Raw genomic sequence first — 288,358 nt, 5'->3', positions numbered from 1 at the left:
CTTATTTTTTAGTATTTCTGCCAAAAATGCTACTGCACAACTAAATAAAAAGTGGAATTTTTGATTGACAATATCTTTATTGCAAGATAAAACACAGGAATCAAAAGCTATAGGAGTGCCCTCGTGGTGCAGGGGGTTAAGGGTCTGGCATTGTCACTGTAGGGCTCACTCCCTTAGAAAAGGCAGCTGTTGCCCCAGGTAAAAGGGAAGAACCCACAGGTGCAATGAGGCCAGTCATTCCAGCCAACATCACCTCTCTCTAACCCTGTCTTTTTTTGTTGGCTTCATCTTCATTTGTATTTTTGGTCCCTTGCTATTCCTGTGGTGACTGTACCCAAAAGCATGCTCTGTAACTTAGCTTTCCGTTCTGAAATATTTTTGTCTTTTTCTTTAGTTCTTTCTGAGTTCTGCGCATTCCCCTTATTATCTTATTGTTCTGTTTTGACAATATTCCTATTTGCTTTCTTATTTTTGATGTGTGATGTTTCTTCTTCAATGCAATTGTTCTATTAAGAGTTTTCTTTTAAGTTCAGGCTGAAATGTTGTGTTACAATCTTCTCTTGTGATGACATTTTTCTGATGAGTTTTCTTTGTCTGCTAAGAAACTATCTATGCTGGTGAACCCCCTGCTGCCCCCTCCCCCAGTATGTTTTAGCTGGATGATAGTGTTTTATTTTTGTGCTATCAATACCTGAGTGAACTGGAATTTTTTTTTTTTTTTTTTTTTTTTTGTCTTTTTAGGGCTATACCATGCAGCATATGAAAGTTCCCAGGCTAGGTGGTGAATCAGAGCTGTAGCTGGTCGGCCTGTACCACAGCCATGGCAATGCCAGATCCCAGCCACATCTGTGATCTACGCCACAGCTCATGTCAACACCAGATCCTTAACCCACTGAGTGAGGCCAGAGATTAAACCCGAGTCCTTATGGATCCTAGTTGGGTTTGTTACTGCTGAGCCACAACAGGAGTGCCTGAACAGGATTTTTTAGACTAAATATTAGCACAAGCATCTATACATGATAAGAAGTTAACTTACCTATTCCTCAGTTCAAAGGATGTCTTTTTTTTTTTTTTTTCCCCCAATGTAATGAAGTTCCTGTAACACATGTTGCCTTTTAGGGCCAGAGTTCTTCCAAATTCTATGATTCTGTGTTGTTTCTGGAGAACTTCTAGCTATAAACATTTCTTTTCTTCTCTTGTCAAGCAATCCTCTTATATATATTGTCCCTGCAGTCCAAGTTAATTTCTTCTCTTTTGTAACTGGTGCTGACTTGTATCTGTCACCGCTGTTTTCTTCATGTATTTCGTGCTTTGCTTGTTCCAATATCTTAGGATTTTTCTCTATCCCAATGGAAGTTCCTAAGTCTGGGGTCTTCGGAGCTGCAGCTGAGGCCTATGTCACAGCCACAGCAACACTGAATCTGAGCCACATCTACCACCTACGCTGCAGCTTATAGCAACATCAGATCCTTAACCCACTGAGGGAGGCCAGGGATTGAACTTGCATTCTCACAGTGTCATGTCCTTAATCTGCTGAGCCACAATGGGAACTCCCTATCCCAAATTTTCTTCTAAATCTTAGAGGTAGGAGGAATCTGTCTTTTCTGAAAGGAACAATTTGATGATGTTTCTTGGCTTTTGCTATGAATACGGTATCTCAACATTCCTGTTTTTTTTTTTTTAATTAAAAAAATAATGGAGTATAATTGACTTACAAAGTTGTGTTAGTTTCAGATGTATAGCAAAGGAAATCAGTTATACATATACATAGATCCATTCCTCTTCAGATTCTTTTCTCATATAAGTTGTTACACAGTATTGAGTAGATATCTCCAGGTCCTTGTTTGCTCTCTATTTTAGATATAGTTTATTGTTACCGAAGGGGAAATATAGGTGGAGGGAGGAAGAAATTAGGGGGTTGGGATTAACAGATGTACATTCCTATTACTTTTAGTTGAACCTGGTCAACTCTTTCCCACTGGGTATTTCTGAGGCAGAATAATAACTCAGGTGGTCCTTGTAGGAGCATGGGCTTCGATGCCTTCTTTGATATGGCCATGGATTAACATTTGTGGCTTAAGGGCTCCAGGGCGTAACATCCCCACAGACCATGTTGACTACAGGGAGTGTACCTCCGCCCAAGTGGACATCAATCCCTCATCCCCTGTGACTCAGTTTATGGGAAGAAGAAAGCAAAGAAACCATGAGACCTATAGGATATTTCCACCCGTAAAGCCCTTATTGGAGAAGGACTGATAGAGGTAATTGAACAAGGCCAATGGGAGAAAACCGCATCTTTCTGGCCCTCACGTTGGTACCCCCCCAACTTTAAGGGATTGAAAACCCCTATAGGACAACAGAGAGTGGCGGGGGGGGGGGGGGGCTCTTCTCCCTCCTCCCAGCAGCCCTAGGATCTATTTGCTTTTCTTTAATAAAGACTTTGCTTGCTTGCTGCCTGTGTGCACACAGAGTTTATTCTTCGACTGTGTGAACAAGAATCCAGATTCCAGTAACGTCTTTCATGCATCATTTCCATCCCAATTCTACTAGTTTTGTCGTTTTCCTCCAATTTGTAGCTGAAGTCTGTAGAGTTTCTCTAAACATTTAGTTGCATTGAATTTATATCTGTTGGGTATTTATTAACTCTCCATGTTTTTTTTCTGGACAATTGTGCTCTCTTTTCTCATTTCCAGTTTTTGCTTTGAGAAATTAGTGATGTAAATATTTAACTATTTCCTTTTTTTCCTGGCTACTTTAAACGTGTTTTGGCAATCTGTATTCTCATTAAAGGTGTCTTTTTTCTTTAATCTATCATTTTGCAGGTGGACTCCCTGAGCTTCTAGTACCTAAGAATTCATGTCTGAACGCCCAGGCATTGAAGTCTTGCTGTGTCCCCCATTTCTTGTCTGTAGGGAAGAGGCTTTGGCCTCCTTGGCCTTCTCTGAGTTCCACAGGGTAGGTAAAAACAGCTAATGGGAGAAGGGAGGGGATGCAGAAACAAGGGAGGAATCAGCAAGAAACAATAGTGCAGCCTTGAGGCAGGGTCCTGGTTCCTCCTCAAGGAATATACATAACAATACCTTTGAGTCCTCTTGCAGAATTAAAACCCCCAACAAATGGAAGATACTAGCTACTTGATGAAGCATTCTTTGTTCCAGAAAGAAGGTCATAGTATGATAATATCAAAGACAACCAGAACCAGTCCCGGAGCCATTAGGTATCAACTTTGAAGAAGAATACAAACTTGCTTGTACCCTGATCTTTATCTGCAGCACTATTTTCCACTCCCAAACTATAAAACCACTTCCTGATCTCTCCCAAAGGAGGCACAATATTTAGGACATTAGCCTGCTGTGGCCTCCTTTTCAGGCAAAGCGATAAAAGCTACTCATTTCTATTTCACCCCAAACTCTCTCTGTGTGTTTCTATTTGGCCCCAGTGGACAGAGACCAAGTTTTGACAACGTGACCTTTACATGTTCTCAAAAGCATTTATGTCTTTGGACATTAAGGGCATCCGAAGAAAGTCTAGGATAATCACAAAACAGAACTAACATCCATTTTTTTCTATTCTCTTTTACTCCACCTTTGATGCATTATTACATTTTTTACTCTCATTTATGGTTCTTAACTTTCTTTTTCATTTTTTTTTTTTTTTTTTTTTTTGCCTCTCTGTGATGCAGGCTGAGGTATTCTTTCAAGCTGATCTTCCAGTTCACTCATTGTCTATTCAGCTCCTTTGACTCTGCTACAAAATACCTTTATTGAGCACCACATCTCAACTGTTTTATATCTATTTAGCAAAATTCCATATAATTCTTTGCAAATATTTGGTCAAATTTTACCGGGTTTTTTGTTGTTGTTGTTGTTGTTCCTTTCTTGTTTGTTTAATTTTTCATTTTAGTGATTTACCATGCTAAACTTTGTTAATTTGGAGTTCCCATTGTGGCACAGTGGAAACAAACCAAACTAGTATCCATGAAGACACGGGTTCTATCTCTGGTCTCACTCAGTGGGTCAAGAATCTGACATTGCCATGAGCTGTCATGTAGGCTCAGATTCTGAGTTATTGGGGATAGGGCAGAGGCCAGCATCGGCAGCTCTGATTCCATTCCTAGTCTGGAACCTTCCACCTGCCATGGCTGCAGCCCTAAAAAGCAAAAATTTAAACAAAAAATTGAGAAAATTTTGTTATTTTGTTGCTGAAATTCGGCCTCTGTCTACCAGTGCCTAACTGAAACACAGAGACGGAGTTTCAGGTCAAGGAGAAAAAGATAGCTTTTATTGCTTTGCTGGGCAAAGGAGGCCACAGAAGGCTAATACCTTAAAGACTGTGCCCTGCCTTGGGAAGAACTGCGAGAGGTTTTACAGCAAAAAAGGAGAAAAACACGTTGTCAGATAGAAATCAATATTGGGACAGACCCGCATTCTTCTTTGGGGGCATCTTAGTCATCAAAGCTGACATCAGGAGATCTCAGCCTGATCATGATGACGGTTTTCTGGGTTATTGCCTAAGATAACAGTACTTGTGACATTGATTGAACTGAAGCTTGGCACTTGACATCAGCCTCTACCTGGAGTAAAACATGAGCCACTGCAACCGTTGGCCCATAGCATAGGGAAAACTGGAAGAACAGGTCTTCAGAAATTTAGATATTTTTAGGATAAGATTTTATGAGCCTACTTCTTGCATCCCCTTATATCTAACACAACACTAAAATCCTTCAATGATTACTGATGTCTGTGATGAGTAACAACCTTCACAAGATAGCTCTGAAATACTGCCTCCCGGGTTGTAGTTAGTGGACAAAACAAAAGTTGTCACAGTGTTCTGAAAGAACAGCCACTCCCAAGGATGGGACCGTGACCCTGAAGGAACTCAGGAAAGAAACAGAGACTGGCCCGCAGCTGAGGTGCCCATCAAAGGAGTGATTCCTGTAAACCCAGACAATAACATCTTCCCAAAGAAACTGGTTCTCTGTAAATCTTCTGTAGATCTGGTTATCTGTGCATCTTTTGTTCCTACTATGGTCCCTTTATTGCAAAACTCATACATCCTAGCTTCCCCCCTCACCTCCTTGGAGCGGTTTCTCAGGGCTACCTAAGATGCTGTATCCTGGGCTTAAGTCCTAATTTTACCCCAAATAAAACGTAACTCTCAATTTTAAGGTTGTATTATTATTATTTTTAAATCGGCAGAACAAACTAGGAAAGTTCCAGAAACACATCATTGTGAATAATCTTTAATCCATAGGCAATTGTGCTCAGGGTGCCTAATCTTTGGGTCATGGGTGATTGTGTTTAGGGTGCAATTAGCCAGGGAGACGGACAAGAAGGGACTCTAAGCTGGTCCATCTTAACGTATTCCTTTCTTAAAGAAGATAAGGAATATAACTTTTCTCTTAGGTGTCTAAGATGCTACATCCTTATGAGTATCCCTTGAGAGGGAACCAGGATCCCGCCCCAAGGCTGTACTGTTGTTTCTTGACTATTCTTGCATTCCCTCCCTTTCCAGATCACCAACTGCCTGAACCTGCTGCCAGGAACTCAAGGAAGATCCTGGAGACTGAATGAGGCCCATTTCCTAAGAACAGGAAATGAGGGACACAGAAAGGCTTTTGTACCCAAGAGACCCTCAGGGCCCTGCTCGGTTACAATTTCATATTATTTATCTGATGGTGCCAAAATGTGCTGTATATGGTGGGTTAGAATACATTGTTTATTTTTTCTTGACTCTCATAAGGTATATTCTCTCCTTACCTGTGAGAAATAAAATATTGCCTGTCTCATCAATAAACAAAATATATCCCAGTCATCAGTGATTGCAGCCACCTTGAATTCTGGTGAGACCTGAGGAAACTCAGGAAAATGTGAACTGGAGGTTGGCACTTGCCATTTGCCTCCATTTGGTTAAATTCTGAGCACCGCTGCTGCTGACCTGCAGCACCCCCTGAGCACAGAACTCAGGGTGGAGACCAGGAGCGAGGCACTCTGTGTTCTGGGAAAACTGGAAGAATAGGTCTTCAGGTAGTTAGTCACTTTTAGGAGAAGATTTTATGAGCCTACATCTTGCATATCCTCATATCCAGAAAAGCACTCAAACCCTGCATGTTGATGTCTGCTCCTCATGACTAGTAGTAACCTTCATGAGACCAGCAGCTAATTTGGTAAAATCTGATCATGGCTGCATGCCCCTCCCTCTTCTCCCTCCCTCCCCTTTTTCTTTCTCTCTCTTTCTTTCTTTTCTTTCTCTCTCTTTCTTTTCCTTTTTCTTTCTTTCTTTCTCTCTTTCTTTCTTTCTTTCTTTCTTTCTTTCTTTCTTTCTTTCTTTCTTTCTTTTCTTTCTTTCTTTCTCAACGTGCATAAGATTTATTATACTATACACTGTATATGCTAAACTAATTTTATATTTTGGAAGATTAAAAAATATGTTTTATTTAGCAGTTTGGGATATTCCATATGGGGAAGATTTCTTTGAGTAGGAATTTTAACTTAGAGCTAGAAAATGAACTCTATTACTTTTCCTTTTATTTATGTATAATCATTTTACTTTTTTTGTCCTTTGACAAGCTCCTTCTTTTGGTAGAATGGGTAAAATGTAAATTATATGAAATATTATTTTCCATGGCATGCATCTTCCCTTACAATTTATTTATTTATATTGATTATTTTTGTGTGCATGGTTTTTTGTTTTTGTTTTTGTTTTTTTTTTAGGGCTGCACCTGTGGCATGTGGAGGTTCCCAAGCTAGGGGTCAAATCAGAGCCATAACTGCAGGCCTACATCACAGCCACAGCAACAGCAGATCCAAGCTGCATCTGCAACCTACACTGCAGCTTCTGGCAATGCCAGATCCTTTAACCCACTGAGCAAGGCCAGGGATTGAACCCACATCTTAGTGGATACTAGTTGGGTTCTTCATGCACTGAGCCACAACGGGAACACCTTCCCTGACATTTTATACATTTTCTTTTAGGGAAAATTACAATACATAAGGAAAAACAATAGGGCTGATCTAATTATAATAAAAATTATAAATAAGATTATTGGAACACTAGAAATAAAGCAGTGAGATCACAGACGCATAGGCAATCACTTTCTGGCCACCAAAAAATTTTTCCTGCTTTTCCTGCACTAGGTTGGTGTCTTATTGTTACCTCACTATAATTTTAAGGTCTATTCTTTCTGCATGGATTTTGTGTCTGACATTTTTTTCCCCCTCTATCAAATATTGCAGCTAACCCTCTCTGCTATTCAAAACTGTCCAAAAAAGAAAAGGTAGTTTGTACTTCTAGAACTTCTGTTATTTTAGAGCTCTAGGACTGAGGATGGAGCTTCATAAGGTTTGGGGGGAAAGTAAGAAGTCTTGATAATTGCTTCTCTCATCTTTTTCACTTCTCATCTTAGAAACTGAAGAACACTCAATTATGTTATAATTGACACTGAAATATAAAAGAGCAAATAAAAAATTCATGATGGCCTTTGAGAGTATGGCAGACAGAAAGTGGAAAATAGGTAGCTTTAGTTTCTAGCCCAAATTAAAGGGTCATAGAACACAGAAAATTGCTAATGTCATCTATTGGCTACAAATCCTGGCTCTTCAAAGAAATGACACATCAAAGTCAGCATTTCATGTTTTTAAAAAAATCCTGGTCTATGAACTATTATTAACATTTAATGGCAAATCATTGTAGGTCACAACAAGGTACAGAACTATAGAATTTCAAGTGTGAGTTTTATATATTTTATATATTTTTATATATTTTATGTTTTTACAGTATTTGATGGAGTTATTTTATGGGTTGGAGTTTCAAGCAACTTTTATGCCTACATAGAGTTAAGGAGCTTTAGTTTTTAGGGAAAGGGCCTATAATAACTGTGACATTTTAAGTGATGTAGGTCAAATACACAGTGACTTCTAAAGCTACCTCCTGTCACATGGAACGAAAAGGGCTTTACTTGCATCCATGCAAAAAGCCAAGCTAATTTTGTAGTGTAAGTTAAAGGCATGTTCCACGGCTAATAACAGTAGATATTCAGATGTTGTCTTCCTATCCCATTCTCATTGGAAAATATAAACATTACTTCAAATGAATTTCTTATTTCACTTTGTTTATTCATGATACCTTTCTTTACATTTTGGAAAGCTTATGTCTTTGTCAGTCTTGGCGTGATTCTCTGCACCCTCCTTATGCCACGAGGTTTCTGGTTGGCTGTGGTGGCTGTCCTTTTCAAGCCCAGGAATTATTATTTTTCAATCCTTGGTACATAGTGAAGAAATCAATGGGACACTTGTTGTACAAATTTCTTCTCAATTATCTCTCGGTCAAGATCTTGCCCTCATTGAAACCATTCTTCACTGGGACACATTCAAAACTGCAGATTTAGTTATGACATTTGTTACTTGTTAAAAGCAGGTCAACAGAAATACCTCTGTTGACTGTCAGTCGCTGTAAGATAGAAGGATCATTCATTTCAGTGGTGACCAAAGCCTTGCCAGACCTGAGTCCAACGTAACTATTTCTAGTAGACTCTCCTTCCCATCATTCTTTCTTGTTATAGTGGCTTTGGGATTCCCATCATTCCTGAAGCAGCAAGATTTGTTGTAAAGCTATGCCATTTCATTTATCTAGAGTACTTCACTCCCTCTTTGGAGTACTTACTCATTCATTCACATAGATTCATTGTAAAAAACATTTTTTTTTTATCCTCCAATACAGATATTTCTATGGCACACTCTCCCTATGACACTTCGTTCAAAACATCATAATTTTTACACCTTGGTTTTATGCTACATACTACCTGTTACTTTGTCTCTCTTGCAGTCATATAAATGGCTTATACCTTAACTACACATTCTGGCACTTTCCAAAACACAGTAGAAACACAGCATATGTTGACAAATGAATTGTCAGCACTAAAGCATTTATTGCATGAAGGAAGGATTCTACGGTTGATTTTAAAATTACCATGTACACACACACCCACACCCACATGCACAATTGGATACTGTATAATTGTATACCAAATACATAATTGTATACTATTGCACAAGCAATACAGAGATATTCTCTTTTATTATTACTATTTTTCTCCTATTTCTTCATCCCACTTTAATCCATGATTTGTGAGTCCTTTGTATCAGGGTTAATATTAAAATTAAAATGATAGTTCCTCTGTTTGCCTTCAGGATGCTCAAGATTTGAGGTCTGTTTTGACAATTTGGCATTTTCAGATTACATGAAATCTATGTTTCTTTATCTTTTCTTTTCTTTTTTTTCTTTTTTTTTGGCAGCTCCCACAGCATGCGCAAGTGCCTGGGCCAGGGATTGAACCCATGCCACAGCAGCAGCCCAAGCCACAGCAGTGCCAATGCTGAATTCTTAACTTGTTACGCCACCAGGGAATTCCTGAAATCTGATTTATTGAGGTGCTAGAGTTGAAGCATTTTTACACAGATCTTTATCAAACACGCAAGATGACTGCTCTAAGTTTCTGGAACATTTCCCCTCTGCTGCTGCAGTAAGTAATGAAAAGAAGAAAAATTTGTCTCATTGGAAATTTGCATCCATCTGTAGAGAACATTTGCAGTCTAGAGATTCCCATCTGTAGGGATATTTTTTTCATTTTTAGCGCCGCACCTGTGGCACATGGAAGTTCCTGGGCCAGGGATCGAATTGAAGCTGCAGCTGCCAGCCCACGCTGCAGCTCGTGGCAACGCAGGATTCTTAACCCACTGAAAGAGACCAAGGACTGAACTTGCACCCTCACCGACGCTATGTTGGGTTTTTATATGGATGAGCTACAATGGGAATTCTGTAGGAATATTTTTAGTCTACCTAAAAATTATCTTTCATCATTAAAGAGAAGCACTTTACACTTTTAGACTTAAATAAATTATTAAAATAAACTATTTTGCTGACAATTTAAGGCTATTCTTTGTTGTATTATTAAATTCTCAACGAAGAATTAATGGCTGGAAACTTAAGAGTTATTCACTCCCTCTCTTCCTGACATTCCTATTATTGGTTGCATTTTATAGTCGTTTATATGAATATTTTGAAAACAGAATATACTTGTTTGTAAAATGAAATATTTGTTCTTCCTTCATTTGGCAAATATTTACAAACATGTGATATGTGAAAAGAAAAACCAGAAAGATTACTAGTCATAAAAAGAGATAATTTAGACACTAATAAACATAGCAACAACAAAAAAGTTCCATATGTGGTTTTTCTGGGGAAAATGAGAAATTGTTTTAAACACATCTATTTTTTTAGTGTAGAAATGATTAAGTCTTTTGAAAAAGAAAAGTATGAATCATAAATATCAGTTTCTAAGTAGAAAAATGGACTTCATTCAAAGGAAAATTTGAAAGGAATCTCAAACCTAAAATATTTTCACTTTTTGTAATATAAGTAATGTACTTATATTAAAACTAGCAAACAAACATAGATTAAATGTTCAGGTTGTCAAGCACATTACATCTGTTAAAAAAAGGGTTAAAGAAATCTGTTAAATTTAACTCTGCTAGCTTAAATAATAGGTTACTTAGAATGGAAAGTCAATATTTAAAAAAATTCTTAAGCATTCTCTTGCTGTCAGATTTCTTTATTTCCGACATGCAAGTTTAACCTTTAGAATTGTGCTATTTCCAAAGTTATGTTTGCTTCTTTTGGAGAAAAAACAATTATTGAGCCACAACATATGATTTTCAAAGAAGGTTAATCAAAACCTGAAGAGGTAAAGCTAAAAGTTTATTAGGCCAAATGTAACCTTTGAATTTTAGGTTTTGACAAGTACCTGCAGGCTGGCAAGTCCAATTATCTCACATGTAGTTGATACAGTGTATCTGATGCTTCAAAAGGAAGCTAAGGTTGGAACGGAGATTTGAGAGTTATATGCATAAAATTAATAACTGAGTAAAGAAGTGACTGAACTTGTCAAAGCAAAAAGTATTAGCAAAGGAAAATCTATAGCCAAAGAGAAATTTTCCATTATTATTTCCTCCTTTCCAGATATCACATAGTACATTATTTTTGATATTTAAACATATTCCGTTAATGAAACAGTTATTATTCCATTTCTTCAAATGATGTTAATGCAAACAAATTAATATCTTTTTTCTTTTTTCTTTTTTTTTTTTTACATCTAGAAAGTGGGGGACCAGGAAGCACTCTGTTCTGCAGAATAAAAGGCACCTAGACTTTAGCCCACATGCCTTTAATTAAGGAAGGTATGTAAGTTAATGAGCAAAATCAAGCATAGGCAATGACAAAGCTACCTCTTGTGAATGAGAAAACAAACTATTAGCACTGGTGCATACCTCTAGGGCATAGCGCAGCTGCTCATAGAATAGCATGATTTATGCATAACTCCCTTATGTTGTCTTTGAAGGAGACCGGATACTTTAGAACTCTGCATTAGCAGAGTTCAGCAGTTCCAGGGTCTCCAACAATGCAGACAAATTAAGATTATGTATATTATATAGTCATATAAAGTTCTGCAAACCCTTCAAATTTGAAGGCAACTCAACGTCAAGACAGTGATGCGGACTAAATACACTTATTTGGATTTATGCTTTTATTTGGTGAAATTAAAATAACGATGCCCATTTTAAAATTTATTTAGAAAAAATCATAAATGAGGTATAATTTCAGATGAGTTTTAAAGAAAAAAATTGTATTTAACATATGCATCTAAAATAGTGTGATGATACTTATGACAAAAAATGTTGCAAGCTTAAAAACAGTAAGAGGAGATTTCAAATTGTGAGTGTTTACAGGATGTATGTGTTTAGGTTAAAGGCAAAAGGGTAGATTTTGATCATGACTTTGGAAAATTGCCTGAATTATCTAAGCCTTAGTTTCAAGATACAGGAAGTTTTCAGTTAGCTATTGCTATGTAATAAACCACCCACAATTCAGTGGCTTAAATAGTAACAGACACTATTGCTTATGCATCTGTTGGTGAGCTGGATCTTCTCTCTTAGCACACACTCATGTATCTGCCTTTGGTTAGTCAGGTGGCCAAGGGGTGGCGGGTCTAGGGTGTCCCCATTGGGAAAGTGGGAACCATTAGGTTTCTGCATGTGAGCTTTGTTCTCCAGCAGGCTAGCCTAAATTTGTTCTCATGGTGGTAGCGGCAGAGTTCTAGGGAATAAGTGGAACAGCTCGTGTTCTTTTAAGACCTGGGCTTGAAACTGGCACACTGCCACTTCGATGGCATTTGATTAGCTAAAGAGAATTAAATTCAAGAGATGGGGAAATAGAGTCCACCTATTGATGGAGGAGCTGCAAAGTCACATTTCAAAGAACATGAATAAAAACAGGGATGAAAATGTTGGTCATTTTCAGGATTAACCTACCATATTAATATATTATTAAAGAAAAAAAGGGTGATAAAGAGACGAAAAACATATTGATTAGTATTTCTCAAACTTTAATGTGAGAAAGAACTGTCTTGGATATTCATTAAAATGCAAATCCCTGGGCTCAATTCTCTGATATTATTATTCTGGGTCTAGGATGTGGTCCAGAAATCTTTAATTAGGTAAAATTATATCACTCCTCAATATTGATGGAGATGATCTAATGACTATGCTTTGAGAAATAAATTAAATGATGGAGGGAGATTTTTAAAACTGGAATAATGTATATTGAGTCACTACAGGAGAAAATGATGAAGCAGGTGAAAACTGCTAAAAGATTATTCCTTTCATTTGTTACTGTATTAGCTTTTAGTGTTCAAAGAGCTTCTATATACATTATCTAAGACCCAGTAAGCTTGGAATTAAGAGAAATGAAATGTGTTTCATTACAGCTATAAAATAGAATTTATGGGACTTAAAACACCAGTCTCCTACCATATAATGTAGTTTTCTAATCACAGCTTTAACCTTGTGATTCAGATGAGGACATTAAATGGTGAAACTGAAAAAAGAACTTCCTGCATTTATTCAAAGTTTGACTCAATATATGAGAATTAGGCATGGGAAAGATTATACTTACTGAAAATTAATTTGGAAAAATTGATTAATTTGGAGGGAAGGAATATTTATCTTATTTCTAATATTTATTTATTTATTTATTTTTGCCTCCTGTGGCATGTGGAAGTTCCTGGGCCAAGGGTCAAATCAGAGCTGCAGCAATCCCAGATCCTTAACCTGTTGAGCCACCAGGGAACTCCTGGGAAGGAATATTTCTAAATCAAAAATAAAGGAAAAAGTTGTAAATTGTCACAATGACTCAAATTCTTCTCTGGGAGATAATGGTACAGGCAAACTATAATACTTAAATATATGATTATTAGTGAACTTATTCAGCATTTGCCAAGTTTTAATGGCATTTAACTCTAAGTACCACAGACAAAACAATTGGATCAAGTATTTTCATCCTGCAGAACTAAAATTGAGAATTGTATTATAAGACATTCAGGCAAATTTCACATGCCTTCCTTGTGAAGAGTCACTAAAACTAAACTGCTAGCCTCTATGAATCCGGAGAAAAAGCTAGCAAACATTAAAGAAGATAATACATACAAATCAAAGGATATTGAACAAGAAAAAAATATAGTGAAATTGATCTTCCTATGCACAGAGACAGTATTGGGCATTTGAAAAGTGATTCACATTCTTTTTTTTGTCTTTTTAGGGCCGCACTCATGGCATACAGAGGTTCCCAGGTGAGGAGTCAAATCAGAGCTACAGCTGCAGGCCTACACCACAGCCACAGCAACGTGGGATGTGAGCCCCGTCTGTGGCCTACACCACAGTTCATGGCAACACTGGATCCTTAACCCACTGAGCAAGGCCAGGGACCGAACCCACATCCTCATGATTTTTACTTGGATTCATTTCTGCTGCGCCACAACTGGAACTCCCTTACTGACTATTTTTAACTAAAATTGGATCCTGATTTAGGTATATTTTTACTCAAGTACCTGTGAGTCTTGACAAGTTCTCTGAAACCTCTGTATCTTAGTGTCTTAATCTATAAAAAGGACACAGGAACTTCCGGTTCTAAAATTCAGAGATTCTGTTTTGATCAGAATCGTTTAACCTATCTTCTTCGGGAAAAAAATCTAATGATCCAATGAATGATATATTTACTGGTGGAACATGACACATATTTCTCTGAGATTGGGTCAGTGGTCATTTTTAACAGCCTTATTTAACTCTGAAGCCGGTTTATTATTTTAGTAGTGAGATCTTCTCCTGTCTTGGAAGGTTGTATTAGTTTTTAGGGGTACCATGACAACACACCCCAGATTGGCTGGCTTCAACAACAGGGATTTATTTTCTCAAAGTTCTAGAGGCTGGGAAGATCGAGGTGCTGGCAGATACAGTGTCTAGAAACTCCTTTCCTGATTCATAGACAGATATCTTGGTTAAAAACTAAGAGGAAGATTTCTGGTCTGATGGTAAATGTATGCTTAACTTTATAAGAAACTATTTCCTAAAGTGCTTACACTATTTCACATTTCTGGCTTCTGTCCTCAGAATCCCAGTTACCCCATATTCTTGCCTCCATGTAGTATATAGTCAGTCTTTTAATTTTAGGCACTTTGATGTGTGTGGTGATATTTTATTGTATTTTCATATGTATTTCCCCAGTGATTAATTTATTAAATTATCTAAACTTACAGAATTTGTCTCAGTGTTTAAAAGAAAACAACCATCAGAGTGTCCGTGAGGAGGTGGGTTTGATCTCTAGGCTCACTCAGTGGGTTAAGGATCCAGTGTTCCTGAAAACTGCAGTGTAGGGCACAGATTTGCCTCAGATCCTGCATTGCTGTGGCTGTGGGTGTAGGAACCTGAGTAACTTTTCTGCATATGTGTAGTAAGGAGGTCTCCTTGATTTTTTTTTTTCCCCAGGGCTGCAGCTGTGGCATATGATAGTTGTGGCAATGCCAGAACAAGGCCAGGGATTGAACATGCATCCTCACAGCGACTATATCAGGTTCTTAACTCCCTGAGACATAGTGGAAACTCCCCACAATCTTTTATCTTGAACTATCTGTCCATGGGGATAGATTCCCGTTGCTCAGCCTGGAACCATCTGTCTCCTGCTTCAAGACCCTCTCAAAAAAAACAAAAGCAAAAACAAAAAATCAGTGGATTTAACTGGGTTATTTTCTTTAAACACTGAGACCCTGAGACAAATTCTGTAAGTTTAGACAACTTCCATATGCCAAGGTGCACCTCCCCCACCGCCAAAAAAAGGTCAAGACCTCCCAAACTACACACATGCAAAAGTTCTTTACGTTCCTTTGGCATCAGAGAAGGGAGAGGCATCAGACCAAGGTACAGCCTGTAAACGTCCCAGAAACCTTTGCGCTAGAACCCATACTGGCTAAAAGATACGTGGGGGACAGGGGAGGGTCCTGAGTCGGGTCAAATATGGGTTGAAGGCCAGATGAAGCAAGGTGATTGGTCAGAGGCATCATACAAGTGATTTAAACCACCTCCAAAGCCTCTGTCGCTCTCTTTCTCTCTTTGCATCTTTCTCTCTGTCGTCTTTCTCTCCTCCCTCCCCCAGCCCATCCGTGTTTTCTCTGTACATATCTTTCCCCTTAATAAACTCTTTATTTGCCTTACTACTCTCAATTTTTTACTGATTTTTTTTCTCGAAGGGGAAATACTGGAGACCTTCATCAAGCTTGCTGGCCCTTGAGGGCTAGTGGTTAGGGTTCCGTGCTCTTAGCCCACAGCCACCCTCAGTATAGAAATGTAAGCTGGGCTAGTGTAGCATGCCTACCATCCGGAGATGTTTTCTTAAGAATCTTGATTTCATTATTTTTTTCTACTGTCTGTCACTGAGTCAGAAAATAGAACTCAGTACCTTTGTACCTCTATACATAATATATTTTCATGCCATCATCTCTCCCAGATAATGCACTTATCTGTCTACAGTAAAAGTTTCTCATTATTTTCCTCTAATCATTTAATTTCTCCTTTTGAAAACTTCATTAATTAATAGTTAATTATAAGTGATTTATGCATCTGAGAAAAAAGAAGTAGTTAATTGGAAGTGTTGGCATATTGCACAAAAGTTTGCTATAATTTAGTTGTTATGAAAAGACTGAAATTATTAGATGACACATTTTAAAAATGCAAATGAATTGTGTGATGAAGTGTGAGGTTGGAAAAATGGGTTTCAGAGAAAATTGATGTGCATTATTTTAGTAAATTATAATTTTATTTGCAAAGTATTTTCATATATACATTAAGCAGCTGAGTTAGCAAAAATAATTACGGAGCTGCAATTTATAAAATGAAGTTAGTCCATAGGGTCTTAAACCAGTGTTCAATGGGTAGAAAAAATGATTTGAAGAATTCCCAGAATCAGGATCCTGCATCAGGAGAAGGGATTAGCACAAAACAGTAAAAAGGGATAGACCCACCAACCTGCTGGTTAGAAGGTTGGAGCTGGGCAGTATCTTTCAGCTATGCAGCCCCTGGAGAGAACCGATAAGAGTCCTAACACTGGGTATGATTGATGAATAATTATGCAAGCTGCCTACTTTTGTTAATGGCACTCAGCATTGCCTAGAAATCTTGCAATTTTCAGTTTCTCAAACTTTCCTCCAGCTTTCCACACACAATATTTTCTGATTATCTTGCCTCATATTTCATTAAACAAAATAGGTGGAATTAAATACCAACCTCTGTGTTTTCTCATCTTCCAAATCTCCACGTCCTTCTGTCTCGCTATTCATTTAATTTGTTCTTTTCTCTGATTTATATAGACAGGGATGTTCCCTTTCCTATAAAGACCAATCTGTTCCCCTTTTGTATTAATCTCTCTCTCTCTATGTATATAACAAAACCAATAGAAACAGATGTGTTTTTATTTATTAATATACAAATATTTATTTATAAATAGAGAGAGAGAGAGAGAAAGGGAGGGAGGAAGGAAGGAAAGAAGAGAGAGAGGAGGAGGAGGCAGGAAAGAGAAAGAAAGAAAGGAGAAGAGAAGAGAGAGATTTCAAGGAAGTGACTCACACCGTTGTGAACTGACAAATCTGAAAATTAAATTAAAAGGCAAGCCAGCAGGTTGGACACTCCAAAGAGTCTGGAGGCAGAATTCCTTCCTCTTCCAGGAGGCTCAGTCTTTGCTCTTAATGCCTTCAATGAATTGGACTGGAGGCCCATCCATATCAGGGAGGATCATGTATTTCACCCAGAGTCTACTGACTTAAATGTTTGTCACATCTAAAAAAGTGTTTGTCACATCACAGCAACATGTAGACTGGTTTGGATTAAACAACATCTAGATGTTGGATGAAAAACCTGGATATGATGGCTTAGCCAAGCTGATACCAAAAATTAACCATCACAGTCAGTTAGGTGGAGCTGGTCAATGATGTTCAGGACCTGTAAATACTTGCGAATTAATAAGAAAAATTCTCCAAGTATAGTTGTGCTTTCGAATATTTTTCCTTCTACTCTATCAGTTTTGCTAAACGTGCTTTGATCTGTTTTTAAGAGCGTGCATTGAGGATATTTATGTTCCTTTGGTGAACTTATCCTTTTATCATTTTGTCATGTCTCTCTTTACCTCTGATAATTTTCCTTATTCCAAAATTTACTATATCAGATATCAAAATGACTGTCTTGGCATTCTTATAATTCATTTTTGCACAGTACAATTTTTCATATTGCTTTACTTTTAACTTATCCAATCATTGTATTTAAAGTGATAAAATTGGAGGTAGCATGTAACTGATTTTTTCCCAATCTGACAATTTCCATATTTTAATAATTGTGTTATTGTTGATTTGGTTGTTTGTTTGCTTGTTTGTTTTGCATTTGTCCCCTCTGTTTTTCATTCTGTTTCCCCTTTCTATTTTAGTATAATTTATATATTTTTATGCCATTATAGCTTATAGATAGATATTTACCTGTATCTCTTCTTATTATATTTGATCATGGTTTTAGGGGTTATTATATAGGATCCTATCTTTTAACAGTCTAATGAGTTAATATTTTACCCCCATATGAAAGACCTAGAAGCCTTATAACCAAATAGAACCTTGGATGCTTTATTTTAAAATTTTCATGACCTCCTCAAAATAGCATGTATTTTTTTTTCCAGCTGCCATACACATTTTAAAGTATTTAAAGCATTTAAGAGAACAAATATAATTTATTACACCTATCCAGTTATTTTACTTCTTCTCTTATTCTTTTTATCCTGACATTCCAGATGAGATCAGGTGCGTTCAGGGTGGTGTGGCTGTAGATTATCCTATGTTCCAGATTTCACTTTGCTGAATTTCTTTTCAACCTAATGAACTTCCTTTATCATTTTCCTTTAGAAAATGACTTCTATTGGCATTCCCTGATGGCTCAGCAGGTTAACGATCTGGTGTTGTTGCTACTCTGGCTCGAGTTGCTGCTGTGGCAAGGATTTGATCCCTGGCCAAGGAATTTCTGCATGCTATGGGCATGGCCAAAAAAAGAAGAAGGAGAAGGAGCAGGAGAAGGGGGGGAGGGGGAGGGAGGGGAGGGAGGAGGGGAGGAGAAGGAGAAGAAAAAGAGAAAGGAGAAGAAGGAGAAGATGGAGAAGGAGAAGGAGAAGGAGAAGAAGGAGAAGAAGGAGGAGAAGAAAAAAAAGAAGAAGAAGAAGAAAGTACTTTCTATTGACCTACTGTCTTGGACCCTACATGTCTTCCTGTTTTCTTAGGTTCTTCATCTAAAAATGTCTTCATTCTGCTTTCATTCCTGAGGGATATTTTTGTAGAATGTGGCATTGTGTGTTATAGGTATTTCCTTTAAGCATTTAAAAGCCATTGTTCCACTCTTTCCTGGTCTCCACCATTTATGATTCCAACAGTAATCTCAAATGTGGTTCCCTAATGTGTAATGTGTCATATTTCTCTGGCCAGTTTCAAAATTTCTTATTCATGTTTGGTTTCCATAAGTTTGGTTATGACTTGCTTGAGTAGGATTTTCTTTGATTTTATCCCTTTGGGATCCACTCTGCTTCTTAAATTTGTAACTGTATATTTTTCATCAAATTTCAGAAAGTTAACAATAAATCATTATTTATTTATGCATATTTTTCTGTACAAATGTCTTTTTCCTTTATTCTGTAGTAGTATTAGATATTCTGATATTGTCTTATAAGTCTGAACATAATTTTTTGTCATTTTTTTCAGAATGTATAATTTCTACTGAGCTATCTTTAATTTTAATAAGACCTTATCATCTCATTCTGCTATTGAGTCCATTCAGTGACTATTATAATTTCAGATATTATAATTTTTTTAGTCCTAAAGTTTCCACTTTTTAATTATCTATTTTTCTACTGAGAACTGACATCTTTCCATTCATTTCAAGGTGTTTACCTTAACTCAGGGAGAATGGATACAACTACTGCTTTATAGTCTTTGAATATTAGAATATCTGAGTTATCTCAGAGTTGACATCTATTCATTGTCTTGAGAAATGGTCAATTCCCCTTATTTTTCTGTATGTCAAATAATTTTTGATTATATCCAGGACATTTTGAATAATATAATATTCCAGTTTCTGTTAAAATTATCTGAAGTGTGTTTAATTTTTATTGTTGTTTTGTTTTGTTTTGCTTGGCAGGAATCATCACAATTGCAGGCAGCACTTTATTTCCCTTCTGTGGATCAGCTCAGTTTTCAAGGCTTTCGTGGCATTGGTTGAGCTTTCTCAGTGCATTCACCACGCAGAGGTTAATCTTGAACATGGGCAATGGTTTATGCCATAGTTCAGTATTGTTGCCTTTGTTATTCTTCTCTGGTTTTGTTCAGTACATTAATGGCTCAGTAGTGAGCTCAGGATGTATGTCAATTCATCCTTACAGTTAAGAGATCCCTTTTTCTAACTCTCCCTTCTCTGGGATTTGCCTTACATTCTTTGGCCCCTAAGAGCCCTTTACTCCATTCTTCCAGCCAGAATGCCAATTTATTTAATTTTTTAAAAATTTCAGTCATCCATATTTTCATGCAATTCCTTGCAACTGAGGCCATCTCCCTTATAGATCATTACAAGTTTTTTACTTCAGTTCCCAACAACCCTACTATTGTTTACTTTTTAGAGTCCTCAATATTTTCTTTCTCAGCCTCAAGCAAGTGTTTTATTTCATTTTATTTTCTTTCTTTATTTTTAAGGCTGTACCTGCAGCATTAGGAAGTTCTTCGACTAGGGGTTGATTCAGAGCTGCAGTTGCAGGCCTATACCACAGCCACAGCAACATTGGATCCAAGCCACATCTGCAACCTATGCTACAGCTTGCAAATAGGCCACATCCCTTACCCACTGAGCAAGGCCAGGGATTGAGCCTATGTCTTCATGGAGACTATGTCAGGTTTTTAACCAATTGAGCCATAATGGGAAGTCTTCAAGCAAGTGTTTTATATGTGTTGAATTTTTTTTTTTTCAAAATTTTCATTTATCCTTTTCTGGCATTCTTTTCAAATATTTAAAAATTTTCATGTCAAACATACAGATCTCTCCTTTGTGTATTTTTAAATACTTCCAGTGATTTGAAAATGTTTTAATGTACTATTCTATGTTTTTCCTCTGTAACTTTCAGCTGATTTTCTTTTTTTTTTTAATTACATGCATATTGAAGATAGAAAATGAGTTTTGTTTGTTTTTTTGTTTTTTGTTTTTTTTTTTTTGTCTTTTGTTGTTGTTGTTGCTATTTCTTGGGCCGCTCCCGCGGCATATGGAGGTTCCCAGGCCAGGGGTTGAATCGGAGCTGTAGCCACCAGCCTACGCCAGAGCCACAGCAACGCGGGATCTGAGCCGCGGCTGCAACCTACACCACAGCTCACGACAACGCCGGATCGTCAACCCACTGAGCAAGGGCAGGGACCGATCCCGCAACCTCATGGTTCCTAGTCGGATTCGTTAACCACTGCGCCACGACGGGAACTCCTGTTTTGTTTTTTAACAAATACTTTAAATGCCTTAATAATCCTCATTCAGTAATAATAATCCATACTCAGTAATCCTTATTCATTAAATTTCAATGCCTCTAGAGTCACATCAGCAGAAAGAGGCTGCATGGGTTTACTTTTGGAAGTAGAGCCTAAGAGGATGCCATGGTTAGTTACCCTGAAATTACACTTCACATCAGGAAACCATGCATCATTAAAAGTGATAAGTAGTAGGGTATTTCCTTCTGTGCTGAAGCTCTTTCTTCCAAGAAGAAAGAGCTATCAATTGGTCACTTTACACCAAGTAGCACAGAAAGCTCAGACTCCAGATTGCAACTCAGTCTTTCATCTCTTCATTCTCATGAACCCCTGGGGAGTCACAGGTGCCAAATGTATTAGGACAGAAGAAAGGAAAATCAATGGAGAGGAATAACAACAGCTGCATCCCTTTTCTCCACCCAAGGTTTGTCTCTCTATGAAGCTTTGAGCTAAACAAGAGATTTGATATAGATAAGACTGGGCATTCTATTACCTGAAAGTGACTCAGAAACTATGAAATCTACTTATGTTACCATCTTTGTGCAGGGACAGTAAATCTGACAGTCTGATGTGAAGATAAATTAAGATAAAAAAATTACCTAGATCCTACTCAATCCAATAGAGTCAAGAAACCTGAAAACTCATACATTTTTCCATTATCTGTTTAATAAAGATCTTATGCCTTTTTAATAGACTATCTTAATATTTGATAGTGTTAGTATCCTCTCCTTGTCAGATTTTTAAAATCTTTTTACTTTAGTGTTGGAAAAAATAGAGAATGACTAATAATTTCTGCCGTAGTTTGTATATTCCCATTAAAATACCAACAAAGGCCCAAGAAAACACATAACGCTAATAGATAGTTATGTAAGAATGAAGACTCAACAGCAGGTCCTAAAATGAGTCCTTGCCACCAAATTTTTGCCAAAATCTGGGGGGAAATAGACAGAGGACATAGACTAAGAAATACACCTTGATGGACCACAAGCACCTTCCCTTTGCAGCAGAGCAATCTTTACAGCTTTAGGAAGGTCAGGAAAGAGCTGGGTATATTCCCCCGATTTCCTGATGACTTGGAGCCAAAGGACACACTGCCCTTCTGGGATATTGCTGTATGAAGTGGCCAGAATTTGGTTCTCCCCTCCTCAACTTCATTTTTCTATTTCAATAAGTGATTGCATCTCCAGTAGGCAGTGAAGGAGCTGGCACACCAAATCTCTTGAGAATTGGTCCCTATAGTAAATTTATTTAGATGAAAATGATATAGAAAGAGGCCATGGAAGTCTTCCTTAAGAAATGTATATAACTTTGGCAGATGCTGTTCCTAGAACTGCTAATCAGATGCCAATCTAAGCAGATCTCTCTTGGCGTCCTTTTCTGTTGAATACTCCGTATCAAGTATTATTAATTGATTTGCCATTATAAAAACAGTTCCAGGAAGTAGGAATCTGTCTTTATCATCACACTTAGACACTGAAGACTTTAAAGGGCTTGAGATTAAAAATATTTAATCCAACCAGTGCATACACATTTTCAAAACAGTATGCAACGCACGAATTGTATCACATAGGACTTCCTATTGTGGCACAGCTGAAATGAACCCAACTAGTATCCAAGAGGGTGCAGGTTCCATCTCTGGTCTCGCTCAGCTCAGTGGGTTAAGGATCTGGTGTTGCCTTTGCCCTGTGGTAGGTCGTAGACACAACTCAGATCCCATGTTGCTGTGGCTGCTGTGTAGGCCGGCAGCTATAAGTTCTGATTTGACCCCTAGCCTGGGGTTCTCTGATTTGACCCCTAGCCTGCCACATGTGTGGCCCTAAAAAGCAAAAGTAAGCAAGTAAATAAATAAATAAATTGCATCACATAATTTTTTTAAAGTATTACAGTTAGGGAAATGCATTTATACCAATAGGGTTGTTTTGTATTGTCCTTATTGGTTCTTATATTAAAACTTCATTTATTGGCTGCAAATAACATACAAATTCTCATGCTATTAGGAAGCCCTTCAGAATACATAAGTAAGCTTAGGACATATCTCTATTTTATATATTTATTTTACTTTGTTGAGAGATCTAAACATTTTCCTTATTATTTTTGTTACCCAAATTCAAATGTTGAACTAAATACTAGAGTAAATATAGAATATTTTCCTTTACTTGAAACAAATAAGATACTTTTTAGTACACTCCCTTCACTATCTCTGTTTGCAGGATAATTTAAAAATTCACTTCCCAATATTAAGTGAAATGAGATGAAGCATCTTCTATGAGTTAATAACTGTTTGCATTTGATGAAATCTATTAGGGTAAGACATGAAAGTAAAAGAAAAAGGTTAATTTAAAATTGTTGCTGAGTGGATGGACCTAGAAATTATCATGCTAAGTGAAGTCAGCCATGCAATGAGATACCAACATCAAATGCTTTCACTGACATGTGGAATCTGAAAAAAGGACAGGCTGAACTTCTTTGCAGAACAGATGCTGACTCACAGACATTGAAAAACTTATGGTCTCTGGAGGAGACAGTTTTGGGGATGTGGGGGTGTGCTTGGGCTGTGGGATGAAAATCCTGTGAAATCAGATTGTTATGATCATTATACAACTACAGATGTGATAAATTCATTAGAGTAATTAAAAAATAAAATAAAATAAAAATTGTTGCTGAGATATTAATGATGACTAAAGTAATTAAATAGAAACAGAATGGCCACCATTAGCTTATTAAAATCCATTTGAAAATTTTCTAATGTTGTGATAAATTTCCAGTGAGAGAGAGAAGATATTACTCCATCAAGTCTACATCCTGTTTTGAGAATAAGATATTTTTTATGAAAGAAAGAAAGAAAGCCAGACAGACAGGAAGGAAGGAAGACAGGAAGGAAGAAAGAGGATAAACGTTGGTCTTTGCAAAGAATTATCTGGAAGCATTAACTGAAGGAGGAGACAAGAGGGGAGTAGAGCAGTTGTGACACTATTGGCAATCATTCCCATCCTGTTACAGTAATGTTGCAGATTTATTTTTCTTTCTGCAGAATCAGAGGGAAAAATGCTTGCCTGATAATTGCATTTATGAGAAGACAAAGACAACTCCAAAATTGTGTACTTAGATGGTTTGTGAAATGACGATGCCATTAACTGATTTGAAAGTTGAAAGGTAAATGAAAAGTTTACTCTGAATATATTAAGTTTCAAAGTTGGCAGGTTATGTCACTTGACATGTCCAGCAGACATCTGGAAAAGCACACCTTTATCTAGACAGACGACTTAACTGGAGAAATACATGAGGTCCATCCATGTAGTAGAACTATTTTACAGTGGAAGAATAGATAAAAATCAAAGGAATATGTGGAGGTAAACAATAATTCCTGAGATCAGCAATGTGCTGGGTCTTTAGAAGTTTAAACAATTATTGATACATGTGCACATCCTAATGAGCTGATGAAGATACATGGTTTTAAATCTGAAAAAGCTACTAAGTAAGTATATTATAAATGGCAAAATTGGTGATGCCCAAACTGAGCAGGGTTAGATTCCACCCATGCATTTGGGACTAAAGTGCTAATCTATTATATCAGCATATGGACTTTCTAAAGCTCTCCATGTTTCCCATCCCCACAGTAGGCAATTTCTGCCTCGGCCATCATCAGTCCTAAGCTTGCACTCAGTGGCAGTGGTGAGGTCCTCATGGCTTGGAAGTGGTGAGGTTCTGGCTTCACTCCTCATTTGGACGCACAGTGAAGCCTATAGCATGCCCCCCAGTCAGAACCACATCCTATAATGAAGGACAGACTCCAGGACTAAAGACTAAACTTAAAAGGACTAGACCTAAAAAGATCAAGTTCATCAATCTGTAATTCAATTTCTGAACTTTAAAAAGAAGTAAATGTGAACTTGTACAATATATCATTCATAATTTTCTATCAGACAATTGTAAAAGTCCTAGACCTTTCAAGAGGGGTGAAAATATGAGTTGTGGAGGTGGTTAGTAGAGAATAGTGTTGCTAGGGTGAGAAGAGATGGGCATCTATAAAGGGAGAATGCAAGTGGCTGAAGATGGTTGGTTCACAGACTCTGGTTCTTAGACTCCTAGATGTTTCATGGATGGGCTTCAGTGCATCGCTAAACTCCTCTATAATTTTATTCCAATATTTTTATGTCAATACACATTTGGGAGTTATCAGACATGGGAGTCCATACTCTTCATGAGTTTATATCAAAGAAGTCCATGACGATAAAAATGAGCAATAACTAAGTAGATGGATATTTTACTAGCACACTAAATTTTATTATGCTAATAGTGAAAATGGAATTTTTTTACAATTTTGCCTATTAAAGCAAAAAATAACATAAGATTGGAGTTCCTGCTGTGGTGCAATGGGTTAAGAATCTGGCTGCAGTAGCTCAGGTCTCTGTGCAGGTGCAAGTTTCATCCTCAGCAAGCACAGTGGCTTAATGGATCTAGTGTTGCCACAGCTGCAGTAGGTCACAGTTGGGGCTTGGATTCAACCCCTGGCCTGGGAACTTCCATATTCCATGGGAGCGGCCTTTAAAAACAAAAAAAGACAAAAGATATGCTTGATTGTCATTATTGATCAATTTTTTTTTTCTGGAGGTGCTAGTCAATAAAATTGGAAATACGAATTAAAAGAGATAACTACCTCTTTTAAATAATAAGAGAAGATGATATAGGTGATAGAATAAATATTATTTGAAGGTGATGTACTTAACTAGCTGAATTATTCAAGAGCATTAACTGGTAGAAACAATAGATACAATTAGGTTTAGGAAGGTAGCCATATAAAATATATTTGCATTTTTATCAGGGCTATTTCTCAATTTCAGATATTTGTTAGAATTATCATAGAGCTGTGTAATCTATATAATTTTCTACATTTCTAATTTATATTTAGTTTTTTAGTTGGGGTGAAAATTAAACATTAATAAATACCATTTTGGCATGTGTTGAGTTTATCAATGTGATAATATTTTGTCCTCCTTTGAATTTGTATCATTGTAAATATCATATGTGGATTAATCTGGAAAAATTAAAAAAAAAATTATGGCTACACTGCAGTGTATGGAAGTCCTGGCCAGGGACTGAATCCAAGCCAGAGTTATGACCTACACCAGCTGCAGCAATGGCAATGCTGGATCCTTTAACCCACTGCAACAGGCTGTGTATCGAACCTGCACTGCTGCAGTCAGATTCTTAACCCACTGTGTCACAGAGGGGACTCCTGGAATAAATTAAATTATTAAATATACTGCTGGCTCCAATTATTCTTATATGGTTTGGAATTTTTCATCAATGTTCATAAGTAAAAGTGGGTTGGAATTTTCTTCATTTTCACTATATTTTTTCAGAGTTCAATATCATTTCATCATCTTTATAATGGCTATGTAAAGACAACTGCCTATTTTTAACTTGTTCTCTTGACCAAATTTTAATGTGTAGCAGATTCATTTGGGATGCTTGGCAAGCATATGGATTTCCTGGTTCAACACCCAGAGAGTTCATGTCAGTAGGTCTTACCCCAGCCATGGCAATCTGCATAAAGATTAAAGAATCCACTGGCTGACAAACTGAATGCCAGTCATCCATAGACAATGTCTAGAGAAGTAGTGTCGGGTCTGCATAGTTTGAGGGATGTCAAGTAACCTGTTCTTTGGTTCGCTTTGAGGTTGGGTATGGGGTGTCTTTAAAGGGCAGCTGAACAAATGATTCTGTGTCTCTTATTCATGTGTCTTTACAAATCTACTTTGGTCATTTTGTACTGAATAATTTTTCAATTCATTCAGGCATTCAGTTGTATATCAAGGATGTGCAAAATATTCTCTCTTTTTATGTTTGTAACTAGTTTCCCCCACTAGTTCTAAATTGAGAAGTCTGTGCTCTTCCTCTTTTTACCCTGGGATAGCTAATGGTTTAATGATTCCAATGGTTCTTTTTCTTTTTTTTTTAATTTATTTTATTTTTATTTATTTATTTATTTTTTTGTCTTTTTGCTATTTCTTTGGGCCGCTCCCACGGCATATGGAGGTTCCCAGGCTAGGGGTCTAATCGGAGCTGTAGCTGCCGGCCTATGCCAGAGCCACAGCAATGTTGGATCCGAGCCGCGTCTGCAACCTACACCAAAGCTCACAGCAACTCTGGATCCTTAACCCACTGAGTGAGGCCAGGGACCGAACCTGCAACCTCATGGTTCCTAGTTGGATTCGTTAACCACTGGGCCACGACGGGAACTCCCCAATGGTTCTTTTTAAAAGCCAGCTCTTAAATGTATTTATCTTTACTTCAGGTAATTCAGTACTTTATTTTATTTATTTATTTATTTATTTATTTATTTTTGCCTTTTCTAGGGCTGCTCCCATGGCATGGAGGTTCCCAGGCTAGGGATTGAATCAGAGCTGTAGCTGCCAGCCTACGCCAGAGCCACAGCAATGCCAGATCCAAGCCACATCTGCCACCTGCACCACAGCTCACGGCTACGCCAAATCCTTAACCCACTGAGCAAGGCCAGGGACCGAGCCCGCAACCTCATGGTTCCTAGTCGGATTCGTTAACCACTGAGCCATGACGGGAACTCCTGCAAGTACTTTAGATGAATTTTCTTCACCTACCTCAGGGATCCAGGTGAGATCATGCTATATTCTTTCATTATCTTGTGTACAATAAGAAAAATCTAGAGAAGGAACATTTTGAATTTAACGTATTCAGTATCCCAGTTCATTTCTAACATGGGTGGCTTATGCCAATAAAAGATGTTACAATATTGACAAAATATTTCAATGTTGGAGACTAAACAAATAGCTGAAAAAAAATTCAGAAAGAGTTATTTCTCTGCTACTAGACTTTGATTCAAATAAAGTGCTATATTTAATTTTTCTTCCTTGACAATAAAAGCTTAGCCTCCAAGGTGTTAAATTCCATTACTTTTCGTTACATACTTCAGACCATTACCCACTATCTTGTTTTGAAGTTATGGAAATGAATTTATTTCTAACAAATGCTGTTTTCCATTTTTCTCTGCTTTATCAGTTAACAATAGTTCAAAAATTTCTAATTTGCCATCATTTTATCTTAGCTTTTATAATTTGGACTTATTAAATTTAGTCTAATCTGCATTAGGTATCTGACAAGAAAACTTTTGTCAAAGGCTTAGAGGTGAAAAATGCCATAGGAGATGTGAACTAAATGCAGCTGGTTATCGACTGTAGTAAAAATCACAGTCTCGAATTAAATAATCAGGAGCAGGTGAACAGCTTCTCCATTTACAGCTCCCAGATCTGTTTTCATGCGGGAGGAAGAAAGATAAGTGAGGCGTCAGGAGACAGTTCCAGTTTCCTACCATCCTGTGAACTAAACGGGGATGAAACCCTTGTATTACATTATTAATGAATGCTTATAAAGTAGTTCTTGCTTCACTTAATTACTGTGAAGGTTTTTTAAAGGATGCAATTATATATGTGTATTAAGCTTCCATTTGTTCATATACTATTTATGGACTATTCACAGGGTACTCGAATGCACCAGGTACTTTTCTATATGCGGGTGATAGATCAGTGCACAAAACATAAAAACTCCCCTGGTGGAGACTGCATTCTAATGGAACTGAAAATTTTTTGTGGACACTAATGTACTTGGATTTCTTTCTGTATCACATGCTTTCCACTTTTTCTGGCTTTTCTTTGCTTCTTGCATTTCGTCTGTTGGATTATTTTATTTTCTCTCTACTGATTTTGAACTTTTTTTTTCCTGTTCTTTTAGTGATTTTCCATATCCAATTGTGACACTCTGTCTTGTCACTTTACTTCCTCCTTATTACAGTGATTTTGTTTGTGTTTCTTGCACATGGATATTTTCTTTTTCTTGTTTTTGAGCAAAGATGTATAAAGTTGTGGGGGGTGGGTTGGGAAAAAAAATGTAAGTATCAACCTGTATTTATCATGAATCCTGAGCTAGAAGTCCAATACAGGGTATACATGAAAGATCTTAGTATATATTGCTTAATGTTACTTTACTGTTTAGAATATTTTAGTTGCTCACCTTTTCGTATAGAATTAACTTTAAATTCCCTTTTCTGATCCTGGAAGCCCTGAATGTTATTATTTCTGTTTTAAACCTGAATTCCCACTATTCTAACCTGTGACTATTTTTTTTAAACTACATCATTCCTTTTCCTCTACTAACTCTCAGGCTCTTTTCCTTAGTTGATGCTACTTCCTTTACTGAGCATGCTCTTAGGTCGACATTCTCTGTCAGATTTGCTCATAAGGAGTTTCTGTTGGGGCTCAGTGAGTTGTGAACCTAACTAGTATCCATGAGGATGCAAGTTTGATCCCTGGCCTCACTCAGTGGGTTAAGGATCTGGTATTGCCATGAGCTGTGGTGTAGGTTGCAGACATGCTTTAGATGCTGTGGCAGTGGCTGTGGTGGAGGGCAGAAGCTGCAGCTCTGATTCAGCCCCTAGGCTGGGAACTTCCCTATGCCGCAAGCACAGCCCTTTAAAGCAAAAACAAATAAAAACCAAAAAACCCCAGATTTGCTCATATGGCATTTCCCTTAATTTAATCATTGTCTTGACTATTTCAAGGGAAAACAATATTTTTCTCCTCTGAAATGCTGTACAACAGTTTTGAGTTACTTTACAGTATCAATTTATCTTTGGCTTGCACTGTAATTCTTTACATGGTTGTTTGTTTTATTAGGTTATGCATGCAGGAGGCAGTTTAAGGTTTTACTCTTGTCCATGCAGCCTTAATTTGCTGCCTACTCTTTCTTCATCTTTATAAAGCTTTCTCTTTTCCTTAATTATTTATGTAAAGCTACTCAGTATGGTAAGAGTGTAGAGTATAAGTACCATAGTATGTGAGGAATTTGCATAGATAAGCAGTTAAATGATTGACAGTGAGTATATACTATGTGTTAAGGAAATTGCAAATTCTTTAAAATTTTGTTTTCAGGAGTCACTTAAGAATATTCCCATTTTGGAGTTCCCTGGTGGCTCAGCAGGTTAAGGATCCAGTGTTGTCACTACTGTGGCTCTGACTATAGTTGTGGCATGGGTTTGATCCCTAGCCCAGGAATTTCAGTATGCCTTTGGCATGGCAAAAAAAGTAAAAAATTAAAAAAGAAAAGAAAAGGAAATGGGTAAAAAAGAAAAGAAAGAGAAAAGTAAAAGAAAGGAAAAAATAAGAAAATGGTCCCATTAAAATAAAATTGCTTTGGGAATTCACTTGTGGCACAGAGGGTTACAGAGTCAGCATTGTGACTGCAACAGCTCAGGTTGTTGCCATGGCACAGGTTCAGTTCCTGGCCTGGGAATTTCCCCATGCTGTGGGCACAGCCAAAAAAAAAAAAAAAAAAAAAATGCTTTGGTCATTATATCAAAAATGTATGTGAATAATGCAAACAGAAAAACAGAAACTAGTTAAGTTTCAATAATCTCTTTCCCAGTGAAGTTCAATGTGCCAAGTGCAGGGATCTGGTCTGATGAGACCCCTTTTGTGTCTTCAACACCTAGAATGATATCTGAGCAATAGAAGATGCCAAGATATTTGAATGACTATTAACTGCTATGGATCAAAGATCACATTGGCTTTACTATGATTCTAAGAGTGAAGATAGGCTGAAGAGGACCAAGAGATAGACAAATAAGTGTAAAGTAAGTATTGATAGAATTTTACAAATGATTAGGTGTAGACTTTTTCAGGAGAAAGAAGTTTAAAGGTGATTTCTTAGTTTTTGATTTGCTAGATATGCCATAAAGTGACAGAAAATGCTAGAGGGTGGGAACAAGAAGAAATCAGTGTTATACAATTTGTTGTAGTTGTTGTTAGGATGCCTGAAAGATATTCAAGTGGGGAGAGACAGCCAGTACAGACACTACAGACATAACCAGAGATGTAGGATAAACCTAAGAGTATGGGGTGTTATGGAAAGCAAGAGAAGATGGTGGCTTGGGGAAGAAGAAATAAGCAATGGTTTCAAATACTCCAAAAGGAAAAAATAACACACAATTTAAGTGTCCTTTGGATTTTCCAATTTATATGTAAGTAATTGGTGATTTGGTGAGAACATTTTAAAAACTAAAAATCAGATTCATGGTGGTTTGAAGAGTTGGTAGAAGGGGAAGAAGTCGAGAGTGTATGTGTGTATGTCTCACACACACACACACACACACACACACACACACACACACACACACACACACACGACATTTTGAAGTGAAGAGCATGAGATGGGAAAGACCTTAAGTTAATTGGCATTCTGCTAGAAAGCAGCCAGTAAAGAGAAGGATTTAAAAATGGCAGGACACAGACTGGACAAACAAAGAGAGTGAATTGCATAAGAAAACAGAAGATGAGATAAGCCTTAAACAACAGGAACACTAAAGAACACCAGATTCTTTAGAACACGAAAGAGGAATTGACGGATGAAGTAAACAGAGGTGGGGCAATTCCTTTTTGTTGCCTTGTGTGGGAATTTTCTCTAAAATGCAGTATTTAATAGCATATTAAATATTTAAATATTGTTTACTCTCTGCAACTCTTACCCTCTAGGATACAGACTCATGAGGATGGGGTTTGTTGACTTGAAAAATATGCACAACCTGAAAGTTGAGAGTTAAGTTTTATTTGGGGCAAAAGTAGGACTTAATTTTGTCAAGGAGACAGCGGGGAGACAGCATTTCAGGGAGCCCTGAGAAATCACTCTGAGGAGGTGAGGGGGGTAGCTAGGATATATATGAGCTTTTTGCAACAAAGAGCAGGTAGGAGGAACCAAAGTTTACAGAAAATCAGCTATCTCAAGTTAAGGACTTCAATGTGTTTCTACGGGAAGTCTGGGCTTACTAGAATCACTCCTTTGACAGGCACCTCAGCCATTAGGGCCAATCCTCTTTATTTCTTTGCTGAGTTTCCTCAGGGCTCACCAGTTCACCCTTGGGAGTGGTGGCACGCACAGATGACTCTGACATCTTTTTGTTTTGTCGACATAACTGCAGCGTGGGAAGCAGCATTTCAGACAGCTCTGAAATACTGCCTCAAAGAGAAAGGGGAACTATCAGGTTATATGTGATAAAGGTGAAAAGGGAGGTGCCTGCAGCCATGAACACATTTTGCAAAAGTTTGCCGCTGGTCTCCTGAAGGTTACTATTAGTCACGAGGAGCAGACATCACCATGGACGATTTTAGTGTTTTTCTAGACCTGAGGAGATGTATGATGTGGGCTCACAAAGTCTTCTCCCAAGAATATCTAACTATCTGAAGACCTATTCTTCAGGTTTTCTCAGAGCACAGAGTGCCTCACTCCTGGTCTCCACCTGCGCTGGAGAGGCACGTGACTTAAATCATGCAGAGGCTGATGGCAAGGACCAAACTCCAGTTTGAGTCCTTGCCATCAGCCTCTGCATGATTTTATCTGTGTTTTTCTCCATAGCCTCTGTGTGATTTTATCTGTTTTTCTCCATAGCATCAGCCATCAGCCTCTGTGTGATTTTGTCTGTGTTTTTCTCCATAGCATCAGCCTCTGCATGATTTTATCTGTGTTTGTCTTGCCATTAGCCTCTGCATAATTTTATCTGTGTTTTTCTCCATAGCATCCCTAGTGCCAGAAAGTCTCTGGCAGGAACCAAATGCTTTTCTGAATGAACGTATGGGACTCCATTGGACAGTGATGGGTCAGACATTTGAGAAGAGTAAAGGAGGAGATTCTGAAGGACAGAAGAATAAAGCTTCACAAAAATACAAAGCCTTTCAAACTGTAATTAGAGGTTGGACAACAAGGAACCAAATTACCTTTCTGTGATTTTCTCATAGTTTCAATTGCCTTAGGTATAAATAATACTACTTTAACAGAAAACCTGATTTATCTTCAAGGATTCCTGTTCCTGTTGTAATTTCCAAGAATAAAGGATATAATTGTAATGAAAACTTTGGAGTTAATATTCTAATAAAATAATGTTCCATTAGATTTTGTTTTTGCTTGGCCATACCCATGGCATGTGGAAGGTTCTGAGCCAGTGTTTCACTAGATTTTAATGTAAGTAGATAAAGTTTGACTTGTTCTTACCTTTTTTAAAAGGAAGTGTTATGTAATGAAATTCCACGAGAATCTTCTTACAAAACATGAATAATGGAGATTGAGTAATTGTTATAGTTATTATTCATGAAGCCATCACAAATTTTCCAGTCCTGCCTATAATTCTCAAGAATTAGGCTATTTGGGTTTAAAGGTATTTTAATGATGCTTTTTTTTATCATAAACATCCCATTATAGGCAACAAAGTTAGATTCTGTGTTACATAAATATAAAAGTTAAACTTAAGCCAAAAACTCAGAGCTTCCTTTTTTTGTTCTAGTGGCTTACTCATTTTTATATTGTGTGGAATAAAAAATACTTTCCGGTGAAAGTATTAATGATGACAAATGAAGTGACAGCTTTTTAAATACCAAAAACCTTCATTCACACGTTTAAATTATTCTCTTTATGCAGCTTGTATTAACGTGATGTCTCCGGCACTAAAAAAAGCTCAACCTCAGAATTCTTAAGCTCCAATTTTGAAGACTCTATACACATTATAGAGCCCAGAGTCAGGTCCCATGGGAACGCATAGTGATGTAAAGAGCAGACTCTAGAGGTAAGACTCCTGCATTCACATTTGGGAACTATTAGACAGCGTGCCCTTGCCAAAGCAGTGTGACCTTGCCAAAGCACTCTGTCCAATAATTTGACAGACCCAAATGTGAATGCAGGAGTCTACCTCTAGAGTCTGCTCTTTACATCAATATACGTTCCCATGGGACCTGACTTTGGGCTCTATAATGTGTATAGAGTCTTCAAAATTGGAAACAATATTCTTTGGCCACTTGACCTTCTGATTAAGAAATATAAGGAAAATATATCCTAGATTTTGTAAAGGATAAGGTAGTAAAATTTTTCTTGTTAGTGTGGCTGTGGTTCATAAATAGAATACTTTTCATACTGAAATATAGTGGCTTAGCTGGCAGCAAGATGGCAGAGCCAACAGCATAGTTTGCAATCATTCTAAATATTTTCTATTTAAAAACAGGGCAATTAAACAAACACATAAAATGACAAACAAAAATTATAAGCTAAATATATGCAACACCACAGAATGATAATAAATCCTAAAACAAAAACAAAAACAAAGACAAAACCTGGAAAGCCAGCAAAACAGTAACAAAAAAGAAGTAAATAGTCAGATGGTAGATTTTAATCCAACTCTATCTATAATCATTTTAAATGCAAATAGTCCAAACATACCAGTTAAAAGACAGAAATTACCAGATCAGATATAAAAACAAGATCCAAACTGCATGCTGTCTTTCAAGAACCCACTTGAAAATAAAGGTTTAGATAATTTTGAAGTAATAGAGAAAGATATATCACACAGAAATTTACAAAAAAAAAAAGATGGAGTAGATAAGTCAATTTTGGACAAAGTAGACTTCACAACATATTTATTCAAGATAATAAAGTTTCTGAGGGAAAGCAAGCAAAAAACAAAAAAAAACCCTCCAAAACGCTATATTCAGAGACAACAGTGTATAGAACATCCAAAGATATCCACAAAAAAATCCTGAAATTAACACATGAGTTGAGTTGAGCAGGATCCCAGAATACAAAGTCAACATTAAATAGCCAGTTATTTGCATTCCTATGTATTAGAAATGAATAATTGAAATCTAAAATTTAAAAGTCAATACCATCTGTAATAACCCCACAAAATTAAGCAGTTAACTATAAACTTAACAAATTATGTGCAAGATTTATATGTATAAAAATACAGTATATTGAAAGAAATCAAGGAAGGTATAAATAAATGCAGAGATTTACTGGGTTACAGATTGGAAGACTATATTATTAAGATATCATTTTCTGCCAAATTGGCCAATAAAATCAATCAAAACCCAAGAAATGTTTATAGTAGGTATTGACAGGGTAATTCTAAAGTACATTGGAAAGGCAAAAGATACATACGGACAAACTAATTCTTAACTCTATGAACTGATTTCAGGGAGAACGCACATCACCTGATGTAAGTTTTAAAGATCAGGTAAGATTGTAACTTCTTATAAAGCTGCACAAATAGGAACAGTGTGGTATTGAAGAAATTAGAGAATCATATACATATGTAGATCAGAAGAGAGAGGCCAGAAATAGACACAAATATTGTCCACTGATTTTTGTCAAATATGCAAAATAATTCAATGGAAACAGGATAGATTTTCTTTCTTTCTTTTTTCTTTTTTTTTTTTTTTTTGTCTTTTTAGGGCCATAGCCATGGCATATGGAAGTTCCTAGGCTAGGGTGGAATCAGAGCTGCAGGTGCTGGCCAACATCACAGCCACAGCAACTTGGGATCCAAGCCACGTCTGCAACCTACACCATAGCTCACAGCAATGCTGGATCCCCAGTGACTGAGTGAGGCCAGGGATTGAACCCATGTCCTCCTGGATACTAGTCGGGTTCATTAACCACTGAGCCACGATGGGAACTCCCAGGATAGTTTTTCCAGCGGTGCTATAACAGACATCCATATGTAAAACAAAACAATAAAATCTTGACACATGCCTCATATTTACATACTCATAAGTTAGCTTAAAATGGGTTATAGATCTAGAAGTAAATGTAAAACTATGAAATGTCTAAGTGAAACTATAGGAGGAAGTACACATGACCTTGGGTTTGGTATTTAGTTTTTAAACACTAAACCAAATGCATGATTCATTTTCAATTAGAATAAGTGGTTTATTGCAAGAAATTGAGGGAAGAGTAACTAATAGGATTGTTTCTTAAATCAAGATAAAGAAATCTTTTGCCAGAGGAAGTGACACTATCGATGGCAAGGCCCGGCAATTCACAGCGGGGTGTTAAGGAAACGAGGGAAACAATTAATGATGATAACAGTGCAATTCCACTTCAACAGCCAGCAGAAAACAAAGGATTTTATTTCACATACTCTGTTCAAAAAGACATAGCTAAATTCAGTATGATTCGTAATAAAATGTGATTATGATGGGGATGCAAGCAAGCAAGAAGACTTTAGCCTGCCAAAAATCATTAATCTTCAGCCATAGGGACAATTCACATTATACGTGTTTCTCATCCCCTGGATTTATACAGATTACAAAACTATACTGACAGTAGAAATTATAAGACATTTAGAAATCTACTTAGAGGTGATTTCTTGTTCAATCTACTCAATCTGGTGCCTCCTAAAGGAGTTTTAGTCAAAAAGCAGAAGCCATCTGAAGAATTTTGTTTTATTGCTCAGAGAATTCTTTCCATCCTCACAGTACATTGAAAGCTTCCTCAAAGACACAGCTACTCGTGTTTTTGTTGCTGTTGCTGCTGTTTCCCCTCATTACCACAACATGTGGAAGTTCTCCAGCCAGGGAATCAAATCCATGCCACAGCAGTGATAACAATGGATCCTTAACCACTGGCCACCAGGGAACTCCTCTATTGGTGTTTTTTAAACAGATTTTTATCTCCATCCAATTTCTGATTATCGTATGTGGAAACCTTAGAATTTTGAATGTAAGCTAGACATGTAACTAGCATAATATCAATGAGTAAAAAAATTCTTTCCCGTGACTATGAATGTAAAAAAATAAAGAGGGAAACATTTTATTTATTCCCAGGTGTTTGTATTGATAAACATTTTAATATTAGTTTCAGGTTATTGTCACTGTAACAGAATGTTTAATTTTCTGTTGCTTTTGAATTTAATTTAAAATTCTGAAGATTTAATTGTGAATTGGCTTTGATTCAGAAGACGAGAGTATTTCTGCTTTGATGGTGACTACTATCCAGTACATGCAAAAGAAAAGTTTGCATATGATATTAAACTCAGATGTAATAAGAAATTTCAATGACTAGGTCTGAAAAATAGTCAAAAATATATGGAAAGTAGCTCAGGAGAATCTGATCTCTACTTAGATCAATGCTAGATCTTGAAAATGAGACCTTTAGTAAATTTTATAAATTAGCTAAAATAATCACTTATTTATTATGTATAAGATAGGAGAAATGTATGAAAATCTAAGAATTATATGACTCAGTGATGCTTAAAATAAACTTGAGACATGAAGTCAAAGACTCTACGTTTGAATAGCAACACAGTCTTTTCCAAGATATGTGATTTGGGCAGGTTTTTATGCTTACTAAAGTGACTTTTATAATCTGTTAAATAAGGATAATTTCTGATTCACCATCCTCCGTGAAGTTCAAAAGAGATAAAATGTGTGAAGTCTTTTCAAGTAGGATGAGCATATAAACTACTTTCTAAACTATAATGCTATTAAGAGTGAAAGGGGATTCTATCAAATATTACTCTAGAAAACAGGACTTACACCCAAAGTATCAGGTTAATTTATTTATTTATTTATTTATTTATTATCTTTCTAGGGCTGCACCTGCGGCATATGGGGGTTGCCAGGCTAGGGACTGAATGGGCCTTGCAGCTAGCTGCTGTCCTACACCACAGCCACAACAACACTGGATCCAAGCCACATCTGTGACCTATGCCACAGCTCACCTCAAACCCAGATCTTTAACCCACTGATCAAATTCAGGGATCTTACCTGAGTGCATCCTCATGGATACTAGTCAGGTTCTTTACCTCTGAGCCACAAGGGGAACTCCAATAATTATTTAAAATTACCTGTTTGAGAATTCTAATGTGCCATTTCTGGTCTGATTCTCTATAGGGATTTTCATCTTGACAGGTGTTTCCCTACTCTGTTGTTACCTTGCTTTATGTCTTGTATGTTTTGACTTGATGTTGGCTATTGCATATGCGACAACAGTAAACCCTGACATCATGAACACGCATGAGAAGAAATTGACATGTCTCGTCTACTTAAAGGTCTTCACTGTGAGGTTTTGGGCCAATCTAGTCAGTCGTTGATCTGGATTTAGGTTTTGCTTTTGCTGTAATTGCCTAATTTAGTGCACCGTGAACTGCAAATTCCTTCAGCTTTGGACGGCTGTGCCTTGTGCTTGATGTGAAGTCTGGAGTGATAGATTTTTTTCCTCAGTTTTCCTGCTCCATGGACTTCAACTTTGAGCAGCCCCAACATGCCTTCCTACTGAGATTTATCTCTGTGTTCTTTCCCCTCATCACATGACATGTAGCTGTTACTTGGGACTCAGTTCAAGGGGTGTGCTGGGGAGTTGATTGAGGGGTTCTTCTTTCTTCTACTCTAGCCTTAAATTAAGCAGTCACTGTGCATGTGGCCTCTGCCTTTCATGACTTTCCTCCCCTTTCTTTTGTGTCAATAAAATAGCTTAGTTAGTATCAATGAAATGTCTTGGGTAGCAGTTAGGTTTCCCGGCACTTCCTTTGTGATAGCAGATCCCTGCCGGGTACCAGTGCAAGTCGTAGCCTCCCTCTCTTCATTCCCATCCACCAGTGGAAAACAGCTTTAGCTTTTATCCCTTTGTCAGAGTTACTGAATATTTGCTTCGTGGCAGGAGTCAGGCATGTTTTCTCCCCTTCCAGTAGTGACTTAGTTTCCAAATGAAAGGACAGTCTGGGAACCAAGCAAAGTTGCTTCCCTAGGGTTCTCTTAGGTCTTCTGTTGTGCCTCTAATTTTTCTTGTAAGTATTTTGTGGAAGGCACAAGGGAAGGAGCTGATGGGCATGTTGGGACTTCCAATGAGAGATATAATTCCAGGGCTACCAAACTACACCAGCTCATGTGGTCTTTAAGTATTCATTCAAGCTTCAGCTGTCTTCTTCCAGTTGCCTTTTGTGGCTCATCTCCCTCCTGTATTCCAAAAAGGGAGAAAAGTTCTTTTGTCCAGTTCTCTTCTGGGGGTCTAGCACTGTTTAGAATTCAATATATCTGGCTGCTTGTTGAGCTCAGGTATCTGGGGTATTAAGGAAAATTTATGAATGGAATTTATTCAGCTTCTTCCAAGCAGCAGCAGACTGTTTGCTTAGGAGCTCTCCATTTTTGCACTATTTTAGGAGTTACTCTAAGAATGAAACTCAGTTATTGATCTTTTCACAATCTAAGTTAATTTGTTTAGAGCCACAGCATCTTTCTGCTATTTTTGTCTTACAGGATTCAACTCCACGTATTAAAAAGTCCCGCAAAAATGTGCTAGAATATTCTTATTTTAACATTCACATAAATGTTATTTTAAATAAATTAAAGCAGCAATGTAGCCTTTTCTATTTTCCCAGATTTTTACCATTTCCAATGATCTTTATTAATTTTACAATTATAGAATATAATATACAATCCATATTCAGATGTCACCAGTCATTCGATTATATCTTTCATGGCTTGCTCTTACATCTCTATTCCTGGTTTACTCAAGTACAACTATTAATCATAATACTTTAATGAAAAAAATTAAAAAACATCCAAACAAATGATACGCTAGATTGAATACCAGACACCAGGGTTCTGATCTAAGTAAGCAAAAAGACATCTCGTTTAGTCTTGATTTCACTTGATTAATTCAGCCCTCAGTTATTCCCCTGTCACCTACTGCATCCTTTTTAGTTTAGGTAATTTGCTTTATCTAATCCTCAGAACATGAATTAACAATATATATGACGATAGCTTTCTACCTAGATAACCAAGAGGATTATACTTTCAAATTGGTATTTAATTCTATTTTTTTAGATCCCCAAATCTTCTATAAACCTTGACACCTTGCAGTTCCTGCGGTGGTGCCGTGAGTTAAGAATCTGAATGCAGCAGCTAAGTTTGCTGCAGAGGTGTGGATTTGATCCCTGGCCTGGCCCAGTGAGTAAAGGATCCAGCATAGCAACAGCTTCAATGAAGGGCACAGCTGTGGCTCAGCCTCAATCCTTGGCCTGGGAACTTCCATATGCCTCAGGCGCAGCCATTAAAAAAAAAAACAAAACAAACAAACAAAAAAAAAACACCTATAAGCTCCTGCTTCTCATAAGGTTCTAATATCTATTTCTTAATAAAATTATTTCACACTAATGAAATATTTATTCCCTAACAGGGACCCGTCCGTCAATATTTAAGTGGATGTCAATCAGCAGGCAGAGTAGCCAACACAATAAATTTATAAAGCACAATAAGTTCTATTAAGAACTTTTCCTTATTTCTATATTTTAATGTACAGTCCAAGAAAGGATCATTAATTGTGCAAATATAACGTGTTGAAATTTTTTTTTTTTAATTCTAAGTATAGAAACAAATCCCCTTATATTCTAACAAACCATGGCTACCACCACTATGTTATGTACCCAATCTATGTATTCTCTGTAATTATTTAGGAAAATTGATTTAAACTACATTTACATTCAGCCAAATCAAAAATACTTTTCAGGAGTTCCTGTCGTGGCTCAGAAGAAATGAATCTGACTAGCATCCATGAAGATGCAGGTTCAATCCCTGGCCTCGCTTGGTGGGTTAAGGATCCAGCGTTTCCATGAGCTGTGGTGTAGGTTACAGATGCAGCTTGGAACCTGCATTGCTGTGGCTGTGGTGTAGGCTAGCAGCTACAGTTCCGATTCAACCCCTAGCCTGGGAACCTTCATATGCTGCAGGTGTGGCCCTAAAAAGACATAAGATGGAAAAAAAAAGAATTTTTCAAGAGGCCAAATCAGTTTCCTCAAACCTCAAACATGGATACCTTTACTTAAAAGACTGTTTAGTAAAATCCCCAAATGTACCTTAGTATTTTTCATCATATTACTACTATGCATATGTCTTAGGTTATTAGGTATTACGTTACTATTTGTATTACATAGTATGTTTTGTTTTAGCATTTTTAACATTGGGAGTTATATAACACATTATACCAAAAAGTGAGTCTAAATGCAGATTAAATGATATGCTTGGGGCCCATAGCGAGTTGCTAGCAGTACAGAGGTTAGAACCCAGATTTTCTGACTCCCCATCTGGGTCTGCTCCACAGCACTGGGGTCACAGGGTCCCCATTAGCTGATGTTCAGGAAAGAACCAGTTTGATCTGGGGAAAGAGTGATCATTGCTTCTGCCTTTAAATCCTTGGGAGAACTGAAGACAGTTTCAAAATATTAAACCACTGCAAACAAATGCACTCGAATCATTAAAAAGGGTACATGACTCTGCAGATTGTTTCAAATACAGTGTTTTAATCCCTCCTCAGCTTATCTCAAAGAGTCCTCTGACCGATATGCCATATATGCTTTTTCATTATTTCAATTGTTAGATTTTTTTCCCCCACGAATTCACTTGTCTCTGGTAAAGCTTTTCTTTTGTCATCATCTGCCTTGCATTGATATAATTATCAGAAAAGAAGTGTATTTTTAAAGAATTATTCTGACCCAGGAGTAAGAGTATAACACATCTTTTCAGAATGTACCAATTGCCTTGTACCTGTCCTTAAGTTTGTGAAGAATATCTTTCTCTGATGAGCAAAAGGTAGAACTGTAATGATTAAGATGTTTATTTTCATAGTCTAATTAGGATCTAAATCTCTACAAACTGGAACAGCAGAATGATGAGAGTCTACATAGTATAGATCCTCCCCATAAAAAGTTAAAAGGTTAGGGAAGTTTTTTTGTTTTTGTTTTTGTTTTGATGTTTTGGCCACGTCCAAGGTAAGTGGACATTCCCAGGACAAGAATTGAACCTGTGCCACAGCAGTGATGCCTGAATCACTGCAGTGATAATGCTGGATCGTTAACCCACTGTACCACAAGGGAACTCCAAGGTTAGCAATGATTTACTGGCCTCATCCATGTGTCCTTGATAGGTACCCAGGAGAATGGAAGAAGCCCTCATCCTGGGAATGCGGTCGTTCAAAGCTGGACAGCAAGAGACAGTGGTCCATGGGAAACAACTGCCTGAAAAGATTAACCACCTGTCAAGATGAACTGCCCCCGGTACATCAATTCCTGTTGCTGCTTACCTGGTCCTGAGACTCAGACCTCAAGCATCTTCTCTCATTGTTCTTTTTTTCTTCTTCCCCTGTAATTTTCCTTGGCATGGGACTTGACCCCCCACCCCTTCCCCAGATTGTATCACCATCCTTGCCACACCATAGGCACTCGTACAGAATCCCACCATGACCTAACTTCTCCTCCCAGTCAGTGCTGATGCTATCTTGAGCTCAGCCCATTCATTTTGGATGCCTTAATAAATCTCTCCTGCTTTATGGACTTGGCTTCATGCCTTCCCTCTTCAGTAAACCCTACATACTTTATGGCAGAAATTTGCCTGGTATTCACTCCAATTCTAGCCCAGTGTAATTTCATTCATTTATTCATTCATTCACTTAATTAGTTCATCAAAGAGGTGTTTATTCTACAAACATTAACAAATATTTTACTGTACATCAGAACCCATGCCAGATAGAAAGAGATAAAGAAAAATCAAACAGATTCCCAAACCTAGAGAAGAGGCAGACAGAGAATTGATCATTAAATCAGCAAGGGTTTTAAGAATTGTCAGGCTGCTGTGGAAATATACATGAGCAAAATTAGCCCCAGGGATGGAAGTGGGATTAGAGGGAGGGGATGATTCTTGAGCAGTTTGACAGACAAATAAGAAATTAGTCTGGTGAAGAAAGTGAGAGGATCTCTCTTGGGGCAGCAGCTTGTTTTATGAGAGGAGTGACACTTGGAGAACACGATGTATTTGGGGAAGACAGTGAGAGGATTTCACGAGGGGATAAGATGGAAGAGATCAACCAGGGTCAGATGTGAATGCCAACAAGAGAAAGTTAAAGTGATCTCGAGCTTCATTTAAGATCCACTTCAAGTAGGAAAAAAACCAGTGTTTACTTGCAGGTTTTTGATGTAGCTACATGGGATGGCTTGGGAGGGATGATGAGGAATCAGTGCTGTTTATATTAATTTGAAGTGAGAAGTAACCTTGTGTTCTGAGGCTTTCTCTAGTGGAACCTAAAGTTTTTCTAAATATTTTCTTTTTTTTTTAAGGATTGGCTTCACTGTTGTCCTTCTCTCATGTCTTGCGTGTGGCTCATTGGTTTTTCAGGTTTTGCTGTATGATTCTTTCATAGAACAAACATTCCAGAGTTCTTGCTGTGGCTCAGCAGATGACAAACCTGACTATATCCATGAGAATGCAGGTTTGATCCCTGACCTTGCTCAGTGGGTTAAGGATCCGGCGTTGCCAGTTGCCATGAACTGCGGTGTAGGTTGCAGATGGGGCTCAGAGCTGACATTCCTGTGGCTGTGATGTGGTCCGGCAGCTGCAGCTCAGATTCAAGCCCTAGCCTGGAAACTCCCATTTGCCATAGGTGCGGCCCTAAAAAAAAGACAAAAAAATCCACCTAAGAAAAACTCAGAAATGACAGATTAGACTATAGTGGTGGCAGAAGAGATGGAGAGTAAACCTATGTTTAAGGCCATCGAAGGTAATTCGTAATTACAAGCCATTTCCCTGAAATCACCTAGAAAGATCTAGGTGGTACATTTTATTTGTCTGGACTTGTAGTGGCTAAGGACAAAAGGCCAGCAGCTAATTTGACAGTTTGACTATACAGTGACAAAATATCAGCCTATTCTAACTGGGTGAATAAGAAGAGAAAAATAAACAAAGCTAAATGGCTTTTCATGTTTTCATCCCATTTGGAGAAAAATCCACTTTATATTCAGAAAATCAGAGCCCATTTTTCTTTTTCCAGGAGAGAAATGAAGGGTAATCCGCAGGAGAATAAGCAATCAGGATCTCATGGCTTAAAAAATTACTTTCCCTTCATAGACAAACTATAATTAATGCAAGCAGTTTTTAATTTAAAAAGTTGTGAAACTTTTTTGTTTTCCCAATTTTTGGAGCTAGCCATAATTGTTGGCTAAGTCTTCTATTTTAGGATAGTATATCAACCTTATTTCTTGCTTTTTTATTTTTTATTTTTTTTTCAGAAAAGCAAATATCTTTTCCTATCTCATTATTTTTTTTCTCTGAAGTTCTTGATGATACATTCTGGCTTTTAAATAAATATTCACATGATTCATAATAGGTAAGTTTTGACTCAGAGACTAATCATCTGAGCAGGACTTTTTTTAAACCATGGATTTATGCAGTTAGATGTTTCTTTAAAGATCACCAAAGGCAAAACTAATTTGAGAGAGCAAAGTGAAGCCCCGAGAGATGGCTTTGAAGGTGAGAGTCGGATGGAGTGTTCCCTGGACCAGATGTGGTGTCCCTGCATTGCACAGCTTCAGAGATAGTGGTTGCTTTGAGCATGCAAGGCATCCTCTGAGATGTCACATGGCAGCCCTGACAAAGCCCCAAAGTTCCAGATCCTTGCTTCCCAGACCAGTGCTCTTCTACAGCTGGGGGTACGCAGGAGCCATCCTACTGCGTTAGAACACACAACCGTGCCATCACCCTCACAGGAATCTGGAACGTGCTGTTTTGATTCACCCTCCATGTAGTCAGTACCTGGATACACACATGCTTATGATTACCAGTCTTTACACAAAAATAGGGTTCTAAATTAAAAAAAAAATTTTTTTTTACCCAGTTTGTCCATCTTTTCATTTTTTAGGTCTGTTTTTTGTTTTTTTTATGTTTTTTTTTTTTTTTTTTTTTTTTTTTTTTTTTTTTTTTCCAGATCTGAGCCGCAGCTGACCTATGCCACAGCTGTGGCAATGCTGGATCCTTTAACCTACTGTGCTGGGCTGGGGACCGAACCCATGTCCTGAAGCGGTAGCGACACTGCTGATCCCATTGCACCACAGTGGGAACTCCAGGGGGTTCTAAATTTTTGAGTCACAAAATAAACAAGTAGAGTAGGTATGGGTAGACTTTAACTATCTGAAGCACTTGGAAAACTAATGTGAATTTTAAAGTTCTCCTTTCAGAAATTTCTGTGTTAAATTTTGTGCTTCAGTCATGCCAGCAATAAATTGAGGCAATGCTTTTTGCCATGATATAAGGGCTGGTGATTTCCCAGAGTGCCGAAGCTGATATTTTTCAGAGATGAAGCAATTATTTGCATAACACTCTTTGCCAACGACTCTGCCCTCCTTTGAAATAAAGAGTATTTCAAATGTTGTGCAAATAACTGTTATCAGCTATTGTGTATGACTCATTCCCTCTGAAAGTAGATAAAACAAGGGCACTGGAGAATTTCTGAAAGGATTCACAGGTTGGAAGTGCAACAGGGAATTCATATATCAACCCCCAAATGGAAAACAGTCATTTAGACCTTGTCAAGTGCAAAAGTCAGTGATTTGTAGGAAAAATAAAAGCTATTTTTGGAAAAAAAAAAAAAAAAAGGCAGGAGAAATGAGAGGTATACACTACTTTCTTCAAGGTTACAGAGAAGTCTGTTGCATTGATATATGTCAGTTTTGTTTTTTTTTCCCCAGAAGCTTGATATCAGCACTTTCAAAAAGCCTAAAATTCAGTTTGAGAGAAAGCATCAAGTAAAGATGCATTAGAGTGGGCTGCCCAGCCCAAAGGCATTTCAGATTTAACATGAAGCTGATCATTTTTCTTCACTGGTTGACTTTTTCAAATGACATGCCATCTTTATAGCGGTCTTTAAACTGCTGGACTGTAGTTTCTTTCAGCTTCTTCTAAAACTATTTTCCCTTAAACTCATTTCTCATGTGTGGTTGGGGGGTTGGGGCATCTTTTTAGTATTTTTGAAAGAATCGGAACATGTATGAAATTGTAACACCTCCCAATTAGGTCTAGGGTTTTTATGTCATAAATTTCCTTTTTAGTGAGTATACTTAAAAAGAATTTTCCACATGCTCCATAGAAAAACTCACAAGGAGAGGAATTATATTAACCATGGACATTCAATAATATCTACATTGGTGCTGATGAATCAACTGCTTTTTAAGGGGATGTTCAGAGACAAAAGAAACTAAATTATCCAGAACTCATTTTCTCTGCAGAAATCACCTCTTCACCTGTAATGTCCTGATCTTAATAATAGCAACGCTGCTTTGTCTTTTTATTTCTGCTTATAATTGTAGACTTTTTTCAAATTAATAGATATTATTCTGTTTTTTATATAACTATAGCAAGTAAAAATTTGATAAAAAATGCAAACCCCTCACATTTTTGGTCATGAAAAATAACATAAGCCCTCTCTTTAGCAGTGAATACAATTAAGTGGGATTATTTTCCTCGAGCTGGTACCACTGAACATACCCAAACCAACCAAACAAATAAAACCCTTCATATTTTATACTAACCATTTCTAATTCTTACAAGAATTTTTTCTACTGCTCTTCCATGGTCTCTTTGGGCCTATGTAACCGAAAAAGGGCTTTTGAGTTTCATCTTTCGGTTATAAACTTTTCATAGACAGGGATTCTCCAGATGATTGAATTTGTACTTTTTCAGTTTAATATTTAAACTTTTAATAAAAATACTAAATGCATATTGGTTAAAGATCAAGTAGTAGAAAAGATTATGTCTGTTAGTCACTTTTATAACTGCAGTTACACAAAATCCACCTGCAAGCAGTTTAAACCATGAGAATGTAGATTTTCTTTCTTTTTCTTTCTTTTTCTTCACGAGGGTTGAAGGAGCAAATATAAGGCTGTCCTGGAGGCCCAGCTTCTCTTTCTGATGTGACATGTTCATTGGGATATTTTTGTTTTGTTTTGTTTGTTTTTAATAAAGTGACATTTTGGGCCAAGAGCTGAAAATTCTAGGTAATTTAGGATCAAATATTCCTCCTGCGGAGTTACACCATTGCCGAGACCAGCTCAGCAGGATGGGGCTGAAGAACGGGTGCTGTGGAACTTAAGGAAAAGAGTTAACATAAAACCAGACACAGAGACATTTATCTTAAGTTAAGATGGGAACCCAGGGACTCAAGGTCTCAGGGACAAAGAGCGCTGCCTCAAGAAACCACACTGCTTTTACTGTGCTCTTGAGAATGACATCAAGTGAGAAGGGGGTTGTAGGTGCAGGATATAGGTTTTTTTTAAGTTATTTTAAAAGTCACATAACTGGTTGCTGATTAAGCTTTTATTCTGACCTTTAGGCATTTAACAATCATTAGCATTTGAGGAAGCTTGGCATCAGCTATCTATGCATAGCATCTGGAGAATCACCATTGTGCAGAGGGCAGAGTGCCAATCTGTAGCAACCCAGTGTGCCTAGGTTTGCACCTCGGTTCTCCTTGCTAATGCATATCCTGCTAACGACCCCTCATAAACCCCTTGGGGCCGTAAGGCTCCTCTTTCTTTTATTCTTAAGAGGATGTATCATGCTGTGCAAATAGCTTGCCAATCTGCACAGGTCCCACGTGCCTAGACCAAGGCATTATGTCCTCATTCAGCTGACCTTGTGAATAACTTATGCCTTTAGGTCTTTGTGCTTAAGCTTAAATCATTTACCAGCACTGTGACAGTTTTCCAAGCAGGAAGATGGGGTAAAGTAAAGCAGGACAAGACAGAGTTTTCAGCAAAGAGGCTGAGAAAATATTGTAGGAACATGTCTCGTGACACTTAATATGAAAATTAAAACATCTCTCTCTTTACTCAAGGAAAGTAAAAGGCAAGGAAATAATACTGGGGTATCAGGAAAATCTGGGGAATGGGAGAAGCTTAGTGTCTCTAGTTCCCTAGGTACCTCCAGATGGGTGATTCCTGCCTCACCTTATAAAACAGTCTCCACCCACTGTCTGTTTTGTCAATATCATTATCCTCCCCCCCTTTTTTTCCAAATTGCCACACCCTGCACATATGGAAGTTCCCAGGCTAAGGGTCAAATCAGAGCCACAGCTGCCAGCCTACACCAAGCCACCGACACTAGGGATCCGAGCTGTTTCTGTGACCTGCACCGCAGCTCGTGGCATCGTTGGATCCCCGACCCCCTGATCAAGGCCAGGGATCAAACCCGCATCCTCAAGGATGCTAGTTGGATTCTTTACCACTGAGCCACAACAGGAACTCCACCCATTTGTAAACCTCTTAATTTTACTACTAAAGCCACTTTCACCTTAGGGCTAGCTTTAAGTAAAACCATTAGGTGATCATCCAGTGTCTGGTTTCAATCTCTGGAAATAACTTCCGTGAAAACACCATGCTCTTTATTTATTTGTTTGTTTATTTTTGCTTTTTAGGGCTGCACCCACGGCATATGGAGGTTCCCAGGCTAGGGGTCGAATCGAAGCTACACCTGCTGGCCTACACCACAACCACAGCCACAACTATGCAAGATCCAAGCCTTGTCTGTGACCTACACCACAGCTCATGGCAATGCCAGATCCTTAACCCACTGAGAGAGGCCAGGGATCAAACCTGCAACCTCATGGTTCCTAGTCAGATTATTAATCACTGAGCCATAATGGGAACTCCTTTTTTTTTTTTTTTGATACTCTTTAGATTGAAGTCTCAAAGTAGGCTCAAGAGTACAAATTCTTATGAGAATTAACAAATAAAAAGCAATACTTTTGTTCAGTCTCTACCCACCATCTGTTTTGTCAGTATCATTATTTCACCTTTTTTTTTTTTTTTTTTTTTAAATGGCCACACTCTGCCCATACAGAAGTTCCCAGGCTAGGGGTCAAATCAGAGCCACAGTTGCAAGCCTAAGCCACAGCCACAGCAACCTGAGCTCAGCCAATGGGAACGCCCTTGTCAACATCATTCTAATTTTACCTTATTCTCAAACAACAAGAGTGATCTTTTAAGAGCAAATAAGATCCTGCCTCACACATAGTGAGTTCAATTTTTCTCATAGCCCTCCAGCTCATCCTGGTCTGGCTGCCCCTCACCTCTGACCTCATTCCACTCGCTTTGTCTCGGCCCCACTTTGTCCAGCTACAGTGACTTCCTCCCTGGGACACAGTGCAAACACCCTCACCTGGCCTTCTGGCTGTTTCCTCCTCTAGAATGTTCTGCAGTGATGGCTTGATTGCTCCCCTTTCTCTTCCTTCGGGTAGTTATTCAAGTCTCGTTCCCTGAGCAAGGACAGCACACCCACAAGGGCAGCACACCCAAGCCCACCACCTCCCTCCAGGCTTCTTGCTTCTCTTATTATCCTTAGGATTTAGGAAGCATTCTCTATATTGATTTTTTTTTTTCCCCTTGGAGCCAAACCTAAGTATTCTGAAGGCAGGGGTTTTTGTCTCTTTGCTCAGTGTGGTAAGTCTGGCAGAGAGAACAGTTCCTAATTTGGGAACTTCCAAAGACTTGGGCATATTTGGTTTTGTTTCAGGGTCTCAGGCGGAGTGCAAGATGAAGGTGGCATAGTGACTAAGATTCGTTGCTACGAAACCAAATATTTTGTGCTATATGTGGTTTTCCTTTTTCTCCTTTTCCAGATGGGATTATATATTGATGTTTTACATTTTTTTTTTCTCTCTGGTGTTGACTATTGCGTGTATTTAGGGAATGCTTAGATTCATCTTCAGGTAGGAAAACTAGGCTTATTAGCTATTTGAGTCACAGTCTGAGAGGCTGATTAACGGCGGGGGTGGGGTGGAGAGAAAGGTGTGCTGGTTTTGTTGCCCTTTCGCTTTCCAATCGTCCCACTCAACTCTGTCACTGCCCACCCAAGAGAGGAGCCAACCAACGCAATGTCAAGGTTTCCTCAATTTATCTTTAATTAAAACTATACCCAACTTTAGCAGAGGGCTTGGATGTGTTTTCCATACCTTCTTTCAATTTTATATCAATAATAATGAGGATAAAAACACTAATAAATTCTAACATAGTGTTTGCTGAGAGTCAGACCCTTGTTTACTTACCGTTAATTAATTCATTTCCTGTCACCACAATCCTAGAGAGTTTCTACTATTTTTATTCTTATTTTGCATGGAAGGCTTTTTGACCAGAGAGTGACTTAACTTGCCCAAGGTCACAATCAAATTGCAAGAGCCAGGTTTACCCCAAGCAGTCTGGTTCCAGACTGGAAACTCTTTTTCCTTTTTTTTTTTTTTTAACGGCTGCACCCTTTGCATGTAGAAGGTCCTGGACCAGGGACCAAACCTTCTCCTTGGCAGTCACCTGAGCTGCTGAAGTGACAATACCAGATCCTTAACCTGCTGCCCCCAAAAAAGAATCCCTCTTAACCACGCTTAGACTATCATGTCTTTATTACCTCCGACCTCTAACTCTTTTTTTTTTTTTTTTTTTTTTTTTTTTTGTCTTTTGTCTTTGTTGTTGTTGTTGTTGTTGTTGTTGCTATCTCTTGGGCCGCTTCCGCGGCATATGGAGGTTCCCAGGCTAGGGGTTGAATCGGAGCTGTAGCCACCGGCCTACGCCAGAGCCACAGCAACTCGGGATCCGAGCCGCGTCTGCAACCTACACCACAGCTCACGGCAACGCCAGATCGTTAACCCACTGAGCAAGGGCAGGGACCGAACCCGCGACCTCATGGTTCCTAGTCGGATTCGTTAACCACTGCGCCACGACGGGAACTCCCTCTAACTCTTTTTTAATGTGTGTTTCTGAAATTATGAACTGGTTTCAGGAATAGCTTCATAGTCTTATAGTTTTTGATTCATCATAAATATGTCTCGAATCTTAATAAATAGCATTTCGGCATCTATTACCATTATGCTCATTTTAAAATTTATTAATAAAATACATTTGCTACCATTACACTTCTGGGAAAAACCTCACTTGGTGTTTTGTGTTGGACTTTTAATGAACACTAGGTTCTGTCTGCTGGTAAGTTATGTGGAATTTTGCATGTGTATGTATTTTCTGTTGGTCTGCAAGTTCTCTTTTTCATGTAACATCTTTTCTTAAAGGCTTACATACATGTTATGTTCAAGTGTTCTTGTGTCTCTATGTTCTGGAGTCTAGAGTAGTTAAAATCCATGGAAAATATTTTTCCTTGAGGTTTTGGAAGTTTTATCTATGAGGAAATCTCATATGGACTATTTATCCAACCACATATCCCAAAGCTTGGTAAGATGCTTACCTCATACTTTGTGGAAAAGTGCCAGATTTTCTCATTCCTATCCAAATGTAAATTTCCCAGTTTTGAATTTTTTTTCTGTCCCTCTTTTTGGCTTAGTTCTTTTTTGGTTAAAACGCTATGTTTTGGCTTCTGTTCTCAGTTCTGTGACGGTAGCGTTGATACACTTTCTCAAAATGTCAGACAGCATATTTTTTCCAAAGCATGTACTCTGTAAATGCAGGAGAGGAAAAAGAAGAAATTGAATGAGACAATGAAAAAATAACCATTGAAGACCTTGCATAATTCTATAATAAACTACTGTACCATATTTCCTGCATCATGTAGATGTACCTATTACCAATTTGATCACTTCTTAATTTATAAAAGTTTCATGTTGTGTTTTGCTTTACCATAAGAGGAATTTTTTCTTTGTTCAAACTCAAACTCTCATTTTTATAGAATCATGTGTATGTGGTGTATGTGTCTCCAGCAGAAATATAAACAAATGATGACAGTCCTCATGTCTGGGGTTGGCATTTTAGTGACTTTTTCTATGATCAGAATGCAACAAATTTATAAACAATTTTTTAAATTATTCAAAAGAACAAGCTTAAAAATCCAATGATCTTACAAATTTAATAACAAGACTGGTACCATTTGTGTGCAAGAATTCATGTAGATATGTGTGTTCATTTTCTTGGGTAAATATCTAATATCAATTTGTTGTTTCATTTTATGAGAAACTACCAAAGAATATTCCAAAGTGCTTGTGCCATTTTTCACTCAGACACAGCAATAATGCTCAGCAACCTCCCCTTTTCATAATATTAGTCTATTTAATTTTAACTATTCTACTGAGGGGCAAACATATTTCATTTTGCTTTTACTTACCCCTTTCTAATGATTAAAAAGATGAAACACCTTTTCACATGCTTATTGACCCTTATTTATCCTACTTAAAGTCTGTCCATTAAAGTTTTTGCTCATTTTTTTCAGTTTTGTCTTTCATATTTGTAGGAATTCTTTGTATAGGCTTGAAATGAGTCCTAAGATTTAAATATAGCAATTCTGTTCTATCTGTCTGGATTAACTTTTCATGTTCTTAACTATGATTTTCAGTAAGCAAAAAAAAATTATGAGATTTATTTTTTGTATTTGTTTATTTCAGGTAGCTTTTCTAGATGTATCAATTTCACTAGACAGTGGTTTCTAGTTTTTCAACCAAACACTAGTTAAATATTGCTATGAATATATGGTATGGATCTAAGTGAGGGAGATTATTCTGGAAAATCTATGTGGACCTGACTACATCAAATTGGTCTTTTTCTTTTTTTGGCATATGGATGTTCCAGAGCCAGGGGTTGAGCCTGAGCAACAGCAGCAGCCCCAAGCCACAGCAGCGACAATGGCAGATCCTTAACCTACTGAGTCACCAGGGAATTCCTGAATCAAATAGGTCTGAACAGCAAGGCTGACATAGCTGGGGAAAGAACAAGAGAGAAAAATCCTTTTCGTATTTTTTTCTTTTAGAAATTTTACAGTTTTAGCATCTATAATTAAGCTTGGGATATGTCTTACAGTAATTTTGTGTATATTGTGAGATAATGAATGAGGTTAATTTTTGTCTCTCTCATTTCAATGCTCACTTTATCTAGTAATATTTATTGAATGTCTTTTAATTCTAAGTAGATTATTTTTATCATCTTTATAAAAATAATTTATCAAATACATATGGGTCTATATCTGGAGATGCTACTGTATTTTTATTTCTTATTCCAAATCCAACTAGGAACCATGAGGTTGGGGGTTTGATTCCTGGCCTTGCTCAGTGGGTTAAGGATCTGGCGTTGCAGTGAGCTGTGGTAGGTCATGGACAGGGCTTGGATCCCGCATTGCCAGGGCTGTGGTGTAGGCCAGCAGGTGTAGCTTCGATTTGATCCCTAGCCTGGGAGCCTCCATATGCCACGGGTGCAACCCTTAAAAGCAAAAAAAAAAATACCCTCTATAATGATTAATCTTTGATTCTTACAATAAATTATGTTAATTATTAATGACTATATATATGAGGTTTATGGATCTTCTTGTATACAGCTCAAGTAAATGATTTAGGAGTGAATTTTGTTCTTGTTTTTGTTTGTTTGTTTTAATAACTTTAGAACTAGCTTTCACCACATATTTGTCCATTTGATCTTTTAAAACTAATTTTGCTACCACAGCTTATAATTTAAATTAAATTGAATAACTATGAATTTTGCTGCTTTGCCTCTCTAGCAATTTCTTTGATATTGAAATTATTCTTGCCACTTAGATATCTTCCCAAATCTGCCCTAAAAAGAATACATTAGTGAGACTAGCTTATAGGGCCGCTATGATTTTTTTTTCCTCAAACTGAATTTATTCTATTAGGGAGAGTTGTTACCATTAAATATAAGTTCCGTATAAGACAGGAATTTTGTTTGCTTTGCCTATTCTTTTATACCAAGCACTTAGTTTAGCTCCTGGCATATAGGAGGATGAATATTTGTAAAATAAATAAATGAATTCCATCTTGATTTATTTTTAATGTTTAATATTCTAATAATCTCATGTATAGTTATTTCACTCAAAGAGAAGTTACTTAACATTTAATGGGACAGTTTTATGTTTAATAGAATGCAGAAACTGTTTGATAGACATTAAATCCATTTACCTTTCCTCCTGAATTTATAGTTAGACTACCTTTCTCAGCCTCTATCACAGTTAGGTTGATTATGTGATTCATTTCTGGCCAGTGGATTGCAGGTGGAACAAACAAATGCCACTTGCATGCCTGACCATATATGCCTCTGATCTCTCTCTCCCCTGTAGGCTGGATTGAAGAAAACGCCCAGTGTGACCATGGAAACCGTATGTTGAAGCCCCTCTCCCCACAGCCATCTCTATGTAAGCTCTGTGTGAGTAAGAAACAAATACCTTGCTCCTGAGATTTGATGGCATTATTTATAATAGCAGTTAGATTTATCCTAATCAATGCAAAAGTGTTATTGTAAAGTGTTGTGCTATCTTGACAAAAATCTAAATATATGTCATTGGTCTGATGATTTGGCAGCAGGAAGTAATGACAGTGACATGGAAAAAAGGTAGATGTCATTGCTGATGGGAAAGAAAAATTGTACATTCCCTCAGGAAGACAATTTGGCAGTTTCTTACAAAACTAAATATGCTCTTATTATATGATCTGGTCCTTAGTTTTCAAGTGGAAAATTTATGTCTGTGTAAAAACCTGCACACAGATGTTTATATTTATAGCAGCTTTTTATTCGAATGCAATGCCCTTCAGGAGGTAAACTGATAAATAAAATGTGGTACATCCAGAAAATGGAATATTATTCAATGCTAAAAAGAAATGAGCTATCAAGCCGGAAAAAAGACATGGTGGAAACTTAAAGGCACATGACTAAGTTAAAGAAGCCAATGTGAAAAAAAAGCTGGAAGCTCTGTGATTCCATTGAGATGATATTCTGGAAGAGGCAAAACTATGGAGCTGGTAAAAAAGTCAGTGGTTGCCAAGGCTTAGGGGAAGAGAGGGATGAATAGAGCACAGAGGATTTTCAGGCAGCGAAACTATTCTGTGTGGCACACCAGCGGTGAATACATGTTACTATACATTTGTCCAAACACTGAGACTGCACAGCCCCGAGGGGGAACCCTAATGTAAATACCGATGGACGTGGGATGATAACATGTCAATACAGGTTCACCGATTGCAAAAAATGTAATCATTCCGGTGCTCTTGGTGACAGTGAGGGCGGTTTTGTGGATGTCGTTGGGCAGGAGTGGGCAGAGGGGTGCGGGGAAGGATGGTAAGATGGGAACTCTCTGTGTTCTCCATTCAATTTTGCTGTGAACTTAAAACTACTCTGTACAATTGCATATTCAAAAGAAAAAAAGATAGAAGGATGGAAAGCCATATTATAAGGTCCAAAAGAATTAGGACACTGTTGCCTGTGATCATATAGAAGGCCAACCGTGACTGTATTCATTTGCTAGGATTGCTATAAAAACTACCACCGATTGTGTGACTTAACCTAACAGAAATGGAGGCTAGAAGTCCAAGATCAAGGTGATGTCGGAGTTGACCCCTATGAGAAGAATCATAAGGAATTTAAGGAAGAATCTATGTCATGCTTCTCCTCTAACTTCTGGTGGTTTGGGGGGCAACCTTTGCTCTTTTGTGACTTGTGGAAGCACCGTATGATCTCTGCCTTCATCTTTTTTTTTTTTTTTTTTAAATTAGGGCCGCATTGCAACCAAAGTTCCCAGGCTAGGGGTTGAATCAGAGCTACAGCTGCCAGCCTACACCACAGCCACAGCAACACCAAATCCTAGCCACGTCTGTGACCTACACCACAGCTCATGGCAGCATGGGATACTTAACCCACTGAGCAAGGCCAGGGATCGAACCTGCATCCTCATGGATATTGGCTGGGTTTGTTACAGCTGAGCCACAATAAGAGCTCCCTCTGCCTTCTTCGTCAGTCACATAGTATTCTCCTTGTGTGTCTCTGTGTCTTAATTTTTCCTTTTTATAAGAATATCGGTTATATCAGATTAAGGTCCCACCCTATTCTAGTAAGCTCTCAACTTAATAATTACACCGGTAACACCTTATTTCCAAATAAAATCATATTCCAAAGTACTGAATTTTAAGCCTTCAACCTATGAATTTTGTGGGACTACAAGACAACTCATAAGATTTGTCAAACCTAGAACTGAAAGGGGACAAATTTAAATGGAACATTAGCAATGCGTTTTGGTTGATATTGGCTGAGTGTAATAACACAAGTTATGAAAAAGATGCACTTAAGTAACCATTGACTGATATAGGCAGAAAAATTGTGAACAGAGTGATTCCAGAAATATGAGGCTTCAAAGAATTAGAAAAACCACGAACAGTAAGAAGTAAGATTGAAATGCCTTTGAGTGACAAAGATCTTCCCACTCAAGCTTGAAGTTCTTAGTATCTCTGCTATAAAGTTAAAGAGAGTGGAATAGAGCAAGGCGGTAAAAACCAATCTGAGCCTGATAATTATTTCCAGGGGAAAACAAAGAACACCTTTAAGTGTGGTTATTGGTAAATGAAATCGATTAAAAATAAACATGTAAGGAGTTCCCGTCGTGGCGCAGTGGTTAACGAATCCGACTAGGAACCATGAGGTTGAGGGTTCGGTCCCTGGCCTTACTCAGTGGGTTAAGGATCCGGCGTTGCCGTGAGCTGTGGTGTAGGTTGCAGACATGGCTCGGATCCCGTGTTGCTGTGGCTCTGGTGTAGGCCGGTGGCTACAGCTCCGATGGGACCCCTAGCCTGGGAATTTCCACATGCCGTGGGAGTGGCCCAAGAAATAGCAAAAAAAAAAAAAAAAAAGACAAAAAAAATAAATAAATAAAAATAAAAGATAAACATGTAAGAAGCTTATTACGCAATTGAAATGAGACCAATTTTTTTTTCTCCCATGTAACCTAACACCCTAACACTTTTTTTTTTTTTATAATTTTTTTTTAATTTTCCCACTGTACAGCAAGGGGGTCAGGTTATCCTTACATGTATACATTACAATTACATTTTTTCCCCCACCCTTTCTTCTGTTGCAACATGAGTATCTAGACAAAGTTCTCAATGCTATTCAGCAGGATCTCCTTGTAAATCTATTCTAAATTGCGTCTGATAAGCCCAAGCTCCCGATCCCTCCCACTCCCTCCCCCTCCCATCAGGCAGCCACAAGTCTCTTCTCCAAGTCCATGATTTTCTTTTCTGAGGAGATGTTCATTTGTGCTGGATATTAGATTCCAGTTATAAGTGATATCATATGGTATTTGTCTTTGTCTTTCTGGCTCACTTCACTCAGTGTGAGAGTCTCTAGTTCCATCCATGTTGCTGCAAATGGCATGATGTCATTCTTTTTTATGGCTGAGTAGTATTCCATTATGTATACATACCACATCTTCCGAATCCAATCATCTGTCGATGGACATTTGGGTTGTTTCCATGTCCTGGCTATTGTGAATAGTGCTGCAATGAACATGCGGGTGCACGTGTCTGAAATGAGACCAATTTTTAAAAGGTTTTGACCGTTCAATTTCTAAAACAAATTTTAGACGATCAAATATGTACCAGTAGGGAGCGGGCTATGAAAGCTAAAAAGCTCCCAAACAGGGCAAAGATGTTGAAACTAACTTCACATGTGTGTCCACGGAGGAAAATGGACACAAAGAAGCTCACATAAGGTGAATTCAGTGGTTACAGAGAACAACAGACATGGGATCTTATTTGTTTCAGAAAGCAGAGCTAGAGTCATTTAATAAATTCCTCCTGAATCCAGAAGCTTCACAAGGCTGGCTACAATATTTCCAAATTATTGTGTCCTGATATTATTGTCTTGCTCTTGGTTCCCTTCGATTGTGAGTTTCTACTGCTGTTTGTTCTTGTTGGGTATATGGGAGGGCCGGAGTAGGGCAGTGTTCTCATTCTTATTTTATAGATCTTCATAGCATGGGTCACAACTGGACATGAGTAAAAAAAAAATGAATCGTGTGAAAATCTTAGTCCCATATCTCTCAGGAGATGAAGCTCAAGCTTTCTCTTTGGGAAGTAAGACTATCATATATATTATTGCTTTTTAGGGCTGTACCTGCCACATATGGAAGTTCCCAGGCTAGGGGTCTAATCAGAGCTGTAGCTGCCAGCCTAAGCCACAGCCACAGCCACAGCAACTCAGGATCCAAGCCACTTCTGCGACCTACACCAAAGCTCACAGCAAGGCTGGATGCTTAACCCACTGAGTGAGGCCAGGGATAGCATCTGAGTCCTCATGGATACTAGTTGGTTCATTTCCACTAAGCCATGACAGAAACCGCAGCCAATAACTCCACTTTTTTTTTGGTATTTTCTAGGGCCTTACCCGTGGCACATGGAGGTTCCCAGGCTAGGGGTCTAATCAGAGCTATAGCCGCCAGCCTACACCATAGCCACAGCAACGCCAGATCCGAGCCTCGTCAGCTCACGGCAATGCCAGATACTTAACCCACTGAGCGAGTCCGGGGATGGAACCTGCAACCTCATGGTTCCTAGTCAGATTCGTTAACCACTGAGCCATGATGGAAACTCCCTAATAACTCTACTTTTAAGCAACCAATCCATTATATAGACAGCAAACATGTACTGGTTGATATCGTATATGGATGGATTTCATTGCCATCTGTCCATTGTTGTAATTCACTTCAGTCAAGGCCATGTTCTGTGGGATTTTATATTCATAAATCAGACATTCTGTGAGTTCTTGGTTAGTGATTGTACTTCCTCCAAAAGCTGCAGACTTGCTAATTATTCCGTATGTAGAATACATATCAATTTCAATAAGGAAAAATACTGCTTGACACATCCAAAATATTTCTACCACCAAGAAAATAAATGCTTAAAATAACAAGAGGTAGATTATGTGTTATAAATGTTTCCTTCTTTTGCCCAAAACACTTCTTTAATTAGAGTCAGCAGACGGAACATTAACAGGAACACCAAAATGCATGCTCAGATTGATGGAAACATTGAAACATCTCATTGGTTATTAACTGATGCATAATATCAACAAAAGTGTATCCATATGGAATTTCCAGCTTCTTAACACATAAGAAATAGAAAATACTTTTTTATGTCATTAAGAATTTTAAAAGGCCATGTCATAGTAATGAACACATGCATATGTGATCACAGACTACAAACTATTAGTCTACCAGAGAGTTTCTTAAGAAAAATGTCATTGCCTAATACCCAACGTGTAACCTAAGGTTATCTCGAAAGAAACTTTGCAGTTCTCCAAGGCACAGTGCACACCATTTTTAATTATCACACAAAGGTTGAAAATTTGTTTGTTCGAAACATTAAAAAAATATATTCCAAATGTAGGTACTTTCCTAAACATATCCTTTTTTTTTTTTTTTTTTTTAATGGCCACACCCATGGCATATGGAAGTTCCTGAGCCAGGGATTGAATCTGAGCCATAGCTGCAAACTACACCTACAGCTGCAGCAATGCTGGATCTTTGACCTACTCTACCAGGCTGAGGTCGAAACTTCCCTGCCGTAGACATAACACTAGATATTGATTATGGCAGGGAAAATTGTAGGGGAAGGAAAAAACTAGAACAATGAGAGAAGGTTGAGGTCTGAGTCTCATGCCAGGTAAGTGCAGGAACTCCAAACGGATCCTTGTTTGGACAATGGATTTAATGTTCTTCCATTGCATCAGTTCTTCTGAAATACATGTATACTTCAATGCAATTCCAATAAACATTTAAAAATTAAACTCTTTTCTCAATCTGTGTGGAATGCTAAATATATTGTTTTATCATATATTGTTGTAGATTGAATGGCTGAATGCTATGTGACATTGGTCCACAGATAGAAAAAATAAATGAATGGGACAAAAATCAAGAGCCTAGATATAGAATACAAGGAGGTATGATGTGTGACAGCTGGTGTTGCATACCAGTGGGAAAGAATGGCCTAGATAATAAATTCTTCTGAAACTTGGGAAAGGAAATACTGTTTTTACCTAATATTATTCAGAAAAATCAATTCTATGTAAATCAGAGACTTCAATATGTAAAACCAGCCTTAAAGATTCTGAGGCAAGTTTGGGAGATGTGGGGGGAATTAGTGCTGTGATTTCATGAAAAGTCTGAAACTATGTATTTTTCTGCACAGGCCTTAAGGAAGAAAATTAATGAATTTTTTCTAAAGGACAAAGTTTCTGTTCATTAAAAAGACAAGCTACAACATTAAAAAGAGCAAAAGAGTGGGAGGAAGTACTTTAAAATGAAAGAACTTTCTAAATTAAAAGGAAAAAAAATCATCCTACTCTTCAATTAGAAAAAGACTCAATGTTATGAATAGCTAATTTCCAGAAAGGGGGAAATGCAATGCCGATTAAAAGCATATGACAAAAGTCTGACAAAGTTAAAAAAATGCTTGGAAAGCAGAGCAATAGACACTTTTACCGCATTACATAGTATAGGTATAAATTGTCAGAACAGTTCTGAAGAGAAATCTGGCAGTATTTAGTGAAATTAATCGTGTATATACTACATAATGCAGCTATCATCCTATTCTATGGCATATAACTTACAAAAAGCCATCATATGTCCTTAGAGGGACATACATGAACATACTTAATCAGAATATTACATAGCATGGTGGGGTCAGTAGACAATCTAAATGGCCTCCTGGGAAGTTGCTGTTGTGGCTTAGCGGTAACAAGCCTGACTAGCTTCCATGAGAATGTGGGTTCCCTCCCTGGCCTCACTCAGTGGGTTGAGGATCTGGCATTGCCGTGAGCTGTAGTGCAGGTCACAGATGTGGCCTAGGTCCCATGTTGCTGTGACTGTGGTATAGGCCAGCAACTGTAGCTCTGATTCAACTCCTAGCCTGGGAACTTCCATATTTCATGGGGGGGGGGGCTAAAAAAAAGAAAAAGAGCCTATTCTCCTATGTCTCCTCTTCTCACCCATACTTCCTGTTATTAAAAAATATAAAATTGTCTGCCCATTCCCAATAATTATTGTAAGCAAATGCAACACACACACACACACCATGCACACGCATACATGCTCAATATGCAATTCCACATTTGCAATCCTTAGTATGTTTTTATTCCAATAGTACTTCTCATTCTGTAATGCTATTGAATTTGATTTTTGGAAACAGTCATAACAGACTCAGGGATTGTTACATAAATGGTATTTCTTTAGCAGGTCAACCCTTTTTAGAATTTTTGAAAGCCAGAAAAGAATATAGTCTTATTGCTTTGGGAGTGATTTAACCAAAATGAGGAATGAATCATAGAGGTTATGTACTTCTAAATCTCACCAAAGTAAAACTCCATACTTTTATACTTAGAAAGAAATGAATCACTAGGAAAAGAAGAAATAATATGAGAATGAAAAAGACAATAGCACTAAAGTTTTTTCCTCTTGTTCAATAAGGACAAAATTCAAACTATACCCTTTGTAAATGATTTGTAGATTGCATTTAATTTGGAAATAAGGATTATAAAGGAGATACCTAAACAATAACCTGATAGTTATTAAATAAATGCATGAATACATGAATGCCCATCTCTTATCAGAGCAAAAAAGAATGTAGGCGTTCTCTTTCAGTTGCTACTAACTTGATTCTTTTTAAAAAAAACTTAGAGTTCCTATAAGAAATAGTTATTTTTGACTTCACTAGATATACCTGATTTGCTGACAAAATTTCCTTGAAGTGGTTCAGACATGCGATTTGCTTTGGAGGGTGGATTGTTAGGTGGTGGGATGCAAGCAGGGTCTGGGTGTGGGTGGGTATGTTCAGACGTGCCCTTTGTACCTTTGCTATTGCCATGAGAAGGGCTAGCCCAGGAACAGATGCCTTTCAGCCTGCGTCTCAGAACAAGGTGTGGAGGAGACCTGTATGGCCAGGCCTGCAACTTGAAGCAGAGCAATCCTGCCAAGGCCCACTTATATCAGCCATCGCCCACCTGAATCCTGGACTGGCAAGTGACCCAGGATGAGATTACAGAGCTGCACCAATGGATCTGCAGAGGCACACACAAAAAATTCTTGCTACTGTATGCTACTAGGATTTAGGGCTGTTTGTTTGAAGCAACAGCTGTCAGCTGTTGTCTGCATTAGAAATTGTGGATATTTTTGGTCTCCAGGTGTGTAATGAGTTCTTTCATTATGTATTTCCTAATTTTTCTTCATCTCAGGAAAACATTCTTCTATTATTTCTTCAGTTTGTATTTCTAAGCCATCACTCCCACTCTCTTCTTAGGGAAAGTCAAATGCATTTATGTTGAATTTTTATTCACTCACTCTTTGTTATATCTTCATTGGTCATATTTTAATTTGAATTATGAATGGATTTCTTATAGATTTCCTCAACATCATTGAATTGATTTTCTATAATGCAGTTCTAATGTTTTAAACCTTCAGTTGTAGATTTTCTTTTTAATTATTACTTTATGTTTTCCTTTTCTCAATGCATTGACATTTTATTTCTCGATTTTAGTTTCCTTTAACTTGAACTGAGAAAACAAAATTTTTATTGTATGCATTCTTCTGCTTTCCCAAATAAATCCTTTAGAGGTACCCTAATGATCTCATGATTACTATTGAAATCCTTTTCAGGTGAACATGAGCTGACAACTTCCTTCTATCCAAATGTGTGATATTTAATCCTTTGCATGTATCTGCCACCCTAAAGAGAAAACTTCTAGTTTCTATTCTATTTTCCATATATTTTATGAAAGGAAGGGGTAGAGTCAAAGCCAGTCCTGAGGAAGAGACAGGATCTTTGCACTTAAATTCTTAAAAATTGTTTTATATTTTTAAATTAAAAAAGGTATTTTCATGTGAGAAAGGCATCCTGGGAGTTCTTGTCATGGCTCAGTGGAAATGAATATGACTAGTATCCATGAGGATGCAGGTTTGATCCCTGGCCTTGCTGAGTGGTTTGAGGATCCAGCATTACCATGAGCTGTGGTGTAGGTCACAGATGTGGCTCAGATCTGGAATTGCTGTGGCTGTGGCATAGGCCAGGAGCTACAGCTCTAATTTGACCCCTAGCCTTGGAACCTCCATATGCTGTGGGTACAGCCCTAAAAAGATAAAATAAATAAATGAATAAATAAATAAATAAATAAAGGCTTGCTGCATCAGATTTTGTCTACCCATCATAAAACAGCCTTGATAACATCACATGTGGAAATTACCATTTTTTTTATGAACTCCACTGGTTCAGATAGAAAGTCATGCTACAGGAGTTCCCACTGTGGTGCAACGGGATTAGTAGCATTTTGGGAGCATTGGGATGCAGGTTCAATCCCCTGCCCATAAAGTGGTTTGAGGATCTGACATTGCTGCAGATGTGGCTTAGGCTGCAACTACAGCTTGGATTTCATCCCTGGTCTGGGCGCTCCAAAAAAGAAAAAAAAAAAAATCATGCAGTAGAAATAGAAATGGATTCATTTTATTACATGAGAGTCACATTAGGTAGACCTATTAGATGCCAGGAAATAATGCATCTCTCTGAAGATCAAAGTATACAGAGTAAGACAATACATATACTCTGCATCCTAAAACATTCCTTGTTTAGATAGAGCTCTCTTCATCAAAAGAATAGCAAGCTAAAACAAAATAAAACTTTGTAGTTACACCAAATAATTGCAAAATAAGGGAAAAGAGTTATTATTTTGAAGAGAGAGAAGAAGAGAAAACCACAGGCATGCATTAGTTGAATATGACAAAAATACAACTTAACTTATAACAAACAAAAAAATAATAAAAATATTGGGTCATGTATCCAAATTGTAGATATTCTTTTTCCATTCAACAAATGTTTGTGTATACCTTTTCTATTCCAGTCCTGTCCAGAGAATAAAAGAGATGATTTTCCTGACTTTCTGGACATTGCAATTTAGGAAGGTATGTAAACAAGTTTTTATAGACACATTCCTATATATATGTATGTGTGTATATATATATATATATATATATATATATATATATATATACATACAACTACAAGCTGTAATTTTCACCCAGGGCTACAGAACTATGTTGATCAGAGCTATTTCCTCTCTGGGTGCTGTCATCCTTCTCTACTGATTTTTGTCATGTGGTAGAAAAAAATTATTGCCACCTATAAAATCACAGTCCTGTAACACTAGGGTCAAAAAGGAGAAAGAGATTCCTTTATACTTCAATTTGGAAAAAAATAAGGAAAGAACTTTGATAAATGTGACTGAGGTCATATGATAACAAGATTGACCAAAAACTAAAAATATATAATAAAACGCAAAGCAGAAATAAAAACTTGAACCACTAAGGAGTTACTTCTGTGGTGTAGTGGGTCAGGAATTTGACTGTAGTGGCTTGGCTTGCTGAGGAGGTGCATGTTTGGTTGCCAGCCTGACACAGTGGTATAGGATCTGACATTTTGACAATATTGCTTCTTCCAATCCAAGAACCTGGATTGTTTGTATCATTTTTGATTTCTTTCATCAGTATCTTAGAGTTTTCAGAGTACAGGTATTTTGTCTCTTTAGGTAGGTTTATTCCTAGGTACTTTATTCTTTTTGGTGCAGTGTTAAATGGACTTGTTTACCTAATTTTTCTTTCTCTCTCTCTCTCTCTCTTTTTTTTTTTTTTTTTTTTTTTTTGGTCTTTTTAGGGCTGCACCTGCGTCATATTGAGGTTCCCAGGCTAGGGGTCAAATTGGAGCTATAGCCACTGGCCTACACCACAGCCAGAGCAACACAAGATCCAAGCCGTGTCTGTGACCAATGCCACAGCTCATAGCAATATTGGGTCCTTAATCCACTGAGAAAGGCCAGGGATTGAACCTGCATCCTCATGGTTACTAGTCAGATTCATTTCCACTGAGCCACGACAGGAACACCCTACTTTTTCTTTATCTTTCATTGTTAGTATATAGAAATGCCATCAATTTCTGTGTATTAATTTTGTATCCTGCAACTTTGCCAAATTCATTGATGAGATCTAACAATTTTCTGGTAGCATCTTATAATTTCCTGTGTACAGTATCATGTCATCTGCAAACAGGGATAGTTTTACTTCTTCCTCTTCAATTTGAATTCCTTTTATTTCTTTTCCATCAACAGAGGAATGGATAAAGAAGATGTGGTACATATATATAATGGAGTATTTCTCAGCCATAAAAAAGAACAAAATGATGCCATTTGCAGCAACATGGATGGAACTAGAAACTATCATACTAAGTGGATATAGACAGTGAAAAACAAACATCATATGATATCACCTATATGTGGGACCTTAAATAAAGGATCTAAATGAACTTCTTTGCAGAACAGAAACAGACCCACTAACTTTGAAAAACTTACAGTTACCAAAAGGGATAGGTGGGAGGGGGGAGGATAGACTGTGGGTTTGGGATTGGCATATGCGCACCGAGGTATATAGAATGATTGGCCAATGGGAACCTGCTGTACAACACAGAGAACTCTACTCAGTATTCTGTGATAATCTATGTAGGAAAATATTCTGAGAGAGAATGGATGTGTGTATACGTATGACTGGATCACTTTGTTGTACAGCAGAAATTATCACAACCTCATAAATTACTACACTTCAATAAAACTTAAAAAAATAAATAAAAGATCTGGCATTGCCACAGCTTAGGCATAGGTTGCAGCTGCAGTTCGAATTCAATCCCTGCCCTGGGAATTTACATGTGCTGCAGGAGTGGCAAAACAAAAACAAAAACAAAAGCTTGAAACACTAGGAAAAATGTCGACACTAGTAACAGAGTTAGTGGCTGAGAAGAACTATCTAAGCATAAGAGCAATGGGGGAATATTATAAAAGAAAATATAGATAGTGTTTTTTATTGAAATATAGTTGATTTACAATATTGTGTTATTATTAAGTGCACAGCAAAGTGATTCAGTTATATTTTTTCAGATTCTTTTTTTTTCTTTTAGGACCACACCCATGGTATATGGGGGTTCCCAGGCTAGGGGATGAATTGGAGCTACAGCTGCTGGCCTATGACACAGCCACAGCAATGCAGGATCTGAGCCACGTCTGCAACCTACACCACAGCTCACGGCAATGCTGGATCCTTAACCCAGTGAGCCAGGCCAGGAATTGAACCTGCAACCTCATGGTTACTAGTTGGATTTGTTTCTGCTGAGTCACAAAGGGAACTCCCCAGATTTTTCAATATAGGTTATTATAAAATATTAAATATAATCCCCTGTGCTATACAATAAATTCTTTTGTTTATTATTTTATGTGTAATAGTTTGTTAATTCCATACCCCTAATTTATCCCTCTTCCCCTACCTTTCCCCTTTGGTAACCATAAATTTGTTTTCAATGTTTGTGAGTCTATTTCTGTTTTGTATATAGATTCATTTCTACAATTCTTTTAGATTCCACATATAAGTGATATCATGCAATATTTGTCTTTGTCTGACAGAGTGATAATTAGTGTGATAATCTCTAGGTCTTTGGATAGTGTTTTTAAACATTCAAAATTAAAAGTAGAAGGCCAGAAATAAGATTAAATGTAATTGTAAACTTGAGAAATAGAGAAAAAAGAATAAAGAATGTTTTTGTACATTAAGAAGAAAAACATTAACAATCCAAAGTAAAATGGGTTAAAACTTTTAAAAAAACATGTAAAAAAGGAAATACAAAGAGCTAATGAACACATGGAAAAATGTGAACAAATAATTAATCAGGAGCATAAGTATTAAAAGTTTCCTATTGTAATCAAGACAATCTGATATTGGCATAAAAATAGACAAAAAGTGATGAAATATAACTACAGATTGCTATAAATTAATTAAATGGTATTTATTGTTAAATATTGCTATGATTTTTGCAAGCAACAAACAGAAGGTAGTCATTGTAATATGCAAGACACCTTAAACAAATAGAAATTCAATAACAGTTGTAATGAAAGCAAGTTAAAATGATGCTGCGAAATCAAGGGTGAAAGTTTTAGGTGTTTGTGTCTAATTGTACAAAGGATTTCAATAGATTTGCCTATACATTAGCATTCTTTTGGATAGCTTTAATATAGAAACTCTCCAGTACAAAACAGTGTGACAAGATAAAACACTTTATACCTAAAAGTTATTTAGATACTAGAAATTTCTATTAAGTATTATTTTTTAATTATGAAAAAGTAATTGATTCTCATCAATTTTTCAAAGAAAAGAAGCCCTGTTGCATTTCCATGTGTGAATTAGTGCAACTGCAAAGATTCTTTAAAAAACATGTGTGTGTGTGTATATACGTGTATATATACACACATACATATATACTTATGTGTATGTGTGTATATATAGGCAAATATATTTACGCTAAAATAATTTAAAGTATATATGTATATATACACACATATACACTCCACTGCTAATTTGTCTTAAATTTTAATAAGATTTTGAATTATAAAGTAATTTTAATGTGGACATGCCGTGTTTTATAGAATTAAAACTCTAGGTGTCAGAGCTACACTTGTTAGGCTGATTTATTTGCTGTCCTAAATTAATGATTACACCTATACGGTGAGTAATTAATTGGTGTCTACTGGCAATAATGACACTTAGAGATATTTTGTTTTGCTATATAGTTAGGCACAGCCCAGTGTTTTAGATAACAATGACTTATGAAGGTCACAATATCAGCACTCTAGTTTTTAGTTATATATCCACTATAATTCTCATGTTTACAATCATTGTATTTCTTCTACCAGTGCTTAAATTGTTGAATGCTTCACCAATAATGAAAGATAGTGTTCATTAATAATAATTTACTGATACGACAACCACTACATATATTCTTATTATATGATAAACAGTGTTCTAAATGATTTCCTGTGCTAATTCACCATTAAAAATCTCCTTGAGGCAAGTTATTCCTACTTTACAGATGAGGGAACTGAGGCACAGTAAGTTTAAATAAGTTGATTACAAACACATTATTTGGTAAGTGGAAAAGCCTAGTGCCAGATGATGCAGTTAAACACCATTCTGAACTGCTCTTAATGCTAAGCAGTAATTTTTCAGCAGCAGGTGGAGATCCATTGCTGGACCAAAAAAAATCATTTCTAATTCTTTTAAAACAAATTAAAATAAAATGAAATAAATTAAAGCAAACTTCATGTAGAAAGGGTATTTATTATTTTTGTTTAGCTCTGTGTATGTGTAAATAGATTATGAAATAAACACATTTCTTCTTTCCTTGCCTTTTCTTCCCCCTGGAGAAGCCAGAGTCATCTTATTTAAAAGTAATTAATTATACCTGTTAAAACATTTACTTAGTTTAAAGAAAATGAATAAACAAACAAAAAACAGAAAATAAAATTACAAGATCAGAAAATGACAAAGACTTGTTGACAATATAGAGAAACTGGAACTCTTGTGCACTACTGGATGGAATGTAAAATGGTATAACCACAACAGAAAAGAGTTATGTCAATTCCTCAAGTAAAGTAAAAATAGAACATAATCCAGCAACTCTATTTTTGGGTATATATCCAAATAACTGAAATCTGGGTCTCAAAGAGATATCTGTAAACCCATATCATAGAATCATTATTCACATAAGCCAAAACGTGAAAACACTCCAAACATCTAATGATGGATGAAAGGATAAAGAAAATGTGAAGGAAGCCAATTACGAGTAGATAAACCCTGCACGATTCCACCACGTTTATGAGGTAACGAGAATAGTCTCACTTGAAGGAACATAAAATCAAACTGGGGTTTCCACCAGCTGGAAGGAATGGGGCACAGGCAGTTCATTCTCCTGCTCAGAGCCCCCAGGTGGCTTCCTGTGTCAGAGGGAAGGCCTTCACCATGGTCTGAAAGGGCCTCTCAGTGTTCTGAGCTCATGCTCTCTCTTCCCTAGAGCATTCTGCTGCAGTTATGGTGACTTCTGTGTCATTTCTTGCACATTTCAGGTGCTTTTCTGCCTCTGGGTCTGAACACGTACCTGTTCCCCTCCACCTCCACCCAAACTCTCAAATTTTTCAAAGGCAGCAAACTGAGGGAAAAGGCAGCAACGTTAAAGAGAAGATCATAAATCACAGATTCCAGCAGAAAACTAGTCTTCTATAAAATGAAGAAGTTTGTATATTTATGTATTTACACAATCTTGGCTTTGCTAGACTCAAAGAAGATTGTAATTTGTGTTTTTTATTCTAGGGAACCATGTGCCAAACAAAAAGCTGGAGGAATGGGAGTTCCCATTGTTGTGCAGTGGAAACCAACCTGACTAGTATCCATGAGGATTCAGGTTTGACTAGTGTTTATGAGGATACCTCCTTCTGTGGGTTAAGGATCCAGCGTTGCCAGGAGTTGCGGTGTAGGTCGCAGACACGGCTTGGATCTGGCATTGCTGTGGCTATGGTGTAGGCCAGCAGCTGCAGCTCCAAATCAACCCCTGACCAGGAACTTCCATATGCCACAGATGCAGCCCTAAAAAGCAAAAAAAAAAAAAAAGTTGGAGGAATGAAAGAATACATACTGGGTGATATCTAACACTCAATGGTGATGATGTGACATTAAAGGCAACAGGCAATCTTTTGTCCTAGTATGTCATTCCTACAAAAGTTCATCTTATCTTCTCAATTATCATTCACTACACCCAAAATTATATATGCTATTATAAAAACTCAGAAGTGAGTAACTGACTGCTTGCTGTCTATTATATCTATGAATTAGATTATTAGATAATTCATACTATATTATTCACTATTTGTGGAAAGAGTTCCACATTTCATGAAATGTATGTTAATGCATTATTTGAACATTACCAATAAATTACCATTAAATATAGATTTATATCTATAACCTTTCAAAAATGGCTCTAATATTTGATAGAATATACATTTCATTTTTGAAACTGTGTTTATACAATCATTGTCTAATATTCTTTCATATTTGTTCATGTTTCTAAACTGAGTTATTACCCTGCATTCATCTCTCATATTCATTTTCAACCTCAAAGTTACAAAGAAAATGAGTAATATTTTGAATCATTTCTAGGCCCCCAAATTCTTTCAAATTCACTATGACTGCCTAGATATTTACAGGTTAGCAACAGAGGTTTCTTTTTTATTTAAGCCCCTTGGGCAAGCATTGTGTTTTGGGTTGTGTACTATCTTAGCAACGATAAGTTATATTGTGTTCCTTCAATTGATATCCCGTCTTTAAGCGCTGAAGATGGGAAACAATAGATTTGCTTCAAATGCGTCCCCAAAGAAAAAAGGCTTTTCAAAATATATTTAGCAAAAGTTGTCATTGTTCATGAGGAAGAAAATGTCTTTATCCTGAGTGTGTGAAAAGTGGGGAACAACTAATAAAAGAAGAAATAGCTGAAGATTTGTTTCAGTCTTTACAGACACCATTTCTAGGTTCATCAGGTCAAGAAATATTCTGAAATTGTGCTTCTTTTCAAAACACATGCTTTCAATAATGTATATTCTGGAGTTCCTTTGGGATGATGTTTTAAAACTCATCATACGAATGTATTCATGTCTGCCTACTGATTTCCTCAATAGCAATATTTGAAAGACAAGATTTTAAAGGATTTGGTTTTATGATTTCTATTCTGTTTGCTTTGGTGTTCAGTTTGATTTTAAAATTTGATACAGTTTTCTATATATTTTGCACATAGAACTAATAGCTTGATAGGGAAATTATTGCCTTGGGCTTATGAAAGTGGTATAAGATAGTTGTTAACTGAATTTGAATCATTATTAATGTGACTGGAATCTGGCTCTTTGATTTAATAATTCTGAAAAATTAAATTGCTTAAACTCTGTCCCTCATATTGGTCATCACTAAAATAAGGATAATAAAAATACTTCTTAAGTGTTTTAACTGATGAATCAAATAATATATGTGTAGCACTTAGCCTAGTGTTTTATAAATAGTCAGTAGGGATGTCCTATAATAAAATTTCAGAATAACATTCGCATTATATGCTACTATTTAGCATTCAACTAATGTTAGTTTTATTATTTTTATTGCTTTTCTTATTACCCTTATTTTTTTGGGGGGGGAACACCGCTGTACAAAGTAAAAACCTACATTTAAGTTCTAGCTCAGTCCATAGCAAATATTTACTTACCTCTGCCAATTGCTTGTGCATTTTATTCTTTCAATTGACTTTTAAGATTAAAAGAATTCTTTATTCTAAAATTGTCTCTGTTTCATCATCTAAGCTTTATCATGTCAAGAAACAGCAATATTAAGTGCAGAATTTTTCTCCATTTTGGTGCAATATAAATATGTTCATGTAAACATATGTAAATCAAGTATTTGAAACTAATCCTTGAAAAGCTTACTAACCTCAAAGGTTATAAACTGACTATTTAGACACCAAAACTTTTCCATAACTTATATTGATACCCACTTGGAATTTTTCTCTTTTTCTCCCTGATTGGGAGAAAAAGAGAAAAAGACTGATTACTTACAAGGGAAAGGCAACTACATATATAACAAATTTATCAACTGCAGCACTGGAAGCTGATGCACCATATAATGTAAGTTTAAGAAAAAAAATGTGGAGTTCCCAACGTGGCGCAGTGGTTAACGAATCCGACTAGGAACCATGAGGTTGAGGGTTCGGTCCCTGCCCTTGCTCAGTGGGTTAAGGATCCGGCGTTGCCGTGAGCTGTGGTGTAGGTTGCAGACGCGGCTCGGATCCCACGTTGCTGTGGCCCTGGTGTAGGCCAGCGGCTTCAGCTCCGATTAGACCCCTAGCCTGGGAACTTCCATATGCTGTGGGATCGGCCCAAGAAGTGGCAAAAAGACCAAAAAAAAAAAAAAAAAAAAATGTTAAAACAAAACTATAAAAACCAATGAGAGGAATGTGATTAAAAGAGTGTGACCACTTTTGTCAAACACGGATTTTAAGTTAGAACTGATCATTGCTTGTGACAAAGTCGTGAGTAACCCTCATTAAGCAGTTTTGATAGAGCAGTTAGAAAAAAATGGTATTTGTTTTTTTCAAAATAGAAAAGAAAAATTGGCTATAACTGTAAAACTTTTTTCATAGTGTTTTATTCTGAGAAATGAAGAAATATGGATTTTAGGCAGCGTGGAAAGTGAAACTAAGAAAGAAAGATGTGAGTGTGCGTGTGGTGTGTCTTCCTGATGGGAGAAGTAACAGCATATCTATTATTAATAGAACAGTATTGATCTAGTAAAGACGGAAAAATAGATATTGTAAGATAGTAAAAAACATACATGTAACAGAGAATGTCCTTAATAGTATGTAACGCTGTTAGCACTAGATTGTGTAAACAGTCTGCTTAATTCATATTCCTCAGTAAAATAGGAAAGTCACTGGCTATGAATGAGGATGGAGGAAGAGATGCTGAGTTTAATGAAAGAAAAGAAAGTATGAAAAAGTTATCAGTTAGAGGAGAAAAATGGCCCAGGAAAATACAGTAGGCCCACAGAGGGGAACCCAGAATCTCACTGGATGTTAGCGATGATGAATTTAAAGTGAAAACTAGGCAACATGGTTGAGTGTTTTCTCCTACCATGGTCTGCTCTGCGGAGCGGGCCACAGATATTCAGCTGTGTGGAGGCTTTAAAGAGAGGGCTTTTAGGAGAGATGCAGTTTTTCCAAGTAAGTGCAAGAATGGGTGTTGTGGGTTGAGGACGCCTGAAAAGGAGAGATTATTGAGTTTGAGCTAGAAAGAAAGACAAAAGCAACCATCAGAGTGGTGAGAGGTAGGGAAAATGTGGTAGGATCTATGTATTGAAGATAACTGTGACATTCTTGCAGTCTTAAAGATGGTACATATTTGTAATGACAAGGTCAAGGACATGACCATGGGAGTGAAAGACTGAGGTAAGATGGAAGATATGATTATGGGAGAAGACAGAACTGAAGGTCAAGATTATTGGAAGGAATCAGAAAAATTCAAAAGTTAGTGTAAAGGTTCCCATATATTTAGAAATTGGATATTACAGTTTATTAGAAAATAAATTATGTAATATATAGACTAAATAAAAAAATCTTATATAGGAGTTCCCTGGTGGCCTAGTGGTTAAAGACCCTACATTGACACTGCTATGGCATGAGAACTTTGATCCCTGGCCCAGGAACTTCCACATGCCATGAGTATGGCCAAAAAAAAATAAAATAAAATAATCATCATATGTAAAAGCAAATGATATGGAACAAAAATTATACTTAGAAGAAAATATACTTAGAAGAAAATATACCTATAAATGTGGGTAGTAAAAAACAAGAAGGAATTACATTGCTTTCTAAAAATCTAAGTGTCCTGTTAGATAGTTTATACTTCTTAATAAAAATTTCACATTATAGATGTTCAGCCCACTTTATAAAAAACCGTGAGGCTCAGAGAGACTAAGTAACTCAGTCACAGAGCTACCTAGAGGAAAAGACTGGATTTGTTTTTATCTATCTCCTACAATCCGCCATTCATACTGCAGGCAGATATTGTAACTTTGGGCCCAACAGATTAACTAATACTTCTTTCCACCAAATAATAGTTCTTTTCCTCTGAGAATGACTTTATCTCAACCCTAAAATCCAATCAGAGAATGCGTCTCGGCTCCAAATTCAGATGCGATTTCTGATGGCTTATGGATATATGTGTCTATGTTTAGATATAATTATATTTCTCTCCTCACCCCAAACTATTCTGTGATGGGAAATGATGAGTCCAGTCTAATTGGATATATTTTGGCCTGCTTATAGTTGAAAAGATTACATCTTACTTAAAAGTTCCTCAGAGAAAATGTCAGAATTTTCTCTATTTCTGACCATCTTGAGCTGTCATTGTCTGAGAGTTTCAAGTTCTTGGTCTCCTGTTGTAGTGGGGACAGGGAAGGGCCCTCCCAGAACAAAGGGAAGGCAACATGCAACATCAGCACCCATGTGTTCATGCACAGTTCTGTAACAATGTAACATAACCTGAACCCATGGGCACAAGCATATCTATAACTGTCCACCCAGAAATGACAGAATGTATGTTACCTTATAATGGGGACAAAGGGACTTAGATGTAACAACAACAACAAAAAACCTATAGGGGTATACAAGGTGATACCCCCCAGCTTTCGAGGTTCATCCTTTGGATATGAATCCACTGAGCCAGTGCCGGCATGAATAAATGCTGCTTCCTGGCAAAAAGGCCTTGGTGTCCTTTCTCCCTACTAAGTCCTGCAACACTGTTGACTAGTGTATTACAAAGTCTGGATTAATCGACCACTTTCTTATCTAAAGTGTATTGTTGCTGCTCCCCTGGTTGTCTTGTTGCCTGCAGAGTACTTTGGATTTCCCACTGAATTTTGTTTTCAGAGAAACAAAATTTTCATGGCTTAAAGTCATCATTTGGTAAGCAAGAACTTAATGCTGTTCCATTAAGTGGTAAATGTATTTGGCTCAGAAAATTTAATTTTCTCTTATTTTTCCTCCTCTACAAACTCTAATTTTCCTAAACTCTGATTAGGAAATGTGTTTCTCCCCAACCACCTTGTTTTTCTCTCTCGTAGTTAAACCTAAAGACTAGGAGGTAAAAAGAAAACAAAGTCAGTAACAATAGCATTTACATAAAAAATTAAAAAAAAAAACAAGTTTAGAATGTACTTATCAAAAATTTAGAGTCCACAAAATAAGACTGTTTTCTTCCTGGATGTATTTTAATTGGTATTAATTAAACAATATTAAATAAAGCAATGCATTTGCATTATTGAATTTTTATTTACATAGCAAATAAACATGACTTTCTTTGTAGAAAACCATGCATATTTAAGAGCTACAGATGTTTATAATGAGGTAAATTACCTAAAATTAGTGAAGACTGAAAATTACTTTATATAATTACTGAATCTAAAATTTAGGAACTTAAATTATAGTAATTCAAGTTTTCTGTTCCCAAAGATTTAGAATGTTTCAGACCAAGTGAATTTCCTTATTCATCTTTCTTAGGAAATGTGTTACTACATAATTTGCTTCAAATAAATTTTTTTTCTTCCATTGATCTTTTCTAAAAACTTTTGTAAGTGATCAGAAATCATATTTTACCATAGAAATGACATTAAGAAATGTTGAATGACTTTTTAGTTTTATACTTTTGCAGTTGTTTGAAAATGTATTTTTCCTTTATGCTTTTCAGCAAAAATATCAAACACAAAATATATTTACTTAATTATGTACTCTGATCAACAACAAAGAAATGCTTGAAAGCAGTTTCCTTCATTTGAAAAAGGTATGTCTTTTTGGAAGTAAGCTTATTAACAGAAATAAGCAATATTAGAATGTCGCTAGTGAACAAAGAATTAAAGCAAAGCCAACTGTGGTTTTTTTTTTTTTTTGGTCTTTTTGCTATTTCTTGGTTTTTTTTTTTTTTTGGTCTTTTTGCTATTTCTTGGGCCGCTTCCGATTTCTTGGGCCGCTTCCGCGGCATATGGAGATTCCCAGGCTAGGGGTCCAATCAGAGCTGTAGCCACCGGCCTACACCAGAACCACAGCAACGCAGGATCCGAGCCGCGTCTGCAACCTACACCACAGCTCACGGCAACGCCGGATTGTTAACCCACTGAGCAAGGGCAGGGACCGAACCCGCAACCTCATGGTTCCTAGTCGGATTCGTTAACCACTGCGCCACGGCGGGAACTCCCCAACTGTGTTTTAAGATCTGTTTCCTCAGGCTAATCTTACCCTGATGAATCAATTTGAAAATTTTTTTTTCTGTTTAGGGCCACACCCACAGCATATGGAAGTTCCCAGGCTAGGGGTCGAATCAGAGCTACCGTTGCTGGCCTACACCGCAGCCACAGCAACGCCAGATCAGAGCTGTGTATGTGACCTACACCACAGCGCATGGCAATGCCGGATCCTTAACCCACCCACTGAGCAGGCCAGGGATCGAACCTGCCTCCTCATGGATACTAGTCAGATTTGTTTCTGCTGAGTCATGATGGGAACTCTTATTTGAAAACTTTTTATAGGGGGTCAAAATCAGAATATCATTGCGTTCTAAATAGACCGAATGGGTAAAACTTGGGAATGTCTTGGTGTTGGCTGTTTTCTAGATTGCGCACTGCCCTAAATCCTTCTGATGTGACAACACATTATCAACATTCTGGTATAACAGGGAGTATCTTGCTGCCTTTTATGAAGATTATTCTCGTTATTTCTTCTTTCTTAAGGAGAGAGCCTGCTTTTAGGACTTCAATATCAACAATACGACTTCAATACATCATGTATTACTCCACACAACAATTCATTATTGTTCCCATGTTTTTTAATCAAGTAAACAATAGCCACAATAAAAGCTGCTATGGCTCAGTGGGTTAGGAATCTGACTGCAGTGACTCCAGTTGCTGTGGAGGTGTGGGTTTGATCCCCGGGCAGGTGCAATGGGTTAAAGGATCTGGCATTCCTGCAGCTGCAGTGTAGGTCACAGCTACGCTTGGATTCAATCCCTGGCCTGAGAACTTCCATATGCCCCAGGTTCAGCCATTAAAAAAGTCACAAGAGTAACAATTCTGTCAAAACTGATACCTTTGGATATTAAATGCTGTTCTGAAAAAATGGAATAAAGAGCCAAATGCTTTTTGACTTTAAGTAAAATGCAGAACTAAACTCATCGCATTCATTTCACAATATATTCATATATCAATCATTACATTTATACTTAAAACTAATAAAATGTTACATGTCAATTATGTTCAGTTAAAAAGTCAAATGCATTTTTAAAATTATGAATTGAAAGAGTTAATAAATTCCTTTTACAGAATGATTAATCGGCACCTGTAACATCCAAGGGTCGTAATGAATAAGAAGTGGATATCTTATTTGCATTTCTATATGTACAGGCAGACTTTGGACATATTGAAGTTTCAGTTCTAGACTACCACGATAAAGTTAATACCATACTAAAGTGAGTATCATGAATTTTTTGATCTCCCAGTGCATATAAAAGTTTACACTATAGTATACTCTATCAAGTGTGCAATAGCACTATGTCTTAAAAAACAATGTACATACTTAAAGTATACTTTATTGCTAAAAATGCTAGCTATCATCTGAGCCTTGAGTCATAATTTTTGCAGTATTAACATTAGATAGAGAGCTAAGGACCTGATGAACATACATGAGGATGCGGGTTTGATCCCTGGCACTGATCCTTGCCCTGTGGGTTAGGGATCCATTGTTGCTGCAAGCTGTGGTGTACGTCACAGAAGCAGCTCAGATTCTGTGTTGCTGTGGCTGTGATGTAGGCCAGCAGCTACAGCTCTGATCGACCCCTAGCCTGGGACATTTTATATGCCACGGTGAGGCCCTAAAAAAAATAATAATAAAACAAAGAAATAAATACAACATAGCCTGAGACATGACACAAAAAAATTCCATCCTTCAAATTAAAAAGATTTTTGCTTCAAAAAAAAATTAGAGATTACTGATGATGGATTACCATAATAAGTGTAATAATAATAATAAAAGCTTGAAATATTGCTGTAAGTACCAAAATGTGACACTGACATAAAGTGAGCAAACACTGTTGGAAAAAAATGGAACTGAGAAACTTGCTCAATGCAGGGTAAACATAAACTTTTTATTTGTTAAAGACAGAGTATCTGAGAAGAGCAATAAAGTGAAGTGCAATAGAACAAGGAGGTCGTGCCCTTTTGTGTTGCTTTTCTTTAGAACATCTTTCAGGACCAGTAATCTCAGGAAACATTATGATTTCTATTTTAGCTACTCAGAAGTTCTTGTACTTACAGTCTAGGTTTGTTTTTTTTTTTTAACCTGTTTGTTTTATATGGGTAGGAAAACATATGTAATATGGTTTTAAAGTCTTGAAAAACTATCAAGTTAACAATGTATCTTTCCACTTACAAACACCAGTTTCCAGCTTTCCTTCTTAGGGTCAACCACTAATGCACATTTTTTCTGGTGGAGGGTTATTCTACAGATATACAGAATGTATCCTTTTTTTTTTTTTTTTTTTTGGTCTTTGTGCCTTTTCTAGGGCCACACCCACGGCATATGGAAGTTCCCATGCTGAGGTCTAATCAGAGCTGTAGCCACCGGCCTGCACCACAGCCACAGCAATGCCAGATCTGAGCCACATCTGCGACCTACACCACAGCTCAGGGCAACGCCAGATTCTAAACCCACTGAGCAAGGACAGGGATGGAACCTGCAACCTCATGGTTCCTAGTCAGGTCATTAACCCCGGAGCTACAACTGGAACTCCTAGAATGTATCCTTTTGAAAGGATACTTTTTTATGTGTTACTTTTTCAATTAATAAAATTTTTTGAAGATTATGCTGTATTAGTTCAAAGAGGGATTGTACTTTTTTGATAGGCAAATGATCCAAAAAAGTGTGCAGCATATTTTCTTTAACCAACTTACTGATTGTTTCAAATCATTTTCTATTACAAAAAATACTGCCAATGATATACACAGTAGTAAATATAAATGTTTTTATATACATATGGAAATGTGCCTGAAATATTATTGTGTTCTGGAAGGGTGAGTGGGTAACAATAAAATGAATCAGAAATTTGAGGTAATATAGGGGTCTGTATTTGAGGCATGTATGTGCATGCATGTGTCCATGTGTTTATTCACCAAATACATATATATGTATATAATAAGCAAATGTATATACATATATACGTAATAAGATCATTACATCACACATACACTTATATCATGCACATATAATTAGTATATATAATAAGAATATTTTATACTTAGAAAATTCATGTGTTTTTGTATGTGCCGCCTCCAAATATACTACAATAGCATATTGATTTTTTTTTTTTTTTTTTTTTTTGTCTTTTGTTGTTGTTGCTATTTCTTGGGCCGCTCCCTCGGCATATGGAGGTTCCCAGGCTAGGGGTTGAATCGGAGCTGTAGCCACCGGCCTACACCAGAGCCACAGCAATGCGGGATCCAAGCCGCGTCTGCAACCTACACCACAGCTCACGACAACGCCGGATCATTAACCCACTGAGCAAGGGCAGGGACCGAACCCGCAACCTCATGGTTCCTAGTCGGATTCGTTAACCACTGCGCCACGACGGGAACTCCCATATTGATTATTTTTAACTAAAGTTACTAAAGAAACATGCAATGCAAGGGGGACATTCTGACCTTCCTTTCTGTCTCCTAAAAGCAGGAAGAAAATCTCTCATGTGAAAAGTGCACTCCTTCTATCTGGAGGTAGAAGGACAGACACCCTTATGACCAGAGCTGGGGAATGCAAGCCTCAAAGTCTGTACAGACAAACCTTGTTACTTTAATTGACTATTCCAAGCCCAAACCCTGTCAGATTCTTCAGTAATTGAGCACTCAAAATCCGTTTCTTTTTACTCTCAATTCCTTACAAATGTATTGTTTCTTTGTCTGAAAAGTAAGAAAGCTGCCTACCTTAACCATTTCTTAGGTCCTATCACTATGAGATGTCCATGCACACAAATTAAATTTTCTTCTATTATTAATCTGCCTTACATAAATTTTATTAATCTAGCTATGAGAACTCAAGAGGGATAGAGAAGGAAATTTCCCCCTCCCTGACATATGCAGATGTTAGTGAATAATATACATGTATGTGTAATATGAACATATATTTTTATCATCAGAAGTATATAAATTAATATTATATATATATATAAAGATTGAGCAAGTGAGAGAGATTTAAATTTTTCAGAGCATAAGTGTCTGCATTTGTAAAATATTCTATAATACTGAAACTTAGATAAATAAAAAGCAGGGATTTACATGGAATTTGCCCAAATACTTGCTTTGGTAGGCTGTGATAACACTATAATTGGGCAACATATTGTACTGGTTTCTAATTCTTATCCCAAATCTTATTCTTTATTGTAGGATTATGGTATATTTTCTTAAAGTCAGTTATTTATATATAATATAGGAAATTATTTGGCCCTTCACAAGAATTATTATGATCAAATAAAGCGACATTGTGAAAATATTTCTCGAACACTGTTTTCAAATGTATGGTCTCAGATCATCTGTATCAGAATCATCTCAACCTACATAGTCATAAGCTTTCAACCAGAATTAAAGAGGTTTCCTTAGATGAGTTTACCCCTAATCTGCTTTTGTTAAAACATTGCATTGTCATAAACCGTTTGCTTTTGTCTTAAATTTGTAAACTAGAAAGTCCACATAACTTATTTCTCTTAAAGTTACCCAACTGTCTTGGGTATGTTTGAAACTCATTCAGTATTAAAGTGGGTTCGAGGGAGTTTATAATGTACCCCCATGTGACTCTACTTAATATCAAAGATTAAATCTTGGGTGAGACCTCACATAAGAACTGAAAACCCCTCTGGTTATTAGACAGCAGAACTGACACCTCTCCAAACCAGTGTGCCAACAGTAGCTAAAGACATGAGTCCTGGAAACAAACTGTTTAGGTCTAAACCCGGCATCTCCGCGGTGAGCTGTGCAATCTTAGACAACAGACTTCATTTCTTTAGGCTTTAATTTCTTATTCTGTAAATGGGAGTGATAAGTATATATCTCAGAAACCAACTGAATACATAAAGCGCCAAAAGAATGAATACATAAAGCACCAAAAGATTGCCCAGCACATAGTTAATGCAAAAAAAATCAGTATTATTATGATTAAATGATAATGATATGTCTTAGAATTAGACAGACATGAAAGACCAGGAAGGGTTTAATGTGACCAGCAAAAACACAGAAACTAAACAAAGATGAAGGAATAAATTCTGAAGAAATATAAAAATACCTACATAGATTTTTAGCACGAAGTGATGAAAATTGGGATGAGGAATTTAAATAATACAGTGAAACACAACTAGAAAAAAGGTAAATACTGATCTTCAAAATGAGTTTATTTGAGTACTTGCCAAGCCATCTTGTGAATACTAATATCATGTAGCTTTTCATCTAGAAAATACAGCAAAACACAGCGTACTAATTATGCATATACATAGAATATATGCATAATTTTATGTATATATGATCTATTCACCCAAATGAAGATATGTTTTAATATTTTCAGATAAAGAATAATGATGAGTTGTTATTTTTTAATATTGGATATAACAACTATTTCTACCATAAATTACAATATGTGACCTCTGCGTATTACTAGACTACATATTTTCTAGATCACAGGAGTCATTATTTATACATTAATAGCAATATTTTAACATAACTATTTTCTTCTGAGTCTGACAATTTCTCACTCTGAAACTTGTAAAGATAACTCTCTGACAGTCTGTGATTTGAATTTTTATTTATGACCATCTTTCAGACTATTATGAGAAGTTATTTGCTCTGCCCTTCCCAGAGACTATATTATCAATCTTTCTCTTGAGTAGTCTACATTTCATCTGCATTTATCTATGCTTTGAATGGTTCATTACACAGACCTGAACTGACTTTTTAAATGTGTTAGTGAGGAGAAAAAAGAAAGTTCTATTATAATCTTGTGCTCTTCTTATGTTTTTTGGAAGCTTTCCTTCCCCCCTCCCTTTTTGTCAGTGAATAGAAAGTTGTAAGGAAAATGCACAAAAATAATTCCATTTGTTTTTGAGATGAAAGAGTCAGGAATTTCAACAATTCTTGAATAAATTCTGAAAAGCATTTTGCCTGTAATTAGATTTGGAAACTGTTTTAGATTAGCCTTAGAAAGCTTTAGAAAATGGGAAAATGAAACAAAACAAAAACCATCACTTCTGCTATCAGCTAGTTCAAATTTATATTTAAAGGACCAGAGTGAATCACCAATCACACTGATGCTTTTTCTCAAACAGCTAAAAGGAATTTTTATCAACTTGAAATCTGTTATTCATTTTATGGTTTTTTTTTTTTTGAAGGCCAATTCCTCTTTCATCATTATTCCATCTTGAAGAAAAAAAAAACTAAGGAAAATAAAATCTTCATCTCTTTTGATATTATAAAAACTCTAAAGATATCTTTAATAAAATATCAAGGGCAGTATTTATCAAAAGACTAATAGCTAACATGTTTTCAAAATTGAAATAATAAATGTCATTGCATAATATCAATTATGAATGACTGAAGATAATGTTATAATTACTGCAGGTCTATGTTACTGCATAATTAGTACTTGTGAATAATTAATTGCATCTCTTATACCTGTAGTATACCAAATACAATATAATCTCCTCCATAACCTTTTATAATTTTAAAGTGGTCTCTGTAAATATTAACATTAATGATTGCTTATTCGTACTTTCTTAAAGTATGTATTAAAATACATTTCAGAGAAAAACTTTAAATCTAAAGTAAAATATACTTTCTAAATGCAATTATTTGGAGTAAACCTGAGCTCCATTTTTATCAGTAAAATAATTAGACTTAAGAGATATGCATAATGCCAGCTTCCAGTTATGATAATGCTTTTTTGAGTTCAGAGGGAAAAAAATCTCCATCATCCTCAAGCAGGGCTGCTTTTTTCATGTGCAGGGCCCTGGGCAAACGTTTTGTGGGGAGGGACTTCTCTAAACAAACTATTTGATTGAACAGTGTATTATGAAATTTATGGCTTCATGTAAGATTCAATGGTGTATTCCCGAACATTAGAAAAATGGGGGGAGAATAGGTACGTACTTGATCATTTATTTTCCCTAAGTGTACATGAATACCATTTCTTTCTTTCTCTTTCTCTCTCCTTCCCTTCTTTCTTTCCGAGGGCCAGCAAGGGCTGATGTACATGATAAAGGATATCTGTTGCTGCCCCATTGCCCTCAAGATCTGTAACCAAAGTCACCACTATAGTGAAACTCAATTGAGCAGGAATCGACCCACACATCCACACTGGAGGCTCCAGCCCAAGGGCTGGCAGTGGGTTGCAGATATCCCAGACACCAGTATTCCTCCTGTGTCCAGTGTGAGTATGTTAGCATCACTCTGGTGATACAATCTCCCGTTCAGGAGAAAGCAATATCAAACTGAATAGCAGAAGTAATCCACTAGCCAAGCTGTCCTCCCAGCACCAGGGCCAGCACAGTGACCCTAAAATGGCCCCATCAGCAAAGTCCTGGAGCTCCCTGGGGCTAATGGTCAACCTTATATATGTGGGCAGAAATTTAGAGAGCTCCATAAAGGCGAAAAGTGATGACCTGCACCACGAGAGTTCCTGCCTGGGTTGGTGTTACAACGGCCAGACACTACCGCCCAGATGGCACTGCAGTCCTGGCGGATCCTTGGCACTAAATGGAGGATTTAGAATATTTTGAGTAAGATATTCCAAAATACTGGGCCTCCTGGAGGGTAAGCCTAAGGCAGAGACTCTACCTTCTTGTCTATGTTTAGGGTGGCATTGCTCTCAACAGTACAAGTCAGGAAACGAAAGAGAGGAAGAGGGAAAGGGAGAAAGGAAGGGAGGGAGGGAAGGATGGAAAGGTGAAAAAAAATGAAAGTTGCCTTTGCTGTTATATGATAAATGATATTTCAGAAAAAAATAAATGGCATGTCTATAGATCTTTCCTAGATAATTCCTTCTCAGTTTTCAGTTTCTGCTTATACCGAGGATTCCTAGGCACTCCCTGGGCCAGTTGAGAAAAGCAGTGAGTCACATTCCTAATCTCCTCAAAAATTTTGTGTGACTGAATACTCTGAATTTTTGTTCTTCTGCTGTGTTAGCAAAAAGTTGTAAAACGCACCCTCAAGTATCTCTCTATGTCAATTTAGGGAAACAATTTCTAAATTTTATATTTTTTTTGCCATCTGGAGAGATTAAGAATACCCAACTCATAGAGCCCCAATTCCTGCTTCTTTGATCGTGCTTCTCTCAATGTCTCTCTGTTTTCTCCCATTTTTCTATAGGCGGCAAGAAGAAACCAGGTTGCATTTTCAACACTTTCAACAGAAAATCTCAGTTAAACCTCCAGGTTCATTGTTTTCAAGTGCAGCCTTCCCACATAGCTGCAAGAACAATTCTGCTAAGCTTTCTGCCACAATGTAACAAGAATCCCTATTATACCCTGTATCTCACTTCCTTTTGAGCTCACAGAATCCACACTCCCTCTGCTACCAGCCCACAATGGCATCGAAGTTCCCAGGCCAGGAATGAACCCTTGCCTTGACACGCAAGTGACAACACCAGATCCTTAACACACTAAGGCACCAGGCTCATAATCCTACTATGATTTAGATAATCGCTAAGATGATTTAGGATTTTTCTACCTAGGTCTTTTATTCCCTTCTGAGTCCGTGCTAGCAGAGTCTCAAACATCCATGTCTTTACCAACATTGTGTTCAAGACAATCTAGATTTTGCTATCATCCTCTTTAAATTCTTTCAGCCTCTGCTCACTGTCCAATTCCAATTTGTTACAGTAACATCTCCCTCTTAGGACCCGTATCTGTCATTGCAAATTATCTAATGCTGTGTAAAAATCACCTTGCATGCAGTTCTTTAAAATAATACATTTATTATCTCACAGTTCTGTAGGTCAGTAATCTAGAGGTTGAGGAGATTGAGGAAGGAACCCCCTTCCGAGCTCGTTCAGTTTGTCGGTCAAATCTAGCTCCTCACAGCTGTAAGACTGAGATCTCTAAGTTCTGTTCACTATCCACTGAGAGGAACCCTGAGCCCCTCTTGGCATGTTGCCCGTCTTTGCATGTGGTCCCCTAGATCTTAAGGAGCTAGCAATGGCATGTCAAATCCTTCTCATGCTTGGGATTTCTCGAACTTTATTTCTGCCATCTTTCTTGTCTCCTTTTTCATTGCATCTCTCTAACCTCAGATAAAACCCTCTACTTTTAAGAGCTCATGGGATTGATTGAGCCTACCCAGAGAGGCCAAGTCTATAATTAAAGTACATCTGCAAAGTCCCTTTTACCATGTAAAGTGACATAGTTACATATCCCAGGACTTATGGCATGGACATAAGGGGGCAGGGTGGCATTGTACTCTGCTCACCACATAGATCACTTTATAAACTTAATGAAATCAGCTTTCCAAACTCAGGAAGACAATGCAAGAAAAAGGGATTAATGTGCTCATTTCATTAACAAAGGATGATATACCAATATGGAAAAAAGAGCAGTTAATCAAATTCAATAAATATGAAAATTATGCCATAGTAAGTAGAAATCTATTCTCAGAATTCATTACTGATCCAATATCAGTTAGCTTATTTTCATTTGTTCTACACCAAATTACTAAAGGGAGAACATGAAGTGGCTAACTATATGTATGCAGAAAAATAGCACTTGATAATATTCAGTATCACTTTATGATTTAAAAAATAAAACTCTTAGCTACTGGAAATAAAGTGGAACTCTTAGAAGCTGGTCAGTTTGAAACAACAATATCCTCAAGCAAGCATTAAACTGTCCCAAAAGTAAAAAAAATATATATTTAAATAAAGATTTTTTTTTTTTTTTTTACTTTTTAGAGCCGCACCTGCAGCACCAGAGGTTCCCAGGCTAGGGGTCTAATCAGAGCTACAGCTGCCGGCCTACACCACAGCTCACAGCAACGCCAGATCCTTGACCCACTGAGCAAGGCCAGGGATCGAACCCGAAACATCACGGTTCCTAGTCGGATTAGTTTCCACTGCGCCACGACAGGAACTCCATGTTTAAATAAAGATTTTAGTATAAAGAAAGAGAGATGTCCACTATTACCATTAACATAATCTCAGAATTGCTGAGTATTTCTTTGAGGAAAGGTAAAAAATGAGGTATAAAGATTCAAAAAAAAAGATGAAAATGCCATTAGTTATGTATGCAATGATCCACCATATACCTCAAAAACCAAGAGGGCTATTGACATTGTATTTAAATGAATAATAGTTCTACAGTGCCTTCTCCTTTTTTTTTTTTTTAATTTTTAGGGCCACACCCGCAGCATATGGAAATTCCCAGGCTAGGGGTCAAGTCAGAGCTACAGCTGCCAGCCTACACCACAGCCACAGCAACACAAGATCCGAGCCACATCTGCAACCTACACTACAGCTCATGGCAACACTGGATCCTTAACTCACTGAGCGAGGCCAGGGACTGAACACATAACCTCATGCATTCATTTCTGCTGCGCCACAAGGGGAACTCCCTACAGTGCCTCCTGATATAAAATCAACATACAAAAAAAAAAAAAAAAAAAATCAAAAGACTTGTTTTGGCAATAATAGCCAACCATAATTTTTAAAAGTCACATACCATTTCAACAACAATAGAAACTTTATATTCTATGATAATTCAATTAGGAAAATGTTAATACTATCTTATTTAAACTTTTAAACAGGGAATAAAGAATTTAGAAGATTTGGAGTTCCCGTCCTGGCATAGCGGAAACGAATCCAACTAGGAACCATGAGGTTGCAGGTTCGATCCCTGACCTTGCTCAGTGGGTTAAGGATCCGGCATTGCTGCGGCTGTGGCATAGGCTGGCAGCTACCACTCCAATTAGACCCCTATCCTGGGGACCTCCATACGCCACAGGTGTAGCCCTAAAAAAAAAAAAAAAAAAAGATTAAAAAAAAGAATTTAGAAGATAGTCTGATGAAATAAAATACCTTTTTTGGACAAGAAGATATTGTTATAGAGGCATCAGTTATCCTCAAATTAATCTTTTGTCTGCAATTCCATAGTCTATAAATCAAAATTCCAGTTGAGTTTTTGAGGGATTCAGTAAACCTATAATAAAACGCAAAGTGAAAAAATAAAGGTTTCCACAAATATAGCTACATAAAGATAGGGATAACAACTTAATAATAACATTCTAGAAAGTCACAGCAAATGTAAATAGAGAGATGTTATCACAATACATACACACACTAAGAAAAACCAGACTACTATGCATATGTGAGCCTGCACTGGATATTTATCCAATCTCACCGTATGCAAAAAGAGTGTCACAAATTAATTGGTAAAGCTCAGACTAAAAACTTGGAAAACTGTCTTGCTTTATGTAGAAAAGTAAAATGACCTCAACAAAAAGATGGATTCAAGATAGATAAAATAATGAAATGTGAAGAAAAAAAAAAAACGTTAAGTGACTATTTTTAACTTCTAGGCATGGCAGAGGACTTAAAACTTAGAAATCATGAAACATGAGGTTAAAAATTGATGAATTTCAGTACACAGTATTACAGATTTCTATTCAATGAAGATTAGTATGGATAAAGTTAATAGAGACATGACAGACTGGAAGAAGTTGATAGCAATGTCTAGAACCAATGAAGAAGCATCACTGTCTAGGCAAGTAAGGAGTGTTGCCAAATCATCAAGAAAAAGTTAGCATCCGTTATTAGAACACAGAGCAATTTAAGGGAGAGAAAACATCAGCAGCTAACAACCCTACAGAGAGATGTTCACAAACTCAAAATCAGAGATGCAAATTAAAGCAACAAGAAAGCCATAGTTTTATATCTCTTTGCAGGTGACGAAATTGTGATGACTTTTCTAATTAATATGCAGAGTTCAGCTTTCACATTATTCTTCCGTATTGTCATTTTTCTTACTCCTTTGTCACAGTAAGCATAATTACAACCATTCTGACTAGAATTTCAATGTCTTTGTGAATTTAACCCTTATCCCTTGACCCTTTCAACCCTGTAACTTAAAGATATAACTTTCTCATGAAATTGGTAGAAGTAACTAATGGTTAAACAAGTCCTCTTACAAGTTCTCCAGCTGATCTGGGTTGGATATACCCTTTGAGGACTTCCCTAATTTTCTCTGCAACTCTTTTTAATTTTTTCCTGTTTTTCATGCACATTGATGCCTTTAGATTTTCTCCTGAATAATTTATTCAACAGACTATTTCTAACTTGATCACAATAGAATCAAGTAATTTTGCTCAACTCTTAGAAAGTCAACAAATTAATTTACTATTCATAATTATTATTAAATACAATAAATATGTTTGAAATGTTTCATTGGCTTTTAGTCACCTATGGGGGACAACATTGCCAACTTGCAAAATCCTCCCATTTACAAAAATAAATTGTAATCAAGGTATGGCTGGAGAGGTGGAACAATAAAGTGTGTATTTTTTTTTCTCAAAGCAAATTAGTGATTATGTTATAAATCTGTTACTATGAGGCGATACTGATAATAGGAAGCAATTAATGTCAGCTCTGATAAATGCTGATGCATCGATATAAACCTGGTTTTAACGTGACTGTGAGACATTTTCTTTGTGGCTAAGAAGCAAGCATTTACTGAAAGCGAATAAATTTGAATTAAATTCCCCTGAAGAAAATATTAAACTGATAAACATTAAAAAATGATGTCTCATTTATTTCCCAGGTGAGCAAAAGCCATTAAATAGCTCCTTCTTTCGACTGTCTATAGGATAAATCACTTAACTATTACATGCTTAGAAAAGCATACATTTTTTATTTTCTTTCACACTCTATTTGAGAAATTCACATTTTCTCATTTTGGGTTACAATTTCGGTCATATTAAAAAAAAATAGTCTAGGCTGTGAATAGAGAAGACTCTCCAGCTACATTTAATACATTCAAACACTCCTTCTATATCTATTTCATGCATGGATAGGCATATTCAGTTAGGAAGTGTAATGAAAAGGAATAATGAATGAGGCTGCTACCTTAAAGGACAGCAAATACCCAGCAATGCTGAGAACTTTGAGCCCTTTCTTTCTTTCTTTTCTTTCTTTCCTTCCTTCCTTTCTTTTTTTCTTTCCTTCTCTTTCTTTCTTTTTTTCATTCTTTCTTTCTTTCTTTGGTCACACCTGCAGCAGATGTTAAGTTCCTGGGCTAGGAATCAAATCAAAACTGTAGTTGCAGGCCTCCACTCCAGCCACAAAAGCACCAGATCCACGCCACATCTGCATCTTATGCCACAACTTTTGGCAATGCTGTAACCCACCGAGCAAGGAGGCCAGGGATTGAATCCGCATCCTTTTTTTTTTTTTTTTTTTTGTCCTTTGTCTTTTTAGGGCCGTACCCAGGGCATATGGAGGTTCCCAGGCTAGGGGTCTAATCGGAGCTGTAGCCACCGGCCTATGCCACAGCCACAGCCACACCAGATCTGAGCCAGGTATGTGACCTACACCACAGCTCATGGCAATGCCGGATCCTTAACCCACTGAGCAAGGCCAGGGATCGAACTTGATTCCTCATGGGTGCCAGTCAGGTTCGTTAACCACTGAGCCATGATGGAATCTCCTGAACCCACATCTTAACAGAAACTACATCGGGTTCTTAACACACTGAACCACAGTGAGAACTCCTTGAGCCATTTCTTCTATGGTCCAATGGCCAAAATTTCCTCTACAGTCTTTGGACAAATTTATTAATAAGTAAACTCTTTGTTTGTTTTTAATTTTCCCCATGAGAGAATTCCCTCTGAAAATCTTAAGAGCAGATCCCTGGGAACAGCAGATAAATGAACATTCCGTTCCTTCAACTTTCACCAAGTATTGTTCTTTTGTTTCTTTTTTTGTCTTCTACTATTTTTCTGCCTTTCTGATTTTGTGTTTTTAAAATGTGATTCCATTTTCTTTACTATCTTAGCATATCAATTATACTTAATTTTTTTTAGTAGACACTCAAGTTTGCAACATAACTTTTACAGTAAAAACAAGTCCATTTTATATAACACTACGTTGCTTCATAGGTAAATACATTACGACAATTCTACCATTTTCTCTCTTATGATATCATGGTTGTTCATTTCAATTATTCATAAACTATAATTACCAAATACGTAGTTATTATTATTTTGAAAACTCTATTATCTGTTAGATCAATCAAGAATAAGAAATGTAAAAGAGCCTATTTTACTTTGATGTATTCCTTCCCAAATGCTCCTCTTTTCTTTATATAGATCTGAGTTTTTGCCCTATACTATTTTCTTTCTTTCTGAAGAACATCTGTCAACATTTCTTGCAAAGCAAGTCTACTAAAGACAGTCTTCGATTTTTGATTAAGAAAAATTATTTATTTCCCCATCCCTTTTGAAGGATAATTTCCAGGATACAGCATTCTATTTGGAGATTTTTTTTTCAATGCAATATTTCACTACAATCTCATTTTGATTGCATGGTTTCTGTCTTTGATTTTATTTATGGTATTTGTGGCCATGAATTTTTTTTTTTTGTTTTGGATGTAGTCAAATTTTAGAAAAGTTGCCACCAACAGACTTCTCAAGAGATTTTTCAGGCAGAAGGGAAATTTTTTTATCATGATCATGTAAACTCCAGAAAGAAATGGTGAGTAATGATAATGGTAAATTCATGAGTAAATCCAGTAATTAAGTTATATTACAAAGTATAAGAGTAATCATGCCTAATATAAAGGAGAAACAGTCTGGAAACAGATCACTAGAAGAATGTAGATTTGAAAGGCGATGTACCAGAGGTGAAGTCTAAGGCATTTGTATTGTTTGAAAGAAGGGTAAATATATTAACTTAACTATGCATGCTGTCGTGTTGGAGCAATACTAAAAGAAGGAGTATAGAATGTCCAAACAAACAGAAAACTACAAAAATAATTGACAAAGATAAAAAAAGACATTAATTCAAAAGAAGAAAGAAAGGAGGATCTAAAATGTGATAAAAAAAATAGAAAAAGCCCCAAAACAGATGATAAAAATAAATCTAGAAAGTTTAAGTGTGGAGAAAGTTCAGCCAGCAAACAGTAATCTTTGAAATGCTGGTTTAGTTTTTGTAATACATACCTTGCCAAAACAAAATCAAGAAGAAATAAGAAATCAGAATTATAAGTATTAAAAGAATTTCATCATTCAAAAATTTTCATAAAGAAAACATAGAGCCTATAAATCTTCATATACAGATCTACAATATACAAAATTCCAATAATGCAAAAAAAATCTTTTTTTTTTTTTTTTTTTTTTTTTTGTCTTTTTAGGGACACACTAGCAGCATTTCGAGGTTCCCAGGGCAGGGGTCTAATCAGAGCTGTAGCTGCTGTCCTATACTACAGCCACCAGATTCGAGCTGTGTCTGTGACCTACACCACAGCTCACGGCAACACTGGATCCTTAACGCACTGAGCGAAGCCAGGGATCAAACCCACAACCTCATAGTTCCTAGTTGGATTTGTTTCCTCTGTGCCACGATGAGAACTCCCCCCAAAAATCTTCTAAAGCATAGGGAAAAAATGAAGAAGCCCTAACTCATACTACAAGGCTAAAATAGCTTTGACCTCAAAATAAGATTAGCAATATAAGAAAGTCATAACGTAGATTAAAAAATAAAATATGAGCACAAATCCAATAGTATACATAATAAAATTGTTAGTGAAAAATTGTGGTTTATTCCCAGAATGCATGTTTAAATACTGAATATTTAATATAATTTATGAAATTAAGTTAAAGATGAAAAATGTATAATTATATGCACAGGAAAAAAACACAGTTCAAGAAAATTTATCACTCATTTCATACAAAAATTAAAAATTTGAGGCAATTCCCTTAACCTAAGAAAAGACATTTATAAAAGAAAATTAAAATAAAACAAAGTATGGGATCTCCCAATGTGGCTCAGCAGGTTATAAACCTGACTAGTACCCATGAGGATGTGGATTCAATCCCTAGCCTCACTCAGTGGGTTAAGGATCTGGCGTTGTGCCCTGCGGTGCAGGTTGCAGACATGGCTGGGATCCCACATTGCTGTGACTGTGGTGTAGGCTGGCAGCTGCAGCAGCTCTCATTTGACCCCTAGCCTGGAAACTTCCATAGGCCACAGGTTTGGCCCTAAAAAAGGCAAAACAAACAAACAAACACCTTTACCATTATAATTACTATAACCTGTTTAGATGTAATATATAGGTAGAGGAAAGAATGAGTAGGGTGCTAAAGGATAAAGAGGGAAAAAAGAGCCTACAGCTCAAAATAAAACAAAACAAAATAAGTACACCAGTATATTAATGTCAACGTCGTCATTTCTTAAAAACTTTTGAGAGCTATCTTTTTGAAGGAGAGTTATCTAGATAGCTACCATATAACTGAGCAGGGCACACATTTCATTGCTTGTTTGTTTTTACCATTTATCATAGCGTCAGGGACTCTGTCGTAGGAAGTAATACTGTACTACATCCCCAAACTAGTATAGTCTTAGTTCATTCAAAAGTGGAGACAGGGTTGATCTGCAGTTGGACTAGAAAGGCTTTATCTCTACTTCAGGGGATGCTTGGATGTCTGGTTTTGGACTTTTGACCAAGATAACAGCAGTGGAGTTTATGGTGTGCTGATTAAGGCTCCAAATACCCTGGTGGCGCCCAGGGCTAGTTCTTAAAATTTTTGTCTGATTTAACTTCTTTAGCTTGTTGATTCTAGGACACACAAGATTTGTAAGGATATGTCACTGGAAGCTTCTCCAAGCTGTCTGAAAGCAAGCTTCCCCTGATAGGCCTCTTGAAAGCCGGAGAGTCAGCTCAGTACCAAAGCACCACTGGGCCCAGGGGGAGCCTGTGTTCTGGGATGTGTCTCCCTGTGATGCTCACCTGCAGGTTCCTTCTCTTCCTCCACCATGTTCTTTGCCTTTAAATAAAAGCTTTATGTGACCATATTGTGGAGTCTGATGAGTCATTTCAAATACACATACAGGGGAAAATGATACAAGTACCCACACGGTAGCTGTCAGCAATATATTCATGTTTTCGATCGTCGTGTACATACTGATTTTCATCCTTCTGTCTTTCTTTCTTTTTTCTTCCTTCCTTCCTTCTTTCTTTCTTCCTTTCTTTTCTTTCTTTCCTTTCCTTTCCAGGAATCCAGTCTGAGCTGCAGCTTCAAACTATGCCACAGCTATGACAACACCAAATCCTTAAACCACTGTGCCAAACCAGGGATCAAACACACACCTTCACAATGACCCGAGCCACACAGAGACAATGCTGGATCTTTAACCCATTGTGCCACAGTGGGAACTCCTGATTTTGTTTATTCCTAATCTCAACAGTTAAGTAGCTGAAATTCTTCTATATAGTGGAAGGATATTTCACTGAAATAAAGGAAATTGATTTGAATTAACAGGCTAATCAAAAGAAGAAATTGTCAGTTTAAAATGAATATACCATTTAAAAGAAAACAAAGACAGTGATTGCATCTACCACTGAAATTATATCCCATCTGCTAGAAATCAAAATGCATTAGTAAAATAAAAGTGACACGATATTGACCCCGAATGGGTAAATTGGTTTCAGCAGAATAATGCCAGATCAAATTGCACTGATGTCAATTTTAATATTATTTCTTTAGAAGATTATAAACATAATTTTCAAAAACATTTTATCTGGGGGTTATCAATTGCTTTAGATTTAAGAACATTATTTATATTTTACGTAAGTGCATATATAAATCGCATTCTGATAATAAATTCTGCATACCCTGAAGCCAGACAAATTTTTTTTCTTAGTAAAATTCTTATTACGTTGCTCAAATTTGAGAAGATGCTTTAGAATGTTGATTCATTCAATCTTTCTGACTTTTTTTCCCCTATTATATTTTATGAAGAGCCCAAAATCAAGAGCTTCTATACACCAAGTGTAAGTATGTGAAGACTTGGGATCATTCAAATTAAGAAGCCAATTTCGTGTTCTGAAATTCTAAGATTTTTCAAGAAATCAGTGTGGAACTCTTCTAATAAATAAGATAATGAGATATTATTTAGGAACAGAAAAACCACAAACGCTCTGTCTTGCTGAGGTACTCTGTGGAAAATATTCCTCAGTATACATAAAATTAGGACAAAATATATTTCTTTGAAGTGGAATTACAAGAGTTTATTCCTTTCTCCTATGAGGTCCTTTAACCTTACATGGCGTATGAATATTTTCAAGTTGCTACAAAGAGCTCTTTAGTGTTGACAATTTATTCTAAACTTAATATGAAAGGAGCAATGCAAAAAATGGTTTTGGGCTGTAAAGAATAAGCTCCAGTCGATTTCTGGAAAATACTTTTTGAGTGTACCATACAAAATCATCATTTCTTTTTAAACCACATGATTTTTTTTTTTTTATTTGCATGCACTCAGTAGTGTAGAATAAGCAGAGCAGTGTTCTAAGGACTTATGTTGGTTTTTCAAGCTAGAGTCTGTTCTCTCAACTGTGCCTCTGAAACGCAGGAAAAACAAAACAAAACAGCAAAAACATAAAAATGTACAGATTTCCTGCCATTAGAAAGCAAGGAAGTATTGCATCTAAAAATGAAAAATATAAGTATATGGAGAAACTTCGGCTTTGGAAAAGATGAAGGAAATACAGGTTTCCCTATTCTGTCAAGAATAACTTCAATGCTGGGTCTTATATATCAAATAAACATAAAATGTCTCTGAATGGTAGAGAAAGGCAGACCAGCTAGGAACCTTGAGATGCAAAGGCATGATGGTGAGATCTCTGTGTTTCCTTTTTGCGTCATAGATCCCAGACCTGAGGTAAAGAAGCCCAGTAACACCAAAGGACGCAGACCACAAAAGCCCCAACAAAAATGTGCTCTTTCCAAGAGAGGATTGGGAAATGGCAGCCTAGAAAGAAGGTGGTTTTTTGTTTGTTTTTGGTTGTTCGTTTGTTTTTTAAATTCACTCTTCTCTAGCCAAACTAGAAAAACAAAGCTGTTTTCATCTCAATCCCTGCAGAGGCTTAGAAGGAAAACTAGCTTTATACTCAGGACAGGCTCTTAGAAAGTTCTCAAACACCTGCAGGAGTTGAAGGGAAGCAGAATATGCCATCCAAATATGCCTCTTTGGCCTCAAGACTATTTTAGGGTTGTTCAAAAACAAAACAAAACAGCAACAATGACAACAACAGCCCCCCAGGAGAAGCTCAGAAAAGCAAGCAGAAGTTACCCATTTGCAAGAGACATTTACAAATGAAACATCCATTTGTAAGAGTGGCTCCCTCTCTGTACAAGGAAGAGGAAGAGGACTACATCTCCAGAAAATCGTCGATGGAGAAGGCAAGGACTCAAATCCACATAACAACCTTTCCCTGGTTTGCTGTGTCTTTCCTGATAACCTCCCACAGCTGGCTCCCCCTCATACCATCTTCTTTTGTCTTTCACTGGGGACGGCACTGAAAGTGGTGATTTGGGCCTTTTCAAGGAGATCTGCAGTTTTTCTGGGTCTCTCTCATTAACAGTCGATAGTTTCTTCACTATTTATTTTCCTCTTAGTTAAAGACCTTAAGAAGCTGCCAGTTGTATTCTTGTTTTCTGAAAATATATAAATCTTTGAGTAACGGAGGCGTATTTGTGTACTATGAGACTTTTCATCCTTTCTAATCATTTGCAATTCTGGGCATCCTCCCCGCGTTTCCTGAGCTCTTTCTCTCTTTCCTAGTTATCTCTTCTTCCTGCCTTTGCTGGTGCAAAACATTTCGTCCATCCATGTGATAGTTACGGGCATGCCTTGTAGAGGGAGTCCATCCATCATCCTTGTACAGGAAATTATTCTTACTCTTCCTCTGTAAATGATTTATCTATAAACCAGTAGAAGATATAGTTTCAAGTTATCATATTCTAGACCTGGGTACTCATTCCATTTTCTCTTCAAGAAATTCACAACTCAGTCGTGAAATAACACTCTGAAGACATTCTAGACCCAAGTATTCCTCCTAGTTGTCGTCTTATGCAGAGTAGATAGATACTCTGAGGACTCATCAGAATTTCATGAATTTCTGTACACATAGCACCAATGTGTTCAGATTTCCTATAGCTACATAACCTCAATTTTCTTGCTGTAATCTCACTTTTTCACTGCTGCAATGTTTGCCTTCTCATTTAGCACTCTGCCCTGACTCAAGGACATCCAAGGGACTCAAGAGGTCAGCATCAAAATAATGCCCCACAAAATCGTGCTGACCTCTGGAAACCTCATACTTATTTAGTTAAATCCCATAGAAGTAATTAAAATGAGAAACTGTCTCATTCCAGAGCCTACTTAGGCTCTAAACTTGAGGACTTAATACAAACACATTTTAATAAATGTCACTTTCTGTGATATAAGACCTTGCTGATGTGGCCAGAGCAACACAAGGAGTAAATTGCTGGTCACAGTTTCCAGCTCAACATTTCCTTTACTTTGTCTCCTGGGAAGAAGTTTCCCCACCTGGGAAAAAGTGCAGATCACAAGAACCCGGCAGATGTCAGTGTCTGCGGGAATGGGAAACACTTACTCCGCAAACAGGTAGCAGAGTACGAAGGTGAGAAGGGCCACCGTCGTTGTCATTTCTTCATTCATACTTTATGTATTTTGGGTATTAGAGACACGTGACCATACACCATTTATTAGCCCATTGCATATACTGTATCCCTTGATGAAAGCCCAGCAAGTCAGCTCTTGGCCTTATCTGAACTATCTTCAAACTCTTTCCCTTTCTATCACATTAGCTAGTATCAGTAAGGGAAAGTTTGAAGGTTGGAAATTGTGTCCCATTGGAACCTAGGAGAGGTAATTGGTGAACTTGAACAAATCAAGTTTAAAGTTTGGTGGAATTCAGGTACACATTTCTGAATATAAATGTTAAAACTTTCATCTGAATTAATCCAGTAGAAGGTAGTTGGGATGACAAAGGCAAGCAAAGTGACGATGTGCATGTGAAGATAAAATTAACAGGATTAAACTAGATAAGACCAGGATGTAGGGAATTAGGAAAATTAAATTGCTTGTTTGCTTTGTGTAATTCCAGGCATGATGAGGCCATTTATGAGACGTAAAGATTTTCAAATCTGAGCAGATTTACAAACACAGATCAATATTTGTAATACATTAAAGTTTAAGATATGAGACAATTTGAAATGTTAACCTGGGAAGAAGATATGTGAGCCTGTAAAAAAGAAAAGAAGTCTGAGCTGAAGATAATCCATATTATTTACTCACTATTAGATATTTTGGAACTCCTACTATAAATGCAAATGTTAAATGTAAAAGAAAGAGTAGCAAGTATATAACTCAATTTCAAGGAAGTTGCTTAGAAAAAATAAAAAAAAGAATATTTCACAGAGTTTAAGACAGTTATAGGCCAAGTTAAGTGTTTGAATACGTATGTAAGAGCAATGGAGATACTGAGAATTATCAGGGTAGATATGATTTAGGGAGAAAATACCTAGGCAGGAGAAGAAGGTAAACTTTCTGAAACAGAGGGAAGGACAAGGTCATGTGAAAATAATATATATCTCAAGGCAAGGAGTTAAACAGAGGAAGCTCTGCACAGTGGGTTTATGTTTATAGAGACTTTAAGAGTAGGGTATAAGTTAAAAACAGGTGGAAGTAGAGAAAAGATTTGTAAATAAATAATAAAAAAATTGATAAGGCATCAATAAAACAAATAGCAGACTGATGCCAGTATTAGGACAGTTTATGTTGAATGCTATGGTTCTTGAAATTCTAGGAATATACAGAAAACAAAGATGAATGGCCATACAGGCAAAACCTTTTTGGCAAATAACAGAGTAGACAAGAAGGGTGGAGAGGGGACAAAGCATCAGCACATACTAAGTATCTGGAGAGGACCCTGCTTAGATAATAATCTCATGAGATAATTAATAGTAATAATAGTCTCATATGCTCATGAGGCTAGTGATAGAAATTTAAATGAGGTTTGCTTAGCACAGAAAAAAATTTATTCAATTTCATAGTCACCTTTTTTTTTTTTTAAACTAACCCTTCTAAGTTTTATTAAACTGACCCTTCTAAGTCAGTTGTGTTTGGAGAAGAACTACAAAGGATTCTACAGGTTTTCTAGCGAAAACAACTTGCAATTAGGAAATCAAGTCAAAGCAAAAGGGAATTCACTGTCAAAATTCTTAACACAGAATTTTAAAAACTGTCAATGAAAATTTCATTCATTTATACTTTATTCATTATAGTCTTTATTCATATTGTTTCTCAATTTTCCCTGATTTGGCTGAAGGAACCTCTTTAAACTGACTTTTTGGAGTTCCTGTCGTGGTGCAGTGGTTAACGAATCCGACTAGGAACCATGAGGTTGCGGGTTCGGTCCCTGCCCTTGCTCAGTGGGTTAACAATCCGGCGTTGCCGTGAGCTGTGGTGTAGGTTGCAGACTCAGCTCGGATCCCGCGTTGCTGTGGCTCTGGCGTAGGCCGGTGGCTACAGCTCCGATTCGAACCCTAGCCTGGGAACCTCCATATGCCGCGGGAGCGGCCCAAGAAATAGCAAAAAAAGACAAAAAAAAAAAAAAAAACTGACTTTTTGACTTTTATGTCATTTAGACTTGTTCTTATCATTTTGGGGGCACATTCTAACTCTAGCAGAACAAGAAGTTGAAGGTTGAAAGGATACATTTTATTTTGCTCCAGTTCTAGATTAAACCATTTTTTAAAACAATCTCCTACCCCTTTAATGGCATGTGTATGGCATGAGAAATGTTTTTATCTTTTTACAAATGGCTTTCCGGTTGTCCCAACATATATATATTTGTAGGGAGGTACCGCATTTACTCGTTGTATTAACTCCAGGGACACAGAAATTCTTGAACTTGCCTTTTGTCATTGACAGAAGTAATAACATAAGGAAATTTTAAGAACACAAATTTCTGGAGGGAGATTTTTTCCTCTATAAGCTGTTCTTTTTCAAGTAAATTGTGACTCTTGATTCATAGGGTCTTCTGAGAAGATTTATGCTTCATTCTTTTTTTTTTTTTTGGTCTTGATTTAGTTTTTCTATTTTATTTGTTGTTGGCTGTTTTATTATTTCTTCTTTCCTGTTTCTTTCAGTCATTTTTTCCCCCTCAGTTTGTCCCAACATATGTTATTAAATTTTTACCTTTGCTCCATGTTTTGATATTTCACATTTATCATAGACTAAATTTCTATATGTTCTTAAGTCTGTTTCCATGTATGACTTCTGGTTCATTTCAAAGGCTTGTCTATCCGTGCTACAATATTTTTTTAAATATGGAGGCATAAAATAATTTTTAATATTTATTTAATATTGTGTATTAAATATTTAATATATATTTGACACATTAGAGATATCATGTTCCCCCAGACAGCTCTTTATTTTCAACTATACTTACTTGCTTATTTTGTGCTACATCTCCCCCCGCCCCCCATATTACCAACCTACGCCCAGAAAACAAAAAAAAAAAACTTGGGAAAACTTAAAACACAATAAGCCTCTCGTTCAAAAGTGTTTAGTTTAATATTTTCTCTTTTCGATATCATCATTCTCTAGAAAAAACTAGCATCTTTCTATCGGTCACAAATAAAATTATTTCATTTTGAGATATTTAATGCAAATTGAATTCCTAACACAATCATAGAGAGCTAACCTAAATCAATATGATGTATAATATAAACTGTGTTATCAAAGTGGTGAATTGTGTGTATCTTACTTAGTAATTTTTTAGAGCTGATATATTCTGTTACATAAGATGTACCCAACATGTATATTTATCAACTAAATAAAACTTTGCCCCCATACATGGATTTTTTTTTTTCTTTGCTCAGCTACTGTTAATTAGATCGGCCCAGTATAAATTGCAATTTCTTGTTCTTTAACCATTCAAGGAAAAAAGAAAAAAATGTGCCGATATTATTATTGATGTTATTGATCACATCCTGCATACAAATAGAAAATGCAAACGGTCAGTAAAGAGTGTGAAAAGATATAAAATGAAGTCAGTTGAGGAGCAAAATGTTTTAAAAAGGAGATTTGATTAGGAGCTCAATTTACCTTCAAGCTAAACCCATTAAGCTGAAAAGATGAAAGCTGCTCCAGAGCACAGGAAGTAGAACTGGTAAATTATACTGGTGAATTGTGCACTACCACAAAATGATCTAATAAACTAGTAATTTGCCATGTTATTATGAGCTACAAAGACAATTTAATAAAAACCATTTGGTTTCTATTTCTTCTAGCCTTGTTGGGTAGTTTCACAATCATCTTTTAGAAGAGAGTATAATAGTTTTAGTCGTAGGACTATATTTTTATTAATTATAAAACTATAGTTATACAGGCATACACACTAAAGTCATAATAAATTAAGACATAGTTGTAGTCTATCATCATTTTAACCCTTTTTTATGTGCTCTTCTGTTTTGGAAATGGATTTTTTAATAAACAATGAAGGCACTTTAAAAAATTTCACTTCTGCTAGAATTTTTTGAAATTATGCTAAAAGAACTTTTCAGGCATTCTGCAGTGGGTGTTAAGGGATTATTGAAATGAAAGAAGATTTTCATGTTTTAAAATTTCTATACTCTTAGTATGATTTATTTTAAAAGTATTAGAGCAGAAAATATTTTAAAGCTATTTATTCTATCCTTTCTTCAGAAAAGTGGAGCAATTAAACTTGTAAAAATTTTCCCAATTTTAGAAAATTTTGTATTAAATTCAGTCTCATTTTTTTAAATCTACCATTGAATGACTAATATTTGGGATAACTTAGGTATGACACAGATAATCTTCCCAGAGTGTATCATTCCAAAACTATTACATTAAGTGTGATGCTTTCCCAAAAATATTTATAAGGATTATCATACATAAAGTGAAATGTTGAACACAATCTCTCTTTTTTTTTTTTTTTTACCACACCCACGGCATGTGGAAGTTCTTGGGCTAGTGATCGAACCTGTGCCACAGGAGTGACAATGCTGAATCGTTAATCTGTTAGAGCCACCAGGGAACGCTCTCCTTTTTTTTTTTTTTTCTTTCTTTTTTTTTTTAATGAGTAGAAAAATGATCCTAACACAAATGCATTTATGGTTTGATCTTGAGGTTGAGGGGACTAGATCCAGGTAAACTAGTTTGTTGCTACTACTTCAGGCACTTGCAGAGAAGCATATTTGGTAGCAATGTTTTTTTTTAAATCTTTATTTTTAAATAGATTTTTAAGAGTACTCAGTGAGGGAGAGATTATATTTACCATACTAGTGTTGATTTCCTATAACCATTTTGCACAAAACATTCTCAGCTTTCTCTATCCAAATCCTTGCCTTGGCATCCATGACAACAGAATATGCTTCATCTGTTTATCAGATCATAGTTCCTTGCTGAGAGGCAGTAAATAAACTACCACATATCCAAGCAATTAATATGATATGGGATAGTGCCGAAGGCCTAAAGCCAACCAAAATATGAATATTTCTTCCTCACTTCATTGCATTTACAAATGGTGGTAATTAAATGTTGGATAAGCAGTATATGTAATTATATTGGGTAAATACTTTTCTGCCGTTTCACTTCCTCAGCACATATCATAATAAAACTCCGCCCTTTATGAAGCCCTAAAAGATACTTTTAATTTTATAGGATAGCAAGAGCTGTAAACAGTAACCCATAGATTCTAAGTCTAAGATAATTCTATTACCTCTGTAAGACCACGGTTTCTTTCTTTACTATTAAGAGGTTAAGCATGACAGCAAGGGTAAAAATGAGCAGTTTTTTTTTTTTTTTTTTTAAAGAAATTGAAAATATTCCACAAAACAAAAAAATCTTTAATTTGTTTTGAAAACTTTAGTATGACGTAGGGTTGATAAAATATTTTTCTCAATTTGCAGCCAGACAAAGTCTGATCAATATTAATTAAGTGTGGAATATATTGGAGAAATTTTGAGATCATAATTTGAAATCAATATTAATTTTATTCTTGTATGCAATTGAATACAGACTTAGCTCCTCTGGATTTCGGCAAAGAACCCATTTGCTTCACTAGCATTTCCTTCAGGCTGAACAACAGCAACAAAAAGGCAAAATCCACTGCATTGAAGTTCAAGTCTGGTGAGAAGCAGAGCAGGGCTAGGCAGAAGAGTGAGAGATTGGAGGAAGGTAAAGACCTTCTTTGACCTGGTTTGTAGGTGTCTAGGACATGATAGTGCCTAGGACATGATAGTGGGGATGGAGGGAAAGGCTTTTCAATCTACTGAAAACTTCCCACTGAAAACTGGTCTTGCTGGGAACGCTGATTGCTGCCATTTTGCCAAAATGAATGAACACGAAGCTCTCCTCATTTCACCAATCTTTTCATCAGATTAGCTACCACTTGACCATGATTTGCTTCCTGAAAGAGCCTCTTTTTATTTTCATGTCTCCACTTTCAGTGTTCCCACTGCCAAGCAAGAATGGCTTATTTCCTATCCCATCTGAAATAGGGACTCTGCTATTCTCTTATAGGGAAAAAAAATATTTTTCAGTCTACCCCACATTTCAGTTTCAATCATGAGTTTTATTTATTGTATATTTGTTGTCTTCTTACTCTAGACATTGGGCTCCTAAAGACCATGGACCAAGTTGACACACCTAACCTGCCGCAAAGTTTAGGCTCTTGGGAATTTATTTAAATGGATTCATTTCATTACTTTTGTTGTTCCAGTTATGGATTTATTGTCTCTCTGCTCCAAACGTTCTTTTCAATGTATGCTGCGATTACAGAATTCCTTTCAAAATATTTTTTTTTTTTTTTTTTTTGGATGAGCACCATGTTAAGCTTTCTCAGTAGAGGCTACTGGAAGACTGTGGAAACGTCTCTCCTAGGGTTTGGGCTGCTGCATGGTGGGTCAGAGGTGTGCGTGGAGGGAGCGCTGCTTCCTCCACATACCCAGAGTGTATGCTCCCCAGGGATTCTGCAGCTTTGGCCTGAAGACAAGCTTCCTGGGGTCATCTTGACACAGAAACTGGTGAAGGCCGCCACCTGCTCTGGTATTCCTATCCCCTCTCTAGCTCAATCATAGCTCAGAGGCTGCCCAGCTCCCCTCCCATACAAGGCGGTTGCCTGCTCCCTGCCTGGACTCTGGAGGATTGCTGTTTTCTTGCCCAGGGACTTCAGGATATTCTAGCCTGAGCAACGCAGTCAACTTCACTAATATCCAGGGAGATGAGCTATAATTTTTCAATGTCTGAAGCACTCCAAATTTGTCTTTCCTGGGGCACTCTTCTTCAGCCCTAAGGTACCACTTAGAGTTCCTTTGTATCTTATAGCTACTTTTATTTATTTATTTATTTTGTCTTTTTAGTACTGCACCTGTGGCATATGGAAGTTCCCAGGCTAGGGATCGAATCAGAGCTACAGCTGCCAGCCTATACCACACCCAAAGCAATGCCGGATACTTAACCTTTTGAGCAAGGCCAGTGAGCGAACCTGTAACCTCCTAGTTACTAGTCAGATTCATTTCTGCTGCGCCACAATGGGAACTCCAGGATGTTGAATATTTTAATGTTTTTATTTACCTTTTAGTTTTCTGTGTGTGTGTGCATGTGTGAAGGGCTTATTCAAATCATTTGTCTTTTTTTTATTGATCATCTGCCTTTTTAAAGTTACTTTGCAAATGACTGACATATCCTTAACCCTAATTTTTGTGGCTGTATATATAATAAATATTGCTTATAACTTCCTTTTAATTTGGTTTTGGGTTTTATTTTTCCCTGATACAGAAGCTCTTTATTTTTATAACAAATGTATTCATTTAATAACCCACCAACAGTGTAACAGTTTATTGAAAGAGCTGTACATGGCAGGGGACACGCTGAAAGGACTCTAATATTTGTCATTATGCCATCCATTTAAACTCTCCTGTGGAAAACATCTTTCCTACTCTTGACTGAAATCTAAGATTTCACATATTTTTTTGGTAATTCTAGTACCAAAAAAAATTCCCGTGTAAACAAATTTAAAAGATTCCATATAAGGTTTTTCTCCTGCCTAGCTCAGACCTGACCCAGATAAGGAATCATACCAAAGCAGAAAGAGATATGCTGGTAACTCTAAATTTCTTCCCTTTTCTGTTCTTCACTGCCTCCTCTGCTCTTTTTATTCCTAGGAAACTCCACAGTTGGGCTGTGGAAGATATGGGGCGAGTTAAAAGATGAACATCTTAAATCGCTTAACATTTTAAGAGGTAAACAGGCATCAGGACTCTTTGAGTGTCAGATGTTCAAATGCTGCCCGACTCCATTGCTTGAGGACAGATGTCACAGCCTCTTAAAGGACTGCCAATCATTCTGCCCTGATATGCGCCACACTCCTTGCAAAGCCCCTTTCTAAGTCTTTGGCTGCTGGTAGTCCATCCCTCTTAGTCTTCATCCGTTGAGTTCGCCATCTTCTTTCAGCGATTCCTTATAAATGAATCTCCTTTCAAGCAGAATTAAGTCCACATCCCTTTAGAAGGACCGATTTTGGTCTTTGGAAAATGTATTCTCTTTCTATAGGTTTAAGGAGTAATCAGAAGAGTATTACCTCGTAGCAGGAACTAATTAGCACAAGGCTAAACATGTATCTGGCCCCATCCACCAAATCTAAAAACAAGATCAGAAGGACATTTAGGTTGTTTCCATGTCTTGGGTATTGTAAGTAGTGCTGCAATGAACTTGAGCGTGGAATGCGTCTTTTTTTTTTTTTTTTTTTTAATCTTTTTGCTATTTCTTGGGCTGCTTCTGCAGCATATGGAGGTTCCCAGGCTAGAGGTCTAATCAGAGCTGTAGCCACCGGCCTACACCAGAGCCACAGCAACGCCAGATCCGAGCCAAGTCTGCAACCTACACCACAGCTCACGGCAACGCCAGATCCTTAACCCACTGAGAGAGGCCAGGGATCAAACCTGCAAACCTGCAACCTCATGGGTCCTAGTCGGATTCGTTAACCACTGAGCCAGGACGGGAACTGAATGTGAATGCATCTTTTTGAATTAAGGTTTTCTTCAGATAGATGCCTGGGAGTGGGAATGCTGAGTCATAGGGTAATTTTGCTTTCAATTTTTTAAGGAAAAGCCATACCATTCTCCATAATGGTTGTACCAATTTACATTCCCACCAACAGTGTGGGAGGGTTCCCTTTCTCCAGCACCTCTCCAGCATTTATTGTTTGCAGACTTTTTGATATATGTATGTGTAGAACTGAATCACTGCTGTGCACCTGAAACTAAGTGTTGTAAATCAGTTATACACTAATATAAAATAAAAATACAAAAACAAGATCAGAAGCTTCATTTTTTTTTTCTTTTTTGTCTTTTTAGGGCTGCACCTGTGGCATATGGAGGTTCCCCAGGTCCAATTGGAGCTGCAGCCACCAGCCTACCCCAGAGCCACAGCAACACAGGATCCAAGCCATAACTTCGACCCTCACCACAGCTCACGGCAATGCCAGATCCCCAACCCACTGGGTGAGGCCAGGGCTCAAACCCATGTCCTCATGGATACTAGTCGGGTTCATTAACCACTGAGCCACAACAGGAACTCCAGTATATTTTCTATTAACTTCACTGCATTCCTAAACAAAGCTCAAGAATATTTGTAGAATTACAGTTATCTATAGGACCCAAAAATGCAAAATACAACACCCAGTCAAAAAATTAATAGTTTCATAATGTTATGTCTTCTAACCTAAGGAAAAGCTCTATTTTAATACTCTTTTGCATAATAATTCTACCTTTAAAATCAGAAACATTAAACAAATGTAGGTGGAAATATTTGAAACCCAAATCACTGTGTATAGACAAGTGATGATACTATATGTAATGCCCTAGAGAAAATAAAGAGAAGCTTCTAGAGATAAAGGCACTTTATATTTATATTTATATTTTCAAAAGTAAAACTTTAAGTGGGCTGAACAGTGGCCTTATATATAATCTAATAATTGGAAGCTGTAAATATTATATTATGTTGTTAAAGTTCTGCTGATGTGATTAAGTTAAGGATTTTAAGTTGAGATAATTCTGAATTAACCAGAAGGGCCCTAAATGTTAAGACATTGGAGTAATATAGCCACTAGCCAAGGAATGCTGGCAACCACTAGAAACTGGAAAGGGAAGGAACAGATTCTTCTTTAGTCACTTTGGAGGGGCACAGTGAAACTGATTTCAGATTTCAGGCCTCTAAAACTCTGAGAGAATACTTTTTTCCCCTTGTTTTTAGGGCCACACCCGTGGCACTTGGAAGTTCCCATGCTAGATGTCAAATCGGAGCTGCAGCTGCAAGCCTATGCCACAGCCACAGAAATGCAGGATCCAAACCACATCTGTGACCTACACCACAGCTCATGGCCATACCAGACACTTAACCCACTGAGTGAGGCCAGGGATTGAATCTGCGTCCTCATGGATACTAGCTGGGTTCTTAACCCACTGAGCCACAGTGGGAACTCTGAGAATATATTTTTATTGTTTTGTTCCACCAACTTTGTGGTAATTTGTTATAGCAGCCATAGAAATCTGAATATAAGTTTAAATAAATACTAAAAAATTCTACTGCATTATTAATCTAAAAAAGTATATTGAAAAAATATACACATACTTTTAAGACAGAATTTCAAAACATTAAATTAATGATGATATTAGGTTAATCTGAAAGTGGTGATCTCTGGATGTGTGGATTCTTGTATTTCTGTTTTCTATTTAGAAAAATTTCCTAAAACAGAAACATAGATGGCATAGGATGTAACAGAAAGTACACAGGAAAAAGATGAATGGAGCAGGCTTATTGAGTTTACCTATAACTTAGCTAAAAGTAATTTTTTCTTACTTTTAAATAAAAACATATAATACTATAAAAGCCAAAATCTTCTGTGCCCGCTTTGTAGCATACACCTTGGAAATCTAACTCAGTTATGAATTATTCATCAATATTCATAGGTTTAATGTCAATGAATTTCAGAGACACAGCTATGACTGGCATTCTCATATATAGCTGGTAGATGAATTTACCAATACATTTTAAAAATAATGTGTTTAACATTTGTCTTCTTAAACTAATAGGAATTTTTTCTAGGTAAATAATAAGACATTTGAAAAAAGATTTATATGTGAGGATACTAGCCAGAATTAATTCAAAATAGCGAGAAACTAGACTCTCCTTAGATAACCAACTAACTCGGGGAATTAATATGTAAATTATGGCATAAACAAACCATGGTATTTTATACAGCCATTAAAACTCGTACCTGTAACCACAACAACAACAACAAAACATTCTGTTAAAAGAACAGAATCATTATAACTACTTTGCTGTGTACTTGCCAAGCACTTTTAAAGGTATTGTTTCTTTTTATCCTCATAACCACATTATTATGTAGGTATATTCTTTTTTACTTCCACTTGAATAATGAAGAAACTTGCTCAAAGTTGTACAGCTAGAATAAGGAAGGTTGATTCCACAGGATAACCTGTTAATCAACAAGTTATAGCAGACAGTAAACAAAATAAAGCCCAGTTATTTTTCAGGCATTCCTCCCTGGTCACCAATGCCCAGTAGCCTGGTAAGTTTCAATATCACCTGAGTGTCAGCTCAACCTCAACCAATCAGCCTGCAGAACATAAGCCTAAGGGGAACCTCAGTGCCATCGGCTTTATGCCCAATGCCTGGTATAGCCATACACTAGAATATATGGTATGTCTGGATTATAGACCTACAATTTTGAATATTTTCCAAAACTTATACATAAAACTATTTTTTTAATCTCAAAGTTATAAAATAAAATAGTTTAGAAGTAGAATAAGAGGAAATAAAAAAGCACTCCAAGAGCAAGGAATCTGCCACAGAAAACTTACTGTAGCCATGCCAGTCTGCCGTTGTTTCTATGATCAAAACACTCTCTTTAGTTTGAGTTCCTGGGGCTCAGCTTAATGTTTCCTATGTCCCGCATGGAGACTTTTCTGGTTGTTTCTACAAAGCGAATTGCTTTACTAAAAACATGCAAACAGCACAGAGCAATGACTTTGAAGTGACAAATATGTTTAATATTTTGACACTGGAGGCTCTATCCAGATGCAGAGTAAATGATGCCTAGAGGCTTTCAATACTTTTGGAGTTTTAATAACAAAGAGACTGGCAACCAATAATCTGGGAAAAGGGAGGCATCTACACCCACACTTTATTGTATTTTCGTCTCTTTTTTTGCATGTGGGAAGTGTCTTAGGAAGTGGTTTGCAAGTTGCTTTGCTGTACAATGAATTGCATATCTTATTCCTGTAAAAATTATTAAATCAACTTTCCTATGTTGTTATCTATATTTTTGTTTCTGTCTCTCTCTCCTTCCACAAAATGTGTCTGTGTCTGTGTCTCTGTGTGTATGTGACTGTATATGTGTGTGTGTGTGTATATGTGTGTGTGTGTGTGTGTGTGTGTGTGTGTGTGTGTACTTAATAACCATGATCAAGTCTTCTAGTGACTTTTAGCAGCTTGATTTTGGAGTGTACTGCAAATTTCAGAACATCTCAACAGTGACCAGCACAGTGAAATATACAATCGTTATTGGTAGAGATAAAAGGCCATGAGGCATAGCACAGGGCTTTTTAAAATTTAATATGCATGTAAATCACCTGGAGAACTGGGTAAAATGCACACTTGGATTCAGTAAGTCTGGACTACTTCCTGAGACAGCACATTTCTCCCACGCTCTCAGGTAATGCCAGTGCTACTGGCCCACGGATCACAGAGCCGCAAAGGCAAAGTGGAACTCACACGGAATACGGCAGGTGCGTTCAAATCTCTGCTCAAACTCATTGGACCTGTGACTTCTATAAGTTTTAAGCATCACTTTTGGTCTCGTTGTCGTTTATAAGGTGGAAAGTAAAACCAACACCTAGGATTGTTGCCGTGACATAGGATGTCACGTCTGCATAAGAACATGCTAAATGGTCTATGCACAATAAATGTCAGGTGCTTTCCTTCTCTCTCAGTTCTGAGGACCACGATCACGAAAGGTTAGAAAGACTGAGACAATGTTAAATGTCCAGGGAAGTGTTTTTCAGAATGCCATAAAACTTTTTTAAGTGTCAGCTTAACGCTTTCTCCAAGAAAGAAAAAACTCACTGTGGCAATGGTCATTTTATTCCATAGGTCTCCACCTATGAGCAATTTTAGTTTAAAGTTAGTTTAATTTCATCACAGTCATGCTAATTTATATGTCCTTTTCTGGTCAAATATTGAAAGAAAGTCAATGGGAAGTCATGGCTGCATCAATTCTACAGCAAATATCCATGTAAAAAAGTTTTAAAAGAGGTACAAAGAGTACTCACCTGTCTAAGTATAAAAATCACAATAGAACGCTATATTCCATTCCATTTTTTGGGTGGGGGTAAAGGAGAAAAGGATAGCTTTATTGCTTTGCCAGGCAGATGGGGCCACGGCAAGCTAATGCCTTAAGGACTCCCCCCCCCAGCCCCCCACCCTGGCCCTTGGGAGAGATTAGGAGATGGTTTCATAGTTTGGGGAGTGGAGAAAAAAAATCTGGAGGAAGATAAGGATCAGGGTAGAGGCAAGCTTGCAAGCTTGCATTGTCTTTCAAAGTTGGTGTTTAGTGGCCCCAGGCCTGATTCTGGTGGCCCTTCTTCCTGGAATGAAGAATGAATGCTTCATCAGGTAGTTCTTCCATTTGTTGGGGGTTTTAGTTTCAGGTTCAGTTCTTCGTGCCTTCAAGCAGAAGGAATTCATGAGAGACAAAGTGATAGGCAAGAAATAGATTTATTAAGATAGGACCCTTGTGAAAGATGCAAGTGGACGCGCAAGGATGCTGTGCTGCTATGTTCCATTTTAATTAGTGTTTTTAATCTTTTAATTCGGAAAATACATTTAGCCGCAATCAGTAAACAAAAGAAATAATTTTTGAGGCCTCTGCTTAACTTGTTCTTTTCATCGATTGAAGTATCTACTCTTCATGTGTTCAGGGCTCAGTCCTTAAGTCCTTTCTAGTCTTGGTACACCTTCCCCTTATTCAATCTCGTTTTTTAAAAATATCACCTGTATTCAAATGATTTGCAATTTATATCTTCAATTATGTCTTATCCTCTGAATTCTATATTTAAAGTATTTGGGCCCAGGTAAAATTTGAAGGCACTAGAAACAATGTACCGGGTTCAAGACATGACTCATTTTTATATTGTGACATAACACACTTTACAGAACTGTGCTTAGCAAAATTGCCATGTAGGTATCTCATGGATAGTTCAAAATAAAAATATCTAAGATTTAGTGCTTAATCTCTAACCCTACCACTAAGATACTGTAAGAGCTTTTTTTAAAAAAGTTTCAGTTAATGGTGACTGTACAGTTCTTCCTGCTAAAGCCAATAGTCTTGGTGTCTTCCTAGGAGCTGTTTATCTTATACCCCACACCTGATCAATCAGCCATTGATAACAGTTCTATCTTTGAGATATACCAAGAATTCAAACATTTCTCACGGACCCTCCTGCTACTTCTCTGGTCCAAATCTTCATATATCATACAGATGGTTACATCACTCTTCTGACCTCTTTTTGCCCTTGGACGCCTTCAGCCTGAGTATTTAGCAGAAAAAAATAATTTTAAAAATGTGTTCAGGAGTTCCCATCGTGGCTCAGTGGTTAATGAATCCGACTAGGAACCATGAGGTTGCAGGTTCCATCCCTGCCCTTGCTCAGTGGGTTAAGGATCCAGCGTTGCCTTAAGCTGTGGTGTAGGTCGAGGACGTGGCTTGGATCTGGTGTTGCTGTGGCTGTGGCGTAGGTCGGCAGCTACAGCTCTGATTTGACCCCTAGTCTGGGAATCTCCATATGCTGTGGGTGTGGCCCTAGAAAAGACCAAAAAAAACAAAAAGTTAAAAAAAATTGTTCAGACTCATGGAGTCATACATTGCAAGAGGTGGGCAATGTTTACATGTTGTTTACTTATTTAACAAGTAGGGAGATTTGGCGCAGATTTCCTCATATTTCTCAAAGTTATGCTGATAGCCACAAAGGGGGCCAGAAAAGGCTGTAAACGAAGTGAAAACTAATCTAATGTTTTGGGATGAAGTACCTCTTTATTAGGAACTGCTTTTTTTGCTTCCCTGTAGTTTATTCTTAACAGAAGAGCCAGTGAGATCCCTTTAACTCTTAGATTAGGTCATGTCACTGCTTTATTCTAAGCACATGAATGGAATTCCATATCATTCGGAAAAAGAAAAGAAAGAAAAGCAAACAAGAGAGAGCAAGAGCCAGTGAGAGAGAGAGAGACAGAGACAAAGGCAGAGACAGACAGAGGGGGAGAGAGAGACACACACACAGGAAAAGAGGTCCTTACTTGCACCTAAATGTCTCAACCTGTTGTGGTTGCGAATGTCATGATTCCTCTCCTGCCCACCTCCCTCTGCTGTCACTAAAGCTGTACCTTGAACATGCCAGGTACATCGGGGACGTTGAGCTCACTGTGCCCTCTGTTTGGACACTCTTCCCCCACTTAGCTGTATGGCTAGTTCTCCACTTAGACTTTTCTTAATAATTTTCTTCTCTGTGAGACATTTCCTGGCTACCTCTCCAAAGTTGATCATTCTTCCCTCTCCTCTGATGATTTTTTTATCCTCTCCTCTGCTTTAGCTTTTTGATTCCCCCATTCTTGGCATTTTTTATTATTTAACAAATATTTTATGTATTTATTGAATAAATAGCATAAGAATAAGAATAAATATTACAAATAAGAATAGATACATTTGTATTCAGTGCCTTTTTTCCCTTAAGAATAGAAGCTCTGTAAGAAAGAGATTTTCATTTTTGCTTGTGAATAAATCATTACTGTATTTCTAACATTTAATGATTTGCTCAGCACATGTCAGAGGCTTAATGAACACAGGGTGAATTACTAAATGCTACCTCTGTTCTAAATCCCTTTATTTTATTTTATATGACTCATGACTTCTTTTGGAATTCTCACTTCTGGAATAACATCATCTTCTCCCAGTTCATATACACATATATAATTTCTTCAAAATTTTCTATTCACATTTCCATAACCTTTTGTTGCGTATCATGATATATTTCCTACCAACCAATTGCTACATGTTTACTGGAATATTTGTATTTGTTTAAAAAATGTGGTTTCAAGGATTAGTTTGAGAATATTGTCATTTAAGTGCTAGAGGCGATATTGCTGGGGAGAAATAGACAAACAGAAAATCAAGAAAAGTAGATGAAAAGAAAATGAACATGATGTTTTTTAAAGTCCCGTGAAGTAAAAACACATCAAAGGAATAATTTCACATGGTAAAGAGGCTAAACTGCTGCATTTTGTTTCACTCAACACTTTTTTTTTCTGCTCTGTGTTACTGGCAGCTGTGAAAATAAGCATATTAAATGAAAAGTTACCCTGAAAATAGCTGTCTCTTATTTCTCTTTGCATTTTGCAACCATCCAAAAAAAAAGGTAGTAGTTGAGACTATGTAGGGAAGAAAATCTTTAAAATTCCTTTTCCTTTATCTCTTTCAGGATCCAGTTTCCATGGAAATAAATACAACAATGAAAGTCAAGAAGGAATCTCAATGAATTAATAATAAGTATAATAGGAAGCATTTTCCAGCATCTTTTGGCCACTTTGTTAAGCGCTTTAACACATTATGTCATTTAATACTATTATATCATCTTAGAGGGAGAGTGAGTCTCAAAGAAAAATGTAAGAAGTTTCTAGGTCATGGAGTAGGTTTCAGAATCCTAATTTAAGATAAAATCTGTCTGGCCATATCCTGAGCTAAAACCTAGGTTATTTCTTCTAAACTTATACATGTATTTTTTATGCAACTATTTGATTTCAGCGAATTTTTGAGAAATTATCCAGCATGTTCAACAATTTGTACATTTAAATTTTAACCTAATTGACATAATAGGATTTTTAAAAATTCAGACAGATGTCACCTTATTCTTCATATAGGCTCTGTTAAATAAAATTACAAAAAATTACTGCATATTCTAACATCAATTAAGAAACCAGGAAAACAAATATGCAACACTTTCCATAAATGTGTCAACTGGGTAGTAATGTTATAATAAAGAGCCAGTAACCCCTCATGTTTTGGAATCATTTTTAATACTAAAATGTTTATATTGGTCTTGAATTCTTTAAAATGTGGATTTTTAACATTTCCTTTTTCCCAAACCTGCTCTAAATCATTTTTTTAATCTATAGAATTTAATTTACCACTTTGATTTAGGTTCGCTTTATTATTTTTCTGTGTTCTTTCATGGTTCTTCATTGCCATCAAATTGGATTTCCCCTTTTCTCTCTTCCTTTGGCAAAAGGGCCACACACATGAGACTAGTTTTTAGCAGACAAATTACTTCACCTCAGCAAGTATTCATCAAATTAAAACTAGGTTCTCAGCAATGTCTCAAGTTCCTGTTGATTGAAAATCAATGGTTGTCTGCCAAAATATTAAACAATGATCTTTAAAGTAATCAGCCCTTGACTGAGTACTGAAGCAAACTGCTTTTATGAAAATGTGCAGATTCATGGTTCATATATTTGGCAGAGCCGGAAAGTGAATTAAAATCTCTTGGAACCAAGTTTCTCTTTTGAGACCTAAGGAAATGTATGCCCAGAGAGGTGTGGTGATTTGCTCAAGGTCACACTGACAACCAGAAAAAGAGTCAAGAAAAACCTATGGGAGAGCTAAAAGCCAGGGATTTCTCTTTACAGCAGAGCTTCTGAACAGTTCTTTGCGCCTTCTCTTGCCCTCTATAGGCTGTTCTCGACACAGCTGCCGGGATCATCTCTTTAAAACGTTTATCACATCATGTCACTTTCCCGGTATATCCCTGAAAATGGCTTTCCAGCTCAGCGTAAAAGCCAAAGTCTGCAAATGCCTGCAAGTCCCTACATAATCTAGTCCTTCTTTCACCTCCAACATCATCCCCTATGTTTTTATCCATCGCCCATGTCCTGCCAGCTGCATCCAGCTTCCAGCTATTCTTCCAGCGTGACGGTTGACCTTTCATTGTAAGTTACTCTTCCCGGAAGTCTTCTGTCAACTATGCCCATGACTAACATCCCCCCAAGTTTTAGTTCAAATATCACCTTGTCCACGGATCTTAATTTAACGGTAAGATTTCAGACTAAAACCCATATCGTTCTTTCAACCGGCCCTTCTAATTCCTCTTACAGGCCTTTATTTTCTTTTCACAGTCTATGCCATCTTCTAACATAGACCTATTTTTGTATCTCTTATTTTTCCTCTTTTTCCATTATATTGAAAACTCCAAAAGAGCAGCTTTGTCAGTTTGGTTCTCTGATATATCCTAAAACCAGAATAGTTACAATCACCTAATAAATATTTAATGAATGAATAAATACATGAACAGGCTGACAACAGTCGTTTTAATCTTAGTATTACCTGGACCTTAATAAAATTGAAGCCTGAAAAAACACAAGTTAAAACAGTATACTACTGTAAGTTTTTAAATGCCCAAGAGAAAGAACATTATTCATATTATACGATAACTGGGATGGTATCATAGAGTACACAATTATCCAAGGGCAAGTTCTTAAGATTTGGAAAAGCATAATAGGACTTGACTTCTGTGGGTTGAGTCTGAAACTAAGGCATATGTTTATGAAATATGAAACTGACAACGCTAATCAAATGTGTCTTTAATGATTAATGTTTTACAGAAAATGCTGCTCCAAATATTAGCTTTGCAAACACAGCCTGGTGAAAGGGGAAACATTGATTTAGCATTTAGGACTACTAGTTTTCACTACTTTCAAATGCCATTTTATGCATTTTGAAACTCGGAAAACACGTTCACATGGAGTATACCATGCAATCCTCACAAATTTGTAAGATAAACAGAGGAAAGGCATTCCTTTTCACATACACTGGACTTTTCCCACACTGAAACCCAGGCACTCTAATCACCTCTGCGATTATGAATCAACAGAAAAATAGTTTGCAAGCAATTCCGAGCTGGCAGGATCAAGCTGCAACTTTTCCACTGATTAAATATTATTTATTTTTCTACAAATAACTCAAATATCACCTCATTTCTTCATTTACTATTTTTCTTCAATGTTTCATGACACTTTACAGTGCTAATATTTGAGATGATAGATTTAGATATACATTTTATTATATTTTAGTTGCACCCTATCTCATTTATCTTTCCCATAAGAAAGTAATTTATTGAGGCTATGGATCGGATCATATAATGGAAAGAGCACAGGCTTTGGAGCAAACAGACCTGAGCTAAAAGCCCAGCTCTGCCACTTACAAAGTGAATACACTTCTGTAAAGTATTGATGCTCTAAGTTTTGGTTTCTTATTCTGAAAAAGCAAATTCTACTGACTCTGGAGATGGTCTTCAAAATTAAAAAAACAGTTTTGTGCAAAACAGCTGGCCTATTTATTTATTTATTTATTTATTTGTCTTTTATCTTTTTGTTGTTGTTATTGTTGCTATTTCTTGGGCCGCTCCCGCGGCATATGGAGGTTCCCAGGCTAGGGGTTGAATCGGAGCTGTAGCCACCGGCCTACGCCAGAGCCACAGCAACGCGGGATCCGAGCCGCGTCTGCAACCTACACCACAGCTCATGGCAACGCCGGATCGTTAACCCACTGAGCAAGGGCAGGGATCGAACCCGCAACCTCATGGTTCCTAGTCGGATTCGTTAACCACTGCGCCACGACGGGAACTCCAGCTGGCCTATTTATTTTGCAATTGCCAGTATAGTTCTTATGGGGTACCAGGCAATGTTTTAAGTACTTTGCATTTATTCATTTTAACCCTCATAAGGTCCTGACAGGGTAACATTTTATTTGCTTTATTTTACAGATGAAAGAAATTGATGCACCGAGAAGTTAAGAAAACTTCACAAAGTCATCCAGGCAAAAGCCAATAGAATCAGGACTCAAATCCAGACACATTGGCTTTAAGGTTTGTGCTATTTACAGCTTTGCTGTTCTGCTCCTTCAGGAGTAGAAAGCAGTGTGGATATGTGGCATGTCTAAGGTCACACAGCCAAAGGGCATGCCAGTAGGATTAGAATGTACATGTTCTCACTCCCGAATGAGGCCATGGTCTCAGAAGTCATATTCCTATTGATTAGGTGCATTTGGGAATTCATAAATCAAAGTAAACTTGATTCACTTAAATCCATCCCAGCTATAGGTCACTCAACCAAACTGCAGCTGTTGTTTCTCTGCAGGAATCATGGGAATCATATCAACCACAAACAATCAGGTTCTATTAGTTAAATAAGCCAATTTACATGAACGCTCTCTGTGAAGTATGAAGCAGTACATTACCAGAGTGTTCAATACCAAAATTATTAATATTCAGATCAGACCACTCTGGAACATGTGGGTTAAAAAATAGGAGAAAAGATCATTTAGGAGGAGAAAAGAAATGAGAAAAATGTGCCGTTTCTTTCAAGGTTATCATGATCATAACACATTCCTAGAAGTATTTTGAGTGTTTTTTTTTTTTTAATTTATAAGAGATCCCAGTTCTCCCACTAAAATAATTACTGATTGAAATGGACAGGCAGAGACAGATGATGTTTGTTTTCACTTTGAACTTACTATCCACTAAGGATTAGTTTACATCTAAGTGGTTTTTACTTATAATTTTTCTTTAATTTTTTTCTCTTTTTTGTCCTTTTCGAAACAGATTTTAACACTGATTATTGGATTTTTCACAGGCAGTGTGTGAGGAGGGCCACTGAAAAGATTACAAACTTACTTCATGAGGAGATTTCAAATACTGCGTTTTCCCTCTAGGAAATTTGAGAAGAGTTTAGTTGCTGATTTAAAAACAGCAAAATCAATTTCCTTTGTGTTATCATTTTGCATACTAATTTAGAACGTGACTAATAATAACCTTTGAAAGTCATAAGTGGTTTTAAAATTCATTTTAATAGCAAAGTTTTAGAAATAAAAATAAATATAGACTTTAATTTTAATTTTTAAAATATTTTATATATATATAAAATATTTTGTATATAAGTATGTGTGTATATATATATATATATATATATATATATATATATACACATACTTGTTTTTGCCTTACTGGGAGTCAGAATCATATGAATTTCAAGTAGAATTAGTAAAATATATGAAAACATAAAAAAATGTTTTGGAGTTTCACGTTACTTATAGAGATATAAAAGTCTAAACATGGATTAAATTTAGTTAGTAATATTCTAAAGGGTGTTAATTTTTTTTATTTTCTTGTCGGTTATAGTTAATCTTTATAGATGCCATAAGAAATTCAAAATCTTTACTGTAGAGACTCTTTTAGAGATATCAAAGTAATAGTCATTTAAATAACAGAAGAGATTTTTAAAGAAGTACCTATAAGCTATTTTAAATATCTATATAGACATAATTAAAGGAATAGCAGATGTCTACAGCCTGATTAATTTATAATGGACTAACATTTCAACAGTAGTTAAGATTTCACTGACAATTACAGGGAAATTCCTGGCTTGTTATAAGCAGCCAACATTCTGTTCATCTACTAAGTTCTCTAAGATAGAAAAACCAGCATATCACAGTGACCCTGGCTTCATGAACATACTGTCAAATATTCATTATAGTAATTTACTTACAGAAATAATATGGGAAACTTTTGTACTGTAGTAAAACAGGATAGTCTTCCTTGAGTTCTATACTTCATTTTTCAGGATGACTGAACATCTTTTTTTTTTTTTTTTTTTGGTTTTTTAGGGCCACACCCATGGCACAGGCACATGGAGGTTCCCAGGCCAGGGGTTGAACCAGAGCTGTAGCTGCCTGGCCTACACCACAGCCACAGCAATGCCAGATCCGAGCCACATCTGCAACCTACATCACAGCTCACAGCAACACCAGATCCTTAACTCACTGAGTGAGGTCAGGAATGGAACCCATGTCCTCATGGATACCGGCCGGGTTTGTTAACCACTGAGACACGACAGGAACTCCAACTGAACATTTCTGTTTTTGCAATTTATTTTTTCTTAATGAATACTCTCTTGTGTCAGATCAAGTGGGAGATTTGGAGGTGTCTTGTATCCCTAACATCTATGCTTCCTTTATTCTTTCCCTGATTCCCACTGAAAGATATGAAATAAGATGACCAGGACACTCCAGATCCCTGCCCACATTTATGAATGTAGTGGTTGGCAGATTACCTTTATAAAAATGCCCTTTTCATCGTGTATCTTACAACCGCCCCATCCCCACCCCCCGGGAGCTCTTGTCTTCAGAATGGTGTGATGTCTACACATAAGAACGGAAACTGGGCCAGTCATCTTGGCAGGGAGTGTGAAGCCACTCTGGAGTGGAAACAGGCTGGGGAGAAAATGACTGATAGTTCTACTAATGCAACTTTTTCATTTACATGAGCCGACAAACTGCTTTTATCACTTAAGGCAATTAGCACTGTTTTTTTGTTATACGTAAGCAAAAGCATTTACCTGTTCAGTTGGCAGTGGCCTTCTCCAGTTTTATTCCCCATGTCTAAAAGATGAGTTAGTGCGTCTAAACATGAAAATAGCATAGGTGACTTCAAACAAACAAAAAAACTTGTAGTCAGAATTTCTCCTGTTTTTACATAGCCCCTAGTTATCCCTAAAGTATTCATTTCCCCGTTTCACCTGTATTTTAATCATCATTATCATCAGAAACCAACAATCAGGTATAATGGGCTAAATTGTTCTCCTCCTGCTCCCCACCCAATTTACGAGGTGAATCCCTAATTCCCAATGTGGAAATAGGACCTTAAGGGGGGTAACTGAGGTTAAATGAGGTCATCCAGGTGGAACCCTAATCTGATAGAACTCATGTCCTCTCCCTTTGCACACACAGAGGAAAGGCCATGTGATGACACAGTAAGAAGGTGGTCATCTGTAATCCAGACGGAGATGCTCAAAAGAGCTTACTGTTGCCCATTCGAAATCTTTCAATCAGTGAGTAGCTGTACTGATATGTGAGCACTAGTCTTCCAATTTTTTAACCATGGAGTCTTCATTTTTTAACAATTCCTAACCTAGACGCACGAGCGTATCAATTAAGAAAACAAGATTATTACTGGCAAAAATTTATTTTTAGTGATATAAAAGTAGTACCAGAAAATTCTTGATTAAACCACTACCTGTTTTTTAATAGTGTATTCTGAGTATTCCAGGGTTAAATATCGAGGATATTGAAATGCATCATCTAAAGTGCAAAAATATATCTTCTAATGTGCTAGTAAATTAAACTGCATTTATTACCTGGTAAGCAAATGAATAAAGTAACAAAATGCACCAGAACAAGGTTTAAAGACATCCCCTATGATCAGTTATGCTCAGAAACCACATTCTGAATGCCAACCAATCAGTGACAGACTGTGCTTTTGCAATCGGCCAATTAGGAGACTACCTCTCCTTAGTGAGTACACTTCTGAAAATAAGCCAATCAGTCAGAGTCTCCCTCCAGTGGCTTTCCCTTGCTCAGCAAACAATAAATTTCATGTTTTGTTTTACATATTGAGTCAAGCCTGATTCTTTTGACAGCTTGAATTTAGGTTCTTGCTACCACTTCCTCTTGATTTCTCAGTTTTCCTCTGGTCTATTATATAATCGTACCTATAAATATTTCTAGTTATCCTGGCATATAATTTCCAGGGACATAGAGTCTTGACATAGTTCACTTTCAATTTTCCTATTAACTCTAATACTGTTCAATTATTATCATTTTCAGAATATCTTCTGGATGCATTAAGGCAGAAATTGTTCACTTTAGGGTAATTATGTCTTTAACCTTTCATAAGGTCAGAAGAAGAAGGACGGCATGTAAAAAGTATAATGTGTTTACCATTTGCCAGATATTCTATTATAGCTTTTTACTTTTTAAATAGTGAAAATTTTTCCTGTGCTGATTTCTCCCCCAAATTAATTTGAATATGTATTTTCTATGTCAATTCACATTTTGTGTTGTAGCTACCTCTTTTAATAGTTCATGAGTCAATATAATTCTTAAAATTTATTTCAAGAATTTTTTCATTCGATCTATACAATGGGGATATAGGAGAATGGCCAAAAGGGCAGAGTAGGAAGACCCTGAGCTTACTCGTTCCCACTGGCACATCAAAATTACAACTCTATACAGAAAAACTATTGATGACAAAGACCAAATCTAGCAGAGAAAACCATCTGTAACTGAAGATATGACGAAGGAACCACAATGAGATGGGGGGAGGATGAAGACACAGTATAGTCAAGACCCCCATACGCCAAGGATGGGTGACCCCCACACAGGGAGGATAATTACAATTGTAGAGATTCTCCCCAAGGAGTGAGACTTCCAAGCTCCCCATCGGGCTCTGCAGCAGGAGTCCTTGCACAAGGCAGATAGCCCTCAGAATGTTTTGTTCTGAAGGCCAGGGAGGCTTATTTTCTGGAGACTCAGAAGGCGGTAGGAAACAGAAACTCCACTCTTCATGGTCATGCACAAAATCTCACATACTCTAGGACCCACGGCAGAAGCAGGAATTTGAAAGGAGCCTGGGTCAGATTCACCTGCTGATTCTAGAGAACCTCTAGAAATCGAGAGCTCAACCTGGGCACATAACCATTAGCAGCAGCTGTTCGGGGAGCTCATACTACCGTGAGGACACTGGTGCTCTCCAAACACCATTCTGGCATCCTCTCTCTCTCTCTTAGTGGCAGCGGGACCTGGCCTCACTCACCAGACCCTCAGCGCCAGCACTGGGACATGTCAGGGCAAGCATCTGGTCCCACTCACAAGCAGAATGACTGACCTAAAAACCCCTGGGCCCACAGTCGCAGAAGACAAGGCCCTATCCACTAGAGGGCCCAGGACTCAATCCCACACAGTGCAGCAGTACCAAGCCCTATTTACAAGAAATGTTAGAGGGACGTCTCTAAGTGAAAAAGAAAATGCCACATGAAAGTTATGAAAGGAAAAGGCTCATTGGTAAAGGCAAATATACAGTAAAGGGAGTAAATCAGCCATGTATAAAGCAAGTGGGAAGCTTAAAAGACAAAAAATCATCCATATCTGCAATAAGCAGTTGATATTCAGAATGAGAAGATGTAAAGTATTGGAGTTCCTGCTGTGGAGTGGTGAGTTAAGAATCTGACTGCAGTGGTTTGGGTTGCTGTAGAGGTGTGGATTTGATACCTGGCCCAGAGCAGTGGGTTAAGGATCAGGCATTGCCACAGCTGCGGCTTGGATTCAGTTCCTGGCCTGGGAATTTCCATATGCTGTGATGTGGCCATTATAAAAAAAAAAAAAAGAAAGAAAAGAAAATGATGTTAAATTTTATGTCAAAAGCAGTAAATATGGGAGGACAGAAGTAAAAATTCAAGATTGTTAGTTTAGGGAGTTCGTGTCATGGCTCAACAGTTAACAAACCTGACCAGCATCCATGAGGCTGCGGGTACTATCCCTGGCCTTGCTCAGTGGGTTAGGGATCTGGCATTGCTTTGAGCTGTGGTGTAGGTCACAGACGTGGCTTGGATCTCACATTGCTGTGGCGTAGGCTGGCGGCTGCAGCTCCAACTGGTCTCCTAGCCTGGGAATCTCAATATGCCACAGGTGTGGCCCTAAAAAGACAAAAAAAATCATTAATATGCATTTGAATTTGAGAGATTAGCAACTTAATAATATATACATGGATTGCTGCATATAAGCCTCATGGTAACCACAAACCAAAATTCTATAATAGATACAAATACGGAATCCATACCTAAGACTAAATATGGTCATCAAATCACAAGGGAAAAGACCAAAAAGAGAAGAAAAGAAAAAAAAAAAAAAAAAGAACTACAATGACAACCCCCAAACAATTAACAATATGGCAATAAGTACATACCTATAAATTATTATTTTAAATGTAAATGGACTGAATGCTCCAATCAAAATATAGAGTGACGGAATAGAGACAAAAATTGACGCATATTTTCTTTTTTACTGTTACCACCACTTGTCTGATTTTCTTTCTGATCACACCCAGCGTAAAATACTATAAGTTTTTTTTAGAATGTCCTTAACCTTCAGGTTCTGTCTCTGCTCTGGTGTCAAATGAATTGTACCAAGACATCATTTTTAATCAGGATTTCTTCCTCATTCCTATACTTTGGCGACCCTAAATTTTCTTATCCCCTATAACCATATGTATTAAACTGGCATTTGAATGCTTTCAAAATATGATCTTGTATAACTCTTATAAATTATATGAATTCCCATAAAAATAAACTCTATATTATAAACATTCTGAATTGCATGCTTTGCTTATTGCTTGCCAAATTCCTATTACCTGGAATTCCTGGAATTTCCCATTCTTTAAAATATATTATATTATCATTAAATATTTTAGATATACAAAAAAGCAAGGAGAAACACAGAGGGTTATTTTTGTTTGTTTTGGCCACGGCATGTGGAAGTTCCTGGGCCAGGGATAGAATTCTAGCCACAGCAGTTGCAACACCAGATCCTTAACCCACTGAGCCACCAGGGAACTCCAAAACAGAGTTCTCTAGCAATATAGAGTTATTTTGGAAGAACCTATTACTAAAAATATAAGTTTGAACCATGTGAAAATGTAGTTCAAAAATAGTGGAATATTAACAATTTTATATGCTTCAATACAATAAAACTAGGTTTTTAATAAAAGATATTTAAGGTACATCTCTAGACTTTAAAAATGTAAAGAAAACAACTAAAAGCAAAAAAAAAAAAAAAAAAAAAAAGAGAGAGAGAGACTCATGTGTCAGAAAATTTGGAGTTTCCCTGAGGACAAAATGTTCTAATTCTGAGTTTGAGCCCTAATTCTGGGCCCACACAAGATGAGAAAGCTGAAGCTCAAGATGTTGTTTTAAGACTGGAAATGATCTGAAGCAGTCCCCTGGCTCAGGCCATAAGCAAAACTATCTTCTTTGTGAGAGAACTATCCCAAATTAGGCCCCCCGGGGTAATAGCAATAAAATATGCTTAAAATTTAACAAGATGCAATAAACAAGAATCAAAAATATATCCCTAAACCTTTTAGAAACAGGTTATTGATGACTGAATATAAAATATCTGTGCATACAATGTTCAATAAATGCACAGTAAATATTAGCAAGATGCAGGTTCAACATGGAGATTTAGAGAGCTGGAAAGAACGCCACATCTACCTCTCACAGCAGGCAAGCCACTGGGCAAACTGCCAAGTAATGACTTTCCTTGAACTCATCAGAAAAGTAAGTTCTCAGGGCATACAACCAACTGGAAATCTGGTGAGAGAAAAGAGCCTGCAGGGAGAAACTGGACCCAGGCATCTGTTTACCTAGGACTGATTCTGCTGAATGCTCTAGCAACTGGTAGGAGTTTTCACCCAACCAATTGCTGAAAGCAAGTGTAGGCTAGAATGAGAGTACAAACTCCTGGAAAGAGAGGTGTGCAGAGATTCTCACAGGAGAAAGGTGAGCGCTGGAGACAGCTCTGCCACTGCCCACCCCCTGCTGTACTGACTGCAGGAGGAAAATAACAGACCCTGTCTAGTCTGCCAAGACTCTTTTCCTCTCCCCCATTTGGGATGGAAATCTTCAAAAGCCTGACAAAACTTAATAACTACTTTAGAATAAAACCCAACAGGTTATTTTTGCAAACTTATTGAGTCAAAGTCTACCTAAGATCCATTACAAAGAAATTAATAAATTGGGCATCAGCATAAAATTTTCCATTCTTTTAAAGTCAGCATTACAAAGTTCTCTTGTGGCCCAGCAGGTTAAGGATCCAGTGTTGTCACTGTAGCAGCTTGGGTCGCTGCTATGGCATGGATTTGATCCCTGGCCTGGGAACTTTCATGTGCTGTGGGTACAGCCCCACCCCCCAAAAAAGGTATAGTCACAATTAGGAATATACTTAGAGAATATATTTGCCATATATATGAATATACTTGTTTTACATATGTGCATATATCATATATATATATATTATCTTAAATGAACCACTATTTGTCAATTTAGGCATATAAGATAATTCAATAAAACAGAAAGGTCAAGTTGAAAGAGAAGATGTGCTAAGGAAGTAGGTAAAGTACACATTTTTTTGGACAAAATTTAAACATTATTAAGCTTTATGGCCAAAGGTTTTCAATAAATGCGAAATTAAGAAAATCTAGCATCTTAGAGCAGATGAAGAAGAGGAAGTCAAAATTAATCCAGTATCTTCCTGTGAAAGGATGTAGGGGGTTGTGGGCACGTATTGGGGTAAATAATTATCTTCCCTCTAAAGTCATTTTGTTTTTATTCTGGCACCAACTCTTTGGCCTTAGCGTTTCTACTAATGTCACTGTTTGTCCTAATGACTAAGCCGTTTTTTAAGCGGAATGATTTACAACATAATGTGGCACCCTTGTTGTTTGTGTTCGAAACTGGCTTTAAACTTCCTGAGCTTCCTAAAACTAAACGTTGTCCAAAGCAGTCCCTGGAGAATTTAGTGTCTTAAATTATGCATTTAGCTGTTAGCAGAAGAGATAAACAACCTGAGGTCCTCGGAGGAAACCAAATAGGCACAGAAAATAAGACACATAAGAGGAGAAAATCTAAGAGAGTTTGGAGAAGGAGGGTTTTAAACATGAAACTGCATGAAATTTTTCCAGATTGATAATACACATACATTTTCATATGCAGACAATGCTATAACTCTTAAGTATAATAAATGAACATAAACCCACCCGTGGGTTACACCACAATGACATGGAGAAAAAGCTAAAAGCTAGAAATAAAAAGATTAACCATAAAGTGAAGGTAACCAGACTGCAGTGAATTTCTTAAAAGCAACCATAGACGCTAAAATATGAAGGGATATGAGAATGTAAAAGATGTGCCAGTTTCTTGAAAAATTAAACATGCTCTTTTTATAAGATCCAATAAGTACACTCTTGGGCATTTATCCCAAAGAAATGAAAATGGATGGTCATGCAAAACCCTATACACAAAGGTCGTCATTGCTTTGCTTTCAAATTATTTCCAATACAAACTGAGGAATGAATATGAAAGCAGGGTACTGTATGAAAAAAAAGCACACCTAATTTTCTCTACTCTAGTCCGGAGTTGGGTCTATACTAACTCTACTCTAGAAAAACACTCAGGGTTGTTGAAGGCTACCCAAAGAAAGAGGTCCGGAGCACGTTTGCTCTGTGGCACTGTTCATAGACAACTTTCTTTTTAAGCATTTCTAGCACAGCACAGGATAGCAGAAGAAATAGCATTGCGATGTGCTCTTCAATATGAGTTGCTCTCATTTGAGAGTGACTATAAATTCAAAGCAAATAATAAAAACCAAGTCCTCTGGGGTCACCTGCCACCGCTATTCATAAATATGCCGTATGAGTTTCTCTCAAATCAGTCATGACTGATTTGTATTGTGTTTAAATATTTACAAAGCACTCTCTCTAATTCAGTCTTCACATCTTCACAATATAATTGTGATATGGACAGATCAATGGAATTTTTTTCTTTTGCTTTCTTTTTTTTTTTTTTTTTAAGGCCACACCCACAGCAGCATATGGAAGTTCCCAGGCCAGGGGTCCAATCAGAGCTATAGCTGCCACCTATGTCACCGTCAGAGCAATTTGGGATCTGAGCTGCATTTGTGACCTATATTGCAGCTTGTGGCAATGCCAGATCTTCAACCCACTGAATGAAGCCAGGGATCGAACCCACTACTAGTCTAGTTCTTAACATGCTGAGCCGCAACAGGAACGCCTGCTTTCATTTTTCTTTGATGAAAAAAATTAAAGCTCTTTGAAATGATATGACTTGCCCAAGGACATATGATTAACTAGTGGAAGAACCCAATTCTGATTACAACAGTCTATCTCTTAATTCTGTGTTCTTTCTTTTTAACCATTCTATAAATTAGAGTTTCTCAGAAGAATCAAAAAAAGATGCAAGATTTTTTCCTTCCCCATTAATAATACTTGTAGGTATGCTCTTTTAAATTTGAGAGAAAAAAAATGGGTCTTTTAATATAAACTTATTAACAAAATAAATGACCATTAAGCTAGATGGGGGTGAGGACGTGTTTGGGCAGGAGAATATTAAAAACCACAGAAGGAAGAGATTGCTTTCTTTTCGAAGGAAACATGAACCCAACTGCAATATTATTTTTAAAGTACTTAAAAAATGTTTAAGCTCACATAAATCTGTATGTTACTTCTGCTGGAGGTCATGGGTTAGTTTATGACATGTCACAAGAGGGGCATCCTAGGGAACATAAATCCGACGTCAGCCGTGTGAAACACCTGTGAGAATGTTAAATTTCTCCTGTTCTTGGAGACAGACTGTACCTACATCACAGTGCAGGTTATTCTAGTTCAAATCCCTGACCTCTCAGTTTGGCTCAGAGCCTTGGAAAGAAGGCATCCGTGTCCTCCACGTAAGGTATCCAGTCCAATGGTCTGTAGTTGCAGCAGCTTCACTTAAGGATGGGCTAACCCCCCCTGATCATTGCACAAGGGTGAACATCTTAGAAATCCTGAAAAAGAGAAGGACAGTTTCCTTTGTTCTTTGTTTATTACAAAAAAAAAAAAAAATCATCTCCGTGGTGACCTTTCCAACCAGAAGAGCAGACGGGCGGTACAGGCTCTAGCAGTACCAGCTTTGAGGGAAGCCGGTCGGTGATGCGCAAACACCTCTGGGCCAGCTCAGTCCTCAGACTTGCACTGAAAGCACAGGCAGGGCGGCAGCTCCTCCCAGGGTTCAGTAACGCTTGGCAGAGGTGCGCTTCTCCATCGAGGCATGGCGAGGCTTTTTCATATTAATGGGAGTTTCGTACTTTCATTTTTCTGATAAATACAAATATCATAGATAGTTTTCTGAGAAACATTTCTTAAGTTCTTGGGGCCCGAACTGACTCAACAAGTGACTAAAAATAGGAGATGAAATGTCTTGGCCTAGAGCTACTTCTGCCTCCTTCTAATGATTTATAGTAGCATCTTGTGGGCTCAAAACCTGCAGTACCATAAAAGCGGCATTATACTATTTTAATATAATTACGTTTGGAGAGATCGATGGACTAAGAAAAGATACTGTACAGTTGACAATTTCAAAATAAAAAGAACAGTACAGAGAGACTATAAATCTAGAGGTTTTTTTCTTTTTTTTTTTTAACTCCTCATTTTCTTTAGATGGTTCAAAGAATTATTTTGTGGTCCAGTGGTTCTAACAGTACCCTAGTTACCCAGTCCTCTATCTGAAATGGTTGATTGCCTATAGCATGCATTATCCATAGTAACCCATCATCAAGTTACTAGAAAAATATAACCTAAATACTGGAAGACACAACACACTTTATTCAAGATACTTCATGATAGGTCCTTACCAAAGATTACTGCTCTTCTCTTCTTTATTCGGATTCTGTTCTTTTAAAATCAATACACTCTGGAGTTCTCTGGTAGTGCAGAGAAGGTTAAGAATCTGGTGCTGTCACTGATGTGGCTCAGGTTCGGTCCCTGGGCAGGGAAACTTCCTTACGTCATGGGTGTGACCAAAAAACACTTTTCAGTGCTATGGGAAACCTTGGAGGTGGAAAGGGCTATTAGAAGGCTGTGATTAGAGGTATCTACAATTTTAATAGGTGCAACAGGGCATACTTCATTGAGAGTATAACATGTGGCCCAACATTTAAAGGAAGTGAATTCTCGAAGACATTCTGACTGGATTAATCCCTGGCCAGGTTGCACATGTGACTTTATATGTCAAGTTTTTAGAGGATTAAAAACCCCTTATAAGCAGAATTGCTGTAGCATCACTTCGTACCTAGTTCAACACCCTGATGAAAACAGTTGTCAGTTTATTTACAACTTTAAGACAGCATCTGGAAAATGGTTTTCTACATTTTGTCAAATATATTGATTTCGACCATATAGCACAAATCTAAACTAAGATAGCAAAATAGATTTATAAATATTCAGCGTTCATGACTTTTAACTACTCTTTGCCGAGAACTCTTAACCTATTGATTTTCTGACTATTAACCAAAACATTGTCAATGGGAATTTTATTTCTTCTAGAATTCATTAATAAGTCATAATCAGGTAGTTTAGGGACATAATTTTAGCATTTTTAACAGTAGTTTTAAAAGTTTAAATTATGTTATGTTAAATGAAAACAATCATTTGATATATGCACTTTCATTTTTTGACATGTCAACCTGGTATATTTGGTAACTTCCCTGTCTTTATTTATTATTTCGCTTTTTTGGGGTGGGGGGGTGGGGGCCACACACACAACATATGGGAGGTCCCAGGCTAGGGGTCAAATCGGAGCGTCAGTGGTGGCCCACAACCATAGCCACAGCAACGCCGGATCCAAGCCCTGTCCGTGACCTACACCACAGTTCACATCAACACCAGATCCTTAACCCGCTGAGTGAGGCCGGGGGTCTGAACATGTGTCTTGGTGAATACTAGTCGGATTTGTTAACGCTATTCTACAACAAGAACTCCCCTCCCCTATTTTTAATTAAAACACCATTTTAAATTTATGCCATATGTATACACTCCTCGATTCTACCTGACCCAGTGCATGGTTTTTAAAAACATTAGTAGTGTGTTTTTTGACAGTTTTAGGTTTATAGAAAAATCGAGCAGGTAGTACAGAGTTCCCATATACTGCTTTTCCCTGTCTCAGTTTCCATATTTTTAACAGCTTTTATTGATGTGGTATAATTTAAAAAAATTGGTGGACCCATTTTGATGTACTATTATTAACTTTAGTCTGTTAATCACATGAAGGTTCATTCTTCGTGTTGAATAGTTTTATGTGTTTTGCCAAATGCATAACGTCATATATCTGCTATCATATCATACAGGATAGTTTCAATGTCCTAAAAATCTCCTTTGTTCCACTCATCTCACCTTCCCTCTGCTCATATTCCTGGCAACCATTGGTCTTTTTACTGTCTCTATAGTTTTCCTTTTTCCAAATTGTCGTATAGTAGGAATCATAGAGTGTGTAGCCTTTTCAGACTGGCTACTTTCACTTAGCAATATGCATATAAGTTTCCTATATGTCTATTCATGGCTTGATGGCTCATTTCTTACAACATTTCATGCACTATTATTTCATTATATGATGTACTGCAGTTTATTTGTTCATCTGTTGAAGGATATCTTGGCTGCTTCCAATTTTTGGCAATTAACATTGAAACACTTATAAATTTTTATGTGCAGGAGTTCCCATTGTGGCTCAGCGGTAATGAACCTGATTAGTATCCATGAGGATGCAGGTTCGATCCCTGGCCTCACTCAGTGGGTTAAGGATCTGGCCTTGCCATGAGCTCTGGTGGTATAAGTTTCAGACACAGCTAGGATCGGATGTTGTCATGGCTGTGGTCTAGGCCTGCAGCTACAGCGACCCCTACCCTGCCACCCTGGGAATTTCCATATGCTGCAGGTATGGCCCTAAAAAGAAAAAAAAAAAAAAATCATCCATTATAACAACACAAATTAGCATTGCAATTAGATACCACTAAATATACACTAGAAAGGCTAAAATGTAAAAGAGTGACAAAACTCATGTGTTGGTGAGGGGGTGGATATACCATAACTCTTAAGCACTGCAGTGAAGATGTAAATGATACAGTACTTTGGAAAATGATTCATTAAAAACTGAAAATACACTTATGATACTATTCATTGTTCAAATTTTAGATTTCTAAGCTAAAGTAAGGAAAATACATATTCATACAAAGCTTGAACGTGGGCGTTCATAAACAGCCTTAGTCGTATTAGGCAAAAACTGAGGAGATAAATCTATGAACTGGTGAATGGATAAAATCTTTTGTATTCAAATAAAGGCATCTTAATATCAAAAAGGAATGGACCACTGAGTCATGCAAAAATACGGATAAAAATCAAAACACACTATGAAAGAACAGCAACACATAAAACAGCACATATTCTGTGAGTCTGTATATGAAATTCACAAAAAAGGCAAAACTCTGGAGGCAGAAGCAGATTAACGGTTGCTTGGCACTCATGATAGATGCAGGAATTTATTATAAACAACTATAAGGGAAATTCTGGTTAGTGATGAAACTGTTTTAAATCTGGACTTGGTGACAATTGCCTAAATCCACGAATCCCCTAAAACTCATGGAAATGTACATTTAAAATAGGTCAAGTTCATGATATATAAATTAGACCTTCTTAAGGCTATGAAAATAAGCAATATATCTTTCAGGGAAACATATCTAGGAAATAAACCTCAAAAATATCTGGGTAAATGATGAAACAAAACTCATTGTAGTGATTAATCCTAATGGAATAAAGGAAAGGGACGCCATCAATGGGGAAGGACTGAGAACTTGTCAGATCCCGCCATGATAAATTGTATGAATTAAGCCAGTTGTTGAGGAGTCTATGGGCATTGGTTTTAAAATATTAAGTGTGTATATGTTGTATACACTGATGTGTTAATTTTCACATTAAAATATCACATCAGTGTGTGTGCTACATATTATAATAAAGCATATACAAACTACTTGAAAGGTTTTTAGAATAAAACAACTGATTTCCTGAAGTGTAGGATAATTTTAATTAAATCATTGGATATGAAACAGTATGTCAAATAAGTATTTTATCAGGCTATTTGGAGTCTCTTGTGTCCCATTCCCTCAATTTACCATTTCACAGATGGCTAATTATTTGTGTTTTTAAGCATTTCTTTCAATATATAAAATCAAAACATGAAAAGTTACAAAGATATGGAGTTTTGTAATCATAGTATTTCCAAAAATGTGTTCTGTGTGACACTTGTCCTATCAAATGTAAGCTGGTTCATTAAAAGTTAAAAAAAACTAAACAGTATTTTTTTTTTTTTCTGAAAGCCTTCAGTAAGTCTGCGGTTCAAATATCAAGAACATCAAAATGATGGTAGACAGGACGTTTGATTCACAAACTTAGGTATTTCCTCAACTTTTTCTCAGAGAGTGTCTCCCAGAACAAATGCCCTCGAAACAAAGATAAAACATACACACAGTCAGATGAGCATTCATGACTTGCATTCTCCACACTGGATTTTAGACATCTCCACTGGGGTTAGCTAAAAACTTTAATAGAAAAATTGATCTCTATCTGTTTATAAAGATTATTTCTCCTTTAATCCTTATTCTCAATTTAGATTTCCTAGTTAATAAGTTAGGAAAGACATTCATTATTGGTTTTCTTATTTTACTTCTATTCTGCCAAAATGTAGGTGGAATATTAAGGATAATTCTTCACATTTTCACTACTAACTTGCAATTGTAACGATGGTTTGTTCTCCATGAATGAATCGTGGTCAACTGGCTGTCTTTCTAGACTGGAAGTTTTATTGTATCAGCATCTCTCTATATGAAAATAGCTACTGCAGTCAAAACTTTATCTCGGCTATAAATTTTTTAAAAATTATCTGGCAAGTTGAGCAAGGCTCTTTCTACTCTGGTAGATATTTTATTAATAGGTCTGCATTCTCCCACATCCTGTGATTCTGTGCTAGCCTGCGTATACACAGACTCGTGTCTGCACACACACTGACACCCCTGCCTCTTTGTGCGTGCACGACACATCCCCAAAACAAGTTCAGTGTCTGTGGGTTTTTAAAATATTTCTATTTATTAGTGTTTGTTTGTCTTGGAAAGTATTAAACTTTGTGTAGTTAACATCTTGTTGGAGAAACTTATACTCATATAAATAACCCCTACAAACATTAAAGATCAGTAGGCACGAGAGATACACAGTTAATAATTTAAAACAAAATTTAAACAAATTTTGAGCTATCTTCTTCTTGTCTTTATGACGTGCAAGCTAGTAATAAAAATCCTAGTTGTTTGGTTTGGCTGCCTGATCCTCAGTCTTTGATAAATCCTTTACACAGTAGATACTAAATACCTAATTGTGCTGATCCGAAATTACTCTTTGGCACATTGCCAGGTAGACTGAGGAGGTGGGCTCTTTTTGATGGAACAGCATGGTTCTGAACTAGTGTCTGCAAAGCTTCTAACTGACATTGATATGAATTATGTCTCCTCTAATTTGAATCTCAATCAAATAAAAAATGTTATATTGAATTTGAATGTAACTAGCCTGAATGCAGTAATGGATTCCAAGACTGTTGATTTAAATATCAAGTAATTCTGAGCATGGCCATCAATGTAGTTACAGTTTAGTATTTTCAGACTTTGTTTACCCGAAATATATTTAAGTTCTTTCATTTTCACATATTATATTCCAGAATGACTAAGAAAATAAGGGAAAACCCCCAAGTACTCATAAAGAACATGGAGTCTCTAACCATATCCTTTGTTTTTCGGTCTCACCCACCGAAGTTGCTGGGACCAGGCACTGAACCCAAGCCATAGCAGTGACCTGAGTCACTGCAGTGATAACACTGGATTCTCAACCAGCTGAGCTATATGAGAACTCCTCCAACTGTATTCTTAAACATTATTAAAGCTACATCTCTTTCTGAAATCGAATATTACAGGAATAAAATAACTGGTGAAATTTTAATGATGAGTATTAATATGCTGTAATTCTTGAGGCATGCTGCAAAGAGTCAGCAAGTGAGTGAGACCTATGATCTTAATCCTGGATACTTTGTTTATATTAAGAAGAGTTTGGACATTGCTTTTTCCTCCTCCACTTCCAACTCTAAGGTACTTGCCTCCCTTAAGTCAGAAAGCTGTGAAACCTACTTGGTAATAAGCCAGGTAGATAACTCTGCTGCAAATATGAAGAAGAAAAACTCATGGGTTTCCCTCCCCTTTAGACTGAAAAATATAACAAAGAGCTCAAAGTGGAGTAATGGAGGGGGTAGTGGATCCTCAGAATTTGGCTTTCTTGGATAAGTGAGCCTAGAAAAGGAGAGATGACATTTAAAGAAAAACTTCCTTTTTACAGAAAAAAAAAGAGATGATACTACAAATACTGTATATAAATTTTTCAAAGGTAGGAAAAATAACAAAATTAAAATAAAAATGTTGGAATTAACAAACGCAAAAGCCTGAAATAAATGGAATAGAAAAAATATTTGAGAGACTACATAAATCCAACATATTTCTTTAAAGATACCAATAAAATACCTGTTAGTTGCATCAAATAAAAAAAGAACGCATACCTAGATAGTATTATGCATCAAAAAGAGACAAATTAAGGAAAAAAAGACAAATTAGCAGAATAATGTGAGATTAATACATATAACAGAATTTCAAAATACAGAGGATATGTGTTATCTGTGAAAATACAAATTATAAAATTGATGCAATAAAAAGTAAGTTGTTTAGGTGAATTATCAGAAGTAAAATTGGAAAAGTGATTAAACCTGAAACATCACCAGAAAGAGGAGAGTTTAAAACATGTTTATTCCCAGACTTTAGAAAATAGACACTGAACATGATCAATTTTTTAAAGTTGTACTTTGAAGGATACCACCAAAAAAGTGAAATGACAACTTACAGAATGGAAAAAAAATTTTTGCGTATCATGTATCTGATAAGGGATTTGTATCTGTAATATATAAAGAGCTATTACTTTGCGGGTTTGATCCCTGGCCTCGCTCAATGGGTTAAGGATCCAGCATTGCTGTGTCATAGATGCAGCTCGGATCCTGCGTTGCTGTGGCTCTGCTGTAGGCCAGCAGTGGTAGCTTGGATTATATATATTTGTATAATATTTGTATAATCCCTAGACTGGGAACCTCCATATGCCACGGATGCAGCCCTAGAAAAAACAAAAAACAAAAACAAAACCTTATGGTTAATCAAGTGGGAGGAAGGGATAAATTAGAAGTATGAGATTGATAGAATCACACTACCATATGTAAAATGGATAAAAAATACCAAATAGTTATCGCTGGCAAATCTTGGATCAATATCCTGAGAACTCTCTGTTAATTCTATTAAGTCTGTGTGAGTTCAATCATTTTAACAGTGTACCTTGCCTCAGTCAGTAGTTTACACCTAAAGTTTCTGGTGTTTTTTTTTTTTTTTTTTTTTTTTTTTTGGTCTTTTTGCCATTTTCTTGGGCTGTTCCTGTGGCATATGGAGGTTCCCAGGCTAGGGGCTGAATCAGAGCTGTAGCCACCCGCCTACACCAGAGCCACAGCAATGCAGCATCTGAGCTACGTCTGCAACCTACACCACAGCTCATGGCAACGCCGGATCCTTAACCCACCGAGCAAGGCCAGAGATTGAATCTGCAACCTCGTGGTTCCTAGTCGGATTCGTTAACCACTGAGCCACGACCGGAACTCCTGGTGATTTTTTTTTAATGGTCACACCCATGTTACATGGAAGTTCCCAGGCCAGGGATCAAATCTGAGCTGTAGCTGTGACTTGAGTCACAGCTGCAGCAAAGCCAGATCTTTTAACTGACCACAGCAGGCTGAGGTTGGAACACTTGCCTCCACGGTGACCTGAACTGATGCAGTCAGAGTCTCACCCCACTTGACCACAGTGGGAACGCATTAATAGTGATCTTTTGAAACAGAGAGTAACTAATTACAAAAGAAAGAACAAAATTATATAAACATACCAGCAGATGATGAGAAAACCTATGAAAATTTATCAATAAAAATATAATGATAATACATGAGTAACATAAAATTATGAAGAAAATAATTATAGTTATAATTATTCACCCAAAAAAAGAAAAACATTTTCTAATATGGTTAACAGAAAAACCATTTCAGTTAAAGATAATATCATGGAGATGCTAACTAATATAATTATTAATATTTTCTTTGACCTTTTGGCAAAAGCAATATGAATGAAAAATAAAATTATCAATATTAACATTAGAAAAGAAGAGATAAACAACTTTTTTTTGGCAGATTCTATAATTCTGTACTTAGACACACTTATAAAAGATTCCAATACCACTAGATTTAGTTATATGATAAAGACAATTGAACATACTAGTAAAAATATATGTGTATTTTTTCCAGTTTGGCTGAAAACCCCTAGAAATAAACATCACAAAAATCAATTTAAAGTAGTAAAAAAAGATAAAATTTTTTTTACAATTTAACATTTATAAAGATGGTGTCTGATTTAAAAACTTAAGGTATGAATAACTTAAAGAGAGATTCTTGAGTATAAGATTTATATGCATGAATATAAATAAAAATCATAAGGTATTTAAAATTTATTTAGAGTTCTGATTCTGGTAATGGCAGAATCCATATATATTTAGATATATAGATATATAGATTTTATCATAGATAAAATAGGTAAGTAAAAAAATTCTACTTAATGGTACCAGACGATACCAGAAGCAGACAGAAATTGAAGAGATATAAACTTTGAAAGAAAAAAAACACTTAGATGAGACATATTTTATACTGCTTTTCTGCCTGTGAAACTCATTTATAGGGAACTGGATAGTTAGAGACCCTTAGATTCTTTGACATAAAAAATTAACATACAACACATGGAAATTGTATTCAGCTGGAAAATGGTGAAACACACCAGTGTTATCTTACTGAGACTTCTATTTGCACACCTTCGATGACTAAGGATGGTGAGCACCACTGCATGGGGTTACTGGGCATTTGTATATTTGTGGACTATCTGTTCAAATGTTAGCACATTTATAATTGGGCAGTTTGTATTTTGCTTATTGAGTTATAAGGGTTTTTCACATATAGTTGATACAAGTCCTTTGCCACATACCTATCTGTGTATTGGAGGTGAGTGTGTTTCACCATTTTCCGTGGTGGGATGTTGTTTGAATTAAATATCAAATAATTCCGTCATTGAGGATGCCCTGACATTTCTAAATATTTTTAGAATGGTGGCTTAATGTAACTTTTATTTCTCCTTCTTTAATGTCTTTTTTTTTTTTTTTTTTTTGCCTTTTTGCCATTTCTAGGGCCGCTCCCGCTGCATCTGGAGGTTCGCAGGCTAGGGGTCAAATCGGAGCTGTAGCCGCCAGCCTACACCAGAGTCACAGCAACGCGGCATCTGAGCCGCATCTTCAACCTACACCACTGCTCACGGCATAGCCAGATCCTTAACCCACTGAGCAAGGCCAAGGATCGAACCCGCAACCTCATGGTTCCTAGTCGGATTCATTAACCACTGAGCCACGACGGGAACTCCTTAATCTCATTTCTTAAGAGGAAGGTACCTGGGTAGGTATTTTAGAATAGTAGCATGAAGGTAATAATAAAAAATGTCCATGCTTAATATCCATGATTATAAAATGCATCATACACAAAACTTTGCATTTGAAACTAAGAGAAATTTAATTAAACTAAATTATTTTGATAGTTCCTTTCCCTGCTTAAATTCTTACCAGTGGAATTTTGTAGTCACCTTTCAAAAACATACTTTTTTGTGTGTGTGGGATCCATGTAATCTAAAGCCAATTTCACAATTCAGTCAAAACTAGCATTAAGAAATGGTGGTTGTTACCAGGACTGCTGTGAGTATCATTTTTTGGCTGAGTCTATTTCACTTCACCAACTTAATCTTCTATATTCCTCTTTCTCTCTGATTTGTAGGCTGTAAACAGAAAGAAACTCTGCTCTGACAGAATGGAAATAGCAAAGACCTGTTGGTGAGGCTGAGGGACAGTTGGTGACTTTCATTTCCAGGAACTCAAGAGGCAAGACAGCCACAAAAATAAAGACTTTCCTTCAAAATTCCTTACCTAATCAGCAGGTGTGGTTGTGACACCCATTAAAGCACCGTTCTGCAACAGAACTGTTGAATCTCTCAGAAAAACTGACTTACTGGTCACCTACTCAAATCCACTATGACTTTTCTAATCCCTGCAATACTGCAGTCTTCGTAAATATGTCTGCCTCCAAGTAATGGTTTCATGCAGGGAGGATCATGGCCCCAAAAAGTGGGGAAAAAAGTGTTAGTTTCAAAGTATTTATGAAATAAATGCATTGCCAACAGAAGGAATGACTTGAGTATCCACTAATTAAAACAAAACTATTTTTTTCAGTTTGCTGTGTCTTAGAAAGAGTTGACTTTTGATTTACATAGTCTGAAGTAACAATAGAAGAACATGTCTTGTAATGAAAGAAAAAGATAATGATCATTTGGGTTAAATGCTTTTTTGCAAAAGGATCATTTGTCTTTTTCATGCTGTGTATACCTGGTATGCCCAGAGATCAATCAAATGCCTTGGGGAAAATGAATATGCTATAGATATTAGACCCCTTATAATTAAAGATAGGAGATATTGCTGTAGTCTTTTCAAAAATGTGGCTTTAATGCTAAGAAAGAAAAAAAAAATCTTTAATTGAAACTGATAAGGATGAGTCAAACGTCTCTCCTTAGAACCAGTTCTTCCTAAACACCTAGGGAGAAAGATTTTAAGGGGAATCATCATGACTGGTCAGCAGTCCTTGCAAGCCTGACAGAGGCTGATCTGGACTGTTGAGGAGATGCTGGTCTTTTACAGAAGGAGGCTCCTAGGAGAACAAGGTGAATCCCATGTGGGAATTACAGTGTGTTTCTTCCATAAAGACAGAGACCACATTTTCCTCAATCTCTGAAGAGTTTCCTATGCTGAATCATGTCATGTGAATAAATAGACTTCCTGCATTAGTCATAACAACTCTGAGTTTTGAAATTCATCTTGCTTTCTTTTTTTTTTCTTCTTCTTATGGCTGCACCTTCAGCATATGGAATTTCCCAGGCCAGGGGTCTAACTGGAGTACCAGCTGCAGCCTACAGCGCAGCCAAGGAAACACCAGATCTGAGCTACATCTGCGTCCTATGCCACAGCACGTGGCGAGGCAGGATCTTTAACCCAGTGAATAAGGCCAGGGATCAAACCCACATCCTCACAGAGACAACATCATTAGTCTTTTTCACGATGTGCTGAGCCAGCTTAATATGCTGAGGCACAATGGGAACTCCCAAGTTGCTTTGTTTCATGTGCATTTCATTCGTTGCTGGGTTCTACCTCCTTTCTTTTCTTTTATCTCCTTCTTAGTGTTTTCTTCTTGGTTTTGCTTCACTCTCTAGCATGTATTATTACTCATCAAATTATAGTCTTCCAACTTCTCATAGCTCTCCTTTACATCAGGATGCTTATAACTAATTTCCATCCAATTTTCTTAATTGTTCCTGTTTCTCTGAATTCACTGATTCAACGTGATTGTATTCTCCATTTTTGCAACATCAACATAACAAAAGAAAGCTGCCGGGAATTATTTTTTATTTTTTTTCTCAAGCCACATCTCTCATTTGCATATGAGGACTTCAGAAAACTGATCTTTAGGAGTCTATACATACATTTTGTCGGAAAATAATAATGAGGCCCCTGCTCCCCCACCTTCACAATTGGCACCATCACCCAACCACTTGCATCCACCAGACTCAATCCTTCCTCCCAAATAATTCACATGCTTCTTTTTTCTTCTTTCACACATTCAGTTCTAGCGCTTGTCTTCTCTCTTGGACATAAAAATGTCTCTTCCTTTATCTTCAGCTCTTTCTAATCTTTTTTTCCTTTTTTTTTTTTTTTTTTTTTTTGTCTTTTTAGGGCTGCACTGGTAGCATGTGGAGGTTCCTAGGCTAGGGGTCTAATCAGAGCTGCAGCCACTGCCTACGCCACAGCCACAGCAATGTCAGATCCGAGCCAGATCTGAGACCTACACCACAGCTCCCGGCAATGCCAGATCCTTAATCCACTGTGCAAGGTCAGGGATCGTACCAGCAACCTCATGGTCTCTAGTTGGATTTGTTTCCACTGCACCACGACAGGAACTCCAGCTCTTTCTAATCTTTCAAATTGACCTCAGAGTGATTTTTGTAATATCCCAGTCTTAGCTCATCATTCCTCTGTATAAACATGTTAGGTGAATCATTTACCTAGAACAAATCTTTAAACCTGTGCATAATATCCAAGTGACTTTATGATTTGATACCTACCCAAGACCTGCTTTAATTAATCTTTACATTTATTTTTCCAACAACAAACTACTTCAGTGCCAGGAGCAATGCCTTTTTGCTTATCCTTTTCTCTCTGCCTGGAGTACTCTGCCCTCAACTCTATCTTGGCTTCTTCTTTTTTTTTTTTTTTTTTGTCTTTTTGTCTTTTTAGGGCCACACCTGTGGCATATGAAGATTCCCAGGCTAGGGGTCTACTCAGAGCTATAGCTGCTGGCCTTCGCTAGAACCACAGTAACTCGGGATTTGAGCTGCATCTGCCACCTACACCACAGCTCACAGCAATGCCGGATCCTTAACCCACTGAGCAAGGCCAGGGATCAAACCCACAACCTCATGGTTCCTAGTCGGAGCCATTAACCACTGTGCCACAACGGGAACTCTTATCCTGGCTTCATTTTTACTTAATCTTTCAATCTTACTTCACATAATACCTTCTATGCGAAGTGTTTCTTTAAGCTCCAGGAATACTTACCCCACTTTCTCATGCTATACGTAAATGCGGAATCATTATCAAACACACCTTAAAGTTGATTAGACCATAATTTTTAAAAAATAATATTGTAAGACACCCTGTTTCGAAAAGAACAATTCCTCATTAGGAACTTCCCGTAGAAAAGTACACACTTATGACAATCCTAAAGGATCTTGAGCGTTGGAATTCTATTATCTTATAATTATCCAGTTATTTGATTCATCTACCAGACTGTACCTGCCTCAAAATGTGGATAAAATTGAACAAGTTTGAGCTGTCATTCTAAAACATTTTCCATGTAGTTGTAACATTTACTTTTGGTTTAAAATAAATTAAAGAGCTGATTTGGATTCCCAGTGTGCTACTGATATTTTAATCAGCAATACCATCTACTTTCCTTCAAAGAATATTCTGACACAAGGAACACAGTGTACACTATGAATAAACCATTTATCCGTATAACTCAAATGCATGATTGTTAGCTTGCCGACAGTTTCAAAAACCTGAAAATCCTTCAGTAGGAATAAAGGAAACATGATTTTCAGAAGGAAGGTTGTAAAAATCGTCAATGAGAAGCTGAGGAGGGTCAAGGGAGAATGAACTTCCTCTGATGGGAGGTTCCCAAAAAGGTTAAACCAGGGCGATCCACTGGGATTTTTCTAAATTGGTGATAGTGAAGGAATGTATAAAATGGCTTTGTTGCCTTCACTCGAGTCTCTGCCATTTTGACCCAAATGCACACAGATATGCATTTCTAAAGAGCTATTTAAAATTAAAATTATATTACAAATTGTATTAAGTTGAATATAATGGGAAAACACAGAACTATTAATTAAGACACTTGAATTCTAGTGAATTACACAAAATCTTCCTGGTTTTCTTTCTCTCTCAAATGACAATGAGGTTTGCCCTTTCTCTACAGAATCCTTGAGAGGAATGAGCAGCATGATGGCTCCCAGCTATTTTGTAAATGCCAAGGCTCTACACCTGTGTCAGGAGTTGTTCTTATGGTTGGCTCTCATCATCTTCCCACAGACTTTTGAAACCTCCTCCTATGTTCCCTCTGTTGGATTAAAGACATCACTCTCGTCCATGACCTGCAGGCTGAAAACATGAGTCATTGCTACTCCTCCCCTGCATCAGTCCATCCATCACCCCTTTCAATTAGGCCTAAACACTGTTTATCAAGCTGTGTCCTTGCTTCTTTCTACTCCCATCCAAAGCTTTGGCAGGCCTCATTATTTCCTTGACAGGCTGTTGGCTGATCTTCCTTCTCTTCTCCAATTCCTTGCCAAAAATGGCTGAAATTCTTTTCTGCAGATACAGATTTCTATCAGATGACAGACAAACTCCTGAGGTTGGCATTCAAAGCCCAGCACGGTCTTAGGATTTCCATCCATGCCTATCTTATATGTGTTTATGGGAAGTTCCGGTAACCTATCCCCCCACCTTCCATCCATCATAGCCTCCACCGTCCAACGTTTCTGCCTTAACTCAAACTATCCAGTCATCTTGGGTTGCCTGTGTCCCTCTACCACTTAAAAATGGCCTTTATCTCTTGAGCCCTATTTCATAGCCCTTCTCTAAAATTTCTCCTCGCTCTCTAATTATAATAGATCTCTCCTCCTTTTTTCTGAATACTCTCTGTTCTTATTATCTGTTGGTGTGTCACGCATCACTCCCAAAATTACCAGATTACAGTAGCTAACATTTATTATCACACATGGTTTCTGAGGGTCAGGAATTGAGGAGAAATATAGGTGGATTTCTTAAGCTCAAGGTGTGTCCCGAAGTTCCGGCCAAGAAGCCCACCACAGTTGTTGCCATTTCAAGATTTTACAGGGGCTTAAGGTACTGCTTTCAGTTTTTGTCACATGCCTGTGGGCGTGAGGCTTTCATGCCACCTCACATGGATGCTTCCTGGGTGACAGGATTTCCCCAGAGCAAGTATTCCAAGAGGAAGTACCCAAGGGAAGGTGGGAGTGCTCAAGACGGAAGCCTTACCCTTTTTGTCACCTTTCTCAGAAGTGGCATCTGTCACTTTTTCCTCCTGCTTTTGGTCACACAGACCAAGCTTAGCGTGATGTGGAGGAGACTACAGAAGGCATGAATACCAGGGGGCATGGATCTTTGAGATGTTGGAAGTGGGCCACCCATACACTTGCACATAATTTTGTGGTTATTATGGTGTTTTTAATTATAGCACTGCACTCTTACATCACCTGGCAAAATTATTTATGCAGAATAGATCCTCATTAAATTTTTTTTTTTTTTTAGGCCCACACCCGCGGCATGTGGAAGTCCCCAGGCTACACAGCTGTAGGTATAGCTGCCAACCAAACCCCACAGCCACAGCAACACAGGATCCGAGTTGTGTCTGCGACCTACACCACAGCTTACAGCAATGCTGGATCCTTGATCCACTGAGGAAGGCCAGAGATCGAACCCACATCCTCACGGATACTAGTGGGGTTTGTTTCTGCTGCAACAAACAGGAAGTCCACAACAGGAACTCCTGTTTGTTTTTTGTTTTGTTTTTGTTTTTTAATATGAGTTAATATCTATCATGCTCAAGGTTCTGGATTATTTATAACATTTTGTTAAAAAAGTTGAGGTCCTGAGTTTGATTTTTCTGAGGGCTAGTGAGTCATGTGCTGAAACTATATGTATAACTTGTATCCTAAACTTGGAAACCCATATTCCATACATAAATCAGTATTTACAAGATGCGTTATGATGGGTGGCGTTAAGGTCATTCCATCTTGGTTATTAAAATTTAGCTAATAGTATGCGCTCTATTAACCTACTGAAAGTGTTTGAATATTGCATACTTGTTTTCAGAGGGAGAATGTGGTGACGGCAGTACTAATCTCGGTTCTAGAGAACTTATGTTCTGAGATAAAGTCACTTTTTGACTTTAAACTGTTTACATGGTGCCTGCTGCCCTCATTGCCATGAAACAAGTTTATACTAGCTCTAAAATAGAAATAAAAGTTTCTCTTGTATAACTGAGATTTCTACTGAGGATTAGAATAGACTTTGTATGTGAAAGTGCGATGAAAAGATTAAAACATTTATTCAAGATAATTCTTAGCAAAATTTAATAATTATATATTCATAACTTGAGGTTTTCTTTATAAGTTGAGAGAAGGTTGCCTCTCCATCTTTCTTTTCCATGCTTTCATCTTTCACCAATAGTGCCCAAAATTGATTCTGTGACATCCTGTTTTAACAGTTATCAGCTGTTCCATCTAGGACATAGATCTCATTTGGAACCTAGAATTTTAGACAACTGAAGGTACACTACTTTCCTGGGGGCAAATAGCTGCTTCTTCCTTCAATTAAGAAAACTCTTCTACCTAGTAGATTAATTTAAGATAACTTAAAAAATATAACTCCAAATTCCCCAAAGATCAATTAAACCAGAATCCCTAGAAGCAGAACCCCAGTATCTAACACTTTAAAAATATCCACAGTCAATTCTAATATACACCCATCATTGAGAATCACTGGGGCATGGAATGTGGAATGACAAAGAAGGACTTCCAGAAAGGAGGCCAAAAAAATGTAATTTCACTTTGTGCTCAGCGAGCCACAGAATTAGAATTTTCCTAAGCTGAGAGAGAACAACTAGAGTGGGTATGAGTCATGAGTTAAGATGCAAATGAAACATTCTCTTTTTGAATAGTAAATCCTGAGCTGTAATAGTCTTTGATCATCCTTTTAACATCAAATATTTTCATATTTAAAATATACATAACTGCAGATACCAGACTCATTTTCTAGTTTGTTTTTCATATTAGTTATTGTACATTTTCCAGTAAGAGAAGACCATACTTATTTCTCTGGTATTAATTAGCAAAATAAATAGCAAATATTGAACTAGACTTCATGTATTCAGATTGATAACTCTATTTTCCCTTCATTACATTACAAGCGAGTCAGCAATATAACTTTTTTTTTTTTTTTGGCCTTTTTCTAGGGCCGCTTCTGCAGCATATGGAGGTTCCCAGGCTAGGGGTCGAATCGGAGCTGTAGCTGCCGGCCTCCACCAGAGCCACAGCAACGCCAGATCCTAGCAGAGTCTGTGACCTACACCACAGCTCACAGTAACGCCAGATCCTTAACTCACTGAGCAAGGCCAGGGATCAAACCCGCAACCTCATGGTTCCTAGTCGGATTTGTTAACCACTGCGCCACAACGGGAACTCCAGCAATGTAACTTTTTATGTGATACTCCTGATCTATGTTCATGTGACACACACATGAGTGTGTTTAGTGTTCAGGTAGCAGAACCATGTTTTTCTACAGATAAGTGTGCAGTCAACCAAGAACATGCTCAGGATCCGACGGATTCTTGTATAATAAATTGCCCCCAGACTAAGCTCACTCCTCATTGGACTCTTAGCGTCTCAGTAACCAATTTTGAAATCAAGTCTGAAAAATCCAGGTTCCTTCATATCTGTTAAAGAACGCAATGGAAATATCGCTGATCTTGTTTAAAGAAGCCTCTACTTTGAGTACCTGTGAAAAATGCTTCTAATTATTAAAAATAAACTATAGGAAGACTGATTTTTTTTGGCTTCTTGTCTACTATCAATTACAGTGACATATAACTTATAGAAAACTAGAAATAAGACAGATGCAAGATGATACTCAACATCTGATATAACGTGAGAAAAGAAGGCCTTCTGGAAAGGATGACCTTAATATCAAATGCCAAGTCTTTGACTCCATATAAATTGCACTGCTCATTAAAATATTAAAGCCTACCACATCATAAAGATGAAAGCCAAGTTTCTTTTCATTACCAATATCCTCCTGTTGAGTATTAGGAGATTTACATTTTCATCAATGCATTTGATCTTTTCAAATTAAATTATCCTCTAAGTGAACTAGATGAAAAATGAATTATCTTAAAACTAATACTCTTCCTCATCTTTCAAATATTAACTATAATAAGTTCTTCTAGTTTTAAATGATATTATCGGATAATGGTCTTTTGTTTTGAGGTCTCTTTTGCTCTGTGGAGTCCCATGGAATTAATAATGAGAAAAGATTTTAAATTAACCCAATTTGGTCTTGTAGTCTAGCAGAAACAGCTAGGAGATATCACATATCCTTGAGCAAGTTGTGTGGGCATACATGTATAGTTTTTTATTATGTTTTGTTTTCTCTTCTACCATGAGGAAAAGTTCTTTAGAATCTGTTTTGTAAATAAAAAGAATGTATGACTTTATTGAACACATGCTGTGAATAGCATAGTGGAGGAGGGAGCTACACTGGGAGTCTGGGATTAAGGGAACTCTTCTGGCAGGTGGCAATAGGGAGCTCCTTAACCTTGGGTTCTGTACTTTGCACAGTAGATGGTGCTCAGAAAACATTTATTACAGAAGAGTTTGACGGATAAGAACTGGATGGTAAGACCTTTCATTTCCTTCCAACTATAAAATTATACCAAAATAGTTAATGCAATTACATACTAAATCCCAGCCCCTAAGTAGGTCAAAGTAAGTTCTGTCAAAGTACTTATATTGGATTTTCCATCAGATTTTCTCCAAAGATAGTTATATTGTTTTGATTAGGCCACTGTGTTGACATAAAATGATCACTGATCCAAGTTAACAAAATATTTAGATATAGTTTTAAGTCACTTGGGAGATAAGATATAAAACCTTCATGATAGACACAAGTTATGCTCCTTCCACAAAAAAGAGTTTGATCTTAGGATTTTAAAACTTATGCCCTCAGCTGACAGCAAAGGAATGCTGAGTGACATTTGCTAAAGCATCTAGAATAATCCTATTGCACAGGTCCTTTGCGGCTCAGGTGGGTAGGATCCAGCGTCGTTATTGCTGTGGACAGGTCGCCGTGTGGTACAGGTTTGACTCCTGCCCTGGAAGTTCCATATGCTGTTGGCATGGCAAAAAAAAAAAAAAAAAAAAAAAAAAAAATCCTGTTGCTATAGGTCCTGTTCAATTGACTCAGGAAGGGAAATGTAGTTTTTAGTTAGCCTCTGACAAACAGGAATATTCTAAATAGATGTTGTAATGCATGCATAGTGAGCCAATACCATGAATGCCATATTAATGTCTAAATCCATGTTATTGTTAATTGTACACATAAAAGCATATGGGGTAGTCATGAAACATTCAAGTTTGATTAAGGAAAAATGCATGGTTTCATTTTTAACTTGGTAGGCTTCTTTGTTCACATTATAACTATATCATCAGAATAGATAATTCTGATAATCTCAATGTTTGTTGTACCAACTGTGGCCTTATTAATTGCACATTATCACTGATGTGATATCACATACGTACTGGCAAAATTGTAGGCAAATTTTCCTACAAAAATAGGATTTTTTTTTCCTCGGAGACATGAACTCATAAAAAGTGACAGTTAGCTAATGTATATGATTCCATACAAATGGGAATTTTCAATATTTACTATTATTATCATTACAACTAAACTTTGTTATGTTGTGGCAATAAGTTTCAAGATGATATTTCTCAGCAGGAGCTCAAATAATAATTTTGTTGCCATGACATCTCTTAAATGAGTTTGCATTTTTGAAACAAACAATTCAGTTTCATGAGGATGAAACCCAAACTTATTGGAATTTCTCAACGCAGAATATCATGTTGGAATATGAAGACCCATTTGGATAGTCATTTTGGAAAAATCGAATGATCCTATGACATGGATTTGGGATCTAAATGAATCACTATTAGAATCTCTATTAGAATTTTTGAGATGAAAATTAAAAATCGACCTACCTATAATTTTGAACTTTCCTAATAAAAAGAGCGTTTGTATTATTTAGCCAGATATTTTCTATGTCACTCATTTGCATGTATCTAGATAACATAACAAAAGAGGTTTTGCATGTCTGATTACAATAGCAAAACATAAGCTCAAATGAAAATATTTATGATTTGCTGTCCAGCATTTGCAGTATTTGCATGACTCTGTACAGCTAGCTAAACAGCACCATGTTTAAGAAGGACTTAGCAGTTTTGTTTGCCATCAGGTGAAATATTAGTCTATAGTGTGCGGAGAGTGTCCAAAAATGCCAAAGCAACCACCACCTGAACCACGCAAGGACAGTATTCAGGATGAAAGATATGGTGCCTTTTCTTTACACTATATTATTTAGTTACCAACTGGAGGAAAAATAGTATTGAAAATTCTGGGCACTACATTTTAAAAATGATAGTAATAAACTGTACTTTAGACCAAGGAGAGTGAAGAAGTGGCAAATGACCTTCAAACCATACCATGTGCATAATGATTCAACAAAGAGGATAGACCAAGTTCTGAGGTCAGGACAAAAGAAATGTAAACCTTTGATCCATATTGGGTAACTTCTCAAAATTGGAATTTCCAGGAAAATTAAAGCTTTTTAAGGAACCAAATGCTAATCTTTACTAACTTTACTAATGTGCAAATTCCTTTACTCTTATTACATAGGGGGTGTTGGTACTCTTTAAAATAGCTTCTGAGATGCTGAGATTTCAGCTTCAATTACCCATGTAATGACTTTTTGCTTCATGTGAAGCAGGGTGAAGGAGCTTTTATTTGTTTTTTGTTTTTTGTTTTTTTAGATATTTAGATTATTATTATTATTTTTTTTTTTTTTTGGTCTTTTTGCCTTTTCTAGGGCCACTCCCACATCATATGGAGATTCCCAGGCTAGGGGTCCAATCGGAGCTGTAGCCGCCGGCCTACACCAGAGCGACAGCAACGTGGGATCTGAGCCGCATCTGTGACCTACATCACAGCTCATGGCAACGCCGGATCCTTAACCCACTGAGCAAGGCCAGGGATCGAACCCGCAACCTCATGGTTCCTAGTCAGATTCGTTAACCACTGAGTCACAAAGGGAACTCCTTATTTGGTTTGTATAAGTCCTCCCTAGAAGGGTTACCAGAGAGAATACCTCTAGCCAAAAATTAAAAATAATATCCTTTCCACTATTGTAACAATTTTATTGCCCTACTTTTGATCATTCTGGTGGAAGTGAATATGGGAACACTGTACTACTTTTGCAGTTCTGCTGTAAATTCAAAATTATTTCAAAATAAAAATTAAAAAGTTATTCTTTCCCTCAAATCAGATTTAATAGTAAAACACCAAAAAGTGATTTTTATGTACATAATTAATTGGATTAATAATGTCTAAATTACTTTCTGTTTTTATTTTTTTCTAATGTTTCTATTCTAGTTGATTTACATTGTTCTATCAATATCTGCTGTATAGCAAAGTGACAAAGTCATAGATCTATATACATTCTCTTTCTCATATTATCTGTTTTTATTCTTACCCATATATATGTATCATGTGCCCAGATTATTACTGTAGTTGATTATTTTCTCCATTGCTTTATACAACCATAGTCATTTCTTCAACTGCAAGCCAATTACACCATGAAGCAAAAAAAACTGTACATCAATTTTCAGAATATTTAATGTTCTTAACAGAACCTGCTAATCAAGTACAGATACTTGTGGGCATTCTCCTCTCTGATCCCTGCTGGAAAGGGGGTGTGGGTGGGGATGGAAGGGAATTTTACATTCTTTAGCGTTGGGAGCAAGAGATGGAAGGGTTAAGCAAGCAAGAGCCACAGCCATTGCAACCCCATCCCAGTTGTCAAAGTTTGGGTTTCCTGAGAAAATATTATGACTTTTTTTTTTTTGTCTTTTTTAGAGCTGCACCCACAGCATATGGAGGTTCCCAGGCTAGGGGTCGAATTGGAGCTGTAGCTGCTGGCCTACACCACAGCCACAGCAACGCCAGATCTGAGCTGCATCGGTGACCTACACCACAGCTCACGGCAATACCAGATCCTTTACCCACTGAGCAAGGCCAGGGCGCGAACCTGCATCCTCATGCATGCTAATCAGATTCGTTTCCACGGATGGGAACTCCCAATATTAAGACTCTTAACAGTTACAAATTGGGAGGATTTATTGCAGCATGTTTTCAGGGGAGAAAAAACAAAACAAAACTGTGAGAGTTGAGCAGCTCGGGGTTGCGTGGAGGTGGAAGTTGAACTGTAGCGTGGTTGCCTCAGAGGCCCCAGAGCTGGGATGGCCCTGCAAAGCTGAGCTGAATAGGGCCTGGCCTACTCCCCCACACTGACCAGTCATTGCACACACCCAGGGGAGGGACCATGGCCTTGGAGCTACTAAGCCGATTACCCCATAAGAGGGAGGGACAAGCCCGAGAGCTACCAGCATAGCTCTGCCAGCAGCAGGGAGAAAATGTCAAACCCAACCCCAGCCCCACCATAGCAATCCATCCAGGTTGCAAATGAGTGCTCATTACTTTCCTCCTCCAAGACTCATTCCAGCTTCCCCTCCTCATCCTTAGCTAGTCCTTCTTTGGATTTGGGTGACTTACCTGTTAGGGTGGCCCTAGCACCATCTATGTGAAGGCTGAGACACTGTCACAATGCCTTTCTCAGGCTATGGCTGCTGTACTTGTCTTTTTACTTTCAAAATATGGAGAGGGTAGAGCAGAACCTCACCAGGGGATCCCTTGGGAGCCACATCAGGAAACATTTTCTGATAATCATAGTGAATTATCCCCACAAGCATGGTGACTTTTTTCCTTGGTGGCTGATCTTTTTGGGTAAGGAGTTAAAGGGACTTAACAAGAAACATGATTTAAAGTATAGTGGTATAATGAGCCTCTTGCTGTGTTTTCTGGTGGAAATATTACTGTTCTGGAAACTAGCACATTTAAATATGCAGAATTTCGAGATGGAAGAAGAGGTTCAAATTCCCTGAGTGGGTTCCTGTGAGTGATGATAATCAGAGGCTGCTGATTAGCCTACTGCCATCCTCTAATTCCCAGGCCAAATAGGGGATATAGCATGATAAAATGGTTATTGATTTAAAGTACATTTTCCGTTCTAAAGGATGATGCTCTCTCATTTCAAGGTGTCACCTCTAAGCCAGTAATCAGCTGCACCTCCAGAAGGCTGTTTCATTGTTCTGTCACAGAGGAGCTCCTGGGGTTGCAATATGTGATGTGACCAATGGATCCCAAGATCATGTGTGTGTCCTGACATATCCTTGGATAGAAAGTGGGAGTTGCTTGATCTGATGAAATATTATGCCTGCTTCTGTGTTGCTAAAGCAACCCCCAGTAGACCCTTGATTAGTGATGCTGATTTAGACACTGGAGGTAGGAAAAGCAAATTAAAACCCAGGATATGTGCTGATTCTAGGCAAGATGTGTTCCTACTTCTAATGTGATGCATTTACTACCAAGTAGCTAGTTTGTCTCCTTGTAGGGCTGTCAGCATTGGAAATAATTGTTGGCAGATTGGGTATTTGGCAGTAACCAAAGCTGGCTCAGTCCTGGTGAGTAGGAACCATGCATTGTCTTCCAAATTGCACCCTGGAGGCTCCACTCTTGTGTCCCTTGAGCCACCCCTGGGATAGTGTGACCAAGGTGATTGAAGCCACTAGCAAATCATTTTGACTATTTAGTTGTTATATATCTCTTCAGATGCTTTTTGGGGAAGATTCACATGTGATTAAAATATCTTCACACTCTGCGACCATATGGTTTTATGCCTATTCTTTTGCCATTTACTTGCAATCTATTTCCTTCTAGTCCCTTGATTTATTATTTTTCACTTCTAGGTTAATATTATTAACACTGACCACTGGCCCTCAATCATGACCTTTGGGAGGAATTCCCACACATGCTGTCTTTCAAGGCATCCCTGAGTGATGCTGTAATGCAACATGGTCCTTTTTTGTCCTGGGCCCTCATCCCAAGCTAGCTGACCCTTCTGTGGGCCAAGCTTCTCTTATTTCCATCTTTTGCAATTTGTTAGAAGTCCCCTCTTCTCCTCCTCCTAACACATACCAAGCTCCAAAACAACCGTCATGGGGGTTTAGGGCAAGAAGATGCCAAAGTAAATGATGTGAGATTCTACTCCTTCAGATCACAAAGCTATGTGATTCTGGACATAACCACCTCTGCCTATAACTGAATGTTCCTAAACCTGTTAAACCTTATGATCTGAGTTGGACAGATGTCTGCTTGTGATGACAGCTCTTCCTGTAATATCCCACCATAAGAGGCTCCATCTCCATCAGGCTATAGCAGCCTAGTTAACATTCCACTTGGGCATCTTCAAAGCATTATATAAAAATAGATTGCAATTACCCAGGTATATAAGGAGATGTGGCCCTAGGGATATTCCCCACTATGTCTAATTGAATAAAAATAAAACTTACATGGACATGATTTATCTATGAGTGTAAGTGAAGATTTTCAAAGATCATTACTCATGGTAGGTTAACAGCTACTGACTTAGTACCATCTACAGTGTAACGATGGTAGTGGAAGCCATATGCTTGGATAGAATTATCAAGAAAGAGTATGTAAAGTAAGGACAGGAGAGGGTCGCATAATTGCCTCATTTAAACCAAAAGCAATAGAAGAAGGTTGAGGAAGCTTGAGGATGAAGAAATAGAATAAAAACCAGGGAAAACTGATCTCAAAATATAACAGTAAAGAATGATTTTAAGAAGAAATATTTGTACCTTCAAAAACCTTATGTAGTAAGAGAGGAAGAATACATAAAACCACTATTAAAATGCTAATGTACATAAAGAGTATTTGTTCTCTGCAGTGGTAGTAATTCAAGGAGTGTGATTTTCATATAAATAAGAGATTTGGAACCACATTTAAACACTAATGGGAAAATGCTAAAATAAAGGGTTTTTGAAAATAAGAGAATGACAGCACATGAGAGTTTCTACTATGTTTCTAGATAATCCATCAATGCCAAAACCTTTTTTTTTTTCACTTATATTTGAGTAAAGTCTAGAAATCTATTTGCTCAAAAGGTTATAAAAGGGATTTATGCATTTGGAAGGGAGTTATACTAAATGTCTTTCACTAAATTTCTTCCAAACTCAATATTCTTTAATTTTATGATCACTAAATTGATTACATTTTTCTATTTGTCTAATTGACTTGATTGAGCTAACCTGAATGATAAACTGTATATTTATGAATAGTAGATAGACTTCTAGATCTGTCAAGATGGTAGACTGAAATGATGTGGTCCTTTTTCAAATATAAGAAACTGAATTTGTTAGATAACATTTAATATGCAAATTGTACTTTTATCTACAATTCCTAACCTGTGTTTTATACATGTATGATTCCATAGCATCTAGTATTAATGTATTTCTTTGCAGGTATTAGTAGTAGTAATGATATTATGATTTGTCAAATGCCTCCAGTTAATATATTATGCATTTTGTAAGTGGTATTTTCTCATTTAAAACTTACACTAACAGATATTTCTATACACAATTCAATTCCCCTAAAAGTAATATAATCTCTTATTTTTGCGTCTAGAGAAATACGTTTCTTATTAAAGCATTTGTAATCGGCCCTTTCTTCATTATAATTACAGTTTCATGATTTAATTCAAATACGTGTTTTTATTATTTGTAAGTTGTTCACATTTTTTACTAAACTTTGTATGTCTCACAGAATAAATGCTTTTAACATGCCAAATCCAGTGGTTTCCAAGCATTTTCAAGTAGCTATTTGCAAGCTTGGTTTTCTATATTTGAGGTACACAAGCTATAGTATAGAAGAACCAGAGAATTTTTTTTTTCATTTTTTTTCCCCGTAAGCCTTAAATCCCAACTAAAAATGTAGGCAGTTATTGGAGCACTATCACAGTCTAATGGTACCCAAAGGGAGTCCAAAAAATAAAACACCTGTTTAAACTGTTTTCTGAATTCCTTTCACAGACCAATTGCTCTTGAAAATTCATAGTTTCTTCATGCCTTCAAAAACCTTTCAAATTAATGACAATTTGGGGGTTTTTTGTTTGTTTTTTTGTCTTTTTTTTAGGGCCACACCCATGGCATATGGAGGTTCCCAGGCTGGAGGTAGAATCAGAGCTGCAGCCACCAGCCTACACCACAGCCACAGCAACCTGGGATCCAAGCCATGCCTGTGACCTACACCACAGCTCATGACAATGCTGAATCCTTAACCCACTGAGCAAGGCCAGGGATCAAACTTGCATCTTCATGGGTACTAGTCAGGTTCTTTAACCACTGAGCCACAGCAGGAACTCCAACTTTGGTATTTCTAATTTAACAAATAACATTAATACCCTAAAATATGGTTCCAAGCAGTCTAAGAAGAAGGCAGCCTGGCCGAACTGTCAGACTTTTTACTTGTAATGCCATTTTTATTCATTAGTTCCTCATCACACATCAGAGTCTTTATGGAAAGTCTCAAACTATTCTCAAACTGATGAGTGACTCAATCGGCTGTCTAGAGAAAGCTAAATACTCATAAGTATTTACTTATCATATTAGACATGTGCACATGCACACACACATACAAAACCAAAGTTTGCTAGACTGAAAATTTTTATGACAGCTGGGAAGAGGGGAAAGGAGAGGTGCTTGAATTAACTTCTAGATCTATCCTAAATGTGTGATAATAATGGAGGAATTACTTAGTCAAGATACTTATGAAAATATGCAATCTCACCTAATTATAAGTAGATTCAATGGGTACAGAAAGGGATACATTGAGGAATTAGGTTAAACTCAAGATAATAACATTCATTTTTAAAGTTGAAGTGAGGATATAAGTTATTTCTAAAATGCTTCACATTTTGCCTATGTCACTTAATCAGGAAATCATGAAGCACCTAAAGTACCAAGACTGAGAAGTTCATGAAATATCCATATATCACAGTGCCTCTGCCTTCAAGTTCAACCTGATAACAAGTAAATTCCAGAGTCTAAGAGGAATAAATTTGTTCTTCATTTATTTATCACATATTTTTTTTAACAAGTGCTATTGCTTAACACATCCATGGTACAATTTCTAATAGAAAAAATGTGATCTGGAAAGGCATGATGAGAAGAGAGAAGAAAAGATATAAGACATGGCCTTGGGGCAGAGGTGGGGGTAGGGGGAATAGCACTAGACTAATAATGTGAAAAACACTTTAGAAATTATCTCATTTTTTCCTATCAGACATTGATTGTATTTCTATATACTAACAATGAAAGATCAGAAAGAGAAATTAGAGAAGCCATCTGATTTACCATCACATCAAAAAGAAAAAATACTTAGAAATAAACCTACCTAAGAAGATGAAATGCCAGTACTCTGAAAACTATGACACTGATGAAAGAAATTAAAGACACCACCAAAGGATGGAAAAATATGCCATGCTATTGGATTGGAAGAATCAATATTGCCAAAATGACTATACTATCCAAGGCAATCTACAGATTCAATGCAATTCCTTTCAAACTACCAAGGAATCCTTCACAGAACTAGGACAGAGTATTTTAAAATTTGTATGGAAACACAAAAGACCCCAAACAGCCAAAACAATATTAAAAAAAAGAAAAAAAAGAAAAATGGAAATGGAGGAATCAGACTCTCTGATTTCAGACAATACTGCAAAGCTACGGTTGTCAAAACAGTATGGTTCTGGCATAAAAACAAAAATACAGATCAATGAAAGAGAATAGAAAACCCGGTTTTGATTCTTGAGTATGAGAAGGTACGGTTAGAAACTTTAATGTTTAAAACTCCACTGTATATTGAAATTTTCAACTTTATTTTAAATTATAAACCCAACATGAGTTGAAAACTTTAGAAGATATATGGTCTCTAGGAGCAGACAGGGATTGGAAAATGTATGATCTAATTAATAAAGCCCCGAGCAATGTAGAATTGAGTTTAATTGAGGTTCATGTGAATAATTGTGTATTCTGACATACAACAAAGAGAAATCCAGGAATTTTTTTAGAAGTCAGGCATCCCCACAGCTAGCATGCTTATTTTCAATAGGGAATCCCAAATGATGTTTCCAATCTCTAAATTTCTTTGGAAATTCTAAGAGCTATTGTTCCTCAGAGACTCCAAGGCCAATTTGAAAGTATTGGACTATAAAATCCATGTAGTGATAGGGACTTTATCAAGCTGTGTTCTTTTGAAGTCATCAGGCCCTGGAATGAACTTACGTTTCTTAATTTTAAATGGGTTATTAAAATGTTAAATTTATGTATCAAAAATATGGTTGTTGAATGGGCTGCTTAAATATGTTGGTCAGAAATGAGTCATTTTTCTCGTATTTCAGGATTCTTAAAATAATTGCATTCAGCAAGCCTCAGGCAGTTCTGGGATGATTGGATGTATTTTTACATTTACTTTTGGTTTGCATTCAATGCATTGACTTTAGATGTAGCATCTCCATGACCACTCCCTCCTCATTCATGTGATAGCATGGTCAAGTGCAAAGATTCAGAGTCAGAGAGACCTGACCCAGAAATCACAGTAGTGCCATAGAAAAGTGTCCATATATCATATCTAAGCTTTAATTTTCTAATCCATAAAATGAAAACAGCACGTCTACTTACCAGGACAGTTTTCAAGTCTGCAGACATGATGTCTATAACTTGATAGACACATAATTACTATCCAATAATATAGTATTACATAGTCAAGAGTATTATTTTTTTCTTAAGTCATTTTATATCATCCTATTATCTTGATAGGAGTAATGCTAGTCATTTTTCATATTTTCCCTTTTTCATATCTCATAATTGCAAATCTAGCTATGCAGAGCCATCTATCACCTTTGTTTCCCTTCTACCCTGAAAAAAAAAATGGCTTAAACATAAAATTTGCATCAAGATTATTTGGAGAATAATTCAGTTTTCCAAGTTTGCTACTCCAGAAAAGTTTTTACCCCAAAGGCTCTTTACATTATATCTTTTGCTTTAAAGTTTGACTCCTCTACTATCTCTTGTGTAAGTAGTAGAAACATGGGTCAAATATCCTATTTGCTAAAACCCAAGGTGATGCTAATCCCTGTCTTACCACTGTTACATTGTAAATATTTGTTATTGGGCATAATATCTAATTCCTTCTGTTTCATGTTCTCTTTATTAAAACATTTCCAAAGTTCTAGAAATGGATATAAACTATTGCCTGAAAATTGGATCTTCCTTCTACATTGTCTAGAAACTAGTGACAATGATATTTCACTAGCCCAGAAATAACCTCCCAATTTCTATAGCGTTCACTTTAAGTGTTGGTTCACTCACATTATTTCTATATGGATTTAAGTGGGTATATAATTTTATTTGGTTTTTTTAATTTTTTATTATAGTTGATTTACAATGCTCTGTCAATTTCTGCTTTATAGCAAAGTTACCCAGTTATACATTTATACACATTCTTTTATTTCACATTTCCTCCATCATGTTCCATCATAAGTGATCAGATATAGTTCCCTGTGCTGTACAGCAGGACCTCATTGCTTATCCATTCCAAATGCAATAGTTTGCATCTACTAACCCCCAACTCGTTTTAATTATTTTCCATCTCCCACCAGTTCAGAACCCCACAAAATTTCCATAAGTGATTACAGAGCTGTATTCTGCACCACAGTTGACTGGGGACTATTAAATGGTTTCACAGAGGAATTGGCAATTGAAGTGACTGTGCACACGAGTAATTATTTTTTAATTTAGACTCCAAGCCAGAACATTTTCTTCATGCCAAAAGTGCTTTAAAATCACCATGCCCACCAGCAATGCAGTATGAAGAATAATTGCTGATTTTTACAGATCAATAACATCCAATTTAGAGAGACTGGGTACTGCAGAATTCCACAGCCATGATTTCGCAAAGCATTTTGGAGAATAGTAAAACATTTGTAGTAATTAATGAATTAGAACTCAAATAACAGGGAAACAGAAACTAACAAGAAATAAGTAATATGGGTCAGAAACTAGAAACAAACACACGTAGAGGAAAAGATACAAGCTGGGCCAAAACCAGGTGGCACTGGGGATGTGCTTTCTCTTTCTTGATCTGTTTTCCATATCTAACTATGTAAAGCCCAGAAACTATTTAAAATTTAGAAATAAGTAGCAGCAGATATTTTGTGTGTTTCAAGAAATGTTGCATGTTTCAATGCGAATAATTTTCTTAAAAATGTCTTGCCTTCTTGGAGTTCCCATTGTGGCTTAGCAGGTTCAGAACCAACATTGTCTCTGTGAGGATGTGGGTTTGATCCCAGGCCTTGCCCATTGGGTTAAGAATCCAGTGTTCCTGCAAGCTGTGGTGTAGGTCACAGATGTCGTTCAGATCTGCCATTGTAATGGCTGTGGTGTAGGCCGCAGCTGCACCTTCAATTCAGCCCCTAGCCTGAGAACTTCCATATGCTGCAGGTGTAGCTATAGGAAGAAAAAAAATGATGCCTCTTTTTTTCCTGTTTAGCACGCATTGGATACTTTAGTGTTTCTAACACATTCTCAGCTAAAATATACACTTACTATCTTGTAGATTTTCTTAAGATCAAGATTCTTTGTAACTGCATGCTTCATTTTATTTTCCTAAGATGTCACAAATCTCTCTTCTTATCTAGAAATTATCCAATTATTATCTCTATATTACGAAAGCTATGATGTTTTCCAACCAATACAGAAAGTAAGTGGGTATTTGTGGAGAGTAAGACGATTTGAGAGAGTTGTCTGCTGTATAACAGGGAACAGTACAGCTTATAGGAAGGTACTCACAGAGTGGAGTGTTTGTTATTACTAATTTAAACATGGGCCGAAGGAATGGAAAGCCTTTTGGGGAGAATAGGGAGAAAGTACTGATTCTGGCTAAGATTTTAAATTTTAAATTATTCTGCTTACTTTGTTTTCATGGCCACAAATGAGATGTGGGTTAATATTTAGTGAGGACATGAAAAAAAAAATCAAAAAACATTTTAATTGCTAGAAATAGAGGACACCCTAAATATAGTTTGAAGTCATGTAACATTCCTATCATAATAGGCAAAGTTCCAGAAATCATCATTACAATTTTAACTGAGAGGTAGAAAGGGTATAATCAAGATTTTTAATATCTATTTATATAACTGAAGTCAAGAGATCAAATTTTCTTATGCTCTATAATTGCTCCAATTTATACTACAAAATTTGAGCTGGAAAGATAATTTTCTATTCCTTTAGAAGTCAGACATCTCAGAGATATGATCAATCAATGCCAACAAGTTAAAAAGAATAAAGTCTTTCTTATTTAGATAAATGTATTCTGAAGGTTTTCATCAAGAAAGTTCCCAGATAGAGTGCAAAGAATCTTCTAGGCTCTGTCTCTGTTCCCTACAGGACCCTAATATTTTCTAGGTACACAGCAAAATACTGATGATTATTTTTAAAAAATTTTTATTATAGTTGATTTACAGTATTCTGTCAATTTCTGCTATATAGCAAAGTAACCCAGATATATATACATACTCTTTTTTTCACATTATCCTCCATCATATTCAAATTGAAATTAAATAATAAAAGCTGATGAATAGTGACATGTCAGATGTGAGAGATGAATAATGCTAGAATATATTACAGGAATAATCCCACATGCTAGTGAAAGCATGTTTAGACATGTCATTTTAAAAAAAATTCAGCTGGAGTTCCTGTCGTGGTGCAGTGGTTAATGAATCCAACTGAGGACCATGAGGTTCCAGACTCAATCCCTGGTCTTGCTCAGTGGGTTAAGGATCCGGCGTTGCCATGAGCTGTGGTGTAGGTTGCGGACGCGGCTTGGATCCCGCGTTGCTGTGGCTCTGGTGTAGGCCAGCAGCTACAGCTCCGATTAGACCCCTAGCCTGGGAAACTCCGTATGCCGCAGGAGTGGCCCTAGAAAAGGCAAAAAGACCAAAAAAAAAAAAAAAAAATCAGCTATATATGGAAAAAGATACTTAATCATTTCTATTTGTCCATTGGCATAGCACACTTAATTAAGAGTATAGGCACATCATTTTCTGCTATTCATGTTTTCAGTTTTAAAAATGATGACTATTACAGGTAAGCTACCTTACAATCGCAAGCCCCTCATTTTCATTTTGATGCATAATAAATAATCATAGCAACTGAAGTATTATATTAAAAACATTCCATTAGAATTTTGCTTCTATAAAAAAATTCAATCACAAAAGCAAAGTCAGTGTAAAATCATATATTCCATTTTTCCCAAATGCTGCTCCATGGAAGCTAACCGGTTAAATATATGTTATGGGGCAGCTTATTTAAAACATAAGGTCCTAGTTCTACTACAAGACATCTTTTTTTTTTAATAAGTTGTAAGTGGACCCCAAGGTCTTTTTACTCAAGAGGTGGCTCTGAGCATGCACTGTGGATGTCATTTCAGAGCTTGTAAACCATCCAAGCCTCATCCTGTCCCAAACCTGAATTTTAAAACACCCCCCAGGTAATCTGTATGCACATCAAACATTGAGAAAGAGTGGGCTAAGAAGCTGGGTTTGGGGTTTGTTTTGTCTTGCCTTTTTTTTTTTTTTAACACCTAGGTGAGCTTTATTCATTACTGCCAAAACTTGGAGGGACAGCTGAGATGTGCTTCAGTAGGTGCATGGATGAATAGACTGTGGTACATCATGACAATGGAATATCATTCCCTGCTAAAAACAAATGAGCTGTCAAGCCAGGAAAAGACATGGAGGAACCTTGAATGCAAATTACTAAGTAAAAGAACTGAATCTGAAAAAGGCTGCATTCTGTGTGACTCCAACTGTATAGCATTCTGGAAAAGGCAAAACTGTGAAAACAGTAAAAAGAAAAGATTGGTGGTTGCTAGGATGGGGTGAGTGGTGAAAGGAGAATGGGCAGAGAACAGAGGATTTTTAATTCAGTGAAAATTCTCTGTATGATATAAGAATGATGGATATATGTCCGAAGTCACAGAATAACATCACCAAGAATAAACCCTAATGCATACTTGACTTTGGGTGATGTGTCAACGTTAGTTAATTCTTGGTAAATATGCACCCTGCTGGTGGGTGATGTTGATAATGGGGGAGGCTATGCATGTGAGTGGGGGTGGGGTATATGAAAAACCTCTGTAGCTTCCTCTCAATTTTCTTGTGCACCTGAAACTCCTTTTTAAAAGACTCCTTCAAAATACCCAGATGATCCAAGACTTCAGAGACACTGAGCTAATCTAATTTCTCATAGGCTTCTGATCTTCCGAGATAAGAATATCAAATCACATCATTTTTTACAGACCGGTTGAACTCAGGATAGTGTAGGATTAAAAGAATTATAACCGGAAGGCATTTTTGTGTTTAATTACATTTTAAAAAATCTGTATCTTTTTCTTTAAAATCACCCCAACTGATCGAGCCAACTGAAGGCATAGACATTCCTAAATAAATGGACAGAGCACCATGCAACATTTTCAGAGGAATATGAGGCAGTAATCAGTTATTATAGATGATAACGAATTGAGGAAAATTGGAGGAAATCACACGTGAGGATGAAATTTAAGATTTCAAAAAATAATGGTATTCCCGAGTTATCAGACTTAAGAAAACTCTGTCTTCAATGTGTTGAGTATAGACAAATAAAACTAATACAAATGATTGAGGATCTGAGGCAAGTGAATATATTTAGATAGTAAGCACAAAGCTTGTATATAGAGAAATAAGCCATCATGATGAATAAAACCTGGTCATTTTTTTTAAATTGAAATAATACTGTTCTTATATTAAATCACTCAATCGTCACTGTGCTTACTGAATATTTACTTATGAACTTACAGATTTCATTTGAACCTGATAGATTTTTTTCCCCCCAGCTTTCCCAGTTATTTGTTTTCAGTGAAGAAATAGCAAAAGGCCATAGCAGTTTCCCAAGGTATATCCTACACATGTCAGCAAACCATTTTTCACTGTTCTCTTCCCACCAAAACTTGTGCACTTAAAGGAATTGAAGCATTTCTCCCAAATTCAGGAGCAGAGCAGCAGCACATGAAGGAAAACAGAACTTGTAGTCATTTCTGACTGTAAAAGAAAAGCCAGGAGGCTCAGCAGAGATCAGTGGATATGGATATGGCACAGAATCAATGCGTATGGACTGTATTTCAAGGGACTTTGCGTGAGCTCACTGGAAAAGGCCGAAGACAAGGTCTCGGTTTCAGAAAAATAATATAATTGGCGAGGGGAAAATCATTGCAGTATATACCAAATAGGGCCGGCAAAATTTGGATGAAGCAAGAAGGGAAATTTAGAACAGATCATTACAGATATAACAACACAGCCAATTGGCTTTCTCTTCCTTCCTTTCTTTTTTTCTTTCTTCTTCCTTCCTTCCTTCCTTCCTTCCTTTCCTTCTTTCTTTCTTTCTATGACTGTACCTGCAGCTTATGGAAGTTCCTAGGCCAGAGATCAACTTGGAGGATCCGTAGCCGGGGCCTACGCCAGCACCATGGCAACACCAGATCCAAGCTACATCTGCAACCTACACTGCAATGCCAGATCCGTAACCCCCTGAGCGAGGCCAGGGATAGAACCCACATCCTCACAGAGACAACGTTGGGTCCTTAACCTGCTGAGCCACAACGTGAACTTCAGCTTTTTTTTTCTTATTAGACTCTCACTGAATACTCTTTATAATTTTATAAGTGGCTATGGTAATATAGAAGACATAAAGGTACACGTGTGTATCCGTGTGTATTGGGTTTCTGTGTGGGTACGTACCTATATATAAAATAAACAGGCAGGGAGAACATTGCATTTTTTGTCCATTAACCTGGATATTCAGGCAACAAATATAAGTTTACCACCTATGATGTGCCAGACAATACTTGAGGGAATGGAGAATCAAGCACAAGGGATGCAGGTTTCCTGACATTAACTAATTCACGTTCTCAGGGTAAATTCTGAAGAATTCATGAATTGAGGTTGAAGCGTGTACAAGGAGGAAATACAGGGAGGAACAGTCAGGTTTGGGGTGGTGGGGTGGTGGGGACGTGGAGCTGTGTCTAACAATACTTCATGTAGAAAAATGTACTTTGAATTGAATCTCCAAAGATGGGCACCACCTTGTAAATCGACTCTACTTTAATAAAAAATTAATTAAAAACAAAAGTAAAATAAATAAAACGATTTTTTAATTAAATGCTTAAAACGCTTTTTTTCAACCCCAAAGATGTGGTAGGACAAGAGAGAGAAGGATGAGCAAGTTCATGCTCATGGAGAGAATCCCAGACAGCAGGAGACTTGGGACAGTTAATGCCATCCTTCTGTGAAATGAGCAAAAGTTTTTTGGTTTTTTTTTTCCCAGGGTAAAGTTTGTGGTGACCAAAGGCAAAGACTTTCTGGACCTTTAATCTTTTTCTGATTATAAATAAATACATTTAAAAGCTGTTTTCACAGTTTGCCTTCCTCCTCTTCAAAGACCAGGATAGGAAAAAGGTCATCTTTCTAATAAACGGAAAACCTGGATGAGCGTTTCCTGTTGTGGCTCATTTGAGACAGTCGCCATAAAACTTTCGTGACAACCAGCTCTAATTGGCATGGCTACAACGGTTTTGCCCCTTTGTCGGCGGCATGAATAGGCAAGTAACTGATATACAGGAAAGCATGATTAAATGGAAGTCTTTTGCGTTGTTGGGCAGACTCTGAAAAGCCGTTTAAAGACATGGTTCACTTTATTTCTTCCAAGATGTGAGTGGGAATTGAAGCAGGGCTGCTGCTTCTCCCTGGAGATTGATTTTTCTAAGCCTGTGGTTCAGATCAGTCAATGTGATTATCCCTCCTGCCAAGCAAAGTACTCGCCTGCTCAAAGTCACACTGGGTAAGAAAGATGTTCTTTGTGCTGCCAAAGGATTCCACATAAATGAGGGTAATAATTGCGTTCTCGCTGTTTGCGAAATATTTCTGCCAATCTGAAGGAAAAGAATTGGATCAGAGCGTCGAGTCACAACTTCAGCAAAGAGTTTGTTGATTTAGTTAGATCACCCGCTCAAATGCACAGAAAGGGCTTGAAGAAGACCATTGGTTTTTTCAAATGAAACACTGAAGACCACGCAGTTTAAAATCATAGGAAACATTTTTAAATATTAAATCTTCTTGGATGAATAATACAATTTACCCTCTTTCCCACCATGAGTACGGTAAACCTGTAGAAATGAGGCAAAGTCAATGCTATTCTCCTCTTTCTCCAAGCTTGATAACTCCACCGTTTGCAATCACAGGAGGGGAAAGTAAGGTTAAGTAGTTTTGAAATTGCCTAGTCACGTGCGTATTATCAATAAACAAAGGAGGCCTGAATTATCAGAACAACAAACATATCTTACTCAAAATTTCTTATTTCTCTTAATATCAGAAAAGTCTGGGCATTCCCATTGCGGTTAGTGAGTTAAGAACCTGACTAGTATCCATGAGGATGCAGGGTGGATCCCTGGCCTCGTTCAGTGGGTTAAGGATTGGGCATTGCCACGAGGTGCAGTGTAGTTTGCAGATGTGGCTGGATCTGGCGTGGCTGTCGCTGTGCTGTAAGCTCTGATTTGATTTGACTCTCAGCCTGGGAACTTCCATATGCCACAGGTGTGGCCCTAAAAAGAAAAAGAAAAAAAAAAAAAAAAGAGAAGTCTGTTTTGCTGAGGATGCATCAGAAGTAAGAAACACTTCTCCAAATCAGGAAGATCCTTCGGCAAACTAGGTCATTTTTCCTTGAGAGACTTTCTCCTAGCATATGTTTGCTAAGCTGAACAATTTCCTAGAAAGAAGTTAAGGCAATATGGACTTGTTATTCAAAATTTATATGTGATTCATACACCGAAATATTTTGTTTTGCTTTTACTAAAAGTCACATAATATTTTGAGTAGTTCTCTTAAACTTTCAATTGATTTATTGCAGGAGGGAAAACAAAATTGGACATATTTCTGCTGTGGAACATAATAAGACCATGGATGTCTTTTGCTTTCTGAGGGAATAAGCAGTATTATTTTGCATATTGTTAGTCACGACGTGTTCTTAAGGAATTTGAACATTTTAAGAAAATGGCAACTCACTGTTCAGGCCAGACCATCAGAATCTTATTTTAACATCACTCTAATAGGGGGAGTATTTAAAATCATTTTTACAAAGTGCATGGTAAGGACTAGACTGCAATAAGACTCTTGTTTTTCTGTCATTCTCACCATTTTGGGGTTGGCTAGCTCTTTCTTTGTTGCAAGTCATTAGGGGGTCTAAAAATCACAGACATCAGCATTCGCCTGCTGTGCTCTCAACTGATCAGAGTGTTCAGACAGAGGTCACCAGTAGTCATGGATGAATTATGTTTAGTCACACACATGATAGAGCAAAACTAAAATGGATTTCTTTTGACTGGGGAAAAGTATAACAATTTCTGTGTTTCACGCCGGTAAATTCTCCCTCTCACCTGAAAATACATTTCATTTTCATTACTGATGTTATGGTTGAATGGAAAGAGCAAGGGCCCAGAGTCAGGGGACCGGAGCTAAGTCCGCTGCTCATCTGTAAAAACAAGACAAGGCCTTTTTTTTTTTTTTAATTTTTTTTTTTTACTGTTTCTGTGGCTTGGTCACCATATCAGTCAAATGCAGGATGAGCTAAATGATGTCTAAGATTGCTTTAAACACTAAAGCTCGATCGTGTTATGAACGCTAATATGCTGTTGTTTTCATTTGAGCCCTGCACTCTCGTCTATCTGATATTTTAGAAAGTAAGTCATGTATAATCCCTCATATGCGATATTTTTAAGGATTCAGGGAAAAGAAAGAGATGATTTCTTAACTGAAAGTATAGCCTTAGCCAGAGTTGTAATAGGATGCTTGAGCTGCCTGGAGATTAAGGTCTTTTCTGGCTTCTACCACACAAAGCTTGATTCAGGGAAAAGCATGTTTCTCAAATTGGAGCAGTGGGAATAAAACGTGGCTCATGTAGTGAGAGTAGCAGCAGGAGGAAAGGAATTATTGTTCTTACACAATATGAATTTCATTGTGTTGCGTGCTTTAGATAGTGGCAAATTTACTGAAAGAGAGAAAGGCTTTCATTTCTGAAAGTGTCAGATGAGATCTATTTTCTAAGAAGGGTTTATATTTCTCAATTGCCTTTACAAAAAGGTTAAATTTACATAGAGAAATCAAGTGGTCTGTTTTCCAGGATAAATCTACGGCCAACCTATAATAATGCCTGTATTTGTTCTCTAGGGCTGCCATAACAGAGTACCACATTTGGGTGATGTAAGCAATAGATGTTTATTTTCTCAGTCCCCAGAGACTAGAAGTCCAAGATCAAGGCATTGGCAGAGTTGTATCCTTCTGAGGATCGTGATTGAAAGGCATCTCCCATATTTCTCTCCCTGACTGTAGATGGCTATTTCTCCCTGTGTCTTCATGTGGTCTTCCCTTGGTGTGAGTGCTCCATATAGGACACCAGTCATGTAGGGTGAGGATCCCCCTAATAACCTCATTTTGATTTAGTTACATTTTCAAAGATCTATTTCCAAAGACAGTTACATTCTTAGGTGTTGGAGTTAGAACGTTGCTGTATGAACTTTGGGGGTTGTGCATTTCAGCCCATAGAGTACCTCCCAAGTGTGAAGCCTTTTCAAAGAATTCTGCATAAATTAACTCATTTAGTTTTCATAACAAGACTGTAAGTTCCAAAGAGGTTGCAATGATCAGTCCAACCAGGGAAAGGCAAAGCAAGGATTCTAACTCAGGCTGTCTGACTCTCTTGTACATGTTTTTCACCACAGTTTGGCAGATTTTAGCTAGAAGTTCCCCTAATCCATTTTCTCCTGCTAGGTACAAAGGAAGACTCTTTTCTCATCTTGCCTTGCAGTTAGTTTGGGGCTAGACGATAGAACTTTGTCCAATAAAATGTTATGTCCAATGAAAAATGCCATGTCTGTATATCTGGTCCCTAACACACCCCAAACAATCGTCCTTGCCCTCTCTGTCTTCCTTACTCTGCTGAGTATAGTGCAGTGCAGGACCTGGGGGAGCCCCAGGAAGCTGGTGACCTTAGAAGACTGAAAACTCTGCAACCCCTGAATCACTCCATGAAAAGATGATTAAACAACCAAATGGATGGATCGTAATATGAATGAGATACAAAGGTTAATATTATTAAGCTACTGAAATGCTGGGATCCATCATTATATCAGCTAGCATCAGTCACCCTGACCAACAGTTGACAGAATGACAAACATCTTTTACTTGGAAGAAACCTAAAATAAACATAGGCCTCTCATTTTACAGAAGAAAAACAAAGCTGCAGTTCAGCGAAGTTAAATGATGGTTTTTTAGATCAGAATATGTAAATTATCTTATAATAGAAAAAAAGAATGAGAATTCAAAAATAAACTGTCACCATAAGGCTTGGCATCTATAGGAAAATGACCATGACAATACTTTCGTATTCCAGTTTTGCCACCTATTATTGTTCCTCCAGAAAAACCTTTATTTTTCCTTCACATAAGGATTTGAATACAAGGCTGTGGAGGAGACAGACCGTTTGGGCTACAATTGATTGCGTGAAGTGCACCTTTTAGAAGCAGCAATATGAAAATGCTGGTAGCTGAATAATCCTTTCCGTGCCTTCTCCAAATGCCTCTGTACCTATGACGTGTAGATGCAGTTAGATGCTAGTTGATCATGCAGTCAATTGACCATCTCTATGTGAAATTTTCCTGTTTGACCTCCCTATAGGTATTTTCAAATGTTCACTATTAAAATTACACGGAGGTGATTGGAGCCTTTTTTCTTTAGTATGTATTTTTGAACATATTCTTACAAAGTAGGGATTTGCCCTGTGCTCCAAGAGAATACTAGAATTATTTGGATTCTGCTTCACCCTCCTGTTTATCTTCTACGATGTTATCTATGCTTTTTGCATATATTTCCTTTATTAGGTTAAGAAAATTTACTTCTATTCCTGGTTTTTATAGAGTGGGTATTTGATTTTTTTTCAAATGTTTTTGCTATATCTCTGATATGATCATAGGCTTTTTTCATATTCATTCCATTAGGATGATAGTCCATAATTAATTTATCAGTATTGAACCAGCCTTGAATATCTAGAGCAACACTTGGTAATACATTATCTTTTAAATTTATTGATGGGTTCAATTTGCTAATATTTTGTTAAAGAATGTTGTATCTATGTTGATTAAAGATATTGACTTATCTTCCTCTCTTATAATGTCTTGTGTTTTCCTTTATATTAGGGCAATGCTGGTTTCATAAAGATGAATTCCCTCTGATTGTTTTCTGGAAAAGATTTTTGGGAATTGATGTTATTTCTTCTTTAAATTTTCACCACTGAAATTATTCACCACTGAAGTAACGTGGGCCTACTGCTTTGTGTTTCAGAAGGCTTTTCATTATTAATTCAACTTCTTTAGTAAGTATGTGACTATTCAGGATCTATTTTTGCTTGAGCGAATGTGGTGGATTTTGTCTTTCTAGGAATTGGTTCCTATCACCTGAGTTATTAAATTTGTTGTCAATGAGTTCATAGTGTTTTCAATTATTCTTTTCATGTTCATACTATCAGTAATGATGATCCACCTTTCATTTCCCATAACGTACACTATCCCTTCTCTCTTTAGCTCTTGGCTAGCCTGGCTGTGTTATCATTTATAAATCTTTTCAAAGAACTAGCTGTTGGTTTTGTCGATTTCTTCCACTCTTCCTGTCCTCAATTTTATTGCCTAAATTTTTTGAACTTTCTTTCATTTGATTGTTTTAAGTTTAATAGGCTCCTCATGTTTTAGTTTCCTCAGGTGGAAGCTTAGGTTACTGATTTTTAGATCTTTCTCCTTTTTTTTTTTAATTTAACCTCTTTAATGTTGTTATTCTTATTGTGTTACAGGTCACATCTAACACGAAGAGGCTGTACAAATACAATGTTCTTTTCTTCCAGAAGTAGAGGATAAATAAATATTGGTGAACAAAAAGTAGTATCTGCCACAATCAAGTCTCTCAGTGTAAACGCCATCAAGCCTTTCCACGCCCCTGGAAGAGGAGACCAGATGATGGTCTTTTGTTCTCATAAAAACTTAAGTGGAGGAGTTCCCATTGTGGCTCTACGGAAATGAATCTGACTGGCATCCATGAGGACGCAGGTTTGATCCCTGGCCTTGCTCAGTTGGTTAAGGATCCGTGTTGCCATGAGCTGGCTTGTAGGTTGCAGAGGTGGCTCGGATCCTGCATTGCTGTGGCTACGGTGTAGGCCAGCAGCTACAGCTCCCATTTGACCCCCCGCCTGGGAACCTCCATATGCCACAAGTGTGGTCCTAAAGAAGACAAAAAATAATAATAAAATAACTTAAAAAAATTAAAATGGAAATGGAAACTTTTACAATATCCCAATTTTTGATGTCCTGCAGTAAGGGAGCAGGATAGCCTCAAATTTTTCACAGCAGAAACTCCCTTAAATCTCCTTGTCTAACATGTGAATTTCTGCCATAGATTTCCCCACAGGCACTGCTATATTTGCAGCCCTCATTTTGCAATGTTGGTTAATTGGTATATATTTGGGGATTTTCCAGCTTTCTGTTATTGATTTCTAGTTTAGTTCCATTGTGGTCTGAAAAAAGAGCTTTGCATGTTTTTTAAAATTATTTACTCTTTGAGCTGTGTTTCTGGACCAGAATATTGTGATGTCTTGTTAGATGTTCAGTGCGAGCTTGAGAGGAGTGTGTATCCTGTCGGTTTTGGAGGGAACATTTTCTAAATGTCAAGTAAATCAATTTGATTAATAATGCTTTTTAGGCATTTATATTGTTACTGATTTTCTGCATCCTTGATCCATCAGTTACTGACAGGAGAGTCTTGAATCCTCCAACTCCACTAGTACATTTTTCTTTCTTTATTCATTTACGTCTGTTTTTGACTCATGTATTTTGATAGTCTTGTTAAAAGTGTATATATTAAGGATTTGGTATGTTTTCCTGGAGAATCATCCTTTTATCTTTTTGTGATGACTCTTTATGCCTGATAACCTTCCTTCTTTTGAAGTGTACTTTGTCTGAAATTAATGCAACAACTTTAGATTTTGCCTTTGACTAGTGTTAGCATGATGCATTTTTCTTCACGCTTTTATTTTACCTAAGTCTTATATTTAAAGAGAGTTTCTTGGGAATTCCTGTTGTGGCTCAGCAGTAATGAACCCGACTAGTATCCATGAGGATGCGGGTTTGATCCCTGGCCCTTCTTAGTGGGTTAAAAATCTGGCATTGTAAGCTGTGGTGTAGGTTGAAGATACAGCTCGGATCTGGAGTTGCTGTGGCTTTGGCTATGGTTGGCAGCTGCAGCCCCAATTCCATCACTAGCCTGGGAACTTCCATATGCTGCATGTGAGGCTCTAAAAGGCAAAAAAAAAAGAAAAAAAAAAAAAAAAAAAGAGGGATGGGGGAGTTTCTTATAGACAGTATATAATCAAGTCACTTTTTGTCCATTCTGGAAATCTCTACATTTTAACTGATGCCTTAGACCATTCACACTTAACATGATTCTTAGTATAGCTGGATTAATAGTTACCCTTTCTCTTTTTCTTTCCACTCCATTTGTATTTTGTTTCATGTCCCCCTCTTTTTCTGCCTTTCATGGTTTTAGTTGAGTATTTTATGTGATTTTATTTCATTTCTTTTCTCAGAACATTATTTATACTTCTTTTGAGAAATGTTGGTGTGCCCAAGATTTTACAAAATAAAATGTTAGCTAATCTAACTCGACCGTCAAATAACACTATACACATGTAGTGCAGCCATCGTATAATCGGTTTTCCCCTTTTGGTTCCTTTCATCCCATGTCATATTGCTGCCATTCATTTTCCTTACCTGTATGTGCAATCACCTACTTTATTTATTTATTTATTTTGGCTGCATCCATGGCATGTGGAAGTTCCTGGGCCAGGGACCAAGCCCAGACCACAGTAGTGATCCAAGCTACAGTAGTGACAATGCTCAATCCTTAACCCACTGAGCCACCAGGGAGCTCCTCATCATGTATTTTTACTGTTATTACTTTAAGTGAACAGTAATCATTTAGAATAAGAATAAGAAAAATAAAATGTTAGTTTTATTTATTACATATCTAATATTAATATTAAACACATATTTATTGATACAAGCTCATTTTGTGTAGCTAAAATTTCCTGATTTTTGTCATTTTCTTTGTGTATGAAGAACATTTTTAAACGTTGTTTACTACATAGGTCTGCTGGGGCTGAATTCCCTCCTTTGTTTTGAGATAATATTTCTCCCTAACATCTGAAGAATGATATCATTAGATACAGAATTCTTCTTTGGTAGAATTTTTATCATTCTACATTTTTAATATTTCACCCCAGGGTCTTTATATTTGCATGATTTCTTGTGAGAAATATCCTGCAACTTTTAATCATCCTCTTTAAGTAAGACATTTTTTTTTTTTTTCTTCTGGCTTCCTTCAGGATACTCTTTGCCTTTGGTTTTCTGCATTTTGAATATGATACTTAGTGGTGTGCGTGTGTGAATTTTAATTATTATCATTTACTTTTTTGTTGTTGTTCTTTGGATCTGTTGTCTTATGTCTTTTCTAATTTAGGAAATATTACTTCAAAAACTTCTTCTGCTCTAATCGTTCTGTTTGTTTTGGTATTCCAATTTATGCATATTAAATATTTTGCTATTATCCTTCAGTTATTCATGTTCTGTTCTCTTTCTTTTTTCTTTTAATTTCAGTTAGAGAAGTTTCTTTTTTTTTTTTTTTCTTTTGTCTTTTTGCCTTTTCTAGGGCCGCTCCTGTGGCACATGGAGGTTCCCAGGCTAGGGTCGAATCAGAGCTGTAGCCACCAGCCTACTCCAGAGCCACAGCAATGTGGGATCCCAACCTCATGGTTCCTAGTCGGATTCATTAACCACTGAACCACAACAGAAACTCCGAGAAGTTTCTATTAACATAACTTCAAGTCACTGAACTATGGAGTCTACTGATTAGCCCATAAAAGAAATTCTTCATTTCAGTTGCTGTATTTTGATTCCTAACATTTCTTTTGATTCTTTCTTGGAATTCCCATCTCATCTTACGTTATTTAATCTGTTTTTGCATGTTGTCTACTTTTTTCTATTAGAACATTAACATATTAACCATTTTTAATTGAAATGTATTTGGCATTTAATGTTGTGTACAACATCTTAATTTGACATTCATATAACTGCCATTGCAGCATGAGTTAACACCTCTATCACATCACATAATTGTCATTTTTTTTTGTGGTGAACATAACCAAGTTCTAGTCTCTTAGCAAGGTCGATGTTTTTATTTATTTATTTAATTTTTTTTTAGTTTGATTTTTTACAACAATGTTGTTTCTATAATCACTGTACTGTGCATTCAATCTTCAGGATCTATTTCTCCTCTAGTTGCAAGCTTGTAATCTTAAACACCTCTCTTATTTCTCTACCCTACTCTCCAGCCTCTGGTCACCATCATTCTACTTTCTTGTTTTATGAGTTTGGCTCTTTTAGATTTCACACATAAGTGACAGCACACTGTATTTCTCTTTCTGGTGTCTGAATTATCTCACTTAGCATAATGTCCTCCAGGTTCATTCATATTGTCGCAAGTGACAACATTTCCTGTGCCTGAATAATACTGTCAAGTACAGGTAAATATATGGACAATGCAGGGGCTGGGGCACCCACCCTCCAGGCAGTTGAAAACCTGAGTATAACTTTATATTAGGCGTCTGTGTCCAAAGTTCTGTATCTGCAGATGCAACCAACTTTAAATCATGTATTACTGCAGTAGGCACATAGTGAAAAAAATCTGCTTTTAAGTAGAGGTCTGCAGTTCAAACATTTTTCAAGGGTCTACTGCATAGAATTTTCTTTATCTCTTCATCTGCTGATGGCACTCTGATTGTTTATTAAGGTTAAGTTTGCTATTTTCTTATCTGTTGACTTTTGCTTTTGTTGTTTGTGTTGCTGGTGTCAAGGAGGTGTTTCCTAAAGAAAAGGTGAAAAGAGTAAAAGAGCACATCCTTGTTTCTGCCATCCGAATTCCAGTTACAGGTTGATCCTCTGTTGTGAGTGGGAGTATTTGCATTAAAGACAGAAAACAGCTATATGGTAAACAAAATTTAAGTCAAATCATGGGGTATTTCAGGTGAGGCTCCATTCCGATTCCTATGTTTTCCCTGTTTAAAGTGAAACCAGTCCCTCTCTGTGTATCAGGACACACGCTGGGACAGGAAGCCCCGCAGGAATGATTCCTATGGGAGTATCATCCCACCAAGTCCCAAAATGTCTCATTAGCAGTCAGAAGAGATACAGCCAATGGACTGAAAAAATTTGAGACAGCTATGTCTCCAACTCACAAAACCTTCTATTTAAGGACCTAAATTTGAGAAAATACAGACAAAGCACTCCTTGCCATAAGCATATCAGCACAAATACATATGTGAATAAGCACCACATGTGAAGCTAAGTATCATGAAATTTAAAATAATATACTCTAGTTAGAGAAGAAGGCAAAGGATGAAGGGTGAGTGTAAGATCCAGCACTGAGGTATCGGCTCTATCTTCTTCGGTCTCAGACGTCCTAAGGAGAAGGAGCAGGTTGTTATCATAAAAGTTACACCAGCATTTATTTTAGAATTCTGTAATGTATTTTGCATATTTCAGTTTTGTTGCGAGACATGTTTTTATAATATTTTCTTAGCCTCTTTGCTGAAAACTCCATCTTATCCTTCCTTACTTTGTCCCATCTTCCTGCTTGAGAAACAGTTACGGTGATGGTAAATGACTTAAGCTTAAGAACAAAGACCTAAGGGCATGGGTTATTCGTGGGGTCAGCTGAATGAGGACATAATGTGTTGGTCTAGGCACGCTGGACCTGTGCAGATTGGCACGCCATTTGCACAAGCATGATATGTCCTCTAAAGAATAAGAGAAAGAGGAACCTCACGGCCAAGTGGTTTATGAAAGGTCGTTAGCAGAATATGCATTAGCAAAGAGAACCAAGGTGCAAACCTAGGCACACAGGGTTGCCGCAAATAGGCATGCCTTTTGCAGAAGCACAGTGAGGATTCTCTGAAATGCTCTGCATAGATAGCTCACTCAAATGCTAATGATTCTTAAATGCCCAAAGTTTAGAGTAAAAGTTTAACCATCTACCAGCTAAGTGACTTTTAAAATAATAAAAGAACTTATAAAATAATAAAAAAAAAACCCTATATCCTGCACCTACAACCCCCTTTTCGCTTGACGTCATCCTCAAGAGCACAATAAAAGTGGTGTGGTTTCTTGAGGCAGCGCTCTTTGTCCCTGAGACCTTGAGTCCCCCAGTTCCCACCTTTACTTAAGATAAATGTCTCTGTGTCTTCTTTTATGTTAACTTTTTTTCCCTTAAGTTCCATAGCACCCGTTCTTCAGCCCCATCCTGCTGAGCTGGTCTCAGCACAGTTTATGTTAACTTATCATTTGTCATTTTTATCCTCTTTTAATAAGATGTGTTTCAGTTCATTTTCTTCTCAAAGTCATAGATTAGAGGTCAGTAAGCACTTTGTAAAAAGGGCCAAATGGTGAATAGTTTAGGCTTTGTAGGCCAATTTCTTACAACTACTTCACTCTGCTGACAAATGCAAACACAATCTTCAACAATACACAAGCAAATGAATATGGCTATGTTCTGATGAAACGTTATTTACAAAATAGTCAACAGGCTAGATTGGGACCATGCGTCATAACTTGCCAATCCTTTTTTTTTTTAAAACCAACAATTCTAAAAAACTTTTCTTATGTTCTGACCATTACATTTTCCAATGCAAGAAGGACTGTGGTTTGCAATCTATTTTATGGGACTTTTCCACTTGTATTCAAGAACAGATGTGATTAGGATATTTAATTTAGAACTGACATTCAAAATAAAATCAATTATACCAAGAAACAATATGGGTGTATTCTTTTTAAAACTCCAATTTTGCATGATCCAGGATCATCAGGAATTTTGAAGTTAACTTCAAGTTTAACAAATATTCAGTGATGACTCTCCCTGACTTTGGGATGGAATAAAGCCCTGTGTTTTTCCAGAGTTGGAAATTAGAAAAGGTCATTATTTTATGATGATAATAGATTCTGTGGCTCCTTGTCCAGATCCAGTGAGTCTTTCAAGGGTAGGCAACCAGCTTAGCGACAAACCATCATCCTGAAGACTCAGCTCTATGGCTTCCAAAGCTGTTGCTTCCTTTGATCCATCATGTCCATCACCCATGCAACCATCACATTTTACTTCACCACAGTTAAGCATTTTGTGCACATATAGGCATCAACGATCACGTTGATTAAATTTCTCGGTGGCAATGCTGTGCAATGAATGACTTAGACCTGGGAAAATATACAAATGTTAAAAGAGAGACTCCTTATGAGAGTAAGATTACTCCCTGTGAGGAGAATTTGGTATCTCAGTAATTGCTGTGATAGTCATACCTTCTACTTCTGAAAACTTATTTATTTATTCATTTATTTACTTTTTTATGGCTGCTCCCATGACATGCAGAAGTTCCTGGGCCAGGGATTGAAACCACACCGCAGCAGTGACTCCAGGTGCTGCAGTGACAACTGCTGGATCCTTAACCTGCGGAGCCACCAGGGACCCCTGAAAACCTTTAAAGGAGGCAATATGGCAGAAAGATCAGACAGGCCACATTAGAAAATGTGCTGTCGTCTTAGATGTACTTTCTCTAAAGTCTGAGAAAAGCCCTATTTAAAGTTCACCACTTGCAAAAATGTATCCTTTCATTTCAATGAAATTTAAAGGATAATCATCCTTTAAATTTTTGAGTTCTTCCAAAATGAAGTTAAGCTACACTACAAAGCCTGCTAAGAATGTGCAGCCAGTGCGGAAAGAGAGAGAACTAATAGTCCTTGGGCAGCTTTAAAGAGGAACAGTCATAAATTGGGGTCCATGCTCTGGAGGTCCAGGCAAAGAGCAGACGTTCAGTGAACATTGTGTCGTGGCAGAGCAACTGGGGAACAATAACATGATGTTCTAGAAATGTTCTTAAGGAAACTGAAGAGAGATATAGAATAAAACCAACTGCTTCCTCTTTATAGCCTAAGAAAAAAATTAGCTCCAAAAATACCCATGAAAGGGAGATCCATGAGTTATACATAATACAGAAATACCAGAGTTCTCGTCATGACTTATCAGATTAAGAAACTGACTGAGGGTGAGGGTGAGGGTTTACTGCCATGAGGATGAGGGTTTACTGCCTGGCCTCTCTCAGTGGGTTAAGGATCCAGTGTCGCTGTGAGTTGCAGTGTAAGTTGCAGATGCAGCTTGGATCCCACATTGCTATGGGTGTGGCCTAGGCCAGCAGCTGCAGCTCCGATTTGACCTCTAGCCTGGGAACATCCGTATCCCTCAGATGTGGCCCTAAAAAAAACAACGAAAGAAAAAAGAAATTCCTAAAACCCATTAATGTTGATCTAAAGCCGACACTTAACTACAGGATAGGTTAAGCAAAATACAGTGTAAACACATAATAGGTCACTCTGATGTTATTGTAAATATGATATAGTCATATATTTATTGCTACACAAAAACATTCGCCCTGTACAATTTAGTGAAAAGAATATATAAATTCCAGCTTTGGTTATAATATAAAAGGATCTTTCTTCAATGGTCACAACAACCACAAGGCCTGCAACACAAGTGAAAAAAAAAAAAAATCAAAATCAGTAAGTGCGGACACGTCAAATTCAAAAGCACTATACAGCAAAAGAAACTATCAAGAAAATGAAAAGGCAACCTACAGAATGGGGAAAAACATTTGCAAACTATATATTTGATAAGGGATTTGTATATGAAATATAGAAAGGACTATAACTCAATGATATAAAAATGAATAATAATTGGAGTTCCCGTCGTGGCCAGTGGTTAACGAATCCGAATAGGAACCATGAGGTTGCGGGTTCGGTCCCTGCCCTTGCTCAGTGGGTTAACGATCTGGCATTGCCGTGAGCTGTGGTGTAGATTGCAGAACGGCTCGGATCCCGAGTTGCTGTGGCTCTGGCATAGGCTGGCAGCTACAGCTCCGATTCAACCCCTAGCCTGGGAACTCCATATGCCGCAGGAGCGGCCCAAGAAATAGCAAAAAAAAAAAAAAAAAAAAAAAAAAGAATAATAATTGAATTTAGAAATGTGTAAAGGATGGAAATAGTCATCAAAATGGGCAACAGGTGTCCAAAAAGATGCTCAACATCACTAATCATCAAGGAAATGCTAGTTAAAACCACAGTGAAATATCACTCCACACTTGTTAGAGTGATCATCAAAAAGACGAGAACAAATGTTGGAGAGGATTGGAGAAAAGGGAGCCCTTATGCACTGTTGGTGGGAATGTAAACTGGTACAGCCACCATGGAAACCAGTGTGAACTGGAGTGCTTCAAAAATTAAAAACAGACCTACTGTATGAACCAGCAATTTGCTTGTGAAGATATACCCAAAGGAAATGAAAACAGGCATCAAAGAGATATCTGCACTCCCATATTTAATTCAGTATTAGTTACAAGAGCCAAAGTATGAAAACAATCCACGTGCCCATCAGTGGGCTAATTGGTAAAGAAAATGTGGTCTGTATATACAATGCAACACCGTTGAGGCATGAGAATGCCATGTTCCACTTGGACCAACAGAGGTGGGCCAAGTGAAATAAGTCAGACAGAGACAGGGAAATATGACAGCACATGATATAACTTATACATGGAATTTAAAAAAGTGTAACTCTTAGAAACCAAAAGCAGAATGGTGGCTCCAGGGCTGAGGAGTTGGAGACACAGGGAGACCTCAGCTGGGAACACAAACTTCCAGCAAGAAGAGAATAAGTCTGGGGATCTATTGCACAGCATCATGCCTATAGTTGACAAGAATGTATTATACACTTGAAAGTTGTTAAGAGAGTGTATTTTAAATGTTCACATCACAAAAATCAAATGCTAGTTATGTTGACATGATAAAGGCGTTAGCTAACACGAAGATCTAATCCTTTCGCCATATATAAATGGATCCAATTAGCAGGTTGTACATCTTAGATTTGCACAGTGCCATGTGTCAATCATACCTCAATAAAGCTGGGGGAGAAAAGAAATTCAGCTCAAATCTGAGTTCCACCACTTAGTAGAGTGGCCTTAGTGAAGTTGCTTAAACTTTCTAGGACTCATTCTTCTTATCTATAAAGACAAAAAACAGTATTTTCTTATAAAATTTTTGATAAATTCATTGAAATAATATTTGGAAAATCCTTGGAAGGGTGCCTGGAAAATTGTTTTTTGTAAAAGATGATTACTACTTAAGAATAAAAGGAATAATCAGAAAAAAAAACAATGAAAATCTTGCAAAATAAAAATTAAGGTTTCCATAGGACTAGCAAAAACAATAAAAAGCAATGAAATTTGTTGAAAATAGAGGGCCACAGAAGGTTTCATATGTGATGCAATCTCTTTTCTAAATACCAGTATGTAGAGACTTTTGGGGGGAATTAGGAGAAATTAAATTCATTCAGTGCTTATATTTTTAACCAAACTTAAATCTAAAAGAAAACCAAAAACATCTGAAGCAGCAACAAAAACATTAAACCAGCTTATATATTGAAAGACCAGGAAGATAGCGAATGCCCCAACGTTTGAGAGTTAGGGTAATTGGATGGAAAGTAATATAATTAAAGATATAGTTCAGGCCCAGCTCAATTAAGTTCTAGTAGAAACTTTTTTTTTTTTTCCATTTTTAAAGGTATAGTTGACTTTCAATGTTGTGATAATTTCTGCTGTACAATAAAGTCATTCAGTTATACATGTACACACATCTCTAGTAGAAATTTGAAATGGTTAGTTTCCCTCTTAACAGCTCCTTAAAAAAAGGCAAAAAGAGATGAACAAAGAACAGACAGAAAAAGCATAAAATGAATAACAAATTGACATCCTCACTACAGCAAAACTGAATTAAGTATTAATGTATTAAACACTAATTAAAAGACAAAGATGTTTGACTAAATAACAAAAATTCAATGATATGTTTCCTACAATCTACTGTAACTATTAAGACTCAGATTATTTTATTTTTTATGGATAATTTTCAAATTAAGGATATCTCATGACTATAGATGCAAAATCTTCAATGAATTTTTAGCAAATTGAATCCAACAAGTTATAAAAGGAATTATACACTGCAACGTTAGGATTCATCCCAGGGATACAATACTGGTTCTACATGAAAAATAGATTAATATAATACATTATATAAAGGAGCTAAAAAAAGAAAGACCACATGGTCAAATAAATAGATGCTGAAAAAGCATTTGGCTAAATCCAACACCCATTTGTGATAAAAGCTCTCAGGAATAGAGTGGAACATTCTCAATAAAATTGATCTACAAAAAAAAAAAAATACAGCTCTTATCAAATTATATACTTACATATTTTATATGTCATTAATATTTCAATAAAGACGGAGGGGGAGAAAAGAAAAATAAAACCCATATCAAGTAATAAAGCAACCGATAGAACCGATCCAAAAAAGACCTAGATGCCGGAACGATCAGTTAAGTATATTGAAGAAATTTGATTAATATGATAAACCATCTAAAGGTAGGCAACAGTTGGGAAATTTTATCAGAGGCAGAAATGTCAGAAAGAGTCAAGTGAAAATGCTGTCAAAAAAGATGTCAAATATGAACAATTCCTTCAACCTGCCTACCAATAAATGGGATTGAGCTTAGAATCACAGGTCTTAAAGACAGGTTAATAGAAATTCGGCAAACTGAAAGACAAAGAGAAAAAAAGAGTAAAAAATTCCAATTTTATCTGAAGAATAGGGTAAAACTTAAGTTCACTGAATTTAAGTTTAGGAATAATAAAGTATACCAAACCCATAGTGCTGTAACTTTGATTCTTAGTTGTTATGAGCTAAATTATGAACCGCAAAATTCATATGTTGAAGTCCAAATCTCCATGACTTCAGAAGGTGACCTTATTTGGAAGTAGTCATTGCAGATACAATTAGTTAAGATGAATTTATTTCCTAAGTATTGCTTTTTATCTGAAGTTCTATTTGAAAGAGGCTAAGAATCTCTCTTACAGATTCAGGTTGTTGTTGTTGTCATATTAAATGAGGACCCAATATATTTCTATGACAAGTCTTTCTGCATGACATTTAGGATTACAGCTTCAGATATTAACTGAAATAACAGTTCTGTAATTTTTTATTTGTGGAAAAGATTTGATGCTCCAGGAAGCTTTTGACTATTAAATATTTTTCTAATGGAAAGAAAACAAAAAAATATCTCATGAACTGTCAAGAGTGAACAAACAGATTGTAGTTATAAGGTCAAAATATCATTTTATAGGGTGAATTTTCTCCAGAAGCCTGGCAGTGGAGTGACAAAAAAGGAGAATATTGTCACAAAGGGAGAGTGAACAAAAACGAAAGCTAAATAAATAAGAAAACCCACACTCATCTTTCTCTTAGAGCAGCTTGCCTAGTAATATGAACTTCATCAGAAATGCTTAAAGAAATAGTAGGAGCATTTCACAAATTACAAAAGAAGAAATGGTCATTATTACCCATTAAATTCTTTTCAGTTTTTTGTTTTGTTTTGTCTTTACTCTGAACAAGTAAGGGTAGCTTCAGATCAACAGAGCAAACCTATTGGGCAAAGAAATCTAAAGCCACTGAGAACCCAATACACAATAATCTTTACTATTCATTGCATATACTTAAACAGACAAAATGAATGGATTCAAGTTAAGTATACAGCGAGGAGAGGATACTTGTACACATTACGAACAGAACATAGACCTGAAGAAAGCATAAATAAGTTTGTCAAATCATCACAAAACCCACAAAGAACCCAATGGACAAATGAACGTGAATAGGTAATTCAAAAGAAATGGTAGCTTAAATAGCCAAGTGATATGTGCAAGCATAGCACCTGGGTAAATATAAAAGAAAAATGTGGTATGATATTTCATCCATTTGATAAGCTGCAATCTTTAACTTTGAGGCTACTGATCAGGCTGCAGAGAAAATGACACCGTCATCAATGAAAAGACGAAAACTACCATGGAGGGCCATGTGGAAGTTCACTAAAACTGGTAATGGGTATGCTTTACGATTCCAAAATTCCTCTCTCTCACTTGGAGAAACAGTTCCACTTTTATATTCATCTTCGTTTTATATGTAGTAGTAACTATTAGCAAAACTTAGATACCCATTACAATTATAAATACAAAAATCTTTTACAAATCAGAAGCAAATATATTTCAGCAATATATAAAAAGAATGATACGCCATAACCAGGCTGGATTTAGTTCAAGGATGCTAGGCTGATTAAATATTTGAAAAATCAGTTATCCATATTTACCATGATCCATCAGATTAATAAAGTCACAGGACCATACCAATTTACGCAGAAAAATTATTTAGTAAAACTCATCGCACATGATTAAAAACTCTCATAAAAATAATAATAGAGGACAATATCCTTAATTCAATAAATGGCATCTGTAAAAATAAACTTACATCTTAATGTTGAAAGCCAAATGCTTGTGTTGTGGAACGTATAGCTACTTCATTAAATCGAGAATATGCAGGAGTTCCTGTCATGGCTCCGTGGTTAACAAATCCGACTAGGTACCATGTGGTTGCGGGTTCGATCCCTGACCTGCCTCAGTGGGGTAAGGATCTGGCATTGCCGTGAGCTCTGGTGTGGATCGCAGACGTGGCTTGGATCCCACATTGCTGCGGCTCTGGTGTAGGCTGGCAGCTACAGCTCCAATTAGACCCCTAGCCTGGGAACCTCCATATGCCATGGAAGCGGCCCTAGAAAAGGCAAAAAGACAAAAAAAAAAAAAAAAAAAAAAAAAAATTTGCAGATTGTTCCATAAGTGTTCCAAAGAATGACTTAATATCTCATTAATTTGCCATTCATTTTGAATTGCAGAATTGAACTCTGAGCACACACAACATATGCTCTTGAGTAGAATTTTCAACATGCATACTGTTTAACTTCTTGAACTTCCTCTGAATTAATGCTTTGCAAACAAGCTTCTGACTTTGGCAGTAAGTCTTTAACCACACACTCAGAAATGTTGCATGATTTACTCTGTTTTCCAAAAACACTTCCTACTCAAGAATAATGTTTTCTATAACTACTGTCAATATGTGTGATTTTTCTCACTCCTTTGAGTTTCTCTAAGTCCACTTTTATTTTAACTGTTCGCCTGATCCTATTAGCACCTTCAACCCTCTCATGACTTTTGGTACTTATCAAACATGATGGGCTTAAATTATACATAAAACACCTCAACACTAAGGACAAAATGAGCCTACACTATGATTAGATACAGGGTGATAGAGGAGATGAAAATGACAGCGTACAAATTACAGAGGCAGAGGTGATATTTTCTTCTTGGGAGAGAACCTTTGTATACAACTGTGAAAATTCTTAATTTGAAAAGTCATAATGGAAGCATTTATGCGGTCAATTACATGATGTGGTAACTAAGTTTTCTGATCACACTGAGGTTAACCTTGTGCTTATAGTTAACAGTATATCCTGCAGTCAAAAATTTATTCAAAGGTTTGATCTCAATAATCCAAATATAATAAAATTAAAATTTCCTTGAATTTAACGATTTCTATTTCACTTTCATATTTTGACTGATTTTTTTTTTCTGTAGTCTGTTATTTTTAGAATGATAGGGTCTTAGCCTATTTGGTCTGCTATAACAAACTATCATATACCAAGTAGATTATGAACCATAGAAATTGATTTCTGATAGTTCTGGAAGCTGGGAAGTCCAAAATCAAGGTGTGGCTAGAGTAGGTGACTGATTGAAGCCCACTTCCTGGTTCATAAATATGACACTCTACTAACTATAACCTCAGAGGGTGGGAGGGTCTGGGGATTACTTTGTAGACTCAGAAAGGCACTCATCTGTGAGGGTTCCACTCTCATGATTTAACCACGAGAACGCCCATGTCCTATCGTCTCTGCAGTACTGCTTAAACATGTGAATCTAGAGAGGGTCAAAAAATTCAGTCCATAAGAGGTAGTTAATTAAGAATATGGACCTGATTACTGTTAATTTGGCGTCAGAGAGGCGCCTTGCTGGAGACCGCTCTCCTCTGGATCCACCACTTATTGATTGATATAACAGCACTTACTCTATAACTCTTCTGGTTCAAATTTGTCTACAAGGAGAAATAATAAAGCTACATAACAAGGTCTTGCATAGAACTGAATGAAGGTAAAACACTTTATATGTGTGAAAAGTATTAGCTTTTAAAATGATGCTGTTAATAATAGACTCTATTTTTCAACATAGCCCATGTCTCCATCCATTAAATCAATTTTAGGAAATGACAGTTAATTATTCAGTTTAAAAGTAGTGAGTTCCCATTGTGGCACAGCAGAAACAAATCTGACTGGGAACTATGAGGTTGCAGATTCGATCCTTGGCCTTGCTCAGTGGGTTAAGGATCTTGTGTTGCCATGAGCTGTGGTGCAGGTCCCAGATACAGCTCGGATCCTGCGTTGCTGTGGCTGTGGGGTAGGTTGGCAGCCGTAGCTCTGATTGGACCCCTAGCCTGGGAACTTCCATATGCCACAAGAGTGGCCCTAAAAAGCAAAATAAATAAGTAAGTAAATAAATAAATAGATATAAACTCTATCTTCACAATATTTCAACAAAATAATAAAAGTATGCCAATTAAGACTATTAACCTCAAATACATAAACACCAAATAAAGTTTATGCGATAACATGAGGTAGTCTCCCTTCCTTCTCTCAGGGCATGAATCTCTGTAAGAATTCAGGCATTTAAGCCAAGGAACCAGAATCTGTGAGGACATTGTGAGAGGGTGGTTATTTATCTTTGTGCAATCCTGAATTTTCATCATGTGGTTACACTATGTTTTTAAAGTAACAACAATAAACTGACAATAATGACAATGACAACAATCGTTTGAAAACATCATACTTCAATTGGCTGAGCTGTCTTCCCAATGTGCCAGCATTTCTTTATTTTTCTAAACAAGCATTGTTGCTACTACTGTGAAATCTGCTTTATCAAGCACATCTGATTATGTTTTTCACAGTTCCACAACTCTTAGTTTTTAGGCTTTCCCTGGGAAAGCGAATAGAGCTGCTTTTTTGGTCTTAATATCTAGACAATGGATTTCACCGATATGCCTGTTCACTTGGCACATTAGGATATGTTACTTACATGTTCATGTTTTTTAAGAAATGTGCCATATTTACATTTATCCTCAGTATGCAAATGGATACTATATCCTGACAATATATTACATGATAATTTCAGCCCACCCAATCACAAAAGAACACACGGGAGAATTTCCTGCTCCAGGAAAGAAATACTTGAGGCCCATTAAATCAAGCGAAATGACCCCAGGTTAAGGTGAAAGGATATTCTTCTGTTATTATGTGAAGTATGTATAAAGCGTCAGTAAACTTTTGTAAAATCAGTTATTTTCCGTAGATAGCAGGATGTAGAAAACATTCCTGTTCCTCCCATTCATGGCATCCTCATGTTCCCATTTACCTTCTTGCACTGAAATACAAATGTTACGTCACTTTACTGGAACTGAGGGGCAGAAGACAAAGACCACGTGAAGAGAGCACAGACCACTGACCTGGAGATCTGAGAGCTGCCTTCTATTCTGTGATGCACCATCACTTCACGTGATAGTTTTTGACAATGAAGTTTGTTGAGGCCGTTTCCCCATTTTCAATGACTGTTCTCAATGAAGTCAGTGGTTGTTTCCAGAGCTAAATGTGAGCCATAAGGGAAAACCAGAGTCCATAAATGTGTTGACTAAAGTCAATAAAATTTTGTTCTGCTGATTTGAAGCCCTATTTGGTCAGTGCTCAAGACCCCAGCACTTCTTTTGGATAATAGACATCAAATCTGATGACTTCTGAGTATAAAAGCATTCTCTGGTGTTTTAAATTAAAAGGCACTTGACACCCTGCAACATTTCATATCGATATTGATTTTTGTCTTTCTAATAGAGATGTCTCTTAAATTTGCAAAATCCAGTGATTTCATGATTTGTTGTAACTCTCCTTAAACTGATTTCTTAGGAAATTGTGTTCCAGTTGGTTGGACAGTGTTATTAAGACCACAGAAGGTTCAATGACACATGTGAGACTGATCAATCACTGCTAAATATTCTGCAAGGGAAAATGAAAAGAAAACAGAAAGGAACTTGATGCAATTCTGTTTTAACAATATCCACAAATATATGTGTGTTCATGCACAAACACACACATACACATTTTATTACTTTATCTTAAACAATTTAGGTTAGACTGGGAAATGCAGTTTTATTCTGAACAATGTGCATAAGTATACTGAAAGTATACCACATAGATTCAACTTAATTTATATCCCAAATATATTCTTTTTTGTTGTTGTTGTTGTTGCTATTTCTTGGGCCGCTCCCGCGGCACAAGGAGGTTCCCAGGCTAGGGGTCGAATCGGAGCTGTAGCCGCCAGCCTACGCCAGAGCCACAGCAACACGGGATCCGAGCCGCGTCTGCAACCTACACCACAGCTCACGGCAACGCCGGATCGTCAACCCACTGAGCAAGGGCGGGGATCGAACCGCAACTCATGGTTCCTAGTCGGATTGTTAACCACTGCGCCACGACAGGAACTCCCCAAATATATTCTTAATAAAAGTCACCTTTCCCATTTCCCTCCAGCAGGTGCAATTAAAAATTCTTCCACCAAGAGTGAGTGTCTATATGAAAACAGTGCCTAAAGATATATCATAGTTTTATCAGTGCAAAATGATCATTCCCTGGAAAGTTTTAGAAAATTATGAACTGGTTTTTTTTTTTTAATTAGAGGTATAGACAAGCACCCACATGTTTTGTTTTATTTTAAAGGTAAAGAAACTAATTTACATGAAATGTGCAAATATCATACATCTCTCTCTATATATGTATATGTATAATTACAAATATATTTAATCACACATTTTTAAGTAATAATATTTACATAACCATTGTATAATCATCCTGGGTTATTCACCTATTCTTCTAAATTACAATCCAGCCTGCACAGCTAATCAAGATATGTTTTTACACAGAGAAATAAAGCTCTGCTGGGAACTGAATGTGCCTGGCTTTCAAATGGCAATTATCTACTAACCTTGTCATAAGACAATGTTTAAGAAATTGGCAACATATTGTTTTGATACAGGATAAAAAAAGTGTCACAGAAAAGCTAGTCAATAAGGCATCTTCAAAATGTGGTTTTTTTTTTTTTTTCTCTCTTTTTTAACTGTGGAAAAAAAATCACAAAATTTATAAAGTAAAATCTTACTGCTTCTTCCACTCCCATCCCCTTGAGTTACCAAATGCTAACAGAATGGTATATCACTCCATATCCTGACCTGCGTTCCAACAAACCTATATCCCCCCGCCAACAGACACACACATGCACACTCGTTCACACACATCATGTATTTATTGTTTGGCTGTTGCTCACTCAACTATTCTTGCATTAGTGCTGGAGAGCAGAAAATTCTAACAGTTCTCATGAAAATTAAGTGGCAACAGAATTGAGTAGCTGGAGAAAATTGAAGAAAGCAGACAGGAGGTAGAATTGAAGGGAATTATAAACAAATGAATCAAGGTCGTAGAAAGGATGGAAAGTGCTGATGACGGAGTTGACACTGTTAACATTTCTAACAGAAGTAATAAGAGAAGATGAAAAGAGTTTTAAGAACATGTACCTATTTCGTTTGGAGTATGTTTAAGGAGTACCAGAGTAATGATTATACAATCACAGGAAAAGAAGTTAAAGAGGCACTTACATACCATACTATTTAAGTCCTATCACTCATTAAACAATGAGTTTGTATCTAACTGATCATACCTTTGGCTTGACATAATTTGGCAGGTTATCAAATCTCATTTGCTAACATAACTTGACTCATAAAATGTAACCATTAAAAGAATAGGGCTGCTTAAATGATATTTGAAAATGTAGAGCTTTGAATATAATATGCTTAATTTTTCAACTTTGAATTAAAATTATCAATGTTAAAACACTAGTCAAGATAATAACACCTTTGGAGTTCCCGTCATGGTGCAGTGGTTAACGAATCCGACTAGGAACCATGAGGTTGCGGGTTTGGTCCCTGACCTTGTTCAGTGGCTTAGGGATCCAGCATTGCCATGAGCTGTGGTGTAGGTCACAGACGCAGCTCGGATCCCGTGTTGCTGTGGCTCTGGTGTAGGCTGGCGGCTATAGCTCCTATTCGACTCCTAGCCTGGGAACCTCCATATGCCATGGAATAGCCCTAGAAAAGGCAAAAAGACAAAAAAAAAAAAAAAAAAAAAAAAGATAATTACACCTTTAACTGTACTATCTTGTTTTATTGAAACAAATCACTTTCTATTAATTCTGCAGAAAATTTCATTAAAAATAATTAGATTTTAATCCAAGCCTGGGTATAGCCCATATATCTTCTTGCAAATATGCAAACCACTGTTTTCACTAAAGGAGAAGTTGCTGTATTTGGGTCTGCATTTATTCATTTGGGGAACATAAATACAGGGCTAGCTAGTGTGAATCACATGTAGTGTTTCTGCACTGAACCATGAAAATAGCTTTATCATCATAGGATGTATGTAAACTAACAGAAGCCAATTATTAATAATTAGATATGACTATTTGTACATAATTTCCGTGAAATTCAGAAAAGGCATTTACTCTAAGTAGACAAAGTGCCATGGGATCATAACTTAGCAAATGGAATCCACTTTGCACAAACTGGAAAAAGGCTCTCTTAAGGTTTATGCCTACATTGTCAAAATACATTATGCAAAAGGATTTTATTTTGGTCCTTATTTCTCTTTTCAGCTAGACATCCTTGTATAGCCTAAAACATGCACAACTGTATGTTGTTGTTCTTCTGGGGAGATAATAAATAGCAAATCTTAATTTATAAATTGAATGAAAAGTAACCTGTACTTACAAAATAGTTATACAAATTAAGATTACTAGAGTAAATAATAAACAGTATGTACCAAACACATCCTTGCATAAATGAGTGATGTTTCTATGAAATGTTGACTCCTAAATTCTAGAAATATTATGTCAATGGGAAAAATACATTATTCTTTTGAAACTCCATGCATTAGCTAGAAAGTTTGTAGATAATGAGAGATTTATTTTAGGAACTAACATGATTGTGAGGGCTGCTAAATCAAAAATGAGACCTGGAGAGGAGCTGATGTTACAGTTCCAAGTCTGAAGGCAGCATAAACGCAGAATTCTTTCTGCTTTAGGTTTTCTTTCCTCAGATTTTCTTTTAAGACCTTCAACTAGTGAATGAGGCTCACCCACATTATGAAGGTCAATCTGCTTTATTCAGCCTACTGATTTATATGCTAATCAGTTCCGAAAAATAACTTTATGGAAATATCTAAACTGAGGTTTAACCAAACATTTGGACACTAAACATTTTCAATGATAATAACTAGTTTTAATATAAAAAGCTCATTGGAAAGTTGCCATAGTAAGACAAAGTCTATTTTTGCATCTTAAGTAGATTTTAAATCAAGACATCTGTCTATTTACTTAGGTAAATATAATTCTTTAAATTAAAGAAAAAAATCTTGGCAATATGGAATTTGAACAATTTTCCTTCAAAAAGTATAAATCCATTTTAACTTAATTTCACGGGAAGACCTAGAGTTTAAATGTAATAACTACTTCATCTACTTCAAAATCCTTTTAATAGAATCAATTAAGATATCTGACTATATTTGTGAAAATTGCAAGGGCTTTATAAACTGAAAGTACCAGACAAAATAAATTATTCTTCATAATTATATGAAGATTTCTTTGTCTCATTCATTTCAAAGGCACTCAAAAGAAGTCCAAATAAAATGAACTTATTTTATATCACTTCTCAACTAAAAATAATGTACATGGTTTAGCAATGACTTGATTTCTTAAAGATTTGAAAGACTTTCATAAATTAATATGAATAAAAGGTAGTTTTTAATCTAAGAAGAGTGAAAAAGCTGATCTTTCTTGCCACAACTATTTTGCATTTTGGCATTTCTAGCAACAAAAGGAACTATTTCAGCAGTACTCACACTTGTGAGGCATAACTTGGTAGGGAACTATGAGTCAGACAATGCTAGATTATTCTTTACAGTCAGCTTTGATTTTGTTCTGTTTATTTTAAGTAATAGTAACTGATCTAAAACATTTAAAGAATATAGCATAGTGTCAATGCTAACTATTATGAGGAAAGTATGAGTTGCTAAGGTCAACATGAGAAATAAACAATGTTTTAAAATAATCTCTAGGAATAACAAACCTTTATTTTAAGTAAAATCGTAATGTTTGAATCAGTAATTATTGTCTTATTTTCATTCTAAATAGATTATACCTTGTTGTAGTTGCAACACAAAATCGACTTTTTAAAAGAATGGTTTAAATGATCATTGTTCAAAAAGTTTTAAAGCAGATTCAACTAGGTTAAAGATCTTGCTACTGATCTGTCTTTTGTCTGACACTTAAACGGTTTGCTTGTAACAGCAAAAATGATAGGATATTACAAAGAAGATTAGGTAATAAAAGATACACTATGGAATACTACTCAGCCATAAAAAAGAACAAAATAATGCCATTTGCAGCAACACAGATGGAACTAGAGACTCTCATACTAAGGATGTAAATCAAAAAGAGAAAGAAAAAAAAAGATAAAAAGTAATTAATTAATTAATTAAAATAAAAAGAGAGAAAGACAAATACCACATGATATCACTTATATCTGGAATCTAATATATGGCAAAATGAACCTATCTACAGAAAAGAAACAAACTCATGGACCTGTGGTTGTGGAGGGGGAGGAAGTGGAGTGGACTGGGAGTTTGGGGTTAGTAGATGCAAACTGTTGTAGTTGGAATGGATAAGCAATGAGCCCCCGCTGTGTAGTAGGGGGAATGATATCTAGTCACTTGTGATGGAACATGGTGGAGGATAACAAGGGAAGAAGAATGTATGGGTCACTTTGCTTTACAGCAGAAATTGACAGAACATTGTAAATCAGCTGTGATAGAAAAATAAAAATCTTAAAAATAAAAATAAAAAAATAAAAGTGCAGTGGCTTGCAAATAGAATAATAATAAAAATATGGCAACTTCCATCTTGCTTACACATTCCTTCCTTCCCTCTTGCTCTTCTATCATACTAACTCCGAAAAGGCAAGCGTCAGCCTGTGTCCTGCCCAAGGGAGACACCCACGTGGTGAGGGACGGAAGGGGTCTCTGGCCGACTCCTACTGAGGCACGGAGGCCCTCAGTCCACAGCAGCTGGGAAACTAACTACCAAAAACTATGTGAATGTTTGGAAATGAATGTGTTCATAGTTAGTTCTTCAGATGAGACCACAGCTCTGGTTACCACGCTGATTCAGTCTTGTATATGAGGAAGACTGAAGCAAAGGACTTATTCATCTAAGCCGTGCCTGGATTTATGACCCACAGACTACAAAATAATAAATATATGTTGGTTTAATTATTCAATTTTGGGATAATTTGTTACACATCAATAGATAACTAATAATAGCATAGTAATTTAAAGACAAACATAGTAATTTTGGAAGGCAAAAAAAATCCAAATATATTCTTAATCGTTACAATAAATGTTACTAGGCAAGCAAATTTACTGACAGATGTGTATATGTGTATATGTGTGTGTATAAATATATATGATACTACACATAATATAAAAGATACAAATGCATCTCTCTATTTCTCTCTAAATATAAATATATATATTGTTGTGTGATACATATACAGTATCATATATAACCATATATGTGTATCATATATGTATCATACATATATAGATATTAATATAGGTATGTAGACAGAGAGCAAATGAGAAGTAGAATGTGATTTAGACACACCAAAAACACCTCAAAATTTGAAAATAAAGGAAGGAATCAGATCCATAATTATATGCAGAAAATACTAAACAAAACTATGTAAGATATTATCAGATATTATATACACAAATTGCTTTTAAATCAACATGGACCCTAAATAAAGGGGAAATGTACTAAATAGTTACAGTAGGCAAGCAAATAACAACATCAGGCATGAAGTCTATAAAGCGGTAGTTAATCAGTACAACACGTGGCAGATTTTAATATACTGAGAATTCAAGAAATCAGTGCCTGAAAGCCATTGCACGGGAACTGGCACTACGAGCCAGAGCACAGTTCTCTCTGTAACTGAATGGGACTCTACAGGGGCTTCCTGGAAGAGACCCCTCCCTCTATGTCCTCCACCTGCCTCTTGTCTGTGGAAAAACTTTAACTCTCTGGGCCTTCCCTGAGTTCTCACAGAAGTGAGAAAATGCAGAAAGAAAGAAAAACATTCAAGCAAGACAAAATAATAATAGTTTAGCCATAAAACAAAGAAGGACTTTTAGTTCCTCCTCAAGGGCTATAGCTAATGTCCTGACCTATGTTCTTTGAGCTGTTCTGCGGATACTGAAGCCTCCACCAGGTACAAGAAGTCAGCTGTATGCTGCCCACAAGAATGTAGACCCCCAAATGGTTGGAACCAGAAGGTCAATATTAACTCCTGATTTCATCACCAGCCAATCAGACGGTCCATGAGTTGATCATACATTCCACCACCCCCTCTTCCTCATCTTGTCTTTAAAAACCTCTCCCTGAACGTCATCAGGGGTTAGTGATTGTCCATCACCGAATGCCTCTTCTTGCTTGGTGCCCTGCTGCAAAAACTGCGCCTTCCTTCACTATAACCCAGTGTCAGTAGATTGGCTTCACCACGTGTGGGTGAGCAGACCCACGTTTGGTTCAGTAACATCTCCTGTTGAATAGAAACAATTTCACAGAGCACTGACGCCACACGAGATCTTTCTCTGATCACAACAGAGACAAAAGCAAAACCATTTTGTAATCACATCTGAGCACAAAACAACACTTCCCCCACCACAAAACTGATCAAACATGCCCTTCTCCTAGCGAGTATGGCTTGTTTCTTTACTGATGAGTGTTTAGCTCCAAACCATTCTTCCTGCCTTCCACAAAAAAAAAAAGTTAATATATCCAACCCTAGAACTGCGTCCACTTAAAACATCACACAACCCAGGGCAGGGTCCTTGAATTCTTCTCCAAATCACCCAACACAAGCTCACAGCCCATAGCGAGCCCCTCCTTTCATCCTTTATCCTGAGACACCCACAGTCTCCACTGCTTGTCTTCTCCCTCACTGAAATGAGCCAACAGATCCTACTCCATTTGACTGTTTTTTTTTTTTTTTTTTGGTGGTGGTTTTGGTTGGAGGAAATCAACAGCATCTTTCAAAATACTGATAATATCAATGACACATTTTAAAGCACAATTAAGCAGAATAGAAAGAACAATATTTGTAAAAGTAGGAAAACCACAAAATAAATAGGAATTAACCCATCTGAACAGTTCCAATAAAAACAACAAAATTTTACATATAAAATTGTTTAAAAGTGTATGAAAATATAATAAATATGACACTTTACCTGGAAAAAGATAGGACATGCATGTACATCAGAAGCCTTACAATTTTCAATTTTTTTGTGAAGTGATGTAGGAGAGTTATCTGAAATAAGATGGAACTTTCTAACACCAGATGTAGAAGGCTGTGGCTCGTACTACACACAATGAACTGAAGTAGCTGGTAGATGTTAGAGGTGCTTTTATGTTTTGATGCCATTTGGTTCAGCTAGAAAGTTTTCTAGTTTACTTAGTGTTTCTCAAAGATGAAATCATGCATGAGCAAATATGAAATTCACATTATGCTTAAATCGTTCCCTATTATATCAGTCACATTTAAACAAATTTATATTTTCAAAAACAGGAATTAAGGCAAAACTCACTGTAATAGACTTCTACTTGGACTTCAGAGTTATAAGGCTTGAAAGCTAATGAAAACCTTCCTGTTTTTACTCATTTCTTCATTTTGCTTTCTTGTAAGACTCATCGTACAACAGAAGACAAATTCTGATCTTTTCAAATTTTGTTTAAACTTAGGTGATATAATAGATCTGGGCTTAGCAATACAGCACTTTCATCACCAGTATTTCTCTGAACTTTAATCTTCTGCCTTTTCCTGAATGCATGATTTTGCCTTATATGCAGTTCTAGTAATTGGTTTTTTTAACACACAAAGTTATAATGGCACTAAGGCTCAGTGTAGGCAAAAAACACCTCTGGACAGATTACGCAAAATTGTCTTTTGGAAGAAAATGAGGATATTGCCTTTGAATGAGATGGATGTACATTTCCACTAATACAGAAAACAGAAATCAAGATGATTCAATTTACCTTTCACACACTAAAGGTGGAATTTATCTTAAAATGGCCCTATTATCTAATTATTTCAAGAAAAAAGTGTTAAAGATCAAGTCAAAATATGTCATTATCATCATCATAATAATCTATGTATAGTTTACAGAGATTTATATGTTTTAAATAAGCCAAAGATGACTAAAGCCTGGAAATAAATGTTTCAAAATGTTGCCATTGATTTTCTTTGAGTTGAATTTAATTTGGAGGAAGTTTTCCAATTTCTTAATTTTGGCTTCTTAGTTCATTTATTTCTAAATCATGTCATACTTTTCCTGCTTAAAAATTAAAACAATTAAAATGCTTAAGGTAAAGTTCATAATTGTCCACTGAGTTCAATTTTGCCTAATCACTGTCTTGGTTCACTGGCTCCCTGCCAGTGTCCCAGGCATGGACAGGGCTCTGTGATTGCCTCCTGCAATTGTATCTGTGTTTGCTACAGAATCAATTGGGGTAAAGGTCAGCACTTACAGCCACTGTGGGGAGAATCAAAAGGGTCAATAGAATACCATTTTAGGTGGTTCTTTCAGAAGACCACTGAAGAAAATAATCGCCATTAATGTGTTACATTAAATTGCATACATTGCCGTTATGTCTGTAAAGTTTGATGCTTTGAAGAGGTTAACTTTATTTATTTATTTAGTCTTTTTCTATGATACGGAGATTCCCAGGGTAGGTAGGGGTCGAATCAGAGCTGTAGCCGCCGGCCTACACCACAGCCACAGCAACGTGGTATTCCGAGCTTCATCTGCGACCTACACCACAGATCCTTAACCCACTGAGCAAGGCCAGGGATCGAACCAGCAATCTCATGGTTCCTAGTCGGATTCGTTAACCGCTGAGCCACGATGGGAACTCCCAAAGATGTTAACTTTAAAATTCAGTTTTCATTTTATAGGTTTTTGTGCACTGTATAACCCTGTGATCATTTTCTACTTACTAGCATTTTTTCCTCATAATGTATCTTGTGCCTACTCCTATTGATTGTAATCCTCTTTAATGTTTTTCACTCTCACGATTTGAGCCCTGCATTTTGGGGCTTGTATGCTAACTGGATTTTATGAGGACATAATATTCTACTTCAGATTTTTACTCATTTTAAACTCAATCTAGTCTCTGATTATAGCCTTTCTCTTGATTCTAATATAACATTTGAAAAACTTTATTACATTATGCTGAATGTTACTCCAAAGTACTTTTTGAAACCTTAGTAAGTTATATGTCAAAATCATCATAGAAAAATTATCAATTGAAGCAAGGGAAAATCTTTAGCTCTACAATGAGAATCAAATCCCTTAGAAAACTGCTATTGACTTGTGTTTGATCTTTTAGCCATTGCTTTCACATTTCTTCATCTGGTTTTTGATGTCCAAAATGCCCCCTCTCACTAGGTGGTCACTCAGATAATCTAAGAAGTATATGCCATGAGACAGCCAGTAATAAATTACATGAGCAAAGGACATTTCTATGTTGGAGTTTGAGACTCCAAAACTCTTGAGATAATTTTAGGTTTGTAATACTTTAGATATAATGAGATTTCACAGAAGAAAAATAATTTTTCCAAAAGCTTTATATTCCTTAAAAATATTATGAGGAAAAGCAGGAATTTTATGAAGCAAGCTATGAAATGAGGGATAATTCAGCCTGGTGATTTCTTGGTTGATTATGATGGATGCTAATAAGCCCTTAGACCTACAAATGAAATAATATAATACAACTGGATTTTTATAAAAGTGAAGAATAAAGGAGGCACTTGAGGAATCCAATAACATGCATACACTATCTGGACTATCTTTTTCTCCTTAAAAGTAAATTTTTATTAAGAATTAGAGCTGCAATTCTAAGCAATTATTCTTAATGAATTTAAATGAAAAATAAGTAGGTCTCCAACAAACCATTTTCCAGTGAAGTAGGAAAAAAAATTCAAAAATGGAAAAAGGAATAGAAAAAGAGTTGTCAAAAATCATTAAAATGGAATAAGTTAAATTAAGTCAAACTACATTAACTTGTTTGAATTCCTAGTTACTTTTCCAGGTTTGCCTTTGTCGAAAAAACCCTTCACAGTAACTATTTCTAAATCATTTTTATAAGAAAAGTGGTTAATGGACTAGGATTTTAAAGCCATTTTTTTGGATGGCTCACTGCTTGCCAGTCTCAAAAGACTGCTTCAGTTTCAACCCATTTTCCCTGGCAAAATGAGAATTTCATGAACGATTTTCTCCTGAGGAAAAATTAGCAATGCCCAAACAACCAAGGAGAAATTTTAGGTTAATGGAATGATCATAATATTGCCAAAAAAAAAAGTCAAATTTTTAAAAAATGCAACTGTAAATAAGAGTTTGCTTGTCTATTCTGCAGTATCTTTGCTGGAATGAATATCAATAGCATCTATTACACAGAAGCTCTAGGATTTGGACTCAGTCTGTACATAAATTGGCACACTTTTTTATTGTTATTAAATTGAGTATAAGAGTTCTCTGTTTTTTAATGTAAAAGGGAATTTCTTGATTTTTATATGTATATCAAAAAAGATTTGGATTTTGGAGCTAGATTTCCAGGTGTTAAATGTTGGTTTGATGTACAAATTATGAAATCTCTCTGTGCCTCAGGTTCCCTATCAACAAATGGAGGTTGCTGCGAGGATTAAACGGTTTGATTCATGGAAAGTTTTAAGAACAGTGTTTGACACTAATTCAGCCCTCAACAAATACTAGTTATTAATTTACAAGGCAGTGTTTAAAAGCATTACTCTGTATGGGAAAGGTATGCATAGCATTAATAGCATGTAAATCACTCAATAAACTTTGATTTTCTTCCATGTAACTAAGTGACCTCGAGTGTTAAAAAAAAAAAAAGGGTATACCAATAAGAGTAAAGAGATTTTTTAATTTAAAAAATCTATTGAGATATAATTGACAAATAAGGGTTATTTTTCTGATCACCATTATTAGTAAACATCAAAAATGTATAATAAGCAATTTAAAATACATGATCACATTTTTACATTTTTCTTTTTGGTGCAGCCTGTGGTATGTGGAAGTTTCCAAGCCAGAGATTGAACCTTCGCTACTGCAGCAACCTTAGCTGCTGCAGTGACAAGGCTAGATTCTTAACTGGATGGGCCACAAGATAACTTCTAGGTTGAATTTCGTTGAACAAATTTGAAATCTTTAAAGCAGCACTATTTCCATGAAGTAGTTTGGCTACAACTTTACCTTGGGAAGAAATAGGTATTTCTCAGCTTATATGTGCTATTTAAGTAACTAGAAATTAACTCTGAAAGGAAGAACAAATTTTCCTCTAATTGCTTCCAGGTGGGTGTGCTCTCTTGCTGCCTTTGGTCTTTGGCACAGGAGCTGGGAGAATTCTCCAGCCTCCCTCTGGACTTCTGCACAGAGGCTGGGCTATTGGATGTTCCTGCAAATTCCGCATCACTCAAAGCTGCTTCTTTACCCTAGGTCAGTTTTTTATGTAGGGGAGAGAGGTGGCCCCTATCGATACCATTTAAAAAACAGTTGAAACTTGAAATCAAAATGAAGGAGCTCTCATTGGATTTCTACAGCAAAAAAGAAAAAAATTATGGTAAACATGTGGACATTGAAAAGTCCATCAGTTTGTTATATCACCAAGCCTGATGAAATACAGATCGTATTTCTAAATTTTGCATAAGGAACATGACCTCTTTGAGAAAAAAATTCTCATTTTGAATCAAAATGTTCATATTTTCTTGCTACTCAGAGACGCCACGGGCTTCCAGGCATACAACTAGGACAATCACTTGACGAACCTCATTTGTTTCACTCCTCTCAAACACTAGTCAGGTTCTTCCTTTTTGAGAAGTTTGACAGCTGTTAAACTATATATATATTTCCCTATATATTTTCCCAGCTTTCTGTTTATGCTGGCAGGTTGAGTTCCGTGATGGTAGTTCCAACATGGCCAGAGGTAGAACTCTGAATTTAAAAATAGAAATATGGAACAATTTAAACAAAGCAAACAAAATTTACTCCAGAGGAAAAGTATACCAATTATAAAAAAGTTAGCTATATACGAAACATTGTATTTACCATCTTTCCACTCAACTTTACATCTTAGGCAGTAACTGTTATTGGAAAAATATCATGGAAAAGCGCTTCTTTCAGGTCCAGAACTTCTAAAAGGCAAAGAGAGACTAAGTGTATGAGTCACTAAAATGGCTCTATTTTTGGAGGACAAATACTAAAATAAACCATTCTTTCTTCATACATTTGCAATGTAATTATAATATAATAGTATAAAAGTGAAGAATTTATTCTGAATTATACTCTTTACTTTTCCGTTACTACTACTGCAAATGTTTGACTTCCAATAGGATTTAAATATTTTTAAAATATTTAAATATTTAATATTTTTACCTGATTTGGTAATCTAATAGGATTGGATTATTTCTTTAAATGTGTTATTACATATGTTTTAACAACAGTAAAGTAAGAGCAAATACTTATTGAGTCCATTTTCCATTTTGATAAGTTGTATTATCACTCCTTATTTCTCCTAACATGATGGGCCATATGCACCACATACATAAAACTTAAATTTTAAAATATATTTATATGTATTACCATCTTGAAAAATATTTTAATTTTTAATTTCAATTTTATTCGAAGTAAAATTAGTCCCAAGTTGACTTGTCTAGAAGTAATAATAAATAAACAATGTTTGCAGTAAAACAAGAACAACAGAATGAGACAGATTTAAGACACATTTAAACATAAAAATAGGTGTCATCAGGAAGTGATTGGAAATATGAATCCTAATGAGAGGTGCAGGAGAATGTGGTAGCTAAAATAAACTAAAATAATAGGCTTGCTGTCAAATAAAACTAAGCTACAATTTCAGCTTTGCCATTTAACAACTATGAGATTATATACAATTGGGTTAACGTCATTTATCATGTTTTACCAATTTTGAGAAATGGAGTGTTTACGAAAGTTTAATGATATGATGTTTGCAAAGCTTTTAATGATCCCTAGATCATAGTAAAAATTCAATAAAAGGTACATTTTACATTTATAACAGTAATATTGATATGTTAATGATGGTGATTAGAAAACAACTAGAAGGACTTCAGCTTAGGATACCTTGTGATGTGGGGGATATAAATGTCTGGAATTGTAGAAATGTGATTAGCTAATATCTATAGGACACCTGGATTAATCAGGAGGAAGATTGAAGCTGGACGTAAAATTTAAGGTCACCATTGAACAAGTAATATTTGGCGTTTTTACTCAAGGCAAGTGTGTTATAAATTAGATTTTTTAAATGACAAAGAAATCTTGAGAATAATTGAATTTAAAGAGAGGAAAGAGTTCTCAGGGAGTCAGGAAAAACAAACAAACAAAAACAATGTTATCAAGGAACCCAAGGAAAAATAATGTCCTTATTAAAAGAAGACCAATATGCCAAATGGTGAAAATATCTCAAGAGTGAAGACTGAGAGAAAAATCTTTGGAGCTGGTCATTAAGAGATCCAATGAATTCTCACAGGAGCCAATTTGGTTGAGTGGGGATGAAAAAAATAAGGTAATGTGGTTGGAACAAAACAAATGTTAAAGAGAAGATAGCGAATGTATTAATCTTGTAAACACACTGTCTATTAGCCCATTCTATTTTTCTATGATTTTTATTTTTTCTATCTTAGTTATTTACAGTGTTCTGTCAATTTTTACTGTACAGTAAAGTGACCCAGTCATATATATTCTTTCTCTCACATTATCCTCCATCATGTTCCATCACAAGTGACTGGACATAGTTCCCTGTGCTATACAGCAGTATCTCATTGCTTATCTATTCCAAATGCAACAGTTTGCATCTACTAACCCCAAACTTCCAGTCCATCCCACTCCTTCCCCCTCCCTGTTGTTAACCACAAGTCTGTTCTCCAAGTCTATGAGTTTCTTTTCTGTGGAAAGGTTCATTTGTGCAGTATATTACATTACAGATATAAGTGATATCGTATGGTATTTGTCTTTCTTTTTCTGACTTACTTCACTTAGTATGACAGTCTCTAGTTCCATCCATGTTTCTGCAAATGGCATTATTTTGTTCTTTTTCATGGTTGAGTAGTATTCCATTGTGAATATATACCACATCTTCTTAATCTATTCATCTGTCGATAGACGTTTATGTTGTTTCCATGTCTTGGCTATTGTGAATACTGCTGCAAATCAATGAATCTGGAACACACCCTCACACCATGCACAAAAATAAACTCAAAATGGCTTAAAGACTTAAACATGAGACAAGGCACCATAAAACTCCTAGAAGAAAACATAGGCAAAACATACTCTGACACCAACTGTACAAATGCCTTCTTAGGTCAGTCTCCCAAGGCAACAGAAATAAAAGCAAAAATAAATAAACCAATGGGACCTAATCAAACTGACAAGCTTTTGCACAGCAAAGGAAACCATAAAAAAAAGACAAGCTACAAAATGGAGGAAGTAGTTTCAAACAATGCAACTGACAAGGGCTTAATCTCTAAAATATACAAACAACTTATACAACTCAACAGGAAAAAAACCAACAACCCAATTGAAAAATGGGCAAAAGAACCAAATAGACATTTCTCCAAGAAGATATACAGATGGCCAATAGGAACATAAAAAAATCCTTAACATCACTGATTATTAAAGAAATGCAAATCAAAACTACTATGAGGTACCACCTCACACCTGTCAGAATGGCCGTCATTAATAAGTCAACAAATAACATGCTGGAGAGGGCAAGGAGAAAAGGGAACCCTCCTACACTGTTGGTGGGAATGTAAACTGGTACAACCACTATGGAAAACAGTAGGGAGGTACCTCAGAAAACTAAATATAGAACCACCATATGACCCAGCAATCCCACTCCTGGGCATATCTCCAGACAGAACTTTCACTGAAAAAGACACATGCACCAGTAGTAGCCCATTTTACATGTGAGAGAAAACAGAAGCAAGCAGATTAAGATACTTACCCAAGACCTTAGTTAATAGGTAGTGGAACCAGTATTAAAATCAGCTATTTTCAGAGCAACTGAAATCACAACCCTCATTAATGTATTTATTTGGAACTAATTTTAACAAAATCAATTTACCCATATATAATAAATACCAAATTAACTTCTCCTGGACTTTAGACAAAGTTCTAATCTATTGTGCTAAAAATTAACACTAGTAGTAAATGAATGGTTTTCAAGGCTAGAAATTCTTATAAAAACCTTTCAGAATCTCAGACACTGGTAAATAATTAGGTCAGAAGATTGTGATACTGTGAGTTCCTCCTCAAAGAAAAATATGTTTTATAAACAGGAAACTTTGCATCATTAGCCAGAGAAATGTTTTTATAATTCTTAACATTATGTCAATCTTATATTTTCCCCTTGACATGCCTGGTCAATTAAGTTGGACCTCTTGTTTTGGGGGCTTATAAAAAAATTAGTCCCAGCTTCTGTTTATCTCTAAATGTCCTCCAGACCAGAAAGTAGTTGTTTATCCAACCACAGTAATTATGATTATAGGGTAATTTCCTCAGAATTGATCTAAGAGCTTATGTGATTAAATCTCACAGATGGTTTGGAGGAGGCATTCATTGGCTAAACTGTTTTAGGATGAATCTAACGCATCAGGCGTGTGCAAGACCAAACAGTTATTAATCTCTAAAGCACAAAAGTGCCAGAACATGACTTACCTCTAAGATTCTTTCATTCTTCAAGATCATAACTAATCATGTGGTTTAACTGCATTGTTTATGCTAGAGAGAGTTTTAATCTATTGAGCTAGAAATTAACTCTAGAAGTAAACAAATGGTTTTCAAGGCTAGAAATTCGTTTAAAATCCTATCGAAATCTCGGACACTGGTAAATAATTAGGTCAGAATATTGTTATACCGTGAGAGCCACCTCAAAGAAAAATTTGTTTTGTAAACAGGAACTTTAGCGTCATTAGCTATCTTCCCGTCATGGAAGGTGAGGCGATGGAATTGGGATCTATTCTCTCAAAAATTTTTATAGGAGACAGAAGAAATATGAATAGGAATTATTATCTTTGAGATACTTAAGTCTTTTGCATCCTTAAAAGGACAAGCAGAGCCTAGGAATTAACACTTTAGTGTCTAAGAGAGTATGCCATTTTTCAATTCATAATGTGTCTAAAATTGAGAAACTTTGATGCTAATTTACATGTATATAATGATATGTCATATAATCTGTTTCCACGTACACATGATCTTATTAAATCCTACCAATTGTAATAAAAAAAATCTGTTCCTCCCAAAGACATCAGTCCTAATAAATGAACAGGCACATTTTCTGAAGCCATCAAAAGAAGAATTAACTCTCTAAATTCATCCAACGAATGTAATCAAGTACCAATACTTTATGCCAGGCTCTTCAATAGTGAACAAAATAGATAAATTGCCTGCTATCGAGCTTGTACTATAGTTTGCAGACTGAGAAAAAAAGAAAAAAATGTATATGCTAGAACATCAGATGGGGATAAGTGCTATGAAGAAAATATGAAGCAGGATAAGGGGGTAAAAAGTATACAAAGGGGGTGAAATAAGGGAGGGAAGTTAAGTCGTTGTTCCGCCTGCATGTGAATTAGTCACCTAGATGAGTGGAAGAGTGAATTGTGAGGGGGAGAGGGGACTGGTGTCTGAAAAGCTTTCTGAACTCAATTGATGTTAATAATCATAAATTTAAAGTATAACTCATCATCATACTTTTTCTTGTCCAGCTCTATTCCTCCCTGCAAGAGATAGCAAGTTGCAGCTTAACCAGGAGTGGTCCCATACTACGCGTGTACAATCGAGAGAGGCAGGGCCAAAGAGTTTTAAAACACATGCAGAGGCATGACTGTAATTATGGACCATGGAATCTAAACAGGAGAAAGATGGAAAGTGAAGACCTTAAGGGTGTGAGGGTCAGGAAGACAGAGGCAAAAATCCATCCCATACAGATCTCAGCCAAGTTAAAAAATTATTGGTGTCAGTCCTCGAAGAAGAAAACTAGAAACAGAAAAGATTGGGGTGCTTAATATTTTGACTGAGGATTGAGGACAATTATTGGTTATAACACAGATTTCAGTATGAGGCTGGAAGTGGAAAGTTTACATGAGATGAAGGACAAGGTTTTTATATCAAATTGTCAAGGAATGGAGAGTATTATGGCATTTAATATACTATTTAAGTGGATATGAAAATCACCAAGATTAATGAGATAATATTGGATACAGTTAGATACAGAAGTTAATCACAAGTGGGAAGCATTAGTAAAATTTAGTATTCATTCATCATTTTTTAAACTAGAAACAAAGAAAATTGCTTAAAATAATAAAGATTGATTATCAAAAACCTATGCCAAATAATAGTCCCTGTTATACCATCATGGCAGAAAGCAGACTTCTTTTTTTTTTTTTTTTTCTTTAAAACAAACCTGGAAATCATTTTTCAATGTTAAGACTTCTGCTGTGACTAAAAACTGACCATGGCATAAAATACCTTGCAACACAGACTGGGAGATGCCAAGTCAGAGTTTCTATTCCAACTAACATATATCTTTGTGTTTTTAAGTTAGTCTTTCTATAAGCAGTGCTTTAATTCCAAGGTCACTTTACCAGGGCAGATAGTAGTCAGAGATATATTTTGATAGTGGATCACTTGTTAGTATTTAAATCTCAACTTATATAGACTGTTGCTTTCTTATCTTTGGGTTCTGAAATAAATCAGGTTAGATTTGCATTTGTCTTTTCAGATAGCTACAGGGAGATATTGAAAATCAATTGATTTGTTCCCACCTTCTTTAATGCCACTCCATTTGGGCTGTATTCACATGTTATCTAGTGCTTTTCGCTCACTTGTATAGACTTTAATTAAGATATGAAATGACGCCCTTTGCCTTTAACTGTGCAAGGTTCCTTAAGTTAGAGGATTAGAGCAGATTTGGGCTCAGTCATATTACTGGCAATTTGACAAAGAAATAGGACAGAGTTGCTGGCATTCCAGTTCTAAGAAGTCTTTTCATGACTCTGCCTGCACGTTCATGCCTCCATTACCGGACTGTGCAGAGTACCACTCAGGCATCTGCTGCTGATTAATTACAACCATCAAGCAGGGGTTTGGATTCTTGCTTCTGCTCTTTGGAAACCACTACCAATGGTCTGGAAGCCCGTGATGCCTGATGGAATCCAGAGAGATACAAAGGAGAGCATACATAAGTGGCACAGGCTGAGAGGCAGGAGAATAAACGAAGTAGAAGGTCTGCACAATGAAATTCTTCTACAGAGAATTTTACAGAAGGGTCATATAGCACTTACATTCATCCATTTAAAACCATCTCCATTCTTGCTCTGGTGCAACGGGAACAGTGGTATCTCCATGGCTGGGATGCAGGTTCCATTCCCAGCCCTGCACAGTGGGTGAAGGATTTAGTGTTACCATAGCTGCAGCGCAGGTCAAAGATGCAATTATGTAGCCCTTGTCTGGGAATTCCATATACTGTGGGGCGGCCAAAAACGAAAAAAAAAAAAATAATTTAAAAAATAATTTAAAACCACCTCCACTTTGTATAAATTCCTCAAACACTCTGAAGATCACCTTCACCTCCAAAGTGTTTCTTTGATTAGCAAAGTATTTTTTCAGCCAGTTCAATGACAAATCCCTCTCCTAATCGTCCGACTGGTCTCAGGCTCATACGTGCCTTGTTTCTCCCAAGATTGACAATGAATCAACAATGTGTTTGTAACACTAGGAAATAACTTGTCTCTCAGTCCAGAAAGTATCAGATGTCTGATTGATTGTTGCCGCCTATTTTGCTTATAGCTTTACTGCTTCCTACTTTGACAAGTTATCTAATGACTAAAAGAAAATAGTACCAGAAAAGATTGAATGTCAGAAATCAAATTTTCTTTGTTCTGGTTTCATAACAGTGTGACCTAAATAGAATATAATGAAAGATATCTCCATCTTAAGTGTCACTCTCATTTGTCTGGATGGCCAAAGACTCAAGTACATAATATTTTAGATTGAAGTTTATCAGAGTTTCCCTTTATAAGGCATAAAGCAGCTATCACAATTTTCAAGTCACTTAAATGGAAATTGAATGAATTAAATCTATCAAAGATAATTTTTTTAAAAATTGCCTTTAGCTAAAAAAAAATTAACCTTTAACTGTTCCACAATATTAAGCATTAATGATTTAGTGACCATGTTCCAAGCCAGTGTTTCTGAGGGGGGAATTTAATGGAAATTAATAGGAAGAACTAGCTGAGTGCTGGAAAGTCGTATCTTTAACACCAAGCTTGAAATGACTCGTATTCCTTCTTTTCCTCATTGACCTAGTCTGTAGAGAATTTAAGGCAAAAGAAAATTGATTTGCTTGCCCAGAGAGAGGCAGGGAGAGCTGCAGTAACCTAGGGTAACAGCCAAAACCTAAAGGGAAATGCTCCAGGGAGAGAGGCCTCAAGTTTCAGCCAGTATTCCATCCCTTCCTCACTAGAAAATTCTATTTTCTGTTCTCTTTCTTGGCAGCAAAGAGGTGCTCAGAAGCCCCAGAAGCCTCACCCTCCTCAATAGCCAAAACATCAAGAGCTACAGAAGATAATGATTTGCAGGAGCGCTCATTGCATAGCTTCTCCCCAGTCCTGCAGAGGCCAAACCTTTTTTATGTTAAAATATTCAAGAAGGGAGATTGTACTTTTATAAGGAGGGGATACTTTGTTTGCTGATGCATTCAGGTTGTAGTTACGATACATCACTAAAGATCCTTACAAAGAACAGCATTTTTTCACCTGCTACAAAGTGTAAAAACTATCTTCAGGTTTTTCTGAGTCATTACTCCGAATTACACTCAGCTTTTGTTTTGCCATGCAAGTTAAGGCGTCTGAAAAACTTGCATTAAAAATGCTTTCATTTATTACCTTCCAGTCTGTATATTTCCCAACTAAGGAAAGTAATTTGACCGTATTTCTGTGGAATAATGATGTGTCAGATTTTCAAGTTAAAATGAAAACATTCCTCCTCTTTATGAATATGATCAATCATTGCATTCTTATTTTTTTAACCTAATTTAGAGAGGCTTTTTATAAATTTACCTTCATGAGACTCTTGTGATCGGTTTTGAAATATGGTATTTAGCAATAACTTTAGTTCAGATTTGCTTTTTAATGTTATTTATTTTTAAATATATGTTTCCCAAAGAGATGTAAAAAATTGCTATATGATATTATCATGTATGTGGTTTTAAGGATAGATCACATTTTTCATTTTCCATATTCATATGGAAATTTCAATTCAAGTAGTATAATAATGATATTAATTGCTAACATTTATTAAAAAGTTATTAAATACTCCCCAATCTGTGTCTTCTTTTAAGTGGAATAATACACATAATGCTAACAACCACCTCATGAGATAGGCACCAATAGCATCTGCTTTATCAGATGCAAAACAAACTCAGGAAAAATGAAATGGTTTTTCCCAACTTTTTAGCTGGTTAGTGTTAGAGACTGGATTCTAATCTATGCATTTTCTGTCCAGGATCTATGTTCATAACTTACATAGGCTTAGAAATAAAATTATACCTAGCTTTGGAGGCCAATAAATGAATGGAGGAAATACCGGGATCCAGAGCTAAAAGCAGAAAAAAAAAAAAGTCAATGCAGAGAAAGTAACTGAAGACAGGGATTACAATGATAGACAACTAAATTTCAACTGACACTATTTGCTGAAACTCCTGTTGAAGGACCAAGACAGTTTTCCAAATGAATTCTGTGAGCTATTTTTAACGTACATACTTATTTTTAGCAATACTATCTCTAACTATAGCCAGGTGAGGTGATTTTCCATACTATTTAATGAAAAGATAATATGATGCCCCTTTCACCATGGTAACATGATTAAAATGGGGAGCTGCTAAAAAAAAAAATCAGGAATTTTCCCATAGTAGAGATAGTTGTGGATATATGAGAACAAAATTGATGCAAAGAGTATATTGATCAATTTGAATGAAAATAATGTGTAGACAGGCAGAAAAACAAGAGCCTGTGTTCAAGTCAGGAGGCTGGTGGCCAGTTTCCAGATCTATTCCAGCCTAGTCGATCACTTTAAACAAATTATTTCATTGCTCAGAGTCTTTGGTTTTCTTAATTTAAAAATAAGAGGGACTGTTTCACTTTGTTGTGTAGCAAAAATTGACATAACCTTGTAAATCAACTATAGTAAAATAAGAAATATTAAAAAATAAAAGGACTGGTATTAATGATTTCTAAGGTTCCTTTCACTTTAAATAATATGTAATCAAACTTCAACTGCTTCAAATTAGTTCTTCAGATATAAGATTGTTATCTATTCTGCAGGATGTATAGATACCTATGGACAAGAAACTGCTGATCTAATTAACAAAAAAAATCTATATTCATTTAATAAAATACTACAATTCCTAAAACAAAAAATTGACTTAGGAGGTAAATGTTCTAAAGCAATATTAAGTCATTTGTAATAAGCAGTTCCATTTGATAGGAATGCGTTTAATAGTCATTGGAGGAAATGTGACTTTCCAAGGAAAATGAAGATAGTTTTCCCAGTGTACAGGAAAATGTTCCAACTTAGATAGCAATGATATGTCTTTCTTGGAGTTACTTTCATTTCTTTTTAAGTTTATTACTTGCACTCCATATCATTGCTTCCAATTCAGATGTTCTGTTAGCACAGGGCAGTGACGCAGAAGCCAGAAAACCTAAACCTCTATGCTTGGCGTCGTTACACTTTTCAGACTCTTAGTTTACCTCCTCCTTAAAGGCGTTTGATACATGCCTCATTCAAGGTAGATATAAGAAATACACAACCTAATGCATAAGAAGTACTTTAAAAATTGTGTCCACGTATTCACTTGTTCATTCATTCCTTCATTCAATCATTAAAAAGCATTTTTAGTGACCTACTGTTTACAAGATATTGTGCCAAAGAGCTACGCAATTCCTGATTGTGGTGGTCTCTCCACTGAGTGAGGAAGACTAACTTCATTTAAAATTCATTGTGATATGTGTGAAAATAGAAGCAGGTAAAAAACCCAGCATAAACAAAAAAATTGGGGTTAAGTCCATTTTTCGTGGAGAGGAGGTACTTAGAAGAGCTTTCTTAAAAAGTTAATTTTGAGTTGGACTCTGAAATGAAAAGAAATTTCCCCAGAAGAAAGAGTTTGTAGAAAGGCAATGACTTTGAAATATCAGAAGTTTAGGGCTATGCCATCACTTTCTCACTGCTGAAGGTCCTGGGTTGAAGGCAATTGACAGAGGATGAAAAGGTGAAGTGTTTTGCAGCCTGCATGGGTGATGAAGACTCGAGGTTTTGGGTGCATGTGTGTTATGATTTAATATGTGCTTTAGAAAAGTCACAGTGAAGGGAAGATGGAATAAATGTAATAGATGATTTTTCATTTTTTTGATTCTTTATTATTCCATTGTTTAATTTTGCCAGGTTTTTTTATTTGTTTGTTTGTTTTGTTTTTTTAATGGCTGCACTCAAGGCTGAAGGAAGTTCCCAGGCCAGGGATTGGATCTGAGCCACAGGTGCTACCTACGCCACAGCTACAGAAGCACTGGGTCCCTAACCCACTTCGCTGGGCCAGGGATCAACGAGGCACCTCCACAGACACAAGCCTGATCCTTAACCCACAGTGACACAGCGGGAGCTCTCTCAATTTTTTATCAGCAAACATTTTACTCATTATCTTTGGTGTTTCAGTCCATCATGATTATTTCTTACCTTTGAAAAGTGTGCATCCCAACCAAAAAAATCATCAACTCATAGAAGAGGATGACTAAAGACATTTTTTCTTTCAGAAAAAAAGATATAATAACTTTCAAGTACATTAATTACATATTTATTTACTTTTATGATCTTCAGTAAACTTAGTTGGGTTCTGAGGTCATGAGATGAGAGGACTCATGCTGTCCTTCAAAGAAAATGCAGATTTAAGGGAAGTGTGGATGTAAGCAGTCACCTAGAGACAACACTGTGGCCATGGTGCAGTAGAAGTTCAGGGCATGGGCTTGCTTGGAAAAGGAGATGGGAAATCTGTTAAGGAGATGGGTGAGTGGCTGAGCAGGTATAGACACAGAAGAGGAAGAGCTGACACCCCAAACACTGGGAATAGATTATACAATATTCTGAGTAAGCATCACATGCCCATGTTAACACTTTGATATGTTCTCGTCTGAGTTCAATGTTAAATAGTTGATTTGCTTTTTGAGAACTGGCTTCATTCTGAGTTCCCATCATGGCGCAGTGGTTAACAAATCTGACTAGGAACCATGAGGTTGCTGGTTCGATCCCTGGCCTCGCTCAGTGGGTTAAGGATCTGGCTTTGCCGTGAGCTGTGGTGTAGGTTGCAGACGTGGCTCGGATCCCGAGTTCCTGTGGCTCTGGTGCAGGCCGGCGGCTACAGCTCCGATTAGACCTCTAGCCTGAGAACCTCCATATGTTGTGGGTGCAGCCTTAGAAAAGATAAAAAGACAAGAAAAAAAGAGAGAATTGGCTTCATTCATTCCTTAAAAAAAAAAAAAAAAAATTAAAGGAGTTCCCCTGTGGTGCAACAGGTTAAAGGTACAGTGTTGTCACTGCAGTGGCTCTGTCACTGCTTTGGTGCTGGGTTTAATCCCTGGCCTGGGAACTTCCAAGTCTCCAGTGCTAAAAAAAATAAATAAATTACCAGTAGTGTTGGTAACTTAGTATTTAACTGCTATCAGACCACATTCTTCCATTCCATTGTGAACAGTAGTTGTTATTTACACAGTTCTGTGATATCGGTGGATTAAAAACGGACCCTGTGCCCACACTGATTATAGTTCATCTTCTCCCTTCTACAGCAAAGGTGTGTCTCTAGACTGATGAACCGGTTTTTGTCTGTTTTGCGGGGGTAAGACACTAGATGTTTTCAGTATGTAGCCTTTTGTTTCTATTTCTAGAATCTAGACCACATCTAGGTTTTTGACCAAGATAAACTAGTAATTTGAGTTCACTTGTATTTCCTTGTTGTGATTGGATAATGTTTTCATTTTGCCTTTGTCTATTTTTAAATAGCTTTATTGAAATAGAATTCCCATCCCATACAATGTATCAGTTTAAAGTATAAATTCAATCATTTTTTAACTCAATGAATTTTATTGTATTTATAGTTATACATAATTCAATCATTTTTAGTATATTCACAAATATGTACAACCAAAACTATCATCAATCTTAGGACATTTTCATCACCTGAAAACAAACCCTGAATATTTTAGCTATCACTATCTTACTTCCTCCACACCTAAGCAACCACTAATCTATTTTCTGCCTCTATTGATTTCCTTATTGCGTAATTTCATATAATGCACTCATATAATATGCAGAATTCTGTGACTGTTTCAAGCTTCACCTGAGTTGTAGCACATGTCAGAACCTCATTTCTTCTTAGGGGTGAGTAATACTCCTTTAATGGATACGCCGTATTTTGTTTATCCATTCACCCATGGATGGATATTTTAGTTGTTTCCATTTTTTAACTATTATTAATAATGATGTGATAAAGGTTTGTGTACAGGTTTTTGTGTGGCAATTGACTTTTGTTTTTGAATATTTCTTAAATGCAAAATAAGAACCATAGAGTTAATGGGACCTTCCCTCATTGGCAGGTAAATTGCAGCCCTACTTTCATTTATGATTATCTGCTATTGCCTTTTGTCATTAAAGGTGCTTATCAGACCTCTCCTCTCATTCAGGATTTTCCTTAGAGGGTTTCTGGCATATTATTTTTATTAATACATATTTACATAGCACTTACTATGTGCTAGGCACTTTAACTTTTTAACAAATAATAATTCTTGTAAAAATACTATGAATTAGATATTACTGCTATAGAAAAATAGAGAATGAAAAATAGGAAAAAGAAAATAAATAACTTTCCCAGTACCATAAGTTGTGAAGCAATAAATTCTCTTCATTTAAGTGTTATGCTAAGCAGAAACTGTCTCTAGCAGGTTTTTTTGTTTTTTGTTTTTGTTTTTTTTGGTAAATAACCTTTTTATTTTAGAGCAATTTTAAATTTAAAGAAAGATGAGTTACCATATACCTCCCTGCAGTTTCCCCTTTTATTAGCATCTTGGATTAGTATGGTACTTTTGTGACTATTAACAATAGTGACCAATAGTATTATTATTAACTCAATAGTATTATTATTAACTCAAGCCTATAATAAATTGAGGTTTTCTGAGTTTTTACTTAATGCCCTAGTTATGTTCAAGGATCCCATCCAGGGATACAATGTTATATTTATCTGTCACTTAGCCTCAGGCTCTTCTTGGTTATGACAGTTTATCAAACAATTCTCATTGACAGTTTTCAGGGAAACAGTTTTCAGGAAATAGAATATTCCTCAATTGGGATTTGTTTGATATTTTTTCTCATGAATGAAGTGGGGTTTTAAGTTTTTTGAAGGAAGACCAAATAGATAAAGTGTCATTTTTATCATGTCACATCAAGAATGTATATTATCAGGATGATGTTACTGTTGATGTTACCCTTGACCATCTGGCTAAGGTAGTGTTTGTCAGGTTTATCTGCTGTAAAGTTACTCTTTTCCCCTTTCCATGTTGTGCTCTGACAGGAAGTCACTATGAGCAACCTACACTTAAGGCAAAGTGAGTTATATTTCTACCTCCTTAAAGAGGAGGTATCTAATAAATTACTTGGAATACTTCTGCAGGTAGATTTGTTTCTTCTTTCTCATTTATTGATTCAATCCTTTATTTAAAACAGTATGGACTCATTAATTTTTCTTACAATTTCATTATACTCTATTGCTACTGAGGAATAAAATATTGCCTACGGTATCAGTAATCAAAGGATGTCACAGTCACCAACCACTGCAGCCACCTTTTTTTTAATTTAATTTTTTCATTGTTATTTCCACAAAACAATTTTTTTTCTGCTGTGCAGCATGGTGACCCAGTTACACATACATGTATACATTCTTTTTTCTCCCATTATCATGCTCCATCATAAGTGACTAGACATAGTTCTCAGTGCTTAACAGCAGGATCCCATTGCTAATTCATTCCAAAAGCAATAGTTTGCATCTATTAACCCCAAGCTCCCAATCCACCCCACTCCCTCCCCCTCCCCCTTGGCAACCACAAGTCTATTCTCCAAGTCCATGATTTTCTTTTCTGTGGAAAGGTTCATTTGTGCAGTACATTAGCGTCCAGATATAAGTGATAGCATATGGTACTTGTCTTTCTCTTTCTGACTTACTTCACTCAGTATGAGAGTCTCTAGTTCCATCCATGTTGCTGCAAATGGCATTATTTTGTTCTTTTTCATGGCTGAGTAGTATTCCATTGTGTATATATACCAAGATGGCATGAAACTAGAAATCAACACAGGAAAATAAATGAGAAAAAAACTGACTACATGGAAACTAAACAACATGCTACTAAAAAACCAATGGGTCAATAAGGAAATCAAGAAGGAAATTAAAAAAATACCTCGAGACAAATGGTAATGAAGACACAATCACTCAGAATCTATGGGATGCTGCAAAAGCAGTGCTCAGAGGGAAATTCATAGCAATACAGACCTTCCTCAAAAAAAGAAAAATCTCAAATTAACAACTTAACCCACCACCTAAATGAATTAGAAAAAGAACAACAAACAAAACCTAAAGTCAGCAGAAGGAAGGAAATCATAAAGATCAAAGAGGAAATCAATAAAATGGAGATTTAAAAAAAAAAATACAAAAAATCAATAAAACCAGGAGATGATTCTTTGAAAAGGTAAACAAAATTGACAAACCTCTGGCTACATTCACCAAGAAGAAGAGAGAAAAAATAAAAATTAACAAAATGCAGCCCCCTTTAATGTAAGTGAGCCCTGAGGGAACTTGGGAAGGAAATTAAGAATTAAGAATACCTGCAGTCACTCCCAAGGAAACTCAGGATGTGAAAACACAGGATACTGGCCCCAGATAGCTGAGGTGGCTATCAAAGTAATGATTTCAGTGAGCCTTTTCCCTTGTGTCTTCCCATATATAAAAAGCACTAAATTACTTAACTTGAGATATCTACTTTTCTTCCCCACCACCCCGTCTTTTCTAGGGCTGCACCCACAGCATATGGAGGTTCCCAGGCTAGGGGTCTAATTGGAGCTGTAGCCACTGGCCTACACCAGAGCCACAACAACACGGGATCTGACACGTCTGTGACCTACACCACAGCTCCACAGCTCATGTAATGCCAGATCCTTTACCCACTGAGCGAGGCCAGGGATCAAACCCACAACCTCATGGTTCCTAGTCAGATTTGTTAACCACTGAGCCACAAAGGGACCTCCTATTATATTCTTTAAAAAAAAAATTTAGATGTGTATCTTTTTCTGAAACACTTTTGAATGTGTTCTAAGAACAAGTGATTCACTATTAATTTTGATATGCAATTTAGAAGGTAGTTAATAGAATGTCATCAAGAAAACAGTCAAGAATAACTTAATGAGATTAACAGTATCATGCAAATGCTAAGTCCATCTTCTGCTTCTCCAGCCAGATCAGTGTCCTTATGTATGAGTGGTACACCAGGCATGTTGCTATTCCAGGCCCTCTGCAATTGCTGTTCCCTCCAATATTTTCATGGTTTGCTCTTTCCACTACACTCAGTTATTTGTTCAAATGGCATGACCTCAAAGAGGAAGTATCAATCTAAAATAATCTCAAATAATAATCACAAATCTGAAATAATACTGCTCATTGCTACCTATCATCTTACATTTCTCCATTTTTTTCTAACACAAACTGTTATCTAATAGTCACTGATGTATCTTCAGAAATTAAGAGGATATTTTTCATGTAATAGGAAAGTACTGAAAAGTTGTTGATTAAATTGAATATATGAAAGAATATACTGACATTATTTCTAAGATAAAAATAGTAATAAAATATAATTTTATATTTATAGAAATCAAGCATGCTCACTGAATGAAAATTGAAAAAAATACATAAAAGAATAAAGAATAAAATATTTAATGATAGAGAAAAACTTCACATCAGCTAAAATATTTCCTCATAGATACATTGGATATTAACATTTCATGTATTTCCCTCAAGGCTTTTAAGTATGCAAACAACAGTAATAAGTTTGAAATGATAAAACTGTATATATTATCTTACAGAGTTCGGAATTATTTTTACTTAGAAATGAATCTGGGGAGTTCCCGTCATGGCGCGGTGGTTAACGAATCCGACTAGGAACCATGAGGTTGCGAGTTCGGTCCCTGCCCTTGCTCAGTGGGTTAACGATCTGGCTTTGCCGTGAGCTGTGGTGTAGGTTGCAGACGCGGCTCGGAACCCACACTGCTGTGGCTCTGGCGTAGGCCGGTGGCTACAGCTCCGATTCAACCCCTAGCCTGGGAACCTCCACATGCCGCGGGAGAGGCCCAAGAAATAGCAACAATAACAAAGACAAAAAAAAAAAAAAAAAAAAGAAATGAATCTGTAAATTGTCCATAAGTCAGCTGTACTTTGGCATATTACTTAGTTCCAATTTTCTACAATTTCTTTCTTTCTTTCTTTTTTTGGCTGCACCTGCAGCATGTGAAAATTCTTGTGCCACAGCAGTGACCTGAGTCAGAGCAGTGGCAATGGTGGATTCTTAACCCGCTGAGCACTAGGGAATGTCTTTACTTTTTTTGCATAATTTCATATAAAGCTTTCACAAGCAATGATTTATTATTTTACAGAAAAGATGGCCTGCGTATGATTATATCTTTATGTTAGATTCTCAGAATTTGAAGAAACGGCATTTTTATATGGTATTTGAACATAGTACCAAACAGCTTTCTAGAAGTATGTTACTAAACAACACTTCCAATAGCAGTGTATAAGAGAGCCTGTCTTTCTGTGCCTTGCCAATATCTAACATTGAATTATCACATTTATTCAAAATTTAAAATTTTTAGGGAGGAAAAAACTTAGTCCTATTTTAAATTCTCGTTTATTTCATCATTCATAAGAGCGAACAATTTCTATGTTTATTGCCACTTTGCATTTTTTTGTCATTATATATTTTTTGTCATATTTAGATTTATTTGTTTAGCTTCTGTATTTCCCTTCAAATGTAGGTCCCGTAGAGACAGAGAGCATGACGGCCTATATTTTGAACATCTAGCACAAGCCTAGAAAAATAATAGACCCTCAATAAATGAATGAATAAGCAATGAATGAAATACAAATTATGGTTTTTGACTCTGTCTCATATTTGTTGAAATAGCTTGCCTGACTTCACAATGTTTCTTCATTTTTGTTTCTTTTCTGCAAAATATGTGTTAGTTTTAATTGAAGTATACTTAAATGCATGATATTTTCACTGTGGTGTCATTAGTTTTATTGAGATATAAATGGTGCATAACATTATATTAATTCCAGCTGTACAAGGTAATGATTTGATGGGTATATTGTGAATTAATAATCAAGTATGATTAATAACCATCAAAAATAACAGTTTCAAATTTTTTTATGATCTACTCTTTTATCAACTTGCAAATATACAATACTGAATTATTAACCATAGGCACTACACTATACAGCACGTCTCCAGGGCTTATTTATGTTATAACTGGAAGTTTGTATTTTTTGACCCCCTTCACCCATTTCTCATACTCCCTACGCCCTGCCTCACAACCACTGATGGGTTTTCTGCACTTTTTTCTTTAGATTCCACATATAAGTGAGATCATATATATATATATTTTTTTTCCTGTCTAACAGTTCATTTAGCATAACATTTTCAAGGTCCATCCATGTTGTCACAAATGGCAAGATTTATGGTTGAATAAGAATCTGTCATGTATTTATACAGCACAATCTCTTTATCCATTCATCCATTAATGGACACTTAGGCCATTGCTGGTCTAGGCCATTATAAATAATGCTGCAGTAAATATGGAGTACGTATCTTTCCGAGATAGTGTTTTTGTTTCCTTTAGGTAAATACCCAGAATTGAAATCGATGACTCCTAAGGCATTTCTATGTTTAATTTTTTTAAGGAATCGCCATACTATTTTCCATAGTGGCTGCACAAATTTATGTTCTCACCAACCATCCACAATGTTTCCCTTGTCTGCATAAACTTGCCGAAACCTGTTATATCCTGTATTTTGGATAAAAGTTATTCTAAAACGTGTGAGGTGATGTTTCATTGTGATTTTAATTTTCATTTTCCTTTGGATCTGTGATGTTAAGTACCTTTCCATGTGTCTTTCACTCAGCTGTATGTCTTTGGGCAAAGGTCTATTCAGACACTCTGCCCATTTTAAAGTCATGTTGTTTGCTTTTTCATGACTGAGTTGTATAAGTTCTTAACATATTTTGGCTTTTAATGTCTATCATACATTTGATTTGCAAATATTTTCTTCCCTTTGATAGATGACCTTTTCATCTTGTTGATGATTCCCTATACGAGGCAGAAGCTTTTTAGTCTGATGCAGCTCCACTTACCTTTGCTTTTGTTGACTTTTGTTTGTTTGTTTATTTGTTGGGGGGGGGCATGCCTGAGGCATGTGCAAGTTTCAAGGCCAGGGATCAAAGCCACATCACAGAAGTGATCCAAACCACAGCAGTGACAACACCAGATCCTTAACCATTAGGCCACCCCGGAAATCTTGTTGCCTTTGTTTTTGGTGTCAAATCCAACAAATCGTAGCCAATATGGATATCAAAGAGCTTATTACCATTGTTTTCTTCTAGGAGTTTTATGGTTTCAGGTCTTACATTCAAGTCTCTAATCCATTTTGAGATGAATTTTATGTATTGTGTAAAATAGTGTTCCAGTTTCATTGTTTTACATGTGGCTGTCCCATTTTCCCTGCACCACTCATTAAAGAGACTATTCTTCCCCCATTGTATATTCTTGGCATCTTTGTCATAAATTAAATAACTGTATATGTTATGTGCTCATTTATTTCTGGGATCTTTATTTTGTTCCATTGACCTCTATGTCTGTTTTTATGTGAATACTCTATTGTTTTGATAGCTACAACTTTGTAAAATAGTTTGAAAACAGGACATGTAATTCCTCCTTTAACTATTTTTCATTTTTATTTTTTTTTTGGCTTTTTGGCTTTTTGCTATTTCTTTGGGCCGCTCCCGTGGCATATGGAGGTTCCCCGGCTAGGGGTCTAATCAGAGCTGTAGCCACCAGCCTACGCCAGAGCCACAGCAACGCGGGATCTGAGCCGCGTCTGCAACCTACACCACAGCTCACGGCAAAGCCAGATCGTTAACCCACTGAGCAAGGGCAGGGACCGAACCCGCAACCTCATGGTTCCTAGTCGGATTCGTTAACCACTGCGCCACGACGGGAACTCCCTTTAACTATTTTTTAAAATAGTATTTTAACAACTTACTGCCCAAGGTAACCCAATTTTTCTCATATGCAAACCCATAAAAACTTCTTCTTCAGCTTAGTTACAAGAAAAAATTTGTCTCTGTTGGTTATTGTCTATGAATTTATTCCATTCCTGTTGAGACCTATGCAACACAGCACATTATCTGTTTTGATTTATTTTCCAAGAAATTCAGACTCAAGAGAAGTTTCTAACTGTGCTAATTATTTCATCATAACTGCCTGGAAATTCCTAATCTCACTGATTCTTTTTTCATGATTATTTTCTCTTAGGACTATTTCTAGTCCTACATATACGGTCTGTTTTATGTTTCATTTGTAAGAGACCCCAAAACCTTTTCAACGTGTTTGGGGAAAATGCATGATTATAATGTTATGACCATAATTTGGAAACAGTTTGCTAGCACTCATTTATAATCACTTTCAAATAAAAATGTACCACATTTAATATATCACAAGTTAAATGGATCTGATTAAGTTATGCAAAACAGGGTTCATAATGAATGTGACAAGACTAATTTTTCTAATGGTTATTTCTTACCTTTCACATTCAATATCAAAAGGTGTTATCTCTCCAATTTATTACCAAAAACCTTTGAAGAAGGAGATTTTAGACTGTCAACCACCATGAAGTATGTAGATGATGAGAATGTCTTGTAAATTGATCTCCTCAAGATTTATCTTCCCATTAGTGGCTTTCCGCCAACTACAGTGTGTAGTTGAGATACAGACGATGGAAGTTTCTTTGGAACTATAATTTCCAAGTTATCATCAGCACTAGAAAGAAATGAAATTTCTTTAAATGTTCTTGCCAATCAATCATCACAGTATTATTAAGGACATAACATTTTCCATAATGATACTTAAATTTTTAGCACATTATGAGACTGAAAATGGTGAAATAAAAAAGCAATGTCTAAGAAGTCTAAAATTATGAATTATATTAAATATTCCCAGCCGATTTAGTTGGACTGCAGAATGATTACTTTTTTATACTTTTGAGGTACAAAGACCCCAGAGAATACAAAAATGTAAGGGAAAATTGGAGGAAATTACTCTTCAGACAGAAAGGACTGCAGTGGGCTTTATGCCGTAGGTGTAATCCTGGTGATATATTCATATAGGTAAGCTATGTAATGGAATTGAAATGATACTTATTTCTAGGCACAAGACAGATCTAATTTTCAGAAGCTAACATTTTAAAACTAGTTCACTGGTTCTATGTATAGAATAAGAATGATTTCCAGTATTACTCAGTTAATAAGAATTCACAGTACTTTTTTGTTCCAGCAGCTACTCTGAATTTCCAACTCCCTTTCTTGGGAAACAACAAAAATTAAAATGCCTTTGAGTTTTTGGACAGAGTGTTCAGTCTGCCTCAGAGTTCTGCCAGATGATGCATGAAAATGCAGAAAGAGATAGTAGAAGTTCCCAATAAATGCTTATCCTCAAGGTTTTGTTTGTTTGTTTGTTTGTTTGAACTAGTCATGACTTTCTCCCTACCCAACTATGGCTACTTATTCTTAAATGGAATTCACGTAGTAAATAAATTTGGAGTCTAGTGACTTTGGGTAGGCCACCAAATTTCTCTGAGCACAATAGTTTTTCCTATTACAAAAGATGTGAAGTTGGTGTGGTTATTAATCTCAACAAGTCAAGATAAAGAAGACATATGGTTATAGATGCAAGATAATGATAGCTGGAGTTATTATTAAAATTTCTCTCACCTTAAAACATCTGAAAGGCTTTGTCCTTTCTGGAACACAGTAATAATAGTTTATTTGTGAATAATTGGGAGAGTTTATAGTCTTCTATGTATCTCAGTTTATTTTTATGAAAAACCTGCAAGGTAAATAAAATAAGTAAATCTTTTTTTCTGGATAGGAAAAAATACATTTTACAGAAAAAATAGATGCTTAAGGGTTTAAGTAATTTGTCTAGGGCTAATGAATGGCAGAATTTAGTCTCTTCTCCTGATCTCTTCCTTCTCAGTTTTCTTTCCACTTTATTATGTTATCTAATTAAAGAGCTAGTGATACAGATACAGGATATATTGACACTTCTGATCACTTACAAACTCTTTCTTGGTGCCATATAACTCAAATAAATGTGTTTTCTGGGATAAAAGATGGAAAACCTGCCATTCTCAGTTGTATTTTGCATTGAATGTTCAGGATAACCAGATTCTGATTATGAAAAGAGTTGAATAAAATCTGATAACTTTTGATCATTTGTTTCCCGTATAATCTGTGTTGCAAATGAATTAACTCGAATTCTACAAATCAAAGCTTGATAGCCTTATGGAAAAAAAAAAAAAAAAAAAGAAGAAAAAGCATTTGGTATGATCTGTCCAAAAATCAGTGACTGTACTGTCGGAGAAATGGCTAAGGACTAAAAGATCAGGGGCTATTACTCATAAAGTAAAGTGCAGTGTGTTCATGGACGGATGTTTGGCGCAGGGGGAGGAGAGAGAAAAAGAAAATATGATGGTTGAAACTCATTCTTCCTGATTCTACTCTTTTTTTTTTTTTTTTTTCCATTTCACTGTGATCCCATTTTGTGTCCTTTTGTGGGCACATTTTCTGAGAAGGCTGATATGTGTTTAAAATACTGCAGGAATGCAGTTTTAAAAATAGAGATACTTTGTGGGTTTTTTTGGGGGGGGTACTAAGGAATACTTTTGTCATAAGCAACTTATGGAATGTTTTTAGTACACACGCCATACCTACACCATCTGGACCGCCTCCCTCAGCAAGACGTGGATACACGGCTATCGTAAAGTGTAGGACACCTTTCTAGGAATGCAGATCATAAGGGAAAGTAAGCAAATCTACCAAGTTATGGGTGTTGTTAAAGTTTAAATAAAAGAAAAATACATTTTGATTTGTTATTGGCTGTTCATGCATAAGGCATACTGTATCCCGTGTAATTAATCTTAATTCTCATGCTGTGGGGCTAAAAAAAATGAGCCACGTCCACCAAAAATCACTACAAGTACTACTTATAGGAATAAGTAGCTGCACATGAGCAGGAATAGGGGAAAATCAAGACTAGTTTAAAAAAGAAATTAGGATGAGCATTCATTAGGCACTTCCACATTCTCTTTCTGGTTTCATGCACCATCACTGCATGGTCTATTGTCAGTTTGGTTCCATTTACTTCACTGCCTTCTGGTCCATTCCAGTCCCTGAATCCTACATCACACTACACTACTAATGCCTGCCCTCTGTTCCTTCCATGCTCTAAATTACTCATCCTTTTTCTAGCACACCATCGTCTTGCCACAAAGCTCCTGCCATTTTTAAAAGTCCAATTATCTAAAACTCCTGCTGGATTCTGACAGTAGTTCTGAAAGCCTTCAACCATTAAAAGAAAGAATTCTAAAATGGTACTGTCTTTGAACCATCTTTCACTACATTTTCATGATTTCTTTGATATCTACTTAATAAAATTAATATCACTCAGTGAACATGCATTTCCTGTTCCTTCAACTGCAAAGCACTCTGAATTTTTTTTTACCATTTTTCTTTTGTTTCAATTTGGCATCAAAAGATAAAGTGGACGTGTCTCAGTTTGGGTTTTTCAGAATCAGACTCTAAGATGAGTCATTTGTGCCTGGGATTTCTTAAAGTGCTCTCAGGAGATCCAAGCAGGACCAAAAAGGGAGAGAGGCTAAACAAAGGATGGTGTCAGGAACATGTGCAGCCGCCAATGGTCTTCTGGGGAAGCTCTAAAGAACACATTATACCTTGAAATGGGTCCTTTCTGGAACAATGGAATATGAGTTTTGTGGGTTTTTTCCCCTCCAGCAGGCCACTTCCAGCTCCAGTCACCCAAGATCATCCTTGGAAGATCACAGATGGAAGCCATTAGCAGGAAAGGACGCAGACCCTGAGGGAGAGCGCGCAGAGCTGGTGCTCCGGGATCTGAATGTGGCAGCAGCAATGTCTGCTGCAGTACATTTTCCTTTTCACATCATTACCATTTTGATCACTCAGTTATATATTAGCTGTGTTATCTCCTCCCATTAATGGCTCTTTTCCCTCTGTCCAAAGACATGCTCAGATATTCTAAAAATGATTTACGGCAAACATCATCCCATTCTTACCTTCTTCATAGCTTAACTTCACAGACACACCTTGACTCTGCTCATTTACTAATTCCTGAAGTGCAAATAATTTGGTATGCAGATCCCTAATGAATGGGAATATTGAGATATCAAATTATATGAAAGTAATAAAAACTGAGACGTCAATCTATTCCTTCAAATTCTTTAGTATGTGGAGTAGAAATAATGATTGATCCTGCCCTTGATTCAGCCTGGTCTTGTTTTAGACTAGAAAAGAAAATAGGCATGTCTCTATATACTAAAATGTATTTTAAATCCTGGCAAATTTCAAAAATAGACTACAGTTCTTCCAAACCACACTCATGACCACTCTTCCACTTTTGTCATTAAATGCTTGGAAAACACAGAGTACATTTTTTTTTGAATAATCAGTATTTTTAAATAAAAAAATGAGAACCAAATGATTTGATGATAGGGAAAACCACAATAATAACCACACGTAATTGCTTTTATGTTTTTTCCTTGTGTATAAAGAAAGTATCTTTTGATCCTTGCAAATATTTCCAGGACTTTATTCCAGTGCTATGGTTACAGAGCAGTTAATTTATCTGATGCGTCAGCCTGCAACAATAAATGACACTTGCTAAAACGAGTCATAAAGTAACATTCATTAAACTGCATTTAAATTGTAAGATCACTGAATGTCCTTTTATTTACATCATTTGCCAAAAAGTAAAAGAGGCAAACAAAGAACAAAATTCTCACAATTTGGCTTTATTTAGCCTATAATAGAATATAATGTTTACAATTTAAAATCTGAATATGTTGTTTAAATTTCATATTTCTGGGATATTGATCCTCACCTCAAATGAAAACAAATACTGTGTAAGTATAGTGTTTTTTCATTTTGATCTTCTAATGATTACAATTGGATAGAAAAAAATATGCTTTGCCAAGTGCTACCCACAAAGTTCTGTCAACAAAAAAAGAAAAATTATGTGTGTTTTTGGCAAAAGATAGGGAAGGAAGGATGAGAATTTTAAGTTTTTACATTACTTGTGAATATTTTCCCTCTAGCCTTCGCTGGCCTCTGTGGTTGAAGATTTGGCACGAGTAGTCAAAGAATTTTTTCGATTCTAAAGCCTGAAGGATGCTGTTGAGCCTTCCATTTTATTTCTGTAAAAGGATATTTAGTAATCTAAAGCAAGGATTTTTTTAAGGAGGGTGGCAAATAAAATGCCCTAAGAGTGGAATGGTGTTCTCCACACCTAATCTTGTTTCACAAGGCATCAGTCACTGATAATAGGAATAATATTAATTATAATTTGCCATCAGAGAAACAGGGCTAATCAATATGTCTGCAGATGTGGAGCCTACTAACTTTTTCTATTGCCAAGCTAAACATTTAGGTCAACATTTCCTCTTTGAATATAAAAAGTTGGTGCTACTGGTCAGAATGGCCATCATTAAGAAGTCTACAAATAACAAGTGCTAGAGAGGGTGTGGAGAAAAGGGAACCCTCCTACACTATGGGTGGGAATGTAAATTGGCACAACCACTATGGAAACCAGTGTGGAAGGTCCTCGGAAAACTAAATGTAAAGCTACCAAATGACCCAGCAATCTCACTCTTGGGCATATATCCAGACAGAACTGCAATTCAAAAAGATACATGCACACCCGATGTTCATGACAGCACTATTCACAACAGCCAGGACATAGAAACCTAAATGTCCATTGAAAGATGAATGGATTAGAATATGGTACATATATACAATGGAATATTACTCAGCCATAAAAAGAAATGAAATAATGCCATTCGTAGCAACATGGATGCAACTAGAGATTCTCATACTGAGTGAAATAAGTCAGAAAGAGAAAAACAAAAACCGTATGAGGTCGCTTATATGTGGAATCTAAAATATGGCACAAACGAACCTATCTACAAAACAGAAACAGACTCAGAGACAAGAACAGACTTGTGGTTGCCAAGGGGGAGGGGGAGGGAGTGGGATGGACTGGGAATTTAGGATTAGTAGATGCAAACTATTATATTTGGAATGGAAAAGCAATGAGGTCCTACTGTATAGCACAGGGAACTATATCCATTCTCTTGGGATAGACTGTGATGAAAGATAACATAATGAATAATTATATTGAATAATGAATTATATTGAATAATGAATGGTAATATAATATAATGAAAGGAATGTGCCTATAAATGTATAACTGGGTCACTTTGCTATATAGCAGAATTTGAAACAACACAGTATATCAACTATATTTTAATTTTAAAAGGTCCATGAGATAAAAATAAATAAATAAATAAATAGGTGGTGCTAGATAAAATTTTCTAGAATTCTCTAATTCTTACTTCATGTGATGATGATACAAATAAAATCTGACCTTCTGATTTTTTACATTTATCTGCACAAGTAAAATGTATCAATGCAAGTGCTACATAGTTTCCTTTTCTATAATTAATTAGGGTGGAGGAGATGGGTTTTCTTTGTGGTTAATATTCATTTAGTAAAATTACATGTGGCCATACCAGCTGTATAAATATGTCTAATGTTCCTAATAGTCAATTAATAGCTACTTCCTAGGACCCCTACCGTGGCTTCCCAATCATCCCATTAATCACTGCTCTCAAATTCTGCTAATTCTCTACCTCCCTCTCTTTCCAATAGGACTTCCCATCATTCATATGGTGACCTCCTAACCAAGCAGCGTGACTCCAGGACCGTGCATCATTTTGATTGTTTTGGTTACATGCCCTTGGAAGATTATTTTGACTATCATGTAAGACCGATTTCTCTGTAGTATCTACATATATATTGTCAATCTCATCAAGAGTATTTTTAATTTCATATATTGTTTTTCATATCTGGATTTCATTTGGATTGTTTTTATTTTCCATTTTTTTTTATCAGACTCATGCTTTCCTCTACCTTTGTAAACAAATGGCCATATTTAACAATAGCCTTTTGTAAGAGATCTAGGATTTTATTTACTAGATGCTTTATTTTCAATATTCAAGCTCATTTTATAAGTAAACAAATGATGAGGTCAAATTTATGAGTCAAATTTATGATCAAAGGGGTGAATTTCTATAAATGTATACAACCATGTAACTGTTACCTTGTCAAAATAAAGAACATTTCCATCAACCCAGAAAGTTTTCCATGTCCTCTTCAGGTCCATCTTCATCATCATATACAGCCACACTTTGGGTTTCTATCACCAAAAATTAGCTTTGCCTGTTCTTAAACGCCATATAAAAGTTCTCCTTTTGCATGTGATATTTTTGTCCAACATAATGTTTTTTTGAGATTTATTCATGTTGTTGCTTGTTTCTGTAGTTCTTATCCTTTTATTGTTGAATAGTCTTTCACTGTGAATATACCACAATGTGTTTCATACATTCTTAATTTGACAGATATTTGAATTATTGCCAGATTTTGACTTTTATGAAGTTACTATAAACACTCATGCAGTGGATTTTTTGTAGACTAATATTGCTATTTTTTTCTTAGCTAAATAGATAAAAGTAAAGTGATTGGGTCATAAATAGATTTATGCTTAACTTCATAGCATTCTCCAACTTTCTTTCCTTCATCCACCAGAAAATGCATGATGGTTCCAGTTCCATATTTTCACTAATATTTGGTCTTTTCAATCTCTGTCACTTAATGTACTCTCATGACTGTGAAAGATATCTCCTTGCATATTTTATTTGCTTGTTTGCTTTTACCTAATTGCTAATGGTGTTGAGTACTTTGTGGGGAAGCATTTTCATGGTTTTTTTTAAAGTTATTGATTTGTAGGAATTCATATTTTTGTAATAAAATCTATGTCAGATACATGTTTTTTGATCATTAGTGTGAGGTGTGATTATCCATTTCCTTAATACTGAAGAAATAATTTCGTGTGGGGTGTGTGTGTGTCTGGCACAGAGAGGTTAACTGGTTACATGTACAATTGTAAGAAATAACACAAAGAGATCTCTCATACTCTTTGTTTGGATTCCCCAATAGTAACATTTTGAAAAGCTGTAGTATAACAGCACATTCATTTTCTGGCATTAATACAACTCACCGATCTTATTCAGATTTCTCATTTCACTTGTACTCATTTGTCTGCATGTGTGTACACGTGCACATGCCTGTATTAAGTGTTACACTGTTTTATCACATGCACAACTCATGTATTCACCACCATACTGAAGATACTGCACACTTACACCAACATAAGGTCCTTCATGTTATTTTGTAACCACATCTACCTCCCATTTGCCCTCCTCTCTTCCTCTTAATCCCTGGAAACCAGTAATCAGTCCTTTTCTAAAATTTTGTCATTTCGAAAATGCTATATAAATGCAAGAATACACCATGTAACATTTTATAATTGACTTTTTCACTCAGTATAATTCCCTAGAGATTTATCTGTCTTGCTTCATGTATCAATAGTTTGTTCCTTTTTATTGCTGAATAATATTTCATGGTATGTGTATACCACATTTTGTTTAATCATCCACTTGTTGAAGAACATCTGGACTGATTCCAGTTTCTGGCTACTAAAAATAAAATCACTGGTGTTCCCGTCGTGGCGCAGTGGTTAACGAATCCGACTAGGAACCATGAGGTTGCAGGTTCAGTCCCTGCCCTTGCTCAGTGGGTTAACGATCCGGCGTTGCCGTGAGCTGTGGTGTAGGTTGCAGACGCGGCTCAGATCCTGCGTTGCTGTGGCTCTGGCGTAGACTGGTGGCTACGGCTCCGATTAGACCCCTAGCCTAGGAATCTCCATATGCCGCGGGAGCCGCCCAAGAAATAGCAAAAAATAAATAAATAAATAAAAATTAAAAAAAAATGAAATAAAATCACTATGAACATTTGTGTGCAGGTTTTTGAGTGAACATAAGATTTAATTTCTCATAGAAAAATGCCTAAGAACATAATAGCTGGGTTGTATAGTAATTGCATTTTTAATTTGATAAACTGCCAAACTCTTCTCCAAGGTGGCAGTACAACTTTATATTCCTACCAGTAATGCATCAATGATCCAGTTTCTCCACATTTTCACCAACATTTGATGTTGTCATTATTTTTTTTTTAATTTTGGCCCTTTATGCAAGTGACCTTTATTGTTTATGAATCTGTTTCTGCTAATGGTTTGTCATGGAAGTTATTTTTCTATTTATTTGCAGGTCTGGTAATTTTTAAAATTAGATCTTATTCTTTGTGGTTTTTACATTGTTGTCGAGAGGCAGAGATAATGAATAATATTATCTTAACTGAGAAGGAATTGGGGACTGAAAAACAAGGCAGGGAACTCCATAAGGTGAAATTACGAAGTTTATTGTAGGTAACTTACAAGCAGGATGGGGCAAATGACCATCCACACGCAAAAGAAGTACAAAAGGTGACGAGGCTAAAAATAGAATCCAGATACCAACTGAGAACCATGCTTACACCAGATAGAACCAGGGTTTTTCCCCCTCTCCCTGGGGGTCTCATGAATATTAATAATCTTTGTCAGCAAAAGGCATTCTCCCAGTTTTCATATCAGATGATAGCAAGAGTAAAAGTTCATAGGGGACTTACTTGGCTTGGGCGTATTCCCTATGAGCAGCTAAAACTCAGTCATGCTGAAAGGGGAGGAGGTAGGACTTTGGGTCTAAGATAGAGCTGACAAAGTGAAGTGAATGTGGTTCAAAACTGTTGACTGCTGAATTTCGTTATGTTCCTATGAATAGTGTTTGAATTTGTCCTGGCTTGCAACTGAATCACTTGGAGTCGGTTTGCTTTCTTTGAGACTTGCTTTCAAGCTTCCTTATGATAGATCCAGAACAACAGTAGGTCTAAGGATAATTGAGACCCACTACTCTTTTGATGTCTTTTCACAAATTCCTTTTATTTCCAAAATCTTTCTGTTCTGGCTGGTGGGAACATAGCTATTTATCATCTTGAGTGAGCTCCAGAAAGTATTTGACTTGCTGCTTTCTGGTAATTCTTTTCCTAGCCTTTGGCATGTTCCTTTCACACAATACCACCTCAACACTCAAGCAGAGACTCAGATTCTTGCAAATTATCAGAGCTCATTCTGTGTTCAGCCCCTTTCATCTGTAATTATATATAAAATTATTGCTTTCTTGACCTCCTTGAGCTCCCATCTTTATCTCCTTAACAAGATAACTGGACTCAGCTTGGCTTTTCTCTCCCTGCACTACAACTAGGTCTACGTCCAGGCAGAAAACTGGGAAAATTATAGGGCTCACTATCTTTCCCCTTTTTTGGGAGGGCCACAGCCCTATGAAGACTTAGTGTTCCTTGTCTGAAAAATCATCATTTCATAATTTTATCTGACTTCCTGTCTGAATAAGTCATGAAGTAAATCTGATACTTTCTATATTTTATAATATACATAATTTATATATGTAAATTTTATATGTGTGTGATTTTATTAGCTATCTTATTTTCATTGATTTATAATTAAATACATAAACACTTGAAATAAATCATTAATGAAGCCATTCATCTTGCCTGGTGGTTTCTTGCGGGTCGTTTTAATGACAGACTCAGTGTTTTTGATAGATTACTTTTCCCATAACTTTTTTTTCCCCTCTGTCAATTTGGTTAGTTGTATTTTTCTGTAAATATTTTCTTGTAGGATCTTTAGGATTTTTTTTTCATTTATTGTTGAAATTGTTCACTGTACAAACATTTAGAGATTTCATAATTATCTTATTCTTGTCAGGTTAATTGTGATTAGAATATATTCTATATTATTTTAATCCTCTCATACTTATTAAACATTTTATGAACCAACATATAATAAAATTTTAATAAATATTTTTGTCTGCCTGAAAATGTTCTATAGATTCAGTGCTGTGTTCTAAATCTATTAATTCTATTTCATAATTTGCTTACCTGAATTTTGCTTATAGTTAATGAATCTTTAACTTTTATAATTATAATACATTAAAGTCTCACAGAATATTTGTGGATTTATCTAATTTTCTGATTAAATATTTACATTTATAATTTATATATTTAATGATCACAAACTTTTGCTCTAAAGGATGCAATAGTAAATATTTTATGATTTGCAGAACATATGGTGTCTGTTGCAACTATTCATCTCTGCAATCTAATATAGAAGGAACCATAGACAAGACATAAAATGCATTGATTTATGTGTTCCAATAAAACTTTATTTAAAAATATAGGAAAAAGTCCGTAATTTACAGTCTATATTATTTTTGGTCTCAAAGTAAATTTTATCTGATATTATATATATGTATCTTTTGGGGGGAGAGGGAGAGAGTATGGTATAAGACACACACACACACACACACATATATATTTTTTTTTTCCAGGTCGTGTCTGTGAACTACACCTTAGCCCAGGGGCAATGCCAGATCCTTAGTGCACTGAGTGAGGCCAGGAATCAAACACGCATCCTCAGGTGTTCCTGTGTGGCTCAGTGGAGGTTTGATCCCTGGCCTCACTCAGTGGGTTAACGATCCTGTGTTGCCGAGAGCTGTGGTATAGGTCACAGACATGCTCAGATCTGTCATTGCTGTGGCTGCGGTGTATTCCAGGGGATACGATTCCAATTCAACCCCTAGCCTGGGAGAAGCTTGTGCAGGTGTGACCCTGAAAAGATGAAAGAAAAACCCCACATCCTCATGGATACTAGTCAGGTTCATGACCCACTGAGCCAAAACGGGAACTCCCATGTTTTAATATTTTTACTATAAATTTTCCTTCATTATTTCACAATGTGGCTCTCATAATTTGTATATAATTGACTTTGTATTTCTCAATGAGTCTGTGAATTTTCTACTTTTACCTGGAACACTTTGCCAATTATATTTAATAAAATTACTGATGTTGACTTTAAATCTACCATGCTAAAGTTTATCTTGTATTTTTCCAATCTACACTGTTTCCTTTTCTCTCCTGTCTAGTTTTTATTTGGAACAGTCAAAATAAAATTTATATTATTCAATCTTCTTTGTTAGCTTGTCAGTTATACATTTTTATACAATTCCTTAGTGGTTTCCCTATGGTTACAAAATGAGAAATCTTGATTTATTCACTTCTAATATAAATTAATACAATATTACTTCTCAGATGTATGAGAATTTTGAAATACTTTAGACATCCCAGCCTATTCCCACACATGAAATTTTCTGATATGTAAATTTAATTTTAAATCATAAAAGACTATATTATTGGAGTTCCCGTCGTGGCGCAGTGGTTAAAGAATCTGACTAGGAACCATGAGGTTGAGGGTTCGATCCCTGGGCTTGCTCGGTGGGTTAAGGATCCGGCGTTGCCGTGAGCTGTGGTGTAGGCTGAAGATGTGGCTTGGATCCCGCGTTGCTGTGGCTCTGGAGTAGGCTGGTGGCTACAGGTCTGATTGGACCCCTAGCCTGGGATCCTCCATATGCCGCGGGTGCGGCCCGAGAAATAGCAAAAAGACAAAAAAAAAAAAAAAAAAAGACTATGTTATTATTTTGCATAGTTGATATTCATTTAGATTCACCATTTATTTTGCTCTTTATTCATTCTTATATTTCTCTTTATATCTAGAATAATTTTCCTTTTTCTAAATAAGTCCCTTAAGTATTTCTTTTCATTCACATGTACTCCCTGTAAATTTTCTCAGTTTTTTGTTTGTTTGTCTGAAAACATTTCAGCTTCGCCTTCATTGGCCAATACTAGGTCAATAGCTATTTTCTTTTTGTGCATTGCAACCTCTCTGACATTTGAAAGGTTTTAGGGAAATTAATAAATACTGGGACTGTGGAATTAGCTGGTTGTTGTGAAGTGCAATTTATGCATTGAAAAGGAAAAAAAAAAGATAAATACATACCAATCAACTTCCAAATTGAGAAACTGAAAATTAGAATGCCTTCTTGGCAGGATTCAAAGACCCTCGCCTCCTGCACTGGAGGGCTAATAGACTTTGGACCTAATCAACCTTGATAAAAAAGGAGTGAGACTTTGAGATTTGAGATAGTAAAGCCTGGGTAGATAAATTTAAGAACATCGACCCTCCAGATTCTCTTTCACCCTGTGTGTTTAAAGAAGTGCAAGAGGATTACGTAATGAAAGATGTCACTAGTGGGTACTGACAGAAACTAGGACTAGATATTGAAGATGCTGATCTGAAGTGCTGGAATTTAAACTTGGATAAGATAAATTTTGTTATATGGGGCAAAATTTTATTGCTGAGGTTTAGTGCCCTCACCAAGGACTCCTAGAGCTTATATTAATGTGTTTTTGGGATTTCTCTCAGGGACATTTTTTTTAAATGGTGACTTATATCAGATAATGTGAAGAAAAAGCTAATAGAGAAGTAAATGGAGAAATAGATATACCCACAATTATGACTGGGATATCAATACTCATCTCTCAGTAGTTGATAGAACAAGTTAAAAGAAAATCAATAAGGATATAGAACAGTTGAATAGAATTATCAACCAAATTAACCTAATGAACATTCATGGACACTGTAGCAGAAGCAGACTTTTTTTAAAAGTGCACATAAAACATTCATCTAAAGAGATCTTATTGTAAACTACCTAAGTAATTTTCAATAAATGCAGAATCTTTGAAATCATTAGAACATGTTCTCTGACAGCAAAGGAAATAAATTAAAAATCAATAACAAAACAATGTTAGACAAGGCCACAGTTATTTGAAAATTAAACAACATATTTCTAAATAACTCCCTGTTAAATAAGAAGCAACAAGGATAATTATAAAACATTTTGAATTGAGTGAAAATGAAAATACAAATATTTAAACGTGTGTATGGTCTGCAGCTAAATCAGTGCTTAAAAGAACTTTACATTTTTAAATTCTTTTTTTTTTCTTTTCTTTTTTTTTTTTTTTTTTTGGCTTTTGTCTTTTTAGGGCCACACTCACGGCATATGGAGGTTCCCAGGCTAGGGGTCTAATCAGAGCTGTAGCCGCTGGCCTATACCACAGCCACAGCAACTTGGGATCTGAGCCACATCTTCGACCTACACCACAGCTCGCAGCAACACCGGATGCTTAACCCACTGAGCGAGGCCAGGGATTGAACCCACCACCTCATGTTTCCTAGTCGGATTTGTTTCTGCTGCACCACGACGGGAACTCCTAAATTCTTATAGTAGGAAAAAAATAACAGTCTGATATCAATGATATATTTCCTGCTTTAAGCATTAGAAAAAAATAAAATTAAATGCACAGTAAATAGGAACTGATATATAGTCTAGGTTTAGGATTTTCTTTTTCTTTTTTTCTTTTTTTTGTCTTTTTAGGGCTGCACCTGTGGCATGTGGAAGTTTGCAGGCTAGCGGAGGAATTGAGCTGTAGCTGCCAGCCTACACCACAGCCACAGCAATACGGGATCCTTAACCCACTAAGCAAGGCCAGGGATCAAATCGCGTCCTCATGGATAGCAGCCGGATTCATTACCACTGATCCATGATGGGAACCCCTAGGTTTAGTTTTAGTTGTTCTGTCTGCAGTGCCTTGACTAGTACAGACTCACAATTTCTATTACCAACATGGCATCCTATTTTATGAGAAATGGAGGCTAGCAAAAGGTGTATGGCCACAGGATCCACTGGTTCTGCCTGATACTACATCACCTAAAATCTGGTAGCCTCATAGTACATCGCAAACACCCTCTCAGGTGCAGCCAAGGCACCAGACTGGAGATCAGGCCTTGTGAGTTTTCAGTCCTATCCTTCAGGATATGATTTAGACTTTAAAACAGGTGCTATTATAGGCGGCTGTGTAATACATGGTCCAGGAACAAAAGTGATGCTGGGAGTGTCATGCTCATCATCTTTCCCAATGATCCCTGTCAGTTACAGATTCAGGACCAAACACTACAGCAAGGGCTATAACTCACTTCACTGCCCCTGACTTACAGGCTCTCTCCAGAAGTTGTGACTGACAACCATCTTAAAGAAATCTTGATAAAATGAAGGGAACTTAATATGAGAAAGAAATAGACTTTCTAAAAGCACAAGACCAAACTGGAGCAATTACTGCCCCTGCACTGTCCAGATGGCCTCTAAACACTTTTATCGGTCTGTGCACTCATTCCTCAGCTCTTGTATTTTATTGTTGTAATGCTTCATAGTTGCGGACTTCTCCAGGAGACTGCCCTGAGGCTTCTGGAGAGATTTCCACCTTCTTGAAGAGTTAGAAATTCCTAGGAGTCTAGGCTCCCCTTGATGTGAAAATTAGGAGAGCCTAGCTTCCTTTCTTTGAGTTCTGATTTGTATTCTGTAGATCCTTTTTGTATTAGGCTGATGCTAGGATTCTCCTATAATTGTGCCCTTGTTTGGCTAATTTTCCTTCCCTGTCCTGCTCTTCTTTTATTGATTTCTTCTGTAAGCAATCTATAATCACTTGCTTGCAAAGGAATGCTTGTCTCAGTGTCTGCTTTGGGGAAGCTTTATATAAACCTGCAGTAATAAATTTCTGAAAATGAAACTTCCTGATTACATATTATGTATTATTCCTATTTTCATGTTAATGGAGAGTGAAATTCGGGTCATAAAAATGCATGCCTCATTCAAGGTTTATTATACGGAGGCAAACAAAATCACTCTTTTATCTTCATAATCCCTCAAGTTCAAAGATAGTGTTGCATTAAAAGATTGAATTAGTTTTAAATGTAAGGATATAAATTAATGCTCAAGTTATGTAAGTAAGGGGAAAACCAAGGAGCATAATAGTATGAGAGTAGGAGATTTTTAAAGTTATAATATTCACATAATATGTGTTGCGTGTGGCATACATGCATAGAATCATAGAATGTTTCTGAAGGTATAGCAACAAAATGTACGATTTTTGCCTCTTGAGGGGGTAAATCAGGGAGAGAGAATGCAGGAAAGATAGAGACATTTACTTACATTTTGAATGAAAATAATTTTGTGTGGGCATTTATATATATTGCTATTGAATAAATGAATGAATGTATGAATGAGTTTGTAATCTGTTGTCTCCAGCTTGTTAAGGATAAGACCTAATCTGATATGTCCTTATTTTTTTTTTTTAAAGACATACAGGATGCATGCATTTCCTAGCACAGGATGGAAGGAGGGTTTTCTTACCTACAAATTTTAAGACATTTTATTTTACATTTTTCCCAAAACAGGAAAATCTGGGTATGCATATTTCACTAGGAATTATTTTATTGGTCAAAAAGGTCTGTGAGAGAGAGACAGAGAGGCAAACAGAAAGAGAGATGAGGCTTATACCTCCAGATATACTGGAATTTAAGATGAAGCAGGTGGCAATTGACATACAGAGGAGGGCTCGAGAAGGAAGTTTATAAAGATTACCTCAAGCCCTCTGAAGCCTTCAAATCACTTCATGCAGTGCTAAATGTTAGAGATGTCACACATAACAATATTTGCCCTGAAGATATGCAGTTGTACTTCTGATGAGATACAACTTGAATTGTCAAGAGATGTTCAAAGTGGGATTACTTGTCACCTACCATCTGCCCATTAGAGAATCTCAAATTTGAAATGGAAGAGATTCATGGATAAAACCCTGGCTATAGTAACACATTTAGCTCAACACTGGAAAAAAAAAAAAAACAAAAAAAACAAAAAACACGTTTTAACTTTGGAACAATGAAGAAAGTATTAATAGAATGAGCTCTAGTCATGGGGAAGTGGAAGGGAAGGTAATTTTATTCATTCATTCAAAAAGTAATTTTAGGAGTTCCTGTTGTGTCTCACAGCCCACAGCATAGTGGCTTAAGAACCTGACATAGTGTCCATGAGAGTGCAGGTTTGATCCTTGGCCTTGATCAGTGGGTTAAGGATTCAGTGGTGCCATGACTGTGGCGTAGGCCTGCAGTTGCAGCTCTGACTTGACTCCTAGCCTGGGGAACTTCCTTATGCAGCAGGTGTGAACATTTAAAAAAAAAAAAAAGTAATTTCAGGTTTTTTGCAATCAGGCAAAGCACTAGGTGGGCAAGTGGAAAGAACAAGGATCAGTAAGACAAAGGATCCATTCTTTTTTTTTTTTTTAATAATTTTTTTTATTTTCCCACTGTACAGCAAGGGGGTCAGGTTATCCTTACATGTATACAATACAATTACAGTTTTTCCCCCACCCTTTCTTCTGTTGCAACATGAGTATCTAGACATAGTTCTCAATGCTGTTCAGCAGGATCTCCTTGTAAATCTATTCTAGGTTGTGTCTGATAAGCCCAAGCTCCTGATCCCTCCCACTCCCTCCCCCTCCCATCAGGCAGCCACAAGTCTCTTCTCCAAGTCCATGATTTTCTTTTCTGAGGAGATGTTCTGAGGAGATGTGGAGAAAAGGGAACCCTCCTGCACTGTTGGTGGGAATGTAAACTGGTACAGTCACTATGGAGAACAGTCTGGAGATACCTTAGAAATCTATACATAGAACTTCCATATGACCCCGCAATCCCACTCTTGGGCATCTATCCAGACAAAACTCTACTTAAAAGAGGCACGTGCACCCGCATGTTCATTGCAGCACCATTCACAATAGCCAAGACATGGGAACAACCCAAATGTCCATCGACAGATGATTGGATTCGGAAGATGTGGTATATATACACAATGGAATACTACTCAGCCATAAAAAGGAATGACATAATGCCATTTGCAGCAACATGGATGGAACTAGAGAATCTCATACTGAGTGAAATGAGCCAGAAAGACAAAGACAAATACCATATGATATCACTTATTACTGGAATCTAATATCCAGCACAAATGAACATCTCCTCAGAAAAGGATCCATTCTTAATGAATTTTACAGCTTACAGCTTTCCAGGAGAACTACCAGAACCCATGGAAGTAAGAAATAACAAAGCTACTCATGGGGGAATCACAGCCTCAGAATCTTCTTTAGCCATCCTGGATGGGCACCTAAGAAATGAGTGTCCTGCTTTGGAACCAGGAGTAGAACAATGTGGGAAACAAAAATTTATATCACTTCTTTCTTTTCAAATAGTACCTATAAATAAGTAAGCTACATGTTTTCTCTGCTTAAGAATATTCTTAATTTACTCAGCCTATACCAGTTTGTGAGGGGAAAATGGTGATAAACTGCTTAGTTTGAATCTTAGTCCTCCAAACAACAGGATCTACGGTGTCCCAACACATTCATGACCTTAAAAGCATCAGCAGCTTAGAATTAAACCTGCTCATAATGAAAATTATCCCTGACCTAATTATCTTACTGTGATTATGTATTTTAGTTAGTACACTGACAGAGCAGCCACCAGTTTTTATCGTCCAGTGCAGAGCTACTGTGCTTTCGCAAAATTTTTTTCCCTATTTAGTTAATGCCCTGGACTGTTCATTGACATACATTAGACTTCTGGTACTTTAAGCCGATGGCAAGATTTTCACTTAATAACAATGAGCAAATTGTAAAAAAATTACTCACCACAGAGTAGAAAGAATACAAGCTTTCAAATACTTATTTTGTTTTTGTTTTTCATTTCCTGGTTTTGCCTGGTTTTAAACTTGACCTTGATAGGACATCCATGCAAGTTTTCAAAAATCGAATAAGCATTGCTTAACATTGTTGTACTTTGATCTGCTTTATTTGATATCTGTTTCCTGTTTTTGCCAAGACTCACAAAGGAAGTATGAGAATATGAGATTTCTTTGATTTTTGTAGCATTTTCTTAGGCTGTACATGTTTTCACTCCCAGTACAAGGTGATAGGCTATGCTAAACGCATTTGTTATCCTTTAGAGGGGCTAACTCTCAAAATCAATGTTGTTCAGTTAATATGGATACTTAGAAGCAAGCTGAATGAAGATCATGCAGGAAAAAAATGACTTCATTAAGACGTATTTAAGATCTTCTTTGCCGTCTCTTTTACTAGTCATCCTCTTTTTTTGCTCTGAATTATAACAGCATCATTTTCATACTCACCTGGAGATGTTTTCTCTTTCAATTCTCATTTTTTTCTTGCATGTACAAAAATATGTATCTCAAACAAATTACAAAACAACACATTTCTTTAGGAAAAAAAAATTAATTCCATAATGTAACTCAACATTTTTTTGAATACTGCTGTGGCTCTACCAGCCTACTGCTGATGATTATTTTCCTGGTATATCTTCTTGTATCATTTTACTTTCAAGTATTCTGTGCCTTTGTGATTTTAAGAGTATATAGATTGATTTAAATAATAAGATAATCCCTATTATTCAATAAGCCAATTTGGTTTAATTACATTTATTTTATTATGATATATTTGGATTTATTCACATTCTTTCCATTGCTTTCTATTTGCCCTGCTTTTCTCTATTATTTTCCTCCTTTCCCAACTTCTGCTGATGATTAATTCTTTTATTCCCTTTATCTTTTACGAGCTTTTGGATACTGCTTTTTTTAAAATATTATTCTTTTAATATACTATACCGTGAGAAACTTACGTATATTTTTATACTTTTTGACCTACGTTTAATGTAATGAATACACTAAATAAAGGCAAAAGTATGTATTTTCATCATTTTTTTTTCTGTCATCAATCAGATGTTCTTGAAAGACAACTACTCAAGAACTCCTTGAGGACTTCCCGTCGTGGCTCAGTGGTTAACGAATCCGACTAGGAACCATGAGGTTGCAGGTTCGATCCCTGGCCTTGCTCAGTGGATTAAGAATCTGGCGTTGCCGTGAGCTGTGGTGTAGGTCGCAAACATGGCTCGGATCCCGCGTTGCTGTGGCTGTGGCGTAGGCCGGTGGCTACAGCTCCAGCTGGACCCCTAGCCTGGGAATCTCCATATGCTATGAGAGCAGCCCTAGAAAAGGCAAAAAAAAAAAAAAAAAAACCAAAAAAAAAAAGAAATCCTTGAATATAACTCCATTAGAGCGTGAAAGGATCACATGGAAGCCTTCCATTGTATTTGGGTTATTTAGCACTTACTGAGGCTCTATGACTATCTGTAGAACAGACATATGAAGAAAAATCCAATGAAACCTCTTGAAATAGAAATCTGTATTGTTCAAATTTAAAGAACAAATAGATGAAACTTTCTGCTCTCCAAAACAAGATTTGTCTAGGTAAAAAGAGAGAAGAAAATCTTTTACCTAGAAGATTTGTCTAGGTAAAGGATTAATAACCTCTAACAAAAAGACAGAGCTAAGAAATAAAAAACTATGAAATCAACCAGTATTGTCATTGTCACGTCTTCCTTTGGGTCCGAGCTCCACTGTTTGATTACACTGTCTTGTAACGTTGTTCCCCGCTCGTATACTCTGAACGGAGTCACTTTTGTTCAGACAAATATGTCCTCTTAAAGCCCTCATTTCATCAGTTTGATATCTGCCTTTTGACACAAGCAATGGCCGTAAAATTACCATTCTCACAAAACAGTACTTAGTAGTTCTGTAATGATTCTGAATCCTAAATTGTAAGTCACAACTTGAATATCATGTTGACTGGTTTTTATAAATGGGGTTAAATTGTTGGGAAAGAAAATTAAGTATTTTGTAATAATGTGAGGTAGCATGTTGGCTGTTCAGAGAGAACATCTTTTAACTTGATGTTTTAGTTGAAATAAAACATGGAAGTCATTCACTCTTCCACTTGTAATAGTTTATAAGAAAACTACTGTGTAATTGAACTACAATATTATCTTATCATGAACAAATACCCAAATGCAATGGGTTAAAAATAGGTTATCTGACATCCCTCTTTATTTAGGACCTCTGAATAAACCCAGAATTCCAGAATAATTGTTTGTGTCTTCTTTCACTCTTAAACATGTCCCAAATTGAATGATAGATTATATGGCCACTCCAGTTAACAAATATTTGTGATTAATGACTCACAGTATTTAGATGGCTCATGAATGGTGTAATTTACATAAAATTTATTGTTCCAAATGTGAAGAATGTATCAAAAGATAAACTTGGGACTTCCCGTCGTGGCACAGTGGTTAATGAATCTGACTAGGAACCATGAGGTTGCGGGTTCGATCCCTGGCCTTGCTCAGTGGGTTAACGATCCGGCGTTGCTGTGAGCTGTGGTGTAGGTTGCAGACGTGGCTCGGATCCTGCGTTGCTGTGACCCTGGTATAGTGGTTACAGCTCCAATTAGACCCCTAGCCTGGGAACCTCCCATGTGCCGCCAGGGCAGCCCAAGAAATGGCAAAAAGACAAAAAAAAAAAAAAAAAAGATAGACGTTTGGCCAAGTGCATGGTGCATATCTGCCTAATTTACAGATGAAATTTGTGAAACCATATTTGGTTCATATTTAACAAAATAAGATTTCTTTTTGAATCCAAGTCAAAGGGTAGAAGGAAATTATATATCTAAGTGTTTTAATGAAATATTTGGCATGCTTATTACCATCAGTTATACAAAAAAAAAAAAAAAAAAAAAAAGACAGTTACTGGGTTGCAATTCAGAGAAGAGAAAGTAGAAAATATAATTGAAGTTTGCATGAGGCAATATGGCTATCCTAAGAGCTCTCACTCTACTCAGGCCCAAGCTATAGGGACGCTAAGAAAAGTCCCTGCAGCCCATCTCTATAGGGCCAGCAAATTTCTCCAAATTCTGTTTCCATTCTCTTTCTCTGCTCTGATGTCCAGTCTCATGCTATGTGTCTGGGTTTGCTTTTAGCTTCCAATTTTATTTCATCCCATTTCAGCCCCATACTCTGTATTCTGATAGTCTATCCTGCCCTACTTCAGCATCCATCCCTACTCCTCAGAAAATGAGTAATTACCTATAGTTTATCCAGTGACAGTCCAGACAAAGGAATCAGAGAGCAATTCAGCTAGTCTACTCTGCTCAGCCATCTTGGACTGAATCATGTCTCCATATCAGTGTGGAGAAAATACAGAAAGCCATGGATTGTGCATCTTTCACAATAGGTAACAGGTAACCAAAGCTAGAATGTAAATACAGCGTATCTGCCATTGGAACTGACTCAGAGAGCCTGCTGATCCTTAGACATGAGAAGCACACTTACCTATTGAAAGAATATTATTAGTCATTATTCTTGTCGAAGCTAAAAATGCACTGGGAAAAGTTAAAAAAGTAACAAATAGCCTTATTTAAAACTATTCCAAGAGGAGAGAAAAACCAGAATGCAAACCGAACTCAACTCAGTCAAACTTAAGGCAAGAATTTCGAAATGCTAGAATGAACAGAAGATTATGGGCCATCTGTGTTTGCTGATCCTTGAAGGCCAGAAAATTGGCTGACTTATTTTTGTGTTATAAACAGCAATGTTACTAACAGAAGGCCTTGGAACCATTCCCACATTAGAACTTAGTATGCCTTCAATGAGTTGAATTAAATGAAATTGCAATATCGCCCAGACAAAGAAAGAGTTATACAAGATCTCATATTTCTAATGCCTTTCAACACTAAAGGTATCTCATTCAATACCCATCAGGTCAGAACCCATCCTACAGAGATACACACTAAGAAGTGACTCTGCAGTCCAGATTTTTACATCTTCTGATGCCACCAGCCTCCAGGGTCATAGGAACAGGAACAGGAGAGAAGGGAATATGCAAAGGCAGGATTTTATATGGATGGGAAAATATGTCGCTTTCACTTACCATCTCTTGACCAGAGCATAGGTGGTCCACCTGAACTGAAAAAGTGTCTTAAAAATGTAGTCTTTCCCAGAGCAAGAAAATTAATATTAAGCATCTTGAGACCATAGCGTAATTTAGAATCAAGCCAGCATTCAAGCACATATTAGGACTATGTTGACCTGACTGTGTCCACACTAAATCAGTGGTTCCCCAAATGAGAAGCCATCTCCATGAAATGAGATTTGCTTAGAAGTAAAATATTTTCACGGTCAAATGAATTTTGAGGATACTGTAGACTCTATTCCTACAGGGATTTGCCATGTACTTTTATATATTAAATTTGAGAATTCATATGGTAAAAAGAGGAAAAAAAGTTCCTAAGTTTGTTTATCCCAGTGTTTCTCAATTTTTAAAAGATTATTTTTCTTTATTTTTATGAATCATTACATCTGAGTTAACATTAGAGTTTATTACTACTCTGTGGAACATATTCTGAGAGTATATTTCTAAAGGTTAAGATTTAATCTTGCCTGAATATTAGAAGACAAGAATAATGTTCAAACAACCCAACAAACTCACCTTATGGGTCAATCTGGACAATTTTTTTAAAAATTCTATTTTCTATACTTAGTATTTCAAATCTATTAAACAGTTACTATTAACTACAACAACTAATAATAATAATACTGCTATGAAAAACAACTATTCATTTTAAAAGAAAAGAAATGTTTTTTGGTCTCTATTGATCCTGAGTTGAAAAATGAGATCTTTAATTTAAGTTTCCACAGGAAGACATGACTCTAGGCAGTTTTAATTGGCAATTTAATGAGCAGGGAATTGGGAGAATTCAGTTCTATTTCCTCCAGTACTTGCATGCAATCTTTATAAGTTTATAGCTTTAAGGCCAAGAAAATAGTTCACTGCCATGAAGTTAGCTGATAACAATTGCTTGTTCTTTGTAGGAAGCACTAGAGATTGATAAGAATAAGATATCAACAAACTAAAATCATTTTAATCAAAAAAGTTTTGTAATAGCTTATTTTTGTTCAAATATCTTTCTTTTTTCTTTTTTTTTTTAAATCTGTTTCTGATTGACTCCAGATGATAAAGAAGTGATACGTATCTGTAATTTTTTGACATTTAGGTTTGTCCTGTCCTGAGGAACTTGTGTAGAGGAATCCCTGTTCTGTGTGATTTGATTCTCCCTATACCTAATAAAAATTGTGCTTTCCTTGAAGTCTTTTTCTGCCCCCCCCAAAAAAGACTGCTTCATTTAAATCACAACATATTTGGATAATTTCCTTAATTCTAGATTTTCATGATTCACAGAAACACTTTTTTAAATTTTTTGTTAACATTTTTTTTTTTTGACAAGAACTTTCCTGGCACATAGTTGTCATGCCATCAAACTTACTAGTTTTAAGTCTATAATTCAATAATACTACATTTGCCGAGTTGTGTTACCGTCACCAGAATCTAATTTCAGAACATTTCCAGCATCCTCAAAAGAAAACTTCTTGCTCATTCTTAGTCATTCCTTATTTCTGCTCCCACCACCAGGAAGCCCTTCATCTGGTTTTTTTGTTTGTTTGTTTGTTTTTGGCTCTATAGATTTGCCTTTTCATATAAATGGAATGACTCAATATGTGGTCCTTTTTGTCTGGGTTCTTTACTGAACGTGATGTTTTAGTGTTTCATCCATGCCGTAGCATATATGAGTACTTATTTCTTTTTTATTGATGAGTAGAATTCCATTGTATCAATGGGCCACATTTTGTTCTATTCTCAGTTGATGGACATTTAGATTCTTTCCACTTTTTAGTTAGCTTTATTGAAGTATACTTGAGAAATAAAATTAGAAGACTTTTTAAATGTACATCCAGCTGAATTTTATGCCTGTACTTTATGAAAGGCTCCCCCAGTTAGCTAATTAACACATTCATGATCTCACATATTTACCATGATATGTCCTGATGATCTTTCTTTCCTGTGTGAATTTCCAAGTAGTAGTTCTTAACCAATCAAGATATTGTTTGGGGTTTATATGTATGTGTGTGTGTGTGAGCGTGTGTGTACCCACTGGAGGCATGTGGAATTTCCCAGGTCAGGAATCAAACCTGTGACATAGCAGTGACAAATCTAGGTCTTTAACCTGCTAAGCCACTGAGGAACTGCTTGTTTGGGGTTTTAGCAGGTGGCTTATGCATCTCAATGGCTTGGCACTAGTGGATGCTCATCCTCCCCAGTATATCCAACCACGTTTTTTTCTTGAGAATTCAAGGTCTCTTATGCATACAGAATCTCCATAGCACCCACCATGCTATTGCACATACACATGTACACACAACACACATGTATGGGCACATACACATATGGACACACATACACACTCCTGATATGCATTCTAAGGACTCTTCACATAGGCAGGGCATTTGTAAGCTTTCATTGAATACAAAGATTAATCTGTAGCCCTAGAATGCCCAAAACAACTCCAGTCTTTTGCTTTTTTCTCTCTGTTTTGCCATGTCATTCTCTGCTGAATCTATTGAAAAAGTTCACCCTGTCTTTAATGCTTCCCCAGATACTGTATCAATCCTGAAAGTAACAAAGCACATATTAATGGCCTACTTAAATTTTCTGACGTTAATTTATAACCCTCCAGGTTCTGGGTTCATTGACATTTGGGAAAAAAATGTAAATCTTTATATACATAGTGCCATTTTTACAGAACTTCAAATGGGTGGTAACATAAAAACTACATAATCTTAGTGTAAAAATAAATTTTTCCTCAAATTAAAGCTTTAGGGGAAAACTTCATATCTCTTTAAGGCCTCCATTATGTGGGATCAAAAAAACATACATTGGCAGTAAAAAAGAGATTTTTACAAAAATCCAGTTGACTTTATAAACTCGATAATCCTTTAAATTAGCAGTTATTTAAATTGAACACCGTTTTTGTGTTTACATATGCTATATACTAGGTGTCACTAAAATCGAAGAAATGGATATTTCAATCTATACTTCTTCAAACTTTATTAAATTCAATATTAGTACTGCACATCTGTGAACATTAGTATAGAAAATAATACATCTTTCAAAACTATCCCAAAAGTTTATTAAATTTTCTATTAAATTAGGTAAAGAAGGATTCTAGTTCTCTCCATGGTGTAAGTAGCAGAAAGAAATCCACAGAAATCTTAAAATCACTAACTAGAAATATAGATTAGTACAGAGCATCATGTCCTTAAAAGAAAACTGGGTGGCATATAAGAATGGGGTAGAGATAATAAAAATTTCAAGAAAGTAAAATTATTATCCTCCTACAATCATTTTTTGGCTAGGTGGCACGCGAAAGAAAAACTGAGATGGCAAAGTTGCACATGTTGACATAGAGAAGGTCAAAAAAAACAATTAATTCAAGTATGGGTTGAGTTATCACAAACAATTAAACCAGACAGAATGAAGATACAGGGCACTGGACAGCTACAAAGTTCCAAGATGGTCAACATTCAGCAGGAATTGGTAGACCTCAATGATATTTGATACTGTGTCATGGGAAACATTCCACCATGGCTTCTACTATTTCTATTAAATACTTTGATTCTAAAACTAAGGCACTGTGACTATACTTGCTGTCACTTCACTGATTATCAATAAACTACTTTAAGATCCTACTCTTAAATCGCTAAATGTTTAGAAACCCATTCCCATTTTGTGTTCATCATTTGGACGAGTAGAATTGTCTACTCCACCATTTTGCAGTGTGAATTTTTTATACTCTCTTTATAAACACAAGAAGTTTAGATAAAAATATTCAAACTTTAAAACAATTATTTATGTAAAGATCAATTAGGGAAATTTAATTTTTATTAAAGTTTCAGAAGCAAATAGAGAATGTCATATGGTAGACGCTGGATTTTTTGCCCGAATCATTCAAAGTCCCCTTTTCCTCTGTGTTCCTCTACTACCCACGTAGAAAAATCAGAATCCTCACTTGTCCAGATAGTCTTGTAGATGAGTGGCCATGTGATTCAATTCCAGCCCATGCAATATAAGAGGGAGCTGTGCAAAGGGGAGACTTAGAGGATTTATTTTCATGAGATTTAGCTAGAATGCCCCTATGGTATTAAAAAAAAAATGTACTTTGTGGCTTTTATCTTCTCTTTTTTTATAACTTGTATGTGAAAGGGGTTACTGAAGAAGTAGCAGCTATGTTAATCATCCCGAAGAAAAAAATATGACTATCAGGTATCTTTGAACAAGCAGATAAAAGGAGGATAAGTCTTGTAGCATTGCTTTACAACTCCAACTTAGTCTAAACTTAGACATAAGACTTTTACTGCATAAAAAAAGTTAACCAGTTAAATTGGTTTTAAACAGGTTTTCAATTGCCTGCTCTGGAACTAATTACTGACAAATAGCTTTCAACTTTTCCCATTTTCACTTGAAGTTTATAAAATTATGTTCCTTTGGATAAATTCTATTCCAAATATATTTTGCAATAAAATGTTTATTATTTTACTGAATTACATCTGATTTTACCAAATATAACTTTTTTCGAGTTTCTGTCTATGAACATTTATTTACATAATTCAATTTTCCTAGGTCACAGTTTGAACTGTGTGCAGTTTTAGCATAATCTGTTTTATTTTCCCCTCATTTTGATCAATTCTAAATTTTTATGGATTCATTATAATAGTTTTTATTCTTGTCAATAAAGGTGTCATCAGTCAATACTGTTTGCAGTATTTATTTACTTTTGTTTTTTACTAGATTGATTATTTTGAAAATTGATATCCCTATGGTCATAATAAGTGTGTTAAATAATACTCAGAATGAATTTTCAAAATTTAGTTGCAATCCAAATATAAAAACTTACTGTAATGATTTTCTTTCATCCTTTAATTAATTGAGGGTAATTTCATGTATAGTAACTACCACATGAACAATATAAACAGAGAAACATCTCATTTTATCAATGAATGTACTTCTCGAACAGAACTAATGGGAACAATCAATTTTCTATAGTTGCTCTTATAAAAGTGAAAAGAGCTGTAGTTATAGGAGAGAAAGCAAGCAAGAAGCACTTTACTACAAAAATAAAAGAAAATTATAGAACAGAAAATGGAACCTAATAAATATTGTGTTCAAAAAGCTTTTGTACAATATGTTTTTTTAATTCCAAGATTTGATTATCACAAACTGGAAATATTAACATATTTTTTTCACATTTTGATAAAAATAATGTAAATGTTGAACCATGGCTTCTGCTTTCAAAATATTACTGTAAGAATGCACTGAGAGAAACTACATGAAACAACATGTAAATTATTGAGCAAAAAATCAGGCAAAATAGAAGTACATCCTTCAGAATTAAATTTTTATGAGGTTCAGTAATAAGCAAAACTCATCCATGGCTACAGAAGTCAAAATGTAGTTACTACTGGTGGAAGATACTCAATGGAAAGACGCATAGAAGAACTTAGGGGTACTAGCTTCATCTGGATTGTTGACACAGGAGCAAACCTATGAAATTGTCACTAAACTCTATAGTTAGTGCACTTAATATACTTTACTGCATGCAAGTTTTACCTCCATTTAATAGACAAAAGAAAGAAATGTTGGATCACCATTTTAAAATGTATTTTGTTCATATACCTGTCTTACTATGCAGAATTTTATTCAAGTTTAAACTTTCACTTCAAATTAAGGCTTTCTTATATTCATGTCAATATCTAAACTAAATTCTAATGGCTTATGGAAAATTAAAGTTGCTGATGTTGAGTAGCAGGTCAGGTGATGAAAGTTTCTTTGAGAATGTATAATCTGTATTCTATAATACTCATGCTTTTATAATGTAAAAACAAGAATTTTCACACCAGGAACCTGTGTAAAGAAGTCCGGAGTTATGAATCATTTCATAATACATAATAAAAAGCTATATAGTGCTTTTAAAGGCACATCAGAACAAATTTCAGGAGTGAGAACGGAAATAAATGACACATAGTATAGACACTTGACACATAGGGAAATGTCTTAATTTGAAAGAAAATAAATCTTCAGTTAAACTTAAGATGCTCCACAGAGATCTTAAAAATGGACCAAGTAAAAGCATGCTTGGGAGAAGAAAAGTTAAAAATAAACATTTAGTGAATAGAATTTGAATTAATAAAAACACTGTTATTTCTTTGTATTAATCCTCATTTTAATTTGATAGTCTATATTTTGAAAGTAAGAATTGGGAATATAGTTGTTTCAAAACAGATATTTCTTTAAAGACAAAAGCAGAAAACAGTTATTTTTTTTAATTCTTTACCTCTAGAGGGCACCTCTGAACTGATAAAATGTAGTCCAAGTAGATTTCTCAAGACCCCCAAGTGTCAGTTTGAATGATACTTCCCTCACTTCTTCTATCTCCAAGACCAGAACTTAAAGATCAATGAAGTGGAACGAAAGACAGGGCTCTTGTATGAAGACCGGAACAGTGCACATGTTTCATTATTACTACGTGAATTTGGCCAAGCCCGCTCAGCTTCTCTGAGTCTCATCTATATACACTCTGCAAAATGGAGAGAATGGCAGGGGGGTTTGGTCAGATTACATGTGGCAATGACTTTTAGCACTTTTTAAGAGTTAGATCGCCATCCAATGTAAAAAATTACCAGAAGGAGACAGGACCATAGGGTGCAAAATGTGGACTGGTTTTAAGATTGATGGCTATGGGAATAAATATAATAGACATATGAGAATTTGGGGGACTAGTATAATCAGAGAAAGCACTAAATAAAAATTGTAATTTGTGGTATAGCCTTGCTCCTCCCAGAATTCTGTACCCAAGGAGTTCCCGTCGTGGCGCAGTGGTAACGAATCGACTAGGAACCATGAGGTGCGGGTCGGTCCTGCCCTGCTCAGTGGTAACGATTGGTGTTGCGTGAGCTGTGGTGTAGGTTGCAGACGCGGCTCGGATCCGCGTTGCTGTGGCTCTGGCGTAGGCTGGTGGCTACAGCTCCGATTCAACCCTAGCTGGAACCTCCATATGCGAGGAGCCCAAGAAATAGCAACAACAACAACAAAAAACAACAAAAAAGACAAAAAAAAAAAAAAAAAAAAAAAAAAAAAAAAAAAAAAAAAAGAATTCTGTACCCAGAACAAGATCAACATCGATGCAACCCAAATATGCCCTGTTCACCAACTGACACTAAAATGATAGCTATGTGGAGATAAAGTGTTTTGGCAATTTTGTAATTATGTTATGACCTAAATATTTTGTATGAAAAAATGAATTATAAATATATAGAATATTATTTAAACATTCAACCATTCTACTTAAATGAAATTTTAAAGAAATTTATATTTGTCCAAATAGTTTACATTGTTAAAAGGTACTTTCATCACTTTTTATATGTTTCGGCTAAATTTGATGATTTCTACATGTATAAAATACAATTGAAAATGTACACAGTACAAGTGTCATTCTGTTTGATTTGGCCACATTTTCCCTATAATTATTTTGATTTATTTTAATTATGTCCTATTAAAAAAAATGGATGCTATTTACTTATGTCAACTCCTCCCTGTTTACAGAGTAAATTATTTAGACAGAGAGAAAATTAGAGTTGCTTTAGAGGAATTGTTTCTGACAAATCTATTTTCACTGGTAATTAATATTTGGGGCTCCAGGTGCTCCAAATTGATTTTTTATTAACAAATATTTTTTTTCAGAACCATGAAAATGGACTAACTGATTTCTAATTCTCAAGTACCAGATTTTCCTCCACTAGCATCAAGATGCCATTCATTGATCAGTATCTTAAAGATTACATCATTCCATTTCCTAAATAGTCTCCGGAGGATTTGACTGAAATGTTCTAAGAAAAAAATTCTAAGAAAAAACTTCATCATTCTATTTCCTAAATAGCCTCAGAAGAATTTGGCTGGAATATTCTAAGAAAAAAATCCTGAATTTACTAAAATATTTTTATTCTGGTTGGCATTTCCTTTCAATTTCTGCCCATTATATTTTACTCCTCAGATGAAAAAAATTTATATTTATATAAATAGAACATTTATATTATGCGCGGAAAATAAAAAGCAAAGTTCAACTATCTAGGGAAAACTTGTCACCTGGTCCAATTATCAATTCATGGACCAATTCTAGTCACAATAAAATATCCATTCCACAATAATATTATCATTACTATACATAAATTTCTGAGGGTTGTAACGGACTTACTTTTCAAAATAAAACGTAGGTGAGTACCTATGTCATCACCCTCCAATATTTTTGTTTTTTATTTTCTTCATGATTAAATATAAATGTTCTGCAAATTCTAACTTGGACTTTAGAGTATGTTGAGGCCAATGTTTGATTCGTCCACTGGAATGTACAAGAGAAACCATAGTTCTAATTGTGGAATGTAAAGGCATTGATGTACTTCAAGGCACATCAAATTTCACTGAACAGGGAAGACCGTTTTGGAAAGACATTCTTTCTAGTTCTTCTACAATCACCAATACAGTATGCGTTTACCTGTAAGGCTGATTGTCTATTAGATCTTCAGTCAGGGCTCTTCAAGGAGTTTGAGCTACTCATGGTTCCCTAGACCCACCACTCTTATTTTCATGTCTTGGTTCATGCTATTTCTCTCCATTTAGTATGCTCAATATTTCTCTCTCTCACTTTTTCTGATTTACTATAAGTAAAATAATACTGAATATTTTATCTCTATGCCTTATCTCCAATACATGGAGATAAGACATTCATAACCTCTATGAGTTTAAAAATGTTCGAGTATTTCATTTTACTAGTATGTTGGGTTACAGACTTTTAAAGGTCAACAATCATGAAAAATTCCTTCTGCTTTTGCTTTCTATACCAGAGAGTAAGGCAAATGAGGTAGAACGTGTTTCTACAGGACACAAGCCATGACCTCCTTCTGTACATTGTGTCACTTCTCTGCCTGCAAATAGGAAGTGTTTGTGTTCTACAATTAAATGTTAAAAAAAGTAATTTAACAAACACTGTAAACAGAATGTCTCCCATCTACTTGATCACCAGATATATTCATTGGGATCTAACCCAAAACTTCCCCAGATACTTTATTTCTCACCTGGCTACTGTTTCTCTTCTTAATGGTCTGCTTTAGGGGGGACCCTCATAGGAGAGGTAAAGGAAGAAAGGCGTTTAGGCATTCCTGAGGGACTAGTAAATTATCAACACTCTATCTCTAAAAACTTCATCCAAAGCTGTAGTCCATTCAGGCGACTGTAACAAAATACCAGGGAATGCGTCCCTCATAAACAGCAAAAAATTATTTCACACAGTTCTGGAAGGCTGGGAGGTCCAACATCATGTTACAGACAAATTCGGTGTCTGGTAAGGCCCTGCTTCCTAGATACCCATCGTTTTGCTGTCTTCCCACAATGGAAGGGACCTCGCTCATGAAGGCACTCATAAAAGAGTCTAAATAATGTAATTTAATTATCTACAGGGGTGTTTGCAGTGTTACCCTCTATTCAGCTTCAGTGTTTCATATCATTTCCTTATTTACCCCATTTACATGGAGATTTTAAATCCTATCTTTTGTTCTCCTATCTTCATATCACTTTTATTTCTGCCAAGTCGGAGTACTTTTCCTTGTTTATTAATTTTGTCTCTGTTTAACTGCCAACCTTTTGTAATTCACACCTAAAATCCAACCTAAGCCTTTTCCTATTAAAATACTGATTTTCTTGCTTTTTTTCTTCATCTCAGTTACGGAATACTCTTTTAATTTCTCTTTCCCTTTTTTTCTTCTTCAAATTGGACAGTGAAGTTCTTTTATTCCTGTCATTAAGTACTCATTTATAAATAATGGTTACTCAAAATATTTTTTAATTTCTTAAAATTTAAATTTCTTAAAATTTTTTAATTTCTAATGGAATTACCTGTTCCAAAAGCTTGTCAATTTAGACAGGATTCATTCAGGTATGATTCTAATTTCTCTCTTTGGTTGATATTAAACTATAAGAAACTACTGAAAATACAAATTAATTGTCTTCAGTCTTCTTAAAGCTCTAATTAGAATAACAATTGAATTAGGAGTTAATCTATGAACAAATCATGGATATGAAACACTAAAAATGTTGAGTATATATATATACATACATTCTGCTACTACCTTATTATTTGAAGTTAGTCATTGCTATTTTTTCACCCTTAGAATTGTCATTCATTTGCGTTTATGTGTGTGTACAGTAGGTTATGCGAGTTTGTGTGACTGCACAAGAACAAGTAAGACCATAAGCAAAGTTATGAGAAATACCATGTACACTACAAGCTCATCTCACAATCTGTTCAGTTTGAGCTCCTTTCCTACAAAACAGCAATAAATATATAGAGAGATGAGGGGTTTTTTTGCTGAATATTATACTTCCACATGGTTTTTGATTTAAGAAATTGATTTTGGTGGGTCATTGTTATTTTTTCAAGTGCAAGAAACTGTATGCAAACATTTTCAGAAACTTCTGAGAGAGAAGAGTTCACCCCCTCCCATCAGACTGCCAAAAACAACATGTGTTGGAGGAGCATCCATAGTCACGTCCCACCAACCAATGGAAACACAGATCATCAGAGATGGACAGGATCTTAGAACCGGACCATCCCAGGGCCCATTTTGCGAATAAGGAATGCAAGACAGGTTCATATCAAAATATTATATGAATTTGAATGTCAAGCCAGTAAACGTATTACATTAGAGAAAAAACGGGTTAGTGTAGGGAATTCCTGAGATCCAACAGAGACCACTGGTGCAGTCACTTGAGGATACTGTTCTTTTTTTTTAACTTTATCTTTCCACAAATTTGTTGTCCTACCGCTCAGCAATTCCCACCATGTGTCGTAGCTTAAAAGTGCAATGCAAATGCTAAAGCCCAAATTTGACATTTCTCTGCTCCCTCCTCCGAGAATGTAGTTCCGTTGCTTGTCCCTAAGGCTCTGAGCCAGTTCATTCCCCATCCAGCTGCTGCCAGGCAGGAGCACTAATGCATCCCAGAAGGTTTTCCTGCTCACGGTCACAGGCCGTGATGGCCAAACGCCTTCTGACATGCATCAGTCTCTTTGTAGGTGGGAAAGAAATGGGCTCTTCAGATTGGAGTCTGGAATTAATCAGAAGTAGGAGGCAGGTCTTTAAGATAGATGATTGGAACACACCAAAAATAGAATAGGCCAAAATTTTCAAAAACGGGATAATCAGCACTGTGAAGTGCTTATTTCACCATCTTTTAACTCTTGGTTGTTTACATCAGACCTGACAGCTTTGTTCCCCCTTTAACAAATGCTTTCCGTGGCAGTTATTCTCAACAGCCATCCCCAGTTTTCAAATACTGTTCACCTGTTCTAGAATTATTTCTCTGACGGTCATGCCACTTCTTCAATGAGCCTTCCGGGAAGAAATGTTTCCTTTGTTTTTCTTCAAAGATGCTAAATACATACTACCCATTCTTTCTTCCTTTCTTTTCAAAGTGCTGACTGAAGGACAGTAAATTCCCTGAGAAAGAAAAAACAAGAAGTTTGGATTTATGGATTCTGTTTTAATATGCAAAACTGTGCATTAGTACTTTAGATGTTAATCTTGGAATCAGCTTGCAAGACTTTCTCCTAAGCTTTATATAAAAAGAAATTAAACTAAAGATCATGGAGAGTTATATAAAAATAAGCAGTTGCCTATAGGAATTTCACAGGCCACAAGCATTTATTTTACTAAGGATAAAAAATGTGAGAGAGAGGAGTTCCCGTTGTGGTGCAGTGGTTAACGAATCCGACTAGGAACCATGAGGTTGCTGGTTCAATCCCTGGCCTTGCTCAGTGGGTTAAGGATCCGGCATTGCCATGAGCTGTGGTGTAGGTCGCAGACATGGCTCGGATCCCGCATAGTTGTGGCTGTGGTGTAGGCTGGCGGCTACAGTTCGGATTCGACCCCTAGCCTGGGAAACTCCATATGCCACGGGAGCGGCCCAAGAAATGGCAAAAAAGACAAAAAAAAAAAAAATGTGAGAGAAAGGAATTGATAAACTGATCAACAAAACTATTTAGGTGAAAAGAAATTTCAAAGTAACAAATAATTTTCCTCAGCCAACCAAGATTAAAAATTGTTTATGTCTTATCTCTTCCCACTCTTACAACCAAACCCCCATCAAAAAGAGTCTTTCACTATCCTACATGGATTTTCAGTCCTAAAATACACAGGCCATTCATAATATCTTGTCTTTTGTGTGAGCTGTTTCTTGACTTGGAATTTCATTCCTGTTAAATTCTCACTTATTTTCTAAAGCACAGCTCAGATGCTTTCTTCCTGCTTGGTTCTTTACCCAAGCTCCACTAAGAAGGTAATTTTTTTCTTTCCCTAGCACTTTCCTCTAATCACTGTAACAGCACATAAAATGTTAGAACATACTAATTTAGTAATGAGACTATATTCACTAACTTTCATTAAAGGCATGAATTATGTTTTATTCATTTCGAAGTTCTCTGCAGAATTTATAAAGAGAAAGCAATAAATACTTTCCTCAAATGAATAAACAAAGAAGAAAGAGTGACAAATGTATGCATTATTTTCTCCATTGCTTTACATTTCTCCCACCTTTCGTTTCCTATTCTGTGAGGAAGTTGAATGTGAGAATAAGAGAGAACAAGCATGGATTATTAAAAGTGTGGGGAGTTCCCATCTTGGCTCAGCAGTAATGAACCTGACTAGTATCTATGAGGACATGAGTTCGATCCCCGAATTTTATCAGTGGATTAAGGATCCAGTGTTGCCATGAGCTGTTGTGTAGGTCACAAAAGTGGCTCAGATCCTGCATTACTGTGGCTATGGTGTAGGCTGGTACCTGCAGCTCTGCTTCGACCCCTAGCCTGAGAAATTCCATATGCCTCAGGTATGGCCCTAAAAAGACAAGAAAAAAAAGTGTGGAACACCTGAGCTGGCAGGTGATTCATTCAGACTCTTCATTTTATAGTTGATTTTTTAAAAAGAGCACAGGATTCATAAGTATAAATAAGAATCCTCCTACTTATCTCTCCAGCTATATAATGGCTAGTTCTTTAGCCCAAAATGATTCATTTATCCAAAAAATATTAATTAAGTGCTTACATGATGAGCTCACTGACTGGGAAATGAAGATATAAAGATAAAGTAAGACCAAGTGCTCCTAATTAAGAAAATTGCAATCTGAGGACCAGAGGTAGGATAAAAGACCACAGTATCCCAGAACTTAGCACAGCACAAAGTACACTGAAGCATCATTTTTTTGCAGAGTATCAGGGAGGAAGAAAACTTTACCCTTCTAGTTTCTTATGACTGGTTTAAGAATTAATCTGGCATGAGACAGAGTAACAGGAGAAATCAAATTTAACTTTAAATGTATAGGAGCTCCACATAGACAGGAGGGTTACAGACCCCTTTAGGTCTAAGTTCAGAGAAAGAAAGTGAAAATAAGTTACATATGCCATCCTGAGCTAAGGAAAGGGATAGGGACCTGGGATTCGCATGGATAAGAAGCTAATTCATAGGACAATAAAAAGCAGAACCAGAGTTCCCTCATGGCTCAGCGGTTAATAAACATGACTGGTATCCATGAGAACACAGGTATGACCCCTGGTCTCTCTCAGTGGGTTAAGGATCTGGCATTGCCATGAGCTGTGGTGTAGGTCGCAGATGCAGCTTGGATCCCACGTTGCTGTGGCCCTGGCATAGGCTGGTGGCTACAACTCCAATTGGACCCCTAGCCTGGGAACCTCCATATGCCGCAGGTGTGGCCCTAAAAAGAGAGAAAGACAAAAAAATAAATAAATAAGCCAAAAAGCAGAACAGATGTTGAGTAACTAGATGTTTGCCCTGCCATACAAATGAGACCACGTAGATAAAATGTATCTCCACTAATAACTCTTTTTTCTGGGAAAAATCCACAATTTAAATGCTCCTAGGTAGTTAAGGGAGGGCAGTAATTCTTCTTGAGCCTGAAAGACCCTGAATTACCTTTAGCTCAAAGTAATCCAGGTGCCAAAGTGGCACATCTCAGGGAGGACTGTTTGGAACATCTATAGGAGGCAATGCCAAAGAGATGACCTAGTGCCTTGGAGTAGAGGATAAGAGTGTGTGGGCTGCTCCTGGCTGCCTAGGGCAAGGCATTGCAAGCTAAAACGCTATTCACAAGTTGGACAAATAGTTAGAATTTTTCAAAGCAAAGATTAGATAGAATGGAGAATGTCCAGAAATCATGAGTCTTACAGCATTAGGAATGCCACTTGTATTTGGATCCTTTATTGTAAAAGGTAAGACCTAGAAAAGTATTTAGTTAGAAAGCCCTCCCCCCAAAAAAAACTTCTCAAGCAAACAAATCTCAACTGTGTGTCAAACAATATCAGACATAGACTTTCCCACTTATTTTCTCAGATGGCCTTAATCTGGCTACCATGGAAACAAACAAACAAACAAACAAAAACTCATCAGAGCCAGGAAACCAAGAAATATATCAGGCTTAAAAACTGTACCCAGGAAAGTACTTTGGAGATGTTTACTAGTGTATAGGACTTCTGGAAACAATAGATGGGGAACAATGTAGATTTTTGAGGGAATCATATTGTATGGAAACAGTTCATGACTCTTGACTATTTAAGCCAAAATGATACTTTGTGTCTCTCAAACTATGAAACCAGGAAATGGACTGCAAAAGGACAAAATACCCATTGACATCAACCACCTCCCCAAGGCCCACTCAAACTAGGGCCAAAGAAGATAATATAAAAGAAAGAAAGCCATAGAGAATGGAGCCAGGTACAACAGATAATAGAGAAGAGTGCTCTTTCAAGAAAGCAGAAGCAGAATCAGGGTCTAGTTAAGGAACCTCCCAACTATGGGAGGGGCCTTCTTAAATTCTTTCCAGAATGATAACTGTAACAGAGCATGTTTGCTATGTATCTTTTATTCTTCCCTTTTCTTAATGGAAGTTCTTACAGTTTCCTGGCCCTGTTATTACTGAACTAGGCTCTATTAATGGTAGCCAAAAGTCTCTGAGCCACTGGTTTTACTTGTCTGTTACAAAAATATTCCCTGCTGTTGCTTCTTCCATATTTCAGAGTTTTTTTTTTTTTTTTTTTTTTTTTTTTTTTTTTTTTTTTTTTTTTTTTTTTTTTTTGCTTCTTCCCACATCCAGAGTTCTACTATTATAATCATCAATCTCATGTAGAACTACTTATTTGATCAATCCTTTCAAGCAGCCTAGTCATCATTTTTATTGGAGGTTCAGTCACACATTGTAATTTAAGAAAAAGAAATTTTGTAAAATAAACAAAATGAAAGTAATATGCAAGTAGCATAATTAAATATTTAAGCCAAGCAGTTTTTGAAGAGGTCACCAAGACTAGGAAATGGATTGCTTAAGACAGAAATCGGATTTTTCATGAGTTCATTAAATGTATTATATTAGAGGACTGTTCTGGTATGAAAATGCAACATTCCATCTGAGTTATGGCTCAGGTGCCTCTCTGAGATGCTGTAAGGATATTGGAAGCCATGGAATCTTGTAATACCATTTTTCTTACCATAGAGACCTTAGAATTCTGTAAACTAATAGCCTAATTACTATCATTTAAGACGTTGAATAAACTAATAGCCTAATTACTATCATTTAAGATTGTTGAATAAATAAATAAAGGCTTTGATAAGGTGACTATCCCCTTCATTCCTACTTAGGGCACAAATATGACTGCTAAATGGTCACGCCACTGAAGAACAGATCTCTCGACCCATCAGTCTTCTATCAATGTTAAAGTTACTTGGACCAGATATTAACTGGCACCTCAGTGACCTTGAGTCCAAAAGAATCATAGGGTACATCTTCCTATCCATTCTGGCATAAACCAAGACCATTATTTGGTACTGCAAATCCCCTGGATCCATTAGGAATGATCCAGTATATCCCCTGTCATCTGGCCCAGTCTGTCTGGTATCAATCACCATCTCTAAGGGTAATATATGTTAACATTGTTCGCAAGGGATCCAGCCCAGTATCCTAGGGTTAATAGGCTGATTATTCTTAGTATGGTTTCATTGTTCCCAACATAAAGGGGATTTCAAGACCACAGCCTGGTGTTGACCATGTAAATTCATCTCATAGTTGCAGGAGGTTTCTTCCTAATAAATGGGAGGTTATAGTTCTGGGCTGAGATTCAACTCATTGTTCTGATTGAGTTGGAGTAAACTTTAAAGAAAATTTCTATTTCTGGACAAGGTCACCATAGGTCGTCACAGTGAAAGAATCTCATCTATCTCATTTAGTAATATCTATTGGGACCTGAACAGAAATATAATTTCTTTCTTGTAAAATAAATTTTCTGAAGGCCATCCAATCAGAGCTCACACAGAAGAAAGCCACCAAAATAAACTGAAAGAACTGGATATAGGTAATTGTCCACAACCCAACAGATGGACTGGTTTCTAAAATCTGCATAGGATGTGCTCATGATAGAAAAACGCTTGACTCACATGCAAAAGCCTAAGAAATTAAGAAAAGATTATAAATGATCATCTGGGTCAGGTTCAGCATCTTGGGCCAGCTGTCTACTTTGATATTATGTCTTCTTGTCCTGGTATAGGTCAACTTTCTCCTCCATTTTAAGGTAATTTTTGAGGTCAGCCACCCTCTCTATAGACCATTCTGGTGTAGTGGCCCTTTTTAAGTAGAAAACAGGAATTTCAGAGTCAATTCCTTTTAGTTTTTCTGGGCATGAGTACCTGGTAAGGGCCTCTCCATCTAGACTGGAGTGAATCCTTTAAACTGATGTCTTTTCCGATGTACAGAACCCCCTGTTGTAGATCATGGGACATCTTCATTCAGAGCTTCAGAAGCTTCAGAAATTAGCTTAGAATACCTTTTTAATAACTCAATTTTTTGCAATAATGTAACTATCTCCTTTAACAATACAGATTCACATCTCATCAATTTTATTGGTCTTCCTGTAATAATTTCAAAGGGAGACAAAAAATGTTTGCCAAAAGGGGTAGATCTAAGGTTGAGAAGAACAATTAAAGGGTCTCTTTGGCCAAGATAAGGAATAAACATCTATAATTTTAGCCAACTGGGTTTTAATTGTTCCACTTGTTCTTTCTACTAACCCAGAAGATGGGGCTGATAAGCACAATGAAAATGCTGCACAAAAGGCCAAATCTTACAAAATTCTTTGATAATTTGTCCAGCAAAATGAGTTCCTCTATCACTGTATTATTTCTAAGGGAACCAAGTGGGGATCACTCTTTCTAAAATCAGTCATCCTGCTGATTTCACAGTGGTGCTCTGCATGGGAATACCTCAAACCAATGGGAAAACATCAAACCATAACAAGTACATATTGGTAAGCTTGAGCGGGAGGCATCTGGATAAAATCAACCTGCCAAACTTCCAAACCCTTCCGTGCAGACAATGGAAAACTCTGTAATAATTTTCCTGGATTATATTTTGTGAAATTGGTGCAATAATTGCAAAAATAAACCTTTCAAGCTATACTAAAGGAAGGGTTTCAGAATATTTTTTGTCCCCTAATACCATTTTATCTGGATTCCAATGAGTTAAAAATCATGAATATATTTTTAAAATAGGATATTGAGCTTCGAATGTAAGGATCAGCTTTATTTAAGTCAGATCTTCCTCCTTTTTGTTTCCAAACATCTCTTCTCTCTCAGGAGCAGTTCCTTGAAATTTTAACAAAGTGTCAGTAAGGTTACTTGGAGGTCTAAAAGCAAAAACAGCTGTTAGTGGGTTGTTTTCATTCTGCAGAGCCACTGCCTTGGCAGTGTCATAGATTAAAGGGTTCCCTTTGCTTCTGCAATGTCAGCCTTTGAATGCCCTGATACCTTAATAACAGCTAACGCACTTGGCAGTAGAATTGAATCCAATAATTCTTCTATTTGTTTCCCATTTTTAATAGGCTCTCCTCTTGTTTCTAAAGCATACCAAAGTCATGGGTCACCTCAAAAGCATAGCAGCTGTCTGTGCAAATGTTAGTAGCCTTTCCTTTTGCCAACCTGCACGCTTTTATTAGTACTGTTGAGGAAGAAACATTAGGTAAGGGAACATTTTCAAGGACTGTCACTGGAAAAATGATGCAGTACAACCTGTATTTCATGAGTCTTACATTTAGGTTGTTCATCCTTGTCTCTCATGGTAAGATCTGGCATTACTGCAAATAAGGTAGTCAGGTGGCCGGATCCATTTGGCTGTGCTAGCATAGCTGCAGCTCCAATTGGCCCCCTGGTCAGCCCCAGAACTTCCATATGTCACAGGTGCAGCAGTAAATAGAAAAAAATTTTTAAAAAGAAGAAAGGTGAATTTTAAAACTCAGAATTGTTCTGACTAATGCAGGATGTCTGTTCACACTGTATGATTTATCATAGGAAACTTTTCAGAGATTAAGGAAATGAGATGCTGTGGCATAGTTGCAAATGTGGCTCGGATCCCCCATTGCTGTGGCTTGAGGCATAGCCAGCAGCTGCAGCTCTGATTCAACCCCAGCCCAGGAACTTCCATATGCCACAAGAGCAGCAGTAAAAAAAAAAAAAAAAAAAAAAAAAAAAAAAAAAAGTTAGGTTTGGTGAGAGTAAGATCATTTCACAGGAGGTTAATCGACTTGTCGAATAATGCTGAGTGTGATGAGAGTTCAGTAAGGCTTTGGCAGAGTGAGGAACAAAGATCGGGAGAAGGTGACTCAGTCATCTATTCTGCGGTCTGATGCAGCACAGCGGTTGTGACAGCCCAGAGACAAGAGGGAAGCCCCTAACTACTGGATCTAACTATTGGGTATAATATCCTATTGGCCAGGGAGAGAAAAGGACTGCAAATGCCCACTGTGGTATATGGAATGATTGGCCAACATGACCTGCTGTATGGTACAGAGGATGCTACCCAACATTCTGTGACAATGTATGTGGGAAAAGAACCTGAAAGAGAATGAATGTGTGCAAATCTATAACTGAATCGCTTTGTTAGACAGCAGAAATTCTCACAAACTTGTGAATCAACTATAGTTCAATACAATTTTAAAAAATGAAAAAAAAAAAAATCCTGTTGGCCAGCAGTAACCCCCATGTTGCTGGGTTAATACTCCCAGTGCAGTTTGTCTTCATGAACAACGAAGAAGAGTAATTCATAAATTGGATGTTGCAAGGCTGGGGCCCTGGACTTTAAAAAAAAAAAAAAATACCCGCAAAAGAGAATGACACAATTTTCTCACTTCAGGCTCCAACTAATTCAGTAAATTCTTTAAAGTTAATGTAGATGGGCTTATAGTGAACATGGTGGGGGGTGAGGGATGTGATGATGTACTGAAAAAGAAATAAAGGCAAAACGAGAGGAAATATAAGAGAATGAAAATGAATAAGAACATAATGTTGTCTCCGAGGGAAGAAGGGGAAACGGGAAATAGGAAGGAACAATAGGAGAGAAGAGTTGAGGTGCAGATCAGGTAGTTATTGCAGGAAAGGAAAAATAATTTTCCTCTGCTTTTCTAGGTTCTTGGCTGAGAAGCTCAGTAATAAAAGGCAGATTAACAGGAGAAAAACAAACAGAAGGTTAATAACAGGCGTACCTCCTGTGTACATTGGAGAGGCCTAGAAAAACCAAGATATTCCTCAAAATGGTCCGAGTCACCACCTTATGCAACATCTTCAGCTAAAAACAAAATTAGAAGTTTGGGGAGAGGGAGAACATTTGGGAGAGGTTATCAGAAAAAGCACAGGAGTTCCCGTCGTGGCACAGTGGTTAATGAATCCGAATAGGAACCATGAGGTTGCAGGTTCGGTCCCTGCCCTTGCTCAGTGGGTTAAGGATCTGGCGTTGCCGTGAGCTGTGGTGTAGGCTGCAGACGCGGCTCGGATCCCGCGTTGCTGTGGCTCTGGCGTAGGCCGGTGGCTACAGCTCCGATTCATCCCCTAGCCTGGGAACCTCCATATGCCTGTGGGAGCGGCCCAAGAAATGGCAAAAAGACAAAAAAGGAAAAAGAAAAAGCACACTAAACAAGGTTTTTCAGGCCAGTGTAGATCATCCCTTATCCATTGAGAAGAACTTCTAGGGATTTAGTTGGTCATCCTTCCCTTGGTACAGCGAGGAGACAGCCTTGCAAATGGGGATTTCTCTTATAAATATTTCTTACAAAGGGGTAACTACACCTCAATTTCCAGAGATTTTCCTATATCTGCTTTTCTTAGAAATGATCAGCCTAAAATAATCCTTTTACCCAAGAGGCATAATTTGGGGTGGCAAATCCTGTTCCCTTTCAACATTATGAATATTAAGTGTGAATCATAGCCTATGGATAAACAATTAAAATAATAAAGGGTTACTGTCTTCCTAGCATTCTTAATTGATATAATTCACTTCATAACTCATTTATTGACATAACTCACTTTATAACTGATCAGCAGTCTTAAAATGAAGTCAGAATACTATTACCTTCATTTTTCTTTAATTTTTTAAAATATAGAACATCAATGAATAGCCTCCTTTAAAAGCAACTAATATTTTCGGAGTACTAACTCTACTGAGCATTTTGCGTGTATAACTTTCTGTAATCCTCACAACAATCTTATAAGATAGGAACAATTATTGTTACCAGTTGAGAAAAACCCTTGACTGGGCCTAAGACATGGCAAATTCCACAAACTACTCTATATTGCCCCCTAATGGCATGTCTGAAAAAAAGTTTTCTTCCATTCCCCATGGTATAGTGTTAGAATCAGGAGCACATCGCACCATTAGCCATTAAATGTAGAAAGACTACTTAGTGTGTTTGAATAGGACAATGAAAAGTAATCAAAGATAGAAGCACAGTTACTATATGGTGATAGTAAGAATGATTATTCATTCATTATTCTGGGCTTCTTCTCAGTCAATTATTTCACTCATTTACATGGGAACTGGAAAATGTGTATACATTCCATGTGCAAATGTGCACATTTATATTGATATATGTGAATATTATATATTATATAAGATTATTATATAATGTATAATGATATATTATTATATAAATAATATTTATATATTATTATTGTTATTATCAATATATAATTCTTATTGTATATTATATATGAATATTATATGTGTGAATGTATATGTATATATATATATGTGTATTTAAACAAGTAAGCAAGATGGGTCATGTTGCCCCTGAAGACTTGTGTGTTTATGCAATTATTGAGTGAGTAGAGACTGGACCCAAAGTCAATCCAGATAATCCATGCCACAAGTATAGCACAAAGCTCCTTTAAAGACACTGTGACCAACAATTAAATGTGCTGAGATTCTCCCCTATGCACATGGACTTACCATAATCTAGGAATCATAATAAATTTTCAACAACAAAAAAAGCATGGTGTGTCATATAATATTTGTGGTTTATAACAAAATAGATCTATTTTTACCATGGGCAAAGAGAATAAGTATATATCTTCAATTAATGTATATTCAGTTTGTCTTCAGACTTTTCAATTATTGTGTCGAGAATTTCATTCTTATTGGGAATGCTGATAAATTGCTTTTTTCTATAATTATAAAATAAATAAATGAATTATATTTATTTTGAATTATAAAATAAAAGGTCTCTGATATAGTTGTAACAGAAATGATTGATATTTAATTTGTTTATGCGTATTTTGTATATACCTTCTGCTGTTTCAGAGACATATGACCTCAAACATAATATTGAAGATTTATGCATTTGTTTCTACAAGGTAAAGTGAGAATAACATAAAACAACAAAATATAAAGCATTTTAAGTATAGAATAATATATCAGAAATGCTAATTAAGCAACTGGCATATGATGAGCACTCCATAAATATTAAACTCTCCACATTTTTATCAATATTTATCCTCTCTTTCTCGCTCCATATGCATATATATTTTTTCCTTCCAGTATTATTGGGACATAGTAGACATACAGAACTGTATAAGCTTAAGTTACACAGCGTAATTATTTGACTAACACATCAAGAAATGATTATCACATTAAGTTTAGCAGACATTCATCATCTCATATAGATACAATATTAAAGAAATAGAAAAAAAAAACCTTTTTTTCTTGTAATGAGAACTCCTAGGATTTACTCTCAACTTGCATATATAAGTTGAATATAATTATATTAATGTTAATTATATTTATCATGTTGTAAAATATATCCCTAGTACTTATTTATCTTATAACTGGAAGTTGGTACCTTTTGACCAATTTTTTATCCAATCTGCCCATCCCCAGCTCCGGCTCTGGCAACCACAAATCTGATTTCATTTTCTATTAATTTGTTTGCTTGTTTTTGTTTTATAACTGACCACTGTAAGTCTAGTTATGATATGTCACCATACAAAGATATTTTGTACTTATTTACTATATTCCCCACTGTTACTGTTTTTGACATCCTATTTGTATCTTTTTGTTTTGTGTATCACTTAACTATTTATTGCAGATATAGATAATTTTACTATTTTTGTCTTTTAATCTTCCTGCTAGCTTTATATATGGCTGTTTTACTGACTTCACTGTATATTTGTCCTTAACAATGAGAATTTTTCCTATGATAAATTTCATGTTTCTTGTTGTAGTCTTTCCTTTAACATTTCTTGTAAAGCTGATTTGGTGGTGCTGAATTCTTTTAGCTTTCACTTATTTGTAAAGGTTGATCTTTCCAACAAATCTGAATGAAAAACTTTCCAGATGGAGTATTCTTGATTGTACATTTTTTTTCCATTTCATCACTTTAGATATATCATGCCACTCTTTTCTGGGCTGAAGAATTTTTGCTAAAAAGTCAGGCTGATAGACTTATGGGAGTTCTCTTGTATGCTATTTGTTTTTCCCTTGATGCTTTTAATATTCTATCTTAATCTTTAATTTTTGTTATTTTAATTACAGTGTGTTTTGGAGTTATCCTCTTTGGGTTAATCTTGTTTGGGATTCTCTGGACCTGGATGTTTGTGTCTTTTCCCAGGTTAGGGAACTTTTCAGCTATTACGTCTCAAAGTATGTTCTCTGCCTCCTTTGGTTTTCTCCTTCTGGGACCCCTCTAATGCAAATGCTAGTATGCTTGATGTTGTCCCAGAGCTCTCAAACTGTCCTCATGTATTTTTTTCTTTTATCTTTTTTTCTGTTCAGCTTCAGTGATTTCCACTACTCTGTCTTCCAACTAATTGATCTGTTCCTCTGTATCATTTAATCTACTGTTGATACCTTCTAGCTTACTTTTCATATTAATTTTTGTATCCATCATCTCTGGTTCTTTATATTCTATAATTCTTTGTTAAAATTTTCTAACTTCTCATTCTGTTCATCCAATCTTCTGTTGATTTCTTTGAATGTGCTTACAATCATTATCTCAAATCCTCTGTTGGGCAGATTGCCTTTCTCCAATTCACTTAGTTCTTCTTCTCCTGGGGTTTTAGCTTGTTCCTTAATTTTGAACATATACCTCTGTGGTCTCACTTTGCTTAATTTGCTTTTTTATTGCTATGTATCTACCTTGTAGGTTGGTTATGTTTCCCAACCTTGGAGAAATGACTTTTGGTAGGAGACATCCTATGTATCCAAACAGCACACACTCCTCTAATCTCCAGAGCTATATGCTCTATGGGTTCCCCCTATTTGGGCTGCATGGGTCTTTATGTATTGGCAGACTGATTATGTGAGTGGTCTGGTAGCCATGGCTGGCCTTCTGGTCTGCTTGATTGCCAGGCCCTGCCTTGTGTTGAGGCTGCTGACCACTGGTTGGCAGGGTCAGTTCAGAAACCTGCTATCTACTGAGCCACAGGTGGTTCTGGAGCTAATGATGGCCCACTAGTGGATGAAGCTGGATTCATAAGTGTGTGGTTATCAAGAGTGTGGGGGATCCAGGATTTAATGTCAGCCTACTGGTGGGTAAGCCCAATTCTAGGCAAGGCTGGCTGTGGTGCCTGTTGCAACCCAAAGCAGATGTTGACCTGCTGGTGAGTGTGGCTGCGTCCTTAGGCATCTGGATGAAGTGTTCAAGGTGTCTTAGACCTGGTATTATCCTGCTGATGGGCAGGACCTGGGCCCAGGGGTTCCCAAGTCTGGTGACTACCTACTGAGGAATGAGTATATTTCCAAGGCTAGTGCTGGAATACTGGTACTTTAAGCCAGGTCCTAGGCCTTCTGGTGGACATGGCTTGGTCCTGGGACAGCTGTGAGCTCAGGAGATCATAAGGCAGCCAGCCTGCTGGAGGATGGGTCTGCATGCCTGCCTAGCTAATTATTTGGCTTGAAGTGTCCCAGCACTGGTGCTGAAAGGCTGGTGTGCAAAGCCATGTCCTGGCTCTAATAAGCTACAGAGAGAATTCCAGAATAGCACTTGTCTGCACCAGTGTCCACACGGTTGAACTGGCTCCTAATAATGGCTGTTAGCATCTACATACTTAGGGTGAGCTCCAGTTGCTTCCTACCTCCCTGGGAAATTCTCCAAAGTCAGCAAGTGGGTCTGGCCCAGGCTTCTTTCAATTGCTGATTCTTCCCTGGGTCTTGGATCCTGGGAGACTTTGTAGGCTCTTTTTGAGAGTAGAATCTGCTTCCCGTAGCCCTTGTCTCTCCTGAAAATAATCCCAAGTGGCCTTCAAAGCTGAGCATTCTGAGGGCTCATCTTCCCTGTGCAAGACCCCAGCTAGGTGGCGTAATGTGGGGATCGGATCACCGATTCCCTGAGGGGGACCTATGCAATTGTAATTATCCTCCCATTTGTGTGTGGTCCACCTGAGGATATGGGTCTTGGCAATACCATGTCTCCACCCTCCTGTGCATCTCCTCTGATTCCTTCTTATATTTTTAGTTGTAGAAGATTTTTTATGCCAATCCTCTGATATTTCTCGTCAAGTGTTGCTCTGTAAATAGTTGTAATTTTAGACTGTCCCTGGGAGGAGGTGAGCTCAGGTTCTTCTTATTCCTATTTTCTCTATATATTCTTGATATTGACTATTATAAATCTAGAAAAGGTATTGAAAATATATATTTAAAACATGAGGGTTCTCTAATAGAATATCTAAGCTGGTAATCAATTTGAATCAAATTATTTTAAGAAAACTAAACATTTTGCATTTATTTTAAGAAGATGGTTAAAATGCTTATTCTCAAAAATTCATTTGTTTGCTCATTCATTCCATTTCTATTGACCAGGAACCTACTACCTGTCTAGTATTGTGATACACACTATAAAGAATGCAAGGATTTCTTCTCACAAGCAAATATAATATAATTAAAATATAATAAGATATATGAGATACTTATTTTAAAATATAAGATATATGAGATATGTATTTTATATAAAATATGTAAATAACTCTAAGAGGGAGAACAAAAACTGTTATAAGATAAAAATAATACAAGAAAATGCAATGTTATAGGCACTTAAAGGAAGCACATGCATCATATGGGCAGGAGAGACCTTAACAGGAAAGACCGTTAACAGCTCTTCTATATAAAAGAGTTTAAATTATGAGATGTAGTGAAGGGTGGAAAGAAATTTGTACAGAGATGAAAAAGGATGGGATACTATCTTGTCCATCATATTCAAATGGAAAATTCTATTTTCTGACATTTTAACTGAAGTAGATGATTTAGGTGGGTTTTTTTCTCTCTTGCAGGTCAGCCACTCAAATCCAAGAAAAATAAAATTCTGAATAGACAAGACTTTTAAACCAAGAAATGCTGAATTTCAATTTAGAGTTTCTAAGGACATCTGAAATATGTGACATGGGTCATTCACCTGTCATTGCTCGGAGTAGTAGGAAATACAGCTTCTGGCAAAGGGAATACTCTGTTCAATCAGCAGAAATACTTTTGCTGCTGGTAAAAATGATACACCTGTGTAAGCCATCAAAATATCTAATATTTCTAAGTGGGCCCAACATCCCTCTTTCTAATGCTTATCTGATAGCATCCACACCAGAACTGAACCCATTATACACCATGCTTTCCAAAAGACAGCGTCGGAAATAGAACAGCCAGACAGACGCACATGTAACATGTCCTTTTCCACCTCTATGCTCAGGGGAGGCATCAAGAAGATAGTTGCACAGCCCTCCCAAGTAAGGACAGTGTGTATGAACTGCCATTCATAGCAAGGCTCTGTGCTTTTCATTTCAAGACCTGGACAGAGGCAGCCGGAGGATATGGCAAATTGCCATCACCATTCCAAGAGATTCCCTCCATTAGAGCATGGTAGGAGAAGGAACTAAATGTTTTCTTTAGCAGCTGGCCGCTAAAATACATTTCAAGTCAGCGTTTTTATAATGACTAGCCTTCTTAGAGAACACTGCATCTGTGCCCTCTCCATCTTGACTTTGTCACTCAATAGCACTTCTTATTATCTTCTTTTTATAATTCTTGCCTGCAGCAAAGCTACCTGCATAATGCTATTTTTAACACTAATACTGCAGAGGCCATTTATTAACACAACTATCTCTGTTTGTTTTAAAGAGTCACTACTCTCTTTATAACCTTTATAACAAAGTTGGGGTATTATACAGATCTCAAAAACAAAATGGTGAAGAAAAAGAACATTATAGAATGATATCTATAATTTAAGCATTTTAAAAAACGTGGACAAAATGCACCTTATTAATGGTTGCCTTTAGCCATATGATAAATATGAAAACTGGCTTAGAAGGAAGCCCATTATATTTTTGACAGTGGCTGTCAGGGGGTTGGGGATGTGGAGATGAAGGGAAATTTTGGATATAGGGGATAAATAAAATTTCAACTTTACATAAATATATATGTAAAAATTCTATTTAAAAATATGCAGCAAATGTAATACTAAAGTGGTTAATTCTGGTAGAGAGTCACTAAGTATGTACTATAGTCTTTCATATACTTTTCTATAATTTTGCTATGTCAAATAATATTAATTTTAGAAGTGATTGAGCTGCTGGTAGTTGAGACGTGTCCTTATGCAGGAACAGTGTAATTTTGCTAGATGTGATTGTGTTCTTTTGAACTACATGAAGCAATATGTTTCTAAAGGCACAGACACTTAACAAGCTCCATGAGAGTGGTGAAGTCAGTAAAAGAAATAGTAAAGCAGTTTTGGTATGCATATGAGGGCCAGGGAATACGCTCAAACTATTAAAGGAGAGTATTTAGCACAAATATAATCTTCCTGTGATCATGTACTTTATGCCTACTCTATGGAAACATTACATGTTTATATTGATTTCACCACTAACTATTCAATTTTGCTAAAGTCTAAACAAAATTCGGTGCATAGATAAAAGCAATCTTGGTGAAAAGAAGGCTACCATGGTTATTAGATGAGGAGACCTTCAAGTTTAGGACAGTAACCTTCTTCTTATGCCCCCAAATCAAAGTTGCTTGAAATAAAGATAAATTGGAGTTCCTGCTGTGGCACAGTGAGATTGGATGTGTCCCTGGAGCATTGGGATGCAGGTGAAATCTCCAGTCTGGCACAGTGGGTTAAGGTTCTGACATGACCGCGTTGCCACAGCTGTGGTACAGCTGCAGAGTAGGTCCAAACTGCAGCTCGGATCTGCTCTCTGGTCTTGGAATTCCATATGCCATGGGGCAGCCTGAAAATAAAAGAAAAAAAAAAAGCAACGACAATAACAAATAAAGGTAAACACACTCAACTCTGTGGATTATGTTTAGCATTCTAGAATAGAGTCTTACCCAGAGGAAAGCAGATAGATGGATGAGTCAGTAACACCGACCCCTGGCTGACAGTGATGCATCACATTGCCATTCCTGAGGGGTCAGCTGTTTAAAAACTTAACAACTTCCATAAAAGTCCAAAGAGAAAAAGTATCAGGACATTTTGGCCTTCAGACACAAAGGACGGTTCCCGATTTTTAAGAAGAGGATAATTTGCTGAAACTGAATGCAGATACGATCTACCAGCTCAGATTTACTACTCGGAAGACCCTGTGAGAATCAGAGATAGGACCATCCATCCTGTCCCTGTTATCAGTACCAGCTGCAGCACATGGCAGACTGACTTTAAATTCAGGTCTCAGCTTGAGCCCAACATAAACTACACTGCCTAAAATTTTTTTCTTTCCTGCTTCTTTTCTCCTTTCCCAGTGCCTTCTGTTCTCTCTTTAGGGGTCTTCGAGGGTTCGTTTTTCATTTTCTAAGTGCCAGAAAAGAACTGAAAAATGAGGATTGGAGACTGGATCATGTATTAATCAATCTAGAATCATTTGCCTTTAGAAAGAAGAACTGAAGTCTTCTCTCCTCTGCTCCAATAAATGTCTCTGAGACACAGACATCTAGAAGGAGCCCAAAGTGCATTCTGCACTTGAACTTCAGACTAGATTACATCCCTATGAGCCCCAGTGTAAATCCTTTTGCCCCTCTGACTTTGCTCACGGTGGTGCCTGGATGCCGACCAGCGAATTAGAGTGGTGCTTAAGAGCTCAGACTCAGGAGCAAGATTGCTTAAGTTTCTAAACCCTGATCCATTATTAATACTCCTACATTTCTCTGTCCCCACTTTCCTAACTTCAAAATACATGAAGATAATAACAGAACCTAACTCGAAAGGTTACTGGAGGATTAAATATGTTAACATATACAAGCCATTCAGCATAGTGCTTAATCATTATTGATGGCAAAGTGCTGCCCAAAATCCTGAGTAACATCTGAGTGATGCAGCAAATCATTTAGAAGGTGTAATAATGACAACAGAACAAAGGTCTTGGAATAATTAACTTTTAATCTGCTTGTTCTTCCTTATAACACTCTTTTTATCCAGATTCAGGAGTTAAAAGTCACAGAACGCAAATTTCATTACTTTCTCCGCTGGGCTGTATATTTATCCTCTTCATCCTACCTAACATTAGGCTATGCCTTGAATTCCAGTCCTGGTGCCCCAGTAATTCCTGAGAGCTCTCCATTTGGGGTGCTGGAGTCCTGCCATTGACTAGACCTTCCATATAAATATTAACCACTCCATAGCCCCAAGTGCCCTCATTCCTAAGTGAAGCTACAACTGCAAGAAGGACAAACAAAAAACTGAACATCTAATTGCACAAGTCTCTACATCCATGGAGGATGTATTTTTACTCTTTTAAGCTTGCAACCTACAAAGTCAATTACTCTGCTAACTGATACTCTTCTAGACTTTTAATTCACTGATCTCTCTGACATTTTAACTCCTACTAATTCTTAAAATCACAGCTCAAGTTGACTTCCTTCCTGATCCATTTTTGTGTTTCCTGTAGGACACTGTGAATCTTCCATCATAACGTTCAGTATGGACAATTAGGGTGATCTGTACAATTTGTGCTGAGCCCCGTATTCCTGGGAAACGTGGTTAAAAACAAACAAACAAAAAACAAACAAACAAACAAAAAAAACCCCACTCTCCCAGCCTTTGTGTTCTGGAAAACAGCTTAGTTCAAAGAACTGCCCTTCTGCACATGACTGAGTTAAAACTTATGGATAGCCCTGCTTGTTTACCTAGGACAAGGCCAGACAAATTCCCTTCAAAATTCTATTCTTTTTCTCATGAATGGTAAAGTAAGCTCAATAGTTTGTCCACACTGACTAATCAAAACAAAATGCCTCCTAACTTGACCAAATTTTAACCAGGCTTCTCTCCATCCCCCAAGCCCCTGAACTTTGGTCCACTCTGGAGCACTGGAACCCAGAACACTCTTTCCTAAGGGGCCTTTAAGGACAAAATCTCTGTGCCCAGGGAAAAACATCCACTTTCCCATCATGGCACCTCATTTCATTTCCCCCTACTTGGGTCTTTCTCACCTTGTTTACTGCTCCCAATAATAGCCCTTTCTGCCTGCTCTCTCGTGTAATTTAAGCTCTCATGGTCAGAAGTCCCTCTCTGCTGGAAATATTCCCCCCACCCTGTTACGGTTTTATTCTTCCATTACTGCAATATTAAGGCTCCTTTACCTGAGTCCAGATTTGTCTTTTCTTTGGCATCACCCTTTATTGTAACTATCTTTTTTATCTTCTGTATCCTTCACTAGATTATAAACTCTGTGAGTGCAGGGACTATGTCTCGTTTATTCACACCTACTTCACAAGAGTCTATCACAAAGCTGTGTCATAGAAAGTGCTCAGAGATTGATCTATTATTGAATATTATTTAGCTCTGACTTTGCAGATCTAATTCATCAGTTCAGAGGTATCTGTTTGATCCTGAAATTCAGGATCACAATCTGAAACAGCAACCAAGTAGCGAAAGGGTAATTAATTTTTAAGTGTCAAAAAATAGATCATGCATTACACGGCAGTATCATATGGTAATTGGATATACTGAAGTTGCATATTAAAAACTTTCTAGAGTTAAAATGGAAAATAATTTTTGGTTATTTGCGTATTAGAGGCATTTGGCTCTCAAAAATGTTTCTATTAAGCATATCCATCAATATGATGAAATGTTTGTTTCTCATGCAGCAGCACTATTTGGATAACAAACTTTTAAACAAAAATGATATTTTGAATAGTCAAAAATTTTTGACACAGTAAGTATAAGATATACTTTTAAATATATTTTAAATGTGGCCTAAGGTAAGATTCTATAATGCAAAAGCTAACAAAATGTCTTATAATTTTTTAAAAGCATGTCATAATTAGGAGAGATATCGTTTAGTTAGTTCAGATCCTAGAGAGGCATATCAAGAAATGCTCATCTCCTCTCATTTGGCTATTTCCATAAATCCTGACCCACACATCCCTTTACAACTGTGTATTCACTAGCTTCTTTGCAAAGTTTACAGAAGCTTCAAATTATATCTTAATAATCCATCTTAGGTGCCTCTTCTAATATTGATTCTCTCATCTCAGACTTAACTCCATGCCAAAACTTGTTTTTCCAGGACACAGAAGCAATATGCATTTAATCTTGACTGTCAAGGCATTTCAACACCTTTAATTCTGGGTGCATCCTTAGGAATTTGAATCAAGATATTTTGTTTTATTTGATTAAAAGTAAGAGCTAAATTATATATTACAGTTATTTAAATATTTATGATAAATAAATAGGGATATAAATACATTTATAGAATAGTTCTGGGATTTTCTGGCCACCCTCGTAGCATGCAGAAGTTCCTTGGCCAGTGATCGAACTTGTACCACAGCAGTGACCCAAGCTACAGCCTTGGCAATGCAAGATCCTTAACTGCAAGGCTACCAGGGAACTCCAGAATAGTTCTGCTTTTGGCAATTTGAGATGCTTTTGTTTCTAGACATCTATTCAGAATTGGTTATTTCTCTTTAGAATTTTAAAATCTAAATACTAACATAATAGTTAATCATAGATGGCAGGTAAGTTTCACATGCCGTACCAATGATGCTCAATAGGCAGGAACTGCCCAGTGCATCATGTTTAGAAGGTGTGTAAGGCCATGTCTGAATTTAATGTTATCCTTATTGATTATTCATAATTGAAATGTACTTGAGAAGCAAAAATAGCAAAATATTGTACTGAATTTTATATATTTGGACTATAGTAATATGTCCAATTTTATATATTTGGACTATAGTAATATGTAAATATATACGTTTTTGCTCACAAGAAAAAGTAACTTTTGATTATTAGAAGAGTACAATATATGTATGTAATACTACATATACTATTACAAGTGTACATACACTACATAGACATCTATACAATTACCTATGTAGGTATACATCAGCGGTGATATTTTAATTTATGAGTAAGATTGCTTTACACCAGTCATTGCATCACTCTCCAACAGAGCAAGTCAAGGACAACTCCTTTTCTTACTTAACTGATTTCCTCAAGAGAATTAGAGTATATAAATACGTGTAATGGAAAACCCTTGGTATTTCTGAAATGTAGCATAGGCAAGAATACTATTAGGAGTGAAAAAGAACCTCATTGTAAAATTAATTTAGGGACTTTAATTTTAGCGTTTTATTACTACTGAGCAACGAAACAAGATAAGAGAAGTTTTAGGGGAAACTCTTCATTAAAAATAGACATCTGACTTCTGTTTTTGATAGTTTGATGCATGAGAAAGTTTGAACAACTATCAATAAATCAAGTCTGGAACTGGATGAAATGAGTTTTAAGTAATTAGGTGATTATATAAATGGGAAGAACTTGAAGAACCCACAAAGGCCGCAAACCAAATATGCAGAAATCTCAGAAAGAAAGCAAGTTTTGTAGATCACTTTCCCTGAGGGGCCAATTTATCCTGCTATTGAATTTCCATTTTTCTGGCTCTGAGGAACAAATGGAGCACATGATAAAGCAGAGGACTCCTCATGGAAGTGCAGATAAAAGAACACACCTGCACAAATCTGGGTCTCGTATGAGTTACAACCCTATTTTAACAGTGACTATAAACAATAAGTAAGATTTAGGAGTTCCCGTCGTGGCGCAGCAGAAACGAATCTGACTAGGAACCATGAGGTTGTGGGTTCGATCCCTGGCCTCGCTCAGTGGGTTAAGGATCCGGCATGGCCATGAGCTGTGGTGTAGGTCACAGATGCAGCTGGGATCTGGCATTGCTGTGGTTGTGGTGTCGGCCGGCAGCTGTAGCTCTGATTCAGCCCCTAGCCTGGGAACCTCCATATGCCACAGGTGTGGCCTTAAAAGGCTAAAATAAACAAACAAACAAACAATAAGTAAAACTAACACACGAAAACCCTCTCTTGACCTTGGTGCTGAGTGGAGAACAGAAGTGTTTTGCTCTCCTTTTCTGTCTAAACGTGGCCTCAGCTTTATTTATACTCTGCGTACTGCATATAGTATACACAGGGTAAAATAGTATATAACTGAGTGCTGATGCCTACATCTATTTGCCTTACAAGCATCCCAGATTCAACATGCTCAAAATCAAGCTTAGAGTTTCCCTCCTACCCTACCTCTACTCATTCCAGTGTCTGTGTTCCCTGTGAATGTGGGTGCACTTTCCATCTACTTGAGTGGTGGACTATTTCTTTGTCCTGCAGACTCTACTTCTACATATCAGTCAAATCTCTTATTCCATCTCTTTTTTCCCACAATATTATCTAAGATAAGTTGTTCCACACGCCTCACCTAAATTTCCCTACATCACCAAACCCATCTCCTTTTCTAGTTTGTATGGCTTTGCTGGGGCTTCTGTAACAAAGTATAACCAAGTACCTCAGACACAGTGGCTTCAGTAATGGAAATTTATTTCTCCCGAAGTGGACAGTGGAAGTCTGAAACCAAGTGTCAGCAAGGGTGGTTTCTTCTGAGGCCTTTTTCCTCTGTATTCACCCAGCTCTTCCATATGTCCATATCTGAATGTCCTCTCTTATAAAGATACCAATGCTCCTGGATTAGGGATTACTCTAAAGATCTCATTTTTATTTTTATTTTATTTTATTTTATTTTATTTTCCCACTGTACAGCAAGGGGATCAAGTTATCCTTACACGTATACATTACATTTTTTTATTCCTCCATCCTTTGTTCTGTTGCAACATGAGTATCTAGACAAAGTTCTCAATGCTACTCAGTAGGATCTCCTTGTAAATCTATTCTAAGTTGTGTCTGATAACCCCAAGCTCCCGATCCCTCCCACTCCCTCCCTCTCCCATCAGGCAGCCACAAGTCTGTTTTCCAAGTCCATGATTTTCTTTTCTGTGGAGATGTTCATTTGTGCTGGATATTAAATTCCAGTTATAAGTGATATCATATGGTATTTGTCTTTGTCTTTCTGGCTCATTTCACTCAGTATGAGATTCTCTAGTTCCATCCATGTTGCTGCAAATGGCATGATGTCATCCTTTTTTATGGCTGAGTAGTATTCCATTGTGTATATATACCACATTTTCCGAATCCAATCATCTGTTGATGGACATTTGCGTTGTTTCCATGTCCTGGCTATTGTGAATAGTGCTGCAATGAACATGCGGGTGCATGTGTCTCTTTTAAGTAGAGTTTTGTCCAGATAGATGCCCAAGAGTGGGATTGCAGGGTCATATGGAAGTTCTACGTATAGATTTCTAAGGTATAAAGATCTCATTTTTAATGCGTTACCTCTTTAAAGGCCTTCTCTTCAAATATGGTTACATTCTGAGGCCCTGGGGGTTAGGATTTCAACATATGAATTTTGGTGGGGATGAGTCTTCCCATCACACCAGTTTTATTCGCATTCAGGCTGACATAAAAGGACACCCGACGGTAACTCAAATTATCTCCAAAAAATCGAATGTCTCAAAACATACTTCAGAAAGGGTAAATTAATGAACTACTTTTCTTTTTTTACTACTCAATGAATTCATTACATTTATAGTTGTACAATGATCATCACAATCCAGTGCTATAGGATTTCCATCCCACAACCCCAGCGCATCCCCCTACCCCCCGAACGTCTCGTTCGGAGACCATAACTTTGAAGTACTTTTCTCACAGACACCGAGATCGGTGGTTTTCTCTTCCAGAAACAGAGTGAACTGAGAAGGAACCATGTGAGTGTGAAGAGGGAAGTATCCAGGCCTCCTTTCCCTACTGTAATTTTTATTTCATCAAAAATTATATCTCAACACTATGCAACTATCTTAAGTGTAAAAGGTTAGCTCACTATAAACTGTTCTTTTAAAAAGACTAAGGTGGCTGGAGATGACGACCCCCCAAAAAAAGACGAACCACATTTTTTAAGATTAGGGGTGCATAGGGATGTGATTCCTCCAGGACTTGACTGTTATTACCTTGAAATAATGATAGTGGCTTTTACACATACATATGGAGAACCAATCTGGCATACCGAGGTCCCAGATAATTGGCATTTTTTTACTCCATAATATTGTCCCCTTGGTTCAGCCACTTACTCCCAGAAGGGGTCATTACCATTAATCTATACCTTTGCATAATATATGGACCCTAGTGTATTTTCACCTGCTTAAGTTCTGGCTTTCTCCCTTTCTCATTAAAATTACACCTCTACATTACATTCATCTCTATATTAACTTCTAGCATATACCCTAAACTTCCTTCCCCTTCTCCTGGTTGTGTCCGAGTCTCCGTCTTCGCTACACTCAGAGAACCTGAATAACTGATTTCATTTTTTATTCATAACCACTAAGCTCAGAATGGTCTTAGTTGTTGCTAAATCCCTCTGTTACATCTTAGCATTAAAACCAAATTCTCAGATATCCATAAAACAGGTACACATATAAATTAAGGTGTTTGATTCACCAAGAATTTTTTTAATTTTTTAAAATGTGGTGAAAACATCCTAAAGGATAAATAGCATTGCTTTTAATTAACATTAAACAAAAAAGAGTAAAATTTACAGTAGCCACTTCTGCAAAGTTCTTCCAGGATTTAAGTTCAACATAAAATAGAATTTAATCCTGAAGCTAAAACTTTATAAAAGCATAAAAAGAACATGCTCAGACTATAGCGATATTCTCTGCCGTAATCACTGGTATTTCAAATTCTGCCTTCAGAATCTTACTACATTGCTTTTTGCAATTTGCTCTACAGCTCTCGGGAGTGACAATAACACAATTTCTCCTCCATCCTCCTCCAGTGTTCCCTGTCCTATTCTCACTTACAAATGGTGGCATGGCTTCCTAATTCCTATGGAGAAAACCTAAGGCATCTGGAGAAAACCTCGCCAAGCTGCCTCTGCCACATCTCTCATATGCTTTGCCCCAAACTGCACCCGTTCACTTTGCTTTGCTTCATGCTGATATGGACAAGCCATCTATGCCATTGTTCAAGCCCAGAGTTTCCATTTGGGCACTGGATCCCATCTGCACGTCCTCACCTACTTAAGGACATAACCATAGATAGTCTCCTCTTCAGCATCATCAACTTTTTTCTCCATCCAATCATTTCCATCCTCATAACAACGACAAGCATTTTAATAATGATTACTATTTTGCAAACACTCTTACACACCAGTTTAACCCTTATGTTAATTCACTAAGAAAGATAGCTTTATTGCTCTCTGTTTTTGTTTTTGTTTTTGTTTTTTTTGGTCTTTTTGCCTTTTCTAGGGCCGTTCCTGCGACATATGGAGGTTCCCAGGCTAGGGGTCGAATCAGAGCTGTAGCTGCTGGCCTACACCAGAGCCACAGCAACGCGGGATCCAAGCTGCATCTGCCACCTACACCACAGCTCACAGCAACGCCGGATCCTTAACTCACTGAGCAAGGCCAGGGATCGAACCCGCAACCTCATGGTTCCTAGTCGGATTCATTAACCACTGTGCCATGACGGGAACTCCCATATTGCTCTCTGCTTTTTACAGATGGGAAAGCTGAAGCACGATGAAGGTAAGAACTTTGCCTAAGGAGCAGACATAATAGGTTATTTGGAAGTAAAATGTAACATTTTATCCTGCTTCTAGTCCAACTTTATCATACCACAGACAAGGAAAACTTTATCCTATGATAAACTAAAAATAGAGGGTTGTCATCCTGATTGTTTTTTTCTTGCAATAATAAAATTTTGAATATTTTCCTTAAACTAGATTTCCTAACAAGGATAAATTTATTGTTAATTCTAGATATCCTTCTGTTTGAAGAAATATCACATTAGTTATATGATAATTTGAAAAAATTACCATTTGCCAAAATGAGAAGATGAATGTACACTAAGTTATGAATTTTACATTTTTCTTTGTTGTGTTTTATGTTGGACAAATATTTCTGAAATCTGACTCCCTTGCATTCTTTGCAAGAATTTTTTTCTAAGTGCCTTTGTCTCTGAGTCTTCATTCTTATAGCTTATATTAAGTTATAGCCCACCGTTAAAGGCAAAAAAAAAAAATGTGTCATTTGTTGGCATACCTTGTCTGGACCTAGACCAGTTAAGCCCTTGGCTCAGTTTTGCTTGGCCCCTCATACATGATGACTGAGATTTTTGGCTTTGCTCAGTAACTGTTTTATAATCAAATCTGTTTCTTGTGACAGCAATGGTGAAATCTGATTTTGAACTATGCAGTTGACATGTGGTAGATGTCAGAAATTGGGTCTCTATCAGGAAGCAGCTGACAAGAAATCTGGAATCTGTTTCCCTATTAGTCTTTCTTTGTATATTTGTGTTTGTCTTAAAATTCTGATACTTCCTGACACATGACAACTAAGGATGAAAATGTTTTTGTTTTTTTAACCATTGGTGGAATCTTCTCTGGTTATAGGATTTGTGTTTCTACCTATATAAATTCTTCTATCAAGAAAAGCTTTTGAACAAAAATAAACCAAATTTCTAGCATTAAATAATCAATTTTTGTTGCCTGCTATGTAAACATCTTCAATGCCTGCAGATTAGTGTCTCTTCAGGGCCCCTTAAATAGGGCTCAAGTAAAAGGAAATTGCTACAATTTTAAAGAAAACTAAAGAAAAAATTTTAAAGCTTGTTCTGCTAAATTCAAAACAAAATCACAAAATTACTTAGAATTTAGACAATGATGCTTCTCAAAAGACCTAATGGGCTCCATTTATGTCTTTGTGTCTTTAAATGATGGCACTTCCATTCCTATTGCTTTATAAAATTGTCTTCTCTAGTTTGGATAAGAATTGATAAAATTTTTTTCTAAATATAAACAAAATTGAGAAAAGAAATTTACACTTGTGTTTAAATATGACATGAAATAAAACAAATTATAAACTCTCAAAATATTTAATGAAGCAGGACTCCTACTCCTGGCTATGAGGGGATCAGTGAAGACAAAGTACCACAAACTGAATGGCTTAGACTAATAAATATTTATTGTCTCACGCGCTAGAGAGTAAAAATTCAAAATCATGATGTCATCAGCATGAGTTACCTTTGAGAACTGGTAGAAATCTAAGGGAGAAATCTATTCCATGCCTTCCTCTTGGGTTCTAGAAGTTTGGGGTCAATCTTTGGTGTTCTAGGCTTCTGTTCATTACTCTAAATTCACAAGACTAAAGGCTATGTGGCCTAAGCCAGAGGAATTAGGCAAGAAACAGTAATAAAAGGCATTCAAATTGGAAAGGAAGAATTAAAACTATCTCTGCTTGCACATAATGCAATGTGATGTATGAACAGCCTTAGAGAATCTGCCAAAAATACCGTTAGAATCAATAAATTTAGCACACTAGCATTGCTGAAACTCGATCTCTGTCCACTGGCCAAATGAAAACACAGAGACAGAGTTCCAGGTGAAGGAAAAAAAGATAGCTTTTATTGCTTTGTCAGGAAAAAGAAGCCACAGCAGGCTAATGCCTTAGAGACTGTGCCCTCCAGTGGGAAGAATTGCTGGGAGTTGTATAGTTTTCAGATAGGAATCAGGATTGGGGCAAATATGCATCTTCTTTCTTTGGGGGAATTTTAGTCATCAAAGCTGATGTCAAGAGATCTTGGCATCATCATGGCAGTGGTATTCTGGTTTATCGCCTGAAATACAGTACTTCAAAAAGGACATATTGATCAGAGATCAGGACAAACAAGGAAAGTTCCTGAAAAATCATCATGTGCTAATAATCTTTAATCCACAGCCAATTGTGCTCAGGGTGCCTAATCTTTAGTTTATGGGCGATTGTGTTTAGGGTGTAATTAAGCCAAGAAGAAGGACAAGGAAGGACTCTAAGCTGCTCAATTTTAAAGTATTCATTTCTAAAAGAAGCATAAGGAGTATAACTTTTCTCTTAGGTGTCTAAGATGCCTACATCATTATGAGTATCCCTCAAGAGGGAACCAGGATCCTGCCCCAAGGCTACATTATTATTTCTTGACTGTTGCCCCCTTGTCTTGGCATCCCCTTCCTTCCCTGATCAGCAAATGTCTGAACCTGCCCTTTGGAACACAAAGAAGACCATGGAGGCTGGCTGAGACCCATTTCCTAAAAACAAGAAATGGAGGACACAGAAAGTCTTTTGTACGCAGGAGCCCCACAGGTCCCTGCTTGGCTACAGTAGCAGGATACAAAGTTAATATACAAGAATCATTGAATTTCTATATATGAAACAATAGACAATCTGAAAAGGAAAAAGCAATTGCACTTATATTCACACTTAAAAATGGTTGAGTTAGTAAATTTTGTGTTATAATTTAACACAGTAGAATTTAATAAAAAAATTACTGAAAATTTTTCTCAACCTGTGGAAGTCATAAAATGCTAATATGACATTTTAAAGTTATAAAAAATTAAACTATCAACCTGAGATTAATATACAGAAAATAATTATTCTTAAAAAAAACAGGAGGAAGAAGTAGAACTATAATATCACAAGGTTCTTATCATATTAACATTAGACCTGAGTAGGATAATATAACTCAAAATTGTTAGCAAGAATATAAAAATTCTTATTGTAATTTATGGGGGAATAGAGAATTATTTTTAAATAGTAGCATAACTATAAAGTCAAGAGTGGAGATAACATGGAATGAGAAAAAGTGGTCAAAGAATACAAAAGAAGGTAAGAAGAAGGAAAAGACTAATAGGAAAAATAGAAACAAATACAAAATGATAGATTTGTACACAAACCTATAAGTTACATTAAAAGTAAGTGGTCTATGTAGACATGTATGTGTAACTGGGTCACCATGTGGTACAGTAGGAAAAAAATTGTATTGGGGAAATAACAATAAAAGTTTTTTTTAAAAAGTAAGTGGTCTGAAGAGATCACCTGAAAAACTGATTTTCTGGTTGGTTTAAAAAAGTAAGTCCCAACTTTATGAATGAGTTCTACAACAATCAGTGTTTAAATTTAAGGATATAGATAAGTGAAAAATAAAGGATGTTTTGAAAAGTATAACCTGGAAAATTTAATCACAAGAGACTTGGAGGTGTTATATGACTGACAGATAAATTAGAATTCCAAGCAGGAATATTACCAGGGTTAAAGAGGGACATTGCATAATGATAAACTTATCATTCTTTTAGAAATATAACAATCTCAAACATATATTCATCTAGTAACAGACAGCTAGATGACACAAAGATAAAATAGTGATAAGTAGGTAAATTCATAATTAGAGTTCAAAATGTTACTATTTCTCTAAGTAACTGATAGAGTGAGCAGACAAAAGCATTATGGAGATAGAAAACTAATAATACTATCAACCAACTTGATCTAATTGAAATTTATAGAATACTCCACTTATAGACAGGAGAATACATATCTTTTCAGGTGCAAATGGAATATTCAATAGTTTATGTTCTGGACCTTAATCAAGCCCAATAAATGTAAAACAATTGAAATCACTAGAGTATATTTTCTGAGCATAAGAGAATTAAATTAAATGGAGAGATTTCTAGAATATATGCAAACACTTGGAAACTGAGCAACACATTTTTAAGTAACACATAACACAAAAGAAATCCCAAGAGAAATTAGAAAATGCTTGAACCTGAATAAATATATACACACACACACATTATATATGCATGATATATGAAATTAAAATTTTGAAAATTCTTGAAACTGAATATATAGTCATAAACAGAAATTTGTGGGATATGCTAAAATGGTGCTTAGAAGGGAAACAATACATTTTAATTATTATATTAAAGAAGGAGAAAGTTTAGGAGTTCCCATTGTGGCTCAGTGGTCAATAAATCCGACTAGGAACCATGAGGTTGCAAGTTCGATCCCTGGCCTTGTTCAGTGGGTTAAGGATCCAGCATTGCCATGAGCTGTGGTATAGGTTGCAGACGAGGCTCAGATCCCGCATAGGCCAGCAGCAACAGCTCGATTAGACCCCTAACCTGGGAACCTCCACATGCCACGGGAGCAGCCCTAGACAAGGCAAAAAGACCAAAAAAAAAAAAAAAAAGAAGAAGGAGAATATTTAAAACACAATAATATAAGGATCCAATTTAATAAACTAGAAAATAGGATCAAAGTACAGATAGTATGGACAAATATACAAATGAGGTTAATCCTCAATGACAGATAAATGATATAGACAATTAATTAAGCCAGATAAAGATAGATAATTCTTTAGCAAAATAATTGCTAATTGAACCTAAAAACACATAAAAATAAAAATATATCATAATCAAGTGGAATTTATCTAAAAATGCAAAGGTAGTTTAACATTCAAAATCAATTTTTTGACCATATCAATATAATAACTTGAAAAAAAATGTTGATCATGTAAATAGATACAGAAAATAATTTGGGTAAGTTCCCTTGTGGAACAGCAGGTTAAGAATCTGGCATTGCAGCAGCTGTGGCCAGGTCCAGCTGTGGTGTGGATCCAGTTCCTGGACTGGGAATTCCACATGCTGCAGGCACAGCAAGAAGAAAAAAGAAAGGAATGAAGGAGTTGATAAAATTTGAAATTGATTTTTAAAGTTTGGAGACTTAAAAAATTCATTAAACTATTAATTATAAACAGGAGACAGTCTCAGTGTGATAAAGAACATCTATGAAAAACGTACAGAAAACATCACAGCGAGATGTGCCATCTGCAAGGCAGGACGTGAGACCTCACCAGCACTCAAACATTTGATCTTAGCTTTCAGCATTCAGAAATGGAAGAAAATCCTTTTCTATTGTTTAAGCTACATAGCCTGTGGTATACTGTTATGGCAGTCTGAGCAGACTGAAGACAAACTGTATGAGGAAACATTAGTCTTTACAACAAAAGATGCCCAAACAATATTTACCTGCGTGATGAAAAATGAAGCATAACACCTACCTTATACCATACAAAAAATTCACTCTAAATGGATCAGCAAACTAAATGTAAATCTAAAACAATAAAAATTCTAAAGAAAATATAAGAGAAATTCTTTAAGACCTTGGATTAGACATTAAAATGAGAAACTAATCCAGTGGAAAACTGAACACAAAAATAAAAGGAGTTCGGTGACTTCATGGAGCAAAGCAATCCTGTCAATACCAACTTTAAGTTGAGAGAGAAATAAATTTAACATATTTAAGCCACAGTATTTTGCCCCGATCACTTGAAGCCAAGCCTTAACATACCTAATAATCATTAAAATATTATGTAATATTATATATTACATATAAATGGAATTATATTATTAATTTATTCAAATGCATACCTTTGATATAGGACCAAATATATAACTTTCTGAAATATTTTAAGTATATATAAGGATATTTTTTTATTTTTTGTTTTGTTTTGGTTTTTTTTGTTTTAAATTTTAAAATAAGAACTCCTTTAAAAAGACAAATTAGAAATTAAATTATTACATCAGAATTTTTAGGACCACCCCTATAATGGTGATGGTAATGTCCCTCTCAGATTCCCAGCTGCAGAATTCACCAATGGTCCCAGTTGCTGCATTCTGAAGTCTATCACCTTGTTTTATTCCAAAGCCATAGCTCCATGGACTTTTGCTGGTAACAGCTGAGTACTGCAGAGATAGTAAGACATCCCCTTTCTGGCAGGCACAGGAGTTCTCAAAGAAGCTGCTTTGGCTTCAAAATTCCCAGATGAACATGCCAAATTCTCCTTAGCATTGCCTGCAATCCAAAAACCTTCCTTTCTTTCACTCATAGCCAGACATACATCCTGATCTGATGGCTCACCCACCTTTCCTGGAAGCCCCCTCATTTTCTCTTGTAGGAATTTTTTTTAATATTTCTTGCACATTTAATATTTTCTTGCTATCAGCTTCTCACAGTTCTTGAAATAGCATCACCTCTTCCTTTTTTTTATTCCTTTTTTCCCTCTTCTCTTCTCTTCCATTTCTGAATAATGTTATCCTAAACCATCTTCAGGAGTCTGATCACAGTGATGACCTGATGTGCTACGTCAAAAACCTAATGGAAAGTGGAGGTCATCCATAGAGCATGAATAGAGAATCTACCTGAGAGATGACCTGGAACAGGTTGTTGGATCCAAGTACGGAGTTGGGAGGACATATACATGGAGGGAAGTCAGAGCCCAATCATCCCTCTCTATATATATATATTTCTATGAAAATATTGGGTTGTTATTTCTACAATAGAAATAAAAATGTAAGCACGTGTGTGCATATACATAAAACATATGAATATATATATTAGTAAACATAATTCTTTGGAGATTAATTGCTTCTAAACTAATTTTTTAATTTTTATTTTATTTTTTACTATAGTTGATTTACAATATTCTGTCAGTTTGTGCTGTGCAGCAAAGTGACCCAGTTATATATACATTTTTTTTCACATTATCCTCTACCATGTTCTACCACAGGTGATTAGATATAGCTCCCTGTGCTATGCAGCAGGATCTCATTGCTTATTCACTCCAAATGCAATACTATGGCATCTACAAAACCCAAACTCCGAGACCATCCCACTCCTTCCCCCTCCCTCTTAACAACCACATGGTTCTCCATGTCCATGGGTTTGTTTTTTTTCCTGCAGAAAGGTTCATTTGTGCCATATATTAGGTTCCAGATATAAGTGATATCATATAGTACATGTCTTTCTCTTTTTGACTTACTTCACTTAGTATGAAGTCTCTAGTTCTATCCATGTTGCTGCAAATGGCATTGTTTTATTATTTTTTATGGCCGAGTAGTATTCCATTGTGTATATGTACCACATCTTCTTAATCCATTTATCTATTAATGGACATTTAGATTATTTCCATGTCTTGGCTATTGTGAACAGCACTGCAATGAACATAGGGGTGCGTGTATCTTTTGGAGTTATAGTTTTGTGAGGATAGATTCCCAGGAGTAGGATTATCGGATCATGTGGGAGTTCTATATTTAGTTTTCTGAGGTACCTCAATACTGTTTTCCATAGTGATTGTACCAATTTACAGTCCCACCAAAAGTGTAGGAGGGTTCCCTTTTCTCCACACTAGAATACATCCTCACACTATGCATAAAAATAAACTCAAAATGGCTTAAGGGCTTAAACATAAGACAAGACATCACAAAGATCCTAGAAGAGATATAGGCAAGACATTCTCTGACATCAACTGTGCAAATATTTTCTTAGGTCAGTCTTCCAAAGTGATAGAAATAAAAGCAAAAACCAATGGGACCTAATCAGACTAAAAGCATTTGCACAGAAAAGAAAACCATATAAAAAAATACAAAATACAGAATGGAGAAAATAGTCTCAAACACTGCAAGCAACGGTGCTTAATTTCTGAAATATACAAACAACTTGTACAACTCAACAGCAAAAAAGCAAACGACCCAATTGAAAAATGGGCAGAAGACCTGAATAGACATTTCTCAAAAGAAGACATACAGATGGCCAACAGGCACATTAAAAAATGCTCAACATCACTAATTATCAGAGAAATGCAAATCAAAACTACAGTGAGGTAACACCTCACCCTTGTAAGAATGGCCATATTAGTAAGTCTACAAATAACAAATGCTTCCAAACTTATTTTGATGATGTTTGAGACATTTTGGTTACTCCTGCACTAGTGGCTTCTCTGGATGATGCCAGTTAATAGTCCTTCTTCCTGTTGGCTAAAAAACCACAATATTTTACATTTATTTCGACTGTTTGACCTAGAAATTGCCTCAAATTTTTATACTTAGACTTACCAAGTCTGATATCCCAGTATCTTTGAACACTTGGAATGCAAGTTTCTAAAGACAAGAATAATCCCCACATAACCTCAATGTCACTGAAATATCCTCATCGGTATGTTGCTACCATCTAATCATACCCAGTTCAAATTTCACCATTTTCCAAATGAAGTTCTTAGAAAAATGATGCAATTCAGACTCATGCTTTTTGTTTAGTTATGTTTCTTTCAGTATGGAGCATTCCCCTGAGTATTTCTTCAATTACCATGCCCTTGATTATTTTGAAAATTACAGGTCAGTTATTTTGTAGAGTGTTGACCAGTTTTGGTTGCTGCGTCTCCTTGAGATTAAGGTCAGTGTATGCATCTTTCACAGGGATACAAGAGACATAATGCTTGTGCTCATTGCAGTCTTCACATAGCACACATTGTGATTTGTCCCTGTTCTGCTAATGCTCATTTTGATCACTTGATTTAGGTGCTGTATGCCAGTCTTCTACAAGGTCAATTTATCCTTTTTCTGTTGTTATTAATAGGTACTTTGAAACTGTGTGGCTACTTTGTTCTATACCAAACTCTGAGTTAATTTAAGTATAACTTACAGACCTTTTAATTTTATCTGCTATTATTCCTATTTGTGTCCAAATTATCCCAGATTTGGCCAGAGATAGGCATGCAGGCTGACTTTTCTGCCCTTCTGATGTGACCTCATTATTTTCTAAGTATTTCTTTGCTTTCTTCTGTAACATGAACTACCATGCTCATATAGTACCTCCCTGCCTAATTCTGGACTCACTCATTTCTCCAAGAACCTAGGTTCTTTAATGGAAGAATGACATTTAGATGTCAATATCTGGTGCTGAATGTGCTCACAAATATTGTTGGGGAGAACTGTTTTTGTTTTTTTTTCCAAAGAAGACATGCAATGGCCCAAAGGTATATGAGAAGCTCTCAACATCACTATCAGAAAAATGCAAATCAAAATCACAATGAGATATAACTTCAGACCTCTTAGGATGGCTATTGAAGGAAGGGTAGTACATATTGATAAGTATGTGAAGAAGTTGGAACATTTCACACTGTTGCTGAGAATGTCATTGGCACAGCTGCTATAAAAAATAGTATGAAGTTTCTTTAAAAATCAAAAATTAGAAGTACCATATGACCTAGCAATCCTTTGCCAGGGTATATACTTAAAGTGAATGAAATAAGTACCTTGAAGAAGACATCTGAACTTCTATGTTCATTTCAGCATTATTTGCAATAGCCAAGATATGAAAATAAGCTAAGTGACCATTGGTGGATGAATGGATAATGAAATTGTGATGTAACTAATGGAATATTATTCAGCATTAAAAAAGGAGATTCTACCATCTGGAACAACATGGATGAACCTGGAAGACCTTATGCTAAGTGAAATAAGCCAGACAGAGTAAGAAAAAAAAGGCACGATCTCTCTTATATATGGAATGTAAAAAAGTTGAATACACAGACACAGAGAGTAGAACAGGAAGGATGAAGTAGTCCAAGACTTGAAATAACTGGAGAACATATGCTTGAACCACTGTAGGGAGAGTGATAATCTGGTATTTAGCGTTGGTTAGGGATGAGGATGGAAAGACAAGTGACACGACTGATTCAGGCCTTACATGTAAGTCAACTTGAGTGTGATTGGAATGCTTTTTAGAGAAATGGAAGAGTATTTATTTTTTATTCAGGAAATGCCCCTTACTTATGAGTCACATTTTTATGACAGGTTGACTAGTTTCTTCTTGAATGCTAAATGTTTCAAATTTGCTGATTACTGAAATTTGTAATATTTCTTCAGAATGTGTTGAACTTCATTCTAGAAAGCAGAGAAGTTTCTTGCAGCTAACTCAATCTTTTCAAGGTTTGTTTTTGCAAGACCTTGCAGCCTTTCACCCATTCATAGCAGTATAATATTTAGCAGCAGACTCAAGGAGACCAGGAGGCAGAGCTCTGGAGCAGGACTCAGCATGACTATCTCATCTTCAATGCTCTTCCCTACAAATTCCACCTCAGCCTCTCTGAGGGCTCATCCCTATCTCTTCCACTCAGTGAAACAAACTTGCCCTGTCCAGGATCCCTTTCCCGCAGCACCAGTTGGAAAACATCCCAAGTTCTTCATGTCTCCTGTTTTAGAGACCACAGTCTCAAACTGCTAGCTGTGCAATGTCTACAAACAATGGCTACATATATTTTGTCTATTGTCTACTCACTCTTAGTGGAAGATTAGGTCTAGCTTCCATTATTCTGTTATGACTGCTATGCATGCTGTTTTGGATGATGTTACTTTTTTTTTTCCTCCAGGGCCACACCCAGAGCATACACAAGTTCCCAGACCAGGGGCTGAATCAGAGCTACAGCTGCTAGCCTACACCACAGCCACAGTAATGTAGGATCTGAGTCACATTTGGAATCTACACCACAGCTGATGGCAAGACTGGATCCCTGACCATGAGCGAGGCCAAGGACTGAACCCACACCCTCTTGGATACTAGTTGGATTCGTTTCCGCTCAGCCACAATGGGAACTCCCTACATATGTATTTCTGAGGTTTCAGGGGAGCCATTCTTCCTCTCTCAACCACTGCTTTGCACCACTACTGGAAGGAAATGATGAAGTCACCTAATAATCTCTGAGGCTTTGTAGCAAATTTGTATTTATTTGATTTGCTACATGTGAGAAGTACATGATACTTAACAAATAATAATAAAAGAGCTGTACATGATCTATTATTATTTACTATATTCCAAATTCGGTGATCAACAATTTTTATGAATTATTTTACTTCATCTTTTATAAAATATTCTTAAATTGGGGCATGACATACTTGATTTTACTCAAGAGGAAATATGCACATTTACCCACACCATGACTCACCAAAATCAAATGACTCGTAAGTGATAGAAACAAACTTTGAACCTGTCTGTCTGCCTCTTTCTAACTCCCTTCTAATTTATTATGAACATCTATCTATTAAAATAGTTAAAATAATAGTGTATGATAATAGTGTTAGTAACAAATTTACCTTTCAAAAATATTTACTCCTGTGAAAAATATTCTCTGAGGGATAGTATCTTACCATATTTTTTCATCAAAACCTGTTCTAATTCACATTTACCTAAATATTGTCTTATAAATTGACAATGTTTACCCTTTCCTAAGAATAAAACTGAACTGAGAATTAATGTTCAACATAAAACAACATATTGGCAATTCAAGTTACAACTATGCCATTTGAAGCTGTTACCAAAATTATGTCAGATTCTAAATTCAATTTTGAAATCATTTCTAAGTACCGATGAGAGTCTAGCTTTTTATGTAGAAACATGTTACGCTAGAAATGATTACCATTTAGTTTTTTTTTTCAAAAATATAACAGATATGATATTCAGAAAGAGATGAACTTAGTGAACAACAAAGTATCAGTAGCAACATTTAAAAATTTTTTTCAGATTAATTCAATAATTAGACAGCAAATTGATATAGTATTAGATAATATGCAATTGAACATTATTCATTGGTCAGTAACACCTTTTTCTTTTAAAGCCTCTAAAAAGTTTATTGCCATACAGCACATTAATTGATTAAAAAAACAGATACCTGTTAGTGCAGATACCATACTTTCTATGGAACTTATCAGGCTGTGATACCTTCAGATTTTTTATTTATCTACATTGATAATGCTTAGAATGAAAGATTTTGATGATCTAGATTAAGATTTAGAAAAATTTCACTTAAATGGTTGATACTAAATATATTTTCAGCTTTGCTGAAAATACCATCTCTGTTGCAGCTGCTCAACTTGTCATTGTAATGTGAAAGCAGTCATGGGCAATACTTGGTAAAATAATCAGTGTGGCTGTGTTCCAACAAATCTTTATATGCAAAAACAAATAGCATAACAGGACAGATTTGTCTTGTGGTCCATAGTTGCAGATCTCTGATCTAGAACCTAGTTTATTTCGTGATCTACATTTATACTTCACACTTCTCTTTTTCATAAGGCTGGCAGCAGCATTAGGTGTGGAAAATCAAGTCTTTTCAAATTAAACTCATGTGGTTTGTTCTATATTGCATTTTCCCTAGAACAGAGAGAAACTGAATATATGCTTCCATGTTTCTGATGAAGAGAAGAGATAGGATACAGTTAGATAGTTTATAAAGATGATTATCAATACCTAAATGATCCCTTGACTTAAACGGTAAGTTATATTTTAAGTTAAGCCGTAGAAAAATATAAATATGTCTAATATTAATCAATTTTGGAAAGAGAAATCCTAAGTTTATCAATAACAGAGAGAACCAGGTCAAAGTAGCCTGTCATTTCCAATGAACATTGTCTCATATCCCCTCATGAAGGCACACAGACAAATATTCACAACCATTCTAGAATTTAAGGATGACAAAAATAGTTTTTTCCCAATATCTGAGAGGAAAATTCCAGATTCCAGAGTAAATAAGGTTGAATCAAGAACAAGTAGTGTCATGTATATGATATACTCTTTGATAGACTAGTAAACTAGACTGAGAGGAAGAAATATACTAGGACTAAATAGCATAGAAAACTGGCAGCAACCAAAGGAAGTGGAGCTTCAGGGGTCAACAGCACAAAGGCAATAGGGAGAGGGTCAACCGCCTATTTTCTATGCTGTATTCAGCCAGGTGCCAGCCCAGTGCGTGCTGCAGATGGTACTCTGAGAGTTCGGTATCCCTAGAAATCCCTGAAAATCACAGGAGCTGTAACAGCCCTTAGGCATTTACAACACAGTGATTGCTGATGGGTTTCCTGTTTAGAATCTACAGGTCTGAAATCTGGAACTCCAATTTGGAAGACGACCAGTCTTGAGTCACCTCCCTCTGCTGTATTATGGGCAAAAGAGTGACAACAGAGAGGGCGATTCACATGTTTCTGACTAATCTATTCAATATCCTAGAATTGGATGAATTAGATTAAAATTTTTCCTGGAATCAATTGGGAGTGAGGCAAAGGTTGGTAAGCCAGAAGTATAAGGTAAAAATTTCTCCTCTGGTGTCTATTTAATGACCACTGAACTTCCCTCATTCAGAAAGAAAGTGACAGAGGGGATTGATTTTTTTATATCCCAATGCCTCTTATATAGGCCACTACATGATCAAAGGTTTATCTTTTCACTTGTCTCTCTTCTGTTCTCCGTTCCCAATTCCATGGCTGGGCTGTCAAATAAATAAGACCAGCAACCAAATTAAGAGCACTAATGGCTTCTTAAAAGAGCTTCTGAACAAGCCACTTGATCATTAGAGGTGTTAACTCCATGCTGTGCAATACAGCACATATAGGAACAGACTGAGATAACTAATTTTGTACCAGACAACAGTGTCTTCCATTTAAATTTCAAAGGCTAAAAATACCACATGCTATAACACCATGTCATGGTAGACCTACCCTGGCCTGGGATTTGCCTCTAACCTGCCACCTGCTATCCACATATGAGGAGGACCTCCCAAAACTAAACAAGACTTTGGACTAATACTAAACAATTTCCAAATGGTGTTTGTAAGATGCCTTATTCCTAGATGTACTCTCCCCCTTGGGAGAACCCTCAGTTACTCACAGAAGAAGAAGATGAAACAAGCAAAGCAAAACTTTGTAATCAGTAAGAACTTTGGCCGTGAGCCCTAGGGTCAAGTTTGTGCACACTAGCCTGACCACATGAAGGACAATTGATCTGACTGTACATTGACTTTAGTCTCAGGAGGTAACTACATAATTTCAGGTGAAATAATAGAATGAAGAATATGAAATATCGACCTTATTAAATAATAACATTAACAACATCATCATCAGTTTTAAGAATGAAAGAAATGACTGAAGATTCTATGGTCTATCAGTGGAGACATTAAAAGCAGAGGCTGATCTAAAGTGGCCTAGGGAGGGAATCTTCTGATCAGGAGACCCCAGAGCTGGACCTAGCATCCCTGTTGTTTAGATAATGCCTATTACTAGCACCACCGTATAGCCATGAGACAACAGGCATGAATGTAAGAGCAACAGCAAAAAATCCAAATAGCCTCCAAATATTCCAGGTGACTTTCACCATCACTATAATCTTCTATACATTTTATTTATATATAAAAACTGCAAACTGGAGCAAATTAATACTAATAGCTATCAACCAAATTCTTGCTAAATAGACATTATACTAGTAGACTTGTTGTATGCACTATCTTATTTAAATAAATTGGACACATTTAGAAGATATTATTCCAGGTCCCCCTTAAAGAAACTGAGTATTTCCAGGAAGTTCTATAGCCTCCAAAATTCAGGAGCTAGTAAGCAAGACTATTTCACTAGAGAAGGCAGAATTTCTTGGCGTCCTCACTGTGGCTCCGTGGTAATGAACCCAACTAGGATCCATGAGGTTGCAGGTTTGATCTCTGGCCTTGCTCGGTGCATTAAGGATCCAGTGTTGCTTTGAGTTGTGGTGGAGGTCGCAGACTCTGTTTGGATCCTGCGTTGCTGTGGCTGTGGCGTAAGCTGGCAGCTATAGCTCCAATATGACCCCTAACTTGGGAACCTCCATAAGCTATGGGTACAGCCGTAAAAAAAAAAAAATAAAAATAAAAATAAAAGAAAGCAGAATTTCTCATAACCAATCAACAAAAAAAAACAGGGATAAGAAAAGATCAACAGAAATTTAAATTTTTCTAATGCTATATCTATGTAATTAACAGCTGTAAAATAGACGTCTAGCCAAAGCTACATGTAGACTGATTTTTATTTAAGTATGTTCATAATTCAACAAAAAACCTTGGGTCATCCTAAAGTCCAACAGGAGGGCAATACATTAAAAACCATAATATACTCACTCTGTGAAACTATACAGTTTTAATAAATTTTAAGATTTTATAAAATCCAATACCAATACTTTGATATATTATATAAGCATAAAATATACATGATTACAGTGCTGTAGGTGAACTGTAGAGAGTGTTCGGAGTGA

The sequence above is a fragment of the Sus scrofa genome, chromosome 1 (assembly GCF_000003025.6).
Source record: "Sus scrofa isolate TJ Tabasco breed Duroc chromosome 1, Sscrofa11.1, whole genome shotgun sequence".
In the NCBI taxonomy this organism is placed as follows: Eukaryota; Metazoa; Chordata; class Mammalia; order Artiodactyla; family Suidae; genus Sus; species Sus scrofa.
Note: the sequence above shows the minus strand (reverse complement) of the source record.